The 215,000-nt window shown below is 41.7% G+C and overlaps 9 protein-coding genes and 1 long non-coding RNA gene across 24 annotated transcripts; all 10 read left to right on the top strand.

Annotated features, from left to right (window-relative positions):
• Positions 1–4,192: 4,192 nt before the first annotated feature.
• On the top strand, positions 4,193–7,250 carry LOC124256600. Its single transcript, XM_046690580.1, has 4 exons — positions 4,193–4,409; positions 6,296–6,451; positions 6,990–7,047; positions 7,181–7,250. Coding segments are annotated over exons 1-4 (399 nt in total). The 5' UTR covers positions 4,193–4,225; the 3' UTR covers positions 7,182–7,250.
• A 44,554-nt stretch (positions 7,251–51,804) lies between these two features.
• Positions 51,805–58,078, top strand: LOC124256605 (multiple epidermal growth factor-like domains protein 10). The gene is made up of 5 exons (XM_046690583.1): positions 51,805–52,304; positions 53,249–53,305; positions 54,886–55,575; positions 56,175–56,310; positions 56,827–58,078. Exons 1-5 carry the CDS (start codon positions 52,229–52,231, stop codon positions 56,963–56,965), a joined length of 1,098 nt encoding a protein of 365 aa, XP_046546539.1. The 5' UTR covers positions 51,805–52,228; the 3' UTR covers positions 56,966–58,078.
• Positions 58,079–62,775: 4,697 nt separating this feature from the next.
• LOC124256604 (multiple epidermal growth factor-like domains protein 10) lies at positions 62,776–68,091 on the top strand. Its single transcript, XM_046690582.1, has 5 exons — positions 62,776–62,833; positions 62,937–63,017; positions 63,523–64,020; positions 64,558–64,678; positions 65,607–68,091. Exons 2-5 carry the CDS (start codon positions 62,966–62,968, stop codon positions 65,767–65,769), a joined length of 834 nt encoding a protein of 277 aa, XP_046546538.1. The 5' UTR covers positions 62,776–62,833; positions 62,937–62,965; the 3' UTR covers positions 65,770–68,091.
• Positions 68,092–71,639: 3,548 nt separating this feature from the next.
• On the top strand, positions 71,640–106,309 carry LOC124256589. 9 transcript variants are annotated; one of them, XM_046690560.1, is made up of 15 exons: positions 71,640–71,793; positions 82,008–82,058; positions 83,001–83,285; positions 84,126–84,161; positions 84,975–85,089; positions 94,405–94,503; positions 95,596–95,615; positions 96,222–96,257; positions 96,542–96,580; positions 96,850–96,888; positions 98,164–98,229; positions 98,560–99,800; positions 99,834–104,586; positions 104,659–104,731; positions 104,875–106,309. In XM_046690560.1, the coding sequence occupies exons 2-13, from the start codon at positions 82,025–82,027 to the stop codon at positions 102,618–102,620; spliced, it is 4,797 nt and encodes a 1,598-aa protein (XP_046546516.1). In that variant the 5' UTR covers positions 71,640–71,793; positions 82,008–82,024; the 3' UTR covers positions 102,621–104,586; positions 104,659–104,731; positions 104,875–106,309. The 9 variants fall into 9 exon arrangements, with proteins under 9 accessions (XP_046546516.1, XP_046546521.1, XP_046546515.1 ...); XM_046690566.1 differs by having other exon boundaries at positions 71,642–71,793; positions 98,560–99,569; XM_046690559.1 differs by having other exon boundaries at positions 71,641–71,793; positions 98,560–104,586; positions 105,094–106,309.
• Positions 106,310–106,435: 126 nt separating this feature from the next.
• LOC124256590 lies at positions 106,436–109,920 on the top strand. Its single transcript, XM_046690567.1, is given in 2 exon segments — positions 106,436–108,946; positions 109,042–109,920. A coding segment is annotated over 1 exon segment (1,317 nt). The 3' UTR covers positions 107,753–108,946; positions 109,042–109,920.
• A 32-nt stretch (positions 109,921–109,952) lies between these two features.
• LOC124256591 (multiple epidermal growth factor-like domains protein 6) lies at positions 109,953–115,327 on the top strand. 4 transcript variants are annotated; one of them, XM_046690570.1, is made up of 5 exons: positions 109,953–110,731; positions 111,018–111,073; positions 112,014–112,352; positions 113,815–113,932; positions 114,318–115,327. In XM_046690570.1, the coding sequence occupies exons 2-5, from the start codon at positions 111,025–111,027 to the stop codon at positions 114,511–114,513; spliced, it is 702 nt and encodes a 233-aa protein (XP_046546526.1). In that variant the 5' UTR covers positions 109,953–110,731; positions 111,018–111,024; the 3' UTR covers positions 114,514–115,327. The 4 variants fall into 4 exon arrangements, with proteins under 4 accessions (XP_046546526.1, XP_046546525.1, XP_046546524.1 ...); XM_046690569.1 differs by having other exon boundaries at positions 111,012–111,073; XM_046690568.1 differs by having other exon boundaries at positions 109,953–111,073.
• A 13,938-nt stretch (positions 115,328–129,265) lies between these two features.
• LOC124256595 (multiple epidermal growth factor-like domains protein 6) lies at positions 129,266–199,959 on the top strand. 2 transcript variants are annotated; one of them, XM_046690574.1, is made up of 8 exons: positions 129,266–129,439; positions 129,881–129,941; positions 130,329–131,174; positions 131,362–131,646; positions 131,934–132,257; positions 132,473–132,588; positions 133,335–133,350; positions 133,920–134,767. In XM_046690574.1, the coding sequence occupies exons 2-7, from the start codon at positions 129,890–129,892 to the stop codon at positions 133,347–133,349; spliced, it is 1,638 nt and encodes a 545-aa protein (XP_046546530.1). In that variant the 5' UTR covers positions 129,266–129,439; positions 129,881–129,889; the 3' UTR covers position 133,350; positions 133,920–134,767. The 2 variants fall into 2 exon arrangements, with proteins under 2 accessions (XP_046546530.1, XP_046546529.1); XM_046690573.1 differs by lacking the exons at positions 131,362–131,646; positions 131,934–132,257; positions 132,473–132,588; positions 133,335–133,350; positions 133,920–134,767 and adding exons at positions 198,579–198,863; positions 199,158–199,481; positions 199,700–199,959.
• Positions 135,076–135,783, top strand: LOC124256598. Its single transcript, XR_006893001.1, has 2 exons — positions 135,076–135,522; positions 135,623–135,783. It is a non-coding gene; the product is annotated as an uncharacterized LOC124256598 (long non-coding RNA).
• On the top strand, positions 140,703–148,703 carry LOC124256597 (cell death abnormality protein 1-like). 3 transcript variants are annotated; one of them, XM_046690578.1, is made up of 5 exons: positions 140,703–141,030; positions 141,312–141,369; positions 141,686–142,081; positions 147,890–147,992; positions 148,417–148,703. In XM_046690578.1, exons 2-5 carry the CDS (start codon positions 141,318–141,320, stop codon positions 148,490–148,492), a joined length of 627 nt encoding a protein of 208 aa, XP_046546534.1. In that variant the 5' UTR covers positions 140,703–141,030; positions 141,312–141,317; the 3' UTR covers positions 148,493–148,703. The 3 variants fall into 3 exon arrangements, with proteins under 3 accessions (XP_046546534.1, XP_046546533.1, XP_046546535.1); XM_046690577.1 differs by having other exon boundaries at positions 140,703–141,070; XM_046690579.1 differs by having other exon boundaries at positions 140,703–141,369; positions 141,686–142,024.
• LOC124256596 (scavenger receptor class F member 1-like) lies at positions 165,100–173,889 on the top strand. Its single transcript, XM_046690576.1, has 5 exons — positions 165,100–165,231; positions 167,259–167,335; positions 167,562–167,957; positions 169,587–169,707; positions 173,102–173,889. The coding sequence occupies exons 2-5, from the start codon at positions 167,278–167,280 to the stop codon at positions 173,346–173,348; spliced, it is 822 nt and encodes a 273-aa protein (XP_046546532.1). The 5' UTR covers positions 165,100–165,231; positions 167,259–167,277; the 3' UTR covers positions 173,349–173,889.
• Positions 199,960–215,000: the final 15,041 nt, after the last annotated feature.

Raw genomic sequence — 215,000 nt, 5'->3', positions numbered from 1 at the left:
CAATGCAGTTTTGTAACACACTGCAATGATTGTTTGATATGGCTTTGGCAAATAGAAGGCTCGTCTGCTTCAACGTAAAGACTGTCAATAGGAGAAGTTCGGAGAGATCCGGGACAAAGTCTCAGACCTTGATGGTGGCTAGAATCAAGTATTTTGGGGTTGCCTGTACATGCTTCACCTTATGCAATGGAACCTGGATCATAAGATTCTTAGGTCGAAATTGATTTATACAACATGCTGGCTATTCAAAATGGGATTTTTATCGGATGATTCCAAATGAATCAAACAGCCAATAGAACTTCTATGGTTTTAGCGAAAACCACATTAAATGTTTGTTATAAGATGATTGGTTTCTTGAAACTACACTAATCTGTTATTGGGCATAGGTTCCATGAACCGTAATCGAATTTTCACCGGATGAGTGATCTGTAAAAGTGAATGAGGGTTGTTTGATCCCCTCCCCACTTTGAATTGTTGACGAGTTTTAATACATCTAAGGCCTTCAAGATTTAACTTTTCAACACAAATGTATACATTTGGTATTTAAGCCATTCTCGAATGACCATTTATTAATTTTATTAACACACATCTACAATTGTCTCACGATGGTATGGATATTTTTACCACGACATGAGACGTTAAAATCATCCACAAGCAATGAGAGACGATTGATGTTGAACAAAGTTACAGACAAAATAATGCAGTGTGGAACCCCTGACCCCGATTATAATAGTCAGACATGCCTGAAACTGTCTCTCTGCTACAGACTGTGACATAGAATGGGGCAAGCGGCCTCACACACCAAAGTTCCCTTCAAATACCGTGTTTGCATCCTGGATCATAAGCGTCCTATGTCGAAATTGATTGATACAACATGCTGGCTATTCAAAATTTGTATCGGATGATTCCAAATGAACCAAATAGTCAATAGAACTTCTATGGTTTTAGCGAAAACCACATGAAATGTTTGTTATAAGATGATTGGTTTCTTGAAACTACACTTATCTGTTATTGGGCATAGGTTCCATGATTTTGCAAAAGCGGCTAGTTCATGAAAACGGATTATAGTTAGATGGATCTGTATTGTCTCGGCCGGGCTTAGGTATTGGTACAACAATGGCATGTAGCAACGGAGTAGGAAAGTGCCTAGTTGTTCAAATATGATAGAAATGTTCAGAAGTGTTTCATGACATGGGTTGAGTAATAGTTTCAGTAGCTGATAGTGGATATCAGAAAAGCTCCCAAAACGTTTCTGATAAACGTGTCAAAATTCGACAAAAATTATGTCGGATCCAATTCTCTATGTTGACTTGATAAAAACGTCCTTGATGTTTTCGAATAAACAATTGACTAACCTTAGCATGTAATTAAGACAGGTGCCATCGATGGAAGAGGACACGTTCACCTTTTTGCGAACATACTTCCATATGCATAATGATTGATTGATTGTTGTGTTTGTTTCCTTAAATCTAAAAAACACATAGGCAATGAGCACGTGAGTCTTACCCGGTTCACCAGAGCTTGTCACAGCCTTTGAAGTAGACCATGAACCACCACAACTACAACGAAAAGATTCAGAAAACTAACTGAAAACAAACTGAAACATTTAGAGCACTGCCTCCTAATATCGAGCAACGAAATTTAAAACAAATGGGATGTTTGAAACTTCGGGGCACTATAACGCTTGGACAATTTTCTAATTTGTCTGTGGCTATTAATGAAATTTGATCTTGCTTTTGGGAAGTATGTTCGTATATTCACCAAAAGGACATATGAAACGTAGTTTGTTATCCAGAGCTTGTTTTACTAAGCCAAATATCCTTTGGTCACTTTCAATGAAACGTTATGTGATGTAAGAGAGATAAATCGAGTGTGTTTCTTGCCTGTTTCACATGTACCTCGTCTAAATTGTGTCTAGTTTTGTTTACGGACGAAAAGACACATATATATATACTCAGCAGCAAAAAGACCCGTCAGCACGAATTCAAAATTAGATAGGCACTGTAATCAAATCATTACAGAAATAGACATAATAAGCGGATCAAAAATATTTTTGTGTACAATATCCTGACACATCAATGTATAACTCAGCACAATTCCAAGACATTACGTGAACGTTTGCAGTCCATTCAGACTCTTGACTTCAGTATCTAGTGTGACCACCACGAGCGGCAATAACTGTAGCACAGCGTCTATGCATGGAGTGCACCAATCGATTGATGAAGGTCATTGGCACCTGGTACCACACTCTGAGAAAGGCCTGGCGCAATAAATCGGCTGTGTTCGGCATTGGTATGACATTATTCAGTCTCCTCTAAAATTCATCCCAAAGATGTTCATTTGGGTTTAAATCAGGACTAAGGGCTGGCCACTGCATAATGTTGACACCGTTCTGCTGTAGGAAGTCCCGTGTAGCTCTGGCAGTATGAGCCCGGGCGTTATCATGCTGGTAAATGTTGTTCCGGTGACGTGCAAAATGTGGTATGAAGTGGCTCTGAGAGCTTGGTCGATGTAGCGCACCGCTGTGATGCCGCCTCTTCTCCCTAGACCAAGGTTCTGGAACACCACAGGATCCACTCTCTGGTTCAGGCCTATTCATCCCCATGCCATGATGCTTGCACCTCCGCATGAGTCTCCTTCCATAACACATTGTTGATACGCAGTATCGACTCTCATATGTGAACAGGACAGTTCTCCATTGCCGGTATTGCCAGCTTTGCTGTTGTAGGGCAAACTGTAGACGTTCACGCCGATGACGAGGGGTGAGGATGTTTCCACGGTAAGGTCAATGGCAATGGATGTTCCCGCTGATAAGACCTTGGCGTACTGTATCAGTACTGATTGATCTTCCGTGTGTTCCCACTGTCCAGGATGCTGTTTCGGATGCATGCATGAATGGATTCTGTACATGTCACAAAACATGGCGGTCTTGTCGTCTTGTGCTCACCCTTGGTCTGAAAAGGACGGGGGCGATCATTTGTGGTGTTGGTGTCCCGGAAAGATTGCTGCAGCCTGTAGATGGTCAGAACGTTGTCCTTGAAGTGATTGGCAACGGCTTGTGCAGTGTGGCCAGCTTCAAGTCTTCCTAGTGCCTGGTTCCTCTGAGCTGCCGTGAGTCCCGGCATCCTGCTGACGTTGTAATGTGATTGTTTCAACCAAGTTTCGGGATGCATTTTATAGGGCTGGTCCTTGTGAACAGCACGTGCAGCATGACTTGCATGAAAAACATCTCTGAGATCAGGTTGCGTTTTTAGGACCTTTTCCTGGGTTCCATTCTGAGTTTGGTAAGGAATATCTTTGTAACATAGTTGATGGCCGCCTTCCTCGGTTAGCCCCAGGTCAATCTATGGTCAACCCCTGAGTGTGGCAACAAATCAATATGCAATAGACTGCTGTGAAGTAAACCACCATGACGACGATGGCACATTAATGTTTGGACACTATGTGTGACCTGCGATAAATCCGTGGTCCGTCTCCTGAATGTGTCAACATGCAGCAAGGAACTGCTGTGAAGCAGCCCACCACAATGGCAATGACACTTTAATGATTGGACACTACCTGTGACCGGTGATAAAAATAATCCATGGGGAATTAACACTGACGTTTCTGACATCTCTCCAGCTGGTTGCACAGCCAGTGGGATACAGATGGCTGAACCATTAATTTTGACCAAGGGGGTAAATAAGGGAGGACGGCCAGACAGAAATCAGAGAGAGATCTGGACGGCAGCAGCAGAGGGAACAAGACAGCAGCAGAGACAGCAACAACACCAGCTGATCTCAGCAAACAGGTCAGGACTGTCCCAGCCGCCCGACTGCCAAGTTGCTGCTGATGTGACGAAATAAACAAGAATTAATCCATCTCTACCTCTTTGTCGTTCCTTACTTTGTTACATCTTTGCTCAGGTAAAGTTCGAGATGTTGTCACAAATACCCTATCAAAACATGAAATGAGTTTACAGTTATCCGTTTCTGCGAAGGGAAATTCCAAACTGACGTTTCTTTTGCTGCCTAGTATAGTTCTCACAGAGAATAATTAACGCGATAAAATATAATTTGTATTGATTCCTGACTGAGCGGTTGAGGATATTTCTGGTTATTTTTTTTTATTGAGGGGGAGTCAACATACGAGAAGTTATCTCTGATTCCATGACCTACAATGTCCCACAAATACATTGTCTGTCCCACAAATACATTGTCTACCTTCATAATGTATTTCCAGCGTCATGAAGCTGCTGTTGATCCTACTGATTGGCGTGCTGGCTCTTCCAACTGTTAGTGGGTGGTGGAGACGTCGTCCTCGTCATGACCACCATCACCATCACACTCACGTCTGTCATTGTAACGGCAAGCGTCTCCTCTCCAACTTTGCAAGCGAAAGACTGAGTGTAAAAGAACGGAAACTGGCGAGTAAGTTGATGTTTCTACTTTTCATCGAAGGCTTGTCAACAGTATAATCAAAATGTTAATGAAATATGCCTGTTGAGTGAGAGCCAGCAATTTAGTAATATTGCATGAACAGCCACGTGGTATATCTTCAGTTGATCACCCTGCGTAGTAGTGAGCATTGAGTTTCTTCACGATTGTTTTCATGCAATAAAAAAAAATGATATACGATTATATCTATTAAACCATTTATCAGTAGATCAACTTATAATAGCAGGGTTATTGGGGAATGTGGAAGAGCGTCTTCATGGTTTCTATTTTTGACAAAGGTATCTAAGTATATTATTACCTTTTGCAAACATTACGCTAGAAAAAAAAGCAACATTGTTACACGTGAATTGTTGGATTGTCATTTTGGAAGTTTGGGAGTCGATAATGAAGCATTCTTGATTATTGCACAGCGCGACTTTTCGTTGTAGATTCTTGCAACGTTACTTGAGCAGTGTTCTTTATTGTGTTGCAGTATTCCATTTACAAAGCTGGGTGTTGGTTCCTAAGTCAACAAACTAAAAATATGCGTTCTAATTAGCAATTGTATTCTGAGTTCAACTAAGTACACAATCAATCAAATGTATTACAGCAGAAATTCAGTAGTAACATGAAAGACAGCAGTGGAATTAGCAAATACGATAATATTAACCTCACGGCTACAGTAATGCATCTTCGAACCAAGTCAAGGCAGGATATGATCATCGCACACTATGCTGGTCTTCTGGTGACTTCAGATTAAATGTAACATGAGCAACAATCGCAAGCGCCTCTAATATACACAAACATGTTATACACATCTTATTTTAGTGATTGCACATTCTCACAGACTTAAGTACTTTTTCTGGTAGAGTCCCATCCGGGATTCGAACACACACCCTCAGGCATCTAATGCAGCACACAAATTCAGCCGTCTCATCTACCCATATACCGCGGCTTCCACTATAACATATGTTGCTACACAAATGGCATTGTGTATTCACAGACAGAATTTGGAAGGCATAAGTTGTTTTCAGCGTCACTGGATATGCCTATATAGCAAAAGCCGAAATGCGGAAATATAGCGCACTCACCCCCACCCCATGAAATGCTAACTCCAAAAACGGGGACGGTTGAAATATTGGTCGACATGATGGTTGATTATTAGAAAGATGACTTCATCCCTATTTTGTTACAGAAAAGTGAGAATCTGTTGTCCCTCTGAAGATCTGTGCATTGATCTAAATGTGAAACATACGAGACAATCTCACCTATGGTTTCTATATTTCAAGTTCAGGAGGGTAAATCAGTGGAAGGGAATTGGCTATTTGATTGCTATTGAACAATATTGCATCATCGATACGCTTAGAGCTAAAGTAAAATGTCTTGGTCAATTACCTTCTTTTGAGTTTGAGAAATTCTGATGCATATGCTTAAAGAAACAATTCCACAAGTGGCAGTTTTTGTGGCCATCTTGTCTAAAGTCGCAACTAATGCCCTATGTACTAAATTTATCTTGGCTTAATGTAAAACGCGACAGATAGAGACCTTGTTCATTTCAGCGTCTGAAAATACTTGCAAAGTTATAACTACCTTAAAGGTTATATTTCATACTTAGTTAATATAGAAATCCTTCAGTAAACCTATTCTGTTCATCTTTCAAATGATACAATAATACAATAATACAATGTTATCCGTGGATATTCTCAGTTTGTTACGAATGATAACTTGTTATCAGACTACTGCTTATAAATGGCTGTACACATTGAAAGTACGTAGTGGTAGGATAACAGTATCAAAATACACTGTAATGACGGTATCAAGCCACACAGAGGTCGGATTACTTCGTGAATTACAAGAACATGAATGTCTGCTTACATCAGAACGTCAGTCGAACCACAACTGCTGCAGTAAGAGTGGCAGAAACGTTGATGCTGATGCTGATGGCTTGGTGAGCAAACGTGAAGCAGCCGGGGTCTTGAACGTTGAGGAGACTGACCCCGACCTTGACCTTCTGATGCAGAACGCACGCTCCAAACGTAAGTCATGCATAATAAAGTATTTATGTTTTGATCTAAGGATATGAGATATTAAAAGGATACTGTGTACATAGGAAATCAAAATATATTTTGGAACGACTTGTGTAAACAACTACAAATGTAAGCACAGTGATTGGTGAATTGAACTGAACAAACATGCATGTGCTCAACGTAGAATTGATCTTCAGTAACACATGCTTGACGTAAGAGGCGACTAACGGGATCGGGTGGTCAGCCTCGCTGACTTTGTTGACACATGTCATTGGTTCCCAGTTGCGTAGATCGATGCTCATGTTGCTGCTCACTGGATTGTCTTGTCCAGACTCGATTATTTACAGACCGCTGCCATATAGCTGGGATATTGCTTAGTGCGCCGTAAAACTATACTCACTAACTTACTCACTCACTAACAGTACATTAGCCGCTAACAACTAATAATACACAGTTTCGTTTTATGGTCAGTACTGTCAATCTTAACTGATCTTATTATCTCAGTCGGTGCCAGCAATTTAACGATTCACATTTTCTGTACATCCAGGCGACGGAATGATGAATTTGGACAAATTCATTGACATCCTGATGGCGTACGACTACTGGTAGGTGTTCCCATTGTCTCATAATATTTCACAACAAAGCAAGTGTTTACTTCCAGTTCATGATACCATAATTTCAATATCTACAACGTAACGTTAACTCTGTCCTTTGCATGTCTATTTCTTTATTTTTCAGAATATTCTGATCCGTGAATACTTATGTACAACTCCACAACACAGACTGACAAATAAAATCTGCAATCGTGTTTGTCTCGTGTTAACCTTTCATTTACAGAACCACAACAGAACCAACATCACACAGTTGTTCTAAAATCCATTACACTGCCACATGCAACTCTCCCTCTTCTGGGACAGAAAGTCCGAACATAGCGAGAAGTTTACTTCTTAGATAAGGGAAGACTTCTACTTAGAGTAAAATATACGCGTCAAGGGAAGCAACTCTGTAAGTCATGTCGTACCCACTCAGCTCACACCCCACACCTGGGAAATGATACAAAGTTTGTAATCAATATCCGTAATCTTACATGATATATGATATGAACTAAAAGCACAGAGAACGTATGTTTTATTTGCACGTGTAAACACACTCACATAGCTTATTGACACTTTAGTTCAGGAAGTATTCCTTCAGTACGCATAGTACTCTTAGAAAGCACCAACTGATGGTGATAAGTGATTTTTTTTTAAATTGACTGTGTGGTTTGCCGACACTCTTGGTGCCGTCTATGGTGTACACTTCACGGACATTTGGTTCATTCTTCCAAACAGGAAGCAAAGCTGTGCGACAAACAACGGTGAATGAAAACAATGTGAACTAATTAACTTTAAGCCGCGATACTGAACAGGACAAACTATGGCGGAAATTTGTATTCAGGGGACACGGGTGCACTCACTACGTGAATAGATGAATGTTACGAGTCAAGAAAAGGCAGGATACATGAACACATATTCACAACAAAACGATGTGTATGAATGTCACTTACAGAAACTTTTCAGTCTCTACATTACACGAACTAGAGAAAATGCTATTACTGCGGGGCACCCTTGAAGAGCAAAGTTCTCGTAGTGTGGTGCCGGGTAACGCTAAAAGCTCTTTCCGTTTTCTCCGTATCCCTTGCCGAACACCTCGACGGGTGGTAGAATTGGCCCGATTCTATCAATCCACTCGTCACGCCAAGCCCTGTGCATGGTGAATATTTTTTGCACATTTTACTTATGTTTGGGTGTTGGCCTGTTCAATTTCCAATTTACTAATGATCATTATATTTACTTGCCTAGAGTCCTATGCCAGAAGGCGGTAGCCAATGGGTCAATCAGGTGATGTTGACCTCCTAATGCAGTATGTGTCCAATTTCTTGTCATGGCCAGAACCTCCCAGGCATTTACTTTGGTATACAAACATTGCTATTAGTGTCATATTCACTGGGGTATAACATCCCTGTATCCCTGGTGTCTGCATGCTGGAGATCCTTGTTGACGGTTTTTGTTGGGTGGGGAGCAGGGTTGTCGAGCCACATTTTTTCATCATGTCACAAAAACACTCTGGTTAAAAAAGACTGACTGACTGAGTTTGGTTTTACGCCGCTTTAAGCAATATTCCAGCATCACGGCGGGGGACACCAGAAATGGGCTTCACGGTTAAAAAAGACGACAACTAGATGCAAGTTCGTCTGATGATCATCATGACATTTACTAACGTGTAGATGCCTGGGCTCAATTCATTGTTACCGAGGCTTTAGTTCAAGGAGCCAGTCAGCATATAACGCTCGTGGAATCGCCGAGGCAATGGTCTGTCCACTGAACACCTTGGATTTATATAACCTATCATCAGGCAACCGGCCACAACCACATGACCGACTGCTACGCAGTCTTGGTATCGTCTTAACCGTAAACACGGTCTTTGTTCCCAACTAGCGAAAAATGTCTTTGGGAACTATTGGTTGGTCCGAGACAGATATATAACATTAAAACCACATGATCATCACAACAATTCGGTTCAAGTATTCATCAGTCGTGTTGGCATTGTCGTATCAACATAACAAGATTTTTGTCCTCCAACCCTGAGAGATATCTACCGTTATCAAGAGTTTATCAGTCGTGTTGACATTGTCGTAGCAACATAGCAAGATGTTTGTCTTCCAACCCTGAGAGATATCTAGCGTTATCAAGAGTCGATCAGTCGTGTTGGCATTGTCATAGCAACATAACAAGATGTTTGTCCTCCAACCCTGAGAGATATCTAGCGTTATCAAGAGTTTATCAGTCGTGTTGGCATTGTCATAGCAACATAGCAAGATGTTTGTCTTCCAACCCTGAGAGATATCCAACGTTATCAAAAGTCGATCAGTCGTGTTGGCATTGTCATAGCGAAATAACAAGATGTTTGTCCTCCAACCCTGAGAGATATCTAGCGTTATCAAGAGTTTATCAGTCGTGTTGACATTGTCATAGCAACATAGCAAGATGTTTGTCCTCCAACCCTGAGAGATATCCAGCGTTATCAAGAGTTGATCAGTCGTGTTGGCATTGTCGTAGCAACATAACAAGATGTTTGTCCTCCAACCCTGAGAGATATCTAGCGTTATCAAGAGTTTATCAGTCGTGTTGACATTGTCATAGCAACATGGCAAGATGTTTGTCCTCCAACCCTGAGAGATATCCAGCGTTATCAAGAGTTGATCAGTCGTGTTGGCATTGTCGTAGCAACATAACAAGATGTTTGTCCTCCAACCCTGAGAGATATCCAGTGTTATCAAGAGTTGATCAGTCGTATTGGCATTGTCATAGCAACATTGCAAGATGTTTGTCCTCCAACCCTGAGATACATCTAGCGTTATCAAGAGTTGATGAGTCGTATTGGCATTGTCATAGCGAAATAACAAGATGTTTGTCCTCCAGCCCTGAGAGATATCTAGCGTTATCAAGAGTTGATCAGTCGTGTTGGCATTGTCATAGCGAAATAACAAGATGTTTGTCCTCCAACCCTGAGAGATATCTAGCGTAATCAAGAGTTTATCAGTCGTGTTGACATTGTCATAGCAACATAGCAAGATGTTTGTCCTCCAACCCTGAGAGATATCCAGCGTTATCAAGAGTTGATCAGTCGTGTTGGCATTGTCGTAGCAACATAACAAGATGTTTGTCCTCCAACCCTGAGAGATATCTAGCGTTATCAAGAGTTTATCAGTCGTGTTGACATTGTCATAGCAACATGGCAAGATGTTTGTCCTCCAACCCTGAGAGATATCCAGCGTTATCAAGAGTTGATCAGTCGTGTTGGCATTGTCGTAGCAACATAACAAGATGTTTGTCCTCCAACCCTGAGAGATATCCAGTGTTATCAAGAGTTGATCAGTCGTATTGGCATTGTCATAGCAACATTGCAAGATGTTTGTCCTCCAACCCTGAGATACATCTAGCGTTATCAAGAGTTGATGAGTCGTATTGGCATTGTCATAGCGAAATAACAAGATGTTTGTCCTCCAGCCCTGAGAGATATCTAGCGTTATCAAGAGTTGATCAGTCGTGTTGGCATTGTCATAGCAACATAACAAGATGTTTGTCCTCCAACCCTGAGAGATATCTAGCGTAATCAAGAGTTTATCAGTCGTGCTGGCATTGTCGTAGTAACAAGAGATGTTTGTCCTCCAACCCTGAGGCAATCCAGCATTATCAGCTGTGTCCAGTGGGCGGCACATAAGTCTTTGTTAGATTGGCGCAAACATAATTACGTTACAATCACACTCCTTGCCATAATGTGACAATGTTGCTGTTAGAATTTCATATCTGTACATATTTTTTGTTGGATAAAACTGAATCTCCTTGTCTACATGAAATAAATAATTCGGTGTTCATACACACTTATTAACTCACTCAAACACTCGCAAGTCACATGTGTTGCTTTAAAATGTCACATTTATTATTGATTGAAAGGATACAACCACCTGTATGTCTGTTCATACTTTTAGCAATTGTATTCTAAAAGAAACCATGTACAAGCCATACAAATTACTGCAAATTTATGATATATCTACAACAACAACATAATTAAATTTATGATATAACTACAATACATAATTACCTGAACAACGCTGCATTCAAATAAGACCAATCAAGCATACACTTGTGTTTTCAACCCACTCTATGAAAACTAGTAGTATACAATGGTGGAACAGGACCTCCTCCCCCCGGCTCAGTTTTTTAAATGGAGTCCTTGAGGAGTCCCTAATCCCATACCACCATTGTGTATACTGCTACTGAGTTGCATGCACAATTTGATGAAAATCCGTCAAATAGTTTCTGAAATATTTGACATTTAAGTGAACATGAGGTCAGTAGGGAAAACTTGTGTCGCAATTAAGTCTTAATTAATCTAATGAAGTCATCGTTTCCAATGCCGTTTTGCTATAGCGTAACCATCCGCCGAGATGCATGCCCCATTTCACGAAAATCGGTGTAGGAAATAATCACTTTTTAGTGGGCATGGGGTCGGTCTGTCGAAAGACCAACGCATTGTCGTACTTGTTCTATATTATCGAGGCATAAGGTGTTTTTAGCTGAATGAAACGCAGGTCTCGGAAGTCATAACCTCACTACCGTCTCGGAATGTTGATTTATACGAGCCCCGTGGACGAGTGTAAGTATGTGTATCTCTCGGCTCGGCTGTGATGATGATGCACTACCGGCTGACTAGCAAGGCTACAGATGTCTGAAAGTGAATGAAAGACATCTCTCGGCAGTTTCCTTCCAGGGTCGTCGTCTCGGTATCACCGAGCAAGTGCTGTGGGCGAGTCACAGTGTGTGACTCAGCTCGGCTTATACAGCCGACTGGCTGGCTGACAACATATGCAAGGCAGGCTCACTAGCGAGGCTACAGATGTCTGAAAGTTAATGAAAAGCATCTCTCGGCAGTTTCCTCCCGGGTCGCCGTCCAGGTATCACCGAGCGAGCGCTGTCGGCGAGTCGTGGCAGTACCCCCGGATCAACTCGCTGCCGTCTCGGTAGCATTGAACGAGAGCTGTGGGCGAGTTGCAGTGTGTGTGTGTCTTGGCTCGTCTATGATGCATAGCCGGTTGACTAGCGAGGCGACAGCTGTGTTAAGCTGAATGAAAACGCATGTCTCGGCATTCCTCTCACGAGTCGCCTCGGTCTGGCTGGCTATGTTATGTTGATGTCCGTGAAACAACTTATTGTGAATCTCCTATGATTTGTTTGGTTGTTGTAATGAAGGCTTGTCAGGCCTGTTGCTTCCCTTGTTCTATGAAAAAAACATTCTCGTCTTTGCAAATGACAACGTTTTTAAGAGACTTGGTCCGAATCTCTTGTTTCATTCTGTGATACTTTGCGATTTCTGAGTCGGTGAACGCGGTGGAAATATGATCGTCTATCGTGTTTAATTCTAATTTTGTCATGTTTATATTCTTTACGTTGCAGTATGCGAGACACGTACTTAAGGGTCAATCCCATCAATCCTACCACTCCGGCTGTTATTTTGATGCCTAGCACCACGGGTGCATCCACGATGGTGGATAAAAACCCGATACCTGCTACGCCTAATACCATGCCAACTGAAACCATAGTGCTGTCAACACCATCCACGGAATTGACTGCACTATGATATTTTTTCTGTAATGCAGACCGCATATCGGGTTTACATTCTAGTTGTTGTTTGATCTTGCATAACTGTCGCAAACGAAACCCGTCTACGGTTTCCAGTGTTTTTGCCACTTCATCCACGACCAGGTACAGTCCCATTCTGTATATATACTCTTTTTTTATAAAATAATATTTTATTGGTCCTCAATCAATGTTTGATGAATATACTTTAAGCTGACGAGGTACAAGTTTTCGTATAAATAAATGGTTCAATAAAATCAATAAAATCCTTTTGAAATATCATAATATCTAGGTTTGCGGTGTTTTTTTTCCTGGTGGTTTACAAATACGACAACGTTTTTGTTGATGACCATCATGCCAGTGTATTTTTAATCCATACATCTCGTTTATATATAATGTGTTACGAAATTGTTTTCAATTGGTTATCTGTTAATTCGTCGGACATGCACTTTAAACCCATGACATGTATGTTGTCAAGTAGGAAATTTTGGGTGAGCGATTTAGTGTCTTTCACGGTCACGGTGACTCCTTGCAGACTGGTGTACGCATTCGCATTCATCCATGTAAACGGAGCAAACTTAGTATTGTTGTTACTTGGCCAAGCAGAGTTTGATCCATTTCACGGTTTCTATGACGTCGTTACGCGTTTCGCCGAGGTAGACTTGTATGTACAGCGGGGATTTCGCTCGCAGATTTTCCAGGACGTTTACCACGCTGTCGAATTCCGACACCAGCTGCAATCTCACGTTTTGCATCCCGGGTTTGCTCAACAGCATGTGGGCTACTCTTTGCCTCAACGTGCTGACGATCATGCTGAGTCTTTGCGTAGGGACGTAAGCCACGAGAAGCTTTCATCAGTTAGTATCTCTGTTGTCCTTGAAAACCTGGGGAGAGTCGGTCGTGATATTGAGATTCCAGTCGTTTTGGGATGGCACTAATAACCATTTGTTGTCGTCGTTGAAGATGAGAGTGTAGTGCATGTTTCTGGAGATGGAAGTGGTCTTGAGGTTGTCCAGGTGGAACAGCCTGCTGCGGAAGACTGGGGTCATTCATCCTCATCGTTGGGTATCAGGTCATATCACGTGTTGTCGACTGCTCCTTCGGTATTGACGAAATAGTCTAGGTCGTTGTTCTTGCCACCAGCGGCAGTAGAGGGCGACAGATCGACGCGTTTGTAAATGCTGTTTTTCAGCATGTTGCCTCGGATTAATTTCTTGTAATGGCACGACGAAAACGATTTGGTTCTTCCATCGTTGTACTTTTCCGTTTTCACCGGCACGGCTCTCAGCAGTGTCAGTTGCCTTGAACGTTGTCGGTCATGCTCAGCTGATCAAGATGAACGCACGGTTCATGATACTGAACGAGATCGGGTTATTTCGTGCCTGTCACGGTGGTTTCCAGTGGTATGTCTATCGACGATGTAAACCGTAGCGTTTTCTGAGTCTCAAGTCGTTTCTTCCGTTATTGGCTAACATGACATTTTGTTGCGGGTGTTTTTGAAGAACAGTCTGTTGTTTTTGCCACTGATGTTGGTCCATCGCGGGTAGTAGGTGATGTCACAGAGCGCGACTTCAAGCTGACCAGACGTGTTATTGATACTATATATATATATATGTATACTATATATAACAATTCAAATATGTACAAACCGGAGTGTTTTATTCGAAAAAAGAATAATATAAGTGCTACCTATCTCACGCAACCGGACATTGTGGTCGATGCAAAGGATGGTTTACATTTCACAACCGGATGCATTTCTGGCAGAATCAATTCAATTTCGACATGTGGTGCGTGACAACCTCGTGCGGTGTTGAACGACACTAATCGTGATGTCCTGAGTCGGTCTGTATCTCGTTTCATGTGTACTCTTAGATCAGACATATTTTGAAAGAAATCAACGCCCCAATTCCATAGGACAAGGTGTGGAATGCCGTAAACAATCCATACGATCGACGTATGTACGAACGCGTTGCAATGAATTCGAACTAGATCCGAAGAAGGTCGATTGGCGTTTACCGGGTCCGAACCATGGTTTGGGCATTCCCATCGTTCACAACATGTCTCTCGTGGAAGCCAGCAAGCAGCTGGTGAAAGATTGGGGTTACAATCCATATCATTACGTCAAGATGAACGAGTGGAATGACGATTACATTGCTTTCGATGATGGCAAGGATTACCGCATTTGGAGGTTTCAGCAGGGACCCGCGGACGATTGGAAAATGTTCATGCTGGACACTTTGAAAGGCTTAATTCATGCTGATGTCATCAGACTGAACGATTCGATTCGAACGTACCTGTGGGGCATGCTGGGCGCTCAGACGAAAATGCGTTCCAGCATCGTGGGTCGTTAAGGGACAGCTTACGACACACAGAAACAGTTCATGGCTAATGTCGAGGATGCCAATTGCTATAAAGGTCGATCTACCGAGTGACATCAACGCTATGAAAATGCGCTGGAATACGCCCGTTCGAAAGTCGACTATGTGATCGGCGCAGGCTGTACATGGCTCTGAGTGACATGCAGCTGAGGGTGAACAGAGTGGTGAGCTACAACAACGAAATCGTCATCCCGACAGCTGATCAAAATTGGGTTTGAACCAGGATGTCAATAATGCAAGTCGAGTTGTGTCTCAGTACGAAACGGGCTTCATGGCACCGACACCGGAAGAAGAAGTAGCAGCATCACAAGGAGAACAGCAGCTGCTGCCTCCACAGGTGCAGGCAACCAATCAGCGGCACGTCAATCGTAAAACGGTGATGGTGGTCTGGGGGATCGTGATTGGACTGTGCCTCATTTGGTTAAAAATTCCTTAGCCACAATGTACACCAGACCAACCACGGCGACGACAAAAGCCCTCAGGTTTTGAACGAGTCACGTGACGGTTTTGGACAAGAAGCCTAACAACCAGGAAACGATGCTGCCCAAGATGCCAGGCAGTGCTTCGGTAGCTTTGTCGGCCAGTTTAGCCAGGGCTTCGCAGAGAGATTTCAAATGTTTTTTTAGTCCAGTTTCTGATGTCGTCGCCTGATGATGGGCTTGATGGTGTTGGGCTTGATGGTGTTGTACCACCACCACCCATCAGCGACACGACCAGGGTTGATATGATGAAGCCCAAAGCCGTCAGAACGCTGGCGATGGTGATTCCTTTCCCCAGGAACAGAATTGGATCATGTCGGCCAACGTGATGTCCTCATTCAAGACTCGGTCGATGGTTTCGTGCACGCGGCTGATTTGCGATTGCGAGTTTTATTTTCTCGCGAGCGATGTGCTCATCGATTTTGTTCAGTTTACTCATGTTGTTCAAGAGTTCTCCGCACATGTTTTTCAAGGTTTCGTCTAGTTTACACGCCAGACCAGCTCGGCCAAATAACGAAAAGAAGAAAAAGCTGCCGCTGAGGCATACTGGAATCGGTTTTGCATGCCGCTCGAATTTGAGCTGGTTGAGGGGCACATGCGTTTATGCTCAACGACTACAGTAAAGTTTTCTTAACGCCGGACGACACCGAGGCCAGCTACCTCTTCGACAATATCTTGCTGGAGTTTGACATGGTTACGAGCATGGAACTGGCCTGGCAGATTCGCACCCAGTACTTGCGAAAGCTGTTCTTCCCGTATGACTGTAAAGGACAAGAGCGACACATTGTTGAACATCAAACTGAATGTGCCAGCTCAATCGATGAAAGGCATCTTGATCAATCCCGTGCCGGAATACGAGCCGTTTCGAAGAGACAGCGAACTCACTTGGAATCCAGATGGTCACGAAAGTGGAAGTGACTGTCAAGGGCGTGCCTAACCAGCTGTTTTGTCAAGGCATGCGAGCTTACCAGCAGTGGGACGAGATAAAAAATCCACCGGCCATCAAGTGACACTCACTGGAAGACAACAATGTCATCAAAGACCTGGGATTCACCTACATGACGCTCCGTAAGTACCTATATAAGTATTACGCGCAATGGCTTGACATGCGATCCATGCACGAGGACAGACTACACGGCAGCGGACGTCGCATCGACAACAGCAGCTAGGGGATCACCATCCAAAACACCAAAACAGCTCAAAATCCGGGCGGCAAGTTAAAAATATATTTCTACGTGCTTATGGACACGCAACTCAACATAGACAATGGAAAATTCGTGCAAGCCATTTATTGATTCACCTCGCGATCCCCACTGCGCCATCATATGCGGTCAGATGGGGTGCGGCAAGACTGCATTCATGCTGGACATGCTGGAAGGATAATATCAAGACGTGTCGACCACATCATCATTTTCTACCCGACTTTACAATGAACAAGACGTACACAGAGAGATCGTGGGTGATGACGGACCCGGACGTGCACAAAATCAATCCTGGAACTCGTCTGCAGGACTGGTTGTGCACTTACGACGACAAACTGAGAGGGGAATCGACGCTGTTCATCCTTGACGACTGTTGCGCCAACAAGGAGATGGTTAAAAAACGAGATGCGCTGTCATACCTTGCCTTCTCGGGACGACACACGAAACACAGCGTTTGGGTTTTGACGCAGAAATTCAACTCGGTGCTGAAAGATTTACTGGAACAGATGCGATGGGTCGCCCTGTTTCACTGCATTGACAGGGATTCGTTCGAGGACTGCTTGCAAGAAAACGACGTGATCCCAACCAAACAAGAATGAGAGCGACTAAAGAAACAGCTGAAATGAAACACACCAAACTGAAATGAAACACACCTGTTGAAAACTCACCAACCTGTGGCGTATAAAGTCTGTGAAGGAAATTCTAGCATAATTCTATCAAAATTCTATCACATGTTCGAAATTCTTGACTTTGATCTCGCTGTGTTTCGCATGCATTGGATTTTATTGTATTAGACTCAAAAATCGCTTGTTACATTATAAGATTGAGTGCGACGAACTGCTCTAACAAATGTTGGAAGATGACAATAATCAGAAAAATGACAAGCGAGAGAAACTGGTGGCGCTCGCGGTCAGCGGCAAAGCCAAACAATACTTGGGTGGTGGGAGCGACCACCCTCCCGATAAACTTCACAAAACGTCAGCCGAAGAAATCGACAATCTGTAAGTGAGATACGAAGCCAGACAAGGCGCCGAAATGCCGAAAACCATAGGGTCTGTCATAATGCAAGTCTACGCCGGTTTGGCGTTATACACACACGATGTCGTCCAAAGGAAAAACATTCGTCAACTATGCATCGTCACCGTGGTCGCCGGAGAAACCATAGGTTACACTCGCTTACTGAAAATGGTTCTCAAACAAGCTACGATTAAATTCGATTTCAACGTGCATCACATGAGCATGCTCGTCATGGACTTAGAGATGGCAATGGCCACCAAGGACATTCTTGTGAAACAAGGAATTATACCGGAAAATATTTTGAAGTAATATAATATTTTATAAAAGGAAATGGCTACGATCGCTATGATGGTCGGTGGTGCATTAGTCAATGCCCTCGCATTTTCAGGCAGCAATTATCTCTTCTCCAAATTACGAACGTCAAATGTGGCTGAAGTGGAATCGGAACGTTAATGTCACGATTTGGCCTTGGAGAAACTGCAAGCCGCTCAAGCCGGGTACAAATAAAAACGCATGCAGAGAATACAGTTCATCAACGACCAACTCTCGCGCGAAAATCACGCCGTTCAAACTTTCAAGAATGTCAACGACTCCATGCGAGAATACTACCTGCTCACAGGTAAATGACTCGAACCTCTCGGCGATGAACCCCCTACCCTCTTGCAGTTTTAGACGCCTTCGCCGAAACAGAAAAACTGGGAACTGATTTTCGTGGCACTGGGTCTAGCGGCGCCCGCGTTGATCGCAAAACAATTAGACTAAAATATATCTATGCGTATTTACATAAAGATGGGAAGGCGTGCCCCGTATAACTGTAAGTATGTGCTGCTAAGAAAAACCTAAACCTGCGGCAAGAAATGCACCACCGAATATTGTGGCATACACATGATGTCCATACGAAATGGTTTCGTGAATTACATGTGTGAAATGTGCTGCGTGGGCGTGAAATGCCATTATCGTCATTGCAAAGCTCACAGAGCGGACGTAGTACTAGGCCATCTCATCTATTGGATGAACAGACTACCTCAATGAACACAACCGAATGCTCAGGATAAAATGTGACAGAGTTCAAAAACCACCTATTAGAGATTTGATTTCACACCTGACTATAGCGAAAAACCTATTAGAGATTCGACTTCGTATCTGAATATAATTTCTTTGAGTGGCATTTTAGAAGTTGGGAAGTACAATATAGAACAAACTTTATGGATAACAACTTCTTTTTATTGGTGAGTGCGACGTTTCGATACAGATTCTTGTACCATTGTCAAGCATAATGGGACATGAAGATGGGGGAGGTGTATATATACTGGATGTGACAATGTGACAAAGAAAACAACATAATTAACATAATTGGCTAGGCAGAAGGCTGATGAGGCCAGAGAGTAGACAAAGGACAGGCGTAGAAGCCAATGATGTACAAATGATAATGACATGTTTATACAGCAGTGAGTTTATACAGTCGTTTGGGCTTGGTGGATGAGTGCATCATAAGCGAATGGAATGAAGTATCCTTGGTCTCGGTTGATGGTGGGCTTTTGGCGTTTGATGTGGATGGCTTCGGTGAGCTTGCGTTTAGTGAAGTCTGTTTGTTTGTTAGAGAGAATGGTGATGTCAGACCACTCTATTTGATGATTGGGGCTTGCTTTGATGTGGTCGGAAATGGCTGATTTGCTGTCGGAATTGGTAACAGAGGTCTGATGTTCTTTCACTCGGGTGTTGATGGGTCGGGAAGTTTCCCCTATGTAGCTCTGCCCACAATCACAGTTTATTTTGTAGATGACACATTTTGGGTTGTTGTTCTTTAAGGTGGTGGGTTTTCTTCCATTGGCATGGAGAATGTTGTTAAGGTTGGATGACGCGGAGAAGGTGGTATCTATGCCAGCTTGATCTTTCAGGAGGCGGCTGATTTGATGTGACGGTTTGCCAATGTAGGGGATGGATATCTTGATGGGAGCTAAATCTTGTTTGGGTCTTTATGTAAGGGGTGACAGGGTGGCAGCGATGGTTCTGTTGACTATTTGGGATGGAAAGTGGTTGCGTTCTACGAAGACTTTCTTGAGGTGTTCGATTTCATCTTGTAGTTTAGTTGAGCAGATGTTCTTGGCCCTTCTCGTTAGTGTGGAGATGATGCCGGTCTTAACTTTAGGTGGATGATTGGAGTTGTAGTGGATATACTGATCCGTATGGGTGGGTTTTCTGTATACAGTGGTCTGGAGTTGGTTGCTGGAGGTGCGGGACACAAGGATGTCAAGGAAAGGTAGTTGCTGGTTCTGCTCGGTTTCCATGGTGAACTTGATGCGGGGATGTTGGTTGTTGAGATGGGTGAGAAGCTGAGTGGGATCTTGCTGAGGTTGGAGGATGACGAAGGTGTCATCCACTTTGCGATACCAACATGTGGGTTTGAAGGGTGCAGTATCCAGTGCTTTATCTTCCAGGTCCGTCCCTCATCCTAACCGAAATTTACATGACGGACCTGGAAGATAAAGCACTGGATCTTCATGTCCCATTATGCTTGACAACGGTACAAGAATCTGTATCGAAACGTCGCACTCACCAATAAAAAGAAGTTGTTATCCATAAAGTTTGTTCTATACTGAATATAATTATTTTTCATTTCTAAAAAAGTTTTCACATATTGATATAATCTTATTAGAGATTTGACTTCACATGTGAAAAAAAACCCTGTTAGAGATTTGAATTCGCATCTGGATATAGCAACAATGCCAACTGTTTGAGAACTGAAAAGGATTGACAAAACACGCTGAGTGAATGGTTACTCACGTTTGAAAAAACCTCTGCTGCTGAATTTGCTCGGCATGAAAGACGAACCCACGGTGAAACAACTCAAGGTCCGGGCAAAAGAACATGGGCTCAGAGGTTATTTGCGCTTGAGGAAAGTCGAGTTACTCGAACTGCTGGAGGAACACAAACCATTGGAACTGGACTTTGTGCGGACGAAGCACACCGTAGGTAAATATCTGAGAGGCTGGGGTATGTAAGTTGACAAAAACATGGACGTGGACGACATCAAACCCCTGATCGCCGACAAAGTCAACGAGGAACTGAACGATGTGGAAAGCCTCAAATTTCAACTCACGGTGAGAATGTCGCTGGAAAAACAGTAGACGGACGGCACCACCAATCACACCAAGCCTTACTTCAGAGGCAAGCAAGAAAGAAGTCACTCAACCCGAATCCATCGACGCATCCATCGACACCTCGCTTGCAATCCCTGGAACGCACATGGGCTCGGGCTTGGTCATGGACACAATCGACAAGGCCCACCTGGACATAGCAAACTACGTGCCGTTCAAAGGACAGTTGTGCCTGGACCTGCCGCCATACTACAAGCCGTCAAAAACAAAGGCGACGACTGTTTACCGGTGGGGATCATAGGCGATTTGCATCCGGTTACCCATCATACAGACAGACTTTCCAGCTATCCCTCCATCGGGAAATCCGGCCTCGACTTTGCGGAGATAGACATGCCTACTCCCATTTCACAAATCGTTTGAGTGGAAAAACAAAACCATCTGGCTATTAACGTCTTCGGACACGAAGGGAACACAACTATTGTGCACAGCATAAGCCCCATCCCAGATAAAACCATGCAAAGGATCAATAACCGAACCCGCAAGCTTCATGCTCTTGCGGGTTCGGTTATGTGGTCGTTCGATGCAACAGACAAATGAACAGTCCCGTGGTCTACTGAGGTCCAGATGCAGTCGAACCATTTCTCACGTTCTTAACAACACGAGGAGAGAAAAATCAGGAAAGCATAGTCAGTTCCTGCTCTCATGCACATGACCTCGAAGGATAAACTCACTCACAAGAAGACTAACATTTGCCACGTGTGCAACGAACCCCTGAACGGTGATTCCGTGAGAGATCACTGCCATGCACCAACAAGTACACCAGCAAGTACAGTGGCGCCGCTCCCAACCCGTGCAACCTGAAGCTCAAAATCAATCCCAACACCATCAAAATCCCAGTCTTATTTCACAAACTTCGCGGGTACAGTTCCCATCTAATCATGCAGGCCATCACGAAGGTCGACGGCCAAATTACATGCATACCCCAGCGGCATGGAAAAATACATCTCGTTCTCCTTAGACGGTCTGAGATTTATTGTAGCGTTCAGTTCCTGCTGTCATCTCTAGACAGCCTGGAGTAGTATGGGGGCCTTTATGGCGGCAAGATCTATTTTTAGCTATGGGGCTTTATAGGGTCAAAATCTATTTTTAGACCATGAGTTATGTCAACACCTGCTGTTTCTATTTCTAGAAGAGTCTATATTTAGACCATGACTCATGTCAACATCTGGTGTGTCTATTTTTAGAATAATAAAAGGTCCCCCCCCGAACAGCCCTCATGCACAATTCAGTCACTACACCTAGTGATTACACACATTGTGGATATACCAGAGTGCATTTCTCATTGGATTGTACTGTGTGCACTGGATTACTAAACAACCTTGGATTATACTGTCTACAGGATATATATTTTCATCAGCCTCTCAACTACACATCTCTGGAGTAATTAAACATTGTGTATATTTCTCACTGGATTACATAACATCTTTGCATTATACAATGGAGTGACTACACATTATACCACCAGTGTATTTCTCTTTTATCTCAAAGCGAGCGCCCGTTATCGCAGTATCAATTCCCGTCTGACTAACTATAACTATTAAAAATGTGAAATTCAAATGTATACAACGTCCTACCTTCAGTCCTTACATTGTAACACAGAATACATTGTAACACAGATTAAGATTTACATCATCATCAGATTGAACGAGTGTTGGGGATAAAGACTAGTGTACATGAAGTCAACTCACCTCTGTTCATCATATCCATATGAATGACATCAGGGAATAACACATCCATAGGTACCAATTCATGATGTTTAGAGGGGTTGGAACAAGTAACCCATTCATGTGAAGAAACAGATTGATTCATACTGTACTCGAACAATGAATGACTCATTTGTCCACCCGTAAGTCCGACCTACAGCCATTCAAAGCTATGTTTACGGGAAGGGAATCCCCTCTCCCACCCAAGCATGAAGATTAAGAAAAACAAGCGTATAATGGAGTGAAAAATAAATAACTTCAAATACATGTTACCGAGTGTCCATGTTAATACTTTCTTTTAATTTGCCACAGCCTCCGAGTGAGGTGTGCCATGTTCATTCTGCCATAACATTGCCTCTCCCTACGTTCAATGAACCGAGAAGCATGACGGCCTTCACGCCCATTGAAGAAACCAAGTCATAGACCGCGTCCCCCGCCGCCATTTTGAAACAAAATGATAAATAAATAGATTTAAACAAATAACAAAGTCCTAGCCATGCCCGCCGATGAAAAAAAACCGAGTATAATGTTGAAACTCATAGCGAAATCACTGACAGCATGCCTCTCACCAAAATATCCCACGTAGAACGAGTCACCATGAACTTACTTTAAAATCCCACATAATCATATGAATAAATACAGCCCACACAGAATACAACCTATAAATAGTTGATTACACATGACTCACATATGCCATGAGCCTACTTTAAAACTCACACACAATCACATGAATAAACACAGCCCGATACACACACAGGATACGATCGATAGAAAGTTGATTACACATGACTCCCGTTTGCCACGAATCTTTACAATAAACACAGTCCAATCATAATCAGAACCTTTCCTTAGATTCATCGTTTTTGTCTAAACTATAGCTTGCATAAAACCCATTTAAGTGTGTAGATGTACTCGCATTGTGAACATGTGTACTCACGATACTGTCGTCAACAACATTACTCACACAATACGTTCATAAGCAAAAATACTCACAAATTAGAATAGAGAATGATCCATCACATAAATTCCACACCTACTGTGCTGTTTTAAACGGTCATGAAACCGTCAGAATACCTAAACACGCACAGCACAACATACTTGCTGTACATGGCGGTGAACAAAGAGCATTTAAGCTTGGCGCCAACAGCCCCGACCTAAAACCGGTTCAGTCAAACTCGATCGCAAACGGGTCTATCAAACCGGTTCGCAACGGTTCTGATTCAAAATGGCTACATGTCCAAACCGGCTACATGTCCAAAACGGCTTTGTAGACCAAAAATGGCTTTACAACACTAGTGTAATAGCTTATGTATTTATAAACCGTTTATATATATGTATATAAATATATTCATTACAGATCATTAAAATTGTTGTTGTATTCAATACAATGAACTGTAACAGTTGCTATCTTCAATACCATGAACTGAAACAGTTGTTACATTGTATTCAATCAACAGGAATGACGATTAAACTGAAACTTGTATGTCTGATAATAGTATGAGGAGGTTAAACATTTTCGTGGATTCAGTGAAATAGGGTTGAAATTGGTATTATAAAAACCAAGAATTGTACAACAGTTGTTTTATGTCAATCCTACAGCAATACATTCAGTGAGTCTAGTACACTCTCAGCAGCTCTATGGAGGTGGTCTGTACATAATGTACATAATCGAGCCTGGACCAGACAATCCAGTGATCAACAGCATGAGCGTCATTCTACACCATGTGCCATTTGTCAACCAGCGAGCCTGACCACTCGATCCCGTTAGTCGCCTCTTACGACAAGCATGAGTTACTGAAAGGTAACCCAGGGGTACAATTCATTAAGAAACAAGAGAGATATACAGATTTCATTGTTTATTAGCTCCTTTTCGAATGAGTAGACATTAGGATAGGAGCTCTCCCAAATGCCTACTTTACATCTGTTGTCTTATTACCCTTCATCATCATCCACCTGTCCTTCACTCTCTTCATCAGATGTCATGTCTTCATCTTCGGTCATGCCTTCGACCCAAGACTTATATTGGTACAATTTTGAAATCACTTCATGATACATATTATTTGTGTCTTTTACTTGTTTCAGTATTCCTTGTGTCTTTGGACCATCCTGCATATGGTACAGATAAGTAATAAATCGGGCATACGTCTCTTTAAACGTGCTCCAGATCAATTTGTTCAGTTTGGCTTGAATCATGTCTTCGTTTAAACCTCTTTTTATGTACAGCTGTCGTTTCTCATCCAAAAAGTCTTTATTCAGCTCACGCGTACGTGAATACATTTGTCTTATACCTTGCTCTTCCAGATCAACCATCTTATTTTTCCTGTTGCCATGTGTGACATCGCTTAATGATTCAACATCATCGTCCTCATTTTCCATTTCAGGACATTGTTTATCGTGCAAATGTCTTTGTAAGTTATGATTAGTGCTAAACACTTGACCACAATAGTCACAGTCCACCAGAGGACGTGGTCTCTTCACAGGTGAGAAGTTGTTGTCTTCCACCCACTGCCTTTTCACTTGGGGTATCCCAGGAGGACCCACTGAAGACTTTTCGGGACACCAGTTTCTTCTGTGTTTTTGCAAATCTTGCACATCTTGAAAGATGAGTCCACAGTCATCACAAGATGGCATGGTTGAGAGGTTTTCTTCACACGTCTGCTCACGCTGAACATCTAACTCGGACTGAACTGTCCTGGCTTGGAGGTGTCCTTTTAAACTGAATGCATTGGGACAAAGTCGCCTATGGGGAGGTTTTTGGGGTTTTAGATCAACCAACAAGTAGCCATAAGGCTTCTGGGTAGCCCTTTGAAACGGCTCCATGAAATGGTCTGTGTTACCTGGATACATTTGCCTCGCCAAAGTCATGATGGGTTGTTGATCGATAGGGTTGTTGAACAGAAGCAGATAATGACAGTTTCTTCATTGTGTGGGATCCTTACTGAAATACAAATTCTGGTTCAAGGCGATCACTGAGAGATTACGATGATGACTTCCTTCCGTAAACAGATCTGTAATGCGTGGATCTTTGCTCACTGTCGACATTAAGTCATCGAGGATAACCACGTTCACCACATGGGGGTCTAGAAATGCATCCTTTTCGAGATCAGAAGGAATACCTTGATGAAATTTCACATAGGGATAAACATGGGTTTGAATGGCATTATACAAGGGCTGCCATCGTTTGTAGAGCCATATAATACGTTCAGGATAAGGTTTAATGTTCATCCTTTCTAGAATCTGTTTCACTGAGTAGGTTTTCCCACAGGAGGTTGGCCCTGAGACAATCATGGTGAAGGGGTGAATCAGTCTACATTCTTCCAAAGCACCCACATGTGGTTGCACTGGTGGCATCATAGGTGGTGGAGGTGGTGGAGGTGGTGGTGTTGGTGCTGGCGGTGGAGGTGGTGGTGGAGGTGGTGGTGGTGGTGGTGGTGGTGGTGGTGGTGGAGGCTGTGGGGGCTGCATTGCTTGTCTGTGTTGATTTCTGAGATGTCTAAGCATGGCATCCCTTCTGGAAAACGTCTGATAGCACACGGGACACGTTGTTGACTGCATGGTGGTCCGAGTCTAAATGGCAGGGAACCATGTCCTAAACTGCTTTTATCTAAAAAGTCGTCTTCCGTTTCTTCATGGGAAACTGGGAGGAACTTCCAACTTTAGATTCCCCTTTCTGCTGCATCTGAATAAGAGCCTTGGCTTGTTCGACCACTTGTTGAGTAGGGGTAACGAAATTAATCTTAGGTTGCTCTGTGGTTTCTGGTTTTTGTTTGTCTTTCTTCCACTCTGGATCATACAGTTCCACATATCGATCGACAGACAACATGGCAGATTTTTCTCCTCCACGTGTTATAGAATGATAAGGGTCTCCTTTCCCTTCAGCCCTGAGCATGTAAAATCGTGTCCATTTTTCGGCATCCGGTACGAAGAGTTTGTATTGTGGATTATTCATGATGAAAACGGCCTGAGGTGATGCGTCACTGTCACTGGTCCACGGCTAAATGAAGTTAGATAGCCCTTGTGGCCTGTTATATAGATATCTTCATTGACCTTGGGCGTGGTGTAGCTTTCAACATCGCTGCCAGGATGGTTCGGATACACTACTATGACAAATTTATTACAGCCTGCAGGGGTACTAGAAAAGGGCGGACGCCATCCCGAAACCTGCCAAAGCAGCTCGAGTTTCAGAAGAGAAAGCCAAAGCCTTGCTAAAAAAACAAGCGATCTGGCAAGTCTACCTACCGGCGCCTCGGTACATCCAAAGAAGTAAATTCGACATTTCAACGCCGAATAACGTGCACCAAGCCAACCTCTTGTTTCTCCCTAACGGCAGGGTGAGACGTAAAGCCTACAAGTACGCTCTATTAGTCGTTGACGTCGCCAGTCGCTACAAGGAAGCCGACCTCTTGACGACCAAAGATTCGAATAAAGTCGATAAAACCTTAGAACGCATCTACAAACATAGTCCCTTGACATGGCCTACTGTATTGCAAATCGATCCCGGACGCGAGTGCATGGTAGCCGGGTCGCAGCTGCTGGCCAAACACAAAATCCAAGTGAGACAAGGTATAACCAAGCCATCCTGGAGAGATTGAATCACACCTTAGCCGAACACCTGTTCTCGCACCAATACTCTCAAGATTTAATGGATCCCACAAAAGGAAACATGGAATGGGTCGTACGCTTACAGCAAGTGGTGGATGCCATCAACAATGAAGTCGCCAGAAACAGATGTGGATGGACCCTCTCTGTGTTTCTCTTGCGATGAAGTGTACACCATTAAGCATATTCTGCTTGACTGTGTGGACCTGTCGTCTGCAAGGGACTCACATTATGATGCAACAAATCCAACGCGAACACCCATCTGATAGTGAACTACCTGAGGGAAGTTGTTCTGTATCATAAATTGTAACTGTGTGATGTGACTAACGAATTGCCTGCTTTCGAATTTAGTGCTATGACAATTTCTGTTTTCAAATGACAATGTAATGAATATATGTTTTTGAAATAGAACTCATTTTGACTTTGTACTTAAAATGTGTATTAGTGCAGACTTGTTCTTGTCACTATATGGCTGGAATAATGCCGATGTGACGTAAAGCCCAACTTAATTCAACTCAGCTTGAGAAATATTCATATTTTGCAGTCCCCACGTATTTCACGGGTGCCCATGCTCACGGCCCCGCACATACATAGTGGAATCATATCCCTGAGGTAGTATTCAATATCTTTCTGAGAGGTTCTGGAGACGGGCCTGAAGAGCGTTGCCCAGGGTGGATTGTTTTAATTTTGTTTTCCTTTATTTTGTTTTGTTTTCCTTTTTTTTTCTTCTAGTAGGTCCCTTCAAAGCCTTGACATTTCAAGTAGTTTCTGTTGGGTATTTTCTCCTTGAGTGTATTTGGTGTGTGGTGTGTTTCAGCACCCTTACTTTTAGCTGTTTTGAGAATATTTCAGTTCACTCAAACTCAACGAATATTGAATCAGTTGTTTCACTGCATGTTCCAACATGTCGTTTAAAGTGCCCATTAAGCACACAAAAAGTTGCATTTAGCTAAGAGTATACTAGTAAATGACCTCACCACGTTTAAGGTTATATGTGACTATCAAATTTTAGGGTGTTCCCATACTTTTTGTTTATAGTATATTAGCTCAACATATTATTCAAAATGTATCTATTAATTCTATTTCCTTTAAACATTCAATTATTAAATGATAATTAACAATATTAAAAGATCCATTAATGTAAGTGTTGCCTCTTTTCAAGCGGAAGAGACAAAAACCCTTGTCCATATTTATCACAACCTGTTTAGTAGTAATGCAAGTATCCATTATGGGCGGTATAAATTTACAGAACATACCAGACTTATCACTAAGTCAACATAAGCATAACTTCAAATCTTAACAACAGGGTAACCCATGATAACAGCAAAGTGAACACATTATTTGTATGTCGATTGTGGAATTATATGTGTTTTACCTATTTTGGGTTATACTGTAAGGAGCATTATGGTAAGTAGTAGTTTTATTTTTTCTTAACTTATTTCAGTAGGATGTGCTAGACTGTGAATAACTTGTCTGTCGTGGACTTCTTCAGCAGTCAAATGTGTGAATCAACATTGTAGTAATGATGGTCTTTTTATGGGTGTCTTCAAAACCAATTCAAACTGGTTATAACTCAAATTCAAAGAAAACAACGAATCATGTTCTAGATACAGTTTTAATCAAGAATGTAAAAAGTATTTTTAACATATATGGTTGTAATGCTTAACAAAATAATTTCCGTCATACCTGATCACGTGGCATATCAGTTATAACTAACCAAATCATAGTCATATATGATTGGATCATGAATACATGGCTTGTGATTGTCGTACATCACATCATTTAGCTTGTCAGTTGATGACCACCTGATTATTATTTCCTGTCTTCCGGTCAAGCACTTAATGACGGAAGCTGACCACTTGTGAGTGTTGTTCCTTGTACCAAATGGTTAAGAATGAAATCTGATAACAGTGTAATCTATTTTAAACTGCCTGGCGATACATCAACTGCAAAGGTTCTATTTGATTTCACAAAATGCGCCCTGATATTTTGAACGAGACCGACCTAATGCATTGCATCTAAATTCACTTAATATTCATATTGTCTTATTAATTCTATAAAATTCAATAAAAGATTTTGCTGTGTGAACACTCGTGTCGGCAAATCATGCAACTAATAAAATAATTAAATTATAATCACTGATCACTAAGGTCAGCCTAAAGGTCACACCAGTGTTTCATTGTACCGTCTGCGATTAACGACGTCAGTAACCTATATGTCACATGATATGAAATAAGTGCCATATAGTATTCATGGAAATAAGTTGGGTTTTTTATGTTAATTTAACAGTTTGAGAGCAATTAAAGTTTAACTTTAAAATTTTGAGTAAAAGCATCCGAAAGATTTACAGGAGAGCAAATAGAAGTTTGCTTTCTTTTTCAGTAATACAATTACACCATATAATATGACAAATGCCAAACTACTTCATCTCTGCCTAGCTACATGTACAACCACTTGACACCCTACTTGAGATATTCAGTGACCACCAGTCCTCAACTGCTTACTATTTCCTGTCTTTAAATCCGTTCAAGCACTTAATGACGGAAACTGACCACTTGTACCAAATGGTTAAGAATGAAATCTGATAACAGCGTAGTCAATTTTAAACAGCCTAGTGATACCTCGCCCTTGGAGTTAACAACATGCACTCTGATATTTTACGGCTTTTGACCCAATACATAGCATTTAATTTCCCCTAATATTCATATTGTCATATTGACTCTATAAAATTCAATAAAATATTTTGTTGTGTGATACCCCTCATAAACTATCAGAATAAATAATCGGGAATTGAAAACATAATTTCTGAATGGACCAGTAATATTGAGTCAGGGGGATGGATGGAGTCATAGGATTCACAGGTTTTCGGTAAAATGTGGACACAAGTCCACGGCCAAATTTAAGTCAATTGAAAATTTTAAAATACAACCAAAACAGGGATATAATTTCTGTTTTAGTTATATGTAACAGCGGTACGCACTATTTTGAACCGTAACTGTGCCACACATTAACTTATTGAATCCAAGCTACCCTATATATATTTTTTGCGTAAAAGAAACGAGCGTTAGACTTCACAGGATTAAGCTATATTTTGATGTGTTTTCTTAAATTGACCTAATGAGCACCGTCTTCTAATCACTAACACAGCAGGGTTACACTGTCATGCGTAAATACTCACTTCCATAGTACTGCCATCCAGTTTCAACTGTGATGTCACTGATCGAGCCAAAGACTTCAGAGTGAAATCTACATTTCCTTGTGAGTGCTAGTACAAGACCAGGTTACGCAGCTCCCGCCCGTGACACTGAGAGAAACATTCAGCCCTCATGTCTACCTGGTTCATCTCTTCTATCAGGCTCCCGTTAAACACAAGATCATCCATCTCAGACCTTCTGTGGAATTTCACATTGGTGCAAGTGTCCATGTTGTACACAAACTGACAATAGACATGCTGTAAAATGACCAGTAGCACGAGGACGGCCACTTTGTGTATAAACGCCATTGCCAGACACTGCTGGGTCGTCTTGTTTGCTGCCACGTTGCCGAGCTGTCTGAATGTGTTCTACGTCTCTGTTCACCTGAAACTGGTGGCATACACAAAGCTCCCTCATATCATGTGTCCATACATCCGGGCCTATATGCTTCAATGTGTTTTCCAATGGTAATGTTGATTTGTGTTCATCTATTTTTTAATAGGATCGCAGAGAAATCATTCAACTTGTATCAGGCGGTTATAATGTTGCTTTGCTTTCTAAATGGTTTCGTTACATCATGTAGTATTAAATATGATAATAGCACTGACACCAATTATCGATGCTTTTGAGAGAAACTAGAAGCTAAAGAAGAAAAGGAGTTTGAAAGAGCAACTTACATCAGGTGTTCAAGTGCGGTTACTTTGTCCATTGTGACGAACAGCACCTGAATAGCATGGATCGCTGCCACCTTGCCAAGCTTTCCACGAATCAGTACTTTATGGTTTATAATGATTACAGTGAAGAATCCCATTACTGGATATATTAACATGGCACACGGTGTTGACAAATTAGATGTAGGCTACTTGAAAGTTCAATATGCTAAAATGAGTTTTGTAGTAAAGTTTAAAAGTAAAGTCAAACTTTGATGGGTCGAACATACAGTTGATTAGGACTTGGGTAATGGGCGGCAAATCGTGAATGACTTACAAACCCCAGATTCAGTAATAACAAATCACGTTTTGTTTTTTCAATGCATCAATCACCAATTATTAACTGATAAGTTGGAAAACATATATCAAATAAGTTTTAAAAGCTTTGTTCACATATGAAAATTCCACCGTACACCCTTTCCCCACCAGAATAATGGCAGCACCCTCATGGCCTTGACCTTTTCTCGGAAGTCATTGTTTACATTTACGTGCAAATTTGGAAAGATGCGACAGGAGAGCCTCTGACAGTTTGAGCAAAGTTAACATGATTGTATGACTGAGATAGTCTATGATATCTAATTACTGGTACTGGAACAAACTTTAAGAGTAGAGGCACTTTTGCTGTAACGAGAAGTCCATGTTGTGCCGAATTTAGATACTGTTGAATTTTTCGCCTTGTCAACTTTGCGTCAACGATTTCACGCACCCCTACGTCTGCGTGCGACAGCTGTGGTGACTCTTACACACTCATGTGTGTACTTTGTGCTCAAATTCGACTCTACGGATATTATTTTCTACATTTTGGAAAGTGTTTTGGGACCTAGTGGCTTCAAAGTGTAATGTATTTAAATTGAATCGGATTCGCTGGCATGTTCGCGAGTCTGTTGACAAAGAGCCAGATTTGTGGTGATATTTCCGAAAGGATGGAACAGGACACGAGGGTGGACCTCTGGCATAAACACGGTAAGGTAATTAATTGTACTTTAATAGACTTTACTTTAGATCAAGCAGTGTAATGGATAAGAGGGATCATGACTAAGCTAAATAACTTTTTCAACGATATTATACTTTTAGAAAAAAAATATGTTGGGCTAAACAGAACGGTTTGCAGATTCTGTAACTGTGTTTTACTACCGCTAAATTTGAAACAGTACAAATTTCAGAATATCATTTTGTTTGAATTGATAACCCAACTGTTTATTTATGTGGACGGAAGGCATTACAATTTCTTCGGCGTTCGATGTTAATGCATCCTCCGTTACCGGATCAAGATCAGTGGCGATATTGTTGACGAAAGCTGATAGTAAATTTAACACGGAAATTATGTAGCAATCTATTGCTGGATCTATTCTGACATAACATAGAATCAACGTAAACATATTTGTTTTTGGTGAATTTATATTCGGAAAGCAGACGATGTTTTGATCTTGATCGACTGAATATTTGTTTCCATGCTTTCGAAGTACTTATTTATGTATACACACCTATTGCTGTGATTTACGCAAGTAGTGAGTCGAGCCCATCATCGCTAAATCCATCTTTAAAGACATATGTGTAATTTCCGACAGCAAAATCGCCGTAATTTTTAAATGCATCGGTAGGTTGTTTGGTGTCCGCCATGTAGGTGGGCAGACAAAAATAGTGCATTACCGTAAACCATGTATGATTGCGCACGGAAAATCAGAGAACTGTATAACGTGATTATATACCTCTGAATGACTTTAATTAACCAATCACAATCCAGTGTTTACTGAAGTCATGGTAGAATGTGTTTTAACTGTTCTTATCGTTATGTTCGGAATGAATATACACCGACTCGCTACATATTCAAATAGCCTGATTTACGGTGAGCTACTTTTGATTGGATATGATGATGATGGTAATTTTTGACGCGGTTATCTCCCGTTGTCTCGTCTTCCTTATGTGTTATTGGCAGTGTACGTGTGAGTGTATGTGTATGTGTGTATGTTGGGTTAGACTCAGACAAGGAGGACGTGTTACACATGTTCGGTTAGACTCAGGTGAGGTGAAATGGGGTTTAACGTCGTATTTAAGAATATTTCACTCATATGACGACGTTCACGCGTGTGTATGTGTGGCTGTAAGTTGGTTTTATAGTGCCAGCTCACAGAGATACCATGCCACAGGTAAGCATGAATACCCCACTCAGACACGGAGCCGACCAGTCCTTGTTGTACCCATTAATGACGAGTGCCATGCAGGGACCAACAAGTACCACAGTTTAACGTATTTTGGAATGACGCGGTCACGGATCGAACGGCGGTTGGTTAGATTCAGACAAAGAGGACGGGCTACACATGTTAGGTAAGGTTCAGACAAAGAGGACGTGCTACACATGTTAGGTAAGGTTCAGACAAAGAGGACGGGCTACACATGTTAGGTAAGGTTCAGACAAAGAGGACGTGCTAAACATGTTATGTAAGGTTCAGACAAAGAGGACGGGCTACACATCTTAGGTAAGGTTCAGACAAAGAGGACGGGCTACACATGTTAGGTAAGGTTCAGACAGTGAGAACGGGTTATGCATGTTAGATTAGGTTCAGACAGTGAAAACGGGTTATGCATGTTCGATTAGGTTCATAGAGTGAGAACGGCCTATGCATGTTAGATTAGGTTCAGACAGTGAGAACGGGTAATGCACGTTCGATTAGGTTCAGACAGTGAGAACGGGCTGTGCATGTTAGCTCAGGTTCAGACAGTGAGAACGGGAATGCATGTTCGATTAGATTCAAACAGTGAGAAAGGGCTATGCATGTTAGATTAGGTTCAGACAATGAGAACGGGTTATGCATGTTAGGTTAGGTTCAGACAGTGAGAACGGGTTATGAATGTTAGATTAGGTTCAGACAATGAGAACGAGCTACGCATGTTAGACTAGGTTCAGACAGTGAGAACGGGTTATGAATGTAAGATTAGGTTCAGACAGTGAGAACGGGCTCACAGCTGTTTATATCTGGCCCAGGCAGACTCTTTAGCCTGCCTTCTGCTGAGAGTGAGGGGAGTGATGAGTCATGGCTTGCGCATGCGTACTAACTGTTGCTAAGGCTCGCATCATCATTTAAAGATGGCGGCCACATTAGCAACCCATCCCACCTCAAGCCTAACTCGCACTATTTCTCCTCTCTAACATTGTTTGTGTTAACATAATTGGTGTTATCCTAACACTTAACTTTGTGGCAAACCATAAATGAAGATTAATGACTGTCTGTAGAAATCTTGACAAGGGAGGTTACAATAAACAAACCCAGTCTGGAATCCCGCAAAACTGAAAAATGTTCTTAATTAACGTGTCACAATTATCTTATCTGGGTTTTCTGGGGGAAACTGTTTACATTATATGACAGCCCCAACTTTCCTCTGTCAGATGAAATTAACAGAGTTTATTCAAGCAGGGTCTGTTTCACATGAATCTGTCGCAAACATAGGTTTCATTCACACAGTGTATCAGGGAGTGTAAGGTTCTTGTTGATGATTCTAGTAGTGTTGCCGTGAAAGTTTGAAGCTGTATTTTGTGTATTCTAAATGGAGCAAGTTTAAGTGTTATTTTCGTTGGAATTTGTACTCAAAATGGAGAGAGTATGTGAAGATCACTTTAAAAAACTGGAATTACTGTGCCGGATATGTGCTGGGAGACTTACACCATTTGGTAAAAAGAGTACGTCTAGGCCATGTAAGAAGTTCACTGAGAGACTGTATCATGTCTATGGTATTGATGTGTTATCTGACAATAGTTTCCACCCACAGTGTTTCTGTGCGACCTGTTACAACAGGACATTCACTCACAGACAAAGGAAAATGCAGGATACTATCAAAGGAGATAAATTTGAAAATGTTTGGGAGGTTAAGCAATGTGACAATGACTGTTGGGTATGTGTACAATTTAAAACCCAAAGTAAAGGGGGAAGGCCAAAGAAATACAGACAGAAAAGGGCAAATGATGATGAAACATCGATTCTAGGATTAGAAATCATGGAACACGGTGCATGTGAGGGTTCAAGTTCAGTGGCGACACAGCATGCTACACCACCCCGTCCCATGAAGGAATTTAAAGAGGCTCAAACGTCACCATTCCAGTTTCAGGACAATCAACGTGAACAGTCCTTAAGTGAATGTTTAAATAAACCAGTTATGCAACCACTTTCGAAATTTGAAGAAAAATTACAAACCCATTTAGTTCGGAGAAAGCTAAATACAAGCAGTAATCAGAGAACTCTAGAATGTAAAACAAAAGGACAGCCCTTGTGTTTTCAGCGTGTAAAGAAAGCACGGAAATTGTCTTCAGAGGCCAAAAGCCCTTTGAAAAGAAGGCGCTCTCAGGAACTTTCAAAATTAAGATTAATTTTAACTGGTGAAAAAGACCACACAAGCCAGTTTTCATCCGAGTTGAAAAGCGTTCCCATGAAAAACGTGAAACTATTTGCCAAAAAGCAGGCATTAGAAGAAAACTGAGAGCTTCCTCCAGATATGGGCTTGCAATCAAGGCTTACTTGGGACTTTCCTGGACGCAATATCGAAAACAAAAGAAACTAATGTCAAAACTTGGAGTGAAATTTGAAAACGAAACATTTGAGAGAAAAGAACAGTCTCAAATTTTAAGTTCCCACATTGACTCCAAAATGATTGAAATGGAAACAACTAATGAGGATGGTGAACGGGTAAAATCAGATGTCCCGATGGCATATGTGAAAGATCTGCCGACATTCGTTACAGAACTTCTCAATAATTACCTTGAATCTGGTCAACTAACATGGCACTGCAAACATATTCCAGAGGATGAAATTTGGTTGAAAATTGGTGGCGACCACGGCGGTGGTTCATTCAAACTCTGTTTACAAATAGCAAATCTTTCACGACCAAATTCAAAACACAATACTGTCATTTTCAAAATGTTTGAGGCAAAGGACACCAGAAAAAATCTAGAAATAGCACTTTTAACATACTGTGAGCAAATCAAACAACTTAAAGGACAGACTTGGCATGGAAAACGCATTAAAGTCTTTCTCTTTGGTGATTATGATTTCTTATCCAAGGTCTACGGCATTTCTGGTGCAGCTGCCAAATTTCCATGCCTGTGGTGTCATGCTTCAAAATTACAGATACAGAAGGACCCCGAAAATCGGGAATATGTGGAAGGTAGAACACTTAAAACGCTGAAAAGAGATCACAAAAGTTTGTAGAAAAGGGACAGGGTAGAATTGGAAATGCCGGGACATACCACAATGCTATCCACCAGCCTCTATTCCCAGTGCATGTCAACAGAGTATGCCCACCATATTTGCATATTTTACTGGGAGTAGTTAAAAAACATCATGTAATGCTGGAACGGGAATGTCATGAGCTCGATATGCTCATCGGAGCACATGCTCTCATGACTGATGAAGAAAGTCCAGAGACTGAATTTGGAAAGTATGTTTTGAGAAGTCGGGAAATACAAAAACTAGAAAAGAAGGAGACAAAATTTACTAACGTTTTAGAAGAAATCGAAGACAATACACCTCTCGCCCATTTGGAACAACGGGAAAAGAATTTAGAAGACTCATTAAAGAAACTAAGGAAAGAAATATCAAGAAAGACTCAAGAAAACAAACTTAAGGAAAGAAAAGGCCCAGTTACAGCAAATTTGGACAAAGTGTTGAAATCGCACAAAATTGTACCCCAGGCCTATCATGCACGGTCCTTTGTGGGGAATCACTGTAAGAAATATCTCGAGCCACAGGTGTATGAAGACCTTTGCAGGAGCATTACAACCGTCACCTGCAAAATGACAAAGCATGACGGAACACTATTACGGGCATTCTGTATCAGGGAGGTGTATGAGGAACTAAACCGGAAATTTTCTGCTGTTCATCAACTTATCAGTCATGACAAGCCAATCGGTTGTGAAGAAATGCCAACGATCCAAAAGAAGATAAAAGAGTACATGTCCTTTTATCGCCGCAAATTCCCATCCAGTAGCGTTACTCCCAAAATGCATTTTTTAGAGGATCATGTGTGCGACTGGATCAACACCTGGGGTTTTGGATTAGGTTTGCATGGGGAGCAGGGAGGTGAACAAGTCCACGCTACCATCAACCTGTTAAAACGGCGTGTATGGGGGGTGAAATCTGACAAGATGAAATATGAAATTATGCTGAGGGAACATCACATGCAGGTATCACCATGTGTCCAGGCCGTACTTCCAGTCCCGACCAAAAGAGTGAAAAAATCATAAGGACTCTTCTCATTGTTATATTGATACACATGGATATGTGCCATCAATAGTACATTGTACCGGATATCCTAATAAATGACATAATCGTTTATACCAGGTAAACGGTGAATTGTGGATAACCTGTATACCCTGACAATGACAAAATACATGTACATGTATATATAAACTGTCATTAAGAATGTGGATACCCTGCCCATGACAGTCTGTGAAATTCTTTATGGACACTAGATCTCATGTACAAGTGTGATATTGACACTCACTTTATCTGTGTGTACATATTTCTTATATTAACTGCAGTGGATGGATATAGCAGTTTCAAAACAGTGAGTCCATATTCCTTATCATTTTGAAGTCATATACCCTGCTTGAATATGATTGCATGACTGTTTTGGTAGAATTAGATATCATACTCAGTGTACATATATATTGAATTGCAGGAATAACTCTACAAAGACCTCTTAAAGCGATTTGAAAATGGACAAATTGTTTTTATTATAAAGTTTAGAAAATGAATGGAATGTGAACTTTTTGACTGAATATATCCACCTCATATATATATTTCTTAAATATCATTAGACAGCAGTGATGTATGTCACAACCTTGACAAAATTCCAATTTGTATTAGTACCGCAAGGGAGCACACGCAACACACGCGCAGGTTTAATATAGCATGTGCGACCTAAATCTGGGCTTTGGTATGTACAGCCCGACCGCACTGCCTTATCTCTCTCTGCCTTCCTGACTGTGCCAGCTACGCTGTGTGTACCAGCTAAGTTGCCTGGTCCTAAACAGCTGTGGGCTATGCATGTTAGATTTGGTTCAGACAGTGAAAACGGGCTATGCATGTTCGATTAGGTTCAGACAGTGAGAACGGGTTATGCATGTTAGATTAGGTTCTGACAGTGAGAACGGGTTATGAATGTTAGATTAAGTTCAGACAGTGAAAACGGGTTATGCATGTTCGATTAGGTTCATAGAGTGAGAACGGGCTATGCATGTTAGATTAGGTTCAGACAGTGAGAACGGGTAATGCATGTTCGATTAGGTTCAGACAATGAGAACGGGCTGTGCATGTTAGATCAGGTTCAGACAGTGAGAACGGGAATGCATGTTAGATTATGTTCAGACAGTGAGAAAGGGCTATGCCTGTTAGATTAGGTTCAGACAATGAGAACGGGTTATGCATGTTAGGATAGGTTCACAGAGTGAGAACGGGTTATGAATGTTAGATGAGGTTCAGACAATGAGAACGGGCTACGAATGTTAGATTAGGTTCAGACCGTGAGAACGGGTTATGAATGTTGCATTAGGTTCAGACAGTGAGAACGAGCTATGCATGTTCGATTAGGTTCAGACAGTGACAACGGCTTATGCATTATATATTAGGTTCAGACAGTGAGAACGGGTAATGAATGTTAGATTAGGTTCAAACAGTGAAAACGGGTTATGCATGTTCGATTAGGTTCAGATCGTGAGAACGGGTTATGCATGTTAGATTAGGTTCAGACAGTGAAAACGGGTTATCATAATCGATTAGGTTCAGAGAGCGAGAACGGGCTATGCATGTTAGATTAGGTTCAGACAGTGAGAACGGGTTATGCATGTTAGATTAGGTTCAGACAGTGAGAACGGACTACACATGTTAGGTAAGGTTCAGACAGTGAGAACGGGCTACACATGATAGGTAAGGTTCAGACAGTGAGAACGGGTTATGCATGTTAGGTTAGGTTCAGACAGTGAGAACGGGTTATACATGTTAGATTAGGTTCAGACAGTGAGAACGGACTACACATGTTAGGTAATGTTCAGACAGTGAGAACGGGCTACACATATTAGATAAGGTTCAGACAGTGAAAACGGGTTATGCATGTTCAATTAGGATCAGACAGTGAAAACGGGTTAAGCATGTTAGATTAGGTTCAGACAGTGAGAACGGGCTGTCCATGTTAGATTAGGTTCAGACAGTGAGAACGGGTTATGCATGCTAGATTCGGTTCAGACACTGAGAACGGGTAGTACATGTTAGATTAGGTTCAGACTGTAAGGACGGGTTATGAATGTTAGATTTGATTTAGACAGTGAGAACGGGTAGTGCATGTTAGATTAGATTCAGACTGTAAGAACGGGTTATGAATGTTAGATTTGGTTTAGACAGTGAGAACGGGTTATGCATGTTAGATTATGTTTAGACAAAGAGGACGGGCTACACAAGTTAGGTAAGGTTCTGACAGTGAGAACGGGTTATGCATGTTAGATTATGTTTAGACAAAGAGGACGGGCTACACAAGTTAGGTAAGGTTCAGACAGTGAGAACGGGCTATGCATGTTAGGTAAGGTTCAGACAGTGAGAACGGGCTATGCATGTTAGATTAGGTTCAGACAGTGAGAACGGGTTATGCATGTTACATTAGGTTCAGACAGTGAAAACGGGTTATGAATGTTAGATTAGGTTCAGACAGTGAGAACGGGTTATGCATGTTAGATTAAGTTCAGACAGTGAAAACGGGCTGTGCATGTAAGATTAGGTTCAGACAGTTAGAACGGGTAATGCATGTTATATTAGGTTCAGACAGGGAGGATGTGCATCACAAGATTGGTTAGCTTCAGGCAGTGAGAACATGTTGGGCAACACACAGACAAGCATTACGGGCATCACATGCCTGGTGTACAGAGGCAATTTTGAACCAACTCACTTGCCTAAGAGTGAGTGAGTGAGTTAAGATTTAAAGTCACATCGGCAATATTTCAGCCATATCGTGACTAAAGCAAGTTATAAATCTATCAACAATTTAAGTGAAATGATAAAATTCTGCCGACGAAGGACAGTAAAATAACTAGATTATCACAGATATACATGTAAAACTAGTAATTGAATCTAAAACATTTTAACTAGAGGGGACAACACAATATAAAAATGGGCTATAGATCGCCACCAACTGAAGGTAGATCACCATGCTAGGAGCCATGGGGACTTACATTACTTTTGCTACCTGCATGGATCCTAGCTGGATTTACACCATCCCTTCAGCCATTGGCGATTGTAGGAAAATTTAGCCAACAGTTAAAATAACAAAAATACTACGTTTAAAATGTGATAATTTATATTTTACTTTGAAAGTTTTGGGACTTACGTACCCTCTCAGGAGCACAATAATTTTACGCTACGTCAACCCCCTTTGAGGGTACAGCCACTAACAATTTCAGTGACTAATTTAAATTACCAATAATAAAATATTTATCTATTTACAAATCAGTTAATAAATCTAATTCTTTTAAAAATTCAACTATTAAATGATAATTAGCATTATTAAAAGATCCTTCAATGTTTTGACATTAAAATATACTTATCCTTGTGATGGAATATTCAACACAGTCAAGCAGGACATGCTTGACTGTGATTCTTTCATCACAAGGGATACAAAACGGAGGATCCTCACCTTTTAATAGGTACTCATGAGTATATCTTGTGTGGCCAATACGACATCGTCGTATGATGACCTCTTCAAATCTGGACTGACAACCCAAGTAGGTGTAACCGATAGTTGGTTTGATTGCATGTAATTTATTGATACCTACTTGGGTGTCCCACTTCTTTTGCATCAGATCACGGATGTAAGATCTAATGCAAGCTTTGTAATCAGAGTATGGGAGCAGAAGTGGTGTCACAGATTTGTTGAGTGCAGCCTTAGCAGCAATATCAGCCATCGTGTTCCCAGAAATGCCAACGTGGCTGGGTAACCAACAAAAGACGATGTCGCATTGGCCAGTAGCAAGCTCATTATACAATTCAATAATTTCTAATAAAAGTGGATGTTTGCAAGAAAGATTTTAATAGCCTGAAGACACGAAAGAGAATCTGAAAAGATGATATATTGTTTATATTTACGGTGTTTATTAATATATTTAAGAGCTGTTAGTATTGCGTTTGCTTCTGCTGTGAAAATTGAACTGTCACTGGGTAGTCTGGAAGATATTGTTTTGGACCCAATGACAGTGGCACAAGCAACGCGCCACCATCCTTGGATCCATCTGTATATAAGGATGTATAGGTATTATATTTATTTCTTAATTGACTAAATTCTTGTTTATACTGTAAATCATTAGTTTGGGATTTTTTAAATGTGGTTAATGTTAAGTCAACGTCTGGCCTCACCAATTGCCAAGGAGGAGAAGAAAGAAGACGAGAAGGAGATATATTCTCCAACTCAATGCCGGCAGCAGAAAGGAATGGTTTAATTCTGTGCCCAAGAGGCGGAACAAGAGAAGGCTTTTTGTTATACAAATCCTCATAAAGAGGAGTGAAGATGCAGTGAAACGCAGGATTAGACTCGTTAGAATAGAGCTTCGTAATATACTGTAATGATAATTTTATACGGCGTTGGGTAAGAGAAGGCTCATCTGCCTCGACGTAGAGACTGTCAACAGGAGATGTTCTGAAGGACCCAAGACAAAGTCTCAGACCTTGATGGTGGACTGAATCTAGGAGTTTTAGGTTGCTTTTGCAGGCTCCACCATAAACGATGGAGCCATAATCAAGCTTCGAGCGGACCAGTGATCTGTAAAGGTGTAGGAGCGTAGCTTGATCCCTTCCCCACCTTGAATTAGACACGACTTTCAATAAATCGAGTGCCTTCAGGCATTTAGTTTTTAGGGATTTAATATGCGGAAGAAAGGTTAAATGAGAGTCGAAAATCAGACCCAAGAATTTGGCCTCTTTTACAACTTTCATGGGAGTGCCATTTAAAAACAGTTCTGGGTCTTTATGAGGCTTATATTTTCTACAGAAGTGTAGACAATTTGTTTTTGATTTAGAAAATTTAAAGCCGTTTTCAAGACACCATTTATGTATTTTATTTAAACACAACTGCAGTTGCCGTTCAATAGTATGCATATTTTTACCGCGACAAGAAATGTTAAAATCATCCACAAAAAGTGATCCATCAATGGAATCGTTTAAAACCTTGGATAAACTGTTGATCTTAATGCTAAATAAAGTGACAGACAAAATACTGCCTTGTGGGACACCCTGATCCTGATTGTAATGGTCAGACAGGGTTGACCCCACTCGGACTTGAAATTGCCTGTCTTTTAAAAACTGTGATATAAAAAGAGGTAAACGACCCCTTAAACCAAAATCATGTAAATCCTTTAAAATGCCATGCTTCCAGGTGGTATCGTACGCTTTCTCGAGATCAAAGAATAGCGATACTGCATGTTGTTTATTGACTATTGCATTTTTAACAAAGGATTCTAATCGTACCAAATGATCAATGGTACTATGATTTTTCCTGAAACCACATTGAATATTTGTTTTGAGATTATTGGTTTCAAGATACCATGTTAATCGATTATTAACTATTCGTTCCATGGTTTTACAGACACAACTCGTTAAAGAGATTGGTCTGTAATTAGACGGATCAGTATGATCCCGGCCAGGCTTTGGTATAGGGACTACAATGGCATTACGCCATGATGGTGGGAAATTCCCTGAAGTCCATATTGTGTCAAAAATATTTAGAAGAGTTTCCAAACATGATTCTGGTAAATGCTTCAAGAGCTGATAGTGTATATTATCAGCTCCTGTTGCTGTGTCATGAGCTTGCTCAAGGGCAGTATGGAGCTCATGTAATGAAAATAATTCATTATAATCTTCGCCATTGTCCGAGTTAAAATTTATTCTCTTCTTCTCCTGTTGTTTCTGATATTGTTGAAATTCAGGGACGTAATTTGACGAAGAAGAGTGTTTGGCGAGTGTTTCACCAAGCTTATTGGCAATGTCAGACTTACCAGTTAATATATTGTCACCATCCTTCAGATGGTGAACAGTAGATTTGGAACCTTTACCCTTAATTCTTTGGATCATGTTCCACACCTTTGAAATCGGTGTGCGTGAATTTATTTTAGAAACATATTTCCGCCAAGACTGACGCTTATTCTGTTTAAATGTACGTCGAGCCTTGGCATTGAAAATTTTTTATTTTATTCAAATTATGGACAGTAGGATGTCGCCGAAAATATTTTTCAGCTTTCTTCCTGCTCTTTCTGGCCTGTTTACTTTCATTATCAAACCATGGCTTGCGAATATGTGGAACTGCAGAGGACTTAGGTATAGTTTGGTCAGCAATGTCATTGAGTAAATCGGAAAACAACTGTATCGGATCTTCGCTGTTCGCAAAAACATCATGTTTTAAGTGATCAGCACATAATGTCTCATATAATGACCAATCAGCCCTGGCGAAGTTCCTTCTGGATAAAGGTGGATCATCACCAGGGTTGGTTGTCTTGAGAATGGCAGGGAAGTGATCACTCCCACATAGATCATCATGTACCATCCATTCGAATTCATTATACAAGATGGAGTCTGCAAGTGATAGATCCAGGGAAGAATATGTTCCCGTAGCTGGATGTAAGTAAGTGGCTGAGTCATCATTAAAAATACATAAATTATTATCGGAAATGAATTCCTCAAGGATTTTACCTTTAGTGTTGGTATGTACACCTCCCCAAAGTGGGTTGTGTCCGTTAAGATCGCCCATGATAACACATGGCTTAGGGAGTTGATCGTACAGATTTTGAAGATCTGTTTGACGGATAGTAGAAGAGGGAGGGATATATAAGCTGCACAATGTCAGGGCAACGTGCAGAGTCAGGCGAACAGCAACCGTTTGAAGATCCGTATTTAGAGTGACAGGGCTATGAATAACACTGTGATGTATCAAAATAGAAGCGCCTCCAGTTGCACGATCCCCTGGAGGAGAAAAAGAATGATAAGCATTATACTGTCTCAGATTAAAATTATCTGTATTTTTAAGATATGTCTCTTGGAGACAGAATGCTGACGGGTGATGATCTTGTATGAGTAATTGTATCTCATTGAAGTTATTTTTAAGCCCTCTGCAGTTCCATTGAATTATATTGGCCAATTGACTCATGGTGGCTCAATTGGCGATCTTTCACGAGAATGTGAGGGGGGTAAGCCCCTCTGCTTATCCTGTGAGTACAGGGTCACCTCCATGTCTAGAGGCCCAAAAGTGTTCTGTAAAGGAACCTCTAAAGGTAAAGGTACGACAGGTATTTCTTTCCTATTCAATTTTTTTCCTTTCTTCTTTTTCACTAAATCAGTGGCAGGCTGCGATGTAGCTAATTGCGGAGCAGTCATCTGTGATGACTCAGATTGAATTTCTGGTCTGAGACTCAGACGTGGACATAGTGGGTGAGGCAGTAGGTTGTTTAGGTAGGGAAGCATGTGTGTTGGATGAAAACACAGGTTTGTCTGACTTGACCCAGGTCAAGTCAGTCTGACATGCAGCTGAGGACATTGCTACGGAACGTTTAACTGCGGTGGAATATGTCATGTTTGATGGAGTTGAAGATTGACTGGTGAAAAGTTTTTTGGCTTCAAAATAGGAAAGGTTTTGTTCACATTTTATTTTCATTATCTTCGATTCCCTTTGATATATAGGGCATGACCTAGAAGAAGCAGGATGCGTCTCCTTGCAGTTGACACACTTGGGATCGTTCTCGCAGCCCGTGCAGTCATGGTGATCTCCACAGCGATAACACACTGCAGGATTACGGCATGAGTAAGTCCCATGACCAAACTGTTGACATTTATAACACCGAGTGGATTGGGGACATACACATCCACCCCGATGTTAAGATAGCCTGCCTTTATTGACTGTGGTAAAGATGATCTGGCAAATGTTAGGAGATAAGTATTGGTTTTGGTTACGATGCCATCCTTTTTAATGGTGAAACGTTTAACCGCTGTAACCGCCTGATCTGCAAGCTCGGTAGCAATGTCCTCTTCAGTCATATCATACAGACAGCGAGCCCTGTCACGTATGATACCACGGCAAGAATTGAGAGTTTTGTGCACGGACACAGAAACCTCTACGTTGGCAAATGTTTCGACAGTCATAAGATTTACAGATTGCTGTTTCCGTGACGCGCACTCCACCAGAAGTGAGCCACTACGGAGACGGGTGACATTTTTCACCTCCCCACAAATCCCATAGATAGCTTTTGACACGGCAAATGGGTTCAGTTTGATGGGCAAAAAATCAGTAGCCTCAATTACTAGAAATCTAGCCCAGGAATCAACGATGGAGTGAGTGTCAGATGGACGATCTAGTTCGTCCAAACGTCGCTTTTTTTCATGTCGAGTTGAACCAGCTTGTTGGAGAGCCATGATGAAAGGAAAAATATTCGCCATCCCTGCTCCCCACCCACCATGGAGTGTCAACAAGGACGGTGTCAAATAGCACCGGATATCCAAAATGCTGACACCAGGGATACAGGGATGGTATACTCCAGAGAATATGACACGAATAGCTGTATTTATCTACCAATTCAATGCCAGGCTGGTTCGGCCCATGACAAGGAATATGAGACATACATCACTCGGAGGTCAACATCACTAGATTGGCCCATGAGCCACCGCCTTCTGGCATAGGACTCTAGGCAAACATACACAGTATAATAATTTCAAGAATAACATTCATTGTCAAAAATGTACAAAAAATGTACAATAATTGCTGAGGAATGTTGTCCACGCACAGGGCATGGCGTGACCAGCCGATTGATAGAACCGGGCCAGTTCTACCACCCGTCTAGGTGAAGTAAGGGGCAAAGTGGTGTGTTGGGCAAAAGGAACACGGTTCCAGGCTCCCAGTGCCCTCAACCACCAGCCTCCCGTCCTCCACCGACACAGGGGCGCAACCCACGGCAAACGGGTTGGTGGACCAAAATATCCCCCCCGGGTCCACAACAGGGGGGTTGAAAGGCGCTTAGCGTTACCCAGCACCCACCACGAGGAGGTGGCCTTTCATGGGTGCCCACTTGCCTAAGATGAGACCACATGTGCATCGTTCTGGGGCAGGAAAAACTCCTACAAACTCTCAAGAATCAAGCTGCCAAACACGGCCCCCATCCGTGGCACTCTCCGCGCTCAACGTTACTAAACTTCAATTGATTTGTGACCGAGCTCTATGTACATACACCATGACACAAAACTCTCCTTCATCTGGGAAGGTTTGTGACTGAGCTCTGTGCACATACACTTTGACATTAAACTTTTCATAGTCTGAGAAGGTTTGTGACTGAGCTCTATGCACATACACCATGACATCAAACTCTACTTCTTCTGGGAAGGTTTGTGACAGCTCTATGCACATACACTATGGCATCAAACTCTCCTTCTTCTGGGAAGGTTTGTGACTGAGCTCTATCCACATACACTATGACATCAAACTCTCCCTCTTCTGGGAAGGTTTGTGACTGAGCTCCATGTACATACACCATGATATCAAGCACTCCATCTTCTGGGAAGGTTTGTGACTGAGCTCTATGCACATACACTATAACATCAAACTCTCCTTCTTCTGGGAAGGTTTGTGACTGAGCTCTATGCACATACACCATGGCACCAAATTCTCCTTCTTCTGGGAAGGATTATGACTGAGCTCTATGTACATACACTATGACATCAAACTCTCCTTCTTCTGGGAGGGTTTGTGACTGAGCTCTATGTACATACACAATGACATCAACCTCTCCTTCTTCTGGGAAGGTTTGTGACTGAGCTCTATACACATACACTGTGACATCAAACTCTCCTTCTTCTGGGAAGGTTTGTGACTGAGCTCTATACACATACACTGTGACATCAAACTCTCCTTCTTCTGGGAAGGTTTGTGACTGAGGTCTATACACATACATCATGACATCAAACTCTCCCTCGTCTGGGAAGGTTTGTGACTGAGATCTATACATATACACTATGACATCAAACTCTCCCTCGTCTCGGAAGGTTTGTGACTGAGGTCTATGCACATACACTATGACATCAAACTGTCTTTCTTCTGGGAAGGTTTGTGACTGAGGTCTATGCACATACACTATGACATCAAACCCTCCTTCTTCTGGGAAGGTTTGTGGCTGAGCTCTATGTACATACACTATGACACCAAACTCTACTTCTTCTGGGAAGGTTTGTGACTGAGCTCTATCCACATACACTATGACATTAAACCCTCCCTCTTCTGGGAAGGTTTGTGACTGAGCTCTATGCACATACACTGTGACATCAAACTCTCCTTCTTCTGGAAAGTTTGTGACTGAGGTCTATGTACATACACCGTGACACCAAACTCTCCATCTTCTGGGAAGGTTTGTGACTGAGCTCTATACACATACATCATGACATCAAACTCTCCCTCGTCTGGGAAGGTTTGTGACTGAGATCTATACATATACACTATGACATCAAGCTCTTCATCTTCTGGGAAGGTTTGTGACTGAGCTCTATACACATACATCATGACATCAAACTCTCCCTCGTCTGGGAAGGTTTGTGACTGAGATCTATACATATACACTATGACATCAAGCTCTTCATCTTCTGGGAAGGTTTGTGACTGAGCTCTAAGAAGGAAAGTCTGAAGATCGTGAGTAGGAAGACTGCTAACTGGCGTAAAACTGCGAAAATCACACACGATACGAGAAACAAGGTAAACATTTAAATCTCATGAGAACAACCTGGGATAGTTCATCATGTTTTTTGCCTCTATTATGCTTGATATCTGCATCAAAGTCCTGCAAATGGCCATAGTTTTGTGTTTAACATGTGGTTCCAGTAGAATGAGAGAATTCTTGATAATGACAGTGATGTTATCAAAAGCAGCCTGACAAGTATTGTACTAAACACATGTAGTGAAAAGGCTACCACATTTAAAAACATTTATGGTTTTAAAGTTTCAAATAGTTTCCGTCTTTGCTCGACAGGAAATGTGAGATAAACCCAGACTGCATTAACGATGTTAAATCTCTACACATGAGTGGACTGTAAATTTTCGATTGGAACGATTCTACACAAGAAGTTTATTTTAGATAGTGACTTCTGACTACACAGACAATACAAGATCGAAGGTTCGTAAATTTCTAACAGGAACACCAGTTTTCCTTTACCATTATTGTGACAGCTCTGGTGTACGGTTAGAGCATTTGAACACTGACGCTGACATAGTCGGTGGTGTTGGGAGACATACAGGTTTCAGGGGAAGCAACTCTTGAAGTCATCTCGTTTTCACTCAGCTCACAGCCCCTACCACGAAATTGTACAAATGTTGCAAGTAATTTCCGTAGCCTTTGTCACATCTTTCCAATCAATGTTGACGTCGATGAAGTTTACAAAATGCAAAGTATTTTAAAGAAATACAAGTGAAAACACCACCGTGCTCTTAAAGTATATTTAAACTGTATCAAAATCTCACCGAATATACACTTGTTCCATGCGTCTCTCCTTTCTGGAAACTGGACACTATTTCAGGAAAGTATATTTTTTACCATTTTAAAGAAACGCTTTGGGCCAGTACCTCAAATTTAGGTCTGCCAGAGAGAGAAATTATTTCAGTTAATGAATACCGAAGTATTGATCATAATTGACTTGATAAATTGGCTCTGCGAATCGCGGGCTCTCTTTTAGCCGTCCGTGACGTCGACTGCACGGTTATGTGGTCCATTCTTCCAGCATTGGGAAATATTGGCATTTCCCATCTCACCTTGACAACCAGAGATACTGGCGATATAGAATGCATACAACTGTGCACTGGTGTATTTCAAGTACGTTAAATACTCAACGCGGCAAAATGATACCGGACGTATTTATTTCAAGTAGGTGAAATACTCAATCTTGCAGAATGATACCGGACGTATTTGTATTCAGGAGAGACGGACGGACGTGTATAAATGAATGTGATTCAAGAGACAAGTCACCGGATAGATAAACACAGTATACCAGCAACCACATCTATGTCAGACATAGAAACATGTTAACTTGTTCATTAAGTACTGAAGAAACTGATATTCCGAGGGAAATCACAACTCTTTCGTTACATCAAATTGTTATCCCAAGAGATGCATTCACTCACTCACGTGCGCACACACATGCACGAACGCACGTGCACAGGCGAAGACACGTACGCACATTCACATATCAACAAACTTCAAAAATAACGTTTTCAAAGTAACAACTGCACCTTTTGACGTTTACACAAATTTTGTTGGATCTATACTTAAAATGTACAAACAAGTTTACACAAATTTTGTTGGATCTTTACTTAAAATGTGTAAGAATCCAGACTTGGTGTCGTCACTACAGGGCTGAAGTAATACCGATGTGACGTCAAGCCTAACACAACTCAACTTCCACACATTTAACCGGAACTACTTTTCAGGGGGAATCCCCGATTGTAACACGCATACTTGTCCCATTCCCAGTTCATGTCCAACATTTCTGACAAAACAGGCAGCATAATGTCACAGGGTATTTTACCAACTGTAACTGCACATTCAGTGAGGATAATGACAATTTATCCGGCAGTTGGCATGTGCTATATCTACTGTATATCACGTGTCAAGGATTTTAAACGCTGTATTCTAAATCTAACCAGGAGTTTAATATTCACAACTCAATGGAATGGCGCAGCCCAGCGCAATCGGAATACCTATCTGGCACACACTTTGATGATTCGCTTTTGATATAATTTGCTTATTATCAATTGATCCTCAGAGGTAATGTACTGATGTCACAATTTATCGATAATTGAACGATATCAGACGTTTCAACTCGTAACAGAAACTGAGTGCCGCGCAGGATGTGAAAACAAATATGTAAACAACGCCTTTAGTACTATATACAATGATTGTATATACTACTCCTTTCAAAACATACTTTTGCATCTTGTGAGTAAAATTGATTGTCCAGCCCAGGAGAAGGTTGTTCCCTTCAGCTTTGATTGCTTCTATTTGGGGACACCCTTTTCTGAACAATAACAAAAATATATTGGGCAGGGAGTGCTTAATCTGATATTTATTTTCACACTGTATGTGTATATATGTTACGCACGCATGGTTTAAATTGCTGTTTCGTTCAACACAGCCATGTCAGTAGTCACATGACAACACGATACAGTCATGTCAGTAGTCACATGACAACACGATACAGTCATGTCAGTTGTCATATGACAACATGATACAGTCATATCAGTAGTCATTTGACAACATGATACAGTCATGTCAGTAGTCATATGCCAACTCAACACAATCATATCAATAGTCACATGACAACTCAACACAGTCATGTCAGTGGTCACATGACAACTCAACACAATCATGCCAGTAGTCACATGACAATTCAACACAATCATGTCAGTAGTCACATGACAACTCAATACAGCCATGCCAGTGGTCACATGACAATTCCACACAAACATGTTAATAGTCACATGACAACACGATACAGTCATGCCAGTAGTCATATGACAACACGATATAGTCATGCCAGTAGTCATATGACAACACGATACAGTCATGTCAGAAGTCACATGACATCTCAAAACAGTCATGTCAATAGTAACATGACAACCCGATACAGTCATGTCAGTGGTCACATGACAACTCAACACAATCATGTCGGTAGACACATGACAACTCAACACAGTCATGTCAGTAGACACATGACAAAGCGATACAGTCATGTCAGTGGTCACATGACATCTCAACACAGTCGTGTCAGTGGTCACATGACAATTCAACAGTTATGTCAGTAGACACCTGACAACCCAACACAGTCATGCATGTAGTTGTATGACAACTCAACACAGTCATATCAGTAGTCAAATGACAACACGATACAGTCAAGCTAGTAGTCATATGACAACACAATACAATCATATCAGTAGTCATATGACAACACGACACAGTCATGCCAGTAGTCATATGACAACACGATACGGTCATGTCAGTAGTCATATGACAACACGATACAGCCATGCCAGTAGTCATATGACAACACGATATAGTCATATCAGTAGTCATATGACAACACGATACAGTCATATCAGTAGTCATATGACAACTCAACACAGTCATGCCAGTAGTCTCATGAAAACTCAACACAGTCATGTCAGTAGTCATATGATAACACGATATAGTCATATCAGTAGTCATATGACATCACGATATAGTCATATCAGTAGTCATATGTCAACACGACACAGTCATGTCAGTATACAGTACTCTGCAATGTTGCCAAAGTTACTGTATATATTATGACGTGAGTCGATATGATTGGCTATATGATTATTTTAGTAAATTATTTAGTTAATTGGACATTCACAGTTTAACACTCGCGTTGCACTTAACATTTAAGTTAAATATGCTCAATACAGATTACTAATTTTACGTTTTAACTGGTTGTTGAAGATGTCTATAAAAAATAAATTTGAAACTTATTATACAGTGCACATACTATTTGTCCGATACATTTCCGGTCGAATACCGTTGTGTCGAATTTGACGCAAACAACGTGAATGCGTCTAGTTATCCGATGTTACCGACAAATGAATAAAGAAAAATACGAAATTACTAAGCTTGTAATTCGAGACAACTGCAAACTCGACTCATATGTGATCGACACATGGTTGTTATATTGTATGTAAAACTATCGTGTGATATAAACAGCTCATTATGTCCGTATCAAACGCCTAGATGTCGATTTATACAATAACATAATGTTGTTTACGGTCTGGCATGTTTCTATTTAAGAACACAGTACTTTCTACAGGGTAGTGATCTTTCAGTGTCCCTCTGATATATGTCCACGTGTAAGCCTCAGGTTGCCGTATATGGAGGTCCAACGTAAATATTGCCGTATTACTCATTCGAAACAATTTCTGAAATATGTTCCTTGTGTTCAATGCAGTTCATCGTCCTCCACTCGTTGGTAGACATTTATATACACGTTATGAGCCAGAACGTTTAATTTGTGTTGAAATATTTTCCTCTACCGTGAACAACTTGAACATTTATTTGATCAATGCAAAACAGGTTTGTTCTCTAGAGAAATCCAGTCAACCGAGACCTTGAGGCAGTCATGTATGGAAGAAACACGCATTTCGTTGTGCGTGTATTCATTTTCCCAAACACATCATCCCCCATGACGAAACGAGGTAAGAATATTTTTACTGTTCTGCAGCTCATACCTGTCTTAAGTGGCGACTAACGGGATCGGCCAGGCTCGCAGACATGTTTAAGTCACCAAAACCCCAGTGCCTAGACTGACGCTGATGATATCACTCACTAGGTTGTCTGGTCGAGAACCCATCATGTACAGACGGCTGTCATACGGCTGGAGTGTTATTGGCTGAGTACAGCGTCGAAGAGAAATGGTGGCGTTTAATTTACAGAGCTTTGAATGTGGCTTATATTCTGATACTAAACAAACTAATGCATAAGTATAATTCACTGTGTTCTGCTCTTTATTAAACACTCTAGAAGTGTAACAAAACTATTGTCAAGTGAAAACATATACATTATTTTGTTGACACAGAATTCTAAAATCGAAGTTGCCAACCAACTACTGAGATTGTATACAGGCCTTTGTCCATAAAATGTAATTTCCTTTTTTTGTCGAAGCGAGTGTTTTGAAACACAATGTCAACAAATAATTTCCTCAATACACATATGTATGCACCCGGCAATGAGGTTCGTTCTCCATGACGACCTAACCAGATTCACAGTCACCAGCTGGACATACGACATACATACCAGGCAATGAGGTTCATTCACCATGACGACCTAGCTATGTTCACAGTCACCAGCTGGACATGCGGAGATACGGATTCTTACACATGCATCTAGGGGAGTGAAACAACAACAGCAAGTATACTGACTTCGTCAATAGTGAAACATATGTGTCTAACAAGTCAGTATGAGTTGTTGGTCTTGATGTGATGCAAGGGCATGTTCCAGTGTCTACGTCCGTGTGTTATGTAATTTACACGTGTTCATATAATTCACCGAGAATAGTTGCATAGTTGCTTAATGCGGCGCTAAAGAATATTCACTCACTTTTAACCATGCAATATTTCACCTCTTCTTATTATCGTTTCAGGAAAAATGTTCACGTTGACTATTCTCTCCCTAGCCTGTATATTTTCGCACACACAAGGTAAATAAGTGAATAATATTTCCCGCATGACTAAGTAGTAACTGTTTCATGTCGTAAGTATATTATTTACAGCTATAAACACTCGTGGTATGCACTGTTAGTAACATCGGGCTGTACTAGACTTTCATCATGATCAGTGACAAACTGCCTGGAGAAACTGTCAACACCATGTATGGCATTTTAAGAGACAATTCAGATTACGCTACAAGTTCCTTCCTATATTGCGATGTAGTTTCGCCATACCGCTAAAGCACCGCGAAAGTGGCGCAGAAAGGTCGCAAAGTATCGCGTTACTCGTTCCAGAATGGCGCAGAAAGGTTGCAAAGTATCGCGTTACTCGTTCCGGAATGGAGCACAAAGGTTGCAAAGTATCGCGTTACTCGTTCCGGAATGGCGCAGAAGGTCGCAAAGTATCGCGTTACTCGTTCCGGAATGGCGCAGAAGGTCGCAAAGTATCGCGTTACTCGTTCCGGAATGGCGCAGAAAGGTAGCAAAGTATCGCGTTTATCGTTCCGGAATGGCGCAGAAAGGTCGCAAAGTATCACGTTACTCGTTCCGGAATGGCGCAGAAAGGTCGCAAAGTATCGCGTTACTCGTACCGGAATGGAGCAGAGTTACCGCTGCTGTTCGTGAAACTCTCGCGAATTTGCCGCGAAAGCTTGGCAAAAGTGGCGTTTTAGTTGGCGTATTAGCCAAACTGTCAACACCATGTATGTCATTTTAAGGGACAATATTAACTTTTCCAAACGTTTATTTTCCTGTATCGCGATATAGTACCGCGAAGGTAGTTCATGTCGCAGAGTTTCGCAATAGGGGCAGCTTTGCTTGGGAAGAATGCATAATGCATAATGTATCATACATATAATGGCATTCTGTTACAAATGGCACATTTTTTATTCAGAATGTCAGTACGGAAACCCACCTGCCGCTTAATGTCAATGATTTGCACGTACCATATAGCTTATACCTTATAACTGTATATATATGATGTATAATGTTATGGTACACCGTACCGTATAAGGTAAAATATAGCATATATACCATTTTATAATGTAAAAAGGTATAATGTGTTATAGAAAATAGGATAGCAATGTGTTAGGTATAAGGTAATATGTAAGAGATATAAGATATAAGGTACGTGCAAATCATTGACATTAAGCGGCAGGTGGGTTTCCGTATTGACAATCTGAATAATAAATGTGCCATTTGTAACAGAATGTATTGGATGTTAAAGAACGTAATAATAACACGTCAACGACCTGGTTTGTTTTTCCATACTGTTAAGACATTGAGTGGTATGTATTAAAAAATCCCGAAGATTTTACAACTTTTAAGAAACAGTGTTACCAATAGCTTGACCCTTCAATAACGACGACGATGTATAATGCATATTGCATAAGGTATAATGTATCATTTACAATCTAAATAGTACAATGTATTAGACATAAGGCACAAGGCGTCAGGCATAAGGTAAAAGGTATAACGTACACTCTATATGGTGTAGTGCATGATGCCGTGTCTGTTAATTCCTATCAGCTGAACATTGCTTCCTCGATAAACATGTTCACCATCCCTTTCAGCTTCTCACTGCACCGAGGACCAGCATTGTTCGGACTGTGACATCACGACAGGATTCTGTACCTCTGACTGTCTACTTGGGTTTTATGATCAGAAATGCAGGTCCAAGTGCAACAAGAACTGTCTGGGCAAAGCGTGCTCACTTTCAAGCAATGGTAATGACAATTGCACGAATGGTTGCGTGTCTGGATACCAGGGTACCGGCTGCAACATACCATGTGACAGTACAGGAGGTAGCTGTACAGCATGTCCAGGTGGTTGTGATGGAGGATATTGTCAGCTGGGCTCTTCCTGTGTGTCTGGATGTGTAGACTCCTACTACGGGGCTGGCTGTAAGAACTGTTCAAGTGGATGTAAGCAATGCAACAGAATAACAGGAACATGCATTGAGACGAACCCCGCCAGCGGTTGTGAAGGTGGTTGTGTACCTGGACATACTGACAGTGGTTGTAAACATGGCGACTGTGTCCACGGATCCCGTCACCCAGATGTTAAACCCCCGGATACAGGATGTAAGCCGGGGTTGTATGGGGACCACTGCAACAAGTCATGTCGAGTTTGTGGTGATGGAGATTGTGATCAGATGTCAGGATTCTGCTTCAGAGGCTGCAACAAGACCGGGCGTGGATGCAGATCTTCATGCAGACTCAACTGTACCCTAGCTGAATGTACCATCGAAACATGCCCTGAAGGTGAATAGCTGACAGTGTTTTATTAAAATAACATACCCTTAGAGACTCGGGCTAGGACTGGTCTTCAGCAACCCATGCTTGTCGTATGAGGCGACTAACGGGATCGGATGGCGAGGCTCGGTGGCACGGTGGACACAGGTCATCGTATCCTAATTGCGTAGATCGATGCTCATGATTGGGTTGTCTGGTCCCGATTATTTACAGAAAGCCGCCACATTGCTGGAATATTGCTTAGTGCAGGGTGAAACAAGAAAGAAACAAACCAACTCATTTAAACGGCATATTCAAAGGCAATAACATGCTTCTTTATACAGATTGGGAACAGCATAACGGGACCTTAGGCATAAGCAGCTGTAATAATTATAAGATTGCAATGCTATTTATGTCCCGTTCTATATTGATTCTAGAGTGGGTAGTAGTCATGTGTTATGTTCAACTAAATATGTAAACCTCGGCCAGACACAACACCTACCACACTGTTAAGTCTATCATCAGAGGTAGTAAATGTTAACTCAATAACGACACCGTTAACACAGTTAACACAGTTAACGCCGGATATGTCCAATATACGCCTTGATTCGTTCCTGTTTTGTTCCAAGGAGACCAAGAGGTCAGTGATGATCGGGACCTCAATCAATCAATCAACATGGGTCTCTTGACAGTGCTCTGCCTCTTTGTATTCTGCATCCTGATCACTGTCTGTGTCTGCTACTGCAGAATTACGTTCTCACAAAGGTAAGCTGAAAAGTATATTCAATAAACGCCCGTGAGATTTGTGATCATCGTTCGTCCGTTATGTGTATGTCATGCCGTATTTCATAATGTTGGAAACACAGATTTTCATGGCTTGTGTGAAGATGGAAAATTTGATGTGATGCTCACATGGGAATGTTTCGTGAGTGATTGAATGTGGGTTCACACCACTTTTAGTAATATTCAAACAACATCACGGCGGGGGACATCACAAAATTGACTTCACACATTGTACCCTAATGGGGAATCGAACACAGGTCTATGACGAGACAAGCGAACGCTTTTACCACTGGGCTACCCCACCTCCTCTCGGGAATGTTTTAATCAGGACATAGGTCATGACTGAAATGTTGACAACATCGATCTCATTGTGTTGCATCATTTGAGTATCTGCATTCGTTCGTTCGTTCGTTCATATACACATGCCTGTTACAGAGTGTAACAATACCTTAAGCCCCTTGTTCCTTATACCTAATGTGAAGTTTTGTTGTTTTGAAGAGCGGGGGCGGTCCAAGAGGAAGTTGAATATCGAGATGAACCAGCCAGAGAGAGGCTGGCATCCATGTACATAAGGTCTCACCATACATACTGTGATGTCGACGAAAGTGGAACTGGTCCAGTGATAATCTTTCTGTAGACGGTTCAGATGAGACATTGTGATGAAGAGGAGATAGACATGGGTCTAGTGATAGTCTTTCTCTAGACGGGTCAGATGAGACATTGTGATGAAGAGGAGATAGACATGGGTCTAGTGACAGTCATTCTGTAAACGGTTCAGATGAGACATTGTGATGAAGAGGAAATAGACATGGGTCTAGTGATAGTCGTTCTGTAGACGGTTCAGATGAGACATTGTGATGAAGACGAGGTAGACATGGGGTCAGTAATAGTCTTTCTGTAGACGGTTCAGATGAGACATTGTGATGAAGACGAGGTAGACATGGGGTGAGTGATAGTCTTTCTTTAGACGGTTCAGATGAGACATTGTGATGAAGAGGAGATAGACATGGGTCTAGTGATAGTCTTTCTTTAGACGGTTCAGATGAGACATTGTGATGAAGATGAGGTATACATGGACCTAGTGATAGTCTTTCTTTAGACGGTTCAGATGAGACATTGTGATGAAGACGATATAGACATGGGGTGAGTGATAGGCTGTCTGAAGACGTCGATGAGGATTCCAGAAGACATTGTGATGAAGACGAGATAAACATGGACTGGTAATAATCCTTCGCGTTGATGACGTAGATGAAAGATCCTGACATATGCTATCTTGTGCAGGGGATGTCGACTTGATCTATCACTTCAAGGACCATCTTAGAATAAATTCAGGAGGGAATACCAATCCCATTAATGAGATGCGGTGATCTTGTTTCCGTTGAAATGACGTACACATATCACACTGGGACTCTCCAACTTCAAGATATGTCATGGAGATGTTGTGATTAGCAGCATTCCGACTCGGCATTTCCTATAATCAATAATATAAGAAAATGTTGACTGATATGATATATAAAATGTAGACCTCTTATAGTCATTGTCGCTGCGTGTGGCTCATTACGTCCACACCCATTCAACTTTCAATTTCCTTTCCATGACAGTTTCGTGCAGACTAATAATATAAATACCATTTCAAAATAGTTGCACAGCTCCATTTGTGTACAGCCCCAATCAACGACAAGGTGACTGACGATGTTCAGTCACGCACAGTGTATTTGTTTTGAATGTTGAATAAAGAATCTAAATAATTCTTGTGTGTTGTTATCATATTGAAGTAATAGAGTCATCCGTGACTAATGAGTGAGTGAGTGAGTGAGTTAGGTCAAATTATACGGATATAGTAAATGAAAGTAAATTTTAAAAACCTGTCAACGAAGGACAGTAATACAACTAGATTATCAGAGATTTATATTTAAAACTAGTATTTAAGTAATATTTTAACTTTAAATGACAATGCAATATGAAAACAGGCGATAGATTGCAAACTACTGAATGTAGATCACCATACTGGTGACCAGTGACTCATGCAACGATCCAAACAGCGATGTGATCTGAATATCGTTATGCTCATTTCCTTAGGAAATCTTTCTACAAATGAGCGGAAATCCGATAAGTTGCAAAATTGTAACTAAATGCGGATTACGCAATGACCAAACATTTCCCTCCACATAACGGCGGGTTCATTGGTTCCTTCGTTCAATGAACAATCTGAGGATTGCTGTAATAACAATGAGGTGAGATGTATGACATATTCCAGATAACGGGGGGTTCAGTGGTTCCATTGTTCAAGGACAATGTGAGGATTGCTGTAATAACAGCGTGTCAGATGTACGACATTCCAGAAATATTACGGTGGGAAAGCTTCTGACATTGCTCCAATTTAGGGGATCGAACCTTGGTCTTCAGCGTGATATCAGAAAGTACAGTCCATTGCTTAACGATATACATATAGATAGTTTTAGATTTCACGGGTTGCAATGGCTACATCAGTCTGAAGTTTGTTCACCATTTTGTTCAGGAATTATTAGCACGTTGTGGTATAATCATTTATCAGGTAACCAATTTATAAAGACACACGTCGGCTTCATTTTGTGACACTAAGTTGCTTCAATACATTATTAGCACGTTGTGGTATAATCATTTGTCAGCAAACTTATTTATAAGGACACACGCCGGCTTCATTTTGTGACACTAAGTTGCTTCAATACATTATTAGCACGTTGTGGTAAATCATTTGTCAGCAAACTTATTTATAAAGACACATGCCGGCTTCATCTTGTGACACTAAGTTCCTTCAATACATTATTAGCACGTTGTGGCAAATCATTTGTCAGCAAACTTATTTATAAAGACACACGCCGGCTTCATCTTGTGACACTAAGTTGCTTCAATACATTATTAGCACGTTGTGGTATAATCATTTGTCAGCAAACATAAGTATAAAGACACACGCCGGCTTCATTTTCTGACACTAAGTTGCTTCAATACATTATTAGCACGTCGTGGTATAATCATTTGTCAGCAAACTTATTTATAAGGACACACACCGGCTTCATTTTCTGACACTAAGTTGCTTCAATACATTATTAGCACGTTGTGGTATAATCATTTGTCAGCAAAATTATTTATAAAGACACATGCCGGCTTCATCTTGTGACACTTAGTTGCATCAATACATGTTTACTTTAGTTTTGCATTAATTAGCATAACTTAACCTGACACCATGTCAGCCTACAGGACGTGGTTTCAGTAACTGTCTGTGTTCGTATGTTTACAAATATCAGCTGTGGGCGACACGGACATCAGAGGAGATGAATGTATAGCGTGTCCATATGGACATAGAAACGGTAACCGTTGAATGTGTCTATTATCTAAGTATCGCTTTAATGTCAAAATATTAGCGAAATATAGAAAGGATTTAATTGGAAATTTCCACTGTCACAGGTCGTGTTTTCATCATTTGTAACCTAAAGCAGATTCGATTATTCTGATACATATCACAGTTGTTATGCTGTAGACGGCCATGAAATAGTTTGTCAGTAACGTCTTAAACTTCATTTTCAGTCTGCCTGACGACATCTTGTTGTCAGTGTTGTACTAGTGTTGTCAACTTTGTTCTACACGCCTGGGAACAGAACACACATATTGCACCACAGAGAAGTATTCCGTGATAACAGGAAGCCAATATCAGCAGATTGCTGAATCTAGTTTCTTCTTCCCAAATCCACAACACTACTACTCAATGCATTGTATGTTTGTGTCACGAAGCAATGGAAACCGATCTAAGTTGTCGCCTCGCCTGTGTACATATTACATGACACTTGATACATGATACTTAACACAGAATTTAGAACACATTTCACGTGAAGGCATATTAAAACTCACATGAGGAGCGTCACATATCCAACATGACACACGTCATATCATATACTACACATACCACACGTTATATCATGCATGGCACATACCACACGTCATATCATACATGACACATACCATACGTCACATCATACAAGGCACATACCACACGTCACATCATACATGACACATACCACACGTCATATCATACATGACATATACCATACGTCATATCATACATGACACATACCACACATCACATCATACATGACACATACCACACGTCATATCATAAATGACACAAACCATACGTCATATCATACATGACATATACTATACGTCATGTCATACATGACACATACCATACGTCATAGCATACATGCCACATACCATACGTCATACCATACATGACACATACCACACGTCACATCATACATGGCACATACCATACGTCATATCACACATGCCACATGCCACACGACACATCACACATGACACATACCACACGTCATATCATACATGACACATACCATACGTCATATCAACATGACACATACCATACGTCATATCAAACATGCCACATGCCACACGACACATCACACATGACACATTACACACGTCATATCATACATGACACATACCATACGTCATATCAAACATGACACATACCATACGTCATAGCATACATAACAAATACCATACGTCATATCATATATGACACATACCATACGTCATAGAATACATGACACATGCCACACGACATATCCTACATGAAACATACAAGACGTCATATCATACATGGCATATACCACTCGTCATATCATACATAACACATGCCACACGTGATATCATACATGACACATACCGCACGACATATCATGCATGACACATACGACAGGACATACCATGCGTTTTACATACCATTCGCCATATCAAAAATGACATAAACCACACGACATATCATACATGACACATACCACACGTTACATCATACATGACACATGTCACACATCATATCATGCGTGATAAATTCAATACGTCATATAATGCATGACACATGTCACACGTCATATCATGCACAACCAATACCACACGTCATATCATACATGACACATACCACACGCCATATGAAACATGACACACACCACACATCATATCATGCATGACACATACCACACGTCAGATGATACATGACAGATGTCACACGTCATATCACGCTTAACTCATGCCATACATCATATAATATATGAAACATAGCGTACGCCATATGAAACATGACACACACCACACATCATATCATGCATGACACATACCACACGTCAGATGATACAGGACACATGTCACACGTCATATCATGCATAACTCATACCATACATCATATAATATATGAAACATAGCGTACGCCATATTATACATGACATATAACACACGTCATATCAAACATGACGCATACCACAAGTCATATCATGCATGACACATGCCACACACCATACCATGCGTATTACATACCATACGTCATATCCAATATGACACACTCCACAGGTCATAGCAAACATGACATATACCACACGTCAGATCATACATGACACATACCACACGTCATATCATGCATGACACATACCACACGTCATATCTTACATGACGCATACCACACGTCGTATCATGCATGACACATACCACACGTCATATCATACATGGCACATAACACACGTCATATCATACACAACATATACCACACGTCATATCATACAAAGCTCATGCCACATGGCAAATCATACATGATCCATACCACATGACATATCATACATGACACATAAAACATGACACATCATACATGACACATGTCACACGTCATACCATGCATGACATATATCTCACGTCATATCAAACATGACACATACCACTCGTGAAATCATACATGACACATACCACACGTCATTTCATGCATGCCACATACTACAGAACATACCATGCATGACACATACCACACGTCACATCTTGCATGCCACATACACCACTTCATGTCATACATGACACATACGACACGGTGTATCATACATGACACGTACCATAAATCATATCATACATGACACATACCACTCGGCATATCAAAAAATGACGCATACCACCCGACATATCATGCATGACACATACCATACATCATATCATACATGACACATACCACACGTCACATAATACATGAAACATATCATATATCATATCATGCAGATAAGTACTGTAAATACCACCAGCAAGATATCACACTCAACACATTGTACATAGCATATCATTGACGTATCTCACACATCGTACATAACATATCATTGACGTATGTCACACATTGCATATCATATGAAATAAGTCCTGTCATACAGCAGCAGGGATTGTGTAAGTCATTACATATTGTTATTGTATACATTTGCCGTGTTGACGAATAATAACTTACTTTTAAATGAGAAACAAGGACTCAACTATCTCGCGTTTGCATTCAAACGTCCTTGACATTTCAACAAAAGCACATTTTCCTGCAAATAAGGAATAGAAAAGTGAAGTCAACCGACTCGATGAATTTTCTAGTTTTAAATACAAGGAAACCAAAACAAAATACGTTGTTGTTTATTCTCAGTCACGCGTTCTCAGGGTTAATGTAAGTACCACTTGATTTAGGTAGTATTTCATGAACAATATTTGTTACCTTAGTTTAACATCGTGAAACTATTATAACACCGACTGTGCATGTTTTCATTCAGGACTGCTATATCACTTCCTCAGAACAAGCATGGACTGGTTGAATATTCTGTGTTTGATGTGCTCACATATCGCCACACAAGGTAAGAGGAACAGAGCACAATTTACGCAAGTACCCCATGTGGACATTAATGAAATGTTAGAAAGATTTATAGGACAGGGGACGTAGGAGACCATAACAGTGTAAGTTTATTTTTTTCCAAAACTAAGCGTCCCTGTCAGAAATCGAAAAGTTTGACGTCAGTATAAAGTCACCCCAACATCTCGGTTAGAATTGGTCTTCAGTAACCCATGCTCGTCGTAAACGTCGACTACCGGGATCGGGTGGTCAGGCTTGCTGAGTTTTCAACATGTCATCGTATCCAGTTGCGTAGATCGATGCTCATGATGTTGATCACAGGATTGTCTGGTCCAGAATCTATTTGCAGGCCGACGACCATATATATAACTGGGACATTGCCTAATGTGTCTTTAAAGAATAAAGAAATCGACCAATTCACAACAAACAAGAAACTCGAAAAGCATGAAGCATCAAACGTTAATACATTCATGTTTCATGAACTCAGGTCATTACATTTGATTCTTCAGCAGAGATAAGCTCCACACTTCCACCTGTCTCCTGCAAGGACAACCAGCACTGTTCCGACTGTGACGGAGCAGGGATTTGCCTGGAGTGTACTGTAGGGTATTTCGGCCGGAGATGCGATGCTTTTTGTAGTGAGAATTGTCTTAATAAGAAATGTACAGAATCAGGAAATGGCAATGTCAACTGTACAGACGGCTGTGTCCCGGGACATCAAGGTGCTGGCTGCAACATACCCTGTGACAGTCAAGGAGGTAACTGTACAGCATGTCCAGGTGGTTGTGATGGAGGATATTGTCAGCTGGGGTCATCCTGTGTGTCTGGGTGTGTACACTCCTACTACGGGACTGGCTGTAAGTCGTGTTCCAGCCGATGCAAGATCTGCAACAGATCGACCGGAAGATGCACTGAATGTCAATCTCCTTTTGACGGTCAGAACTGTGGATGTGAAAACTGCCATGGGTCTGGAGACTGTGAAAAGGGCGACTGTGAGAATGACCCACGTGAGTTTTGTATAAGTAATAACTGTAATCTGCAATGCAATGCCTGCTTAATCTTGATTCAGAAAAAGACTGTTCTGGCTGGATTGTTGCACATGTTTAGTGTCAGTTTTCTCTGTTTGCTTGACAGAAGGTAATGGTGGTCAGACAAGGAGAGCACTGACTGGATTGTTTCACATGTTTAGTGTCAGTTGTCTTTGTTTGTTTGACAGAAGGTAATGGTGGTAAGACAAGGAGAGGACTGACTGGACCGTTTCACATGTTTAGTGTCAGTTTTCTCTGTTTGTTTGACAGAAGGTAATGGTGGTCAGACAAGAAGAGCAGTGACTGGATTGTTTCACATGTTTAGTGTCAGTTTTCTCTGTTCGCTTGACAGAAGGTAATGGTGGTCAGACAAGGAGAGCAGTGACTGGACTGTTTCACATGTTTAGTGTCAGTTTTCTCTGTTTGTTTGACAGAAGGTAATGGTGGTCAGACAAGGAGTGCACTGCCTGGACTGTTTCACATGTTTAGTGTCAGTTTTCTCTATTTATTTGACAGAAGGTAATGGTGGTCAGACAAGGAGAACACTGACTGGACTGTTGGTGTCACTACTTCTCCTTGTGTCCGGCATCTTGGTGACACTATGCCTGCTCTATTACAAGCGTTTGTCCAAACAAAGGTGAGTTTGTGGCCGTGTTTTGGTAACTGTCAATGCGCAACCCCTACAGTAGCACGTATCGGGTTAAACAGTGACATACTCACACAATGACAACACCCTGACCAATATGTTCTGTTGTGGAAATATGTTTCTAATACTAGATACCCTGCAGCCTGCAGGATCTATTGTGCAAGACCAGTGTAGGTTAATCATTTGGTAACGAATATGTGATTCTATAATCAGCATCATCTGGATCGGTGCTTGTTAGTGTAATATGAGTGGAGAAACAGAATCAAAAGTCCTATTGTGTGTCAACCCAAATCATAATGTATACAATTTTATGTGAGAAACAGGATTGCATTCGGTGAGTGCGAGACAAGCGTCGTCTCACCTTAGGCAATTGAGTTAAAAAATTGTTTAAAATTGCCTCTGTTCTCCCAGCAGAAACTGGATACCGGTGGGATACGTCACATGACTATAAGCCATCAAGCGCCTATCAGGCAGCTTAAAGCCAGCCTTTGAGGCATGGAGCGCTATATGAGTGGTATTATTATTATCATATGAGCTTGAGTGAGTGAGTTTAGTGTTACGCCGCACTCAGCAAATTCCTGCTATATGGCGTCGGTCTGTATATAATAATCGAGCCTGGACCGCACAATCCACTGATCAGGAGCATCCACTGATGATCATCGATCTGCGCAATTGGGAACCGATGACATGCATTGTGTCAAGCAAGTCAGCGAGCCTAACCACCCGATCCCGTTAGCCGCCTCTAACGACAAGTATGGGTTACTGAAGATCAATATTCTAACCTGGACCTTCACGGGTAACATGAGCTTGTGGAGTATATAGCAAACATCATAGGGCATATATATTTCATATCTTTGTCGTGCACGGAGTGTACCAGAAACCATTGGGAATACACATATTTCCTATGTTTGTGTTGCAGGGAGCAGGCTGAACAGAGGGAACAGATGCGTCAAGATGAGGTGGAATATCTGGAGTATTTACCGTCAGTGCAGAGAGATACCCTCGATACTAACCGACCTTCCAATCATGCCTATTATGATGTTGTTGATGGTGAGAGGCGTCCCGCCATTGTTTTCCACTGACAACTCATTGTTCCCATCTACGATACTCACAGTTTGTTAGGGATCGCTACTTTAAAACGTCCTATTGTGAATATCCCTTGTACGTGGAACGATTCTGTCAAGCTACACCATCTCGTGCACATCTCATTGTGCCACGTTCTCAATTTTTTCACTCACTCACTCTGCCTGTGTCTCTCAGCCCGCTCCCAAACGCAGCCGTTATCTGTGGATGAGGACAATGGTTAGCTTCAACGATAACTCTGTCAGACATGACAATGCTCATGTTGAATGAAGTCGACAGCTACAGGGCGAGTGTAAAACAACAGGACAATGGAAAACCCGCAGTTCATGTGCTCGAGTCACATTTCTCTTCACATTTAACCTTGGCTTGATGCTGTCTGTGGTGTAAGGTATCAGGTCATGTACTGCAAGGAAGGATTAGAACAATAACACCATGCGTGGAGATTGACTTTACTCTGTGCAAAGTGCAGATAACAAACACTTCCTTTGACAGAACCTCCTTTTGTAGCCTCGACATTTGTGCTACATGTAGCCTCAAAACGTGCATTGTTTCTTGTGTTTTGGGGGATACCGTAAAACACCTTCAAATATCTAAAATGTTTGAAACAAGTAACTGGCTGTTGTCAGTGTATCCTCAGCCAGGGACATACATTGGTAATTTAACTTCCATAGACGACGAACGTAACAAGAAAAGAAATGGAAAATATTTTCCTATCTGGCTGCAAATTCTGGCGCTTTGTAGCATATTTCAACACAACTTTAAAAATCTAAACATGCTAACACCAGGAAAATCTTCAGTAAAATCGTAAGAGGAAACATACGTGATACGCTGTGTTCGAGGGCTGTGTCAGGGTGGCCATGTTTTATATATTGACCTTCCTTGTCAGAGTGTGAAGTTCTGTCAGTGTGTGATAGTGTGTCAAGGTCGCCGTGTATTATATATTGACCTTCCATCAGAGTGTGAAGCTCAGTCAGTGTGTCGTGGGGTGGAATCACCATGTATTATATATTGTCCCTCCATCAGAGTGTAAAGCTCAGTCAGTGTGTCGTGGTGTCGGGTCAACATGTATGTCAGTGTGTCGTGGTGTGGGGTCACCATGTATTATATATTGTCCTTCCATCGGAGTGTGAAGCTCAGTCAGTGTGTCGTGGGGTGTTTGGTCACCATGTATTATATATTGTCCTTCCATCAGAGTGTAAAGCTCAGTTAGTGTGTCGTGGTGTGGGGATTGTCCTTCCATCAGAGTGTGAAGCTCAGTCAGTGTGTCGTGGTGTGGGGTCACCAAGTAGTATATATTGACCTTCCATCAGTGTGTAAAGCTCAGTCAGTGTGTCGTGGGGTGGAATCACCATGTATTATATATTGTCCCTCCATCAGAGTGTAAAGCTCAGTCAGTGTGTCGTGGTGTCGGGTCAACATGTATTATATATTGTCCTTCCATCAGAGTGTGAAGCTCAGTCAGTGTGTCGTGGTGTGGGGTCACCATGTATTATATATTGTCCCTCCATCAGAGTGTAAAGCTCAGTCAGTGTGTCGTGGTGTCGGGTCACCATGTATTATATATTGTCCTTCCATCAGAGTGTGAAGCTCAGTCAGTGTGTCGTGGTGTGGGGTCACCATGTATTATATATTGTCCTTCCTTGTCAGAGTGTAAAGCTCAGTCAGTGTGTCGTGGTGTGGGGTCAACATGTATTATATATTGTCCTTCCTTGTCAGAGTGTAAAGCTCAGTCAGTGTGTCGTGGTGTGGGGTCAACATGTATTATATATTGACCTTCCTTGTCAGAGTGTAAAGCTCTATCAGTGTGTCGTGGTGTGGAATCACCATGTATTATAAATTGTCCTTCCATCAGAGTGTAAAGCTCTATCAGCGTGTCGTGGTGTGGGGTCACCATGGATTATATATTGTCCTTCCTTATCAGAGTGTACAGCTCAGTCAGTGAGTCATGGTGTTGGCAGTCACGCTGATATGGGCATTGCCGTTATCAAGGTAACTGTGTCACAACCACAGGATAGCATATAGTGTGTATTTGTCAACTACAGCCCTACAGGTGGGGCAGGACACTGACACCCTTTTCCCCGACACCTGGTGCCACTGATTGTCACAGGTCTTTTCACAAATACACACATATGTGAGCATACCTTTCCCTTTACATCCAACTGAATCGGTTTCTGGGGATATAAATGATGTGATATATTTGAACTGACAATTTCTTATTGTCAATCCGGTCTTCTGTCTCACAAAAGAAGAGGAACGTCACAGTTTTGAAATAGTTTGAAGACATTTAGCTCACCTGATCCGAATAAAACATGTTCGTGTTATTCTGGTTTCGAAATCGCCTCAGAAAATATACTACCTGACAAATGTTCTACTTTCTATAAAGCTTGTTGTGGGCAGCACCTGAGCTTCAGGTAAGGGACATGGTACAGGATCCTGCTCCCAGGTGAGATGCGGCTTCATCTGGACAGACCCCCAGGACAACGTTTTAGTGACGCGTTCTTCCTTCCTCGGCGTCGTCAGTTTGAATGAGTGAGTGAGTTGGGCTTAACGCCGCTTTTAGCAATATTACAACAATATCACGACTGGGGACACCAGAAATGGGCTACATCGTACTCATTTGGGAAATCGAACCCATGACTTTAGCGTGACGAGCGAACGTTTTAATCACTGGGAAATACCACCGCCCCCAGTTTGATTGTGATTGCATGGAGTTGCATGGAGTCACTGTACAAAATAGATCGGCGTACGCTTAAGGGACTACATCGTGACCATGTTCTACCTTTTCGTATGGCCATTGACCTTGAATATTGGCAAATTGAATTGCATGTGCTCCTAGGACGACTTCGTTCGAGATCACGTTTCGGGGAAAAGCAGTCCACGGTGACGTAGTGTCATGTTGCAGCAGGACCATGAACGCTAGTGAGTGTTGTGGCAGGCGTTTCGAGGCAGCATCGCATTGCAGGCTGTTCTCCCAGACCTCTACCCATAAAACAGGGATGCGATGGTAACGCGGACAACAGGATCATAATCAGCCAGTAAGGAAACGCTGTCTCACTTACGCCGATCTTTTGTTGCCAATTTGCATACCTACCAGAGGTAAGCATCAACTGTCCTCGACGCGCTCCAACTGCATCTTTTGCCTCTTAATGGCAAACAAACCCGACGTTGACATGTTAACTGATCACGCCACATAGGTTACATTGCGAGCCATATTTTAGCAAGTTTCATTTAGTTTATGTCTTTCTCCGCCATTTGACAGCATATAGTGAAACGTCTTATATTTGTCTATATGACCTTAACATGTTCGCCTCCTTGCCCTATCGTCGTTTGTTAAGGGTTTGATAACGATTACAATATTCGGGTCTTTGAGGAAGTAAAGTTTCGAGATGTAAAACTGTGTGTTTAAAGCACTTGATCGTCTCGATAATTTACAGGCCGCCGTCCCTTGGCAGTGACATTACGGGGCTATACAACCAACATACCAACAGGTAATTCACAGCGTTGGAAATCTGTCAGCTAACAATAACATTGCGGGTCAGGTATTCACGCCCGCTACTAAATGCACTTGTATGTAAAGTGACAGACAGACCTTTGTCGGGTAACGTTGACTTTGTGTGGATATGTTAAATCACTATGCAGTTGGCCGCACACAGCAATCACACCACGGCTTTAAGCCTGTCATTTCTCGGATACTACCCTGTTTAGTGTAAAGCAATAATATTGACATTTTCCAGAAAGTAGGAGAGAAAAGGGCCAACACCGATGACGTTTCATTTTATAATTTCCATGTTCATTCAAATATACTGAACAGCAAAAGAAACGGAAGTTTCGCAAAAAATCTGTTTCAGTGAAAGTAGGGTTGGGATCGGGAGATCATACAGAGAGCGGGTTCGGGTCGTGAGATTATACAGTGAGCAGACAGGGGATCGGGTCTGTTTCAGTGAAAGTGGGCTGGGGTCGTGAGACGATACTGCGAGCAGACAGGGGATCGGGTCTGTTTAAGTGAAAGTAGGTTGGGGTCGGGAGATTATACTGTGAACAGACAGGGAATCGGGTCTGTTTCAGTGAAAGTAGGTTGGCGTCGTGAGGTTATACTGTGAGCAGACAGGGAATCGGATCTGTTTCAGTGAAAGTAGGCTGGGGTCGTGAGATTATACTGTGTGCAGACAGGGTATCGGGTCTGTTTCAGTGAAAGTAGGTTGGGGTGGGGAGATTATACAGTGAGTAGGCTGGGGTCGGGAAATGATACTGTGAGCAGGCTGGGGATCGGGTCTGTTTCAGTGAAAGTAGGTTGAGGTCGGGAGATTATACTGTGAGCAGACAGGGAATCGGATCTGTTTCAGTGAAAGTAGGTTGGGGTGGGGAGATTATACAGTGAGTAGGCTGGGGTCGGGTGATGATACTGTGAGCAGGCTGGGGATCGGGTCTGTTTCAGTGAAAGTGGGCTGGGGTCGTGAGACGATACTGTGAACAGACAGGGAATCGGGTCTGTTTCAGTGAAAGTAGGTTGGCGTCGTGAGGTTATACTGTGAGCAGACAGGGAATCGGATCTGTTTCAGTGAAAGTAGGTTGGGGTCGTGAGATTATACTGTGAGCAGACAGGGTATCGGGTCTGTTTCAGTGAAAGTAGGCTGGGGTCGTGAGATTATACAGTGAGTAGGCTGGGGTCGGGAGATGATACTGTGAGCAGGCTGGGGATCGGGTCTGTTTCAGTGAAAGTGGGCTGGGGTCGTGAGATGATACAGTGAGCAGACAGGGGATCGGGTCTGTTTAAGTGAAAGTAGGTTGGGGTCGGGAGATGATACAGTGAGCAGACAGGGAATCGGGTCTGTTAAGTGAAAGGAGGTTTGGGTCGGGAGATGATACAGTGAGCAGACAGGGGATCGGGTTTGTTTCAGTGAAAGTAGGTTGGGGTCGTGAGATTATACTGTGAGCAGACAGGGAATCGGGTCTGTTTCAGTGAAAGTAGGTTGGGGTCGTGAGATTATACTGTGAGCAGACAGGGTATCGGGTCTGTTTCAGTGAAAGTAGGTTGGGGTGGGGAGATTATACAGTGAGTAGGCTGGGGTCGGGAGATGATACTGTGAGCAGGCTGGGGATCGGGTCTGTTTCAGTGAAAGTGGGCTGGGGTCGTGAGACGATACTGTGAGCAGACAGGGGATCAGGTCTGTTTCAGTGAAAGTAGGTTGGGGTGGGGAGACGATACAGTGAGCAGACAGGGGGATCGGGTCTGTTTCAGTGAAAGTAGGCTGGGTTCGTGAGATGATACTGTGAGCAGGCTGGGGATCGGGTCTGTTTCAGTGAAAGTAGGCTTGGGTCGTGAGATTATGCTGTGAGCAGACAGGGGATCGGGTGTGTTTCAGTGGAAGCAGGCTGGGGGCGGGAGATGATACAGTGAGCAGACAGGGGGAGCAGGTCTGTTTCAATGAAAGCAGGCTGGGGGCGGGAGATGCTACAGTGAGCAGACAGACTGAACCAGCGTTCGGCAGGTATAACAGCAAACATAACTAAGTGGAAAGGGTTAAAACAGAACCTGGAGTAATGAGATGTTTTAAGAAACATGGCCTCTTTCGGTTCTACATGACTGACATTGAGGCATTCGTGTGTTATTACTTCATGTGGGACGACACAGTTCAAAAGGAGTATGTTATTAGAGGGAACATCCATCTATCCATCCATCCACCTATCCAAGGTACATTTGATTACCCAGGTAGCAATGCATCAATGCTATCATACCCGTTACAAACATAACAAATCTGAAATATCAACTAAATGATAAAATATGAAACACTGACTGACTGACTGAGTTTAGTTTTGCGCCGCTTTTAGCAATATTCCAGCAATATCACGGCGGTAAATATGAAACACAAGAGGTATAAAGAAGCTACAATATATTTCCCCGACGAGGACACTGGTTGGCAGCCATACCTGGAGCATGCAGGGTCATATTAGCTTGTCACGTGACACAGCCCAGTGCAAGGCAAGAGACATCACGAATGAAGCTTAAACGGATCGTCATCGTGGTGAGTACAATCTGTAATTAGTACAATCTGCAATTAGTACAATCTGTAATTAGTATCCATTAACACAAGGTAGATTCCATGTTATAACAGTGACCTGTTGTTACAAAGGTTGACAGTCAGATGCATAATATACAGTCAAGTATACTGCTAGCTGAAAGTAGATCAGACTTGTCGTTCCCTCTCTTGGATTACAACCGGGCTGTATTTGATTTGACCAGGTGTTTAGTATCTAGGTCTCGGTGCCGAACGTGGACTGTCGTAACAATAGGAATAAGCATAGACTCACTCGATCTGTTGTTAACATGATACACGACACCCAACCTAACTATTGATCATGTATGTCTGTTATGGCTGGTTGATCGCCATGTCACGCTGACCTTCGTCACAGGTGCACAGCTACAGATTACTGCCCCATTGTGCACATTTGTTGCAGTATTTCAGTCGGACTTTGATTCATGACCAGTACTTCCTAGAAGTATCACCAGTATATAGGAACGGAGGTTTATCGGGACAAGGGTGGCAGCCAAAACCAGTGACCTTTTGGCAAATACCGGAAATGATCACTTCAGGGTCTATTAAGTTAACGCTTTAACACATCAGATGGCATACGACCCATCAGAACGTATTGTGAAATATACAACAAACAAATACGTGTGTGCCCTATTCCCCACCAACGAAACAAAGGAAACACAGTCCTTCCTAAACATCTGAATAGTAAATGTGAAACACGAACACAGGTTATAAACGTTTTTGTGTTTTCCCTACACCAAATGCATGTTATGCTATGCACACCAGGAAGTCATCTGATTTGCATACTAGAGTTTACATTATGTGAAGCACACAGAGTGAGTGAGTGAGTGAGTGAGTGAGTTCTGTTTTTCGCCGCATTTAGCAACATTCCAGCAGTATCACGGCGGGGAACACCAGGAATGGGATTCTTACAGCGTGGCCATGAGAGGAGTCGAACCCGGTCACTGTGACACGCATGTTAGAGGAATTGACCGTTGCATTATCGGAGCATCCCCGGGGCAGTAAAGACGATATAAGTAGCATCCTGCTGGCAAGTAGTTTTCTGCACCGCTTATAGTGCAAACAACATAGACTGATTACATTACATGATTAATCACAGGAAGTGAAACGTACAGGGTTTTACAATCGCATCATGTCAACAACTGGATACAGTAGCAATAGCTAGCAGGAGATTAGCTGGATTTGATAGTGTTATAAACCACTGATTCACCTGGAATTGAGTATGTTATCAACCTCTGATTCACCTGGATTTGGTCGTTATCAACCCCTGATTTACCTGGATTTGGTCGTTATCAACCCCTGATTTACCTGGATTTGGTCGTTATCAACCCCTGATTTACCTGGATTTGGTTGTTATCAACCTCTGATTTATCTGGATTTGGTTGTTATCAACCCCTGATTTACCTGGATTTGGTTGTTATCAACCCCTGATTTACCTGGATTTGGTCGTTATCAACCCCTGATTTATCTGGATTTGGTTGTTATCAACCCCTGGTTTACTTGGATTTGGTCGTTATCAACCCCTGGTGTACCTGGAGATTTGGTTGTTATCAACCTCTGATTTATCTGGATTTGGTCGTTATCAACCCCTGGTTTACTTGGATTTGGTCGTTATCAATCCCTGATATACCTGGATTTGGTTGTTATCAACCTCTGATTTATCTGGATTTGGTCGTTATAAACCCCTGATTTACCTGGATTTGGTCGTTATCAACCCCTGATTTACCTGGATTTGGTTGTGTTATTAACCTCTGATTTATCTGGATTTGCTTGTGTTATCAACCACCGATTCGCCTGGATTTTATTATCAACCACTGATTTACCTGGATTTGAGTGTGTTATCAACCACTGATTTACCTGGATTTGAGGGTGTTATCAACGTCCGGTTTACCTGGATTTGATTGTATCATCTACTACTTAATGTTTGGAATGGAGAGAGGGGATGGAGAGAGAGGATGGAGAAAGAGGAGGTCGTTGGAGTGACGGGAGGTGAACCTTGTAATTCGCACATGACTGCAAAGATCCGGGTTCGATGCAATACAATGGGGACAATCTGAAGCCCATTTCTGGCGTCCCCTTCCGCGAAATTACGGAAATATGGCTAAAAGCGTCGTAAAAGTATATTCACATCCTACACCACGTCGCTCATTCTATCAACCACTGGTAAACTGGTAGTTATTAGTGTTACCACCCATTGCTATACCTGAGTCGGCTGTTTGTTTCTGCCTCGAGTTGTCGATGTAGCACTCTTTTACCTGGCTAGTCCTTCAATCTTCCTGCTTAAGCATGGTGCATTAAACACTGACTTCTCAACTAGCTGTTCGCATAACATTATCTCTTAACTAGGTCAAATCGTTAAAAAACAATCTATCTCCCGCGTTCAGACATATCGCCTGACATGGCGGCAATGCAATGTCAGACATGTTTTGAGTGGGCTGATACGGTGAACAAAGCCACTTCGTTCTACAGGAATTTATAGACTCGTCCATAGGGATGAAAGGTTGCCATTCATCGACGAAAGGAACATAAATGAAACAAATCTGAATGATGTAAAGAGGGTTAGTGGTATGAATTATTTGTCTGAATAGTCTTCAGTGTTGATCCTGAACAATCCTGCTGGTAAACGATCTTGTCAGCTGAGTGAAACTAGCCGTGACCCCTGTACAGAGTGGGCTATACCCAGGCTGGATTCTCGAGGAATACGGTCGACACGGAAAAACCCAGCCGTCAGTATCGTGTCACAGATAGCGACACATTGTTGGCTTGACACGGGGCCTGTTTGACTGCGTGTCTTATAACTACTGTAGTTAGAGGCTTTCACCTGACTGTATGCTGGCTAAACAATAATGAGAGTTGGGTTTGAGAAGACAGCAGGATATGTTTAAGAGGTGTAGCTGTGAGTTGGGGGTAGTGTGCGTGCCTGCGTGCGTGCGTGCGCGTGTGCGTGTGCGTGTGCGTTCGAGGTATTGGCCGTTAATGGTGAAGCCTGGATCACTAGGTCAAGACAACTGCGGAATGCCTGTAATATTGTTGGATTGTGCATTACGTTTCTGATATATGTTATTTCTATACATGTGTAGTGAAAGTCGGGTTGAAATGATTGTATTTGTTTATGATATGAGATTTTGTAGAACTAGTATTGCCTTCATACTGTATCTGAATGGTTGGTCATCGTAGGTACGTCTGATATTTCAGCAATATTCCAGCTATTTGGCGGCGGTCTGTAACTAATTGAGTATGTACAAGACAATCCTGTGATCAACAGCATGAGCATCGTTATACACAATTGGGATACAATGACATGTGTCAACTAGGTCCCCGAGCCTGACCTACCCATTCCGTTAGTCGCCTCTTACGTGATTCAGTGCGTTTGGTTTAACGTCACTGTTAGCAACATTCCAGCAATGTCACGGCGGGGAACACCAGCAATGGGCTTCACATAATGTTCCTATGTGGGGAATCAAATCCGGGTCTTCGTTGGAACGAGCGAACGCCTTAACCATTAGGACCCACCGCCCGCCTTAAGAACATAATGGGTAACTGAAGATCAATTTTAACCTGGATCTTCATGGTTTCATCGTAGTAAACTCCCATAAATGGTGACAATAGGGCCATGTGCTTGATACAGAGCAACATCACAAATGTGCAGTCATCTGTCAATCTAATATGACAATACATAATGTTATCTTGTGTCGCTCGTCGCTATGTGGCTGATCCAACGCAAAACTTTACCTCACTCTCTCTTGTGATGAATGTAAGGCAAAATCTGTTTGTTTTTGACGGATAAACGCCTTCTAAATTGGTTTTATCTCAAGGTTGTATAGCTGGGGTTTTTTCTGGAACATGAATATTCTAACTTCTTTGAGACCCACTTAGAAGTAGGTGTACTAGGTAATGGTAAGCTCTATCAGGGGACTATTTAACTGTTATAGATTCGATCGACGTTTCGTTGTAGGCTTTAGCACACTTATTAAGTAAGTGGTAATGTATTTGAAGCTTTGGTTCACAGAACTGAAAGCGCCGTTTGAAACAAATCACTTCGTGTCATCTGGTCATGTAAATCGTGAAGTTAATGAACTATGCAGTTTCTTTAAAACAAGCAGTTTGAGGTTACAAGTGCTGGATGTGGTTGTTTTGCATGTGTTTCTTTCAGGTGGGAAGGTGTTGATTTAAGATACATATGGTTTTCTTACGGGTATGTTTGCTTAAGGTTAGCAGGAGCGGGTTTGTGCTTGGACAGTGTGGATTGAGATGGGCCTGTTCAGGAGGTGAAGGAGGCGTGACGTTGGCGGGTGCGACGTGATTTCGGGGGGGGGGTGAGTTAACGTATGCCATGGAATGACACTTGTGATTCGACTGCCCCAACTTGTTGACAGAATTGTTTAACATATGAGCATTCATGTCGACAATCTCAGCGAGTGTTGAGGTTTGGTCATAGCACTGCAGCACTGGTTTTGTTGTTATTGTTGTTTTAGTGAGTTGACGGCGACGTTCTACCTGCAGCCTATATACCTGGAGGTTGCCGTGAACTCAAATCGTCTCTCACTCATACTGACAGGTTCCACTACACTAAATCAGAATCGTCATACCAAAAGACGTTAAAATATGGTACTTGTTGGTCCCTACCTGGCGTACGGCATTAATGGGTACATCAAGGACTGGTCGGTTCGGAGTCAGTATAATGTGTCTGAGTGGGATATCCATACTTCACTGCGGCATGGTATCTCAGTGGGCTAGCACTATAAAACCGACTTCAGTCTGGGCTAGTACAAGCAGCCGCACCTACACATACACACGCATGCACGTCGTCCTCCCTGAGCGACATGTGGCAGCTGTGATTGGATGAAATAGTGTAAGATGTTTTTACGGTTTTTAAAAGCTCATCCATCCAGTAATTAAAACTGACGACAATTTTAAATATGTAGTTCTGCTCTGTAATTTCCATTATCATGACTTATGCTCAATGAGTGTACACATATTCTCAGGTAGGTGAAATCTGCTGCGGAACTGGTGTTGATCATTCTTTTTAAAAAACATAACGTTACTATAGAAGTCTATGGGAACACATTTGTTGTTGTCTAACCTGTAACAATGGTAAACACAACGCAAAAGTCCTCAGATACCCCGCAGTTCTCTGAACAGAGTGATGTCCCTTGGACAGAGGGATGCTCCATCCGGGTCTCTGTGTTTACCAGTTCGACACCCGAGTTTGTAGGTGTGCTAGGCAGCAGAGAGGCCTACAGTACTTGGGGCTTTAAGTTTTACAAACTGTCATATAAAAGGAATGGTGTTAAGAAATCACGTCTAGATTCAGTAATGAAAGGGGTTCAGGGATTTATTGTCTGGGAGGTGATGATCCCTCACACTGTATCTGGTGACAAAACCCTTAAACATTGCGTACATGATAATTCACTAACTAACAAGAGTGAGTGAGTTCAGTTTTACGCCGCTTTTAACAATATTCCAGCTATATCACGGCGGAGGACACCGTGATCCCTACACAATTAGGCCCGCGTTTCACAAAATTGCCTCCCTATAAATTTAAACAGGTCGTAGACCATACGACCTTGTTTACGACCACTCTTCCGACCTCCTTTACGACCGTTTCACAAAGACGTCATATCCATGTCGTACGACGCGGTCCTAAATCCATGTCGTACATTGTATAAGAGCTACTTTGTTGCATAGCAACGCATAATCGAGACCGAACGGGCACCTGCTTATCTTGTTATTCCCAAAGTATTTCAAAATAGAAATACAGTTTGAATAATAATACAACTGTTATGTTTTTAATTCAATTTACAGGTTATCTCATCGTAAAAAAATATCAATAAATGAATTATTTGGATTTTCCATTGAAAATTACAAGATAAAATGTATAAATCATTTCCATTAATATTATCAGTTTTACTTATAAGGTTTGAATTAAGTCGCTGTCCATTAACTTGTTCATATGAAACTGCAATATTAGTCCCAATGTATTGAATATTGCACACTATAGGACCTAAAGTCAATGTTGCAGTTATGGCTACGCTTGATCTACTAACACTTGTGTAAAGGTTTAAAATATGGTGTGATACTCTAAATGTGTCAATTTCTTTTGTAACTTTTATTCAAACCATCAAAAACTTTCAAAGAATATAAACGTATACCCTATATCCACGTATGATATGATATTGAACAAGGCTAAATGTAGGTACTGAAATTGGTTTCATGAAAAAATATCTGAATGATACGCAAAATATACATCATAGTACTGAAAGTGTAATCAGAAGGATAGGACGATTGTGTTTACTTTTTTTTCATCCGACCTTCACCTCAAAGATATTGCCTAATATGTAGTACTACAACAATGTTGACGTGTGACATCACAACCGATGACCGATTTCTTACAAAATGGCGGCTCCGCTGACAAGGGTACACAGGATTTTGCGAGGACTCTTATTCCCTTGATTCAGGGATCGTTTGTACATAAATATGAAATGTAAGTAATCAGAGTGACTCTGACTATCTGTGTATTGTTATAAGTTTTCTTTGTAAGTAAGAGAAGAAGCCAGAAATGCTGATAATTACCGTTGTCATTCTGCGTGATTTTGCGTCTGTTATGGCGTCACGCTGCACGGAAACTTTGACAATTTCTTATGAAGTATCAAATCATTGCATTGTATCTATTTTTAATTTCCTCTTTCTTGCTATGATCGATACTCTTTCCATACATATTCTAAAGGTATTGAGCCATTGCAAGCAATGAATAGCCGGCTGCTACGCAGTATTAATCGGAATTTTTCTTTGTTTACATTTCAAACTACAGTAGCGCAGTCTTCCGAGCACAGCGTTTGTTTTCACACCCAATATCCAGTTGGTATTGGTAACAAAGACCAACTGTGATTTGATTTTAAAATGTATGGGGAATTCAGTGATGCATTTGTCGCAGCTGACTATGAAATATACGTGATGTACAACTCAATACCGGCCTTTGCGAGACGTGATTTTGTAAACACTATCCAATATGGCGGAAAGCGCACTTCGGCGTTCGTGTAAATATATTTTCGAAAACATCCAAACCGATTCTAGGTTCATCGGCAGCGTTTCAGATTATCATTAGTGATATCATGAAAAACTGATTTCAGTGATCATTAATATGTTATTTTTGAAATTCAGTACTCCCAGTAATTATCCGATTTTCACATTTGAAAACATACTGTCTACACTGTACAGCAAATAATGCTGTGAATCGTGATTTCGTATTGTGTATAAAATGGCGACATTTACGATGAAGCCTATTTTGAAAGGTTATTTAAGCACTTTAGCTTTGTCTGAGATTTTAGTGGATGGTATCAAGAAACAGGGAATTTCCCGCAGAATACAAAACTTTGAAGTATATTTGTGTGCGTGACATATTATAGAATTTTATTGGACTTCAAAGTGAGGGTTGAAGAGGAAGGACACATGTCCCTGTGGCACCCAGGGTTTTTTAATCAAGTCCAGATACGGCCAGAGCACTAGCGGTGTCGCGGAGTATTCTTGACACACTAGCTCGGGATACTCCATGGAGATCCCCGATTTCACTGAGGAAAACCCCTTTTGCCAAATACCTCTGTGTACACAACACTTGCAGGGAGGTCGGAATAGCATGTGAACGCCTTGTAGGTTTGTTCAGTTGGGGCTCTAACTTTCTGCATAGTTAGAAAACAACATGAATGTCGAGCACGTTCGACCTGTCTCAAAATTTCTCAGGTCTTCTTTGTTAGTTCCCGGCTCCCTTTGCGCGCGCTAACGTTCGACAAAGCTAGGAGCCGGTATAGGCTGCCATTTAAAACGCTCTGCTCGTTTATTTGACGTCACATCCGGATTGGTCAATCTGGATTCCGTCGCGATGAAAGATCTGGGAATCATAAGACTTGAAAAGTGAACGTTGTGCGAGAATTGCGCTTACGTGGTCCTGGATCTGCGTATGGCTATAAAATTACATAGAAATGTAGAATATTAAATTTCCTATCCGTTGGTATTAAATATAAGTGCACCTACCTCGGCGGTTTGAGAAATAGACACTGTTAAATGTTGTCCAAATCTTTGTTATGCGTTAAAAAGCAGTAAATATCTCCGCTTTTGATTGTGTATTGATGAAAGCACTGTGCTACGAATTTTTTAATTTGGCATCGTTACGGAAAGTGTGAGCGAAGAAAATACAGCCTGATATCTGAACGACATAAGTATATATGAAATGGGTGTGTGTGCTTATGCATAACGTTATACGCTCAATCTTAAAATGACTCGCAATAAATGTCGAAAAAGGATTTTGTTCTATGACGTCAAACGACGACAGAGAGGCCATACACGTATAAAGATAAGGGGTCATAACTCCCACATGCTTAACACTAGGTCAATGTAACTCAGAATACTTGGAGAGAATTTGTTGTGGATATGGACGCTATATTTTCGTTATGGTTTGTTCACCATGAACCAAACTATACAAGTACAAAGTTCCACAATGTGAGCGGATATGTTTTGATAGTTGCACAATTCATAAGAAAATATGACAAAGTACTACATGAGAAAGCATGTAATAGCGATTTGGATGGCCCTATCTGATAATATATAATTTAGTTCTTACATTCCCATATTCTCCTGTTAGTGTAGATGTATTTTGACTAAGTTTGCATCATTATTAATAGAGTACTAGCCATATCTTCAAATGTAATGAAATTACTGAAAATAATACCACTGGATGCGGAAGTATTTTGTGACGCAGTTTCATAGGATCTGAAAAGTGAACGTTGCATTGGATCTACGGTCCTCCGACTATAACATTATGTTCAGATGTAGAATACATTTAGATCTGCTGACACTTGTCTAAAGGTACGAGGTTTTGTATACAACACCAACATTGTCAATTTCCTATTAAAAGTATGTTCAAACCAACTAATTATCAAACGTTCATAAATCTATAAACTACACAGTGTAAGATCTGAATTGTGATGATTTGTTTACATTTTAAACAAGTAGAGTTTGCTCCGCCTTCGTTTTCACACCTTATCTATATTGCTCAATTTCATATAACCACTTTGTATTGATGACAAGACCATATTGGCTTAAAAAGCCTACCCATGTTGATTTAATATTTGGTGAAAATTGATGAACAAAGAGTTTGCCGCGGTGTTGATGCATCGCATCAAAAGTTTTCTTGTTGCTGTACTAAAGTGTCTTCAGGACACATTCAGCATTTTCTAAGTGAATAATTCAATACTTATATATCGCCACAAAATATTATAAATTCATTTTCCGCCTTACTACTGATTTTGTGCCAGTGTTGGCACACCTACCCACTCTAAGACACACATACCTTTCTAACGTCATCCGCGAGGAAAGTTTAGAATATTTGCAATACGAGATTTAATTTGTATGCGTGGCTCGACCGATGTCCACATGTATAAATTACCTGCATATTTGTGTCGTTCATACATCAGAGATGATTTTATTCGCTCACAGTTTTCTGACAAGCTTATAATAAAAAACTTTGTCGCATAGGGAAATTAGGGTGTGCATTTAAAAGCGACGATCCTTTCACGCAAATAAAACGAATATTTACGTTTACTATTATTTTTCGTGAATATTGATATCAAATATGTACAATAACAGAAAGTAAGATTTTGAAAAAGAAGTTTCCAGAAAATAAGAACAATTTATATTTTCAAAGGTCTTTCAAGCGCCTGCATGACCGATTTTTGAAAACGATACAAAATGTGTTTTGGACGTCTTCCGATGAAGGACAGCGCGGCCGTCTAAAAATAGCAACCAATGGAAAATGACATAACATTGTCAATGTTGGCTTTTCGTAGGCCTTCTCAGCCATCGTCTCTTTGGCCTGTACCGGCTCGTATATTGCGATATGCGAGACGGGGCGAATGGGGATAATATATATCACTGCATCGTGATAGTGAGTATACAAAATATTTATATCATATCATCATGTAGATGATGTTACAGCAGGTAAGACATGACAGATGTCATTAAAATGAGAAAGTAGCAATAAAAATAAAATGATAATATTTTTAATTAAAATGATAAACCAACTGTATAAAAAAAATGTTAAAGTAGCTATATTCTTAAAATGATAAACTAACTAAATACCATATCCTAGTCTACCAACCATGGCAGTTGAATACATCTGTTTTACTTTGCAGCTCCAGCTACCCGAGCCATGATAATCATCAGCCTTATTCTGTTGATAGTCTGTGAGTATTAGAGGAAGTGGCTGAGTTTGGTAGTCACAAACCGTTAACGCCGGTTGTAGCAATATGCCGACAATATCACGTCCGGGGACACGCTGGGCTGCTGAAGGGTATGAATGAATGAGATGCATGAGTGAGGCAGCAGGAGTAATGTTCTTGAATGTAATATTCCAGCAATGGTACAACAGGGACACCAGATATGGGCTTCACACATTGTATCACATGAATCTAGATGCAACACAAAGTCAGCCGCCTAACCCACCACTTTAGGTGCCTGACTCTGAGGGTGTGCGTTCGAATCCCGGATGGGGCTCAACTTAAAAAAGTACTAGAATTTGTACTTCACTAAGAAAGTTTAATCCCAAATATAACATATGTTGCATTTGACCACTTTCTAAATGGTATTGTGTAATCACGAACCTAGAACTTTGGTGTGAGGAACGAAAGTTTGAAACACTAGGATACCCCAACGCACTGAATACTTTAAACCCGTCTCATATAAACAATGTGATGGCATGCAGGCACATATGCAGAAACGACATGTGGCGACCCGTCAAGACCCTGGTTAAAATTGATCGTCAGCAACCTATGCTTGTCGAAGGAGACCGACTAACGGGATCGGGTAGTCAGGCTCACTGACGTGGCTGTCACATGTCATCTTACCAGTTGTGTTTGCAGCTGCTCGCTGGATTGTTTGGTCCAGACTTGATTATATACAGACCGCCGCCATATAGCTGGAACATTACTGGGTGTGGTGTTAAACAACAAGAAAACACAAGTGCAATGTTCCACAGTTTTGATCTTGCTGCACATATTTCGTGTGTTGTTTTTATTGGCCTGTAAGGATTAGACATGATAGTAGACATAATATAAGACCATCCGGTTTGCCTTCACTGAAGATGTCTTGAATTTCTTCTTGACTTGTCTTGTTTTGCACTATTTTAGCGTTTGAAACATACGGCCAGATAAACTGTGACTGGGGGAAGTATGGAGAAGCCTGCAGCAAAGTCTGCCCTCAATCCTGTATGCCAGACCCCAACAGGCAGCTCATCCACTGCCATAAGGACACAGGGAGGTGTTCTGAAGGCTGTGTTCCTGGCTGGTTTGAAGATCTCTGTGACAAAGCCTGCAGCAAGAACTGCGCGGGAAACATCTGTAATCGTCAAACTGGCATGTGCACGCATGGATGTAGTGGGAACTACACAGGAGACTTTTGCAACACTCCTCTAGGTTTGTAACCAATCTGATTTACAATTTAATTTTTAATGTATCTACACAAAACCGTTGATTTTGTATCTAACCAAACAGAATAGCGACGATCCTTTCTTTGAAGAAGTAAAACCCATTGCAATTTAGACAAAATATGCTTTTGGATGTGTTCTGTTGCAATATTAATCAGCATCAATACCAATGTGTAAAACCTTACTGATTTGTCACATCTTAACATAACGTTTCGCTTTAGAACTGGTCTTAAGCATCCTGTGCTTGTCGAAATAACCTACAAAAGGATATCGTTTATGGATATAACCGTGTCCCTAGTGTGAATATCGATGCTCAAGCTATCAATCTCTGTTTGTCTGGTCCAGACACGATTGTTTACATAGAGATGGACAAAAACACAGCGCCGCATTACAAAGAATGTCAGATCTTCAGTAATATCATCTCAACAAATATGTAGTTTTGGATCAGATCTTAGACGAATGTGTATCCACATTGTATATTTACACCCGTTGTATCCACATTGTATGTTTACACCCGTTGTATCCACATTGTATCCTTACACCCGTTGTATCTTTCGGGATGGAAGTTGATCAGACGAGGCATCGCTACAATCAACCAAATGTAAAATGGCGATGAAGTCGAAACTTTATGTGGGATGTTTGATTAGAATAACCATGGTATTTTCCCCCAGTTGGTATTATATCAGTTATAATTATATTTATGTGAAAGTATCTCTTTGAACTCCTGTAGTTTTCAAATGATCAGAAATCAAACTACAAAGTAAATAAGGTCGTAAGGTGTGGAATATATGTTTAGAAAATAAAGTTGGCTTCATCTGTGTTTCCGCAGGCACGTCAGCGCCACCTTCCGGGGAAGTCACCACACGTGCGTACAGAGCAGTCAGAAACCTGGATGAAAACAATAAAACCATTTTCTCCGCAAAGATCTGAGTTAGGATTGGTCACCGGCAAAGCATGGTTGCCGTAAGGCCGTTAGATCGGGTGGCCAGAGTCGGTTGACACATGTCATCGTGTCCCAAATTCCGTAGACCGATCGTGATGATGTTGAATTTTCTAAACCTCCAATGACGTCACTCTTATTGTCTCGCCAGGTTCTGCTTTTACCGACTAAACAAACCTCAACGGGATTCATATAACATTGACTTGCTATCACTAAATACGGTTGTAAAATATCACATTATTGAAGACTTCCAATAAATAGTGCCGATGCCTTGTTTCGAACCTGCGACCCTTCACTTATTAGTTTGGCAGTTTTATCCACTGAGCTACGAATGATCGGTGTGAAGAATGAGATTGTTTGTCAGTATAAACAGTGTGCTCCTCACAAGACGGAAAGTGAGGGCAGCGCACGTGCAGGACACGGGTAGCACGGTCAGACCGCGCGCATTTCGCATCCCAGTTGATTTCATTAGTAATTATCGAATATTCAAAATTATATCTAAAGTATGTCTTCGGACGGTTCATAAGTTGGATGAAAACCTCGGAGTCGGGTTTGATCCTTCACGTCTGAAGCACACTGCATTGTTCTCACAGGTTGCCGCTATGTTGCTGGAATATAGCGGAATGTGGCTTTAAACAACAAACAAAATGAAAAGAAAAATACATAAAAACGTGTTTGAAATTGCTAAATCGTTCTTATTCGTCTCACAAAAGTATTTGTTACTGTACTTTGCAACAGATACGTCGACGACAATACCGCCTGCGTCAACCCCCACAGAAACCCCGAACCTGGCTGCCATCCTTGTCCCTGTATTCCTCCTCTTGGTTGTCATCGCTGTGGTGGTGTTCATACTGTAAGTGTATATCTGACACAGGAAGTCTCACTTACACATCACAGATAGATGTACATATTAGACTTACCCTAAACAGAGACCGCATCGGGATGATATGCTACCTGGCATCATCTTGTACCTTGCTTCACCTAGCATCATTTAGCCTTACCTAGCATTATGTGGCAACATCTTGTACCTTGCTTCACCTAGCATCATTTAGCTTTACCTAGCAATATGAGGCATCATCTTGAACCACAAGGCATCAACTGTCATCCCGTGTCAACATCTGATATCCGTTTCATGGATGTTTTTGTTCCAATTCAATTGTTCTCTGACAAACTAAGACATATAGTTGATGATACTATTCCTAAGTCCTCTGTAAACCCACACATACGTAAGCCATGGTTTAATGACGAATGCAAACAGGCTAGGAAAAGTAGGAAGAAAGCCGAGAAATATTTTCGCAGCCATCCTACAGTACATAACTTAAATAATGTAAAAATCAGTTATGCTAAGGCTCGCCGAATGTTCAAGCACATTAAGCGTCATACTTGGAAAAATACGTTTCCAAAATAAATTCCCGTACTCCTATGTCAAGGGTATGGAATATGATCCAAAAAATCAAAGGCAAGGGTTCCAAATCTAGTGGTATTCAGCATCTCAAAGATGATACTGACATACTAACTGAAAAATCTGATATTGCAAACATGTTAGGTGAAACTTTGGCTAAACATTCGTCCTCCTCAAATTATAATCCAAAATTTCAGGTTTATCAAACACAACAAGAAAAGAAAACAATAAATTTTCAATCTGATAATGGTGAAGATTATAATGAGGTATTTTCACTACAAGAACTTCACACTGCTTTATCACAAGCTCATGATACTGCAACAGGACCTGATAATATGCACTACCAACTCTTAAAACACTTGCCTGAATCTTGTCTTGAAACTTTACTAAACATTTTTGACCATATTTGGACAGCGGAAAATTTTCCTCCTTCATGGCGAAACGCCATAGTTGTTCCTATCCCAAAGCCTGGCAGGGATCATACAGATCCATATAATTATCAACCTATTTCCTTAACTAGCTGTGTTTGTAAAACCATGGAGCGAATGGTCAATAATCGCTTAGTTTGGTTTTTAGAAACCAACAATCAAATCACTGATATACAATGTGGTTTCCGTAGAGACCGAGGTACTGTTGACCACTTGGTTCGTTTGGAATCATTTGTTATAAATTATTTTATTAAAAAACAACATGCTGTATCCATCTTTTTTGATCTGGAAAAAGCTTATGACACCACTTGGAAGCATGGTATTTTAAAAGATTTACAAGCTTTTAGGTTGAGAGGTCGCTTGCCTCAATTTATAACTAATTTTTTATCCGACAGACAGTTTCAAGTTCGTGTGGGATCAACCTTGTCAGACTTCTTTAATCAAGACCAAGGTGTTCCACAGGGCAGTATTTTGTCTGTGACTTTATTTAGCATTAAGATAAATAGCCTTTCAAAGGTTTTAAGTGATTCAGTTGATGGATCACTATTTGTGGATGATTTTAATGTTTCTTGTAGAGGTAGAAATATGCATACAATAGAGAGACAATTACAACTTTGTCTCAATAAAATCGACAAATGGTCACTTAAATTTTCTATAGCAAAAACTAATTGTATACATTTCTGCAGAAAATATAAACCGCATAAAGATCCAGAATTATTTTTAAATGGCACCCCTATCAAAGTGTAAAGGAGGCCAAGTTCTTGGGTCTTATTTTCGACTCACATTCAACTTTTCTGCCACACATTAAATCTCTTAAAGCCAAATGCCTAAAGGCACTTGATCTGTTAAAAGTCGTTTCAAATTGTAAGTGGGGTGGGGATCAAACTACCCTACTGCACCTATAAAGATCTCTCATCCGGTCGAAACTTGATTACAGCTGCATCGCTTATGGTGGAGCCTGTAAAAGCAATCTCAAAATACTTGATTCAATTCATCACCAGGGTCTAAGACTTTGTCTTGGGTCTTTCACAACTTCTCCTATTGACAGTCTGTACGTTGAGGCTGATGAGCCTTCTCTAACGCCGTATAAAATTATCCTTACAGTATATAACCAAATTATATTCTCACGAGTCTAACCCTGCATTTCACTGTGTTTTTAATCCTCTTTATGAGGATCTATACAATAAAAGGTCTTCTCTTGTTCCGCCTCTGGGACTAAGAGTCAAACCTTTCATTTCTGCTGCTGGTATTGAGCTAGACAATATATCTTCTTCCCGTCTGTTTTCTTCTCCTCCTTGGCAGTTAGTTACACCAGAAGTTGACCTAACACTAACAACATTTAAAAAATCGGAAACAAATGAATTACACTATAATCAAGAATATAATCAATTAAAAAATAAACATAATACGTACAAATCCTTATTTACGGATGGGTCCAAGGATGGTGGCGCGGTTGCTTGTGCCACTGTCATTGGATCCAGAACAATATCTTCTCGATTACCAAATAACAGTTCTATTTTCACAGCGGAAGCTCACGCTATATTAACAGCTCTTAGATATATCAATAACCACCGTAAATATAAACAATACATCATCTTTTCTGATTCGCTTTCGTGTCTTCAGGCTATTAAAAATATTTCTTGTTAACATCCACTTTTATTAGAAATTATTGAATTGTATAATGAGCTTGCTACTGGCCAATGCGACATCGTCTTTTGTTGGTTACCCAGCCACGTTGGCATTTCTGGGAATACTATGGCTGATCTTGCTGCTAAGGCAGCACTCAACAAATCTGTGACACCACTTCTTATTCCATACTCTGATTACAAAGCTAGCATTAGAACTTACATCCGTGATCTGATGCAGAAGAAGTGGGACACCCAAGTAGGTATTAACAAATTACATGAAATAAAACCTTATATTGGTTACACTCACTTGGGTTGTCAGTCCAGATTTGAGGAGGTCATTATGCGACGATGTCGCATTGGCCATACAAGGTATACTCACAAATACTTGTTGAAAGGTGAAGATCCTCCGTTTTGTATCCCTTGTGATGAGAGAGTCACAGTCAAGCATCTCCTGCTTGACTGTGTCGAATTCTCCATCATAAGGGATAACTATTTCAATGTTAAAACTGTTAAGGATCTTTTTAACACTGTTCATGTTCATTTAATTCTTGGTTTTTAAAAGAAATTGATTTGATTAATGAATTTTGATTAATATGTTCTGTAGATAGATGTATTTTAAAGATACGTAGTTTAGATTAGCAACTTAGATTGTCAGTGGCTGTACCCTCAAAGGGGTTAAAGTACTGTAAAATTATTGTCCTCCGGAGAGGGTACGTAAGTCCCAATACATTCGAAGTGGATTTAAACCTACTACCATTTTAATCGTAGAATATCTGTTCGTTTAATTTGTGGCTAGATTTTCTAAAATTGCTAATAGCTGAAGGGATGGTGTAAATCCAGCTAGGGTCCATGCAGGAAGCAAAAGTACTGTAAGTCCCCATGGTCTCTAGTAAGGTGATCTCCCCTCAGCTGTTGGCGGTATATAGCCTATTTTTATATTGTGTTGTCAACTATAATTCAAATATTTTAGATTTAATTACTAGTTTTACATGTCTAACTGTGATATTCTAGTTGTTTTACTGTCCTCCGTAGGCAGGTTTTTATGATATAGATGTATTTCGTTTCAATATCAAATGATCTCGTCACGATATGGCTGAAATATTGCCGATGTGACGTTAAATTTTGACTCACTCACTCACTCACTGATATCCGTTCAGGATGTTAGAAGGTACCACATTACAATATGACACTACCCTGTTGTTTTTTGTCAGTTTAAGTCAGGTGGCCGAGGCGGACTGATGTACTGACCGGCACAGTTTAGAGAGTAGACGTCACAAATGTGACGACAGTTGGATATTGAGCAACTGTATGTTCTATATGTACATCAGTAACTACCCATACTTACATGTTACGACAGTTGGATATTGAGCAAGTGTATGTTCTATATGTACATCAGTAACTACCCATACTTACATGTGACGACAGTTGGATATTGAGCAACTGTATGTTCTATATGTACATCAGTAACTACCCATACTTACATGTGACGACAGTTGGATATTGAGCAACTGTATGTTCTATAGGTACACCAGTAACTACCTATACTTACATGTGACGACAGTTGGATATTGAGCAAATGTATGTTTTAAATGTACATCAGTAACTACCTATACTTACATGTGACGACAGTTGGATATTGAGCAACTGTATGTTCTATATGTACACCAGTAACTACCCATACTTACATGTGACGACAGTTGGATATTGAGCAACTGTATGTTCTATAGGTACATCAGTAACTACCTATACTTACATGTGACGACAGTTGGATATTGAGCTACTGTATGTTCTATATGTACATCAGTAACTACCTATACTTACATGTGACGACAGTTGGATATTGAGCAACTGTATGTTCTATAGGTACATCAGTAACTACCTATACTTACATGTGACGACAGTTGGATATTGAGCAACTGTATGTTCTATAGGTACATCAGTAACTACCTATACTTACATGTGACGACAGTTGGATATTGAGCAACTGTATGTTCTATATGTACATCAGTAACTACCTATACTTACATGTGACGACAGTTGGATATTGAGCAACTGTATGTTCTATAGGTACATCAGTAACTACCTATACTTACATGTGACGACAGTTGGATATTGAGCAACTGTATGTTCTATATGTACATCAGTAACTACCTATACTTACATGTGACGACAGTTGGATATTGAGCAACTGTATGTTCTATATGTACATCAGTAACTACCCATACTTACATGTGACGACAGTTGGATATTGAGCAACTGTATGTTCTATAGGTACATCAGTAACTACCTATACTTACATGTGACGACAGTTGGATATTGAGCAACTGTATGTTCTATATGTACATCAGTAACTACCTATACTTACATGTGACGACAGTTGGATATTGAGCAACTGTATGTTCTATATGTACATCAGTAACTACCCATACTTACATGTGACGACAGTTGGATATTGAGCAACTGTATGTTCTATAGGTACATCAGTAACTACCTATACTTACATGTGACGACAGTTGGATATTGAGCTACTGTATGTTCTATATGTACATCAGTAACTACCTATACTTACATGTGACGACAGTTGGATATTGAGCAACTGTATGTTCTATAGGTACATCAGTAACTACCCATACTTACATGTGACGACAGTTGGATATTGAGCAACTGTATGTTCTATATGTACATCAGTAACTACCTATACTTACATGTGACGACAGTTGGATATTGAGCAACTGTATGTTCTATATGTACATCAGTAACTACCTATACTTACATGTGACGACAGTTGGATATTGAGCAACTGTATGTTCTATAGGTACATCAGTAACTACCCATACTTACATGTGACGACAGTTGGATATTGAGCAACTGTATCTTCTATATGTACATCAGTAACTACCTATACTTACATGTGACGACAGTTGGATATTGAGCAACTGTATCTTCTATATGTACATCAGTAACTATCTATACTTACATATAACGACAGTTGGATATTGAGCCAATGTATGTTCTATATGTACATCAGTAACTACCCATACTTACATGTGACGACAGTTGGATATTGAGCTACTGTTTGTTCTATATGTACACCAGTAACTACCCATACTTACATGTGAGTACAGTTGGATATTGAGCAACTGTATGTTCTATAGGTACACCAGTAACTACCTATACTTACATGTGACCACAGTTGGATATGGAGCAACTGTATGTTCTATATACACATCAGTAACTACCCATACTTACATGTGACGACAGTTGGATATTGAGCAACTGTATGTTCTATATGTACATCAGTAACTACCTATACTTACATGTGACGACAGTTGGATATTGAGCAACTGTATGTTCTATATGTACATCAGTAACTACCTATACTTACATGTGACGACAGTTGGATATTGAGCAACTGTATGTTCTATATGTACATCAGTAACTACCCATACTTACATGTGACGACAGTTGGATATTGAGCAACTGTATGTTCTATATGTACATCAGTAACTACCTATACTTACATGTGACGACAGTTGGATATTGAGCAACTGTATGTTCTATAGGTACATCAGTAACTACCTATACTTACATGTGACGACAGTTGGATATTGAGCAACTGTATGTTCTATATGTACATCAGTAACTACCTATACTTACATGTGACGACAGTTGGATATTGAGCAACTGTATGTTCTATATGTACATCAGTAACTACCCATACTTACATGTGACGACAGTTGAATATTGAGCAACTGTATGTTCTATATGTACATCAGTAACTACCCATACTTACATGTGACGACAGTTGAATATTGAGCAACTGTATGTTCTATATGTACATCAGTAACTACCTATACTTACATGTGACGACAGTTGGATATTGAGCAACTGTATGTTCTATAGGTACATCAGTAACTACCTATACTTACATGTGACGACAGTTGGATATTGAGCAACTGTATGTTCTATATGTACATCAGTAACTACCTATACTTACAGTGTGACGACAGTTGGATATTGAGCAACTGTATGTTCTATATGTACATCAGTAACTACCCATACTTACATGTGACGACAGTTGGATATTGAGCAACTGTATGTTCTATATGTACATCAGTAACTACCCATACTTACATGTGACGACAGTTGGATATTGAGCAACTGTATGTTCTATATGTACATCAGTAACTACCTATACTTACATGTGACGACAGTTGGATATTGAGCAACTGTATGTTCTATATGTACATCAGTAACTACCCATACTTACATGTGACGACAGTTGGATATTGAGCAACTGTATGTTCTATATGTACATCAGTAACTACCTATACTTACATGTGACGACAGTTGGATATTGAGCAACTGTATGTTCTATATGTACATCAGTAACTACCTATACTTACATGTGACGACAGTTGGATATTGAGCAACTGTATGTTCTATATGTACATCAGTAACTACCCATACTTACATGTGACGACAGTTGGATATTGAGCAACTGTATGTTCTATATGTACATCAGTAACTACCTATACTTACATGTGACGACAGTTGGATATTGAGCAACTGTATGTTCTATATGTACATCAGTAACTACCTATACTTACATGTGACGACAGTTGGATATTGAGCAACTGTATGTTCTATATGTACATCAGTAACTACCTATACTTACATGTGACGACAGTTGGATATTGAGCAACTGTATGTTCTATATGTACATCAGTAACTACCTATACTTACATGTGACGACAGTTGGATATTGAGCAACTGTATGTTCTATATGTACATCAGTAACTACCCATACTTACATGTGACGACAGTTGGATATTGAGCAACTGTATGTTCTATATGTACATCAGTAACTACCTATACTTACATGTGACGACAGTTGGATATTGAGCAACTGTATGTTCTATATGTACATCAGTAACTACCTATACTTACATGTGACGACAGTTGGATATTGAGCAACTGTATGTTCTATATGTACATCAGTAACTACCCATACTTACATGTGACGACAGTTGGATATTGAGCAACTGTATGTTCTATATGTACATCAGTAACTACCCATACTTACATGTGACGACAGTTGGATATTGAGCAACTGTATGTTCTATATGTACATCAGTAACTACCCATACTTACATGTGACGACAGTTGGATATTGAGCAACTGTATGTTCTATATGTACATCAGTAACTACCTATACTTACATGTGACGACAGTTGGATATTGAGCAACTGTATGTTCTATATGTACATCAGTAACTACCCATACTTACATGTGACGACAGTTGGATATTGAGCAACTGTATGTTCTATATCTACATCAGTAACTACCCATACTTACATGTGACGACAGTTGGATATTGAGCAACTGTATGTTCTATATGTACATCAGTAACTACCCATACTTACATGTGACGACAGTTGGATATTGAGCAACTGTATGTTCTATATGTACATCAGTAACTACCTATACTTACATGTGACGACAGTTGGATATTGAGCAACTGTATGTTCTATATGTACATCAGTAACTACCCATACTTACATGTGACGACAGTTGGATATTGAGCAACTGTATGTTCTATATGTACATCAGTAACTACCCATACTTACATGTGACGACAGTTGGATATTGAGCAACTGTATCTTCTATATGTACATCAGTAACTACCCATACTTATATGTGACGACAGTTGGATATTGAGCAACTGTATGTTCTATATGTACATCAGTAACTGCCTCTACTTACATGTGACGACAGTTGGATATTGAGCAACTGTATGTTCTATATGTACATCAGTAACTACCTATACTTACATGTGACGACAGTTGGATATTGAGCAACTGTATGTTCTATATGTACATCAGTAACTACCCATACTTACATGTGACGACAGTTGGATATTGAGCAACTGTATGTTCTATATGTATATCAGTAACTACCCATACTTACATATGACGACAGTTGGATATTGAGAAAATGTATGTTCTATGTGTACATCAGTAAGTAACCATACCTTACATGTGACGACAGTTTGATATTGAGAAAATGTATGTTCTATGTGTACATCAGTAAGTAACCATACCTTACATGTGACGACAGTTTGATATTGAGAAAATGTATGTTCTATGTGTACATCAGTAAGTAACCATACCTTATATGTGACGACAGTTTGATATTGAGGAAATGTATGTTCTATGTGTACATCAGTAAGTAACCATACCTTACATGTGACGACAGTTTGATATTGAGGAAATGTATGTTCTATGTGTACATCAGTAAGTAACCATACCTTACATGTGACCACAGTTTGATATTGAGGAAATGTATGTTCTATGTGTACATCAGTAGGTAACCATACCTTACATGTGACGACAGTTTGATATTGAGAAAATGTATGTTCTATGTGTACATCAGTAAGTAACCATACCTTACATGTGACGACAGTTTGATATTGAGGAAATGTATGTTCTATAAGTACATAAGTAACAACCCATATTTACATTGTGGAAGCCGCGGTGGCTTAGCGGTCTAGGCGTCTGACTTTGTGTGAATCCCGGATGGAACTGAACTAAAAATGTACTAGAATGTGTACTTCGCTAGCAAAGTGTAATCCCAAATATAACACGTTACATTTCACCGCTTTCTAAAATGGCATTGTGTATTTCACATATTTACATTTGTTTTGTCAGGTTTGTCAGGCGAAAACAAAAAAGGGGAGAAGACATTTGCATTCCGGAAGCAGTGAGATCGAGACTCCCATGCTTGCAGACAGCTGATACATCTACCAGGTAAGACAGAAAGATAACGACAGATAGAGTGCCCCCATCATCTGTTACAAAAGTCCATGTAATCATGACGTTTTAGTCACGAAATAAGATCTGGGTTAGAATTCTTTAGTTACACATACTTGTCGTAAGAGGCGACTAACGGGTTCGGGTGGTCAGGCTCGCTGACCTGGCTGACACATATTATCGGTTCCCAATTGCTATTGCTGTTGATCTCTGGATTGTATGGTCCAGACTGTATTATTTACAGACCGTCGCCATGTACCTATGATATTGCTGTTGATCTCTCGATTGTATGGTCCAGACTGTATTATTTACAGACCGTCGCCACGTACCTATGATATTGCTTTTTATCTCTAGATTGTATGGTCCAGACTGTAGTATTTACAGACCGTCACCTTGTACCAATGATATGGCTGTTGATCTCTGGATTGTATGGTCCAGACTGTGTTATTTACAGACCGTCGCCATGTACCTATGATATTGCTGTTGATCTCTGGATTGTATGGTCCAGACTGTATTATTTACAGACCGTCGCCATGTACCTATGATATTGCTGTTGATCTCTAGATTGTATGGTCCAGACTGTATTATTTACAGACCGTCGCCATGTACCTATGATATTGCTGTTGATCTCTGGATTGTATGGTCCAGACTGTATTATTTACAGACCGTAGCCATGTACCTATGATATTGCTGTTGATCTCTGGATTGTATGGTCCAGACTGTATTATTTACAGACCTTCGCCATGTACCTATGATATTGCTGTTGATCTCTGGATTGTATGGTCCAGACTGTATTATTTACAGACCTTCGCCATGTACCTATGATATTGCTGTTGATCTCTGGATTGTATGGTCCAGACTGTATTATTTACAGACCTTCGCCATGTACCTATGATATTGCTGTTGATCTCTGGATTGTATGGTCCAGACTGTATTATTTACAGACCTTCGCCATGTACCTATGATATTGCTGAGTGCGGCGTTAAACAAGAAACCAACAAATCGTAGCAATGCTATCGCTCTTCTCATGTCTAAATTTCGTAAAGGAGTAATAAGGATGCCTAAATTGTGACCTCGCTTATATTTCAGGCACATAGATGATGAAGATGGTGAGTAAACAGCGTTGTTCCTAATCAGGTCTACATACAGTATCAGCATGTCCTTGCTGGTCTACATACAGTATCAGTATGTCCTTGCTGGTCTACTTACAGTATCAGTATGTCCTTGCTGGTCTACTTACAATATCAGTATGTCCTTGCTGGTCTACAGTATCAGTATGTCCTTGCTGGTGTTGTATATTCATCAAGTAACCACGTCAATGTTTTAATAAAATAGACTGAAACACATGATGAAAGTATCGAGCTTTGGGATGAGGTGTACTTTACCTGTGAACCGGAATTAATGTAGCAAGCAATGGTCCATGCATGTGGAATTTCGATACTTTAGTCTTATCTTAGCAGCGACCACACATCTTACGTTTTCAGAAACATATAATAATTCTTAGTTAAGGATGTCATGCCTTGAAAATGTTCTCAAAATTCAGTAAAAATGCTCTTGCGTGCTTTCTTGATGTATTATAGATGATGAAATAAATGAATATACATTACAAACACACACAGCTGCACAGCTGTTGAACCTCAGCTCCATTAATGGAGTTGAATTGCTCCTGATATTGACGGATGTTCTTGTATATGCCTTGTCAATCATCATTTCAGTGCCTTTGACAAAGCCGAATGAAGCAGACGCCGACCGTGAGTATGAACTATATGTAATCATGTATGTGTTGAGACGTACGTCATTATATCTTGATTGATTCTATTGAGATGTGGACGTTCACTAGGAAAGAACCAAAATGTAGAACGTCAGGGCTTGCGTTGATCCACCAATGAAGCAACTGAATGTCTTTCTTGTTGACATATTGTAAAAGTGACGAAATATCAATAATACTGGTTTGCCAAGAGTCGGTTGTAGTATTTTGGCCATATCATGAGGATGTGTTTACACGGATTTAACAAAAATGAGTTATATGTTTCAGAACCTGACATGGCGGAGCAAGGTAAAGCAGGCAGTGTCGGTGAGTATATGTTGTGTTGAGACGTACAATCATTACATCTTGATTGATTCTATTGAGATGTGGACGTTCACAAGGAAAGAACCAAAATGTAGAACGTCAGGGCTTGCGTTGATCCGCCAATGAAACAACTAAAAGTCTTTATTATTGACAGATTGTAAAAGTGACGAAATATCAATAATACTGGTTTGCCAAGAGTCGGTTGTAGTATTTTGGTTATATCATGAAGATGTGTTTACACAGATTTAAGAAAGATGAGTTATATGTTTCAGAGCCTGGCATAGTGGACCAAGGTAAAGCAGGCAGTGTCGGTGAGTATATGCTGTTATAATTTACATCGTTAATTAACTTTGTGCAATAAACACAACTGAGGTGACGGTCCGGTGTTTGTGTAAACTTTGCATAAACACATTATATCATGGTAAACATGGTGAATTCATACTGCCATGTATTATCAGTAACCACTGTTTTTTTCTGTCAGTATTGTATCACTGCTTTTCCATCGCTGATGTTGATATCAAATCACAACTTTATGACTTGGATATATTTATCTGCTGTTATGCGCGGATAAAACCAAACTGCCTAATGAACAGTTTCAAATCCGTTTCATTGCGAGTTTACCCCATTTTGTCGGGTTCATGGTTGGATACATTATGACAGCAGAAGCCTGTCAAGTTTTTACCGTTGACTTATAGAACAGTGACAATCTGCCAAGGAACAATAAAACGCAGGAAGACGGTACACAATATTTGATCGCGTCAGTGCCGTTGTCAGGAACGATAACTCTAAATTTAATCCGAGTCCGAGTCGACAACAGGCAATGTACTTCCATGTCCCCATATTCAGTGTTTATCACATATATACGTGGAAGTAATTTAGTGGTTGTATTATTCTCGTTACATGTCAAGTAATGTCTCGTTGTAATAGTCGTTTTGTTTTGTTTTCTTTGTTTTACTTAAACAGCTAGAATCAGTGCGATTACAGCACGGTCTCTGCACCAATAATTTGGTCCAGTATTATGAGTGATCTTACTGATGTAAAAGTGGTTCCCGCATCCACTCATTAAATAATTCAAATATACCATCGACCGATCAACGTTGAGTTGATTGTTGACAGTTGAGTTTCTTGCCTTAGTCTAACTATCACAATGGGAAGTGTTCTGGAACCTCATATGTCAGAGCAGGGTGAAACTGAAACATTATTCAACATGTAAACATCACTTTGTGCCATTCTCAACATGGCGATTAAGTAAGGCTGACCAAGATGTTCCTCTTCTTCATCAACCAGCAATAGATTTTGCTGGTGATACAAGCACATGGCTCTTTGACAGGCGTGTGTTGATCGTGTGTTCTATACGCCCCATTCACTAAACAACAATAACTGGTACCAAACCATATGGTAATCAATTAGAAACCATGATCGTGCTCGCAAATGTACCAAGTGATTGGATAATCGGCAAATCATCCAAAATTACCTCATTGCATTTTGATGTGGTAATATTCAAATCAAATATAATAAAGAAATATAATGAGTTTATACTTGGGACACACAATCATGTAATCAAGTGATCTTATTTGTCTGACCAGCATCCGTGAAAGATGATGATTCAACCTGCGGTTTTGAGCTCTCGGACGACGATCACCTGCCGCCTGGTAAGAAAGGAGAATCTTTATTGAAATCAGTTATCTTCAGGAGACACATTGTTCAGGTATTCGCTTCGTCTTCAAATGAAGGTGTACACACTTCAACTATACCCTTGACAGCCCGTGACACAATGAATGAACTCTTATTTATCTGAGTGTCTCTTTACGATATGTATGAAATATTAAAATATCACTTGGCGCAGATCTGATATTCATGGCGTTTTCATTCAATAATTGTATATTTCTAACTGAGATGTAAACAACAAACGTGTTTATCTGTTAATTTCTGAATATCATACTTTGTTTTCAGTGTTTTAACTCACTAATCTAATTTAACAGGCACGCTGGGACAGAAGATAAAGGCTATCCACAAAGTGTTTATTGAAACTGGGAGCTTTAAGGAGGCGAACGAGCAGCTAGACATGTCTGGCCACGTGACAATAACTGGTGGTCCTGGAGAAGGTAAAACATCCATGGCCCTGATGCTGGGAGCTGAATACAGGAGGCAGGGGTATGACCTGGTACTGGTTGAGGACGTTGATGAAGTATGGTTGACTGATTTTCTAGATATCGGCAAAGACGTGTGTCTCATATTTGATGACATATTTAAGACAGTCAGATCACACGAGGACCTGTCGGGAATTAAGCACTTCTTGTACGACCTCCATGTGTACCTAGGGCAGTGTGAGTCCAGGTCTGAAAGACGATACCAGTGTCTGCAGCAAGAAACAAGACAAGAACCGAGAAAGCTCGATCAACCTCACATATGTGCTATATTCACTACAGAAACCAATAATCTTGAGATTGCAATGGCGAACCTGGGAGGGCTAAGGATTTTCATTGGATCATCACGTGTCCAAATATGTTACACAAAAGAGGAGAAGAAAGAATTGTGGTTGGAGTATAAAGGTCCCCACGAGACTTTAGATGAAGACAAAATTACTGCTTATAAAAACACCACTGTGGGTTTTCCTCTGGCATGCAAACTGTTTTCAATTTATGCTGACTTTCAAATGCATCATGAACATTTTTTCGAGAAACCTTTGTTCTACATTACAAACAAGCTTCGTACGATTGTTAGTTCATTGGATGCCAAGTCCGCTGCTCTCACCTTGATGATACTGTGTGAGGGTCAGCTGAATATTAATCATCTGGAGACCGAAGGCGGTTGTCAGGGCAGCCAACTGAGCCCTAGAGGTGAACGTCCGGACAACCAACTGAAGACTGAAGGTCTCAGTCCAGACAGTCAAGTGAAGCCTGAAGCTGTCAGTTCAGACAATCAAGTGAAGCCTGAAGCCGTCAGTTCAGACAGCCAAGTGAAGCGTGAAGCTGCCAGCTCAGACAGTCAAGTGAAGCCTGAACGTGTGAGTCCAGACGGTCAAGTGAAGCCTAAAGCTGTCAGTCCAGAGAGTCTAGTGAAGCCTGAATCTGTCAGTTCAGACAGTCAAGTGAAGCCTAAAGCTGCCAGCTCAGACAGTCAAGTGAAGCCTGAAGCTGTCAGTTCAGACAATCAAGTGAAGCCTGAAGCCGTCAGTTCAGACAGCCAAGTGAAGCGTGAAGCTGCCAGCTCGGACAGTCAAGTGAAGCCAGAAACTGTCAGTTCAGACAATCAGGTGAAGCCTGAAGCTGTCAGTTCAGACAGTCAAGTGAAGCCTGAAGCTGCCAGGTCAGGCAGTCAGGTGAAGGCAGAAGCTGTCAGTTCAGACAATCAAGTGAAGCCTAAAGGTGCTAGTCCAGACAGTCAACGAAAGCCTGAAGCTCTCATTCCAGACAGTCAACGGAAGCCTGTAGGTAGTAGATCAGTTGGTCAGCTACAGGCCTATGGTGACAACCCAGCCCTAGAGGACCACCTTCAGGCTGTCACAACCCTCGTGAAGACATCCACCAGACAGGGTGTCGCTCAGGCTGCCCGGGACTTCTGTGGTACATTTCTGTCAGAAGGAAACATGACAACATTTTCCCATTCTTTGATTTATGACGTCTGTGTTTCTGTGTTATTTAGTATTGAACCACAGTTCACTCTGGAACATCTCAGTATTGGGTTCCTCCTGGAGCATATCCAGGATCAGCAAACCAACACAATTCCTGTTAGTGAACACAAGCTCAAAATTCCTTTCTCAAAGGTCAATAGAGAAATACTTGACAGAATGGCTGCTTCTTTTACCAGAGGTGCCTTAACTGAATACGCATGGCATCCCATATGGAGACATGAGTATATTGCCGAGAGATTTACCGCACTGACACAACATCCAGATCAACTGTCAGAAGAAGCCAAACATCACATTTTGTGTTACGCTTGTGTCAATGGGAACACAAATATCCTGGGCCAACTTGTACGTCACTGTGACATCAACAGACGTGGTTTGAATGGCTGGACACCATTAATGTATGCAGTTGTCTCTGAACAGATGGATTGTTTTGACATCCTCGTGAAACAGCGAGCTGACGTCAGTTTGTGTGATAACAACTACTACAATATACTGCATTTGGCGTGTCTACATAGACATGTACCCACAGTAAAACATGTCAAAAAGTTCCTCAAGGAACATTATCCCGATTCCTATACCAATCAGTTTCTAAACATCCAAGCAAGAGCAGGTTGGACGCCAGTCATGTGTGCAGTAGTATTTGGAACTGAGGGTGTGTCAGACTGTTTTATAAAACCCAAGAAGAAGACTGATAAAGTAAAAACGAAGATCGGTTTTGAAAAGAAAATTGATTTCAGTTTGAGGGATAACAACGGCAATACCATTCTCCATCTTGCATGTCAGTATGGCAATAGGTCCACCGTTAAAAACCTGCTGCCCGACACAGACATAAATACCCGCGGCAACAATGGACAGACTCCAGTAATGGCTGCTGTTTTGTCTGGGAGGAAGGAAACTGTCGACATTCTTGTGTCAAACAAAGCTGATCTCTCACTGACAGATGACGACAACAACAGTATCCTTCATATGGCTTGCAACGTTGATGATGTGACTCTGTTAGAACAGATGAAAACAGAATTAGACATTAACACTCGGGGAAAACACGGCTGGACCCCAGTGATGAAAACAGCTGTGAATGGAAACATGGATGTCTTTAAAGACCTCCTGGATACACGGAACCTCAAGCTACTAAAAGATTGCTATGACAACAATCTCCTCCATCTTGCATGTCATGGCGGAAATGTCCCGATTGTTCAAATATCACTACCAAAGTTTGACATCGACGTTCGTGGAAACAACGGATGGACGCCAGTGATGTTTGCAGCTGTCAATGGAGTACACAGTGTGTTTTACCTGCTTGTGTCAAAAGGAGCTGACATACGGCTTCGGGATGACAACAACAATTCCGTATTACATGTAGCATGCATAGGCGGAAATATTTCCATTGTGACCTCTCTGTTGCCAAACATTCATATCGACTGTCCGGGAAACAAAGGAAGAACAGCAATAATGGTAACAGCTTTGCATGCACGACCCGCCCTGTTTGAACTACTTTTGTCGGAGAAGGCCAATATCAGACTGGCTGATGACAACAAAGACACTATCTTACATCTTGCTTGTGAGGGTGGGAACTGTTCCATTGTGAAATATCTCATACGGAAGTTTGACATCAATGTTTCTGGAAGACATGGTCGGACACCAGTCATGGCTGCAGCTTTGGCTGGAATGAAAGATGTGTTCGATTTGCTTGTGAGTCAGAACGCTGATCTCACTTTGACTGATGTCTACCGCGACAATGTCCTACATCTGGCGTGTCAGGGAGGAAACACAGCTATTGTAGAACATCTTGTCACATATTTCAAGGCCAATCTTCAAGAAAAGAAAGAAACTGTAGATCAGCGTGCACCCAGGCAAAGACAAGGTGATAAGGATAGTGTAATGATCATAAATGAGGTGACTGATGGCCTTGACATCGACATCAGAGGCAGGGATGATCACACGCCACTGATGAAGGCAGTTTGTGGAGGCCATCTTGAAGTGTACAAATTCCTCGTGTCTCATAAAGCCGATCCCTCACTGGTGGACAGGGAGGGACAGACTCTTCTACATCTTGCTAGCAGGCATGGTCAGCGTCATGTGATTGAGTACATCATAGACTCTGTTGATATCAACAGCAGAGACAAGGCTGGTTTGACACCTGTCATGACATCAGTTACTTGTGACAAAGTTGCTGTGTTTAAATATCTCAGAGGAAAGGGCGCAGACTTGTCACTGGTCGACAGTGCCGGGAATGATGTTTGGCATCTCGCGAATAAAAGAGAGAACAGACAAATTTTAGAACTACTGGAACCACCCCAAAAGGTAAAACGACCGTCTGGACCTAAGAATATTTTTGCTCGTAAACCATCTCAGTCTAAGAAGAAACGGCAATCACAAACTGAACAAACGCAGATGTCGCTTGTGAATGAATAAAGGCAAAGTCCAAAATCACACACCAATCGTGCTCACTCGAACAAGAGAAACCGACCTGGTAACTATATCCATCTTGGTGTGGAACAACAGTTGCACTGTGGACGATCTGCGTCCGTCCTCTGACATAAATATCTGAAGTCAGAATGATGGCAGCTGTAGACGTTATATTGTCTTCAAGCTGATCCCGCAAATTTTGTTTTCACTCAGCCGGGAAGCAGCAAATGGAATTATTGAACACTCTTTCGATTTCGTTATTCACAGAGTGCATGTAGGCCATCGGCCCATAATACAAATACAAATATTACATATTTGCAGCCATATTTGATTGGCGGTGCTCTGCAGCATAATAAATAAACATTGCTACATTTCTGATGACAAAAGTATTGTTTGAGGTCATCAATATATTGAAATTTAACTAAGAAGGGTATGTATGAAACTTGGCAGGAATATATATAATGCGCAAAGAACTGTTTGCAGTACACACTAAAAGGAAATGATACTCGTTTTCAATATATCCATTATCAAACATGTTGCATAGCCTGTGATATCTAGGTTTATTTGTGTATCTACCTGTCTCAATATTTAACCGATGGGAAACACAACGAAACTGTGTAAGAGCAATGCGAAATTTACTAATGTTAATAACACCAAGATATGGTTCCATAGAAAGATTACACTTGAAAAGAGAATATGAATAAGCTTCAGAACTTGATGATAACGAGTTATGCCATCCTCTATGGGATATATGTTGAGCCATGATCATGAATTCAGACAGGAAGGAATTTAAGCCATTAATATACCGTGTTTCCCATACATATCCAAATCCTATATTGTAAAGTGATAACTTAAGCTTTGATACCCAGTTTGTTTTACCACGGCTAGCGTCTATCAATAATACGTCTTAGCACTTTCTGGACAGGCGAGATACTGCCATATTCAACATTTCATACCAATATTTAATACAACGTTTGTAAACATAAACATCAACAGGATATCTACCAAATTCATCTCGAACGATGTGATTAGGGGTAGATATTTTAACATTAAGTAAATATTTACAAGCTAAAGTTTAAACTTTCTGAATTGGTGAACTAATATCACAATCCAACCCCACGACTTTAACCCCATAGAGTAGAATTGGTAACTCCTTTGAGTAAAAAATCCTGAAAAATTTGTCACCACGAATAGGTTTTAACTTCGATAGTGACCTACTGATACTATAGAGGATCTTTTCAGATTGTAGAATGGAATTGTCAAAATGTTTATGCCACGACAAGCTTTGAGAAAAAAGAACACCCAGTTATGTTTGATATATAAAGTTAATAAAGTTATATATTTGTATAGCGCCCGTTGCAAAAATTCTCAAAGGAGCTTAGGCGAAGGCTATATTGAAGAAGTGGGTTTTCAGTTGTCGTTTAATCTGGTCGAGATTGATCATGTTCTGAATGTGTCGAGGAAGACGGTTCCAGATCCAGGAGCCGGCTTTGGAGAACAGTCTATCTCCATAGTGTCTTTTCCCGGTTATAGGAACATCAAGTGCTCTTGATGATCCTGACCTTGGAGTGTAGATGGATACGAGTTCACTGATGTACTCGGGAGCTAGACCATGCAGCGATTGAAGACAAACACCAGGATCTTGAACGGTATACGTTGTCTCCCTGATAGCCAATGGAGGATTTATAAGACCGGGGAGATGTCCTCTCGACGTCTTGAACTGTATACGCTGTCTGCCTGATGGCCATTGGAGGTTTTATAAGACCAGGGAGATGTCCTCTCGACGTCTTGAACTGTATACGCTGTCTCCCTTGCAGCCAATGGAGTTTTTATAAGACTAGGGAGATGTCCTCTCGACGTCTTGAACTGTATACGATGTCCCCCTGGTAGCCAATGGAGGTTTTATAAGACCAGGGAGATGTCCTCTCGACGTCTTGAACTGTATACGCTGTCTCCCTAGTAGCCAATGGAGGTTTTATCAGACCAGGCAGATGTCCTCTGGACGTCTTGAACTGTATAGTTGTGTCACTGGCAGCCAATGGAGGTTTTATAAGACCAGGGAGATGTCCTCTCGACGTCTTGAACTGTATACGCTGTCTCCCTAGTAGCCAATGGAGGTTTTATCAGACCAGGCAGATGTCCTCTGGACGTCTTGAACTGTATAGTTGTGTCACTGGCAGCCAATGGAGGTTATAAGACCAGGGAGATGTCCTCTGGACGTATTGAACTGTATACGCTGTCTCCCTGGCAGCCAATCGAGGTTTTATAAGACCAGGGAGATGTCCTCTCGACGTCTTGAACTGTATACGCTGTCTTCCTGTTAGCCAATGGAGGTTTGATAAGACCAGGGAGATGTCCTCTGGACGTATTGAACTGTATACGTTGTCTCCCCGGTAGCCAATGGAGGTTTTATAAGACCAGGGAGATGTCCTCTCGGCGTCTTGAACTGTATACGCTGTCTCCCTGGCAGCCAATCGAGGTTTTATAAGACCAGGGAGATGTCCTCTGGACGTCTTGAACTGTATACACTGTCTCCCTGGCAGCCAATGGAGGTTTTATAAGACCAGGGAGATGTCCCCCCGACGTCTTGAACTGTATACGCTGTCTCCCTTGCAGCCAATGGGGGTTCTATAAGACCGGGGAGATGTCCTCTCGACGTCTGGTGTTGGTGATTACTGTGACAGCACTGCTGTGCACTCTCTGGAGTCGAGTGAGTGTTCTGATGCCCCATACAATAGACTATTGCAATGCGAGATGTAACAATCACATTGTCTGCGTCCGTGCCAATATGCTTCTTGATCAAGCTGATGTTTCTTAGATGTAGTAGCGTGACATGCATACAGCAACGTTGTGTCGCTCAGATGACAAGTATGACTCAAACGCCGCACCTACATTCCTTGCTTGAGAACTGGGGACAACATCACAGTCACCGAGTTTCAGTGGTGTGAACTGAAAGTGTAAAAGCAAAGATTTGGATCCAAAGACAATCAGTCTTGTAGGTGTTGAGTTGGAGAAAGTGCGTGGACATCCAGTGCTGGATCTCCTTGACACAATCAACGTATGGTGGCCTAACTCTGGTTGCGAGCGATCTCCAACCCGTTTTTAAACGATGGTCGTCTATGCATTAGCCTCCGACACAACGAACTGATGAGAAAATAAGTTTTGTACATGTTTATAAAACTAACGTGTCCAGTACAAAATGCCATCTTGTAACCGGTTTTAATCTCAGTATATTTGTATATTTTACATATGTAACAAAAATCGCTTGCACCTGACGTGATGGTATAAATCCTGATTGGGAACGGTGTAGGAAGCGGACTGATTGTTCCCACGGTCCCTAGTATAACGGCCCAACTTTGGTTGCGAGCGATCTCCAGCCCCTTTTTTATACAGTGTTCGTCAGTTGATAGTTTAAATGTTTTACATGCTCACAAACAAGTTTAACAAATAGGGTAATCTAGTTGATACCCCGTCCTTCCATGAAAGGTCTTTATCAAGTATCCACATGCTTATTCTTAATGTATGACTTCTTGTCGTCACGACATATTACCGATGTGACGTCAGTTTTTAACTCACTCACTAACTGGCATATGAGAACTGAATGTTTTGAACAGTTGTTTTCCTGCATTAATTGACTTTAAGGACAACCTGACACAAATGGAATAAATGCTTACAAATAAATGTTTACAAAGACACTGTGACACTTGTGTATTTAGTCTGTGATTCCCTCAAGATTCAACTCAGCAACAAAATGTTCCAAGAGCTACATGTGACGACATCCTACTGGGAGCGTATGGAGCACTACATCCTACTGAGAGCGTATGGAGCACTACATCATAGAGAGAGCGTATGGAGCACTACATCCTACAGGGAGCGTATGGAGCACTACATCCTACAGGGAGCGTATGGAGCACTACATCCTACTGGGAGGAGCACTACATCCTACTGGGAGGAGCACTACATCCTACTGGGAGCGTATGGAGCACTACATCCTACAGGGAGCGTATGGCGCACTACACCCTACTGGGAGGAGCACTACATCATACTGGGAGCGTATGGAGCACTACACCCTACACGCAGCGTATGGAGCACTACATCCTACAGGGAGCGTATGGAGCACTACATCCTACTGGGAGGAGCACTACATCCTACTGGGAGCGTATGGAGCACTACACCCTACACGCAGCGTATGGAGCACTTCATCCTACTGGGAGCGTATGGAGCACTTCATCCTATTGAGAGCGTATGGAGCACTTCATCCTACTGAGAGCGTATGGAGCACTACATCCTACAGGGAGCGTATGGAGCACTACACCCTACTGGGAGCGTATGGAGCACTACACCCTACTGGGAGGAGCACTACATCCTACTGGGAGCGTATGGAGCACTACACCCTACGCGGAGCGTACGAAGCACTACATCCTACTGGGAGCGTATGGAGCACTACATCCTACTGGGAGGAGCACTACATCCTACTGGGAGCGTATGGAGCACTTCATCCTACTGGGAGCGTATGGAGCACGACACACTACTGGGAGCGTATGGAGTAGTACACGCTACTGGGAACGTATGGAGCACTACATCCTACAGGGAGCGTATGGAGCACTAAATCCTACTGGGAGCGTATGGAGCACTACATCCTACTGGGAGCGTATGGAACACTACACCCTACTCGGAGGAGCAATACATCCTACTTGGAGCGTATGGTGCACTACACCCTACACGCAGCGTATGGAGCACTACATCCTACAGGGAGCGTATGGAGCACTACATCCTACTGGGAGGAACACTACATCCTACTGGGAACGTATGGAGCACTATATCCTACTGGGAGCGTATGGAGCACTACATCCTGCTGCGAGCGTATGGAGCACTACATCCTACTGGGAGCGTATGGAGCACTACATCCTACTGGGAGCGTATGGAGCACCACACCCTGCTGGGAGCGTATGGAGCACTACATCCTACTGGGAGCGTATGGAGCACTACATCCTACTGGGAGCGTATGGAGCACTACACCCTGCTGGGAGCGTATGGAGCACTACATCCTACTGGGAGCGTATGGAGCACTACATCCTACTGGGAGCGTATGGAGCACTACACCCTGCGGATATGTGGATATGTCTTGGCCGTTTTAGTCTGATTCCACTGAAAAGAATGAGTCTCTCTCTCTGCAGAACTATATACATACACACACACTTGAGTGAAAGGAAGGTACAGCTGTGACATTTTCCAAGGCATCATTTCTAGAGAAAAAGAAAACAAACGTGTAGGGGCGTCATGCTGTACAGTACATGTATATAACCCCGTGTATACCTGTGTGACAATATGGAGTGCTGGTGATATCCAGCTGATGACATTAACTAAATCTGTTACAAACAGCTTTTTTCAACGGGCCAAACTATCCCGGAAGTATTGTATACAGAGGAGACGGGCGATGTAGCGTGAGTATTATCGATTGATATGAGGTAATAAGTAACTGTATACATCCAAGTTTACATTTACACTCTATAGTCTCACCAACAACAGGGTGATGTAGCGTGAGTATTATCGATTGATGTGAGGTAATAAGTAACTGTATACATCCAAGTTTACATTTACATTCTATAGTCTCACCAACAACAGGGTGATGTAGCGTGAGTATTATCGATTGATGTGAGGTAATAAGTAATTGTATACATCCGAGTTTGCATTTACATTCTATAGTCTCACCAACAACAGGGCGATGTAGCGTGAGTATTATCGATTGATGTGAGGTAATAAGTAACTGTATACATCCAAGTTTACATTTACATTCTATAGTCTCACCAACAACAGGGCGATGTAGCGTGAGTATTATCGATTGATGTGAGGTAATAAGTAACTGTATACATGCAAGTTTACATTTACATTCTATAGTCTCACCAACAACAGGGCGATGTAGCGTGAGTATTATCGATTGATGTGAGGTAATAAGTAACTGTATACATCCAAGTTTACATTTACATTCTATAGTCTCACCACCAACAGGGCGATGTAGCGTGAGTATTATCGATTGATGTGAGGTACTAAGTAACTGTATAAATCCAAGTTTACATTTACATTCTATAGTCTCACCAACAAAAAGGCGATGTAGCGTGAGTATTATCGATTGATATGAGGTACTAAGTAACTGTATACATCCAAGTTTACATTTACACTCTATAGTCTCACCAACAACAGGGCGATGTAGCATGAGTATTATCGATTGATGTGAGGTAATAAGTAACTGTATACATCCAAGTTTACATTTACATTCTATAGTCTCACCAACAACAGGGCGATGTAGCGTGAGTATTATCGATTGATGTGAGGTACTAAGTAACTGTATAAATCCAAGTTTACATTTACATTCTATAGTCTCACCAACAAAAAAGCGATGTAGCGTGAGTATATCGATTGATGTGAGGTAATAAGTAACTGTATACATCCAAGTTTACATTTACATTCTATAGTCTCACCAACAACAGGGTGATGTAGCGTGAGTATTATCGATTAATGTGAGGACCCCCATTTCTTCCCGCTTCCTAGATATGTCCGTTACATGTAATAAATCTAGGACCACCATTTCTCCCCGCTTACTAGATATGTTCGTTCTATGTAATATATCTTGGACCACCATTTCTCTCCGTTTCCTAGATATGTACGTTACATATAATATATCTAGGACCACCATTTCTCCCCGCTTCCTAGATATGTACGTTACAAGTAATATATCTAGGACAACCATTTCTCCCCGCTTCCTAGATATGTACGTTACATGTAATATATGTAGGACCACCATTTCTCCCTGCTTCCTAGATATGTACGTTACATGTAATATATCCAGGACCACCATTTCTCCCCGCTTCCTAGATATGTACGTTACATGTAATATATCTAGGACCCCCATTTCTCCCCGCTTCCCGGATATGTACGTTACATATAATATATCTAGGACCACCATTTCTCTCCGCTTGCTAGATATGTACGTTACATATAATATATCTAGGACCACCATTTCTCCCTGCTTCCTAGACATGTACGTTACAAGTAATATATCTAGGACCACCATTTCTCCCCGCTTCCTAGATATGTACGTTACATGTAATATATCTAGTACCACCATTTCTCCCCGCTTACTAGATATGTACGTTACATGTAATATATGTAGGACCACCATTTCTCCCCGCTTCCCAGATATGTACGTTACACGTAATATATCTAGGACCACCATTCCATGTAATATATCTAGGACCACCATTTCTCCCCGCTTACTAGATATGTACGTTACATGTAATATATCTAGGACCACCATTCTCCTCCACTTATGTACGTTACATGTAATATATCTAGGACCACCATTTCTCCCCGCTTCCTAGATATGTACGTTACATGTAATATATCTAGAACCACCATTTCTCCCCGCTTCCTAGATATGTACGTTACATGTAATATATCTAGGACCACCATTTTTGCCCGCTTATCAAGCATATATGTTTACTCTGGGGTATGTAACTTTAAGAAAATCGTTGTGCACTTGAAAGAACAGGAACACAAGGTCATCTGCATATTCAGATAGTTGTCAGGATTTCTTTCTTAGTTTCTCAGTCAATCGTACCTTTTCCATTTTACTTGTTAGGTGGAATTGTCTAAATTCACATTAAAGGATCGCCAAGTTATTTTGAAAACGTTAACGATGCAAGGTCTCACTTAATCATGTTTCATATATTAATATCATTACTGGGTAATATTTCCCTCTTATCACATGACGGTGTTCCAATTTCCTCGAGAGGTAGAACATTACCTTCGCAATTAGGCAGGTCGTGGTTATGAGTATGGCCACAATGGAAGCTGGGTGGTTTTGTCGGAGTGTACTTGTAATATTCTTCCAGTGCCATGTGTTTGTTCAGATGCCTCTACATTCATCAAGCAAAGGAGGTATCGCAGTGAGTTATCGGGTGGAAAAATGAATGCCAACCTCACAGCCTCTAGCCAGTGAAATGATACTGTTAAAACCAACATCAGCTGACGCCTGCCACAAGAGTTATACAGAATAATCGTATTTCACAAGACATAGTTTATCAACAGGACACCTCCCTAGGAAATCCACCAATACTGTAAGTAGTAGTGGTAATGATGGCATGAACTGAGGTACAAAATGATATGTTTATCTTTCAATTTTTTATTTTAATTCCACATGTTGATGATGTAATATCAGTGGGCATTAATACATTACAAGGTTCCATACAGTATTACAGAGTCAGTCATCCGCCTTTGCATTCTCAACTTCCTGGGCATCACGCTAATGGGTGACTCTCTACAAGTCTATTTTAGTCTCGCATCCACCAATTGTTTCCATGTGTATGTACTGGTAACTATATATGTCTGTATTATCAGTTTCAGTTTCATAATGACCATCTTCGTGATCCTCTGGGTAGTTGGCTTTGTTACTATTGGAGGTAAAGCATTGTGACGTTATTTCTGATGGTCCGGGTTGTTTTGTTGTTGTTGTTTTCGATATAATTACATTTGTAGTAGTTATATCATCATATTTATATTGTATCAAGAGGTTGTGCGGTTTGCATTTGTTTTTCCACACCTTAAATCTGTCACTACGATACCTGCTTCCGTGGTGAATGTAGAGGTATCTGAAATAACACACTGAGATGCATCCCTTCCGTGGTGAATGTAGAGGTATCTGAACTAACACACTGAGATGCACCCCTTGCTTGGTGAACATAGAGGTATCTGAACTAACACACTGAGATGCACCCCTTGCTTGGTGAATGCAGAGGTATCTGAGTTAACACACTGATATGCATCCCTTGCTTGGTGAACATAGAGGTATCTGAACTAACACACTGAGATGCATCCCTTGCTTGGTGAATGCAGAGGTATCTGAGTTAACACACTGAGATGTATAACTTGCTTGGTGAATTTAGAGGTATCTGAACTAACACACTGAGATGCATCCCTTGCTTGGTGAATGCAGAGGTATCTGAGTTAACACACTGAGATGTATAACTTGCTTGGTGAATTTAGAGGTATCTGAACTAACACACTGAGATGCATCCCTTGCTTGGTGAATGTAGAGGAATCTAAACTAATACATACTGCAAGAATATAACAAGTACATTCAGACATACAGCTTCCATTGTGGTCATGTTGATCTTGTTACCAGTCATATTACTCTGTGTAATCAATCTTATTTATATCTGTGTTTGTTTGATCAGTTATATCATTTTACCGTACATTGGAACCGCACATACCATGTGCATGGAGGTTCTCGGGTATAACTAGTCTGGTAACCCATCTACCATAGTTAGGGACCTTTCAGTTTGCTGTTGTACAACATACTCAGCTATAGTCATGGAATAATATCTTCACAATTACTTTCAGCCGTTCCATGCCATCACACCCAACACTGTTCAGACTGTGACAGAGAGACGGGGGATTGCCTCACTGAGTGTGACACTGGGTATTACGATCCACAATGCAACTCTACCTGCAGCAGGAACTGTGTTAATAACACATGCATGCTGTCAGAACATGCTAGCGATAACTGCACTGAGGGTTGTGTGCCAGGTTATTCTGGCATTGGGTGCCACATACCATGTGACAGTCCAGGAGGTAACTGTACAGCATGTCCAGGTGGTTGTGATGGAGGATACTGTCAGCTGGGGTCATCCTGTGTGTCTGGATGTGTAGACTCCTACTACGGTACTGACTGTGATACTGGTAAGTATCATCTTATGGCATAAATGTCCTACTACGGGACTGACTGTGATACTGGTAGGTATTACCTTATGAAATAAAGGTCCTACTACGGTACTGACTGTGATACTGGTAAGTATCACCTTATGGCATAAAGGTCCTACCACGGGACTGACTCTAAGAGCTGTTCCAGTGGATGTACATCATGCAATATGTTGACAGGAAAATGTAATGAGGGTAGGTATTACCTGATGCATGATTTTAGTGCACATGTCAAGTCATGAAAGGTATTCAGCGTGACTGTCGAAAACTTTAACCACTAGGCTACCCTCCACCCAGGAGATAGGTAGATAGAGGCTATATTTCCTCCAGATATGAAGATTACAAGCATTTAAACATCACATGGTATTTACAGACAAGTGAATAAATGAATGCATCAAAAAGTTAATGAAACAGGAAACTGCGTTTACTGACAAAATCAGTCACAATTAGCATTATTTGGCGCCAGGTATCAAATTGAATCTCTTCTGTACACTCTTGAAATCCACCTAGGAAGATAATGGAGTCGTCAAAGCATTTGACATCCGTCAGGTCAAACAGTTTTTCATAAAGTTCGTCTCTCTCTGACATGTTCTTGGAATAGGATATAGAACATGGTTCGCAAGGTTATAAACAGCTGTACCACATGCACATTCTCTCGATTCTAGCGGTTTACATGCAAACTGAACAATTTTAGATATAGCATTAATTTTCAGGGGAAGTGTCTTGCACAGTAGCCAGAATCTGTTAGTATTCTAAGGTCGTTCAGTCATGTCTCTGGACAGATATAATCTGCTGGCTATTCTGTACTTTCAAGTAGATATGTCGAGGCTTCTAACTGTATCTGTGGCCAGCTGGTTCCACTGAGGCTTGCTGAGAGGTTTACAGGCATCAAAGACTTTTAAAGACTTTTCTTTCTTATACGTCTGAACATATTGAACGCTGGTGAGTAGAAGCATCGTTTATCGTTATTAGGGTCACATTTACACTGACCGAATCGACCAAAGAAGACACGTTTGAAGTAGTATTTACTGTTCATCCTGCAGAGCTTGCCCATGAATAGGAGTGATTGACGCTCAATGTTGGATTGTATTGTGGAAAGTTGTTGGCTGTCCATGGCAATATACGAAGAATTATGGCTTCACATCATGGCAATCAGTTGACAGAGAGAAACAGTCACACGGAGGGAGTATTTTCAAAATGTATCACATCAGAAATAGAATTTTAAGGTTAAGTTAGTCATGAATGGTCCATATCAATCGTTGCAACCACGGAGAAGTGATATCACGTCCCTCGTAAGTAAGCGTCATATAGACTCGTATGTAAGGATTGTGACCCTTGAGGCGTGATATCTCGTCGTCCTTCGAATGGAAACAGTTGTCTCAGGTTTTGTCAATGTGTTGCTGTCAGTGAGTCCTCGATACAAACGGAACTTGTTCTTTGTCAGGAGAAGACGTCGGGATCCTGGTGGGACTATCTGCATCACTAGCTACAGCATCAGTTCTCGTCATTGTTATCGTCGTCGTTGCTGTGTTCTGGTGTTGTCGACCTTTGAGAAGAGACAGGTGAGTCAGATAGGATCTGGTAGGGATTAGGTCATTTTTACAGTTAGTGTTGTTGTCATTGGAGTATAGACAGGCGGGTGAGTTTACAACGTTCAGCAATACTTCATTGTTATCTATCCATAAATCAGTGTAAAAGGAAAATAGAAAAATAGATACAGAGATTTATAGTAGAGAGATCTCGCGAGCAAACTACATTATTGCCAAGATCCGGGGTAGATTTGGTCTTCAGCCACCCAGGGTTGTCGTCCTTCCAGGTATATTCTCACTCCTCCATCAAGTAATTACTGATTAGGTCTGCAATAAAAAAGTTCACATCCATAAATTCTCGCCCATGCGTTATTGTGGTTTAAGGCTTGTTAAATGTAGATATTGAATCATTTTTCAGGTTCCAGCTGTACGTCACTCCTACCCAGGACATGCATGCCCCAACAGAGAATATTGATGCACCTCAGTACGCTGTCGTTGATGAAGCAGGGATGTACGATGTGCCTTCTTGTCAGGGAAAACCAGCCTACCCTAGCCGTTCTGACTATGAACTTGGTACAGCATTCAAACACACCACGTGTCCTAGTCCCTGTTGACAGTTGAATCCGAAACGAGATAAGAAATATGTGAACGTTTAAGTGTTCCGTCACGTGTTCTAGAAATGCATAACACATCTTGGAGCACGCAGATAGAGCCGTTGCCATGTCTACTGGAGGCAAATGTTTGAGATGGAATATCTATTGTTTGATGCAGGATGCATGCCACGACATTTGTAAATGTACACTTTTAACGACATTCATATCCATGTGATTACAAGAATCAACACAACTTTAATATACTAATGTTCATAGAGCTACTTAAACTATTTCTGTCCAGTAAAACGTATTACACTGATCTCATCATGGAAACTGTTCAAGCTTCAGTTTAATCCTTTGACAGCAGTGTAATCTCATATATATGTGTGTTCCTCATATCACGCGGTCTGATGTGTATAAGCGTTAGATAATGTTTTAGTCTGTATTTCATTGTTATGAACATTCCTGAATTATGTCCGTTTTGTTTAAATGGGCTGTAAAATTGCTGCGACCCTGATTTGTATTAATCTGAAAGAAACTGGAACTGTTGCTTCTTCCGGATTTAGCAATAGCCCGTCAACGCGGTATTCATAACTTACACATGGCACAATTGTGTCACAGTTACAAGCAAGCTTAAAGTGTTTCCGTCATGTTTGTACTGAAGTACATTTATCACCCCCTGGATACACCAGCTTTGACTCTCGGTTTTAGAGGGTGAAACAGATTCTCTGCGCTCTAGCGATATTATTATGTTTATTTTTTGCTTGTGTTAAGAATTTTGAGTTTGCTACTTTTAATGTATTTACCTGGGAAATAAACATACTACATACAGTCACAAATGTTCGATCCTAGTTTACATCAACATCCTTTACTTGGATCAAAACATGAGCATCCTTTAATGGTCTCACACAATCAAAATTCTTTACTTAGATCACAACATCAACATCCTTTACTTGGATCACATCATCAACATCCTTTACTTGGATCACATCATCAACATATATTTTAAATGGATCACAACATCAACAACCTTTACTTAGAACACAACACCTACATCCTTTACTTGGATCACATCATACACAACCTTTACTTGCATCACATCATCAATATCCCTTACTTGGTTCACAACATTATCATACTTTACTTGGATCACAACATCACCATCCTTTACTTGGATCACATCATCAACATCCTTTACTTGGATCACATCATCAACATATATTTTAAATGGATCACAACATCAACAACCTTTACTTAGAACACAACACCTACATCCTTTACTTGGATCACATCATACACAACCTTTACTTGCATCACATCATCAATATCCCTTACTTGGTTCACAACATTATCATACTTTACTTGGATCACAACATCACCATCCTTTACTTGGATCACATCATCAACATCCTTTACTTAGGTAACAACATCAAAATCCTCTACGTAGATCACATCATCAACATCATTTACTTGGATCACATCATCAATATCCCTTACATGGGTCACAACATCAAAATCCTTTACGTAGATCACATCATCAACATCCTTTACTTGGATCACATCATCAACATCTTTTACTTGGATCATAACATCCACATCTTTTTCCTGGATCCCATCTCAATATCCTTTACTTGGATCATAACATCACCATCCTTTACGTGAATCACAACATCAACATAATTTACTTACATCACTACAACAACATCCGTTACGTGGAGCACATCATCAACATTCCTTTACTTGGATCACATCATCAATATCCTTTACTTGGATCACAAAATTATCATACTTTAATTGGATCACAACATCCACATCCTTTACTTGGATCCCATCATCAATATCCTTTACTTCGATCACAACATCAACATCCTTCACGCAAATCACAACATCAACATCCTTTACATGGATCTCAACATCAACATCATTTACTTAGATCACATCATCAATATCCTTTACTTCGATCACAACATCAACATCCTCCACGCAAATCACAACATCAACATCCTTTACTTGGATCACAACATTAACATCTTTTACATGGATCACATCATTAACATCCTTTACTTGGATCACAACATCAACATCCTTTACATGGATCACATCATTAACATTCTTTACTTGGATCACATCATCAATATCCTTTACATGGATCACATCATCCACATCCTTTACTTCGATCACAACATCCACATCCTTTACTTGGATCACATCATCAACATCCTTTACTTGGATCACATCGTGGACATTGCATTAAGATGATTTATATATCAGAAACCAGATTCTTTGAGATGTGGATTTATGGTTTGTATCGTTTTACATGTTTCATTGGTCGTACTTATCAGCTGAACTAAACCGATCTCTCAGTTCTGCTATGTCTGATTCATTCTTCAAATTTATGGAATATTCTGCGTCACCTTGACCTACCCAACACTCCTTGTACACGCTGGCGACCAACATCAGTTTTGTGGTATTCTGTGTCACCTTGACCTACCCGACGCTCCTTGTACAACCAGACGACCAACATCAGTGTTTGTGGTATTCTGTGTCACCTTGACCTACCCAACCCTCCTAATACAGCCTGGCGACCATCATCAGTGTTTGTGGTATTCTGTGTCACCCTGACCTACCCGACGCTCCTTGTACAACCAGACGACCAACACCAGTGTTTGTGGTATTCTGTGTCACCTTGACCTACCCAACACTCCTAATACAGCCAGCCGACCAACATCAGTGTTTGTGGTATTCTGTGTCGCCCTGACCTACCCGACGCTCTTTGTACAACCAGACGACCAACATCAGTGTTTGTGGTATTCTGTGTCACCTTGACCCACCAAACACTCCTAATACAGCCAGACGAACAACATCAGTGTTTGTGGTATTCTGTGTCACCCTGACCTACCCAACGCTCCTTGTACAACCAGACGACCAACATCAGTGTTTGTGGTATTCTGTGTCACCTTGACCTACCCAACACTCCTAATACAGCCAGACGACCAACATTAGTGTTTGTGGTATTCTGTGTCGCCCTGACCTACCCGACACTCCTTGTACAGCCTGGCGACCAACATCAGTGTTTGTGGTATTCTGTGTCACCTTGCCCTACTCAACACTCATTGTACGGCCTGGCGACCAACATCAGTGTTTGTGGTATTCTGTGTCACCTTGACCTACTCAACACTCCTTGTACAGCCTGGCGACCATCATCAGTGTTTGTGGTATTCTGTGTCACCTTGACCTACTCAACACCTCTTGTACAGCCAGACGACCATCATCAGTGTTTGTGGTATTCTGTGTCGCCTTGACCAACTCAACACTCCTTGTACAGCTTGGAAACCAACATCAGTGTTTGTGGTATTCTGTGTCACCTTGACCTACTCAACACTCCTTGTACAGCCTGGCGACCAACATCAGTGTTTGTAGTATTCTGTGTCACCTTGACCTACCAAACACTCCTTGTACAGTCTGGCGACCAACATCAGTGTTTGTGGTATTCTGTGTGACCTTGCCCTACTCAACACTCATTGTACAGCCTGGCGACCAACATCAGTGTTTGTGGCACCCATGAAAGGCCACCTCCTCGTGGTGGGTGCTGGGTCATGCTAAGCGCCTTTCAACCCCCCGTTGTGGACCCGGGGGGGATATTTTGGTCCACCAACCTGTTTGCCGTGGGTTGCGCCCCTGTGTCGGTGGAGGAAGGGATTCTGGTGGTTGAGGGCACTGGTTCCGGGAACAGTGTTCCTTTGCCCAACACACCACTTCGGCCCTGACTTCACCTAGACGGGTGGTTGGATGGGCCCGGTTCAACCAATCGGCTGGTCATGCCAAGCCCTGTGTATGTATATTGTGATGCACAAATTTCGGAAACTGTTTAAAATTTATCAGATGTCTTGGCTGCATGATTATATATTTAAATTCAAAATTAGTCACTTCAATTTTGTAATTTGCCTAGAGTCTTATGCGCAGAAGGCGGTGGCTCATGGGCCAATCCGGTGGAAAAATTATTATTTTAGTTTTCTGCTTGAGTATATCATCCGAGTATCCTTGGTGCTGCAAGTTGGAGACCCACTTGTTTTAGCATTGTCCTTTGTGATACTCCGTGGTGGGTGGGGAGCTCGGATGATGAATCTTTAAAACACTAACCATGGCTTATGAAACCCCATAAAAAACAAAACGTCCTCTTGATACTGATCCTGATGATGTTGACCATAGACAGCCCAAATCAATTGACTACTGGCCACGTTTCTTAGTGATGGAGACTCAAGATAACACCAGACTAAAAGTTAAATCCTTTTGCTGTACAAAAGGAATACAAGGCATAGCCGGTGATGTCAAAAGCATTAAACTTTTGCGTTCAGGGTCATTGCTCATTGAATGCAGTAAAGGCACCAGGCAACTAACCTGATGTCTACCGAAACATTCGTTGGCATTCCGGTATCAGTCTCTCCTCATAGATCCCTTAACACCAGCAAAGGAATCGTTAGAGACCGCGATCGACTGTTCACTGACATGTCCGAACTTGACATTGTTTCAGAAATGAAGGATCAAGGAGTCACTTACGTTAAGCGTTTTACAACTCGGAGAAACCAGGAAACCATTCAGACGAACACTTACCTGTTTTCATTTTCTTCTCCCAATGCTCCCAGATCAATAAAGGCAGGATACTGTAACATTACTGTTGACACCTATATACCAAATCCTCTGAGGTGTTTTAAATGCCAGAAGTTTGGTCATGGAGTTCGTACTTGCACATTGTCTGTTGTGTGTGTGCTCACTGTGGTGAGAAGACACATACAACAGAAGATTGTGAGAGTACCTTTAAGAAATGTACCAACTGCACTGGCACTCACTCATCCTTTTCCAAAGATTGTCCAATCTGGAAACAGCATATGGAGATCAATAAGATCAAATTTACTCAAAACATTAGTTTTTCTGATGCAAAAAAGCTTGTCATAAGATCTGAGACCAAGGAAACCTATGCTTCCATAGCACAATCACCGTCTGATACACCTCCTACAGTAACCAAGTCCTCTGCCAGCTGTCAGACGAACTTGACATGGCTCAAAACCGAGTCTCCTGAGATCTTATCACCTGCAATGTCTACACAAACTGTGGAACCACTAAGTCTTCCTGTCACGGCCCAAACCCAATCAGAACCATCTTCTGAACGTGCTACACCTTCTCAGGCATCTCAAATAACTCAATCTACCAGAAACGTTCAGCAAATCATCAAAAGCAAAAACAAACAGAAGCAAGATTCTTGGAAAAAACAAAGTGGCAGAGCCCCAAAAGGGTCAGATGATAAAATTAAACTATTTAACAAATACGGATCACTTGAGGACATGGACGTGTCCGAAAACGTCCATTCTAGGGCACATAGCTTGTCGCCCTCGAAAACGGTGCGGGGTAGATCCCCAATTAATCCGCCTAAAAGATAGGTCTATCTACCAATATCGTGCAGTGGAACTGTAGAGGACTCCGGACAAATTTTAATGAACTACAGCTATTACTCCAGGATTTAACGCCATCAGCGTTCTGTCTGCAAGAGACATATCTGAAACAGACAGATAATTTTAACTTACGTCAGTTTCAAGCCTATAATTATTTTTCCCCTCCAGGTGATAGAGCCACTGGAGGTTCTACTATCCTTATTCGACAGAATGTAATTCACAGCCCTGTTACTCTTAACACTAATCTCCAAGCTGTTGCAGTGCGACTTACTCTGGGTGTAGCATTTACATTGTGCTCTCTGTATATCCCACCTTCATCGACACTTCAGCTGACTGATCTTCAATCACTCTATGATCAACTCCCAAAGCCATGTGTTATCATGGGTGACCTAAACAGTCACAACCCACTCTGGGGCAGTACTACCACTAATACTAAAAGGTAAAATAATTGAAGACTTCATTTCCAATAATGACCTGTGCATATTTAATGATGATTCAAGCACCTATCTTCATCCTGCAACTGGCACTTATTCTTCTTTGGATTTATCTCTTGCAGATTCACACCTCCTGAATGAATTTGATTGGTCTGTTCATAATGACCTTTGTGGAAGTGACCACTTCCCAACTATACTTTCAGAAATAACTCCATCTGATACTCCATCGTATACAAGATGGAACTTTTCGAAGGCGAACTGGTCTTTATATCAAACCTTATGTCAATCTAAATTGCGACCTGAATGTTTCAGTGATATAACTGATCCCATTCAAACCTTTTCTGATATTTTAAATGAAATAGCTGATGAGTGTATACCCAAGTCCTCTACGACTCCACATGTACGAAAACCATGGTTTAATACTGATTGTAGACAAGCCAGAAAAGCGAGGAAAAAGGCCGAGCATTATTTCCGCCATCATCCAACTGTCCATAACTTAAATAAATTTAAAATACTCAATGCAAAGGCGCGTCGTACCTTTAAACAAAACAAACGACAATCTTGGAGAAATTATGTCTCCAAAATTAATTCGCGTACGCCAATGTCTAAGGTTTGGAACATGGTTCAGCGAATAAAAGGCAAAGGTTCAAAATCAGCTGTACATCATCTTAAAGATGGTGATAACTTGATAACTGATAAATCTGACATTGCAAATAAAATTGGCGAAACCCTTGCTAAAAATTCATCATCGGCAAATTATGTCCCTGAGTTTCAGAGATATCAGAAACAACAGGAAAAGACCAAACTTAAATTCGAATCAAATAACGGTGAAGATTATAACGAAGTGTTTTCATTACATGAGCTACATACTGCTCTTGAGCAAGCTCATGACACTGCAGCGGGTGATGACAACATACATTACCAGCTACTGAAACACTTACCTGAACCATGTCTGATGACACTTTTAGATATATTTGACAAAATATGGACGTCTGGAGAATTTCCTCCTTCATGGCGTAATGCCATTGTAGTCCCAATACCAAAACCTGGCAAGGATCATACAGATCCGTCTAATTACAGACCAATCTCTCTAACTAGCTGTGTCTGTAAAACCATGGAACGTATGGTGAATAATAGATTAACTTGGTATCTTGAAACCAATAACCTTATAACCAATATTCAATGTGGTTTCAGGAAAAATCGAAGTACCATTGATCATTTGGTACGATTAGAATCCTTTGTTAAAAATGCTATCGTAAATAAACAACATGCCGTATCGATATTCTTTGATCTCGAGAAAGCTTATGATACGACCTGGAAGCATGGCATTTTGAGGGATTTACATGACTTTGGTTTGAGAGGCCGTTTGCCTTTTTATATCACGGTTTTGAAAGACAGACAATTTCAAGTCCGAGTGGGTTCAACCCTGTCTGATCATTACAATCAGGATCAGGGTGTCCCTCAAGGCAGTATTTTGTCTGTCACTTTATTTAGTATCAAGATTAACAGTTTATCCAAGGTTTTAAACGATTCCATTGATGGATCACTTTTTGTGGATGATTTTAATATTTCTTGTCGTGGTAAAAAATATGCATACTATTGAACGGCAATTGCAGTTGTGTTTAAATAAAATAAATAAATGGTGTCTTGAAAACGGTTTTAAATTTTCCAAATCCAAAACTAATTGTCTACACTTTTGTAGAAAATATAAACCGCATAAAGATCCAGAACTATCTTTAAATGGCACTCCCATCAAAGTGGTTAAGGAGGCCAAATTCTTGGGTCTCATTTTCGACTCCCATTTAACTTTTTTGCCACATATTAAATCACTGAAAGCCAAATGCCTGAAGGCACTCGATTTGTTGAAAGTTGTTTCCAACTCAAAGTGGGGAGGGGATCAAGCTACACTCCTCCACCTGTATCGATCATTGGTCCGCTCGAAACTTGATTATGGCTCCATTGTATATGGTGGGGCCTGTAAAAGCAACCTCAAACTACTTGATTCTATCCATCACCAGGGTCTAAGACTTTGTCTTGGGTCTTTCAGAACCTCTCCCATTGACAGTCTCTACGTTGAGGCCGATGAGCCATCTTTAAAACTTCGCCGTATCAAATTGTCCCTACAATATATCACAAAGTTATATTCTAATGAATCCAATCCTGCTCACACTTGCGTTTTTAATCCTCTTTATGAGGACTTGTATAATAAAAAAACCTTCACTTGTTCCACCTCTTGGGATAAGAATCCAACAATATATTACTGCTGCTGGCATTGAGTTGGAGAATATATCTCCTTCCCGTCTTCTTTCCTCTCCTCCTTGGCAATTAGTGAGGCCACAAGTTGACCTAACACTGACAAAGTTTAAAAAATCCGAAACTAACGAATTACAGTATAAACAAGAATATAATCAATTAAAGAATAACTATAATACATACAAATCCTTATTTACAGATGGGTCCAAGGATGGTGGCGCAGTGGCATGTGCCACTGTCATTGGATCAGAACAATATCTTCTAGAATACCAGATAACAGCTCTATATTTACAGCAGAAGCAAAACGCCATCTTAACAGCTCTTAAATATATTCAAAGACATCCCAAACATAAACAATATATAATATTTTCTGACTCTCTTTCTTGCCTTCAGGCGATTAAAATGTCTCTTGCAAACATCCACTTTTAATTGAAATAATCGAATTCTATAATGATCTTGCTACTGGCCAATGCGACATCGTCTTTGTTGGTTACCCAGCCACGTTGGCATTTCTGGGAACACAATGGCTGATCTTGCTGCTAAGGCAGCACTCAACAAATCTGTGACACCACTTCTTATTCCTTACTCTGATTACAAAGCTTGCATTGGAACTTACATCCGTGATCTGATGCAGAAGAAGTGGGACACTCAAGTAGGTATTAATAAATTACATGCAATAAAACCTTACATTGGTTACACCTACTTGGGTTGTCAGTCCAGATTTGAGGAGGTCATTATGCGGCGATGTCGCATTGGCCATACTAGATATACCCATGAATATTTGCTTAAAGGCGAAGATCCTCCGTTTTGCATCCCTTGTGATGAAAGAATCACAGTCAAGCATGTCTTGCTTGACTGCATTGAATATTCCATCACAAGGGATAAGTATTTTAATGTCAAAACATTTAAGGATCTTTTAATAATGTTCGTTCTCATTTAGTTATTGCCTTTTAAAAGAATTAGATTTGTTAAGTGATTTGTAAATAGATATATATTTTATTATTGGTAGTTTGAATTAGTAACTGAGATTGTTAGTGGCTGTATCCTCAAAGGGGTTGAAGTATTGTAAAATTATTGTCCTCCTGAGAGGGTACGTAAGTCCCAAAACTTTCAAAGTTAACTTTTGCTTACCCGATTTTTAATCGTAGTATATTTGTTCATTTAAATTTTGGCTAAACTTGTCCTACAATCGCCAGCTGCTGAGGGATGGTGTAAATCCAACTAGGATCCATGCAGGTAGCGAAAGTAATGTAAGTCCCCATGGTTTCTAGTATGGTGATCTACCTTCAGTTGTTGGCGATCTATAGCCCAATTTTATATTGTGTTGTCTAAAATGTTTTAGACTCTATTACTAGTTTTATCTGTATATGTGATATTATGTTGTTTGGCTGAAATATTGCCGATGTGACGTTAAATATTAACTCACTCACTCACTCACTCAGTGTTTGTGGTATTTTGTGTGACCTTGCCCTACTCAACACTCCTTGTACAGTCTGGCGACCATCATCAGTGTCTGTGGTATTCTGTGTCACCTTTACCTACCCAACACCTCTTGTACAGCCTGGCGACCATCATCAGTGTTTGTGGTATTCTGTGTCACCTTGATCTACTCAACACTCCTTGTACAGCTTGGAAACCAACATCAGTGTTTGTGGTATTCTGTGTCACCTTGACCTACTCAACACTCCTTGTACAGCCTGGCGACCAACATCAGTGTTTGTAGTATTCTGTGTCACCTTGACCTACCAAACACTCCTTGTACAGTCTGGCGACCAACATCAGTGTTTGTGGTATTCTGTGTGACCTTGCCCTACTCAACACTCATTGTACAGCCTGGCGACCAACATCAGTGTTTGTGGTATTCTGTGTCACCTTGACCTACTCAACACTCCTTGTACAGTCTGGCGACCATCATCAGTGTCTGTGGTATTCTGTGTCACCTTTACCTACCCAACACCTCTTGTACAGCCTGGCGACCATCATCAGTGTTTGTGGTATTCTGTGTCACCTTGATCTACTCAACACTCCTTGTACAGCCTGGCGACCAACATCAGTGTTTGTGGTATTCTGTGTCACCTTGACCTACCCAACACTCCTAATACAGCCAGACGACCAACATCAGTGTTTGTGGTATTCTGTGTCGCCCTGACCTACCCGACGCTCTTTGTACAACCAGACGACCAACATCAGTGTTTGTGGTATTCTGTGTCACCTTGACCCACCAAACACTCCTAATACAGCCAGACGAACAACATCAGTGTTTGTGGTATTCTGTGTCACCCTGACCTACCCAACGCTCCTTGTACAACCAGACGACCAACATCAGTGTTTGTGGTATTCTGTGTCACCTTGACCTACCCAACACTCCTTGTACAGCCTGGCGACCAACATCAGTGTTTGTGGTATTCTGTGTCACCTTGACCTACTCAACACTCCTTGTACAGCCTGGCGACCATCATCAGTGTTTGTGGTATTCTGTGTCACCTTGACCTACTCAACACCTCTTGTACAGCCAGACGACCATCATCAGTGTTTGTGGTATTCTGTGTCACCTTGACCAACTCAACACTCCTTGTACAGCTTGGAAACCAACATCAGTGTTTGTGGTATTCTGTGTCACCTTGACCTACTCAACACTCCTTGTACAGCCTGGCGACCAACATCAGTGTTTGTAGTATTCTGTGTCACCTTGACCTACCAAACACTCCTTGTACAGCCTGGCGACCAACATCAGTGTTTGTGGTATTCTGTGTCACCTTGCCCTACTCAACACTCATTGTACAGCCTGGCGACCAACATCAGTGTTTGTGGTATTTGTGTCACCTTGACCTACTCAACACTCCTTGTACAGTCTGGCGACCATCATCAGTGTCTGTGGTATTCTGTGTCACCTTTACCTACCCAACACCTCTTGTACAGCCTGGCGACCATCATCAGTGTTTGTGGTATTCTGTGTCACCTTGATCTACTCAACACTCCTTGTACAGCCTGGCGACCAACATCAGTGTTTGTGGTATTCTGTGTCACCTTGACCTACCAAACACTCCTTGTACAGCCTGGCGACCAACATCAGTGTTTGTGGTATTCTGTGTCACCTTGACCTACTCAACACTCCTTGTACAGCCTGGCGACCAACATCAGTGTTTGTGGTATTCTGTGTCACCTTGACCTACCCAACACTCCTAATACAGCCAGACGACCAACATCAGTGTTTGTGGTATTCTGTGTCACCTTGACCTACCCAACACTCCTTGTACAGCCTGGCGACCAACATCAGTGTTTGTGGTATTCTGTGTCACCTTGACCTACCAAACACTCCGTGTTTGTACAGTGTCAGACGACCAACATCAGTGTTTGTGGTATTCTGTTTCACCCTGACCTACCCAACTCTCCTTGTACAGTCAGACGACCAACATCAGTGTTTGTGGTATTCTGTGTCACCTTGACCTACCCAACACTCCTAATACAGCCAGACGACCAACATTAGTGTTTGTGGTATTCTGTGTCACCCTGACCTACCCGACACTCCTTGTACAGCCTGGCGACCAACATCAGTGTTTGTGGTATTCTGTGTCACCTTGACCTACACAACACTCATTGTACAGCCTGGCGACCAACATCAGTGTTTGTGGTATTCTGTGTCACCTTGACCTACCACAACACTCCTTGTACAGCCTGGCGACCATCATCAGTGTTTGTGGTATTCTGTGTCACCTTGACCTACTCAACACCTCTTGTACAGCCAGACGACCATCATCAGTGTTTGTGGTATTCTGTGTCACCTTGACCAACTCAACACTCCTTGTACAGCTTGGAAACCAACATCAGTGTTTGTGGTATTCTGTGTCACCTTGACCTACTCAACACTCCTTGTACAGCCTGGCGACCAACATCAGTGTTTGTAGTATTCTGTGTCACCTTGACCTACCAAACACTCCTTGTACAGTCTGGCGACCAACATCAGTGTTTGTGGTATTCTGTGTGACCTTGCCCTACTCAACACTCATTGTACAGCCTGGCGACCAACATCAGTGTTTGTGGTATTCTGTGTCACCTTGACCTACTCAACACTCCTTGTACAGTCTGGCGACCATCATCAGTGTCTGTGGTATTCTGTGTCACCTTTACCTACCCAACACCTCTTGTACAGCCTGGCGACCATCATCAGTGTTTGTGGTATTCTGTGTCACCTTGACCTACTCAACACTCCTTGTACAGCCTGGCGACCAACATCAGTGTTTGTGGTATTCTGTGTCACCTTGACCTACCCAACACTCCTTGTACAGCCTGGCGACCAACATCAGTGTTTGTGGTATTCTGTGTCACCTTGACCTACCAAACACTCCTTGTACAGCCAGACGACCAACATCAGTGTTTGTGGTATTCGTTGAATGGTGCTTCGAGCTGTAGCAATGCCATGATCCCCGAGCTTGATGTGCGGTGGATTTATGAAGTAATGAATATGTCAGGAGTTGAATGGTGCTTCGAGCTGTAGCAATGCCATGATCCCCGAGCTTGATGTGCGGTGGATTTATGAAGTAATGAATATGTCAGGAGTTGAATGGTGCTTCGAGCTGTAGCAATGCCATGATCCCCGAGCTTGATGTGCGGTGGATTTATGAAGTAATGAATATGTCAGGAGTTGAATGGTGCTTCGAGCTGTAGCAATGCCATGATCCCCGAGCTTGATGTGCGGTGGATTTATGAAGTAATGAATATGTCAGGAGTTGAATGGTGCTTCGAGCTGTAGCAATGCCATGATCCCCGAGCTTGATGTGCGGTGGATTTATGAAGTAATGAATATGTCAGGAGTTGAATGGTGCTTCGAGCTGTAGCAATGCCATGATCCCCGAGCTTGATGTGCGGTGGATTTATGAAGTAATGAATATGTCAGGAGTTGAATGGTGCTTCGAGCTGTAGCAATGCCATGATCCCCGAGCTTGATGTGCGGTGGATTTATGAAGTAATGAATATGTCAGGAGTTGAATGGTGCTTCGAGCTGTAGCAATGCCATGATCCCCGAGCTTGATGTGCGGTGGATTTATGAAGTAATGAATATGTCAGGAGTTGAATGGTGCTTCGAGCTGTAGCAATGCCATGATCCCCGAGCTTGATGTGCGGTGGATTTATGAAGTAATGAATATGTCAGGAGTTGAATGGTGCTTCGAGCTGTAGCAATGCCATGATCCCCGAGCTTGATGTGCGGTGGATTTATGAAGTAATGAATATGTCAGGAGTTGAATGGTGCTTCGAGCTGTAGCAATGCCATGATCCCCGAGCTTGATGTGCGGTGGATTTATGAAGTAATGAATATGTCAGGAGTTGAATGGTGCTTCGAGCTGTAGCAATGCCATGATCCCCGAGCTTGATGTGCGGTGGATTTATGAAGTAATGAATATGTCAGGAGTTGAATGGTGCTTCGAGCTGTAGCAATGCCATGATCCCCGAGCTTGATGTGCGGTGGATTTATGAAGTAATGAATATGTCAGGAGTTGAATGGTGCTTCGAGCTGTAGCAATGCCATGATCCCCGAGCTTGATGTGCGGTGGATTTATGAAGTAATGAATATGTCAGGAGTTGAATGGTGCTTCGAGCTGTAGCAATGCCATGATCCCCGAGCTTGATGTGCGGTGGATTTATGAAGTAATGAATATGTCAGGAGTTGAATGGTGCTTCGAGCTGTAGCAATGCCATGATCCCCGAGCTTGATGTGCGGTGGATTTATGAAGTAATGAATATGTCAGGAGTTGAATGGTGCTTCGAGCTGTAGCAATGCCATGATCCCCGCAATTCAATTCAATTCTTTATTGTATGAAAGGCGATAGGCCTATATACAAAAGAGATACATCTTGACAATGGCATATATAATCAACTTTCTAACTAATCAATTCTTTTCTTAACAAAAATGCATTGTAGATAAATATAGCAACTTTGTGTTGTTTTGGAGGTTCTTTGCTGGAAAGTAAAGAAGACAATAGAGACATATCTTCCACGGTTCATTAATAAATCATTAAGGCCTAATCTAAATCGTATGAAAACATTGCGAATATTTCTGCATTGAAGGTGAGCAAGATAACGCTCTGGCTCAAGCAACGACTTAAATTGACGATATGAATCATATCTAGAACTTTCATTAATAGTTAAATGCCATTCCTGCTTAAACATATCAATAGCCCGCATACGAAACTGTTTAATAAACATATTTGCATTTCCAACTGTCTGTGATAGCCAAATACAACCAAAACCATATCTAAATAGTATTGTATTGTGAACATCAAAGGCATTTGAAACAAATAAGCGTCCTTTCCTCCTTTCTCGTGCAACTAGATTCATTAATATTCGAGGAACCCGGTATGGACCTGTTTTGTACTGTCTCATTATTAACTATTTTTTGTCAGTAGCAAAATATGATTGAATTAATTAATGACACATACCTGAAACAAAGATAGTATCTGTTAGTGATAACGATCTGATGAATAACATCATTGGTGATAAGTATACTAAAGCATTCTGATTATTATGATGTTTACATGAGCAAAGCAAATGTAATATTATTGCTGTTAAATGGGATTCAGTGTATTAAGGTAGTGATTGATGAGAACTTTATGTCGTTGACAAACCATTGTCTTATTGTCTGCATATGGGTGCAGCTGTATACATAACTAGTATTTATTTTCATCATAGATTCTCGTCTTCCTCATTTACTGGAAGATGAAACTTGTAGTGTTGTAATACATACAGTTCGAGAGACGATGTCAGCAACAGCTGCCGTGAATCACTATAACTTCACGTGGCAGCCATACTTATGTACAAGTGAGTATTGAATACTACTTGTCTGTTTCATAACATACATTACCGCATAATGTTTATACAGGATACTTCTGTACCAGCGAGTAGTCAATACCACTTGTCTTTTTCATAACATACATTACCGGACAATGTGTATACAGGATACACCACATAGACACGCCGGATCATGGCGTCAAATATGATGAATCTGGTTGTACGTTGCCCGTAACAGTATTCCAGTGTCTTCACACATTCCTCAGAAGCTTTCTCATCCGGGTTACCCCGCCACCCCCTCAACGATAAATGTAATATGTAGCATATGTTTAGGTGTTCGTGAACTAATCAACAAAACAACCATTTCAAAACGTCATATCGTTGCATTGTTTCTACTAGTTTAAAGTCGCAACGTTAAATTCCTAAGTCTTGTCTCCAATGTTCATCAGATAAGGTGTTACTTTGTTTCAGAAGACAAAGATGTCTGTGTTGACCAATCTCTGCACATCACTACTCACTGTTTCCACGTTCGGTAAATGCATTCTTCATAATTATTATATAAATATATATTATATGGTTATTTATCTGTACTAGCAAATCCAATAAACTTTATATCCAAGTATATATATATGCATTTCTTCTCTCTGCCAAAAGACAACGTGGGCTGCTGAGGCGATCTGTCTTAGTCTGATACAGTTTTGCTAATGTTTTGCTAACTAGATGTCCATTGTATCATGCTGTATCATGTTGAACATAGACAATTGTTCGGTGTGTTGCCAAACTTAGTTTGGTATAGTTATGATTATATTAGTTGGTATAACCAAATGTAACCGGTGGCATGAATACAATGATAACGAATGTAAGGAAGTGGTAATTACCGGGATACCTCACTTGTAATAGTTCCATTCTGTTTAAACAGCCACATGGTGCCATGACAACCAGCACTGTTCAGAGTGTGACATCACGACAGGCTACTGCATCACCGACTGTGACCGTGGATACTACGACCAGAGATGCAAGTCAGTTTGCAGCAAGAACTGTAGAAATAAGACATGCGAAATGTCAAGCAATGGCAATGATGCGTGCACCGAGGGTTGTGTGCAAGGTTATTCTGGCACTGGGTGCAACATACCATGTGACAGTCCAGGAGGTAGCTGTACAGCATGTCCAGGTGGTTGTGATGGAGGGTATTGTCAACTGGGCTCATCCTGTGTGTCTGGATGTGTAGACTCCTACTACGGCAATGACTGTAAGACGTGTTCAAGTAGATGTAAATCCTGTAACGGGAGCACAGGTCAATGCAGTGAATGTCAACAGTCATACGGTGGTCCAAACTGCGAGTTTTCCTGCAATCACTGCGTAGGAGGATCATGTCAATTCTTTTGTTTTCAGCGTTGTATTGAAGGGTTTTATGGTATTTTTTGTAGTAGAAATTGCAGTGATACCTGCCTCAGTTCCACTGTAGAGCCGCCAAAGACAAACCCGTCTTCCTGTAACTGGACAAATGGTGTCTGTATCCATGGATGCAGAGCTGGCTGGTACGGTCCACAGTGCTCGCATCGGTGTAACACTAAATGCATGGATGCTGCATGCACACAAACAGGTGCTTGTAAAGGAAGGTGCATTCCTGGATACTATGGACGACATTGTAAAGCATGCCCCGGACATTGTTCTGATCTCACCTGCAGGGGTGACGATGGGTCTTGTGAGACAGGATGTGCTTCTGGTTTCTTTGGAGAATATTGTAACACCACATGTATTGATGGTAAGTGTCAATTTACGTGAAACATGAAATGTGAAAGTAATTACAAAATGCTTGAGCTTTCTGGTATACCTTATGCAGACAGAATAATGTTCTAGTGCTTGATTAAACCCAGTGTAAGACCTTCCAGATTATATACATGTGTATATATGTCTACATTACGTCAGTTCCATGTGTTTCCATGTTTCAGATGTGGCCGACGTAGTAGATATGAAGGTAAACGGGATGAAAAACACCACCGTTGGCATCAATGAAACTGTCACATTCCAGTGTGTGGTTCAAGGATGCCCACCACCAGACGTATCCCTGGTACACACAGGAAACACCACGCTGGCCATGTTCAGGAAGAATAACACTCTGTATGAACGTGTTATACGTGTCCACAGTTGTTCCCAGCTTGGGAGGTATTCCTGTCAAGCGACAAACTTCACTGGGACTTCATCTGACAAACAATTACACGTGGCTGAGCTGATTGGTAAATATACCGTTCTGTGTTCTTATATCACCTAATTGTTTTTCTTGTATGACCCGTATAATCCAATGAAGGGAGGCATATAGATTGGTCTATAACCTCGGATGTAGATGCTGTGTCACTGAGTAGACATTAGCGTATAGACTGTTATGAAATAGTTTATTTTACACGTTACGGAAAATAGTTGTATCCTTGTCTGCATATTCAGTACGTTAACAATGACAGCCAACCATTAACTACGTACCTAAGACATTGTCGATTCACATAGACCTGTAATTATGTATTTTCAGCGATTCCAAAGAAACAAGATGTTAAAGATTGTGAAATTGAAACCCCAACTGACGGGAAAGACCCATCTGGAAAAATAAAGTTCACATTGTGTGCATACCCTGAGCCTGTTATAACGAAATTACAGTTTGAAAGACATGATAATCCCAAGGATATCACAGACAAGAAAAAGTACAACCTTACTATGGACACGTTGATGTCAAAACTGTTCGGGTATACATTCACAATTGCCAACATTGGTGATGAAGACTTTGGGGTTTATACATTCACTGTGGCTTTCGGCGGACGAGAAGTCGATATACTGATTGTTGCATCACAACCTAAAGGTACGACATATATTCCTATTAGAAAAGATCAATCAGTTTATGACATTACATATTTAACAGTTATGTTTAAATGTTATCATTAATCTCATTGCCAAGACTATGAAATTAGCTTACAGATGGAAACATACTATATATTATAGTCAGTGTAGCTACTGATGATTTTAAGATGGAATGTAAGTTATGTCACACCATGCTAATTTCTACTTTATTTCCAGACATTACAGGGATCACCTTCACTTCTATCGCTATTATTATCGGAGGCTCTTTGGTTGGTGTACCGTTAGTTTTCGTTGGTGTACCGTTAGTGTACGACGACGCAAGACTGTCAGAGGTGAGAAGGGTTATATACTCTTGGTGCACGTTCTATGGAAGGGTAATTACTTCTTCCTTTATAAACTAGCATGTATTCTATGAGGGGTTTCACACGTCCACATGTTAGGTTGTTGATTGAGTAATGTTCATAGGCGGCATTGGGGTAGACTGGTAGTTACAGCGAGTCGCTCGTCACACAAGACTCGAAATGGATGTTTACTGGTAATGTTCATAGTTGGGGTAGACTGGTAGTTACAGCGCTTGCTCGTCACACACCAAGACTCGAGACTCTCTGGATGTTTACTATTCATAGCCGACATTGGGGTAGAAGTTACAGCGCTTGGTCGAGCTCGACATGGATGTTTACTGGTAATGTTCATAGCCATTGCATTAGGGTAGACTTGTGTCTGGTAGTTACAGACGCTTGTCGTCACACCTCGAGACCAGCTCGACATGGATGTTTACTGGTAATGTTCATAGGCGACATTGGGGTAGACTGGTAGTTACAGCGCTTGCTCGTCACACCAAGACTCGAGCTCGCCATGGATGCATGAGTGAAGCCTATTTCTGGTGTCCCCTGTGTTGCTATTTGTGGAATATTGCTCTGCTCATTCATACGTGTCAGCAGCTGAGTGTGTGGCAATATGCAGTCTGAATATCATCCTTACAATAAACATTAAATATGATACAGCATATATTCCAAAATGACTACCATAAAACTATTTGGTTGAAGTGTCTGAAATATGTAATGTCCTTTCGTTTCAGACTACTGGAATATGAGGTGAGTTCTGAGGAAATTGATACAATATTGAAATTCAAATATTGAAATATTTGTGCATAATGTCTCGAATAGTTCGAAAAGTATAAATCAGTTTCGTAAGAAGTTGCACCATTACATTATTTTGTAAAATGGTGTTTGTATTCTTTAGACTGAATGTATTGGAATAAACGAAAACAGTAAGCTAAAACACTGGGATCCACAAAGCTTACTTGTAGAGATGTCATGTAAGGCCATACATCCCCACTATTAGCCCCACTTCTAGGTATGTCATGTAAGGCCATACATACACCCCCACTATTAAGCTGCGAGTGAGGTACACTATACATACACTTCTAAGTATGTCATGTAAGGCCATACATACACCCCCACTATTAGCCCCACATTTAGGTATGTCATGTAAGGCCATACATACACCCCCACTATTAGCCCCACTTTTAGGGATATCATGATTTACCAGGATCATTAACACACGTCCATGTCAGACAATTGCAATGTAAAATATATTTGGAGATTTTCAGTACCTCGACTTGGCAAAGATTATGACTAATGCTTTGACTGTATCCCAACAGGATTGTGCAGCCCTACCTTACACCCAGACATGAATCGTCTCGGTCACCAGAGAACGTTGATATCCCCCCACTATGACGTCATCGATGACTCCTGTGTCTGATAACTTCGTTGATGAAGGACGTGAATCTGCTGGCCACAAAGCATCATGTAGATATACAAGGAGGGATTTGAGTATACCTTACAGTCGCTGAAGGACATTAGAACAATAATGTATGCTCTTGTGATACCAGACAAACAATTGTGCATACAATATCTGATGAATAATGCATGAAGAAACTGACGAAAATAGAGGTGGGATGTCGGGGGGAGCTTGTTGCCGAAATCACTGCTTTGATCACCACGGGGATAGGTTCTTTTCCAAAAGACATTTACCGAATATTTTTGAGAAATATTTGTTACATTTACATTTATGTTTGCATAATATTTGAGACATTTACGTTTTTATACGTAAATATATTTCCGTAAAATATTTGATACATTTGCATTCATTTTGGAAAAGTATTAGATACATTAAGTATTAGATACATTAAGAATTATTTCTGTAAAATATTCCATGCAGTTACATTTATTTTGGTAAAGTAATAAATATATTTTAATGTATTTTTGTAAAATATTTGATACACCGCTGGAATAATTCGATACATCGCTGTTTTACTGAATACATATACCTAATAGGATCATACTTCAAAAACATCATGTACATTCATGTACAGGGGCGCGCGTGTGTCTAAGGCGCCAGGCTAGTAATCCAGCGAGCTGTCTAAGTGCCGGGATCAGACCACCTGTTACCGGGTGTAAACAACTCAGATTCAACTACTGTAGTGTACAGTACACAACCATGTGCACTTAAAAGAACCCCCGATGGTAGATGACCAGATGGTGGCCACATGAATACATGCAAACACCTAGTTGCGGGTACAGCAACGTGAAGTGCTGTGACTATGTGTCCCAGTCCTCCCAGCTGTGAATGGGTACCTCGTAAGGATGGGAAAGCCACATTAACTCAGTGCGCCTGTATGTTGTTGAGATTGAAAATACGATCTGCCGTTGTGATGTGGTATATGTATTCAGTAAAAAAGCGATATCGATCAATCGGTCTATCCGTTGTTATGGACATCCAATTAAATCGAGGGAAAACAAAGCGCCTTTGAGCAGTTGTACTGGATCTATCGATGATCATACAAATGTGATACCGAGATGGTCCATCTTATCACAAGGTGACCAGCTTCATGTTAGTTTCTGCCCGTATATCAGTCACATGACCCATGGACAGATGTATAATATAACACTGTAATATGTCTGCTGTACAGTAATGTGACTAAGCTTTGTTATACTGCCTGTATAAGCTTTGGTGTATGAAATATAAGCTTTGGTGTATAAAATATAAGCTTGTGGTATAAGACATAAACTTTGGTATATGTAATATAAGCTTTGGTATATGTAATATAAGCTTTGGTATATGTAATATAAGCTTTGGTATATGTAATATAAGCTTTGGTGTATGTAATATAAGCTTTGGTATATGAAATATAAGCTTTGGTATATGTAATATAAGCTTTGGTATATGTAATGTAAGCTTTGGTATCTGTAATATACGCTTTGGTATCTGTAATATAAGCTTTGGTATCTCTAATGTAAGCTTTGGTATACGTAATGTAAGCTTTGGTATATGTATTGTAAGCTTTGGTATACGTAATGTAAGCTTTTTGCATGCAATATGCATTCAAGTACAACGTGAGGTGCAACGAACTTCATAAACGTAAAGTCATATTTCTGTATAGATGCAGGCAAAGTTTTATACGTTTCAATGCCATTGTAGTACATTCCTTTTGTCCTTGTCAGTAAAATGTATTCAAATCACAACTGCTCTGTTTGAGTTCTCTTACACACAAAGGAACTTCCAGGGAAAACCAGAGATGTTTAGACCTGAGTGTCGAGGCTGACGCCAGGCGTGAAAGGAAGTGAACCATGACAAACTGTAACGATGAAAGAATGTATTGAAATCATGCTTGTGTGTACACATAACTATGACTGGAATCAATAACTCGAACGTTCAGTAAGATAACTTAATACCAATTGGCGAATGTCGGTTTGGCAAACCACATTGCCTTGTAAATGCATTTAAGTTTTTCAGTTGTAATATGAGATTTAACGTATAGGACTCGCTGACGTAAGGACCGATGTTATTATTGTTATTTAAATCAAATGATCCGAACGTTCTACAAGTCACTTCAATATAAGTGGGAGGTTTGGGCGTGGATGAACAACACCTTAAAATACAGCAAGTTACTGGGTTGTTTGTTGTTGAACTTTGTTCGCTTATTGTTTTACGCCACACTCTGCAGTAGGTTCAGGATATTGTAAATAATCTGGTCTGAACCAGAAAACATCCAGTGATTAATATCACGAGGAGGGTATAGTTGTTCTGATATATAAACCACGTGAGGACATCGGTGTTTATACAGGAGTATGTCTGCTGTATTTCTATGGTTGTGTACTCTGTAAATCTGGGAAGGACGGGAAGGTGAAACTATTACATAGGTAGCAATGTTTCCCTTTCGAGAAGGGAATATGAAACTGATCACTGTCGAGAATAAAAAAATGATATACAACATGACTCAAGAATTGAAACAAAAAATGTGCATATTAAAATCTGGCTTCTCGGAAAAAGACACACACCAAGTTACATGTTAATGAGATGGGAGCATCTAACATTGAACTTACACAGACATGTGTTTGATGACCCAAGCTCCGTGCAGCTTGGAGCATCTAACATTGAACTTACATAGGCATACGTTTGATGACCCTAGCTCCGTGCAGCTTGGAGCATCTAACATTGAACTTACACAGGCATCTGTTTAATGACCCAAGCTCCGTGCAGCTGGGAGCATCTAACATTGAACTTACACAGGCATCTGTTTGATGACCCAAGTTCCTTGCAGCTTGGAGCATCCAACATTGAACTTACACAGGCATATGTTTGATGACCCAAGCTCCGTGCAGCTTGGAGGATCTAACATTGAACTTACACAGACATGTGTTTGATGACCCAAGCTCAGTGCAGCTTGGAGCATCCAACATTGAACTTACACTGACATCTGTTTGATGACCCAAGCTCCGTGCAGTTTGGAGCATCTAACATTGAACTTACACAGACATCTGTTTGATGACCCAAGCTCCGTGCAGCTTGGAGCATCCAATATTGAACTTACACAGACATCTGTTTCATGACCCAAGCTCCGTGCAGCTGGGAGGATCTAACATTGAACTTACACAGGCATGTGTTTGATGACCCAAGCTCCGTGCAGCTGGGAGCATCTAACATTGAACTTACACAGACATCTGTTTGATGACCCAAGCTCCGTGCAACTGGTCTCATCAACATTCAATGACAGTTTCGAGAGTTTGTCGATTCGTGGATCTAAATGTTCTTAATGGCTGTGGAGGGGTAGTATAGTCGTCGAAGCGTTTGCTCATCACGCCGAAAACCCGGTTTCATTCCCCACATGGGCACAATGTTTGAAGCCCATAATAATACTGAAATATTGCTAAAGAGACGTGTTGGTGTTGCCACAGTAAACCTTTCCCGCACAAGTATCAATTTGGATTCCGTAAAGGTGCTGGCGCTGAAACAGCTGCATTAACACTGTTAGAAAGTATAGCTTATTACAGGGAAAGAAACTCACCAGTGTATTGTGTCTTTCTAGACAACGAGAAGGCCTTTGATAGAATATGGCTTAATGGATTATTTTATAAACTCCATCACTTTGTTATAATGGTAAACTGTGGCGTATCTTACGTACTAAATATACTTCAATGCAGTCTTGTGTTAAAATAGGGGAGTTGCATCTGCTCCATTTCCTGTAAAACAAGGTGTTGGTCAAGGATGTGTTTTGTCAGCTTGGTTTATTTTCATTGTATATTAATGACCTATTATACGCACTAGAATCATTACAACACGGTTTAAGTCTTCCATGGGGGTAATGTGCCAGGTATCTTATTAGCAGATGACACAACTATTGTAAGTGGAGCCATAGATGGCCTACAGTGTGCACTAAATGTGTGTTTGAGTACTCTTGCAAATGGCATCTTAAATATAATGCCGACAAAGTGTATTCTTATTGTTTGGTAATACCCAAAACATACATGTCCATCATTTTACATTGGGGAGAAGATTGTAACTCAAAAGATCTTGTTGTGTATGCTGGCTTGTATATAACCACTGCATCTTCAACTTTAGTGCGTACTCAAAATCATGTGATAAACTTAGAATGTTAGTCAGCACAAATCGCTGCAATGGTTTGTTCTTTGGTGGTCTAAACCCCATGTCTGCTTGTGGAGTCTGGAACAGAGTTATGTTACCATGTGCCCTGTTTGCTTGTGAATTATGGTGTAAACTAACATCTAAAAGAGTATGAAATACTTGAACGAGCTCAATCTTTCTTCTGTAAAACACATCCAGGGGCTCTCTAAATGTTCTTCGACAGTTGTCGCACGAGACTGTTTAAATTTACTATCAGTCCAAGCATACATAGAAAAACGTTGTCTTATGTTCCTTGGCAAATTATGTAGAGGTAATTTAAACTTTGTATTCAAGAATGTCTTAAACTTTAAACTTAGTCAATTCTTACTTGACTCATGTTATGAAAGAAGCTAAAAGTACAAAATCCCTATCTACCACATGCTACTATTAACATATAAATACGACCTGACAGGTTATGTAAATACATACATTGTGTCTGCCAGCTTTCCTAATAAAGCACAATGGAATGTCCATATTACGAAAACAATTCATGATGCTGAAAATATCCATATATGTAAAGAGTTAACGTCAAGGGAAAATCAACATAGATACTATTCAGTGCGAGACCAGAATATACATAGATTATGGCAAATGTCGATCCTACGACCTGATCTATTTCACTGTATTGCAAACTTGGTGCAAATTAGTACTCTGCGTATCCAATCAAAGAGTGTATATGTGGCACATTTGCCTACGATATTGTCAAACATGTTTTATGTACTGCGAGCTGACAAGCCGTCAGAGATCTTCTTATCGAATCAATTATTGACAGAGTAGATGTAAATACGTTTTCTAGCCTTTGGAACAATGATGAAGAATTGATTCTATGTTTCTTACTCGGAGGACTTCCAACGGAATATTGTCTATCCCTTGATGATAATGTATGGCTTGAATGTATGACCAATGTATGTACAACTGTTAACAACTGGAAACATTTCTTTGTAAACTGTTTGTAACTATCTGTATTCCCCTGTTTCTGATCTGCATGTCAGTATATCATATCACATTGTATCTTCATTCACTGGAGGAAATAAAGAATATCTATCTAACATTGAACTTACATAGGCATACGTTTGATGACCGTAGCTCCGTGCAGCTTGGAGCATCTAACATTGAACTTACACAGGCATCTGTTTAATGACCCAAGCTCCGTGCAGCTGGGAGCATCTAACATTGAACTTACACAGGCATCTGTTTGATGACCCAAGTTCCTTGCAGCTTGGAGCATCCAACATTGAACTTACACAGGCATATGTTTGATGACCCAAGCTCCGTGCAGCTTGGAGGATCTAACATTGAACTTACACAGACATGTGTTTGATGACCCAAGCTCAGTGCAGCTTGGAGCATCCAACATTGAACTTACACTGACATCTGTTTGATGACCCAAGCTCCGTGCAGTTTGGAGCATCTAACATTGAACTTACACAGACATCTGTTTGATGACCCAAGCTCCGTGCAGCTTGGAGCATCCAACATTGAACTTACACAGACATCTGTTTCATGACCCAAGCTCCGTGCAGCTGGGAGGATCTAACATTGAACTTACACAGGCATGTGTTTGATGACCCAAGCTCCGTGCAGCTGGGAGCATCTAACATTGAACTTACACAGACATCTGTTTGATGACCCAAGCTCCGTGCAACTGGTCTCATCAACATTCAATGACAGTTTCGAGAGTTTGTCGATTCGTGGATCTAAATGTTCTTAATGGCTGTGGAGGGGTAGTATAGTCGTCGAAGCGTTTGCTCATCACGCCGAAAACCCGGTTTCATTCCCCACATGGGCACAATGTTTGAAGCCCATAATAATACTGAAATATTGCTAAAGAGACGTAAAACTAAACTCACTTACTCTCGCTTATCACATTTATACATGGTTTAAGTACAGTGTTATATCCTAGAACAAACCATCGGCTGGAAGTCATCTGACTATAGGTATTAGTGTTCAGCTGACGACATACAAGGTCAACTAGCTTTAATTATTACAATTCATTTGCCATTCCAGTCAACATACAAGGTCAACCAGCTTTAATTATTACAATTTGTTTACCATTCCAGTCAACATACAAGGTCAACTAGCTTTAAATATTACAGTTTGTTTGCCATTCCAGTCAACATACAAGGTCAACTAGCTTTAATTAGTACAATTCGTTTGCCATTCCAGTCAACATACGCGGTCACTGGATTTAATTATTAGAATTCGTTAACATACACGGTCAACCAGCTTTTAATTTTAATTATTACAATTCGTTTGCCATTCCAATCAACATACGTAGTCAATCGGCTTTAATTATTACAATTTGTTTGCCAACAGCTTACAATTCGAGCAACCCAGGAACGCTGGACTTACTAACGTGTTTTACCCAAGGGACACATGATTGAAGACAGCAGGATTTACTTGTAGTATTCGACACATGGCTACAGATATGTTGCTTACACATAGTCTTTTTATTAGACATGATCAATGTTGTAGCTGGACGTCGATTTCGGATCAGAAGGTCCGTGGTTCGAATCCCAGCACGGGACTCGGAAATGTTATGACTGCTACAGTGTATTCACCGACAAAGTAACAACGAGACTTTTATCATTAATGAACCCTGTGTAGAGCTGTTAAGGGATGTTATTATTTACGCTGAGAAAATATTTCCTTCTGTCGCCAAAATATATTTATCAGATATCAGCTTCCTCGTATTAGAAACACAGCTATGTCCGTCATGAACATTGGGACGGTTTAGTTTCAGACTGGTTGTGTGAGTGTCAGTATTCATTGTGGTGTTACTTGAAGGTCGTCGCCTGAAACAGCAAGTATAAACACCTCTCTCCGTGTAATGTTTTCGTCAGTGTGGTAAGAATTGTGAATAACATTAGCATATGTTTTTTAGTGAATAGATTAAACAGCTCCAAAGCATATACTATCGTTCTAATATTTAAACAATAGAACAATTCATATCTGAACTGTATATACTTTGTGTAATGATGTACTGCGTCAATGGGTCATCATTCTTGTGTACGGCATGTGTTTTGCCCTGTTTACTTCTATAAAATATGTTTGTGTTTATTGAAAGAACGTATGTTGTATTTCTCAGAGCCCTATGGACTTGTTGATGTGGTTCTCCTTTGGTTGCCTGGCCATTTGTTCAGCAGGTGAGGGTGTTAAAGGTTTATAAAATAATAATGAGCACAGTCTCGTGTTTGATACAACACTTTTAAGCATGTCTTCAATACACAGCAGATGTGTTTGAAGAGAAAATGTTGACTTGTGTCTGAAGCAAATATGATGTATTGACCAATCTTTATATGCAGCCATGGTCATCTCCGCTGGTATATCTACACTTTGTTATTTTATGCACTAAATAGTCAATATTATATTCCAAAAATGTAAAATGTTGATCATGGACAATGTTGAAACATACGAAAATTCTGGGATAACTAACGGGTTTTTGTTCCATTCCGTTTACAGCCACACGGTGCCGTCACCACCAGCACTGCTCAGACTGTGACAACACGACAGGCTACTGCACCACCGACTGTGACCGTGGATACTACGACCAGAAATGCAGGTCTGCGTGCAGCAAGAACTGCAGAAATAACACGTGCATTACTTCAAACAGTGGTAGTGAAAACTGCACAGACGGCTGTGTCCTAGGATACCAAGGTCGTGGCTGCAACATACCATGTGACAGTCCAGGAGGTAACTGTACAGCATGTCCAGGTGGTTGTGATGGAGGATATTGTCAGCTGGGTTCATCCTGTGTGTCTGGATGTGTAGACTCCTACTACGGGACTGACTGTAAGACATGTTCATTTGTTTGCTCGTCATGTAACAGGTTGACAGGGACATGTGATGATAAGACAGGTAGGCATTAATCTAGGTCTGTTTGTATCACGATTAACATTCTGACATTTGGTATCTTTTACGTCGTGGCCGCAAGAAATCCGCACTTGCCAGACAAAATGTTTCTTCTGTTATGGCTATTCAGTCTCCAAATAGTTCTCACAGTGGCCTTGAACTGCCAGCTGATCATACAATTTCCTGGTCAACTCATTTTCAAACAGTATGGTCTCGTAATGTCCTACAAAGTTTGTTAACCGATTTGTATCAGCAACAATTACATCATGATTTGTATCAGTAACATTTACATCATGATTTGTATCAGCAACATTTACATCATGATTTGTATCAGTAACATTTCATAATGATTTGTATCAACAACATTCAGATCATGATTTGTATTAGCTTCAGTTATATCATGATTTGTATCAGCAACATTTAAATCATGATTTGTATCAGCAACATTTACATCATGATTTGTATCAGTAACATTTACATCATGATTTGTATCAGCAACATTTACATCATGATTTGTATCAGCAACAATTACATCATGATTTGTATCAGCAACTTTTACATCATGATTTGCATTAGCATCAGTTACATCATGATTTGTATCTGCCACATTTACATCATGATTTGTATCAGCAACATTCACATGATGATTTGTATCAGCAACACTCACTTCATGATTTGTATCAACAACATTTATATCATGTTTGCATTCGCAGCAATTACATCATGATTTGTATCAGCAACATTTACATCATGATTTGTATCAGCAACATTTACATCATGATTTGTATCAGCAACATTTACATCATGATTTGTATCAGCAACATTTACATTATGATTTGTATCAGCAACTTTTACATTATGATTTGTATCAACAACATTTACATCATAGTTTGTATCAGTAACATTTACATCATGATTTGTATCAGCAACAATTACATCATGATTTCTATCAGCAACATTTACATCATGATTTGTATCAGCAACATTTACATCATGATTTGTATCAGCAACATTCACATCATGATTTGTATCAGCAACACTCACTTCATGATTTGTATCAACAACATTTATATCATGTTTGCATTCGCAGCAATTTTACATCATGATTTGTATCAGCAACATTTACATCATGATTTGTATCAGCAACATTTACATCATGATTTGTATCAGCAACACCTACATCATGATTTGTATCAGCAACATTTACATCATGATTTGTATCAGCAACATTTACATTATGATTTGTATCAGCAACATTTAAATCATTGTTTGTATCAGCAACATTTACATCATGATTTGTATCAGCAACATTTACATTATGATTTGTACCAGCCACTTTTACATTATGATTTGTATCAGCAACATTTACATCATAGTTTGTATCAGTAACATTTATATTATGATTTGTATCAGCAACAATTACATCATGATTTCTATCAGCAACATTTACATCATGATTTGTATCTGCCACATTTACATCATGATTTGTATCAGCAACATTTACATCATGATTTGTATCAACAACATTCACATCATAGTTTGTATCAACAATATTTACATCATGATTTGTATCGGCAACATTTACTTTATGATTTGTATCAGCAACATTTACATCATGATGTGTATCAGTAACTTTTACATAATGATTTGAATCAGCAACAATTACATCATGATTTGTATCAGCAACTTTTACATCACGATTTGAATCAGCAACAATTACATCATGATTTGAATTAGCAACTTTTACATCATGATTTGCATTAGCATCAGTTACATCATGATTTGTATCTGCCACATGTATATCATGATTTGTATCAGCAACATTCACATCATGATTGCATTCACAGCATTTACATCATGATTTGTATCGGCAACATTTACATCATGATTTGTATCAGCAACATTTACATCATGATGTGTATCAGTAACATTTACATCATGATTTCTATCAGCAACAAATACATCATGATTTGTATCAGCAACTTTTACATCATGATTTGAATCAGCAACAATTACATCATGATTTGCATTAGCATCAGTTACATCATGATTTGTATCAGCAACACTCACTTCATGATTTGTATCAACAACATTTATATCATGTTTGCATTCGCAGCAATTACATCATGATTTGTATCAGCAACAATTACATCATGATTTGTATCAACCGCAATTACATCATGATTTGTATCAGCAACATTTACATCATGATTTGTATCAGCAACATTTAGATGATAGTTTGTATCAACAACATTTACATCATCATTTGTATCAGCAACATTTTCATCATGATTTGTATCAGCAACATTTACATCAAGATGTGTATCAGCAACTTTTACATCATGATTTGAATCAGCAACAATTAGATCATGATTTGTATCAGCAACTTTTACATCATGATTTGAATCAGCAACTTTTACATCATGATTTGCATTAGCATCAGTTACATCATGATTTGCATTAGCATCAGTTACATCATGATTTGTATCAGCAACATTCACATGATGATTTGTATCAGCAGCACTCACTTCATGATTTGTATCATCAACATTTACATCATGATTTCTATCAGCCGCATTTACATCTTGATTTGTTTCAGCAACATTTACATCATGATTTGTATCAGCCGCATTTACATCATGATTTGTATCAGCAACATTGACATCATAATTTGTATCAGCAACATTTACATCATGATTTGTATCAACAACATTTACATCATAGTTTGCATCAACAACATTTACATCATAGTTTGTATCAACAACATTTACATCATGATTTGTATCAGCAACATTAACATCATGATTGTATTCGCAGCATTTACATCATGATTTGTATCAGTAACATTCACATCATGATTTGTATGATTAACATTGACACCATTATTTATATCAGCAACATTTACATCATGATTTGTATCAACAACATTTATATCATGATTTGTATCAGCAACATTTACATCATGATTTGTATCAGCATCATTTACATCTTGATTTGTATCAGCAACATTCACATCATGATTTGTATCAGCAACACTCACTTCATGATTTGTATCAGCAACTTTTACATCATGATTGCATTCGCAGCATTTACATCATGATTTGTATCAGCAACATTTACATTATGATTTGTATCAACAACATTTACATCATAGTTTGTATCAACAACATTTACATCATAGTTTGTATCAACAACATTTACATCATGATTTGTATCAGTAACATTAACATCATGATTGTATTCGCAGCATTTACATCATGATTTGTATCAGTAACATTCACATCATGATTTGTATGATTAACATTGACACCATTATTTATATCAGCAACATTTACATCATGATTTGTACCAACAACATTTACATCATGATTTGTATCAGCAACATTTACATCATGATTTGTATCAGCATCATTTACATCTTGATTTGTATCAGCAACATTCACATCATGATTTGTATCAGCAACACTCACTTCATGATTTGTATCAGCAACTTTTACATCATGATTGCATTCGCAGCATTTACATCATGATTTGTATCAGTAACATTTACATCATGATTTGTATCAGCAACATTTACATCATGATTGCATTCGCAGCATTTACATCATGATTTGTATCAGTAACATTCACATCATGATTTGTATGATTAACATTGACACCATTATTTGTATCAGCAACATTTACATCATGATTTGCATTTGCAGCATTTACATCATGATTTGTATGAACAACATTCAGATCATGATTTGTATCAGCAACAATTACATCATGATTTGTATCAGCAACATTTACATCATGATTTGTATCAGCAACATTAACATCATGATTTGTATCAGCAACAATTACATCATGATTTGTATCAGCAACATTTACATCATGATTTGCACCAGCAACATTTACATCATGATTTGCACCAGCAACATTTACATCATGATTTGTATCAACAACATTTACATCATGATTTGTATCAGCAACATTTACATCATGATTTGTATCAGCAACATTTACATCATGGTTTGTATCAACAACATTTACATCATGATTTGTATCAGCAACATTAACATCATGATTGCATTCGCAGCATTTACATCATGATTTGTATCAGTAACATTCACATCATGATTTGTATGATTAACATTGACACCATTATTTGTATCAGCAACATTTACATAATGATTTGTATCAGCAACATTTACATCATGATTTGTATCAACAACATTTACATCTTGATTTGTATCAGCAACATTTACATCATGATTTGTATCAGCAACATTTACATCATGATTTGTATCAGCAACATTTACATCATGATTTGTATGAGTAATATTTACACCATTATTTGTATCAGCAACTTTTACATCATGATTTGTATCTGCAACATTTACATCAAGATTTGTATCTGCAACATTTACATCATGATTTGTATCAGCAACATTTACATCATGATTTGTATCAGTAACATTCACATTATGATTTGTATGATTAACATTGACACCATTATTTATATCAGCAACATTTACATCATGATTTGTATCAACAACATTTACATCATGATTTGTATCAGCAACATTTACATCATGATTTGTATGAGTAATATTTACACCATTATTTGTATCAGCAACTTTTACATCATGATTTGTATCTGCAACATTTACATCAAGATTTGTATCAGCATCATTTACATCTTGATTTGTATCAGCAACATTCACATCATGATTTGTATCAGCAACACTCACTTCATGATTTGTATCAGCAACATTTACATCATGATTGCATACGCAGCATTTACATCATGATTTGTATCAGCAGCATTTACATTATGATTTGTATCAACAACATTTACATCATAGTTTGTATCAGTAACATTTACATCATGATTTGTATCAGCAACATTCACATCATGATTGCATTCGCAGCATTTACATCTTGATTTGTATCAGTAACATTCACATCATGATTTGTATGATTAACATTGACACCATTATTTGTATCAGCAACATTTACATCATGATTGCATTCGCAGCATTTACATCATGATTTGTATCAGCAACAATTACGTCATGATTTGTATCAGCAACATTCACATCATGATTTGTATCAACAACATTCAGATCATGATTTGTATCAGCAACAATTACATCATGATTTGTATCAGCAACATTTACATCATGATTTGTATCAGCAACATTAACATCATGATTTGTATCAGCAACAATTGCATCATGATTTGTATCAGTAACATTTACATCATGATTTGCACCAGCAACATTTACATCATGATTTGCACCAGCAACATTTACATCATGATTTGTATCAGTAACATTCACATCATGATTTGTATGATTAACATTGACACCATTATTTGTATCAGCAACATTTACATCATGATTTGTATCAACAACATTTACATCTTGATTTGTATCAGCAACATTTACATCATGATTTGTATCTGCAACAGTTACATCAAGATTTGTATACTCAACATTTACATCATGATTTTTATCCGCAACATTTACATCATGATTTGTATCAGCAACATTTACATCGTTTTTTCAGGCTTCCATTCTTCTGAAATGTACCCAGTTTGGTTTTACGCCGCTTTTAGCAATATTCCAGCAACATCACTTCGGAGGACACCAGAAATGGGTTTCACACATTGTACCTATGTGAGGATTCGAACCCGAGTCCTTGGCGTGACGAGCCAACGCTTTAACCATTAGGCTATCCAATCGCCCCTAAAACGCCATACACTTTCAATAAGACAAAACACAATGTTGTATTTGTAAAATTAATGCCTGCCATTGTTGTGTTCAGGTGAAAGTCTCTTCATTGGACTGCTAGCGTTGTCAGTGTTCGTAGCATTTTGCATCTTGGTGACACTGTATGTGTCTTTCATCAAGTTTGTTAATGCAAAACGGTAAGTATGTTGTTGAAAGTTTTGCCAAAACATAGGCTCCAATTGTTCGCATAGTGTCAAAATGGGTTTTCTTCAAGCCCACATAACAAACAATAATGTAGAATAACATGCATCTTTCACGTTAATACAAAATACAGGGAAACCTATCCTTGCAACTCTCGCATAAACCTTATTTATGTTTAAAAATGCAGTAGAACATATCTCATGTTCTCTCAGCTGTTCCCCGTTTTGTTTAGCTGAAGTAAACCAAAGTAAACCCGTTCTCTACTTGAGTTCATCTAAATGCGCAGTATTGAGATGAACGACATATGATTTGTTTTCAGAGATCTGTAGGTGGTATCGACATTCCCTGGATAGAGAAAACAATGACAAATTTGTTGATATTAGGTTTAATGTGAAATTATTTAAAATGTTTTTGTTGCAGCGACGACAACGAAACAGAAGATGTTTATCATCATCTGCAACGTGTACCGTACACAGAGAACCAGAGATGTATCTAGTCCATCCCCACACACTGATGATGAAGGGTACATTGACATGTGTTTAACAACAATGGGAAGAGCTGGTGATTTTGTATCAACAACCAGATCCTGTAATAGTTCTTGTAGGGTGACGAAGAAACTAAAATAGGTCGTGTATCAACAACCAGATCCTGTAACAGTTTTTGTACGGTGACGAATAAACTAAATACGGGTAATGTTATATCCAACACATATTTCCTTTTATTCTTGTGTAAGGAGAATACCGTCGGTCAAAACCTACAACTGTTATAAAACGCATACATACATTTGTGGAGAGGTCATCTGTAGAACTTTCAGCATTAACAAATCCACCAAGGTCTGTTTTACAAACAGCGGAATGAATGTTATATACTGAATGCAGTTGGTCTAAGGTCCAGTACATGACTTGAATCAGGGAAGTGCGCAAACAGCTTTGTGAAAGCACACATAACGACTTGCAGAAGCTAAATGGGTCGTCCTATAATCTGGGGGAAACGTATTAGCATATCTAAAGATGAATTGCAGCAAGTATAAAGCATCTTCAGCATATAGGCCACATGTCAGTACTAACTATTACTCAAAACAGAGCGTGTGTGTGGAAGGATGTTGGGAGGGTGCGGGTGTGGAGATTGGGAGGCTTGTGTGTTGATACACAAATACTTAAGCACATGTCTTCATCATACTTGTGACGAGGGCATCACACCTGTCATCTTGTATTTCTCCCTGTCGGTAAAGGGTGCAACCTACGTCACTATAAAACCAAATATCAGCGACACAACTGAAACAATGGCTGGAACATACATTCTGTTCTTCCTCTGCCATTGTGTTGTTATGTCTTGTCCAGCTGTGTACTCACTTGACAACCACGGACACAATACTGATTTCACATCTCAGTTTTTGACAAAGCAAGAAAACACAGGCGTATACCTCCCATTTCGAAAGTGTTATACTTTTAGTGCATATTACATTTGTAAGATCTATGTCACCGACTGACAAGCTTTCCCAGATTGTATGTTACTTGTAGCTGGCCATAAGTGCCCGTGTAAACATACATGTACTCTTCTTCCTGTTGTCGCAGTCATGTGGCCCGTGGGTTCGCTACTACAAAACAGCGACGGTCTATAATGGGGTGACATTCACATACTAAGATGTGTTTATATTTCCTGGAGGGAACCAACACTGACATGTTAATAGATTTATAAAGTCCGCGCACTAAGGAGAACAGGATTGCCTCCCACGACACCACTTGACACGCGCTGGGGCATACAAATATATAGGGGTATACTTCGGGACTGATCCGATTGTGGTATGCCGTTGGTGTTGAGGATGGGGTGTTGTAGTGTGTCTGGGCTGACTGGTGTTTAACGTCCTTGAGGATGGGTGTTGTAGTGAGCCTGGGCTGCCTGGTGTTTAACGTCCTTGAGGATGGGGTGTTGTAGTGAGTCTGGGCTGCCTAGTGTTTAACGTCCTTGAGGATGGGGTGTGGCAGTGAGTCTTGGCTGCCTAGTGTTTAACGTCCTTGAGGATGGGTGTTGTAGTGAGCCTGGGCTGCCTGGTGTTTAACGTCCTTGAGGATGGGGTGTTGTAGTGAGTCTGGGCTGCCTAGTGTTTAACGTCCTTGAGAATGGGGTGTTGTAGTGAGTCTGGGCTGCCTGGTGTTTAACACCCTTGAGCATGGGGTGTGGCAGTGAGTCTTGGCTGCCTAGTGTTTAACGTCCTTGAGGATGGGTGTTGTAGTGAGTCTGGGCTGTCTTGTGTTTAACGTCTTCGAGGATGGGGTGTATCAGTGAGTCTGGGCTGCCTGGTGTTAAGCATCCTTGAGGATGGGGTGTTGTAGTGAGTCTGGGCTGCCTGGTGTTTAACGTCCTTGAGGATGGGGTGTTGTAGTGAGTCTGGGCTGCCTGGTGTTTAACGTCCTTGAGGATGGGGTGTTGTAGTGAATCTGGGCTGTCTGGTGTTTAACGTCCTTGAGGATGGGGTGTTGTAGTGAGTCTGGGCTGTCTTGTGTTTAACGTCTTCGAGGATGGGGTGTGGCAGTGAGTCTGGGCTGCCTGGTGTTTAACGTCCTTGAGGATGGGGTGTGGCAGTGAGTCTGGGCTGCCTGGTGTTAAGCATCCTTGAGGATGGGGTGTGGCAGTGAGTCTTGGCTGCCTAGTGTTTAACGTCCTTGAGGATGGGTGTTGTAGTGAGTCTGGGCTGTCTTGTGTTTAACGTCTTCGAGGATGGGGTGTGTCAGTGAGTCTGGGCTGCCTGGTGTTAAGCATCCTTGAGGATGGGGTGTTGTAGTGAGTCTGGGCTGCCTGGTGTTTAACGTCCTTGAGGATGGGGTGTTGTAGTGAGTCTGGGCTGCCTGGTGTTTAACGTCCTTGAGGATGGGGTGTTGTAGTGAATCTGGGCTGTCTGGTGTTTAACGTCCTTGAGGATGGGGTGTTGTAGTGAGTCTGGGCTGTCTTGTGTTTAACGTCTTCGAGGATGGGGTGTGGCAGTGAGTCTGGGCTGCCTGGTGTTTAACGTCCTTGAGGATGGGGTGTGGCAGTGAGTCTGGGCTGCCTGGTGTTAAGCATCCTTGAGGATGGGATGTTGTAGTGAGTCTGGGCTGTCTGGTGTTTAACGTCCTTGAGGATGGGGTGTTGTAGTGAGTCTGGGCTGTCTGGTGTTTAACGTCCTTGAGGATGGGGTGTTGTAGTGAGTCTGGGCTGTCTGGTGTTTAACGTCCTTGAGGATGGGGTGTTGTAGTGAGTCTGAGCTGTCTGGTGTTTAACACCCTTGAGAATAGGGGATTGTAGTGAGTCTGGACTGCCTGGTGTTGAACTTCTTTGAGGATGGTGTGTTGCAGTGAGTCTTGGCTCTCTGGTGTTAAACGTCCTTGAGGATGGGTGTTGTAGTGGTCTGTGTATTGTCCAGCTTCCTACTGAATGCTATAGGCCACCACCACTATATCGTATATCTGTGTATTGTCCAGCTTCCTACTGAATGTATAGGCCACCACCACTATATCGTATATCTGTGTATTGTCCAGCTTCCTACTGAATGTATAGGCCACCATCACTATATCGTATATCTGTGTATTGTCCAGCTTCCTACTGAATGTATAGGCCACCATCACTATATCGTATATCTGTGTGTTGTCCAGCTTCCTACTGAATGTATAGGCCACCATCACTATATCGTATATCTGTGTCATGAATCAAACAATGTGTATACTGTTTCCAACAGGTTCCATCTGCTAAAGTCTTTGGGTAAAATGTGGTCAGGCAATTAAAACTCCCACATTCAGAGGTGCGAGCAGCTTCTCTACATCCTACTTCGTGGAGTCGGTGACTTATCCAACCCTTGAAATGTTCATATTTTCTTCACTTGCTAATAAAGGTGCCACTATCTGTATAGAAATGTCCAACTGAAATTACTTACAGCCTTACTCGTGATCATGCGTGTTGCTTACGTAAAAATAATAAATATGTATATTTTCAGGCACACATTATAAGTATTTTGATAAGACCTGATAGGTACAATGAAAATGCAAAACTATTAAGATTTATATTTATTATATACATTTTAAGTCTGTCTGGCGTTTGATGCGTTGTGTTGACGACCGAGTTAACATTAATGGTCACATCGACAATACCTAACGCCACACCTTGACTAGGTTTAAGACAAGGCCAATCAGTATAACTATGTTTCTGAATAAACGTTTATCACACCCACTATCAGTCACATCACACTCGACCGCCTCCGTGGTGTAGTGGTTAGAGCGTCCTCCCGGCGAGCGGTAGGTCGCGGGTTCGATCCCCGACCGAGTCATACCAAAAGACGTTAAAATATGGTACTTGTTGGTCTCTGCCTGGCGCTCGGCATAAATGGGTACAACAAGAACTGGTCGGCTCGGAGTCAGTATATTCATGCTTCACTGCGGCATGGTATTTCAGTGGGCTAGCACTATAAAACCAGCTTAAGACTGGGCTATTACAAGCAGCCGCACATACACATACAAACGCATGCACGTCGTCATATGAGCGAAATATTCTCAAGCACGACGTAAAACCCAATTTCACCTCACCTCACCTCACCCTCACCTCACCCTCAGAAACACCTACCTGCAACTTCATTTCCAGCTGCTCCATGTTTGGACAACCAGCACTGTTCAGACTGTGACGTCACGACGGGACATTGCCTCACTGAGTGTGACACGGGGTACTATGATCTGAAATGTTTCTCTGTGTGCGATGGTCACTGTAAAGGTAACCTGTGTAATCAATCTGCCGTCGGTAGTGGACGGTGCACCGAGGGTTGTGAGCCAGGATATCAAGGTCCTCTGTGCAACATAGCATGTGACAGTCCAGGAGGTAGCTGTACAGTATGTCCAGGTGGTTGTGAAGGAGGATATTGTCAGCTGGGTTCATCCTGTGTGCCTGGATGTGTAGACTCCTACTACGGGACTGGTTGTAAGGCGTGTTCATGTGAATGTACGTCATGCAACAGATCGACAGGGACATGTGATGATATACCAGGTAGGTATTATCCAAGGTCTGTTTCCAATATTGTTAAAACTACTCGTACAACCTTCAGACATGTGATGATATACCAGGTAGGTATTATCCAAGGTCTGTTTCCAATATTGTTAAAACTACTCGTACAACCTTCAGAATGACAGGGACATGTGATGATATACTGGTAGCTACTGATAAGTAGACAGCGTCTTTAAGAACTGCATACTTCCTAGTAGTCTGATAAGTCCTTACAACAGCACCTTGATTTATTGACGGTCCGAAAATGGTGGTGTTCTTCTAAAACATTCTGTGACTTTGATGTGTGGACTCCAACTACGGCAACTGTAAATGCATATTCCTAGTACTACATTGTTACACAAGGCACTATACTCCCCAGGAAGCTGATAATACCACTATTCCACTGATCGGCGTTATAATGGTGGGGACTTCCCTAACCACGTTTGTCACATATTTACCAATCATATACTGTTTTTAGTATCAGAGCTCTGAATTGGCTCTGATTGTTCTTTAGGTATGGCAAGTTCACCTTGTCCCTTGTCAGGTGGAAGCCCGGGACTCCCTGTTGGACTGTCGACAGTAGCTGTCAGCGTCCTCGTGACGATCTTCCTGGTCGTGTACTGGAAATATAGACAGCGCTGGAGACAAAACCGGTGAGTCAACAAAATGTCTGCAGTCAACAATAGGGCTACAGTCAACAATAGAGCTACAGTCAACAATAGGGCTACATTCAACAATAGAACTACAGTCAACAATAGGGCTACAGTCAACAATAGGGCTACAGTCAACAATAGAGCTACAGTCAACAATAGGGCTACAGTCAACAATAGGTCTACAGTCAACAATAGAGCTACAGTCAACAATAGGCCTACAGTCAACATTAGTGCTGCAGTCAACAATAAAGCTACAGTCAACAATATAGCTACAGTCAACAATAGGACTACAGTCAACAATAGCACAGCAGTCAACAATAGGGCTGCAGGCAACAATAGAGCAACAGTCAACAATAGGGCTGCAGTCAACAATACAGCTACACTCAACAATAGGGCTACAGTCAACAATAGAGCTACCGTCAACAATAGGGCTACAGTCAACAATAGAGCTACAGTCAACAATAGGGCTACAGTCAACAATAGGGCTACAGTCAACAATAGAGCTACAGTCAACAATAGGGCTATAGTCAACAATAGGGCAACAGGCAACAATAGACCTACCGTCAACAATAGGGCTACAGTCAACAATAGAGCTACAGTCAACAATAGAGCTACATTAAACAATAGAGATACAGTCAACAATAGGGCTGCAGTCAACATTAGGGCTACAATCAACAATAGGACTACAGTCAACAATAGGGCTACAATCATCAATATAGCTACTGTCAACAATAGAGCTACAGTCAACAATAGGGCTACAGTCAACAATAGAACTACAGTCAACAATAGAGCTGCAGTAAACAATAGGGCTACAATCAACAATAGGGCTACAGTCAACAATAGAGCTACAGTCAACAATAGAGCTACAGTAAACAATAGAGCTACAGTCAACAATAGGACTACAGTCAACAATAGGGCTGCAGTCAACAATAGATCTACAGTCAACAATCAAGCTACAGTCAACAATAGGGCTGCAATCAACAATAGGGCTACAATCAGCAATATAGCTACAGTCAACAATAGGGCTACAATCATCAATAGAGCTACTGTTAACAATAGAGCTACAGTCAACAATAGGGCTACAATCAACAAAAGGGCTACAGTCAACAATAGGGTTACAATCAACAATAGGGCTACAGTCAATTATAGGGCTACAGTGAACACTAGGGCTACAGTCAACACTAGGGCTACAGTCAACAATAGAGCTACAGTCAACAATAGGGCTGCTATCAACACTAGGGCTACAATCAGCAATATAGCTACAGTCAACAATAGGGCTACAATCAACAAAAGGGCTACAGTGAACACTGGGGCTACAGTCAACAATAGGGCTACAGTCAACAATAGATCTACAGTGAACAATCAAGCTACAGTCAACAATAGGGCTGCAATCAACAATAGGGCTACAATCAGCAATATAGCTACAGTCAACAATAGGGCTGCAATCAACAATAGGGCTACAATCAGCAATAGAGCTACAGTCAACAATAGGGCTACAGTCAACACTAGGGCTACAGTCAACACTAGGGTTACAGTCAACACTAGGGCTACAGTCAACACTAGGGCTACAGTCAACAATAGGGTTACAGTCAACAATCAAGCTACAGTCAACAGCACCACGGTGGACAAAAGATAGATTTACACGGGGTGTGTGGGGTATGTGTGTGTGTGTGTGTGTGGGGGGGGGGGGTCAAGTATGGACCACGCCATGCTGGACATAAGACATGTTTACACAGGGGTCAGTGTGGACCACGCCATGCTGGACCTAAGGCATGTTTACACGGAGGTCAGTGTGGATCACGCCATGCTGGACATAAGACATGTTTACACTGGGGGCAGTGTGGACCATGCCATGCTGGACATAAAACATGTTTACACGGGTCAGTGTGGACCACTCCATAATGGACATAAGACACGTTTAGACGGGGGTCAGTGTGGATCACGCTATGCTGGACATAAGACATGTTTACACGGGGGTCAGTGTGGACCACGCCATGTTGGACATAAGACGTGTTTACACGGTGGTCAGTGTGGACGTCGCCATGCTAGACATAAGACATGTTTACACGGGGTCAGTGTGGGAAACGCCATGCTTGACATTTGACATGTTTACACGGGGTCAGTGTGGACCTCGTCATGCTGGACACAAAGCATGTTTACACTGGGTCAGTGTGGACCACGCCATGCTGGACATTAGACATGTTTACACGGGGTCAGTGTGGACCTCACCATGCTAGACATAAGACATGTTTACACGAGGGTCAGTGTGGACCACGCCATGCTAGACATAAGGCATGTTTACACAGGGTCAGTGTGGGGAACGCCATGTTGGACATAAGGCATGTTTACACAGGGGTCAGTGTGGACCACGCCATGCTAGACTTTAGACATGTTTACACGGGGTCAGTGTGAACCACGCCATGCCGGACACTTGATGGGTGCCAGTGTGGACCACGCCATGCTGGACACTTGACGGGTGTCAGTGTGGACCACGCCATGCTGGACACTTGATGGGTTCCAGTGTGGACCACGCCATGCTGGACGCTTGACGGTTGTCAGTGTGGACCACGCCATGCCGGACACTTGATGGGTTCCAGTGTGGACCACGCCATGCTGGACGCTTGACGGTTGTCAGTGTGGACCACGCCATGCCGGACACTTGATGGGTTCCAGTGTGTACCACGCCATGCCGGACTTAAGACGGGAACCAGTGTGGTTGTTCATAAGTTTAAACGCCGACGGCTAGAAATCTTGGTCGTAGTTTGAGAAACTTGATTACAACACCAGCATATATGTATGTCTAGATCTATGTGGCAGAGCTGAAACATAGATGATGATACAATTTCCCCGAAGTATGGGGTCTTCATCACTCTGGAATCTCCTCCACCATGACGCTGACGTTCCATGAAGTAAACGGAATGCTGTTCCACGCGCGTTAAATCAAACTCACTCACTCGATGTAATGATCCTTCTTTCGCCTTGAAACTGAATTTAAGGATTACCGTAATTCTTCCAAACGAGAGTGTTTAGCCCAGCTGAACATTCAAAGTAAATACCATGTATCGAGTACTGTTATAATCTAAGACAGGACGACCAAGGTAGATCGATCGCCAGGCGTCTAAAGTTGTGGTTGTACATAACATGACATATATTGTATTGTGGCAAACATGCTTGTCCTGCTCCAGATAGTTTCAATATATTTTGCAATTGGTCAGGGTTTGTTTAGACACAGCGAATGTGTTATGACGTTGTATAGCTAATCACTCTTAGTACAAATGCAGAAATATTCAGAAGAAATAATTAAAATAAAAACATTGAAAATATAGAAATGAAGGACAAATAGAGAAAATGGTTGGCACATTCCATGTAATGCTGGTCCGCTGTTGTATATCTGCAAAATCAGAAATATTCAGAACAAAGGATTAAAATATAAACATTGAATAAAGTAAATCAAGAACAAATACAGAAACAATTCGTTGGCATATTTTATTAAATGCTGGTCCGCTGTTGATGGCGACATATCATCTCGTTCTCATTTCACAGCGGCACCCACACGGAAGCTGATGTGAGGAACAACGTTGCCGAGATGGACGACGTCTCTGTTGATGAGCTGGAATGGTATTCTGACATTCCAAGGACGGACACAGTCTTGGCCTATGAATCATCTGGTCGCAACTACCGGGATGGAGGTGAAGCTGCTGGAGTAGCGGATGATGTTTATGACGTTGCAGATGGAGGCGAACGGCAATCTCCTGCTGTTATTGACAATATATACTCCAAGTTATCACATGCTTAGATGTTGAGTATTTCGAAAATGTCTCTTTGCAGACTCATAGTTTGATCTGGTGCCTATGTGCTCACATTGATGTTGTGTTTGCCTGCCGCCGGATTAATCCACTGGACTTGCCTTGCTGATAGAGAGTAAATACTTACTTTTGTTATTTTGCACCTATCTTGAGGTAGACGTGAAACATAGTTTAGTTTCAAAAAGACTTCTAGCAATGTGCGGCAATTATTGCCCATAATATTATCAAAATGCAGCCGTGTCTTACAGGAGCCGTACATTAGTGTTATCAAGTTTATTTTTAACGAAGCACTCAGCACCATTTAAACTGTTTGGCGGTGAAATGTAAATAATCGAATCTGGACCAGACAATCCAGTGATCAACATCATGACCAAATTGATTACTTGCAAGTATGTTGCCAGCTTCAGTCTATGACGCTTTGTTTTTATCGCTGCTTGGAAACTGGAAGGAATTTCATATTTCCTTGTTTCACCTCCGCCAGTTTCCGTGTGTTAACATAACCTGCTTCATCCTTGTACTGTCTGGTTCAAGTATTAAACGTATTTTGTCATCTTGAAGCTGTTTTATTGGTTTTTTTTGTAAATTATGTCTAAACCCGCTTTAAGTGGCATGCTGTAGAGGGGGAAGTTAAATGTCAATCCATGTATTTTGTGCTTCGTATATTTAACCGCTCACAACACACCGGAAGTATGTACACTCGTTCATTGTAACCAGCAACCCCAAGGTTTCATATCATCAGATGTCTTCATCACGATTCCTCGAGTGCATCCACTCAAATGCTGCCCCTAATTAATTCACGTCGCTATGGAGTTGTCTTTAACTCGGAATCAGCTGTGACAAATGTTGGTCTGTGAAAAGAAGTGTCTGTTCGTTATTGCAAGTGTTTTATTTCAGAGCACATGGCAGCAGTTGGTTACATGGAGGCTGCCATCTTGTAAAAAAATCTACTAAAACTGAAACCTCTAACTGAAAAGTGGGAATGGTCAGCGGAATAAAAACTAAAGCGAAACAAATCAAATCCTTTCTAACACAGCCGCCCCCTTTGATATAAACTGAAAATGTCATCACTGTCACTTAAAGATTCACTTTACATCACTGTCAGCACACTCCGGTAAGCGTATGAGTCTGGTCACCGGTCTGGTAACTTCCTGGTCTCCGACAAGGACTGTTGCAGATCGAACCCTCCCATCATCACCTGGGTAAGCCCTGCTTACCCTTCCTACCCGCCATAAGGAACGAACGGTCTGAGGGTCTGCAATCATGACAACATCATTGCACATCAAGTTGTTGTGGTCAGGTTTATCTCCTTGCCACTTCTGTCGAACCTGTAGGGTTGGTAGGTAATATTTCACGAAGTGTTTCCAGAATTGATCAGCTAACACTTGGCTGTGGCGCCACCCTTTCCGACCAAGAAGCTCATCAGCAGGGTACACTACCTGTGGAAGGGATGCATCTCTACGTCCCATCAATAGAATGTTAGGAGTTATGGGGTCAACATCTTTGGCATCAGTAGACACATAGCCTAGTGGCTTTGAATTAAGTATTCCTTCAACCTCAATTAACACCGTCTGGAGCACAGATTCTGATACTGTCTGATCACCCAATGCAACCTTCAGTCCATTTTTGACAGACCTGATTTCCCTCTCCCATACTCCACCGAAGTGAGGAGCATAGGGGGGATTAAACTTGAATTTCACGTTGCATCCAGCTAGTTGGTTGGTTAAACTTTGTTCCATGGTCATCCAAGTTTCTCTCAGTTCTCTTTCTGCACCCTTGAAATTGCTGCCGCAATCTGAGAGGAGTTCATGGGGCTTGCCACGACGAGCCACAAAGCGCCGGAACGCCATCAGGAAGGCATCTGTACTCATACTGTCTAGTAAATCAAGATGTACTGCACGTGTTGTCATGAACTTGAAGATTACTCCCCACCTCTTCTCTGTGCGCCGTCCTATCTTGACTGCCATCGGCCCGAAACAATCCACTCCTGTGGAGTAAAAGGCAGGTTTGTACAAACGTAATCGTGAAGAAGGCAAGTCACTCATTTTGGGAAGTTGAGGTTGAGCTCGCCCCTTTCTGCATTTGACACATTTACGCTGATGTTGACGTATGGCTTCTCTGCCACGCAGAATCCAGAACTTTCGCCGGATTTCGGCCAAAATTCGCTCAGCACCGTAGTGCAACAGTCTTTCGTCAAAGTCTCTGATTATAAGTTGAGTGATCTCATGATGAGGATCCAACACCACTGGATGTTTGGCATCGCAACTCAGAGATTCTGCCTTCCGCAGTCTCCCTCCAACACGGATAACATTGTTGTCAGTATCATAGATAGGATCCAACTGAGCAAGTCGACTGTCGGTTGGTAACTTCTTATGAGACTGAAGGGCACCGAGTTCCTCAGGAAAGGAGTCACACTGGACTTTACGGAATAAGAACATCTCTGTTTTGATCCAATCAAAAGGTAATTGTGGGTCCTTGGCCGCCCCGTTAAGGATCTGCATGGTATCCCTAACAAACTGACTCCAGGTACTGTACTTGCTCACATCTGGAATCGTTGGGTTTTCAGTCATGGACATTGCGCAAAAGGTAGTCTTGACTTCACCACTCGTGTCCTTGATGGAGGTACTCATCACTATGTCAGGTGGCCACTCTTCTTGTGATCGTAGAAGGAAGGATGGACCATTCTTCCAAGAGGAAGAATTTGTAAGCTCCTCCAGGGTCTTGCCTCTAGTAAGATCATCAGCGGGGTTGTCTTTTGTGTTCACGTACCGCCAGTCCGCAACATTGGTTAGAGTTTGAATCTCTGCAACCCTGGTTCCAACAAATACTTTATATCTGCATGAATCAGATTTCAGCCAAGGCAGCACTGTTGTTGAATCACTCCACAAGGTGACTCTTTCAATTGGTAAGGTAAGTTCTCTGATCAGCATGTCTGCAAGTTGTGCTCCTACTAGAGCTGATGATAGTTCAAGTCGAGGTATGGAAAGTTGTCGTTTTGGAGCGACTCTGGATCTGGCTTGTACAAAGCTGATATAAACCGTTCCCTGATACACTGTCCGAAGGAAGGCAACTGCACCATACACACGTTCCGAGGCATCCGAGAAGATATGCAGCTGTTGAACTGAATTTGTAGTATCGACATGATGAGGTGTGTAACAACGTGGTAGATTAACCTTCTCCATGTCTGGTAGCTCATTTTCCCATGAACACCACTTCTCATATTCACTTCCCTCCACAATAGGTGCATCCCAATCTCTCTTCAATTTCCACAGATCTTGGACGATGACTTTAGCTCTTGCGGTGAAAGGAGTTAAATATCCTAAGGGGTCATACTGGCTGGCCAAGATTCGATATATGACTTTCATGGTGAGACAATCATGGCTAATCTCTTTTATCCTATATCCAAGCACATCACTGTCACATCGCCATTGGAGTCCCAAGGTTCCCTCCGTAAGTCCTGTCTCGCCAAGACTGAGCCAACGTTCACAATTGGCTGCCTTGTCCTCTGTAGGTAGATCAGCCACGACTGAGGGAATGTTGCTGATCCACTGTCTGAGGTGGAAGCCACCTTTATCCAGCAAAGCACTCATGTCATGTACTAAATCTTTGGCTTCTGCTGCAGTTGGAACGCTGTCTAAGCAGTTGTCCACATAGAAAGCTGTGGTGACTGATCTGTACACATCAGGGTTTTCCTCCTTGTGACCATGTGCATGTGTCTGCAGCGCATATATTGCACAGCAAGGGCTACAAGTAGTCCCGAATGGAAGCACTTGCCATTCATAAATGTTTGGTGGAACCGTCTGGTCCATGTTGCGCCAGATGAATCGTAGTAAGGGTCGGTTCTTTGGCAGTAATCTCACTTGGTGGAACATGGCCTTTATGTCACCGGAGATAGCTATGCTGTGCTGTCTGAAACGCAGTAAGACTCCAATCAAGGATGATCCAAGTTGAGGCCCAGGAAGTAAGTTCTCATTGAGGGTTCTGCCTTCATAGTTGTACGAGCAATTAAACACCAAACGATTCTTTCCATTGTGCTGTACAATGTGATGTGGAATGTACCAAGATTCATCACTTTTCTCAGCCTCTTCAGGGCTGATCATATTCACATAACCAGCATCTACCAATTTCTGGATCTCGTCCTTGTGTACGTAAGCTAGTTCAGGGTTTGACTGAAGTCGCCTTTCTGTGCGGATGAGGTTCTGTGTCACAGATTCTACTGTGGCATTAAGTGAAACTCCATTTCTAATCCTCAGCAGGGGTGTTGCATAGCGTACTACTTCATACATCTCCACTCTTTCTGTGAACGTCTCTAAAGTTTCTAAAGCTTGCTTGTCCTGCTTTGACCTGGTCACATCCTTTGTTCCATTGGGAACAGCATCTATCTGCCACATTTTTTCAACATTACTCCAAAGTTCTGGATCATGGTGAACACTGGAAGTGAGTAAACACTGCTCAGCTGTCTGTGACATCCGCGATAAGTGCATGTCTGCTTGGCCTTGTAAAGACCAGCCTAGTCGCGTATGTACAGCGACTGGTGCTCCCTTGGGCCCAAAGCGCACAGGTTCCTGCGGAAGAATCAGGTCTGCATAGTCCGAACCAATCAAAATCACAGGCTGTGCATTACAGATTGAGGGTAGGGGATAATCTCTTAAATGTGGCCATCTAACCTGCAAATCCTTCACTGGATAGGTGTATTCTGAGAGGCAGAGTGAAGGTGATGTGAAGGCATTTGATATAGGATACTGAATCTGTGGAGAGTCACCTGGTGATATGGAAAGGTTGACACTCTTCCCTGTACAATGGTAAGATTCATGCCTAATTGTGGACAGGAGGATTTCATCTGTTCTACCACAGAGTTTAAGCCTTTCCGCAGTTGCTGTCAAAATCATAGTTCACTGTGACCCATCATCCAGGACAGCATATGTTTCCATCCGACCACCTGGACCATGGAGGACAACCTTCACAACTTTCAACATAACAGAACATGGTTTGGAGGGTTGGTCAACATAAACCGCTGGTTTCTCTGCTATGACTGAATATACCATGTTAGTTTGGGCTTTAACCATGTTAACTGCATCATGGAGGACAGTCAAATGCAGTTCTTGGCAGGTGTGGCACACTTTCCTGAGTGTACAGTCTACCGTTTTGTGAGTACGTGCACACTTCGAGCACCGGTTCCCCTCTTTCATCCAACTGACAACTTGGTCCAATGAGAGTTTTTCAAACTCCTTGCAAGAGTTCAAATAGTGTTCTGAGGAAGAGCAGTAAGGGCAGTAGGCCCTGAACCTGGTCATCACCTTTGTTTCATCCCTACCCTTTGTACTGGGTGTAGGAGCATGGAAACTTGGGTTTCGTGAGTCAGATCGCGTATGGAAACTGGTCATCATTGTTGGTTCACTTTTCCGTGGTTGCACACGTCTGAATCGACCAATGTTCAAGGCTTTGTTACCACTGTCTGGTCGGTTGCCATCGTTATGATATGATGAGCTGACTTGACCGGATAGACGTCTAGCTTGAGATTTAATCTGAAGCCAATGACTAAACTGAGAAAGTGTGTAGGTTTGACTTGAGCGCTCCCCTATCACACCCGTCCTGATACAATGTTCGATGAAACTGTCTCTTAAACTCATTGGTAGCTTACTTAACAGTCTGTCCACATGAGAACCACACTGTAACTCTGCAATAACTGTCACCCTCGAGAGACTTCAACATCCCAACCAGGGAATGTACCGCGAGGGCAAAGTTCTCAAATGCCTCATTATCTCCAAACTTTACGAAAGGCATACTCAAAATTGCTCCAAGCTCTCCTTGAACTAACTGGCGAGGCTGACCATACTTGTTCTTGAGGGCTTCAAAGGCTTCAGAGTAAGGCTGTGGTGCATACATATATGCCTCTGCTAAACGTTTAGCTCTTCCACCCAGTCTGTCAAGCAACAACTGATACTTATACTGTTCAGTTAAATGAGTATGGACATTGACCAGATTATCCAGGGCCATTTTGAGAATAGCAAAGTCTTTTTCCTTCTCACTATCGAATAAAGGCAGTGTAGGCCGTGGAATCCCATATGACGACGAAATCAAAAGTTCAGTCATGTTTGGTGTCATAGGTGGACCATATCCATGAGGGAAACTTGGTGTACCAGAAGTTTCTGGTACAAAGGGTGCACCTCCAGAAGGTGGGTGAACTGGAGCACCTTGGAATGGCTCAGCAGCTATGTTCAGTGGCAAGGCTGGCTCATCATGTTTTACACAGGTTTTCTTCTCACATGGTACAGGCATGGTATTCTCAACAGAAAACAGAGTGGAAGGATTCACCTCTTGGTCAGACTTCTCTGTCTTGATAACAACTTTGTCTTGTTTGACCCGGTTTCCAACATTCGCCATTACAGTATGTTGACCTTGTGGTGATGAGGTAATAGTGGTGGAAGTGGTTACTGCAGTTGAAGGATTCAAACCCATTCCTATCATGGATGCCAAAAGATCTGCTTCCTTTAAGGAATTCTCTGCCTCACGGATCCTGCGTTGTCTACTCAGCTCCGTATTTCGTTTCTCACGCTGTCTTATCACCAAACGTTCAATCTCTTCTGCTCTCTTTCGAGCCTTCAGCATTTCCTCCTCTGCTTCCACACGAGCCAAATATGCTTTATCATTTAATAGCCTCATTTCTTCATCAACCTTGTCATCTTCCACAGCCTGTCTCTTTAGTTCAGCTAACTCTAGTTGTCTCCTCTGTCTGGTTAACTCTGCTGACTGGAGATCACTTAGTTTGGAGTTAAGTGACACATTTGACATATTTGAATGCCTGGACACATTTGAAGTTCTGGTTCTCACGGAGTGTTTAGTTTTGCAATCATCAGGCTTATCCACTGAGTGAACGGACGTTTCTATATTTCTGCCACCTGGGAGATCTAACACATAATCTGTCAAATGGTTAGGTAAATGTCTCTCTCGTGAGGATTGACGTAAAGGCACAGTACTCTGAATCAAACCTTGGGCAATTGTAGTTGAGGTTGTCACCGTTGATGTCCGGATTGGGGTTGTCTTCGTGATGCTATTGGTAACTGCATGGGAGACTGGGTTGGTTAGTCTATCCATGTTGGAAAATAGTGATTCATCACTAAAGACATGGGTCAGTGTTCTTCCATCCATCTGGCAACTTATCCGCCTCGCGGGACCATGAAAAGAAGTGTCTGTTCGTTATTGCAAGTGTTTTATTTCAGAGCACATGGCAGCAGTTGGTTACATGGAGGCTGCCATCTTGTAAAAAAATCTACTAAAACTGAAACCTCTAACTGAAAAGTGGGAATGGTCAGCGGAATAAAAACTAAAGCGAAACAAATCAAATCCTTTCTAACAGTCTGACCAATGTGTCAACGTGATGTCGTTATTCCCACAAACATATGATGTCCAATACTTTACAGGAAACAGGCATAGCTTTCCGTTCGGACATTCTTCAAAGCCAATGTTTACTTTGTTCCATTTTATACATAAGTGCTTTCTAAAGTCTCCAAGAATAAATCTTGCGAGTAACGCATTCCTTACCCATATGCACACACAGTCTCTCTCAATATATTTGAAACATTAAATCTGGGAAATATTTCCTTGACAGTGATTACATGTTCATCATCCCTGAGAGGGGGAAATAATACTTACAACTCCAGACGCTATTGTTGTATAACAAAGGTTGCCTCGGACACAACAGAGACACAGATTTCTCCAGGGTCACCTGCAGATGGTCAGTTTTATATACAGGTCGGTCAAATAAGTCCAACAACTAGGTAAGTATGGTGTGGCGTTGTAGTAGGGTGATTGAAGTTTACCGTTGTGTTCAACATTGTTGCTCACATGTAGCGAGTATGTACACACAAGTATGTGTGTGTGTGTGTGCGTGCGTGCGTGAGTGTGTGTGCTACATTGTGCCGAATGCATTCCTAAGTCTACAGATATATCATGCCACACTTTAAAACGGACACAACATAACATACATACTCCTATCTGAGCTTGTTTCATCCCATTTTGGGGCGGTACGGTAGCCCAGCGGTTAAAGCGTTCGCTCCTCGTCCACGGGTTCGATTCCTCAAATAGATTCTGCATATCTCTTGGACGTTAGTGTTTTCTGCATATCTCTTGGACGTTAGTGTTTCTGCATATCTCTTGGACGTTAATGTTTTCTGCATATCTCTTGGACGTTAGTGTTTTCTGCATATCTCTTGGACGTTAATGTTTTCTGCATATCTCTTGGACGTTGGACGTTTATGTCCTCTGCATTTCTCTTGGACGTTTATGTTTTCTGCATATCTCTTGGAGGTTAATGTTTTCAGCATATCTCTTGGACGTTTATGTTTTCAGCATATCTCTTGGACGTTTATGTTTTCAGCATATCTCTTGGAGGTTAATGTTTTCAGCATATCTCTTGGACGTTAATGTTTTCAGCATATCTCTTGGAGGTTAATGTTTTCAGCATATCTCTTGAAGGTTAATGTTTTCAGCATATCTCTTGAAGGTTAATGTTTTCAGCATATCTCTTGAAGGTTAATGTTTTCAGCATATCTCTTGGAGGTTAATGTTTTCAGCATATCTCTTGGAGGTTAACGTTTCAGCATATCGGACATTAATCTTTTTTCAGCATATCGTTAATGTTTTAAGCATATCTCTTGGAGGTTAACGTTTCCGGCATATCTCTTGTACGTTTATGTTTTCAGCATATCTCTTGGACGTTAATGTTTTCAGCATATCTCTTGGACGTTAATGTTTTCAGCATATCTCTTGGACGTTAACGTTTTCAGCATATCTCTTGTACGTTAATGTTTTCGGCATATCTCTTGGACGTTAACGTTTTCAGCATATCTCTTTTAGGTTAATGTTTTCAGCATATCTCTTGTACGTTTATGTTTTCAGCATATCTCTTGGACGTTAATGTTTTCAGCATATCTCTTGGACGTTAATGTTTTCAGCATATCTCTTGGACGTTTACGTTTTCAGCATATCTCTTGGAGGTTAATGTTTTCAGCATATCTCTTGGACGTTAATGTTTTCAGAATATCTCTTGGAGGTTAATGTTTTCAGCATATCTCTTGGAGGTTAATGTTTTCAGCATATCTCTTGGACGTTCATGTTTTCAGCATATCTCTTGGACGTTTATGTTTTCAGCATATCTCTTGGAGGTTAGTGTTTTCAGCATATCTCTTGAAGGTTAACGTTTTCAGCATATCTCTTGGATGTTAATGTTTTCAGCATATCTCTTGAAGGTTAACGTTTTCAGCATATCTCTTGGAGGTTAACGTTTTCAGCATATCTCTTGAAGGTTAACGTTTTCAGCATATCTCTTGGACGTTCATGTTTTCAGCATATCTCTTGAAGGTTAACGTTTTCAGCATATCTCTTGGATGTTAATGTTTTCAGCATATCTCTTGAAGGTTAACGTTTTCAGCATATCTCTTGGAGGTTAACGTTTTCAGCATATCTCTTGGAGGTTAATGTTTTCAGCAAATCTCTTGGACGTTTATGTTTTCAGCATATCTCTTGGAGGTTAATGTTATCAGCATATCTCTTGGAGGTTTATGTTTTCAGCATATCTCTTGGACGTTTATGTTTTCAGCATATCTCTTGGAGGTTAATGTTTTCAGCATATCTCTTGGACGTTTATGTTTTCAGCATATCTCTTGGAGGTTAATGTTTTCAGCATATCTCTTGGATGCTAATGTTTTCAGCATATCTCTTGGATGTTTATGTTTTACATTCAATGGTTGTTGTTTCCTTGTTTGCGCTGATAGGTCATGTTCCTTGTCACAAATTGTCCTTTCAGGTCAGTTTAGGTCAACGGAATGGCCGACCTGAAGAAGCTTTGCCTATGGATAACACACGTGGTACTTTATACTGAAGGTAGGACGTCTATCGTTAATATTGCTCATCTGGTCTCGTTACATAGTTGTAAGATATAGTAGGCCTTGTTTCAATAACTTAGAGTTTGTCAGTTGTGTTGCTCAAAAGCATATCGACCACTACAATAACTTTTAGAAAGGATCAGGCTTAGAACTACCAACGCTATTTACACATATTAAATCCTATTCAGTTATCATCTTATCAATACCTATAGCCTTCATTTCAGCTGGTCCATGTATGAACGACCAGCACTGTTCAGACTGTGACAACACGACGGAACATTGCCTCACTGAGTGTGACACGGGGTACTTTGATCTGAAATGTTTCTCTGTGTGCGATGGTCACTGTAATGGTAACCTGTGTAATCAATCTGCCGACGGTAGTGGACGGTGCACCGAGGGTTGTGAGCCAGGATATCAAGGTTCTCTGTGCAACATACCATGTGACAGTCCAGGAGGTAGCTGTACAGCATGTCCAGGTGGTTGTGATGGAGCATATTGTCAGCTGGGCTCATCCTGTATGTCTGGATGTGTAGACTCCTACTACGGGACTGGCTGTAAGACATGTTCAAGTGGATGTACGTCATGCAACAGGTCGACAGGGACATGTGATGAGAAATCAGGTAGGTATTATTCTATGGCTGTATGTAATGTTAATACAGTTATATCAATTGGTATTCACTACGGGAATGACTGTAACTGGTAGCTGTTAGTCCTTTGACTAGGTAGTACTATTACTGTATACTCCTCAAGGAGTTGATAATGGATGACTCTCCTCCCTCAATGAAGTGTCCGTATACAATAAGTGTGGTAAAGTAGGGATGTACATAGGTCATAGTCTGGGTTGTGCAAGATGGCTTTTATTTTGTGCTACCAGTCGCCGCTCATGCATTAACAGGACTAGCTGTAGCCTGTTTCCTTTATTGTTTTAACAACTTAACCCCGTTGTGTGGTAGGTATCAACATGGCTATAGCACTATCTACAGGGCTAGCTGTAGCCTCTCCGTTATTGTATTAACTCGTTAACCCCGTTGTTGGGTAGGTATCAACGTGGAACTGGCTATAGCACTATCTACAGGACTAGCTGTAGACTCTCTCCTTTATTGTATTAACTCGTTAACCCCGTTGTTTGGTAGGTATCAACGTGGAACTGGCTACAGCACTATCTACAGGACTAGCTACAGCCTCTCTCCTTTATTGTATTAACTCACAAGAGTCCATCCAAAAGCTCCAACAAATCCAGAACACAGCTGCCCACATAGTTACTCTCCAACCAAACGCATTGACTATAAGATCCTTACACTTGCTTATCAGTCCATTCATGGTATTGCACCAGTGTATCTTCAAGAACTCCTCTCTCCTTACATGCCAACAAGAACACTGCGTCCATCCTCGGCTAATATGCTCTATGTACCAAAGTGGAACCTAAAATTATTTGGCTGCAAGTCTTACCAGAACATGGCATCAGTCAAATGGAATTCCCTCCCTGATGAACGTAAGCTGTCTCCAACCCTTGAAAACTTTAAGTGCCATCTCAAAACCTTTCTTTACAAAACGTTCTATGGACTTCAATAATGCCTTATTGATTGTTAGCGCTATGAGCATACCTGGTGTGGAGTTTGGCGCTATATAAATGGACACATTATTATTATTATTATTATTAACTCGTTAACCTCGTTGTTTGGTAGGTATCAACGTGGAACTGGCTATAGCACTATCAACAGGACTAGCTGTAGCCTCTCTCCTTTATTGTATTAACTCGTTAACCCCGTTGTTGGGTAGGTATCAGCGTGGAACTGGCTACAGCACTATCTACAGGACTAGCTGTAGCCTCTCTCCTTTATTGTATTGACTCGTTAACCCCGTTGTTTGGTAGGTATCAACGTGGAACTGGCTACATCACTATCTACAGGACTAGCTGTAGACTCTCTCCTTTATTGTATTATCTCGTTAACCCCGTTGTTTGGTAGGTTTCAACGTGTAACCGGCTACAGCACTATCTACAGGACTAGCTACATCCTCTCTCCTTTATTGTATTATCTCGTTAACCCCGTTGTTTGGTAGGTTTCAACGAGGAACCGGCTACAGCACTATCTACAGGACTAGCTGTAGCCTCTCTCCTTTATTGTATTAACTCGTTAACCCCGTTGTTGGGTAGGTATCAGCGTGGAACTGGCTACAGCACTATCTACAGGACTAGCTGTAGACTCTCTCCTTTATTGTATTAACTCGTTAACCCCGTTGTTGGGTAGGTATCACCGTGGAACTGGCTACAGCACTATCTACAGGACTAGCTGTAGCCTCTCTCCTTTTCATGGTAATGGCCACTCTGGCTGCGTGCTGCAGTTACTGTCAACGTTTGAGATCAGAAAGGTGAGTGAGGGAATGAACGAACCACGATATTCTGTGATTGACAGTACCGCGTGCTTGTTAGAAGAGTTCACTGTGTAATTACTGGGGTGGCCAGCCTTCGTGGTGTAGTGCTTAGAGCGTGAGCTCGGAGAGTGGAAGGTCGCGGGTTCGATCCCCGACCGCGTCATACCAAAAGACGTCAAAATATGGTCCCTGCCTGTCGCTCGGCATTAATGGGTACAGCAAGGACTGTTCGGCTCGGAGTCAGTATAATGTGTCTGAGTGGGGTATTCATGCTTCACTGCGGCATAGTATCTCATTGGGCTGAACTATAAAACCAGCTTCAGTCTGGGCTAGTACAAGCAGCTGCACACACACACATCCACACGGATGCACGTCGTCATATGAGCGAAATATTCTCAAGCACGACGTTAAACCCAATTCCCACCTCACTGGGGTGGTCAGTGTTCAAGGGATGAATGTGTCTCTGTTTGTATTGACGGGGTGGTATGTAGTTCGTGGTATTAACCTCTGGTTTACATAGCCCAGCTCAAACAGCTGACAGACAAACCTGATGTCGCTGGGCTAACTGCTGCAGTACACGGAAGATTCAGTGCATTATTATATTCCGGTTTTGATTCACGTTGAAGTGATGTTACTATTTCCTTATCTCTTGTCATTATTGCAAGACACAACTTGAATGGACCATAGGTTTGATAAATGCATGACACAAGTAGACACATTGGACTTGCTTGACAGAGTTTTGCTGATTTTCATACAAAATGAATAAGGAATATGAATGTCACACGTCTACATACACCGGGAGTGATTTGTGAGGGTAAAATATAATATGTCCTCAAACCATTGACAGGCTAAAACGAAGAAACCAACCAAGTCAGCGAGTCTGACCTTCTGATCCCGTTAGTCGCCTCTTATGTCGCCACCTACGAGAAGCAGAGTTTACTGAATTCATCACTAGTTGAATGTGCAACATGAATTGTTGGGCTATGGAAATAAATGGTTTTATCTGTCCTCACAATTGTATCGCAAATGAGAAGTGAAAAATCGACTGAAACTGAAGACAATGACACCATCTGCGGACTGGAGACAGGTTACACTGGAGACAGGTTAGACTGGAGACAGGCTACACTGGAGACAGGCTACACTGGACAGGTTACACTGGAGACAGGCTACACTGGAGACAGGTTACACTGGAGACAGGCTACACTGGAGACAGGTTACACTGGAGACAGGCTACACTGGAGACAGGCTAGACTGGAGACAGGCTACACTGGAGACAGGCTACACTGGAGACAGGCTACACTGGAGACAGGTTACACTGGAGACAGGCTACACTGGAGACAGGCTACACTGGAGGCAGGCGAGACTGGAGACAGGCTACACTGGAGACAGGTTACACTGGAGACAGGCTAGACTGGAGACAGGCTAGACTGGAGACAGGTTACACTGGAGACAGGCTACACTGGAGACAGGTTACACTGGAGACAGGCTACACTGGAGACAGGCTACACTGGAGACAGGTTACAATGGAGACAGGTGTGGCTACACTGGAGACAGGTTACACTGGAGACAGGCTAGACTGGAGACAGGCTAGACTGGAGACAGGTTACACTGGAGACAGGCTACACTGGAGACAGGTTACAATGGAGACAGGTTACACTGGAGACAGGCTACACTGGAGACAGGCTACACTGGAGACAGGTTACACTGGAGACAGGCTACACTGGAGATAGCTTACACTGGAGACAGGCTACACTGGGGACAGGTTACAATGGAGACAGGTTACAATGGAGACAGGTTACACTGGAGACAGGTTACACAGGAGACAGGCTACACTGGAGACAGGCTACACTGGAGACAGGCTACACTGGAGACAGGTTACACTGGAGTCAGGTTACACTGGAGTCAGGTTACACTGGAGACAGGCTACACTGGAGACAGGTTACACTGGAGACAGGTTACACTGGAGACAGGTTACATGGCTTCGGACGTGGTCAGATGTTTCCACGTATCCCTAAACACCATCACACGACTATGGAATCCTTACCAGATGCAGGGGTCAGATGTTTCCACGTATCGCCAAACACCATCACAATACTATGGAATCCTTATCAGATGGAGGGGTCAGATGTTTCCACACATCCCCAAACACCATCACAAGACTATGGAATCCTTATCAGATGCAGGGGTCAGATGTTTCCACGTATCGCCAAACACCATCACAATACTATGGAATCCTTAACAGATGCAGGGGTCAGATGTTTCCACACATCCCCAAACACCATCACAAGACTATGGAATCCTTACCAGATGCAGGGGTCAGATGTTTCCACGTATCGCCAAACACCATCACAATACCATGGAATCCTTATCAGATGAAGGGGTCAGATGTTTCCACGCATCCCCAAACACCATTACAAGACTAAGTAGCCCTTATCTGATGCAGGGGTCAACACGTGACCTATCCAGATCCAGTCGACCACGTGTCACAACTACAGCACACAAAATATTTTGGCAGGTTCGTGGCTCACGTGATGGACACACCATGGCCGCTTCTACACCTACGTCATATTAAAGGTTTTAAATCGGTTCGTGATTTTCAAGCCTTTCAAGTTGTGAAACGTCACTCCAGGACGTTCTGTTGTAAAGAACAATAAAGCTGCCATATACAATATCTCGTCTCGGTACCTGACAGCATTCAAGTTCCTCTCAATCACAATAATTGACGGCCTTGCTGTCCCAGTCAGCCTCCTGAACACTAGGGCGTCTTGCACAGATGCCATAGACGTAAATTCCCACCCCACCCCCAGAACATTTGGGCGTCTTGCACACATGCCATAGACGTAAAATCCCACCCCATCCCCTGAACACTTGGGCGTCTTGCACACATGCCATAGACGTAAAATCCCACCCCACCCCTACAACATTTGGGCGTCTTGCAAGTCGTCAAACTGTTTCCTATTCTCGCAGATACACTTCTTCAATTTAACGTGGGGTCGTTAGTGGCTGGTGTTCACAAGGAGGTCGGTTTGTAAGTTGATTCTTCTGCTGAAACGTCGACATAATTGCCAAATTATGTTTCGACTCACCGAGTATCGTGACGCTGTGGTATCACGCTTAATTATACACATACACATAATTATAATCTCATTCCCGTTTGGACACAACTTAACACAACTTGTCGTTAAGGCAAGATGATACGCTATCCATCTCTACGTGTTTCCCGTTATTTATCTTCAGTGGTAACCAATAAACATTCATTCCTGATCACATATGTAGTCTAAACAAGCCTATCGATCGCAGCTTTCAAAGAATACAAAGAGAGAGATAACAACGTATGTGCGTCGATATGTCATCCGTGAATTTCTACACAACACCTTTCAAACATTTGCAGGTTCCAGCTGTACGTCACTCCCACCCAGGACATGGACGTGTCCCCAGGGGCAGGAGATGCTGCTCAGTACGATGTCGTTGATGAAGCAAAGATGTACGACGGGCTCACCTGTGAGGGACAACCTGCTTCTGCCAGCTGTTCTGGCTGTGAGGGACAACCTGCCTCTGCCAGCTGTTCTGGCTGTGAGGGACAACCTGCCTCTGCCAGCTGTTCTGGCTATGAGGAGTTGAGGTCGGTACATAAGTAGAATTCATCAAGTGACCTGGAAAGTGCAGACACCGCTGTGAGCGAGAACGTGTCAGTTGAAGCTTTGTTTGTTTGTTTAACGCAGCAATCGAGAACATTCGAACTGTCTGGACCAGACAACTCAGTAATCAACGTGATGAACATCGATTAACGCAAAATTAATGAGATACAATGACATGTGTCAGCGATACCAACCGTTACCGGTAGACGCCTCTTACCACAAGCAATGAATGATTGTACTGCGGTAATGTTTTCATGCAAACGGGGTTGGTAGTTTTGACTAATGGTACAGGTATCCCTGCTGTCCCTCGATCAAACAACTCTGTATGATGTAGAGGATGGGGGTGTAGACTAATGGTACAGGTATCCCTGCTGTCCCTCGATCAAACAACTCTGTATGATGTAGAGGATGGGGGTGTTTTCCTTTTAAACCGGTATTCGGACATATAGCTCCGTGCCGATTGGTTTCTTCAGAGCAGATGGCTGTTTCATTGTTGTAAATATTGTCTTTAATTGGTTTTGTGAATAAATAGTGTATTGCATTTTCGTCTTGGTTTTTATATCGAACTCAACGAGCAAGTGATTCTTCATTAGTGCATTGCACCATGTATATAGGCTGCGCCCCACTATCGCACGCAATAATCATATACGGGCCCACATAGCGACTGGATTTTATTTGCTAACAGCAACAATTGTTTATTGTTCACAGATATGGAAATACATACCCAGAACTTCTGAGTTGTTCCTTGTACCAATTCGCGAGTTCTTAAGAAAGAAATCTATTTTAAATTACCTGGTGATACCTCGCGCTTTGATTTGACAAACTGCGCTCTGATATTTCGAACAAGACTGGCTTTTGACCTAATAAATAGCATATAAATTCATCTAATATTCATAATGTAATATTAATTCTATATAATACAATGCAAGATTTTGCCATGTGAATCCAACACTCGAGTCACCAAATCAAACTCATACCACTCATGATATAATTGAATAACTATCACAAACCACTAATGTCAACCTAAAGGTCACACACACAGACACACACACACACCGGCCGGAAGGAGACTCATTCCAAATGGAGGTGGGCTTAAGGGTTGAAAACTCACTGTCAAAATCGATTAGGTCACAAAAAGGTCACACACGACGTCATAAAAACAAAATGGCAGATGCATACACACGCTCCCATCCACAACACATATAGTATCTATATAGCTACATTAAAGAAGACATCTGTCATCCTCAACCACCAGATTCCCTTCCTCAGCCGACACATGGAAGCAAAGGCCAAGGGTATGCCCAATTTGGTCACCTTTTACGACCAGCAATGGGGTGCCATGGTCTATTCTACCCCGGGTCTGTACGGGGGAAGATGTATTAGCGTTATCCAGCACCCACCACGAGGAGGTTGCTCTTCACGGGTGCTAGAGAGGCAGTGAGAAGCCTGTCTCAATAAAAAATTTAAAATGGTCACTTGCAAAGGGGTTTAAATTTTCTCAAACAAAAACTAATTGTATACATTTTTGCAGAAAATATGAACCGCATGAATAACCATAATTATGTTTAAACGGCACCCAAATCAACGTTGTAAAGGAGGCCAAGTTCTCGGATCTTATTTTCGACTCACATTTAACTTTTCTGCCACATATCAAATCCCTTAAAGCTAAATGACTGAAGGCACTTAATCAGTTAAAAGTCGTTTCAAATTCTAAGTGGGAAGGGTACCAAACTACCCTCCTACACTTATATAGATCGCTAATCCGCTCCAGAGGGTCTGTATTATCTTGACGTATTCCGCCTTTTGGAATACAGGTGAAACCTTTCCCGTCGGCTGCTGGCATTAAGCATCCATCTTGTTTTCTCCTCCTCTTCGGTAATTGGTGAGGCCACGAGCAGAGCTTAAACTTACAACTTACTAGAAATCAGAAACAAATGAATTACAACAATTTAACCAATTATAAAGTAAATTATATTGCCTACATAATCCTTATTAACAGATGATGAAAGATGATGAAAGGATGGCCTCTGCCACTGTCAGTGGATCCTCAAAATCTTCTAGAACACCGGATAACAGATCTATTTTACAGCAGAAGCAAACGCCATCTTAGCAGCCCTTAAATATACATAAGACACCCTAAACATAAACAATACGTAATATTCTCAGAATCCCTATCATGCCCTAAGTCTATCAAAAATCTATCTAGTAAACATCCACTTTTTTAAATGACATTGTTGAATTATATAATGACCTTGCAACTGGCCAATACGACATCGTCTTTGTTGGAATCAATGGTAACAGGATGGTGACACCACTTCTTATACCATACTCAGATTATAAAGCTGTGATTAGATCTTTCATCTTAGATCTGATGCAAATAAACACCAACGTAGGTATTAATAAATTACATGAAATAAAACCTTATGTTAGTCCTGATTTGAGGGGTCATTTTACGTCATATTGGCCATACACACATGAGTATTTGATAACAGGTAAGGATCCTCCATTTGTCATCCCTTGTGATGACAGAATCATGGTCAAGCAATTTGTACGATAGAAATGGAAAACGTAATTGGGTCACAGATGTTGAGCATTTACTATTTTCAACTGGTTTCGGTTATATATGGCCAGAACAGTGCATCGATTCGCATCCAAATTTTCTCATTTCCATTAAACAAAGGTTCAAAGATATATGTCTCCAGAATTGGCTTGACCAATGATCTGTATCAAGTATATGTTTTATTACAGAATGTTTAAAACAATCTATATACAATGGGACCTATTTACCATCTTTGAATGTTCTGAAATATAGAATAACGCTTACAAACATCCGTTGCTCATCCCATGATTTGTTAGTAGAAACAGGTAGCTATATTGGAATACAGAGATAAGATAGAATATGTAAAATGTGTGATTTGAATCTAATTGGCGATGAATATCATTGTGCCTGTAAAGCCTACCACACTTTGAGAAATGAGTATACTGAGAAATATGACTTTGTGCATCATAATATTCATACATTTATATCTCTATTAACCTATTCTAGCAAGGAACATCTAGAAAAAAATGTCAATGTTTCTATATCATGTGTTTCTTAAAGTGCAAATACAAACTGATTGGCTGTATCGATTAAGGGCTAAATATTTTAGTGCAAAAACAGTAAAAAATATCTTTAGTAATGTAAATTATCATTTAATTATCAATTTTTTAAGAAGAAATAGAACTTAATGAACATTTTGATTGTTATGTATTGTAGATAGATGTATTTTTTTATTATTGAAATTGAAATTAGTAACTGAGATTGTTATATATTTAGTGCCTGTGTCCTCAAAGAAGGTTAAAGTATCGTACAACTATTGTCCTCCTGGTTGGGTACGTATGTCCCGAAACATTCAAAGGAAATTTAATCTTACTTGATGTTTATAACGTAATATTTTTGTTATTTGAAATTATGCCTAAATGTGCCTACAGCTGCCAGCGGCTGAAGGGATGATATAGATACATAAAAGTGGGAAAGGCACTGTAAGTCCCCATGGTCCCTAGAATGGTGCTCAACCTTCAGTTGTTGGCGACCTGTAGACTGTTTTTGTTTTTGTTGTTTTGTTTATTTTTGTATAATGCATCGTCTTCTATAGTTAAAATTGTTTTAGATTTACATACTAGTTATATATCTAAATCTGTGATTTTCTTGTGATTTTACTGCCCCTCGTTGACAGATTATATAATCTGATATTATCTAGTGTTGACGTGTTTACCTGTCTCAGTCACGATATGGCTGAAATATTACCGATACGACTATTAAATATAACTCACTTACTCACTCATGCAGAAGAAGTGGGACACCAAGTTATCAATAGAGTGCATGCAATAAAACCCTATATCGGGTGCACCTTCTTGGGCTGTCAGTCCAGATTTGAGGAGGTCATTATGTGACGATGTCGCACTGGCCATACAGACTAGTATTATTTGTACTAGTAGTGAGTATTTGTTAAAAGGCGAAGATCCTCCATTTTGCATCCATTGTGATAAAAGAATCGTAGTCAAGCATGTCCTGCTTGACTGTGTTGATATGTGTTACAAAAGCTAAGAATAGAAAGTAAATTGATGCTTAATAAGTCCAGAAGTATGACGTGTATAATGTTACAGATTTTTACAAATACTATTGTAGGAGAATACATTTTACAAAATTATGTTTAAAAAAATCCCGAAATGTCTACTCTGATTTAAAAAACAAGTAGCATGCAATTAAAAAAACCAAAACACCCCCCCCAAAAAAACAACATTTGGGCAAACGCAACCAGCCTGTATAAAACCTGTCAGCAAAGGACAGCAAAACAACTAGTTTATCACAGATTTCAATTTAAAACTAGTAATTAACACAAAACCATTTTAATTATAGATGACAATACCATATAAAACAGGTTATACATTGCCATCAACTGAAGGTAGATCACCATGCCAGGGAACGTGGGGACTTACAATACCTTTGCTACCTGCATGGACCCTAGCTGGATTTACATCATCCCTTCAGCTGTTAGCAATTTAGATAGATCTAGCCATACATTGATATAACCTATATAATAGGATTAAAATTAGTAGTAGGTTTAAATTTACCATGAATGTATTGGGACTTACGTACCCTCTCCTAACTTTACAATACTTCAACCCCCTTTTGAGGATACAGCCACTCACAATCCCAGTTACTAATCTTAACTACCAATGATAAAATATGTATCTATTTACACAAACCATTCATCAAAATTTATCTAATAATTCTATTTATTTTAAAGATTCAATGACTAATTGAAAATTAACTTTAGTAAAACTATCCTTGACAGTTTTTACATTGAAATACTTATCCCTTGTGATGGAAAAATCAATACAGTCATGCAGGACACTATTCTTTCACCACAAGGGATGCAAAACGGAGGATCTTCGCCTTTCAATAGATATCCGTGTGTCTATCTTGAATGACCAATGCGACATCGTTATATAATGACCTCCTCAAATCTGGACTGACACTCCAAGTAGGTGTAACCAATGTAGGGTATTGTTTCATGTAATTTATTGATATTTACACCTACTTGGTTGTCCCACTTCTCCTGCATCAGATCACGGACGTAGGTTCTAATGCTAGCTTTGTAATCCGAGTATGGAATAAGAAGTGGTGTCACAGATGTGTTGAGTGCTGCCTTAGCAGCAAGATTGGCCATTGTGTTCTCAGTATTGCTGGGTAAGCAACAAAAGACGATGTCGTGTTGGCCAGTAGCAAGATCATGATATAGTTCAATAATTTCTATTAAAAGTGGATGTTCACAAGAAAGATTTTTAATATTCTGAAGGCAAGAAAGAGAGTCGAAAAAGTTTATGTATTGCTTGTATTTAGGATGTTTATTAATATACTTTAAGGCTGTTAATATGGCGTTTGCTTCTGCTGTGAAAATAGAGCTGTTGTCACGCAATCGAGAACATATTGTTCTGGATCGAATGACGGTGGCACAAGCAACTGCGCCACTATCCTTCGATCCATCTATAAAGGATTCGTGGGTACTATATTTACTATTTAATTGATTAAATTGTTTATACTCTAATTCATTAGTTTCTGATTTTTTAAATGTTGTCAGTGTTCGGTCAACTTGTGACCTGAGTAATTTCCAAGGAGGGGAAGAAAGCAGACGGGAAGGAGCTATATCTCCTACCTCAATGCCAGCAGCAGAAAGGAAAGGTTTCACTCTTATACCAAGAGGCGGAACAAGAGAATGCTTCTTGTTATACAGATCCTCATATAGGGGATGAAAGACACAGTTAAAAGCATGGTTTGACTCGTTGGAATATATACAGTATAGTTTCGTTATATGCTTTACAGTTTATTTTATACGGCGTTTTTTAAGAGATGGCTTATCAGCCTCGACGTATACGTTTCTTCTCCTTTATCCGACTTAAAATCTATACGTTTCTTCTCCATTATCCGAGTTAAAATCTATACGTTTCTTCTCCATTATCCGAGTTAAAATCTACACGTTTCTTCTCCATAATCCGAGTTAAAATCTTTACGTTTCTTCTCCATTATCCGAGTTAAAATCTATACGTTTCTTCTCTATTATCCGAGTTAAAATCTATACGTTTCTTCTCCATTATCCGACTTAAAATCTATACGTTTCTTCTCCATTATCCGACTTAAAATCTATACGTTTCTTCTCCATTATCCGACTTAAAATCTATACGTTTCTTCTCCATTATCCGACTTAAAATCTATACGTTTCTTCTCCATTATCCGAGTTAAAATCTATACGTTTCTTCTCTATTATCCGAGTTAAAATCTATACGTTTCTTCTCCATTATCCGACTTAAAATCTATACGTTTCTTCTCCATTATCCGAGTTAAAATCTATACGTTTCTTCTCTATTAATCGAGTTAAAATCTATACGTTTCTTCTCCTGTTTCTGGTATTGTTGACATGCAGGAACGCAGAAGAAAAATGTTTGGCGAGAGTTTCACCAAGCTTATTGGCAATATCAGTCTTATCAGTTAATAAATCATTCTTCACGATTCTTCAGATTGTGAACAGTTGATTTGGAACCTTTGCCCTTAATTCTCTGTATCATATTCCACACCTTTGAAATCAGTGTACGGGAATTTATCTTAGAAAGATGGTTTATCCAAGACTGACGCTTGTTCTGCTTAAATGCGTGTCGAGCCTTGGCATTTAAAATTGTAACTTTATTCAAATTATGTACAGTAGGATGTCGTCGAAATATTTTTCGGTTTTCTTCCTACTCTTTCTGGCCTGTTTATTAAACCATGGTTTACGAATGTGAGGAATTGCAGAGGACTTTGGTATAGATTGGTCAGCAATGTTGTTCAGTATATCTGAAAATAGCTGTTTTGGATCTTCGCCGTTCCCCAAAATACAAGTGATCACTCCCACATATGTCATCATTGACCATAAGGAAGAATCGGTGATTGACATATCCAGGGAAGTATATGTTCCTGTAGCTGGATGTAAATAGGTTGGTGAATCATTGTTAAATATACAAAGGTTATTGTCTGTAATGAATTCCTCAAGGCTTTTACCTTTGTTAGTAGTAGGGGCACTTCCCATAAAGCGGGTTGTGTCCGTTTCCATGATGAGACATGGCTTCGGCAGTTGATCATACAGATTTTGTAGTAGGGGCACTTCCCATAAAGCGGGTTGTGTCCGTTTCCATGATGAGACATGGCTTCGGCAGTTGATCATACAGACTTTGTAGGAGGGGCACTTCCCATAAAGCGGGTTGTGTCCGTTTCCACATGGCTTCGGCAGTTGATCATACAGATTTTGGGTTGCGGGTGTCCGTTTCCATGATGAGACATGGCTTCGGCAGTTGATCATACAGATTTTGTAGGAGGGGCACTTCCCATAAAGCGGGTTGTGTCCGTTTCCATGATGAGACATGGCTTCGGCAGTTGATCATACAGATTTTGGAGATCTGATTGTTGAATAGTAGAAGATGGAGGGATATACAAGTTGCACAATGTCAGCGCAATGTGCAGAGTCAGTCGAATAGCAACGGTTTGAAGATCTGTGTTTAGAGTGACTGGGCTGCGTTTGACGCTCTGATGTACCAACATAGAAGCGCCTCCAGCTGCTTTTTCACCACGAGGAGAAAAGGAATGATAATCACTATACCGTCTTAAATTGTCTGTGCTTTTTAAGGTGTCTGTGTTTTTAAGATGAAGGGAGATGGATACCACACCGACCACTGACATCTACATCACAAGGGAGATGGATACCACACCGACCACTGACATCTACATCACAAGGGAGATGGATACCACACCGACCACTGACATCTACAAGGGAGATGGACACCACACCGACCACTGACATCTACATCACAAGGGAGATGGATACCACACCTGACATCTACCAATGACATCTACAAGGGAGATGGATACCACACCGACCACTGACATCTACATCACAAGGGAGATGGATACCACACCGACCACTGACATCTACAAGGGAGATGGATACCACACCTACCACTGACATCTACATCACAAGGGAGATGGTTACCACACCGACCACTGACATCTACATCACAAGGGAGATGGATACCACACCAACCACTGATATCTACATCACAAGGGAGATGGTTACCACACCGACTACTGACATCTACATCACAAGGGAGATGGGTACCACACCTACCACTGACATCAGCACCTGTGAGAGATATTGTTTGTGAGAGGACCAACGACTGTCTAATATTGACAGAAGGCATTCATGCTGATGTCCATGTGGTATAATTTTGTTCCTTTAATCATTGAGTGAATGGTCAGAATTCTTCAAACTTCATCATGAATTTATGTGTGTTCTATTCTGTTGTTATAACATGTATTTCTTTTACGTTTAATAGCAAACTAAATGTAGACTGATTCACTGATTTCCCTCTCTAACTCAAGCTTTCGTCCAAATATTTAGGTTCAATAAATAGTGGCCTAACTCTTCTATACATCAGCACACCCACAGTATTGAGGATCACTAAACACATACTACAAAACACATACTACATAGAAGGAACAGACACGTTAATGAATATTGAAAACAAATGTGAGCTCATCAAGTTAATGGTTTGATACAAAGAGATGTGTGTGCTCAATGTTTTCTTGTGATCAATGTGAGCTCATCAAGGTAATGGTTTGATACAAAGAGATGTGTGTGCTCAATGTTTTCTTGTGATCAATGTGAGCTCATCAAGTTAATGGTTTGATACAAAGAGATGTGTGTGCTCAATGTTTTCCTGTGATCAATGTGAGCTCATCAAGTTAATGGTTTGATACAAAGAGATGTGTGTGCTCAATGTTTTCTTGTGATCAATGTGAGCTCATCAAGTTAATGGTTTGATACAAAGAGATGTGTGTGCTCAATGTTTTCTTGTGATCAATGTGAGCTCATCAAGTTAATGGTTTGATACAAAGAGATGTGTGTGCTCAATGTTTTCTTGTGATCAATGTGAGGAAATGTTATAAATGCCAGGGGAGCCCGAATGCCCCAGTGTCCCCGCCGTGATGATGCTGAAATGTTGCTAAAATAGGCGTAAAACTAAATTTATTCACTCATTCACGCATGTCCCTACAGAACTTCGTGGCGCTGACTATTTCATAAACCAGTGAGTGGAAATGAGTGATGTCAACAGGTGATTGATTATGTGTGTTTGCATATTTGTTGGATGAATCGTTTTGGACAATTTCGTTAAATGAACCCATCAGAAAACATTCGCATGCAATACTGTCGCTTTAAAAATGCAAAACAGCTGTCCGTAAACGTTTTTCAAAAAGTGAAAAACATAATTATGGGACATTGGTCCAAATGCTCACACGTGTCTGATCTGTTATCCCATTGAGGAGAAAATCTGAGCCACCTGAGGGTGCTGTACAGTGATACAATTTTACACACAATTGTAAATTATGTCATCTGATTTGCGTGCACAGGGTTCAAATTCCATATTCTCTGCATATGATACTTAGCTAGTCGTTATATCTGCATCCACCATCACTTTCTCCAACTAGGTTCACTACCAAAGTGAAATTTTATGAAACTCTCCACTTAATTATCCTAAATTAAGCCAACTGGATTAATGAGCTGACATTAGATTGGCAAATTGGTATATTTCATTCATGTGTAGCCCACCATTGAGTGCTGTTTGGATGTATGAGTTTATTTGTAGAAGCAAGCTATACTCAGATGGGGAAATCATTGCTGGCAATTTTATTGATATTATCTTGCTTTAGTGACAGCGATAGTTACAAGACGGTCTTAAATATTATCATGACAGTTGTATAAGTTCACTTTGAACAAAACTAGGACTGTTTATGAAAAAGGCGGAATTATATCTTTAATGTCCACATATCTGAGACGGCTTGCATTTAGTAGATACAGGGTTTATACCGATGGACATATACAATTCCCGAGCCACGTAGAAACAAACTATTCCAGTTGTCTTATCAACTACATCTGCACTGGGCCTGTAGTTTGTCTTAAACTTCACTCTGTCCCTGTTGCCTGTAGCCATCTCTTCATACTCCACTACAACCTGAAACACCACAATAACACTGGAATCAACACCTAGTAATATACCGATGGTCAGAGCAATAGTCTTGGTCAGCGTAGGCGATCGCGGTGCGTCTCTGCTATTGTTGAAGTACCTATCCCCCATAACAAACTGCAGCAATGTGTCAAACTCATAATAAGTCTCTTTCACAAATATCTCAAGTATGTGCTGTGAAATGATTCGATACAATGCCACGTCGACTAAAGTGAATAGTCCTTCCTCCATATAACTGAACTTAGTCTCTTGGTTATGATACACTTTGCTCAATAACCATTTTTTACACTACGACTGTTTTGCTCTCGGGTGTAGTATAACCAACCGAGATATTGGTAATACTATGGGGACTACTTTCTTCTGTTCATCTGCTTCTAAAAGAGACACGGAAATTCAAAAGATCAAATCAATCTTTATTTCGGGAATTACATTTTTGCAACCTTGACATTGACCGTAAATTCCAAAGACTCCGTCAGACGTGGGCGTCGTAGACGTCCCCCTCGCAGAACCTTGATGACCCCGTTTTCTTCCGTAGCTAAAGATGTTGCCCACCATCTCCTCTTGTTGCTCGTTTACACGTTTGTACTCCCTAATTGCATTGTTTCTGTGCCCAGTGGTTCGTGGGATCAACTACTCATCCACCCCGTTGTTGAACAGTCGTGTTGCACATGTTGCCCTCAATGAATGGTTTGTGTAGAAACCTGAAAAATACATATTAAGTACATTAATCTTTTCATTCATCAATATTTAAATTGATAATGTCATTAAAACATCAAACATGAAAACCGCACATCAACCTCTTAGTCTTGCATATGTAAACAACAAATACATATGTCAGCAATTTTGTACATAAACTGTTAAAACCTATGTTTAAAAATTATGGGAAAGGGTCTCGGGGTGGTTATTGATTTTGTACATGAAGGGGTTACTTACTTTGTACATAAATTTTAGGGGGCGGTCACTCACCTTGTACATCGCAAAAATCATCAAACACCCACCCAAGCAAGCACGCACGCACGCACACGCCATAAATTATAAACGGTTCCTAAAGTTACTGTAGGATGGATAAGTGTTTACAGGAGGGTATTTTTCTGTCCATTATTATTAACATATTTGATTTCATATATTATTTACCTGAACATCTTTCGGGCTTGCGTGCAATCTCTATACTGTCATCTTCACAGTTGGTAGAAGCGATAACATCGTCGCCATCTGATGAAAAGTCATTGTTGTCGACTTTCAACTGATCATGGGCAATAACGTGAGACGAAGATATAAGTTCATCATCATCTAAAGTATCTGACAGTAAAAAGATACGTCTTCTCCTCCATTTTACCAAATGCTTTCAATGAATACTGGCTCAAAATGACAACGTGGTCGACTGGACACGAGCCACACGACTAATGTTGATACTGAAGCACGTGATAATCGTGCACGGGCGATACATTCGGCACGTGACTACATGTCTATGCTGTATTACCTCTGGTGTGCGACCATGTAAATCACTGAACACAGCAGAAACTTTGAGTTTGTTTGTTTTTAATAATTAATACGCTTATTTGTGAGATGGTCTGGATGAGACTTCCCTCTTTCTATATAGTAATAGTAATAATCCACTTATATGGCGCTCATATCCAGGCACATTACCTGCTCACGGCGCTACGTACATTACTATCCCTGGTCATAGCAGCATGTATTGTTCCAGAGGAGTCGATCACAGCCTGGGACTGCCTTTACATGCCCAAGATAAGCATCTGGAGGGATTACAAAGTTAAGATTGTGTCACACGTCACAAAAAGAACGGCCGTGTTCCCTTTGAATATGCTGGAGTGACAAAGCCCAGGAGTGCACCGTCGACCAACAACATCAAACAGGAATACTTACGTTTATCAATGCATCTCTTTCTGCACTTTGGTCTGTACACTGGGCCATCAGCGATTCGTCCCCGTTTCCCATCAGCATCACCATCGCCACAGTTCTCTGAAAATATTTAGTATGAAGATATTGGCACGTATACTGACATCCTACCTGCCCAGTAATGTGTACGCTAATTTGTTGACTGATAAAACCAACACCAAATCACATCTGGAGAAAGCATGGCACTTTAAATGGGTATGGAAATCGGTCTCCCTGTGGGATGGGCAACATAACAGTTCTGCCTTCTACAGCAGCGTAATTTTGATTAAAACAGTGAACCAATGGCGGTACGAAATTGCAGTTAAGTTCATGTGCAACTATTCCAATAACATCAGTAGGGAGACATTTGCAGAGATAATGATGGTGGTGTTCAGACATGTACTAACCAGAGGGAGGACATATATAGATATTATGATGGTGGTGTTTAGATATGTACTTACCAAAGGGAAGACATATACAGAGATAATGGTGATGGTGTTCAGACATGTGCTTACCAGAGGGAAGACATATATAAATATAATGATGGTGGTGTTTAGATATGTACTTACCAGAGGGAAGACATATACAGAGATAATGGTGATGGTGTTTAGAAATGTACTTACCAGAGGGAAGACATATATAGATATAATGATGGTGGTGTACAGACACGTACTTACCAGAGGGAAGACATATATATATATAATGATTGTGGTGTTAAGACATGTACTTACCAGAAGGAAGACAGATAGAGAGATAATGATGGTGGTGTTCAGACATGTACTTACCAGAGGGAAGACACATAGAGATATAATGATGGTGGTGTTCAGACATGTACTTACCACCAGAGGGGTGGACACATACCAGAGAGATAATGATGGTGGTGTTCAGACATGTACTTACCAGAGGGAAGACACATAGAGAGATAATGATGGTGGTGTTCAGAAATGTACTTACCAGAGGGAAGACACATAGAGAGATAATGGTGGTGGTGTTCAGATATGTACTTACCAGAGGGAAGACAGATAGAGAGATAATGATGGTGGTGTTCAGAAATGTACTTACCAGAGGGAAGACACATAGAGAGATAATGATGGTGGTGTTCAGACATGTACTTACCAGAGGGAAGACACATAGAGAGATAATGGTGGTGGTGTTGAGACATGTACTTACCAGAGGGAGGACATATACAGAGATAATGATGGTGGTGTTCAGACATGTACTTACCAGAAGGAAGACACATAGAGAGATAATGATGGTGGTGTTCAGAAATGTACTTACCAGAGGGAAGACACATAGAGAGATAATGGTGGTGGTGTTCAGACATGTACTTACCAGAGGGAAGACACATAGAGAGATAATGGTGGTGGTGTTGAGACATGTACTTACCAGAGGGAGGACATATACAGAGATAATGATGGTGGTGTTCAGACATGTACTTAATGATGGTGGTGAAGGAAGACACATAGAGAGATAATGATGGTGGTGTTCAGAAATGTACTTACCAGAGGGAAGACACATAGAGAGATAATGGTGGTGGTGTTCAGACATGTACTTACCAGAGGGAAGACACATAGAGAAATAATGATGGTTGTGTTCAGATATGTACTTACCAGAGGGAGGACATATAGAGAGATAATGATGGTGGTGTTCAGATATGTACTTACCAGAGGGAGGACATATAGAGAGATAATGATGGTGGTGTTCAGACATGTACTTACCAGAGGGAAGACATATACAGAGATAATGATGGTGGTGTTCAGACATGTACTTACCAGAGGGAAGACATATACAGAGATAATGATGGTGGTGTTCAGATATGTACTTACCGGAGGAAGACATACAGAGATAATGATGGTGGTGTTCAGACATGTACTTACCAGAGGGAAGACATATACAGAGATAATGATGGTGGTGTTCAGACATGTACTTACCAGAGGGAAGACACATAGAGAGATAATGATGGTGGTGTTCAGACATGTACTTACCAGAGGGAGGACATATACAGAGATATTGATGGTGGTGTTCTGATATGTACTTACCAGAGGGAGGACATATACAGAGATATTGATGGTGGTGTTCAGATATGTACTTACCAGAGGGAGAACATATACAGATATAGTGATCGTGGTGTTTAGGCATGTACTTACGAGAGGGAAGACATATATGGATATAATGATGTTGGTGTTCAGATATGTACTTACCAGAGAGAAGACATATATAGATATAATGATGGTGGTGTTCAGACATGTACTTACCAAAGGGAAGACATATATGGATATAATGATGTTGGTGTTCAGATATGTACTTACCAGACGGAAGACATATACAGAGATAATGATGGTGGTGTTCAGACATGTACTTACCAGAGGGAGGTCATATACAGATATAATGATGGTGGTGTTCAGATATGTACTTACCAAAGGGAACATATATGGATATAATGATGTTGGTGTTCAGATATATACACGACGGAAGACATATACAGAGATAATGATGGTGGTGTTCAGACATGTACTTACCAGCATCTTAATGATGGTGGTGTTCAGATATGTACTTACGAAATTCCACGTAGCCCTGGCATCTTTTGTCACTCTCGGTGTACACAAAGTACATACATCTGCTATCCTTGTAACAGGTAACAACACACGAAGCAAGGTTAGTGTCACGTACAGAGAATATTGCAGCATTTCTGCCTCCAGTGATGGTGCGCTGTTTTCCCAGTGGAAAGAAATCGTTGCTACAAACCTGGCCTACCCAAAATAAGCACATGCACCAAATCATCCCTGAGGGACAGTGCTTCATGTGTGGACTAGGCTTTCACTGCAAATAGCGAACAAGCCTCGTGCTCTGCCGTTGATGATACATAAATAATAGTTCTGTCTACTGAAGATATTTCTAGAAGTATGTATGGCTATATAAAATGGAAATTAAAAAGACATTGTGTTGGTAGATGCTAAATATCCCCATATTGGGGCTTGTCATTATAAGTAACGTGTTGTGACCACTCTAAGACAAACTATTTTTCTGTATGAACAACTCTAGACAAGCCAAATCCGTGGCTGGAAAACCACCGGATATGTTGACCCGCAATTTGTTAGATAGGAGACACATATACCTTCCACGTGTAACCCCGTGACATCGATATTGATGCTGATGACTAGATGTACCCCAGGACCATATAAGATAGGAGACACATATACCATCCACGTGTATCGCGTGACATCGATATTGATGCTGATGACTGGATGTACCCCAGGACCATATAAGATAGGAGACACATGATACCATCCACGTGTAACCCCGTGACATCGATATGATGCTGATGACTGGATGTACCCCAGGACCATATAAGATAGGAGACACATATACCATCCACGTGTAACCCCGTGACATCGATATTGATGCTGATGACTGGATGTACCCCAGGACCATATAAGATAGGAGACACATATACCTTCCACGTGTAACCCCGTGACATCGATATTGATGCTGATGACTGGATGTACCCCAGGACCATATAAGATAGGAGACACATATACCTTCCACGTGTAACCTCGTGACATCGATATTGATGCTGATGACTGGATGTACCCCAGGACCATATGAGATAGGAGACACATGATACCATCCACGTGTAACCCCGTGACATCGATATTGATGCTGATGACTGATGTGTACCCAGGGACCATATAAGATAGGAGACACATATACCATCCATCCACGTAACCCCGTGACATCGATATTGATGCTGATGACTGGATCTACCCCAGGACGATATAAGATAGGAGACACATATACCTTCCACGTGTAACCTCGTGACATCGATATTGATGCTGATGACTGGATCTACCCCAGGACGATATAAGATAGGAGACACATGATACCATCCACGTGTAACCCCGTGACATCGATATTGATGCTGATGACTGGATCTACCCCAGGACCATATAAGAGAGGAGACACATATACCTTCCACGTGTAACCCGTGACATCGATATTGATGCTGATGACTGGATGTACCCCAGGACCATATAAGATAGGAGACACATATACCTTCCACGTGTAACCCCGTGACATCGATATTGATGCTGATGACTGGATGTACCCCAGGACCATATAAGATAGGAGACACATATACCTTCCACGTGTAACCCGTGACATCGATATTGATGCTGATGACTGGATGTACCCCAGGACCATATAAGATAGGAGACACATATACCTTCCACGTGTAACCCCGTGACATCGATATTGATGCTGATGACTGGATGTACCCCAGGACCATATAAGATAGGAGACACATATACCATCCACGTGTAACCCCGTGACATCGATATTGATGCTGATGACTGAATGTATCCCAGGACCATATAAGATAGGAGACATATATACCTTCCACGTGTAACCCCGTGACATCGATATTGATGCTGATGACTGGATCTACCCCAGGACCACGGATACCATGGATCTAACAACCATGTTGTGGTGGAGCCGATACAGAAGTACTGTTCTGATAGTAAAACGTAGATTTTTGTAACTTTTATTAGTTAACTAAGTGTAGTATGATTCGCTGATTTTCTTCTCTATTCAAGCTTCCGTCCATATATTTGGGTTCAAGAAATATTCAAGCCTACCTAAATATCCTATACATCAGCACACGCACAGTGTTGAAGGTCACTGAACATATTTCTGATAAACACACACACTAAAGAGCAGGAACACGTACCTTAATGAATATTGTATACGATTGTGGACTGATCCAGTTAATGGTTTGATACAAAGAGATGGTGACATGTTGTTTCACTGACCTAAGAATATGAGGACAACACGTATTTCATTTCCCCTTCCATAATGATATGAATCAGTCGGTCTAAACTTGTGATGCTAAAAAGGCCGCGTGTTGACTATGTCTCTCTATACACCACTCACATCATGTTCATGAAAGAGTATGTAAAATACGTCGTTATTTAAGGGACATTTTACACCCAAACATTCCTTTCACAGGAAACATAGCACAAATAAATATCACTCGGCTTCAACCAGCAGAAACATCAAACCAACTCATGAACTTCAACACTAAAGAATCACCAGTCTTGCTTGTGCCTTCAAATACTTCTTACCCTAAGCAAGCAACGCCTGCCACTTACCGTATTTGGCAATCACAGCGGTGCGCTACATCGACCAAGCTCTCAGACCCCACGTCAGACCACATTTCGCACGTCACCAGAACAACCTTTCCCAGTATGATAACGCCCGGGTCCATACGGCCAGAGCTACACGGGACTTCCTACAACAGAACGGTGTCACCATTATGCACTGGCCAGCCCTTAGTCCTGATTTAAACCCAATTGAACATCTTTGGGATGAATTGTAGAGGAGACTGAATAATGTCATACCAAGGCCGAACACAGCCGATTTATTGCGCCAGGCCTTTCTCAGAGTGTGGTTCCTGGCGCCAATGGCCTTCATCAATCGATTGGTGCACTCCATACATAGAAGCTGAGCTGTCGTTATTGCCACTCGTGGTGGTCACACTAGATACTGAAGTCAAGAGTCTGAATGGACTGCAAACGTTCACGTAATGTCTTGGAATTGTGCTAAGTTACTAGTATTCAATGATGTGTCAGGATACTGTACACAAAAATGGTTTTGATCCGCTTATTATGTCCATTTCTGTAACGATTTGATTACAGTGCCTATCTAATTTTGAATTCGTACTAACAGGGCTTGTTTTGCTGCTGAGTATATATGAAGGGGTTAGAGGACTTTATTTGGCCTCCCTACTACACTGACAGAGAGTAGAGTAGCATGCACCTTATTTGGAGTAAGTATTTCTTTTCTGCCTCTTGCCACTGGGATGGGTGGCTAGTTTCATATGTGAGTTGAAACAGTTTGTGATTGAGGTCCGTCTGAACATTTCATCGGCTCTAATAAATGTGACCCCTTCTGTTTAAAATGATATTATGGTATATTAGTACTGTGTGGCTAAATTGAGCAGAACTGATATGATACACTGGGTGACGCTTATGGTAGGAACTATGCATCACATACGGACAGATATGGCACTGAAATCTTGCATCCTGAACTCCTTGTGTAGAGACAGGAAATTAGAAGACAGGGTCGCCATTTGTCCCGAGGATTTAAACACTATTTTGTGTTGAAATATGTGTGGATAAGGTTAAGACAGAACAATTGCTGCAGCCCGTATATAGACGAGGAGAAGTATTCGTTCAGAAATTAGCTCATTAAGATCACAATTCGTGCAGCAATTAGCCCATGAAGAATTAGAATTGGTCTTTAACAACCAATGCTTGTCATAAGAGGTGCCTAATGGCATTGGATGGTCAGGCTCGCTGACTTGGTTAACACCTGTGAGTGTATCTTAATTGTTCATACTCGATTATTCACAAATCGCTGCCGTACAGGTGAAATATTGCTCAGTTCGGCTTTAAACGACAAACAAAAGCAACATTCAGCAATTAGAGCGAAGGAATTAGTGATATTCATCCCAGTCGCCTTAGATTTAGTTTTAAACGTAGACGTTTTTGCTCGTTTTCTTCTGCATCGTCGTAATGTCACTGTGTTTGTGGAGTTTCAAGTTGTGGTGGAATATGAAGAGATGACCACAGGTGACAGAGACAGGTTAGAGCTTGAGCCAAAGTACTGGCTGACTGTGAATGTAGAACATGAACAGACAACGGGAATAGTTTGTTCCTTCGTGCCTCCTATTGGGTTCATGTTCACTCCGTTTTCAGATGGAGGGACTTATTGCGAGTCTTCTCACATATGTGAACATTAGAATCAGAAATAATCTCCCTACAACCAATAAACTTGTGTATGTTGTTCTTCATAAAGAACCTGCGTAACTGCGTTTGTGTTAATACTTGCATTCGCCTTGCAACATATGTCACTGATGGATGGTAATTAGAATTAAAACAATCGTCACCAGTCTTTGTCACTAGTTAGTTTGTACCTCGAGCTCTTTTCTGATGGCATATTGATCAGTGACAGTCATTGGCTCTAAGACTGCCTTCTCAAGAATCTCTGACAATAGCTCTATTTCCACAGCTTTGGTCTACATTAAACAATGACTGTATTCTCAAGAATCTCAGACAATAGCTCTATTTCCACAGCTTTGGTCTACATTAAACAATGACTGTATTCTCAAGAATCTCTGACAATAGCTCTGTTTTCACAGCTTTGGTCTACATTAAACTATAACATATAGAGACAAATTCATCATCTTCTATGGTAATTATAGGTGTTTGTTCCCAGGTAAAAGGCAAGCAGACAACTATACAGTTTGGGGGATCCCAGTTAGCGAGTAGGGACGAGTTCATTTTTGAGGGAGAGAGGGGGGTGTAATACGACTCTCATTCATATCTTGGTATGGAAACGTTGAAAAACAGGTCGTGTCACCCCTCCTTTTTTCTGATAACTTCATAGTTGTATGTGCATTACGTGTAATCATTGTAGATAGACTGGGTTTCTCAATTAATCATGTTGTGTTAGAATAAATTATGAGAATATGTCTGACTTTCTGTTAGTAAATGCATGATGCTCAAAAAAGACAGCGTACCGTCGAGACACACGCTGAGCACATCATATCCAGATGAACTGTTAACTGAACTGAACTTTTTACACTCGGGGCGTTTTTGATTCTCATAGGAAGACATTCCACCAACAACCCTGTGCTCCTAGATACAGTGACAACCCTGTGCCCTAGATACAGTGACAACCCTGTGCTCCTAGATACAACCCTGTGCTCCTAGATACAGTGACAACCCTGTGCTCTAGATACAGTGACAACCCTGTGCACTAGATACACAGTGACAACCCTGTGCTCCTAGATACAGTGACAACCCTGTGCTCCTAGATACAGTGACAACCCTGTGCACCTAGATACAGTGACAACCCTGTGCACTAGATACAGTGACAACCCTGTGCTCCTAGATACAGTGACAACCCTGTGCTCCTAGATACAGTGACAACCCTGTGCACTAGATACAGTGACAACCCTGTGCTCCTAGATACAGTGACAACCCTGTGTACCTAGATACAGTGACAACCCTGTGCACCTAGATACAGTGACAACCCCTGTAGATACAGTGACAGCCCTGTAGATACAGTGACAACCCTGTGCTCCTAGATACAGTGACAACCCTGTACACTAGATACAGTGACAACCCTGTACACTAGATACAGTGACAACCCTGTGACAGTGACCCCTGTGCTCCTAGATACAGTGACAACCCTGTGTACTCCTAGATACAGTGACAACCCTGTGCACCTAGATCCAGTGACAACCCTGTGCTCCTAGATACAGTGACAACCCTGTGCTCCTAGATACAGTGACAACCCTGTACTCTAGATACAGTGACAACCCTGTGCTCCTAGATACAGTGACAACCCTGTACACCTAGATACAGTGACAACCCTGTGCTCCTAGATACAGTGACAACCCTGTGCTCTAGATACAGTGACAACCCTGTGCTCCTAGATACAGTGACAACCCTGTACTCCTAGATACAGTGACAACCCTGTGCACCTAGATACAGTGACAACCCTGTGCTCCTAGATACAGTGACAACGCTCCCTAGATACAGTGACAACCCTGTACACTAGATACAGTGACAACCCTGTGCTCTAGATACAGTGACAACCCTGTACACTAGATACAGTGACAACCCTGTGCTCCTAGATACAGTGACAACCCTGTACACAACCCTCCTAGATACAGTGACAACCCTGTGCTCCTAGATACAGTGACAACCCTGTGCACCTAGATACAGTGACAACCCTGTGCTCCTAGATACAGTGACAACCCTGTGCTCCTAGATACAGTGACAACCCTGTGCTCCTAGATACAGTGACAGTGTGCTCCTAGATACAGTGACAACCCTGTGCACTAGATACAGTGACAACCCTGTACACTAGATACAGTGACAACCCTGTACACTAGATACAGTGACAACCCTGTGCTCCTAGATACAGTGACAACCCTGTGCTCCTAGATACAGTGACAACCCTGTACACTAGATACAGTGACAACCCTGTGCTCCTAGATACAGTGACAACCCTGTGCTCCTAGATACAGTGACAACCCTGTGCTCCTAGATACAGTGACAACCCTGTACACTAGATACAGTGACAACCCTGTGCACCTAGATACAGTGACAACCCTGTACACTAGATACAGTGACAACCCTGTACACCTAGATACAGTGACAGTGACAACCCTGTGCTCCTAGATACAGTGACAACCCTGTACACTAGATACAGTGACAACCCTGTGTGACACCTAGATACAGTGACAACCCTGTACACTAGATACAGTGACAACCCTGTACTCCTAGATACAGTGACAACCCTGTGCTCCTAGATACAGTGACAACCCTGTACACTAGATACAGTGACAACCCTGTGCTCCTAGATACAGTGACAACCCTGTACACTAGATACAGTGACAACCCTGTACACTAGATACAGTGACAACCCTGTGCTCCTAGATACAGTGACAACCCTGTACACTAGATACATACAGTGACACAGTGACAACCCTGTGCTCCTAGATACAGTGACAACCCTGTGTACCTAGATACAGTGACAACCCTGTGCTCCTAGATACAGTGACAACCCTGTGCTCTAGATACAGTGACAGATACTGTGCCCTGTGCACTAGATACAGTGACAACCCTGTGCTCCTAGATACAGTGACAACCCTGTGCTCCTAGATACAGTGACAACCCTGTACCCTGTGTACTAGATACAGTGACAACCCTGTGCTCCTAGATACAGTGACAACCCTGTGCTCCTAGATACAGTGACAACCCTGTGCTCCTAGATACAGTGACAACCCTGTACACTAGATACAGTGACAACCCTGTACACTAGATACAGTGACAACCCTGTACACTAGATACAGTGACAACCCTGTACACTAGATACAGTGACAACCCTGTACACTAGATACAGTGACAACCCTGTACACTAGATACAGTGACAACCCTGTACACTAGATACAGTGACAGCCCTGTGCTCCTAGATACAGTGACAACCCTGTGCTCCTAGATACAGTGACAACCCTGTACACTAGATACAGTGACAACCCCTGTGCTCCTAGATACAGTGACAACCCTGTGTGCTCCTAGATACAGTGACAACCCTGTGCTCCTAGATACAGTGACAACCCTGTACACTAGATACAGTGACAACCCTGTGCACTAGATACAGTGACAACCCTGTGCTCCTAGATACAGTGACAGCCCTCCTAGATACAGTGACAACCCTGTGCACCCCTGTACACTAGATACAGTGACAAGATACCTGTGCTCACTAGATACAGTGACAACCCTGTGCACCTAGATACAGTGACAACCCTGTACACTAGATACAGTGACAACCCTGTACACCTAGATACAGTGACAGCCCTGTACACTAGATACAGTGACAACCCTGTACACTAGATACACAACCCTGTACACTAGATACAGTGACAACCTGTACACTAGATACAGTGACAACAACCCTGTGCTCCACTAGATACAGTGACAACCCTGTACACTAGATACAGTGACAACCCTGTACACTAGATACAGTGACAACCCTGTGCTCCTAGATACAGTGACAACCCTGTACACTAGATACAGTGACAACCCTGTGCTCCTAGATACAGTGACAACCCTGTGCTCCTAGATACTTAATCTTGTTATTTCATTTTGGATGTTAACATTAAACGTTTTTGAACATCAGTTGATTGTTCTATTCTGTTTCAGTGAACAGCATGACTGCCTGGGTGATAATGTGGACAGCATGCATGATAATGGCTACAGAAGGTGAACCCTTGTATTGTTACTACTGTGTTTACATTTGTTAATATTCATACTTTAGTCAAGATAATTGAGACCAGGGCCTAGATTTTCGAAGCTCTCTTAGCGCTAAGATAGTCGTAAGTTAATGTTAATGTATGGCACTTACGACTATCGTAGCGCTAAGAGAGCTTCGAAAATCTAGGCCCAGGTCATTACAGTAGCAATAAAAGAACTCTTGGCAAATGCGGGAAGGGGAGATAAGTATCTTATCATCCCAAACTGTGTTCCACTGGAGATGTTGCTTGTGTGTGACAGTAGATTTTATACGATGCCCTGACATCATCAATTACCTGACTCACAATGCTATGACGTCAAAAACGTGATGACGTCACAATGCTATGACATCTTTGCACTGCAAGTCTAATGGCAGTGCCGTGTGCAGAGATGTACATTTTTCATTGAAAACTAATGTAGAGTGATTTTTTATGGTAAATAGAATCTCACCCAAGTGTCTACTGATATCAATTATATCAAGCCTCTGATATTCGTAACGTTACCAACTCGTGTTGATATAACTGATATCAGTAGACACGAGGGTGGTATTCTCTATTGACCAGCCGGTACAACCTTCTAACGTAGGGCCATGGATTCTAACCCCAGACCCTACCCGTGAAGATGCGGGTTAAAATGTCGATCTTCAGTAACACGTGCTTGTTGTAAGAGACAACTAACGGCATCGGGTGGTCAGGCTCGCTGACTTGGTTGACATATGTCATCGGTTCCCAATTGCGCAGATCGATGCTCATGCTGTTGATCACTGGATTGTCTGGACCAGACACGATTATTTACAAACTACCGCTATATAGCTGAAATATTGCTCAGTGCGGCGTAAAACTAAACTCACTCACGCACTCTAACCCCAGGCCTACCGATGTATTCCCTCCACTGTGGAGTCAGTAATTGCCGCATGAAGGTCAAATGTTTTTCATCATCTTTTTTGCTTGATAAACAATATTACTGTCACGTGCTCTGGAACTATAAAAAAATCATTCCTGCTGACCTGTTGATAGTGCAATAAACTGGCATATGCAAGAAATTACACACGTTTGCTGCTTTGTGGTCATATTCATGAAAACAACGTGTATATTTTCTTATGTGACCAACATATTTTTGAAAATAATACGGGTTTTGTGTTTTTTTAGAATAGTTTTTAACAGCTTGCGAGTACTGCTGGTCTTTCATAGGATTAACCTCCACCCTGGAGATGTTCAGGCATTATAGGTCTTGTAACTCATTTGCCATACATAGGTAACTTGTGTATTTGTTAAAGAACAAACTCTATATTTCCATTTCAGCAAACAATCAAATAATTTCTTCACAATCATTTTCAGCCTATCCATGCAATCACACCCATCATTGTTCAGACTGTGACAGAGAGACGGGAGATTGCCTCACTGAGTGTGACACTGGGTATTATGATCAACAATGTAGGTCTACCTGCAGCAATAACTGTAGGAATAACACATGTGTGATGTCAGAACTTGGTAGCGGTGACTGCACTGAGGGTTGTGTGCCAGGATATCAAGGTTCTCTGTGCAACATACCATGTGACAGTCCAGGAGGTAACTGTACAGCATGTCCAGGTGTTTGTGATGGAGGATATTGTCAGTTGGGCTCATCCTGTGTGTCTGGATGTGTAGACTCCTACTACGGCAATGACTGTAAGACATGTTCAAGTAGATGTAAATCTTGTGACGGGACGACAGGTGAATGCAGTGAATGTCAACAGTCAGACGGTGGTCCAAACTGCGAGTTTTCCTGCAAACACTGTGTAGGAGGATCATGTCAATTCGGTTGTTTTCAGCGTTGTATTGAAGGGTTTTATGATATTTTTTGTAGTAGAAATTGCAGTGATACCTGCCTCAGTTCCACTGTAGAGCCGCCAAAGACAAACCCGTCTTCCTGTAACTGGACAAATGGTGCCTGTATCCATGGATGCAGAGCTGGCTGGTACGGTCCACAGTGCTCGCATCGGTGTAACACTAAATGCATGGATGCTGCATGCACACAAACAGGTGCTTGTAAAGGAGGATGCATTCCTGGACACTATGGACGACATTGTAAAGCATGCCCGGAACATTGTTCTGATCTCACCTGCAGCGATGACGATGGGTCTTGTGAGACAGGGTGTGCTTTTGGTTTCTATGGAGAATATTGTAACACCACATGTATTGATGGTAAGAGTCAATTTCCGTGAAACATGAAATGTGAAATGTGAAAGTAAATACAAAATGCTTAAGATTTCTAGTATACCTTATGCCCACAGAATAATGTGCTCGTGCTTGATTAAACCCAGTGTAAGACCTTCCAGATTATGTGCATGTTTATATATGTCTCCATTACGTGATTTCCATCTGTGTCCATGTTTCAGCTGTGGCCGACGTAGTAGATATGAAAGTAAACGGGATGAAAAACACAACCGTTGGTATCAATGAAACTGTCACATTCCAGTGTGTGGTTCAAGGATGCCCACCACCAGACGTATCCCTGGTACACACAGGAAACACCACGCTGGCCATGTTCAGGAAGAATAACACTCTGTATGAACGTGTTATACGTGTCCACAGTTGTTCCCAGCTTGGGAGGTATTCCTGTCAAGCGACAAACTTCACTGGGACTTCATCTGACAAACAATTACACATGGCTGAGCTGATTGGTAAATATACCGTTCTGTGTTCTTATATCACCTAATTGTTTTTCTTGTATGACCCGTATAATCCAATGAAGGGAGGCATATAGATTGGTCTACAACCTCGGATGTAGATGATTTGTCACTGAGTAGACACTAGCGTATAGACTGTTATGAAATAGTTTATTTTACACATTACGGAAAATAGTTGTATCCTTGTCTGCATATTCAGTACGTTAACAATGACAGCCAACCATTAACTACGTACCTAAGACATTGTCTCATGGCGATTCACATAGACCTGTAATTATGTATTTTCAGCGATTCCAAGGAAACAAGATGTTAAGGATTGTGAAATTGAAACCCCAAATGACGGGAAACACCCATCTGGAAAAATAAAGTTCACATTATGTGCATACCCTGAGCCTGTTATAACGAAATTACAGTTTGAAAGACATGATGCTCCCAAGGATATCACAGACAAGAAAAAGTACAACCTCACTATGGACACGTTGATGTCAAACCTGTTCGAGTTTACATTCACAATTGCCAACATTGGTGATGAAGACTTTGGGGTTTATACATTCACTGTGGCTTTCGGCGGACGAGAAGTCGATATACTGATTGTTGCATCACAACCTAAAGGTACGACATATATTCCTATTAGAAAAGATCAATCAGTTTTATGACATTACATATTTAACAGTTATATTTAAATGTTATGATTAATCCCATTGCCAAGACTATGAAATTAGCTTACAGATGGAAACATACTATATATTAGAGTCAGTGTATCTACTGATGTTTTTTTAAGATAGAATGTAAATTATGTCACACCATGCTAATTTCTACTTTATTTCCAGACATTACAGGGATCACCTTCACTTCTATCGCTATTATTATCGGAGGCTCTTTGGTTGGTGTACCGTTAGTTTTTGTTGCTGTTGCCTGCTTGTACGACGACGCCAGACTGTCAGAGGTGAGGAGGGTTATATACTCGTGGTACACGTTCTATGGAGGGGTAATTAATTCTTCCTTTTATGAAACTAGCATGTATTCTACGAGTCGTTTCACACACACAAAAAAGATTGCGGCGGTACAAGTGTGAGAACTCTCATATTGTAAGACGGTCTGTTTTGATTTGTTATACTGTGTCTTGGTCATGTGAGTCATCCACCTGTGTAGGTTGTTTACTGGTAATGTTCATAGCCGACATTGGGGTAGACTGGTAGTTACAGCGCTTGCTCGTCACACCAAGACTCGAGCTCGCCATGGATGTTTACTGGTAATGTTCATAGCCGACATTGGGGTAGACTGGTAGTTACAGCGCTTGCTCGTCACACCAAGACTCGAGCTCGCCATGGATGTTTACTGGTAATGTTCATAGCCGACATTGGGGTAGACTGGTAGTTACAGTGCTTGCTCGTCACACCAAGACTCGAGCTCGCCATGGATGTTTACTGGTAATGTTCATAGCCGACATTGGGGTAGACTGGTAGTTACAGCGCTTGCTCGTCACACCAAGACTCGAGCTCGCCATGGATGTTTACTGGTAATGTTCATAGGCGACATTGGGGTAGACTGGTAGTTACAGCGCTTGCTCGTCACACCAAGACTCGAGCTCGCCATGGATGTTTACTGGTAATGTTCATAGCCGACATTGGGGTAGACTGGTAGTTACAGCGCTTGCTCGTCACACCAAGACTCGAGCTCGACATGGATGTTTACTGGTAATGTTCATAGCCGACATTGGGGTAGACTGGTAGTTACAGCGCTTGCTCGTCACACCAAGACTCGAGCTCGACATGGATGTTTACTGGTAATGTTCATAGGCGACATTGGGGTAGACTGGTAGTTACAGTGCTTGTTCGTCACACCAAGACTCGAGCTCGCCATGGATGTTTACTGGTAATGTTCATAGGCGACATTGGGGTAGACTGGTAGTTACAGCGCTTGCTCGTCACACCAAGACTCGAGCTCGCCATGGATGTTTACTGGTAATGTTCATAGCCGACATTGGGGTAGACTGGTAGTTACAGCGCTTGCTCGTCACACAAGACTCGAGCTCGCCATGGATGTTTACTGGTAATGTTCATAGGCGACATTGGGGTAGACTGGTAGTTACAGCGCTTGCTCGTCACACCAAGACTCGAGCTCGCCATGGATGTTTACTGGTAATGTTCATAGCCGACATTGGGGTAGACTGGTAGTTACAGCGCTTGCTCGTCACACCAAGACTCGAGCTCGCCATGGATGTTTACTGGTAATGTTCATAGGCGACATTGGGGTAGACTGGTAGTTACAGTGCTTGTTCGTCACACCAAGACTCGAGCTCGACATGGATGTTTACTGGTAATGTTCATAGCAGACATTGGGGTAGACTGGTAGTTACAGCGCTTGCTCGTCACACCAAGACTCGAGCTCGACATGGATGTTTACTGGTAATGTTCATAGCCGACATTGGGGTAGACTGGTAGTTACAGTGCTTGTTCGTCACACCAAGACTCGAGCTCGACATGGATGTTTACTGGTAATGTTCATAGGCGACATTGGGGTAGACTGGTAGTTACAGCGCTTGCTCGTCACACCAAGACTCGAGCTCGACATGGATGTTTACTGGTAATGTTCATAGCCGACATTGGGGTAGACTGGTAGTTACAGCGCTTGCTCGTCACACCAAGACTCGAGCTCGACATGGATGTTTACTGGTAATGTTCATAGGCGACATTGGGGTAGACTGGTAGTTACAGCGCTTGCTCGTCACACCAAGATTCGAGCTCGCCATGGATGTTTACTGGTAATGTTCATAGGCGACATTGGGGTAGACTGGTAGTTACAGCGCTTGCTCGTCACACCAAGACTCGAGCTCGCCATGGATGTTTACTGGTAATGTTCATAGGCGACATTGGGGTAGACTGGTAGTTACAGCGCTTGCTCGTCACACCAAGACTCGAGCTCGACATGGATGTTTACTGGTAATGTTCATAGCCGACATTGGGGTAGACTGGTAGTTACAGCTTGCTCGTCACACCAAGACTCGAGCTCGCCATGGATGTTTACTGGTAATGTTCATAGCCGACATTGGGGTAGACTGGTAGTTACAGTGCTTGCTCGTCACACCAAGACTCGAGCTCGACATGGATGTTTACTGGTAATGTTCATAGCCGACATTGGGGTAGACTGGTAGTTACAGCGCTTGCTCGTCACACCAAGATTCGAGCTCGCCATGGATGTTTACTGGTAATGTTCATAGCCGACATTGGGGTAGACTGGTAGTTACAGTGCTTGTTCGTCACACCAAGACTCGAGCTCGCCATGGATGTTTACTGGTAATGTTCATAGCCGACATTGGGGTAGACTGGTAGTTACAGCGCTTGCTCGTCACACCAAGACTCGAGCTCGCCATGGATGTTTACTGGTAATGTTCATAGCCGACATTGGGGTAGACTGGTAGTTACAGCGCTTGCTCGTCACACCAAGACTCGAGCTCACCATGGATGTTTACTGGTAATGTTCATAGCCGACATTGAGGTAGACTGGTAGTTACAGCGCTTGCTCGTCACACCAAGACTCGAGCTCGCCATGGATGTTTACTGGTAATGTTCATAGCCGACATTGGGGTAGACTGGTAGTTACAGTGCTTGCTCGTCACACCAAGACTCGAGCTCGCCATGGATGTTTACTGGTAATGTTCATAGCCGACATTGGGGTAGACTGGTAGTTACAGCGCTTGCTCGTCACACCAAGACTCGAGCTCGACATGGATGTTTACTGGTAATGTTCATAGGCGACATTGGGGTAGACTGGTAGTTACAGCGCTTGCTCGTCACACCAAGACTCGAGCTCGCCATGGATGTTTACTGGTAATGTTCATAGCCGACATTGGGGTAGACTGGTAGTTACAGCGCTTGCTCGTCACACCAAGACTCGAGCTCGACATGGATGTTTACTGGTAATGTTCATAGCCGACATTGGGGTAGACTGGTAGTTACAGCGCTTGTTCGTCACACCAAGACTCGAGCTCGACATGGATGTTTACTGGTAATGTTCATAGGCGACATTGGGGTAGACTGGTAGTTACAGGGCTTGTTCGTCACACCAAGACTCGAGCTCGCCATGGATGTTTACTGGTAATGTTCATAGGCGACATTGGGGTAGACTGGTAGTTACAGCGCTTGCTCGTCACACCAAGACTCGAGCTCGCCATGGATGTTTACTGGTAATGTTCATAGCCGACATTGGGGTAGACTGGTAGTTACAGCTTGCTTGCTCGTCACACCAAGACTCGAGCTCGCCATGGATGTTTACTGGTAATGTTCATAGCCGACATTGGGGTAGACTGGTAGTTACAGCGCTTGCTCGTCACACCAAGACTCGAGCTCGCCATGGATGTTTACTGGTAATGTTCATAGCCGACATTGGGGTAGACTGGTAGTTACAGCGCTTGCTCGTCACACCAAGACTCGAGCTCGACATGGATGTTTACTGGTAATGTTCATAGCCGACATTGGGGTAGACTGGTAGTTACAGCGCTTGCTCGTCACACCAAGACTCGAGCTCGACATGGATGTTTACTGGTAATGTTCATAGCCGACATTGGGGTAGACTGGTAGTTACAGCGCTTGCTCGTCACACCAAGACTCGAGCTCGACATGGATGTTTACTGGTAATGTTCATAGGCGACATTGGGGTAGACTGGTAGTTACAGGGCTTGTTCGTCACACCAAGACTCGAGCTCGCCATGGATGTTTACTGGTAATGTTCATAGGCGACATTGGGGTAGACTGGTAGTTACAGGGCTTGCTCGTCACACCAAGACTCGAGCTCGCCATGGATGTTTACTGGTAATGTTCATAGCCGACATTGGGGTAGACTGGTAGTTACAGTGCTTGCTCGTCACACCAAGACTCGAGCTCGCCATGGATGTTTACTGGCAATGTTCATAGGCGACATTGGGGTAGACTGGTAGTTACAGTGCTTGCTTCGTCACACCAAGACTCGAGCTCGACATGGATGTTTACTGGTAATGTTCATAGCAGACATTGGGGTAGACTGGTAGTTACAGCGCTTGCTCGTCACACCAAGACTCGAGCTCGCCATGGATGTTTACTGGTAATGTTCATAGCCGACATTGGGGTAGACTGGTAGTTACAGTGCTTGCTCGTCACACCAAGACTCGAGCTCGACATGGATGTTTACTGGTAATGTTCATAGCCGACATTGGGGTAGACTGGTAGTTACAGCGCTTGCTCGTCACACCAAGACTCGAGCTCGCCATGGATGTTTACTGGTAATGTTCATAGGCGACATTGGGGTAGACTGGTAGTTACAGTGCTTGTTCGTCACACCAAGACTCGAGCTCGACATGGATGTTTACTGGTAATGTTCATAGGCGACATTGGGGTAGACTGGTAGTTACAGCGTTGCTCGTCACACCAAGACTCGAGCTCGCCATGGATGTTTACTGGTAATGTTCATAGCCGACATTGGGGTAGACTGGTAGTTACAGCGCTTGTTCGTCACACCAAGACTCGAGCTCGCCATGGATGTTTACTGGTAATGTTCATAGACGACATTGGGGTAGACTGGTAGTTACAGCGCTTGCTCGTCACACCAAGACTCGAGCTCGACATGGATGTTTACTGGTAATGTTCATAGCCGACATTGGGGTAGACTGGTAGTTACAGCGCTTGCTCGTCACACCAAGACTCGAGCTCGCCATGGATGTTTACTGGTAATGTTCATAGCCGACATTGGGGTAGACTGGTAGTTACAGCGCTTGCTCGTCACACCAAGACTTCGAGCTCGACATGGATGTTTACTGGTAATGTTCATAGGCGACATTGGGGTAGACTGGTAGTTACAGCGCTTGCTCGTCACACCAAGACTCGAGCTCGCCATGGATGTTTACTGGTAATGTTCATAGCCGACATTGGGGTAGACTGGTAGTTACAGCGCTTGCTCGTCACACCAAGACTCGAGCTCGCCATGGATGTTTACTGGTAATGTTCATAGCCGACATTGGGGTAGACTGGTAGTTACAGCGCTTGCTCGTCACACCAAGACTCGAGCTCGACATGGATGTTTACTGGTAATGTTCATAGGCGACATTGGGGTAGACTGGTAGTTACAGCGCTTGCTCGTCACACCAAGACTCGAGCTCGCCATGGATGTTTACTGGTAATGTTCATAGGCGACATTGGGGTAGACTGGTAGTTACAGCGCTTGCTCGTCACACCAAGACTCGAGCTCGCCATGGATGTTTACTGGTAATGTTCATAGCCGACATTGGGGTAGACTGGTAGTTACAGTGCTTGCTCGTCACACCAAGACTCGAGCTCGACCATGGATGTTTACTGGTAATGTTCATAGCCGACATTGGGGTAGACTGGTAGTTACAGCGCTTGCTCGTCACACCAAGACTCGAGCTCGACATGGATGTTTACTGGTAATGTTCATAGCCGACATTGGGGTAGACTGGTAGTTACAGCGCTTGCTCGTCACACAAGACTCGAGCTCGACATGGATGTTTACTGGTAATGTTCATAGGCGACATTGGGGTAGACTGGTAGTTACAGCGCTTGTTCGTCACACCAAGACTCGAGCTCGCCATGGATGTTTACTGGTAATGTTCATAGGCGACATTGGGGTAGACTGGTAGTTACAGCGCTTGCTTCGTCACACCAAGACTCGAGCTCGCCATGGATGTTTACTGGTAATGTTCATAGCCGACATTGGGGTAGACTGGTAGTTACAATGCGCTTGCTCGTCACACCAAGACTCGAGCTCGCCATGGATGTTTACTGGTAATGTTCATAGCCGACATTGGGGTAGACTGGTAGTTACAGCGCTTGCTCGTCACACCAAGACTCGAGCTCGCCATGGATGTTTACTGGTAATGTTCATAGCCGACATTGGGGTAGACTGGTAGTTACAGCGCTTGCTCGTCACACCAAGACTCGAGCTCGCCATGGATGTTTACTGGTAATGTTCATAGGCGACATTGGGGTAGACTGGTAGTTACAGTGCTTGTTCGTCACACCAAGACTCGAGCTCGACATGGATGTTTACTGGTAATGTTCATAGGCGACATTGGGGTAGACTGGTAGTTACAGCGCTTGCTCGTCACACCAAGACTCGAGCTCGACATGGATGTTTACTGGTAATGTTCATAGCCGACATTGGGGTAGACTGGTAGTTACAGTGCTTGTTCGTCACACCAAGACTCGAGCTCGCCATGGATGTTTACTGGTAATGTTCATAGGCGACATTGGGGTAGACTGGTAGTTACAGCGCTTGCTCGTCACACCAAGACTCGAGCTCGACATGGATGTTTACTGGTAATGTTCATAGGCGACATTGGGGTAGACTGGTAGTTACAGTGCTTGCTCGTCACACCAAGACTCGAGCTCGACATGGATGTTTACTGGTAATGTTCATAGGCGACATTGAGGTAGACTGGTAATTACAGCGCTTGTTCGTCACACCAAGACTCGAGCTCGCCATGGATGTTTACTGGTAATGTTCATAGGCGACATTGGGGTAGACTGGTAGTTACAGCGCTTGCTCGTCACACCAAGACTCGAGCTCGACATGGATGTTTACTGGTAATGTTCATAGCCGACATTGGGGTAGACTGGTAGTTACAGCGCTTGCTCGTCACACCAAGACTCGAGCTCGCCATGGATGTTTACTGGTAATGTTCATAGCCGACATTGGGGTAGACTGGTAGTTACAGCGCTTGCTCGTCACACCAAGACTCGAGCTCGACATGGATGTTTACTGGTAATGTTCATAGGCGACATTGGGGTAGACTGGTAGTTACAGCGCTTGCTCGTCACACCAAGACTCGAGCTCGCCATGGATGTTTACTGGTAATGTTCATAGCCGACATTGGGGTAGACTGGTAGTTACAGCGCTTGCTCGTCACACCAAGACTCGAGCTCGCCATGGATGTTTACTGGTAATGTTCATAGCCGACATTGGGGTAGACTGGTAGTTACAGCGCTTGCTCGTCACACCAAGACTCGAGCTCGACATGGATGTTTACTGGTAATGTTCATAGGCGACATTGGGGTAGACTGGTAGTTACAGCGCTTGCTCGTCACACCAAGACCCGAGCTCGCCATGGATGTTTACTGGTAATGTTCATAGGCGACATTGGGGTAGACTGGTAGTTACAGCGCTTGCTCGTCACATGAAGACTCGAGCTCGCCATGGATGTTTACTGGTAATGTTCATAGCCGACATTGGGGTAGACTGGTAGTTACAGTGCTTGCTCGTCACACCAAGACTCGAGCTCGCCATGGATGTTTACTGGTAATGTTCATAGCCGACATTGGGGTAGACTGGTAGTTACAGCGCTTGCTCGTCACACCAAGACTCGAGCTCGACATGGATGTTTACTGGTAATGTTCATAGCCGACATTGGGGTAGACTGGTAGTTACAGCGCTTGCTCGTCACACCAAGACTCGAGCTCGACATGGATGTTTACTGGTAATGTTCATAGGCGACATTGGGGTAGACTGGTAGTTACAGGGCTTGCTCGTCACACCAAGACTCGAGCTCGCCATGGATGTTTACTGGTAATGTTCATAGGCGACATTGGGGTAGACTGGTAGTTACAGCGCTTGCTCGTCACACCAAGACTCGAGCTCGCCATGGATGTTTACTGGTAATGTTCATAGCCGACATTGGGGTAGACTGGTAGTTACAGCGCTTGCTCGTCACACCAAGACTCGAGCTCGCCATGGATGTTTACTGGTAATGTTCATAGGCGACATTGGGGTAGACTGGTAGTTACAGCGCTTGCTCGTCACACCAAGACTCGAGCTCGCCATGGATGTTTACTGGTAATGTTCATAGCCGACATTGGGGTAGACTGGTAGTTACAGCGCTTGCTCGTCACACCAAGACTCGAGCTCGCCATGGATGTTTACTGGTAATGTTCATAGCCGACATTGGGGTAGACTGGTAGTTACAGTGCTTGCTCGTCACACCAAGACTCGAGCTCGACATGGATGTTTACTGGTAATGTTCATAGGCGACATTGGGGTAGACTGGTAGTTACAGCGCTTGCTCGTCACACCAAGACTCGAGCTCGCCATGGATGTTTACTGGTAATGTTCATAGCCGACATTGAGGTAGACTGGTAGTTACAGCGCTTGCTCGTCACACCAAGACTCGAGCTCGCCATGGATGTTTACTGGTAATGTTCATAGCCGACATTGGGGTAGACTGGTAGTTACAGTGCTTGCTTCGTCACACCAAGACTCGAGCTCGACATGGATGTTTACTGGTAATGTTCATAGGCGACATTGGGGTAGACTGGTAGTTACAGCGCTTGCTCGTCACACCAAGACTCGAGCTCGCCATGGATGTTTACTGGTAATGTTCATAGCCGACATTGGGGTAGACTGGTAGTTACAGCGCTTGCTCGTCACACCAAGACTCGAGCTCGACATGGATGTTTACTGGTAATGTTCATAGCCGACATTGGGGTAGACTGGTAGTTACAGCGCTTGCTCGTCACACCAAGACTCGAGCTCGACATGGATGTTTACTGGTAATGTTCATAGCCGACATTGGGGTAGACTGGTAGTTACAGCGCTTGCTCGTCACACCAAGACTCGAGCTCGACATGGATGTTTACTGGTAATGTTCATAGCCGACATTGGGGTAGACTGGTAGTTACAGCGCTTGCTCGTCACACCAAGACTCGAGCTCGACATGGATGTTTACTGGTAATGTTCATAGGCGACATTGGGGTAGACTGGTAGTTACAGCGCTTGTTCGTCACACCAAGACTCGAGCTCGCCATGGATGTTTACTGGTAATGTTCATAGGCGACATTGGGGTAGACTGGTAGTTACAGCTTGCTCGTCACACCAAGACTCGAGCTCGCCATGGATGTTTACTGGTAATGTTCATAGCCGACATTGGGGTAGACTGGTAGTTACAGCGCTTGCTCGTCACACCAAGACTCGAGCTCGCCATGGATGTTTACTGGTAATGTTCATAGGCGACATTGGGGTAGACTGGTAGTTACAGCGCTTGCTCGTCACACCAAGACTCGAGCTCGCCATGGATGTTTACTGGTAATGTTCATAGCCGACATTGGGGTAGACTGGTAGTTACAGCTTGCTCGTCACACCAAGACTTCGAGCTCGACATGGATGTTTACTGGTAATGTTCATAGGCGACATTGGGGTAGACTGGTAGTTACAGTGCTTGCTCGTCACACCAAGACTCGAGCTCGACATGGATGTTTACTGGTAATGTTCATAGCAGACATTGGGGTAGACTGGTAGTTACAGCGCTTGCTCGTCACACCAAGACTCGAGCTCGCCATGGATGTTTACTGGTAATGTTCATAGGCGACATTGGGGTAGACTGGTAGTTACAGTGCTTGTTCGTCACACCAAGACTCGAGCTCGCCATGGATGTTTACTGGTAATGTTCATAGCCGACATTGGGGTAGACTGGTAGTTACAGCGCTTGCTCGTCACACCAAGACTCGAGCTCGACATGGATGTTTACTGGTAATGTTCATAGGCGACATTGGGGTAGACTGGTAGTTACAGTGCTTGTTCGTCACACCAAGACTCGAGCTCGACATGGATGTTTACTGGTAATGTTCATAGGCGACATTGGGGTAGACTGGTAGTTACAGCGCTTGCTCGTCACACCAAGACTCGAGCTCGCCATGGATGTTTACTGGTAATGTTCATAGGCGACATTGGGGTAGACTGGTAGTTACAGCGCTTGCTCGTCACACCAAGACTCGAGCTCGACATGGATGTTTACTGGTAATGTTCATAGGCGACATTGGGGTAGACTGGTAGTTACAGCGCTTGCTCGTCACACCAAGACTCGAGCTCGCCATGGATGTTTACTGGTAATGTTCATAGCCGACATTGGGGTAGACTGGTAGTTACAGTGCTTGCTCGTCACACCAAGACTCGAGCTCGCCATGGATGTTTACTGGTAATGTTCATAGCCGACATTGGGGTAGACTGGTAGTTACAGCGCTTGCTCGTCACACCAAGACTCGAGCTCGTCATGGATGTTTACTGGTAATGTTCATAGCCGACATTGGGGTAGACTGGTAGTTACAGCGCTTGCTCGTCACACCAAGACTCGAGCTCGACATGGATGTTTACTGGTAATGTTCATAGCCGACATTGGGGTAGACTGGTAGTTACAGCGCTTGCTCGTCACACCAAGACTCGAGCTCGCCATGGATGTTTACTGGTAATGTTCATAGGCGACATTGGGGTAGACTGGTAGTTACAGCGCTTGCTCGTCACACCAAGACTCGAGCTCGACATGGATGTTTACTGGTAATGTTCATAGCCGACATTGGGGTAGACTGGTAGTTACAGCTTTGCTCGTCACACCAAGACTCGAGCTCGCCATGGATGTTTACTGGTAATGTTCATAGGCGACATTGGGGTAGACTGGTAGTTACAGTGCTTGCTCGTCACACCAAGACTCGAGCTCGCCATGGATGTTTACTGGTAATGTTCATAGGCGACATTGGGGTAGACTGGTAGTTACAGCGCTTGTTCGTCACACCAAGACTCGAGCTCGCCATGGATGTTTACTGGTAATGTTCATAGCCGACATTGGGGTAGACTGGTAGTTACAGCGCTTGCTCGTCACACCAAGACTCGAGCTCGACATGGATGTTTACTGGTAATGTTCATAGGCGACATTGGGGTAGACTGGTAGTTACAGCGCTTGTTCGTCACACCAAGACTCGAGCTCGCCATGGATGTTTACTGGTAATGTTCATAGGCGACATTGGGGTAGACTGGTAGTTACAGCGCTTGCTCATCACACCAAGACTCGAGCTCGACATGGATGTTTACTGGCAATGTTCATAGGCGACATTGGGGTAGACTGGTAGTTACAGCGCTTGCTCGTCACACCAAGACTCGAGCTCGCCATGGATGTTTACTGGCAATGTTCATAGGCGACATTGGGGTAGATTGGTAGTTACAGTGCTTGCTCGTCACTCCGAAGACTCGAGCTCGCCATGGATGTTTACTGGTAATGTTCATAGCCGACATTGGGGTAGACTGGTAGTTACAGCGCTTGCTCGTCACACCAAGACTCGAGCTCAACATGGAAGTTTACTGGTAATGTTCATAGCCGACATTGGGGTAGACTGGTAGTTACAGCGCTTGCTCGTCACACCAAGACTCGAGCTCGCCATGGATGTTTACTGGTAATGTTCATAGCCGACATTGGGGTAGACTGGTAGTTACAGCGCTTGCTCATCACACCAAGACCCGAGCTCGACATGGATGTTTACTGGTAATGTTCATAGGCGACATTGGGGTAGACTGGTAATTACAGCGCTTGTTCGTCACACCAAGACTCGAGCTCGCCATGGATGTTTACTGGTAATGTTCATAGGCGACATTGGGGTAGACTGGTAGTTACAGCGCTTGCTCGTCACACCAAGACTCGAGCTCGACATGGATGTTTACTGGTAATGTTCATAGGCGACATTGAGGTAGACTGGTAGTTACAACGCTTGCTCGTCACACCAAGACTCGAACTCGCCATGGATGTTTACTGGCAATGTTCATAGGCGACATTGGGGTAGACTGGTAGTTACAGTGCTTGCTCGTCACACCAAGACTCGAGCTCGCCATGGATGTTTACTGGTAATGTTCATAGCCGACATTGGGGTAGACTGGTAGTTACAGCGCTTGCTCGTCACACCAAGACTCGAGCTCGCCATGGATGTTTACTGGTAATGTTCATAGCCGACATTGGGGTAGACTGGTAGTTACAGTGCTTGCTCGTCACACCAAGACTCGAGCTCGACATGGATGTTTACTGGTAATGTTCATAGGCGACATTGAGGTAGACTGGTAATTACAGCGCTTGTTCGTCACACCAAGACTCGAGCTCGCCATGGATGTTTACTGGCAATGTTCATAGGCGACATTGGGGTAGACTGGTAGTTACAGTGCTTGCTCGTCACACCAAGACTCGAGCTCGCCATGGATGTTTACTGGTAATGTTCATAGCCGACATTGGGGTAGACTGGTAGTTACAGCGCTTGCTCGTCACACCAAGACTCGAGCTCAACATGGATGTTTACTGGTAATGTTCATAGCCGACATTGGGGTAGACTGGTAGTTACAGCTGCTTGCTCGTCACACCAAGACTCGAGCTCGACATGGATGTTTACTGGTAATGTTCATAGGCGACATTGGGGTAGACTGGTAGTTACAGCGCTTGCTCGTCACACCAAGACTCGAGCTCGCCATGGATGTTTACTGGTAATGTTCATAGCCGACATTGGGGTAGACTGGTAGTTACAGCGCTTGCTCGTCACACCAAGACTCGAGCTCGCCATGGATGTTTACTGGTAATGTTCATAGCCGACATTGGGGTAGACTGGTAGTTACAGTGCTTGCTCGTCACACCAAGACTCGAGCTCGCCATGGATGTTTACTGGTAATGTTCATAGCCGACATTGGGGTAGACTGGTAGTTACAGCGCTTGCTCGTCACACCAAGACTCGAGCTCGCCATGGATGTTTACTGGTAATGTTCATAGGCGACATTGGGGTAGACTGGTAGTTACAGCGCTTGCTCGTCACACCAAGACTCGAGCTCGACATGGATGTTTACTGGTAATGTTCATAGGCGACATTGGGGTAGACTGGTAGTTACAGCGCTTGCTCGTCACACCAAGACTCGAGCTCGACATGGATGTTTACTGGTAATGTTCATAGGCGACATTGGGGTAGACTGGTAGTTACAGTGCTTGCTCGTCACACCAAGACTCGAGCTCGCCATGGATGTTTACTGGTAATGTTCATAGCCGACATTGGGGTAGACTGGTAGTTACAGTGCTTGCTCGTCACACCAAGACTCGAGCTCGCCATGGATGTTTACTGGTAATGTTCATAGCCGACATTGGGGTAGACTGGTAGTTACAGCGCTTGCTCGTCACACCAAGACTCGAGCTCGACATGGATGTTTACTGGTAATGTTCATAGCCGACATTGAGGTAGACTGGTAATTACAGCGCTTGTTCGTCACACCAAGACTCGAGCTCGCCATGGATGTTTACTGGTAATGTTCATAGGCGACATTGGGGTAGACTGGTAGTTACAGTGCTTGCTCGTCACACCAAGACTCGAGCTCGCCATGGATGTTTACTGGTAATGTTCATAGCCGACATTGGGGTAGACTGGTAGTTACAGCTCTTGCTCGTCACACCAAGACTCGAGCTCGCCATGGATGTTTACTGGTAATGTTCATAGCCGACATTGGGGTAGACTGGTAGTTACAGCGCTTGCTCATCACACCAAGACTCGAGCTCGACATGGATGTTTACTGGTAATGTTCATAGCCGACATTGGGGTAGACTGGTAGTTACAGCGCTTGCTCGTCACACCAAGACTCGAGCTCGCCATGGATGTTTACTGGTAATGTTCATAGGCGACATTGGGGTAGACTGGTAGTTACAGTGCTTGCTCGTCACACCAAGACTCGAGCTCGCCATGGATGTTTACTGGTAATGTTCATAGCCGACATTGGGGTAGACTGGTAGTTACAGCGCTTGCTCGTCACACCAAGACTCGAGCTCGCCATGGATGTTTACTGGTAATGTTCATAGCCGACATTGGGGTAGACTGGTAGTTACAGCGCTTGCTCGTCACACCAAGACTCGAGCTCGACATGGATGTTTACTGGTAATGTTCATAGCCGACATTGGGGTAGACTGGTAGTTACAGCGCTTGCTCGTCACACCAAGACTCGAGCTCGCCATGGATGTTTACTGGTAATGTTCATAGGCGACATTGGGGTAGACTGGTAGTTACAGCTTGCTTGTTTACGTCACACCAAGACTCGAGCTCGCCATGGATGTTTACTGGTAATGTTCATAGGCGACATTGGGGTAGACTGGTAGTTACAGCTTTGCTCGTCACACCAAGACTCGAGCTCGACATGGATGTTTACTGGTAATGTTCATAGGCGACATTGGGGTAGACTGGTAGTTACAGCGCTTGCTCGTCACACCAAGACTCGAGCTCGCCATGGATGTTTACTGGTAATGTTCATAGGCGACATTGGGGTAGACTGGTAGTTACAGTGCTTGCTCGTCACACCAAGACTCGAGCTCGCCATGGATGTTTACTGGTAATGTTCATAGCCGACATTGGGGTAGACTGGTAGTTACAGCGCTTGCTCGTCACACCAAGACTCGAGCTCGCCATGGATGTTTACTGGTAATGTTCATAGCCGACATTGGGGTAGACTGGTAGTTACAGCGCTTGCTCGTCACACCAAGACTCGAGCTCGCCATGGATGTTTACTGGTAATGTTCATAGCCGACATTGGGGTAGACTGGTAGTTACAGCGCTTGCTCGTCACACCAAGACTCGAGCTCGACATGGATGTTTACTGGTAATGTTCATAGCCGACATTGGGGTAGACTGGTAGTTACAGTGCTTGTTCGTCACACCAAGACTCGAGCTCGCCATGGATGTTTACTGGTAATGTTCATAGGCGACATTGGGGTAGACTGGTAGTTACAGCGCTTGCTCGTCACACCAAGACTCGAGCTCGCCATGGATGTTTACTGGTAATGTTCATAGGCGACATTGGGGTAGACTGGTAGTTACAGCGCTTGCTCGTCACACCAAGACTCGAGCTCGCCATGGATGTTTACTGGTAATGTTCATAGGCGACATTGGGGTAGACTGGTAGTTACAGTGCTTGCTCGTCACACCAAGACTCGAGCTCGCCATGGATGTTTACTGGTAATGTTCATAGCCGACATTGGGGTAGACTGGTAGTTACAGCGCTTGCTCGTCACACCAAGACTCGAGCTCGCCATGGATGTTTACTGGTAATGTTCATAGCCGACATTGGGGTAGACTGGTAGTTACAGCGCTTGCTCGTCACACCAAGACTCGAGCTCGCCATGGATGTTTACTGGTAATGTTCATAGCCGACATTGGGGTAGACTGGTAGTTACAGCGCTTGCTCGTCACACCAAGACTCGAGCTCGCCATGGATGTTTACTGGTAATGTTCATAGCCGACATTGGGGTAGACTGGTAGTTACAGTGCTTGCTCGTCACACCAAGACTCGAGCTCGCCATGGATGTTTACTGGTAATGTTCAT

The sequence above is a fragment of the Haliotis rubra genome, unplaced genomic scaffold (assembly GCF_003918875.1).
Source record: "Haliotis rubra isolate DU_JTF1 unplaced genomic scaffold, ASM391887v1 Scf630, whole genome shotgun sequence".
Classification (NCBI taxonomy): domain Eukaryota; kingdom Metazoa; phylum Mollusca; class Gastropoda; order Lepetellida; family Haliotidae; genus Haliotis; species Haliotis rubra.
The sequence above is the reverse complement of the archived record's forward strand: the minus strand, read 5'-3'. Positions and strand labels throughout refer to the sequence as shown.

What these genes read in the sequence shown, in the direction of transcription:
- LOC124256600 (XM_046690580.1), top strand. Translation starts at nt 4,226, where the DNA reads ATGAAGCTGCTGTTGATCCTACTGATTGGCGTGCTGGCTCTTCCAACT. An exon ending in AAAAGAACGGAAACTGGCGA is followed by an intron (nt 4,410 to 6,295) that starts GTAAGTTGATGT and finishes TGCTTACATCAG; the next exon opens with AACGTCAGTCGAACCACAAC. An exon ending in GCAGAACGCACGCTCCAAAC is followed by an intron (nt 6,452 to 6,989) that starts GTAAGTCATGCA and finishes CTGTACATCCAG; the next exon opens with GCGACGGAATGATGAATTTG.
- LOC124256605 (XM_046690583.1), top strand. Translation starts at nt 52,229, where the DNA reads ATGTATGGAAGAAACACGCATTTCGTTGTGCGTGTATTCATTTTCCCA. An exon ending in ATCCCCCATGACGAAACGAG is followed by an intron (nt 52,305 to 53,248) that starts GTAAGAATATTT and finishes TTATCGTTTCAG; the next exon opens with GAAAAATGTTCACGTTGACT. An exon ending in AGAATTACGTTCTCACAAAG is followed by an intron (nt 56,311 to 56,826) that starts GTAAGCTGAAAA and finishes GTTGTTTTGAAG; the next exon opens with AGCGGGGGCGGTCCAAGAGG.
- LOC124256604 (XM_046690582.1), top strand. Translation starts at nt 62,966, where the DNA reads ATGGACTGGTTGAATATTCTGTGTTTGATGTGCTCACATATCGCCACA. An exon ending in CTCACATATCGCCACACAAG is followed by an intron (nt 63,018 to 63,522) that starts GTAAGAGGAACA and finishes TTGATTCTTCAG; the next exon opens with CAGAGATAAGCTCCACACTT. An exon ending in AAGCGTTTGTCCAAACAAAG is followed by an intron (nt 64,679 to 65,606) that starts GTGAGTTTGTGG and finishes TTTGTGTTGCAG; the next exon opens with GGAGCAGGCTGAACAGAGGG.
- LOC124256589 (XM_046690558.1), top strand. Translation starts at nt 82,025, where the DNA reads ATGATAATCATCAGCCTTATTCTGTTGATAGTCT. An exon ending in GCTGTGGTGGTGTTCATACT is followed by an intron (nt 85,090 to 94,404) that starts GTAAGTGTATAT and finishes TTGTTTTGTCAG; the next exon opens with GTTTGTCAGGCGAAAACAAA. An exon ending in GCACATAGATGATGAAGATG is followed by an intron (nt 95,616 to 96,221) that starts GTGAGTAAACAG and finishes TCATCATTTCAG; the next exon opens with TGCCTTTGACAAAGCCGAAT.
- LOC124256591 (XM_046690568.1), top strand. Translation starts at nt 110,920, where the DNA reads ATGGGTGACTCTCTACAAGTCTATTTTAGTCTCGCATCCACCAATTGT. An exon ending in TGGCTTTGTTACTATTGGAG is followed by an intron (nt 111,074 to 112,013) that starts GTAAAGCATTGT and finishes AATTACTTTCAG; the next exon opens with CCGTTCCATGCCATCACACC. An exon ending in CGGTACTGACTGTGATACTG is followed by an intron (nt 112,353 to 113,814) that starts GTAAGTATCATC and finishes GTTCTTTGTCAG; the next exon opens with GAGAAGACGTCGGGATCCTG.
- LOC124256595 (XM_046690573.1), top strand. Translation starts at nt 129,890, where the DNA reads ATGTCTGTGTTGACCAATCTCTGCACATCACTACTCACTGTTTCCACG. An exon ending in TAACACCACATGTATTGATG is followed by an intron (nt 131,175 to 198,578) that starts GTAAGTGTCAAT and finishes TCCATGTTTCAG; the next exon opens with CTGTGGCCGACGTAGTAGAT. An exon ending in ACACATGGCTGAGCTGATTG is followed by an intron (nt 198,864 to 199,157) that starts GTAAATATACCG and finishes ATGTATTTTCAG; the next exon opens with CGATTCCAAGGAAACAAGAT.
- LOC124256597 (XM_046690578.1), top strand. Translation starts at nt 141,318, where the DNA reads ATGGACTTGTTGATGTGGTTCTCCTTTGGTTGCCTGGCCATTTGTTCA. An exon ending in CCTGGCCATTTGTTCAGCAG is followed by an intron (nt 141,370 to 141,685) that starts GTGAGGGTGTTA and finishes TTCCGTTTACAG; the next exon opens with CCACACGGTGCCGTCACCAC. An exon ending in GACATGTGATGATAAGACAG is followed by an intron (nt 142,082 to 147,889) that starts GTAGGCATTAAT and finishes TGTTGTGTTCAG; the next exon opens with GTGAAAGTCTCTTCATTGGA.
- LOC124256596 (XM_046690576.1), top strand. Translation starts at nt 167,278, where the DNA reads ATGGCCGACCTGAAGAAGCTTTGCCTATGGATAACACACGTGGTACTT. An exon ending in CGTGGTACTTTATACTGAAG is followed by an intron (nt 167,336 to 167,561) that starts GTAGGACGTCTA and finishes CCTTCATTTCAG; the next exon opens with CTGGTCCATGTATGAACGAC. An exon ending in CAACGTTTGAGATCAGAAAG is followed by an intron (nt 169,708 to 173,101) that starts GTGAGTGAGGGA and finishes AAACATTTGCAG; the next exon opens with GTTCCAGCTGTACGTCACTC.